The 288358-nt window shown below is 45.3% G+C and overlaps 3 protein-coding genes across 5 annotated transcripts; 1 reads left to right on the forward strand and 2 right to left on the reverse strand.

Annotated features, from left to right (window-relative positions):
• The first annotated feature begins 13689 nt into the window (after window positions 1-13689).
• Window positions 13690-176243, forward strand: Abtb2 (ankyrin repeat and BTB domain containing 2). Its single transcript, XM_026405110.2, has 17 exons — window positions 13690-15245; window positions 134270-134416; window positions 140658-140871; window positions 158944-159096; window positions 159853-160018; window positions 161985-162074; window positions 163595-163696; window positions 165281-165377; window positions 165755-165890; window positions 167339-167568; window positions 168866-169044; window positions 169287-169392; window positions 169509-169611; window positions 170070-170160; window positions 173961-174029; window positions 174576-174689; window positions 175970-176243. The coding sequence occupies exons 1-17, from the start codon at window positions 14363-14365 to the stop codon at window positions 176165-176167; spliced, it is 3078 nt and encodes a 1025-aa protein (XP_026260895.1). The 5' UTR covers window positions 13690-14362; the 3' UTR covers window positions 176168-176243.
• A 1375-nt stretch (window positions 176244-177618) lies between these two features.
• Nat10 (N-acetyltransferase 10) lies at window positions 177619-220889 on the reverse strand. 3 transcript variants are annotated; one of them, XR_013343559.1, is made up of 30 exons: window positions 220348-220705; window positions 218690-218812; window positions 218190-218281; window positions 213990-214161; window positions 212389-212511; window positions 210199-210260; window positions 208744-208858; window positions 208539-208646; window positions 204513-204646; window positions 203033-203126; window positions 202807-202905; window positions 199942-200078; window positions 196042-196166; window positions 195448-195598; window positions 194979-195075; window positions 193984-194100; window positions 193641-193742; window positions 193475-193549; window positions 192758-192874; window positions 191662-191795; window positions 191454-191502; window positions 189022-189118; window positions 188825-188935; window positions 187693-187865; window positions 187064-187183; window positions 186615-186713; window positions 186148-186221; window positions 185047-185130; window positions 181738-182090; window positions 177619-177659 (listed from the first exon to the last, which is right to left on the reverse strand). XR_013343559.1 is itself a non-coding variant. In XM_026404613.2 (29 exons), exons 2-29 carry the CDS (start codon window positions 218795-218797, stop codon window positions 181979-181981), a joined length of 3081 nt encoding a protein of 1026 aa, XP_026260398.2. In that variant the 5' UTR covers window positions 218798-218812; window positions 220713-220889; the 3' UTR covers window positions 181273-181978. The 3 variants fall into 3 exon arrangements, 2 of the variants coding, with proteins under 2 accessions (XP_026260398.2, XP_026260390.2); XM_026404613.2 differs by lacking the exons at window positions 177619-177659; window positions 220348-220705 and adding an exon at window positions 220713-220889 and having other exon boundaries at window positions 181273-182090; XM_026404605.2 differs by lacking the exon at window positions 177619-177659 and having other exon boundaries at window positions 181273-182090.
• Window positions 220890-226348: 5459 nt separating this feature from the next.
• Window positions 226349-263276, reverse strand: Caprin1 (cell cycle associated protein 1). The gene is made up of 19 exons (XM_026404095.2): window positions 263099-263276; window positions 262365-262580; window positions 248424-248486; window positions 248234-248320; window positions 245576-245814; window positions 245397-245479; window positions 241919-242056; window positions 240527-240579; window positions 240357-240446; window positions 237668-237823; window positions 237474-237582; window positions 236325-236386; window positions 234788-234898; window positions 234452-234601; window positions 233235-233385; window positions 229301-229495; window positions 228727-228827; window positions 228322-228385; window positions 226349-226775 (listed from the first exon to the last, which is right to left on the reverse strand). Exons 2-19 carry the CDS (start codon window positions 262578-262580, stop codon window positions 226711-226713), a joined length of 2133 nt encoding a protein of 710 aa, XP_026259880.1. The 5' UTR covers window positions 263099-263276; the 3' UTR covers window positions 226349-226710.
• Between the last annotated feature and the right edge of the window lie 25082 nt (window positions 263277-288358).

Consider the following 288358-nt stretch of genomic DNA (forward strand, 5'->3'; position numbering starts at 1 on the left):
CCAAGGGCTTTGTGACTTTTGTCCACATGGCTTCCCAATCAGGGAGATTAATGAGAACCTGGAGAACAGGAAGCTGACTAGGGCACATGCTGCAAAGAGGAGGGTCATTGGAGAGGGAGATGTCTCTGATGCTTCCAAGAGAAGCCACATGATCAACAAGACCCTGACTCATCCTGGCAGATGGCACTAAAGGAACCAAGAGGCTGCTCTCAAGTTCCCAAGAGTGACCACTTGAGAGAACTCAGCTGACTCCTTCCCACTACCCCTTTGGAGTTGTCAATGGACCTTTATTTTATTTATTTACATGTGGTGCTGAGAATTGAACCCAGTGTCTTACATATGCTAGGCAAGCACTCTACCACTGAGCTACAACCACAGCCCTCAACTGACTCTTAACAATAGATAGGAACAAGGTTAATGGGACCAGCTCAGTCTTAAACACATAGCAAAACAAGTTATAATCAAAGTCCATCCATATCTAGGCATTTCAAAGGAATGACAATATATTTTTTAATATAATTTAGATGTACACTTGTGTCATCCCCACCAAGCGTAAGTAGGACCGGAGGCTACAAGAGAGGGATTCTTAGACAAAGAGACTATCAAAAGAGAGTATCGAAGTCAGAAGCTTTTTAGTCAATCATCAATTTAAGGACTATAAGCCTTCCTAACCTCCTACACAGGTAGGCTTGATCTGTGTTTGCTAGTATGATTACCTAGCCTTAAGTAACAGAAATAAAGGGATCTCTACCAAACATAGAGGTTTATGCCAATAAAAAGATATTTTACAAAAATCAGATAGCATTATATATCTTAACTACATCTTATAAGGGCACCTGTGACATTATAAAAACTAAGTGTTATGTTTACATTGCTGATGACTCTGGCAGTGTTAAAGATTTTACATCCCCAATTAGAGGCCATGTCCTTGTCATGTGAACAACTTCTTAGCTCTTGTACCTCTTGGTGAAAGATTACTGGTTTCTATCATCATGATGATATTAATTGACATGTTCCAGATGCTATGAAATTTATTTTGTATGAATTTCAACTCTAGAAATTGTATCTTCTTGTTTCTATCATAGAGGCACCCACCACCCAGATGACTTTACAACCTGTTGCTTCCAAACCAGACTTTTTCCACAGACCCCTGGACTGACACAGCACATCCCTAAAAGGGAAACCCAAACTGCTTGCCCCATATCACCTCTCTCAGCTCAAAGCAGCCATTTCCCCTTACAGAATTAAGGGTTTCATTATCAGATGGGAGGATTGTGATCAGGGGGCAAAAGGATAGTTAGTGTAGGTAATGAATGATTGGGTTAGGAGATGGAGGCTGATTCAAGAGGAAATAAAATGCTAAGACCTCCAGAGCACTTCCTCTTCATCCACCTGTTGCCAAGATTACCTGCCTCCAGGGAATTGTTCCTCCCTGCCTGGGCTTCTCAAGTCCCTGTCCTTGTGCCAATTCATGAAACTCTCATCTTTCTTGGCTGCATGGGCCAGTTAATTAAGTGAGATGTGAGGAACATGGGGGATAAAGAAAAGACAACTAGTCATACGTAGGGAGAAAAAGCTGGGGTCAGGTGGGTAACCAAGCCCTGGAGAGGCTTGACAGACTGACTCCAGACCTAGATTAGCAAGTTAATTATATAGGTTTCATCAACTGGGTAATTGTGAGGAAATTTCAGCAAAGCAGGCAATCTGAAGGACGCAGACATTAAGGCCATCTTGTTTGCAAAGAATTCTCTATCCCTGGGAGAAGGTGCTGACTTGAGCTCTTGACTGATAGAACCATGCCACCCCTGAATGCATCTTGACCTGCACCTTTGCACAGGCAGCTCCCAGCACAAATGCAGCCACAAAAGTCAGACAGGCCATGATTTAGATCACTGCTTTCCACACCTCTCTGCAAGGAGTTGTTAATGAGTAGGCCCCTGGGTGACTCCCTTCCTGCCTGTACCCCTGGGTGGTTTTGTTCCTGCCCTGGGATCACTCTACCTTTTAGGTCATGTAGACAGGATGGGGGAAGGAGGGGGGAAGGAGGGGGCATGAGAACAAAGGAAATCTAAAATGTGTAAAAGGAGCAGGACACCCCCACACCAACTTGGACCCCCTCCTCTGTAGAGGAGCCCCTGTCCCTTGCGCGCTCTCTCTCTCTCTCTCTCTCTCTCTCTCTCTCTCTCTCTCTCTCTCTCTCTCTCTCCTCTCTCTCTTTCTCTCTGTTCTATCCTTTACAGAAAACTTTTCTTGCTCTTGCCTCAGTGTTTCTCAGATATTCCATCTTTAACACCAGAGGAAGGGGACTGACTCAAACCTGACTCTCAACACCAGTATCACAGGCCTAAAGGAATAAACAAAGAATTTTACTTCCTACCTCAAGTAGTGAGTTTATGGTTATTTCTTGTCTTCATTTTACTTTTCTAAATACAATTTTTAAACAAAGAAAAATATACATATTAAAAATAAAAGTGCTACTCTTGACCCATAATATAAATTTTGAGAGTAACCCTCTTTAAACTTTGGGAACTATAATGATTTAAAAATAAAAACAGAAAATATATGCAAAAAATAATTATTGGTTATTCCCTTCAATGTTATAAAAACAGATTCTTATTAAAAGTTAATAGAGGGCTGGGAAGGTGGCTCAGTCGGTAGCGCGCTCGTCTGGCATGCGTGCGGCCCGGGTTTGATCCTCAGCACCACATACCAACAAAGATGTTGTGTCCGCCGAGAACTAAAAAAAATAAATATTAAAAAATTCTCTCTCTCTCTCTCTCTCTCCCTCTCTCTCTCTCTCCCTCTCCTCTCTCACTCTCTCTTTAAAAAAAATAAATAAATAAAAGTTAATAGAGTATATTGGTTCACTCTGGAAATTAAGAAAACAGACTAATAGTAATTATTCTTACTGATAATATAGTTACTTTCACTGAAGAGGAAACTAATGCCTAGGCAGATATACTCTGAGCCCCATCATCTAAAGCAGAGTCACATCTGCAAATGTCTTCTTGGTATCAGGGATATATTCTGTGACCCATACATATATTTTCCTTATGTGAAAGTAAAGCCCAAATCATCAGTGGTGCTATTTGGACCACTCCAGTCTACTGAGTCCCATAGCCATGTAGACTTACACAGATGGATGTTACTTCATGTTCTGAGGTTGTTTCCAAACCAGGCCCAGTTTGCCATCTGTACAATATGCCAATCTCTGAAACTGTGTTTTGCAGGAAAAAAATAAAGGTCTTATTTATAAGGTGGCCAAGTGACTGAGCATAGAGAAGGGAAAGCAAGTGTGAAGTCCATGTCCCCCAGGATAAGGCTGAGGATATTTATGGGTGCAGGTGTAGGGAAAGGTAACTGGAGATCAGGAAGTACTTGGTGGCCTGTGTATGCATAATCAAACTTCATCAGTGGTCACCACATACAGAGGTGCTGTCTATGCCTCTAAAACTGGTGCTTTACAGTCAACTAAAAGCAATGAATTAAGAACAGGTGAAGGAAGTTAAGTCTAGAAAAGCAAGGGATTAAGAGCTGGTGAAGCGGATTACATCTAGAGGATTTATTCAGGTTTTTCTTCCGTTTCAATGTCTAAGATTTGCTTTAAAAATACTGGAGACGGGGAAATCAGTTATAGTCAAACAAGGTTGACCACAAATTGATAATTATGAAAGGGTGATGAGTATGTGGCAGCTCACAATGTAATTCTATTTTCACATATATTTGAAAGTTTCAGTAAGAAAAAGTTGTGTGTGTGTTTCTTAAGTGTATGACTAAAAACATTGAAGTAGAAATAAAATCCTGGTTAAATTAATCTGGTGTCTGATCCTAGTTTGCTGACCAAGTTTGTTAAGAAAATTCCGTTTCCCAAAGTTCATCTGTAAAATAAGGTCACCCCTCCAGTAGACTAGAGGAAGAACATATAGGGAAGGAGGAGGGAGGGGGAAAGGGAGTAGCAAGGAATGAAAATATGGTCATCCCTAAATTTTGCTAATTTCTTCAATTGCCTCACTTTGATTTGGAGTATTTTTTTTAAAGATTAAAATAGTTTTCAGTTTTTAACCGTTTGTAACTGACTTATAAACTCTCATCACAAATTGATGCTTCTAATTGTTCTTAAATTCTGCATTGAAGAGTCTAAAAGAGGTTACTGTCTGTAAAAGTCAGTTCCTCTGAGCTTGTCTGCAATTCAGTCATCCTTGGTTGAGACTATTTATAATTATAATACTGAACATCCTTGATTAAAGGGCAAAGATATATTCAGATTTGGGAAAGAATTTATTGATAGGAATAGTTATTTGATCCTCCATCTATCCTCTTAGGAAATTAAAAAAAAAATTTTTTTTTTTCCAATTCATGAGTAAAGAATTTGACTTTTCAGGTGAGAGCTTGTAGCGCCCCCTGCTGGGAATATCTGAAATTTATCGACCTGCATATTAAACAGCAAGTTGCCTAGGCTTTAAATCATCTGGGACCTGTTGGTTGAAAATAAAGATTCACGGGCTCTGGGCCTATTGATTTTTTGCAGGTGAGGCTTGAGAACTATTATTTTAGGCAACTTTTCAGGTGATTTGAAGCATAAGAGACAAATGTCTCTCAAACTTGCCTACCAAGAATCAACTGGGGATGCTTGTTTAAGATACCTGAATCATACTCTGGGCTCACTGAATCAGGATCTCCAAGAAAGGGGCCTGGGCTGGGTATGGTGGTACATACATGTAATCCCAGTGACTCAGGAGGCTGAGACAGGAGGATTCCAAGTTTGAGGCAGCCTCAGCAATTTAGTGAGGCCCTAAGATACATGGTGAGACCAAACCCCAAAAGGGCTGGGAGTGCCTTAGCGTTTAAGTGCTTCTAGCTTCAATCCCCAGCACCAAGAAAAAAATAAAAGAGAAAGAAAGAAAGAAAGGAAGGAAGGAAGGAAGGAAGGAAGGAAGGAAGGAAGGAAGGAAGGAAGGAAGATAGGTCTGGGACTTGATTTTTAATTAGAGGGCAAGCTGACTCTCCGAAGATGGACATTTGGTAAATATCAGAATTGAATGTCATAGTTAACTCTTGCCACCCTGATTCTCTGTATCAGGATAGCAAAGCACAACTGCAGTCCACTGGTAACTGTATATGGAACATCTACCTGTGGGGATTTGGCAACATTACCATAACCAGGTGGGGCTTCTGTCCTGTCTAACTCTATAATTTTGTGATCTAGCCTGTCCCCTAAAACTCTTGCCCTTGAACCCCAAGCTCCCAATGTCTTTGTCTCTAATATCAGTTAACAAATCTGTGATGTGATCTGGATGGTGGGCAGAACTTCCTGTTGGGGTGATTCCCCAGTCTTATTTACTTCACGAACCTTCTCAGTCTTTGTTAAACCTTTGCACCGCACCCAACACCATCCCTATCTCTCTTCCTTCTAGGTTTGGAACTACATTTTTTTGGAATCACATTTTTGTTCAACGATAATGAAACTCCATTTTCATGCAGAGGTCAGATGGTGAACCTGACCTGTTCTAAGGTCTATCCGTATTTCCCAGGGTTCTGCCCTACGTAACTCCCTGAGCAGACATAGGAAGAGGGTTAGTATCTTCTCTTCTTTGAGTTAAGCAAAAAGTTCTGATTATTTTAGAGCAGCACTATAGAATAAAAAGTGTCCTTGGGCTGGGGTTGTGACTCAGTGATAGAGTGTTCACTAGCATGAATGAGGCACTGGGTTCGATCCTCAGCACCACATGAAAATAAAATAAGGATATTATGTCAACCTAAAACTAAAAAATAATTTTTTTAAAAAAATGAGTGTCCTTGCCCAGCTTCACCTGGGAGTTAAAAGAAACATAAATAGAGCCATAAATAAAATATTACACATCACAAAAATACTCGAGGGAGAAATAAAGTGCAAAATTTCCCAAACCATATTCTTTTTCATAGCCCATAATATGAGAGTAACCATTCTGTAGAACATGCTTTGGAGAGGTGTACTCCCTCCTTCTCCATGACCACCTTGGGGCTCTGTGTTTCAAATTACAGTCATCCCTCAGTATACATAGGGAATTGGTTCCAGGAACACCCCACCCCAAGCTAAAATCTGCAAATGCTCAAATCTCTTATGTAAAATGGCATATCCTCTCATGTACTTTAAATCGTTGCTAGATTATTTATGCTTAAAATAATACCTAAACTATACATATGTAATACCTAGATGGGCACGGTGGTGTACACCTGTAATCCTAGAGGCTCAGGAGGCTGAGGCAGAAGGATTGTGAGTTCAAAGTCAGCCTCAGCAGTGAGGTTCTAAGCAATTCATCAGGACCCTGTTTCTAAATAAAATATTAAAAAGGTCTGGTAATGTGGCTTGGTTGTTAATCACCCCTGGGTTCAATCCCCGGTACCAAAAGTAAATAAATAAATAAAATACTTACTACACTACAAATGGATATTATCTGTATTGTTTAAGGAACAACTCCATAGGTATTCAGTACAGACACATTTTTTAAAGAATACTTTCTATTCATAGTTGATTGAATCTGAGATTTAGAACCCATGAATACGGAGAACTGACTGTATCTGTATTTTGAAGTCCCGAAACAATATCTACACTAGGAGTAGGCTAATTTGCATTGCCTGGTATAAAAAAAGATTTTTTCACAATTTCTACATTATTTGTTCCCCCTTCAACAGCTGAAAGTCCCACTTGATTTTTTTGACTACAAAGCTGATATGCTAATCACGGCACCTTGTTCACCCACCAACCTTTTCAGCTGTCTTTACATCCTAGAGAGGATTTTTTTTTCCTTTGTACCATTCTTACCCTAGATGCACCAAGCTGTGAGGTGAGTCAAAGAAGTAACCATGGACCAAGGCTAGTGGTTGTCAAAACTACTGTAAGGCCCTGGGACTTCCATGGGTTTCCTCAATCGCTGTCTGAAAATTTGGAAACTTGGAGAGAGTAGGTGTGGCTTGAGACTTTAGACCTGGCACTTGAGCTTAGCATGCAAACCCGAAAAATCAAACCCTCTGCTTTTTTTTGTATTTCATATAATGTCCTGTGTAAAACTGGAAAAAAAATTCTCAACTAACCAGTTTGAAAACCACTCATTTAAATCCTCACCCATTCTCAGGCACAGTGTTAAGTGATGCGAGAACCTAAACAATTATATAGATCAAGATGTAACGAGCAAGTCTTTCATTATCATCTTCTGGATTCCCTGCTAGGGATGCTCTACCTTTGCAGGTGGGGCTGTGTCGCGATGGGCAAAGGTGTGACTTATGCAGTCGAGGGGGAGAAATAAAGAATATCCATGCGCTTCTGCCCTTTTCAATGCTTGATTCACCCAAATCACTCAATACCATTTCCCTCTATAAGTTCTTAATCAAGAAAAATGACAATCTGTAATGCTAGGCCCTGCAATAGACAAAATCAATCCATAGCAAACAATTCTAGATTAATTCTAAACACTGCAAACACTCTTAATCATGACAGGCTCTTGACAGACATTCCTGCTGCATTTTAAGCTCAAGTGCCAGTTCTAAAGTCTCAAGCCTTGGGCTCTAAGTCCAGCAGATGCAAGATCTGAGGCAGGATTCTCTTGGGGTAGAGCTGACAGCCGAGTGAAGAGAGATAGGGAGAAGTTGCAGTTCTCACCAGGGCCAAGATGTGGCTGTAGAGTTGGAAAGCGGTGAGGAAGATGCAGAGGATCAGGCAAACGCTGAGAAGAGTTGGGATGTCAGTCCAGGCCCTCATCAGGCTCTCTGGCATGCGCATTGTTGTCAGCTGGCTGAATGTCTGTTCATTTGCTCCATCATTTACACTAAATTTTGGGGCTTCTGACCACCCTTTCAATCACTATCATCTACCGGTGGATTTCTCAGTGACATCATTTGGCCTGGGGTGAAAGCATCTGGTCAGGTGGTCCCCACCCCTGAGCTTCTTGCCTCTCCCCCTTATCGGGGTGAGGGCAACATGACAGAGACTTCACTCTGAGCTTGATCATAGTGGAGGGCTCCATAGGTGTGCCTGGTGAGACTCCAGGTTTAAAAGTGGAGTTTTAAAAAAGGAGTTGCTTAGCCTAAGGCCATCCTCAGACTGTTTGAGCGCCACCCCATCCCACACTCTGGTACCAGCCTGGCACTTGTCAGGGAATAGTTAAGGAGACCGAGGCCAGCACCCAGGGATTCAGGATTGGATTACACTGCTTACTGTTCCTGTCCTCCCGCTGAAAACCTGATACCCAAGCCCCTGCCTTGGACCACGCAATCCTAACCACTGAGTCCTTGTTGACTCTTGTGTTGTCCTGAAGTCCCTTGCCCCCTATTCCAGGGCTCGAGGAACTGGAGTCACCCTGGTGGGGGTCTGCTCCCTGAATGCCAATCATTTTGCCTATTGCCTGGTTCCAGCACTATCACTCCCCAAAGACCTATTTGATTTTTGAATCCGAGCTATTCCTAGCTTGATCTGCTCCTCCCTTCCACCTTCCCTCCCATCTAATCAACCTACAGTCTCTGCCAAACCCAGGCTTGGATTGTCTTTAAAATCTAAGTTTATAAATACCTAAATAGATAGAGGCACCTCCCTCTCCCTGGACCCTGCATTTGTGCACACAAACACAGGAGCTGATTCTCTGCATCCTCTGGTCTTGTGCTGTCTTTTGCCATCCTTGGGACAAGTCCATCTCCTCCCCACATCCTCTCCTCCCAATTCAACAGAATCTGTGACATCTTGGCTCACATTCCTTTGAAGATTGAAGATAGGACTTTCCCAAGTGGTTTTTATTACCCAAGACCTTTTCTGACAAAGCTGCCCCAGCATTCTGCTAACATTTCAGAGAGGCCACACTGACAGTGACCCTGAGCTTTTCTCCTCTGAGAGAATCTTCAGCCCCTCTGAGATTTTCACAAAGGCTCTAGACGTGTGCTCTTCAATCTTGTAGCTCTAGCCACTTAGGGCTAAGTTTAAAAATAAATAAAGCTCAAAGTTCAGTTCCTTGGTCACACCAGCCAGATTTCAAGTGGCCAATAGCCACATGTGGTTCATAGCTACTGTACTGGATAGGACATAGAACATTTTCATTATCACAGAAAATTCTACTGGACAGCAATGCATAAACTTTCTTTCCTCAGAAAGATGCAAATTCATCCTCACATAAAAAAAAATGTTGTAGGCAAGGTAATTCACAGATATCCCCTCCCAAGTCATTGATTAGGAATCCCTTCCTAATACAGACAGGGAGCCCAGGGTTAGCCTGAATTCTATAGGGAAGTGCCAGGAAAATGTCAGTCCAGATGTCACAATTTCCCCTTAACCCAAATTCTTAAGCACATGAGGTTTCCTTGGCAGCTTAAGAAACATGACCTTTTATTAAATTGTCCCACCCATTCTGTTAGTTTCATTTGTTCACTTACCCAATATTTCTTGAGTTCCGTTGTTATGCTCACATTGACCTAGGCAACATGGTGAACACAACTGAGAAGCACCCTGCCCTAAAGGAGCTTATTTTTGGAGGAAAGAAAGGCTACAAACTAACAAGCAGGTAATGTTTCCTCCACTATAAACTTATTTCAAATCTATTTCCCTAAATCTGAACATGTCACTCCCCTGCTTAAAGTGTAAGGGTCCGTCCGGTGAAGCGTCGGAGGAAGAGACCACAAGAGACCAGCTTCAAGCAACATGCATAAGGGGATTTTTATTGAAGAGGATCCTGATTCAGCGCGCTGAGGCTCCAGGCTCACTCAGGAAGGGAGAGCGGCCCAGAGCCCCGAGCAGAGGTCAAGCAGAGCTTAAGTACACTTTTTAGGGAGGGCAGGGGGCTTTGCATACATCAGAACAAATCATCATGAGGCGTGGGAAAATTGAACAACAACTCTGAGACATGATTAGTACATTCATTGGCGGGAACAGGCTGGGCAGGGGTGATTGGTCACTTCTAAGCGGGGTACACATTCAAACTGATTGGTTTCAGGGCCTAAAGGACTACGTGACAAACTACACAGAGTCCCAGGTTATTAGACAACCAGGGAGTCAGTGGGAATATTTACTGGGCAGTTCCAGTATTGTCCTAACAGCTACAGGGATTACAGGTTTTGGGGGTAGCAGAGGAATTTAAACAATACCTGGTCTTTTACTTTTTAACTCAGCCCTTGCAGCTTAGAAACTTTACAATGCCCACTCTTTTACACTTTAACTCTTACACTTTAACTTCAATTTCTTTTTCCCTTACAAAAGTACTTTATAATATGCCTTCTTGGCCAGCAGAGGTTACACACACACACACACACACACACACACACACACACACAAAGATATATGTGACTAATGCCTCAACAGTGATCCACAAACCAAAAACTTGGCCACCCTCCAAAGTCAAGGCCATAAGCCACCTTTCTTATAAGAGAGCTCTGTCTGTGCTTCAACGTGTAGGTTTATAATCCCTTTGCTTTTGGATAAATTTTAGGGTATTTTGTCCCCTAATTCCAGGTTGGTTTTGATTTGGTAAAAAATTGTATATCCAAATAGGAGACCTTTCCTAAGGTAAAGTTTCTAAACTTCATTTCAAGCTTCCTCCTTATGCGATTTTTCATTGGGCAATCCAAGATCCATTTTTAAATTGCTCACTGCACTGGGAACTTCCCCAATATTTGCTGTGGTTTTATCATGTTCTGTTCATCTTGCTCATCTACAGAAGCACCTCTTTTCCTTCAAGGATTATATCTGGTCCAGGTCTGAGGAAGGATGACATTTTCTCTTCTTCTAATATAGTTTGCATTTCTAAATTTAAACATCACTGCCACAGTCTGGCTGGGCACAAAATAACCGAGCCACCACAAAAGCCTTGTAGATTCCAACAGCAACTCTTTATTCCCGAACTCTCACTGGCACTCTACACATATGTTCTGGGAAAAATACACTCCCTCCACCGGGCTCTGCATACCAAATACTCTCAGAACCCGGAGAACTCCACGGGAACTCAAGGAGCGGGCACCTGAGGCAGCAGGATACGCCCTATTCCCAGCAGGATCCACCCTAAACCTGGAGCCACCCTAATCCAGCAGGATCGACCCTAAACCCAGAGCCGCCCTAATCCCTGAGCAAGGTCACCTTTCAAACCAAAACTCTCAAACATTCATGCAATGTCACTGCAAATGACCTGGGTCCAAGGCAAGCCCATTTCCACAATGGAGAGTCCTCCCTCTAAGCAACATGGGGTAGGCTGACAAGGAAATTGCCATTCCTACTTGGCTATGGCTCTCAGCACATCACCACCAAGTTGCCTTAATTAAACACACACACACACACACACTTCCTTTCCTTTTTTGATCCAAGGTTTTTATTTTACAGTGCTTGCCAACCTCACAAAAGATTCATGAAATCAATCAGTTGGTTCACTTCTCAGATGGTTGGATATATCTTTTCCTATCTCTGCCTTTCTTTTCCTTTTCTTTCTCTCACATCACACAAAATACAAACACAGATGCAGTTTGGGTTTACTTGGCACCTCCAGTACTCAAGTTAACCAGAAGACTTGGGGGGGGGGGGAATTGGAAGTTAAGAGATTTATAGTCTTTCATGACTTGATTTTTTCCATAGGGATTTCCTTCCCCTTTTAATGGAGAAAATTACAAAACATTAATATCAGTATGTTTCTCTAAAAGACAAGAATATTTACTAAGTGTAATCACACTACCATGACCAAAATAAAAAGGTACCAATGATTTCATAAACAAATATTGGTTTCAAAGGACTGAGGATGCCACTCAGTGGTAGGGTGCTCGCCTAGCATGCTGGAGGCTCTGGGTTCAATCCCAACCACCTCAAATAAACAAAAGCTCCATTGGTTTTATAATGTGAAATGTTTATTGACTTTAGAGAAAATCCCAAATTCCAAATAGATCCCACAGATTTGTAATTTGTATTTAAGTCCCCTTTATGGTTTGGGTTAATCTCCAGCTCTTCACTTATTTGAATTTATTTATTAAAGAAACTCAGTTATTTGGTATTATTGCCCATATTGAACTTGCTGCATATATATCCTGTTGGGGTGTGGTTTAACATTCAAGGGATCCTGAGGTTCTGCTGAAGGCATACTTCTCTTTACATTTTAAGCCATCAAGTAATTTAAATATATTAATATAAACTCCAATGCTCTTTTTTTCCCTGAGAAATACTCCAGATAATTTCCCCTTGTACATTTACAGTAAAGCAATTTTCTTTACTTTTGCAGAATAGACAAAGAAAAAAGAAAACCCCTTTTTGAAGCTCATTTCCTCTAGATGCCCATTAGAGGGCGCCATTTCCTTTATTATATTTATCTTGACTCATTTTTAACTGCATCAATTTTGTTTTAGAGTCTTTGACAAGTTGAACCTCATCACCAACTTTGATTTCTACTCTCATTTCCATAAGACGTGACCGTAATCTCCTTTGTTAATTTGATGCCAACTTGTGTCTTTCCTATGACTTCCAACTTTGACTCGGTTCCCAAATGTAACCATCAGGCGGCGACCTTGCATAAATATAAATAAAGACCCGCGTAAAGGCAAAATTAAATGAAACTGCCAAATAAAAAGCAGTTTCACAGAGGAAAGGACCATTAATTTAAGAAGGAAAGAGACAAACCAGACATTTCTAGTTCGTATCCAACTCACGGCCCAAGGTCAAAACTGTGTAAAATACAACACAAAGGAGCCATTCAGGAGTGGGGGAGTGCAACTTGCAGGAAACGTGAGCACAATCCCCTCCTTGATTTTGCGGTTCCGCTGGAGGGGGCAAATTTACGTTTGTGCACGTGTGTGTGAATAGTTATGTGTGAATAGTTTTGGAGACGGCAGCGGGACGTGCGTGGGCCGGGTGGTTCTGCTGGAACCAACAGCTCTCTCTAGCCGCTTCTGGACCGCCGCCCCAACACCAGGGTTACCTGGGCGCTTCCTAGAGGTCAACCTCTCGCTTCACCCCAAGTCAACTGAGTCCCAAGGAGGCACGAGCCTGGACCACCTCCGCATCTCACTGGTTCACCATTAAGAGCTGAACACCTGCATCTTGCTGGAGCGCAAGCCAGTGCAGGGACCGCTCTCACCTTGGCACCCTTAATAACCCTATACACATATTTTCCCTCCTTGGACCAAACGGATCCACCTGAGAGCAAGTGGTATTACACAGAGTTAACAGGGAAGTCGTGGATCCTTTTGAGAATCTCATGTTAGGACTGTCCCTCCAAAGTTATACTCAGAAAAATTAGGTGTGAAACTAAAAAGGGCGTGGGGAAAAGTATTAGTGGAGGCGATTGGAGCTCGTCCATTTATCAGATCCCTCAGATCCCAGGATTAAAAAAAAAAAAAAAATTCTGCTCCAGTTGGAGCCTAAAGGCAACGTAACGAAAACCAGACGGATTTAGGTGAAGCAGGGGCGTCCCTTCCCGCTCCAAACTCAACTAGTGTTTCATCTCAGAAACCTGGAGGGGCTGGGCGGAAAAATCTAGGGGAGAGGCGGAGCGCCTGGCTTGGATCCCCTTCCCCATTTTCCTACCCCCCCCCCCACTCCCCATCCCCCCTTCGCTCGCTGCAGAGGGAATGAAAAGGAGCTGCTAACTCTCAAAGCCTAAATGGCGGGAAAGGGATCGAGCACAGGGGCTTTTCCTTTACGTTTTTCTTTAAATAGTCAGCTCTGGAGTCTAACGTTTCGACTCTTCCTTTCCGGGTCTCTGCTCCCCACCTCGCAGCCAGCTCGCTTCTTTCCCCTCCTCCACCGCCATCCTAGAGGCTTCTGGCGACCCTCGGCCTTCAGCTCCGCCTCCGCCGCCGCGGGGTTTCACCCGAGGTGGAGTGAAATCTGCATAGTGTCCGCCCCCCTCCGATGTCATTCGTAGCTCCCGCTCGTTGCGGTTCCTGATTGGTGAACGCCCTGGGCTTATTTGCATGCGGGCCGCAGCCGGGTACCCAGCTGTGCTGGCGTCCGGCGCCCCGCAGAAGTTTGCCGAGCGCTTTCTGGCCGGCTGGTCCCGGGCTAGCGCTGCGCCCTGAGCCACCTCCTCCTTTTGCCGACGCTGTCGCCGCCCGCTTCTTTAGGGATTTCGTCTCTGTGGAAGACAGACGGTCGGCTTGCTGAGAGTGCAAGTGGGCAAGGGAGAGTGCCGAGGAGGAGCCATTCCAAGTGACAGCTTCAGGTCCGGACGCCGGGCGCTTGGGGCTCCAGCTCTCCGCGAATCTCTCCCACCTTCCCGCTGCGGCCGGGCGGGCGATGCGGCTACCGAGCCCCGCGGCGCAGAGAGGAAGGAGGGCGCCTCGGAGAGCCTAGAGCCTATTTCTGCCCACTTGGGGAAGGGGGCATGGAGTTGTGAGAGCCCCTCGCTTGGCGAGGCCGCCCGCGGCAGGCTCCCCCATGGCCGGGACGTATAGCTCCACTCTGAAGACGCTGGAGGACTTGACCTTGGACTCCGGGTATGGGGCCGGGGACTCGTGCCGCTCACTCAGCCTTTCGTCCTCCAAGTCCAACTCTCAGGCGCTCAACTCTTCCGCGCAGCAGCACCGCGGGGCGGCCTGGTGGTGCTACTCCGGCTCTATGAACAGCCGCCACAACAGCTGGGACACAGTGAACACGGTGCTGCCCGAGGATCCAGAAGTGGCCGACCTTTTCTCGCGGTGCCCGCGGCTCCCAGAACTGGAGGAGTTCCCCTGGACCGAAGGAGACGTGGCCCGGGTGCTTCGCAAAGGCGCCGGAGGCCGGCGGCTGCCGGCGTTTTCCGCCGAGGCGGTGAGGCGCCTGGCCGGGCTGCTCCGCCGGGCTCTCATCCGCGTGGCCCGGGAGGCACAACGCCTGAGCGTGCTGCACGCCAAGTGCACCCGCTTCGAGGTGCAGAGCGCTGTGCGCCTGGTGCACAGCTGGGCGCTGGCCGAAAGCTGTGCGCTGGCTGCGGTCAAGGCACTGTCCCTATACAGCATGAGCGCCGGCGACGGGCTGCGCCGGGGCAAGTCGGCGCGCTGCGGCCTCACCTTCTCCGTGGGCCGCTTCTTCCGCTGGATGGTGGATACTCGCATCTCTGTGCGCATTCACGAGTACGCGGCCATCTCGCTTACCGCGTGCATGGAGAATCTGGTGGAGGAGATTCGGGCTAGGGTGCTGGCCAGCCAGAGCCCCGAAGGCGGTGGGGCAGGTGGCGGGGAGGTGTCCGCTGAAGCCTTGGAAATGGTCATCAACAACGACGCCGAGCTCTGGGGTGTCTTGCAGCCCTATGAGCATCTCATCTGCGGCAAGAACGCCAATGGTAAGTGTGCCAGCCTGGACCCACATATGGGGTGGGCTACTCAAGGACTGAATTTCTTAAGACGTGTGCCAGGACTCTTGGGAAAAGCGTTTGGTCTGAGGGTGGAGGAGTTCATTAAAAATCTCTTGTCAGAGATTGTCATAGGTGTCTGACTTTTGGAGGTTAAAATCATGGTCAATCGGCTCCGTCATGTTCTGTGTGGCATTGTGACTTTCTAGAGTATGTTATTCGCTGCTTAGGTGAGATTGAGTCTCTGGACCAAGCCATTCCTGAACCTTTCTTGAAGTTAAGCTTGCTGGCCTGCCGCTGTTTGCCCTTTGTGGCCGATTTTCTAGTTGTTGCTTTTCCTGAACAACTGGACAGACAGACTGTTTTCAATCTCTGGTTTTCTTCAGGCCAATAGCAGCTGCCAAAAGGTCCAAACTCCAAGACCCAAGTCTTGCCTAGTGGAACGGGTAGAGCAAGTGGGTAGCCAGGAGCTCCTACTGAACCTTAGTCTTGTCTGGGTTAAAGGATACCCAGAGTCAGGACCTCTCATGGGAGATGGAGGGGGAGTGGCTGGTTCTTAACACTCTGCACCACAGGGTTATGGAATCTGGTGATTCCTGAAACCCCTTACCAGAAAGGGAAGCACAAGCTGGCTCCCAGGGCTTTACCCAAGCTGTCATTAACCAGGTGAGTGGGTGATTGAAACCCCATGCTGAATCAAAAGCACAACTTTCTGGGCTTTCCCCCAAAGAACAATGACCCACTCAATAAACCACATTATGATGAAGGGGTGGGGGCATGGGCAAATGCATGGTGTCAGATCCAGAAAAGGAACCACTGGGTAGTTGCATTTCTCTGAAGGATGACATGGCTTCAGTACAAAGGATAGAAGCAAAGTACTTGAGCTTCTTCCTGGTAAGGTTAGGGTGTGACAGGCATTCAACAGCAAATGCCTCTCAGACTCCAATTTCAGGAGTTGACACCATGAATTATTTAGAATGGTGCTCTGGTTAGACATCCTTGCGCTCTTATTGGAAGGGGATAAAGGGAGCCAAAATCAAATTTAATTTAACGTACTCATAATAGCTGAAATTTAAAATAACACTTAACGTGTCTGTCACTGTCCATAGCACTTTATATATTAACTCCTTTTATATGCTAGTGTGAGCTTGTGAAATATATATTTAATCTTCATCCCCATTTCCTGGTATACAACTCCTAAAATTCTTAGATCCCAAAGCAGTAGTGCCTTTTTGTATGCTAATGAGTTGAGTTGACCCAGTAGCTTTAGGGTGGGGACTGGTCACCAAAAAGACCAAAGTAGGACTTTAGAATATTGGAACTTTCAGCCTCATCTCCTAAACTGGTGGGAAAGGGAGAGAGGCTGAAGGTTAAGTTGATCACCAATGGCCCAGGATTTAATGAATATGCCTGTGTAATGAAGTCTAAATAAAAACTCGAAAGGACATAGTTAGAGAGTTTTGGGTAGTTGAACAAGTGGAGGTTGCCAGAGGGTGGGACTCCTTCTCCCATACTTGGCCTTATGCATGTCTTCATCTGTATCCTTTGTAATAACTTTATAATATACTTGGAAATGTGTTTCCCTGAGTTTTTGTGAGCCACTCAAGCAAATTAGTCAAACCTGAGGAAGGGGTTTTATGAACCCAATTTATAGCCAGATGATCAGAAGCACAGTGAAACAATGCAGGGGGTACTGCACCCTCAACCCATGAGATTTGACACTCTCATATAGTGTCAGAATTGAGTTAACTTAGAGGATACCCAGCTGGTATCTGTTATTGCAGAATTGCTTGCTGGTGAGGAGGAATTCCCACACCTTTTGAGAGAAGTCTTCTGTGTTGATTGTGGTGTAAGAATGGAGCAAGGTGGGCACAGTGGCTGTAATCCCAGCAGCTTGGACGACTGAGGCAGGAGGATTGCAAGTTCAAAGCCAGCCTCAGCAATTTAGCAAGGCCCTAAGCAACTCAGTGAGACTCTGTCTCTAAATAAAAATACAGAAAAGGGCTCAGTGGTGGAGTGCCCCTGAGTTCAATCCGAGGTACCAAAAAACAACAACAACAACAAAAAAGGAACAAACATGGTTCGACTTTCCAGTAAGTAGGTATTTCACAGATAGGGAAACCAGGATACTCAGCAGTTGAGTAATCTGCCCAAGATCACAGATATTGACAAAACTGGAATTTGAACCCTGGCATGCTCCAGAGAGTTCAAGCTGCTAACCCCTGGGGGAGAAGAAACAGCTTGGTTTTCATTAGTCCAGCTTCTAAGGAGAGAAATCAACATAATAGGCCATTTTGAAGACACTTGCTTACCCAGTGCAGCTCACCTTGACATTCCTCGCTTTGGTTTTCAGTGCTGGCACTGCCAAAGGAGATGCCTGCAACGGAAGAGACTTTGACCTTCAGTTTCCTCCTCTTAGGTCAGAGTTGAGGTCAATCCAGAAACTCAGTTGGTGATGTCACAGCTGGTAATTGTGCTTCTCCCTCCAAGTTCATGCCTTTACCACCAGCAACACCAGCTCCTGGAGAGGAAGTGGAGGGCAGGGGGATTTCCATCAAGCTGTCACAGTCCAGGGGAAGAGTTTTGTACTTTTGGCTGAAGGGGGGCCCAGACTGAACTCAAAGGCTCCTAGGCGAAAAGACCAGAGCCCTAACCCCATAAACTATTAGAATAAATGTGGAACAATGGGTGCAAAACAAGACTTCCATTCCTAGCTTGTGCTGAGCACGTTGGAAAACTTTTTCCAAATGCAGAGTTGAAGCTAAAAAGAGCGGCTGCCTCTCCAGGGTAACCTAAAAATGCAAAGTGGTCAGGAATGGCTAGCAAACAGTGTCATAATCTAAAATGCTTGCAACCGAGGAGCCATAGCTTATCAAGAATCAGTCCTCCTTGGGATTTTTCTCTACAGGATGGGTTTTTGGTTTTTAACTCATCCCTACCTCCACTCCCAAACAGCCCTTAAGCCCTGGTAGTTAGCAGGACTCCCTGTGTGACAGACAGCAAAGCTCCTCAGATGTTGAGAACCAGAATAGCTCCGTCTGTTCCACCTGCTAGTCTCCAGGGAACTCCCTTACAGGCAAGGTGAGCTTTTGCTTCCATTTAGTGACATGAATACTCATTTCTTATACATGAAAATCAGGGGGTGGCCTCTCAAAACCATAACTAGGCTGTTGATTAAGTCCCTTTAGGAAAAATAAAATGAATATTTAGTTGAAGAGCAATGAATTGCTTATGCCTGAAAGCCAACTTCAGAGAGAAGCATAAACTGCTTAAGAAAGAAATGGAAAGATCCGAACCTTTGTTATATTAAAATGACTCCAAGACCAGCAAGGTTACAGTCTGCACAGCTGAAGACCAACTGGGGATCGGCTACATATGGGAGGGAGAGTGCTGGTTAGTATTCTTGTCCTGCTGGTCTCCTCTTTTAAATTATATATTTATTGTTGTTGTGCCTCCTAATTATATAGCATGGGCACATGCATTTGACTCAGCTATATAGAGCTCTTAAACTTTTAATGTCTTCCAACTAGGAATTTTAAGAGCCCTAATCCATCTATTCTTGTCCATTACTCAGAATGCTGGACAAATATGGTTTTGCTCAGCCCAAGATGGATGATAAAAGTACTGTGTTGTTTATAAAACATGATCCCAGCTTCATAGAGCTGCAGAAGTTATATATTGTTGCTCATTTGTTTTTGATGTCTCCGATCCCAGGGCAATGTCATTAAACGATGATATCTTCATGACTTCCTTATGGGAAGCAGAGAAACCACTTTAATAGAGTAGTATTTATAAACAGAGGGCTGGAAGAAAGTAGAAACTTCTCCTTACACTCCCTCTCTGCGTTCTTCTATTTCTCAAGAAAGTCCCTGTATGTGAGTTTGGTACAGAGCATTAGCTCTGGGTTTCTTCCTGGCCATTTTTTCTTAATAAATTTACATGATTGTCTGATCTTTGAGAAAATCCTCTTCAGTTTCAAGAGTTTCAACTAAATGAAGGGATATTGATAAGAATGATCTTTCTCCAGATCAGTCAGTACCCCAGGGTGCACATAAGGGTTGCTCTATCCTAGTGGTAAAGAGCACTGATTTTGAAATCACCATGAGGTTTGAAGTTAACTCTGCCATTTATATGAGTGACCTGGGGGAAACTTGTTGACCATCCAAGCCTCTGTGGTGTCATCTGTAAAATGGGTGATAATAGCATCTAGCTCATAAGATTGATACGAAGATTGAGATCATACATTTTTAAGACTTTAGCACATAGTAAATGCTCAATAAATAGTAACAATTCATTCAACAAGTATTTCCTCAGCACTGACCCTGTATTTTGTATTTGAATTCCTTTGACACCTTGGAAGAACCTTTTAACACCAGTGTTAAAGGTGCTGTGGAGGGCTGGGCATGTGGCTCAGTGGTGAAGCACTTGCACAGATGTACAAGGCCCTGGGTTCAATCCCCAGCACTATTGAAAGAAAGAAAAGAAAAGAAAAGAAAAGAAAAGAAAAGAAAGAAAGAAAGAAAGAAAGAAAGAAAGAAAGAAAGAAAGAAAGAAAGAAAGAAAGAAGAAAATGTGCTGTGAATTACGTAGTGGGCAAGGGGGAGTCTTCATTTCATAAAGTTTATAATTCAGTAGAGAAAATAAGAAAAAGCAAATAAGAATTTACTCTTGGTTGTGGTTGGGTTTTTGTTTGTTTGTTTGTTTGTTTGTTTTTAAAGGACAGAGTAATAGGATAATTTAAGACTGGGGCTAATTTAAGACGGACAAGGAAAACCTCTCTGAAGTTTCATTAGCAATAGCCAATAATATCAATACAACTATCTAAGGACCTTCTGGCCACAAATACTGACCAGGACTTCTCTGAATTATTCACTTATCAGTGAGGCAAGCCTCAACGTCTCCTTTTCAGCCAAGAAATAAAGGGGATGCCTCTAAAGCGGGGATGAAAACTCTTCTGGTTGTAGGATTCATTTATCAAGGAGATTGCAGGATGGATTTCCACTGAGATAATCAACGGAAGGAGCAGGGGTTAATTGAACTGTGAGCTGCTGTTTAATCAGTTTCCATCCTGGATAGTGTGTGAGAGGAGGGCAGCTCCCCTTCCTTTTGACCATTTTATTGAAGACAAGGGAGTCGGTAAAACTGAATCAAGGCAAGCTTTGGACATGAGAACTTTTTTTTTTCTCCTTGCTTGAGAAATGCAACCCCAGGCTTAAGTAGGCAGAGGAACAAGCTGGAGTCAGTGGGCTTCCTCCAGAAGACTTCACCTGACTTCCCACCCACAGCTGGAGGAGCCCCTCCTCCTCGAAATTCCCACAGCACCCGGGGAATCTTCTTGAATCATTTCCTGTTTCTGTCTGTCTGTCTCTCATCAAACTGTGACCTCACAGGCTTTGTCATCTCCCCTAGGTCACCCACAGTGGCTAACCCATAATAGATGCTCTATAAATGTTTGTCTGGCAGAGGACAGTTTTAATTTTTAATTCCAGGATTTGTATTTGAATTCCTTTGACACCTTGGAAGAACCTTCCCCCTTTAACAAAGCAGAGAATCTCAATTGGTTCTCGGTGAGTCGAGGCGGCAATTTGCGGGGTCACCACATCTTAGGGACTTCATTCAGCCAGTTGATCCCCTCATTGCTAGCAGGTGTCCCAAGGCCGTCTATGATGAGTAAAATGTCAGCTTGGGGGATTTTAGTTAAGAGGTTGCCTTTCGTGTGTTCAACCCAATGTGGAAGGGTTTCATAGCAAAGATCCAACAGGCTGCTTAGATAAGTTAACAGGAGGACTGAAGGGAAAGTTTCATTAAGAAAAACTATACTGAGCTCGGCCGACTGAGCCAGGAGAATTGCAAGTTCAAAGCCAGCCTCAGCAACTTAGTAAGACCCTGTCTCAAAATTTAAAAAGGCTGAGGATATGGCTCAGTGGTAAAGTGCCCCTAGGTTTAATCCCTGGTACAAAAAAAAAAAAAAAAAAAAACTATGCTAATCTTCCCCTTGCCAGCACAGTGGCCTGAGAGGACAATGTCGGTTGATGACTTGGTCCAAAGAGGTCGCACCTGTGGCCCACCCATCTGCCTTCTGTCCAAGGAGTGACCCAAGATAATCAATTCCTGCTTTGCATAAACAACACCTGAGGTTCAGAAAGAAGCAGAGACACTTTGCCACTGGTCCTCAGTTTTGTCCTCCTTTCACCTCCACATCAGGATATAGACTTTGCCGATAGGGTGGTGGGTAGATGCTTTGGCCTGTTTCCGTGATTCTTCAGCTGCTGTGATAGGCCTGACTTTTCTGCCATACTGTGCACTTTTTCTCATCTGTGATCTTGCTGGATTCCCCATAAAAATCCTGTGAGTGGGATGTGCTTTCACAGAGGGGTCTCCAGGGGCCTAGAATTCACAGCTCCGTAATGACAGAGCAAGGATTAAGCCCTCATTTGTTCAGTCTCCAAGCCTGGGCTTTTCCTGTAGAGAATCACAGAATAAAGGTAGCAGGAAACAGGTTAGCATTGACCCTCTTCAGATGGCAGTTAGGGTAAGACTCATAGCAGCAGCATGACTTCTTATAGATCCTGTCTGTTAATGGCCTACCACGTCCAGGCACTTTCAATTTGTTAGACCAGCAGAGACTCTCCTGGCCCAGGGAGTGTGCCCTAGAGGTGCCATTGATTTGAAGGAGCCGTTATTATGGCTCCTAATGGGGCCGGGAGCTCTGCTACCCAGGGAGGGCTGTATGAGGGGCAGCTTCTAGGTGATCAATAAGCTCAGCTGGATGGAAAAGCTGCAGAGTTGCTACATGACACTCCTCTGTTGGCGAGGGGAGCTGGCTCAAGGAAGGTGGACAGGCCAAGGAGGGAGAGCTCAAGTGACCTTGCATTTAGGCCACTGATCTTGAGAGCTTAGCAATCTTCCCTAGGAGTTGGGAGAAGAGCCTTTTTGAAGGTGGAATTGATTTCCTTAGACTCCGCCATGGTGTCCGGCTGCTAAGTCTTGGTGTTAGTTGCACAGGGACAGAAGGAGCCTGCGTAACAGTGGTGCCCTGGCTTTGGAGACCAAGTTGGGTCCCAAATTGCTTTGCCCATTACTGACCTATGCCCTCACTCCAAGTCTCTTTCCTTTGCCGAGAAATGAGGGGCTGGTTCTGGCTGCCCAGTACGGTTGCCCCTGATGCACTCAGTGCCCTGGGGATATTAGAGAAGCTTCGGAGTTGGTGAGAAGAGTGCGGCACGGGTGGGACTGCCTGAGTGTGATGCCTCCAAACTCCACTTGGGACCTGTGTGATGCTGGGCAGGTTGTTTAACTTGGGTGCCTTACCTTCTTTCTCTAAAGCCATGTTCTCAGCCTCAGCACTGCTGACATTCTGAATCTTTTTTTCTGTGTTTGGCCTGGAGCTGTTCTGTGCACTGTAGGATGCCTCATAACACCCTCTTCTCACCACCAGTTGTGACAACCAAAATGTCTCCAGAAATTTCTAGATATCCCTTGGGGATCAGGTGTCACCTCAACAGAGAGATACTGCTAAGACTGAATATAGTACCCAACTCATAGGATGGTTGTGAGGATGGAATAAGCCTCTCTCTGTGAGGAACCTTGCATTGCTCCTGGCACAATTTTTAGTTCTCAGTTTTCTTTCCAAGCATGTTGAATGCACTAATTTTGTTTGCTTTTGCTAAAGTGGGAGCCTCTTATACAGGGGAAAACCATGGCCCAAATCTCAAGAGTGACAAATACTTGTCACAAGGCTCTTCTTGGTGACTAAGAGTTTGTGTGTGGAGGCAGGAACATGTGGTGGAATCTGGAAAAGACACCCTGACACTTTGCTCAGTTATGGCTTGATTGTCCCCAGGGCAAAGCTGTCTGGGTGCGAGGGTGGCGCGGATTGAGATCAGACTGTTACCCCTGAACTCAGACCCACCCCTGCCAGAGCGACAGCAGCAGTGTGGATTCAAAGCTCCAGGCCCCCAGGGAGCAGTTCTGTGGATATTGGACCGGGCTTGTTACAGCCGCCAAGTCAAGAGCCACAGGGATGGCAGGTGTTTTGTGTTTTGCTGGTGTGTCATGTAAACATACTTTGTGGTCAACTTGCTTGTTTTTAAAAAGACCTAAATGGTTTTGCAGCTTTGGTTGTTTGGATCTGCATGTTGGACTGGGAGAAAATGATTAAGAAACACAACCCAAGTAAACCTGAGAAGTGCCACATCAGCCTCATTAACCTACCACTCACCAAACACCAGCTCTGTACAAGGCAGAGAGGAGATTGGAGGACAAGAGTCCTCACCGGGGGAGGAGTTTAGTAGGGGATGCGAGCACGTCATGGATAGTTGTGAAGAAATTTGTAATCAGTGCTTCAAATGATGATGGGGCAATGCTGATAGCCTTCATTTACTGCATCTGGTACCCATTATGGGTGTGTTACTTGAGCCAATTCATTCAGTCCCTCATCCTCTCTGAAAGGTAGATTCGTTGTCCAGCACATAAATGGGGACCTTGAAGCTTTTGATGATTGGAGAGTGATCCCAATCCCAGTCACCCAAGTGGGTGGAAGGGATTCAGGGCATCTAGTGGAGGGTGCAGTGTATGAGACTGGATGTCAGGCAGAGCTGTGACTGAGAACTGGGGAGGTTGTGCAGAGCACAGAGGTCCCTAGACGGAGGGAACAGTGTGAGCAAAGACCTGGAAGCCAACATGTGTGTGTGTTGGAGAATAGCAAGTAACCCTGTTTGGCTGGGAGCTTCAGATATATAACAAGGAGGAGGAGCAGGGGAGATAACACAGGAAAAGGGAAAACTTTCCCACATCTTTTATCCAGATGTTAAGAAGCCTGCCAGAGTGCAGGACAAGAGTTTTCCAAAACTTATTTTATAAATCAGAAATCGAGTGTGTCTGTTTCCCAGCTCATCTTGACCACAGCCCCTGAGTCCCATTACCCCTCTTGCTGATTGAAAGCTGGACCTCAAAGATGAGCCCATTTGCTGTCCCAGCAATAAGAGTAACAGAAGAGGACCTGACCCAAGCCAATGTAGGTCAAAGGGCATGAGGAACCTTCAGTCGGCCTTAATTATCCTGTTGAATTTGGCTTCTGAGTTGGTTGTTTCTTCCATGGCCCTGAGCAGAGCATTTCAGGCCAGAGCAATCCCAGTACAGAATCAAAGTTGGGACTGGCAAACTCATTAAATGAGACCATTGAATTTGATCTTGCCAAAGCAGGCTTCTCCACTGTGGAAGTAGGGAGCAGCATAAAACAAGATCAGATAAAAGCATCCCAGAACATTTTTTTTTTTTTTTTTTGGTTTTAAGTCTAACTTGATATGTTTAATTTCCAGTTTGGGGCTTATCCAATGACAGCTCAATTCTCAGATGTCTAGTGCTTTTCTGATTCTTGCTTCAGGTGCTTCTAGAGCATGGAGAAAGATTTCAATCATGTGACATGCTTGATATTGCAGACCACCCTACAGCTCATTTTCATCTGGATTGAACACCCTAGGGTCCAGCCAAATTCTGCTGACAGCAAAATGTGAAAGATCATCAGGGGCTTAGCTAATAACTTGGGTGTTTGTCCTTTTCCTGACCCCAATGTTATGAAGGCATTTTCTTGTCACTTCAGAAGATAAACTCCACGAACATTATTGCAAAAGTACGTACAGGGTCATTTATAGTTAGTGGTTTGAGGTCCACTGTTTTGAAAGTGAGCTAGGAAGTGTCCCATGAGGAGAGAAAATTAAGTAGGAAAAGAGCTTGGAAATACTGAAGCTATAAGGTTAGGTTTGGGGAGAGATTGAATTTGGCCCTCAAAGTGTAAAACGGGCCTTCTAGTCAGAAAAACCAGCCCTACAATTGAGGACACGCTCTCACTGAAAATTTTTTTTGTTTTGTTTTTCTCATGGTGCTGGGGATCCACCCAGGGCCTCTCACATGCTAGGCGAGTGCTCTACCACTGAGCTATGCTTGCAACCCCTTTGATTGAAAACTTTAAAACTTTTTTCCCCTTCTTCTTTAGAGTAGGAAAATGAGTACTTGCAGTGAGGAGAGCTATTAGTAAACCCAGGCAAAGGCTCACATTCCAGGCAAGTATGTGTGCAGAAGTGTCTAGGACAGTTCAGTGCAGACAACTGTGGATTTGGATCCAGAAAATTCTGGACTAAAGTTTGCCCCCTCTGTGACCAGAGTGAATCATTGTATTTTCTTGGAGCTCTCAGTCTGTGGTGTGAAGAGGTTGGCCTAGATTCTCCAGGGGCCTTTGCGTCTCTGATAATGTTTCTGGACCCCACAAGGACACTGTGAAATCATTTCTCTAAGGTCAAGCCCTGTAATTAGTATCCTCAGGAAAGAAACAGCCCAGGATGGAACTGGATGTGCTCTCTGAAGGCCCAGCTGAGTCGCAGGACTGAGGGCCATAGTTTTTCTATTAGCATGAGCTGTGATTACTGTACTTAGAGTTTTGCTTTCTTCTGCCCTGAAGATGAGTTCTGTGTGCTTTTGGCTGACCTAAAGCACTTGACAGCTGTGTCCAGGCCCTGGCAGGCCAGCACTGTGGTGAGATCCAGCTCCGAGGTGACTTCATACAGCCAGTGTTTGAAGCCTGTCTACCCAGACTTGGGTATTTATAGCTGGGGAGCAGCTAGAGAGAGAGCAAAAAAAAAAAAAAAAAAAAAAATTAAATATGCTACACCCTTCTTTATCCTATGTGGGACAGAGACAGGCATTGTAAGGAATTTAGAAGGCGGTCCTGTATAATCCAGCAAGATATTTTTAAATGCTGTTTGTTGCAGTTGGCAGGGCCGGTTTTTCAAAGAGGAGGGAAAATGAGAGTAACTGAGGATGACAGGCTGCCAGGAATTCTGAAGGCCGAGACGTGGTGCTTGGTGCTCTGAGGTGTACGGGACTCTAACTTTCTTCCTAGTCCCCAGGCTTGAGCAGGACTCGGGAAGGTGGGATGGAAGCAAGGTAAACGGGGTGGATTGCATGGCCCCCTTCCCCACCAGCCCAACCATCTTCCAGATCCTAAGCTGAAAGTCATCTGAGGGCTAGTGTCTGGTGTCCAGGAACGAGTTGCTTCATGAAAACTGGGGACCCGGTGGTTTCTTCTTCAACTCATTTCGGTAGCTGGGTAAATCAACTTGTACTTGGAGACTCAACTTGGAAGCAAGTTGCTTGCAGCTGTTCTTCTGGCCTTAATCCTCCCAGGGCACATCACACAGGCCAGAACTGTGCTGGGACCTAGCTGAATAGCAGGTGACAGGGCCCCTGGGGTAGAGCTGCGTGAAAAGACATCAGGATGACCCCTCGCCCGTCCAGTGGATGCTCAGAAAGTGTCCTAGGCAGTGTTTTCTACCCTCTTGGTTCCCCACTCACACACACTGGGGTCTGAATGCATGGGGTGCTCTACCACTGGAGCCCTTTTTATTTATTTACTTATTTATTTTTGTTTTGAGACAGGATCTCACTAAGTTGCCCAAGCTGGCCTCCAACTTGTGATCCTCCTGCCTCAGCTTCCTGGGTTGCTGGGATTACAGGCATGCACCACTGTGCCCAGTTCACTTTGTTCTTTAAGGGGAAGACAGTGTTTAGGATGGTGGGCCTCTGGATTAGGAGCAGGGGAGAGACTCAAGAGTGTGGTTTGTTCATTAACAAATATCAACTGAGGATTTACTGTGTACCGGGACTGTTCCAAATATTGGCAATAAAACAAATAAATAAAAGATCAGAAGAATAGAGAGTGCTGGCCCTGTGGATAATGAGAGAGAGCAGGCCACATGGAGGCCAGCGTGGCTGGAGAAGATGACTCCAGGTGGAGGGAATAGCAGGTGTGGCTGGGCGGGGGGGGGGGGGCAGCACGCAGAGGGAAAATGGTGGGGTGGTTAGGGTGGTTAGGGTGGTTAGGGCCTCGTAGGTCGTGGTGTAAATCTAAGCTGGGAACCATTGAGGGACTTCAGCAGAGTGACACGATTTGGTTTGCACTTTAACCAGGCCATTCTCTCCACTCTGTGGAAAGGGACTGTAGCATCAAGCTTGGAATCAAGGTGACCAGTTAGGAGGTTTTTTGAAATAACCCAGGTGAGAGAAGATGGGGGGCTGGGACCAGGGTGGCAGTGGAGGATCAGGGGTGTGTTCTGAGGTTGGCACTAGTGGCATTTGCCAGCAGCTCGGAGGTGTGAGGAATGAGAGGAGAATCAGCGTGACAAGTTTCCCATCTGGGTAACTGAAAGAAGGGGAGAGCTGTTGACCGAAATAGAGAGAGTGGCTGTCGGTTGAAGCGGGACTGAGCCAGAGTCCCCATGCCATTTGGGTTGCTTGTTTCAAACTCGGTGCACCAATATGGGATAGGAGGTTGGCTGGGAGGCAAGGCCACCTTGGGCTTCGTTAAGCATATGGTGGGTTGAAACTTTGCCTCCTGTACCCTTCCAGTGGGTGGGCACAGTCCATCAGGGCTGGGCTGAGACTCAGGCAGCGAGATTCCATTGTCGGTGTTACCATCCCTTCAGCTGATGGCCTGAAGAGCCCCTGAGCTCTGCTTGCTGGCGTCCGTGCAGGCAGCCAGCAGCCTTCAGTGACGATCATCAGCTCTGTCGTTTCCTGTCATTAGCATGGGGTCTGCTTAATTAGGTCCAGTTGTTCTGTGAATCACTGTGACTTTGCGTGAATGTCCTTTAATTCTGGAAGAGCAAGACCATTTCCAGGCAGGTTCGGCTCCTTGGAGGTCAAGCCTGAGTCTGAAATGTAGCCGGAAAGAGAACCATCCTGGGTGGGTTCAGCAAGCCCCGGGCCTGGCATAGTCTCAGAATGGCGTGGGAGTAGCCAAGGGCCCTTTAGGTGGCTTGGTCCCTGCACCTCAGGAGGGGCGGGGCACCAAGAGGCCGAGGGGAGAAAGCTGGAGGGGTGCCCACTGTCTCACTGCCGGCCAGCTCCCTGGTGTCTCTGAGCTTGGGTTTTCCTCCTGTGTTCCATGGGGGTGGCTGTAGTTTCTGTCTCATAGCGTTGTCCCTTTGGGTGGCTGTCATTCCACATTAGAGTCATCTAGACAGCTTGAAAATAAAAGCGTGTGCCTGTCTGAGGGTCCCACCTCCAGAACTTCTAACTGAATGGTCTGGAGTGGGGCCCGGACCGTGTGGGTAGAGCTCTCGGGAGTGTCTGGTACACAGAGCGCTCAGACATTAGCTATTATTAGTGGTGAAAGCATCATTGTCCTGGAGTGCTCATTTTGTCGCCCCACCCAGGATGGTGGCTTTCCTTCACTTCACAGCTATACTGCTCTGGCTCACGCCTCATCTCTAGCCATCTCCATGGAACCCCAAGAGAAACCTGAATGGCCTGGGAAGGGCAGAGTTAGGCTTGCATGGCAAGGCACCCCATAATCATGATTCTTACCCCACTGGTAAATGCAGTGGGTATTATTAATCCCATCTTTAATGGGAGGAAACAGAAGCCCAGAGAGGTTAAGGAACTTGCCCAAGGTCACACTGGTCATACTGGATAAGACTTTAACAAAGCTAGGCAGCCTTCCTCCAGATTCTCTACTGCTCAACCACACGGTCTCTCCCCAGCCAGAGAACCAAGAGGCTCAACTCTCAGTCCCAAGATGAATGGAGCATTTACAAAGGTACCAGGCCCTGGGCTGTGGGCCTCCCGTGTGTTATGTAATTCTTACCATCTGTATTCTTCCTATTGCTATTTTATAGCCAAAGAAACTGAGGTCAAGGAAGTCCATGTGATGTAGCTAGTTCAAGAGAGCCGTTGTGCTCCGGAGTTCGCAGTCGCCCTGCTGTCCCCTCCTGTCCTCAGGAGTGATCTGGGTGGAGACTAAGCATATGCAATGATTTCCTGAGCAAGAAATGAATGGGTTGGTCCCAGGAGTGAAGGTGGCTGAAGCAAGGCCAAGCATCACTTGCTGCTTCTCAACAAATGTGCCCATTTAGGTGCCTTAAAATAGCAACGCCACTCGGTGGGGTGCCAATGGGACACACAGCCCGCAGTGTAGGGTATTTGTTGCTCTGCTTGTTTAAAAATATATCCCGTGAAGCACATTGCTTCTCTCTGTTGTTGTGAATGAAATACGCTCTGAGAAATTGTGTGTATCGGTTGCTTAAAATAGTTCAAGAGGAAGAATGTTTGGAAGCTTCTCTCTGCTTCAGTCTATTTCCTCTGGATTTATGACACCTCAGAGAGTGCTGGGCCTCTTCTTGTTTACCCTTCTGGCTTTTCCTTTTTACCATATTTGAGCCCTTGTGTCATCATAAGCCAAAGGCATTTGTCACCGGAAAAAGTGGCAGCCTTCCCTAGGTAATTTAGTTGGGGCCCTTTAATAAAAGGAAAAAATAAAAATAAAACCTAAGAGCCCTTTTGCTTGGGAACTGGCCATCACTCATAGCAATGGCATCTGCTCCAGAGTGAGAACTTTTTCTTTCTTCCTTTGTACTGAGAGCTGCCCTGGGAAGCTGTGGGTGTCCTTGCAGCTTCATCCTCTGGTGCCCAGGAAATCTAACATGCAGTGAGAAAATCTGCAGAGTTGCTCTCTCCTCAAGAACGTGGCCCCTCGCTATGTGCGACTAATGAAGTTTAAATTTAGTAAAATTCAAGAAGGGTGAAAAGCCATCTCCTTCATCATGCAAGTCACATTTCTCGTGTGCCCAGTGGCTACCATACTGGGCCGTGCAGATGTGAAACATCTCCATCATCACAGATCACAGACAGTTCTCTGGGCCAACATGACCATTAGACTGGGTCACCAGTCAGTCGCTTGGGACCAGCTATCTGAGCTCTTACAGGTCTGAAATTTTTAATCATTCCTCAGCTTCTTAGAAGCTGTTTTTGATAGCAGGAAGACTTGTGGAAGTAGAGATCAAGGCCATGGACTCTTGCAGCTCTAACCTTTGGAGCCCTGATGTGAGGACATGTATTATGATTTCCCAGCTGTGTGTCCCGGCCTAGAGTAACTCATTTCGCTTCTCTGAAATAGTTGCCTTATTAGTGAAATGATCATTTTTAAAATACTTTATCGGGACTGTTTGAAGATTAAAAGACAGAATAGCCGGATGTGTATAGAACAGCACAATGTCTGATACATAGTAAGGATTCATGTGTTACAAAGTTTCACACGCATTTTTCCATTTGAGCCACAAAGTATCTTTCAGAGGTAGATGCCCTTGGCATTGCGGCTTGGGGGCTCCTGGTCTTTCCTTGGGGCCTTGTTGAATGACTTTTCCGTCTCAAAGCAGAGGTTATTTGTTTGTCTGAACCAGCAGCTCTTCGGAGCTCCCTTTCACTCAGAACTGCCTGTTCTGCCCCCACTGGAGGTCAGCTCTTTCCAGAGGCATTTTGCCTGAAGCCAGCCTGTTGGTGTCCACTTGGAGACTGGCCACCAGGAGTTACTGCCAGAATCTGGAATCTGGGGCTTTTGGAACATGAAGTTTACCCAGAAGGTTCAGGTTCTAAGTGCTTCTTGTTGGTGGTGGTCCTTTTGCATCCTTTGCTATGAGGACTGAGCCTAACGGCCCTTGGTGTGATCTTGACACAGATGGCTTTGGGTAGAGTGTCCTTGAGAAGAGTGAGGATGAAGAGAGGCCTCTCTTGAGCTGTAGAGGGGATTGAGAGGATAGTCAACCGTGCCGGAGCCTGGGTTCAAACCTTAACTCTGCCACTCACTCACTTAAGTCGTACAGCTGATTACTTAGCTTTCCTATGCCTCAGTTTCCTCCTCTATAAGATGGGGAGAATTCTGGGACCTACCTAGCAGAGTGGTTGTGGGGATTAACCATCCTCATCATCATGGTTTCCTAGGAACGGCATGTGGCCTGTGTTCTCTGTCATGCGTTATTTGCATTTTCTACTTGAGCATGTAGTATCTGTTTAGTCAGAAAAAAATTGATCCAAAGGTGGTTAGCACTTAAAGTGAATGTGTAAATTAATTTGCATATCATGAACTCTATGTGGTCCTTCCCCCCCCCCCTTCTCTTCCTCCTTTGCAGATGGTGAAGATAAAAGCATGACGGTACATTTGTCATTTCAGTACCTTGCATGGTGACCACAGCCTGCTGATTGCATGGTGACCACAGCCTGCTTCCCTCCTGCTGATTTGGGCTGGGTAACGAGCACACCCCAGCACACAGTGTGCTCAGAGCTAGATTATTTCTATAGGATTTGTTTGTGGTGTGAAGTGCCCATGTGTTTATGCAACTGCCGCTCATTTTCCCACACCCAGAATGTGCTAAATCTGCCATTTGTAATGAACTCCAAATAACTTGGAACCATTTGTAGGGAATTCAGTAATTTTGATCACAGTCGTTACAAGAGTTGGGTTTAAATTGGGGAAACCCAAGTGCCACTGAGAAATGACGCTATCCCCCTCTCCACTTCTGTGCATGGTTCTACTGAGGGAGGCCCTACTCATAGAGAAGCTTCCAGAAGAAGAAGGGAAGGATGTGAGGCCAGGATATTACATCACATTTGTGGAACAGTGGGGCCCTCCCAGGCTGACCACTCGCTGTCCTCTGTGGGGCTTCCTTGGAACTGACAGATCTCTCGTGGTAAATGGGTAACTCAGACTCTTCTTGCCAACTAGGTGCTTTGTTTGCTATCTGTGCTGCAGCCTGGTCCTCTATCAGCACAGGCCCAAACCTCTAAAGGGTCCAGCATGTGTGGACCTGCAGCAGGACTCTGCACAGCTCTTCCTCCTTCCTGAAGCCCAGGAGGCCCTAAGGTCTGCCATTTCCAGGACTGACTGGTCACAGAAACATCTAGAGGCACTCAAGAAATTTACATTCTGGAGCTTCCCCTAGCTACGTTAAGCTAGATCCACTCGAGGGAAGCAGAGGAGCTAGACAATATTGTTTCACTGCTCCTGAGGTGGTTCAGATCCCTGAGAGTCAGAGTTTTTTTCTGGGCTCCTCTAAGATTGTACATCAGCCAGAGATCCCCGTTGAAGGGGCACAGCTCAGGAAAGGCCAGGCCAAGAGAGGCTGGGAAGACGCGGCACTGAAGGCTGGCCTTTGAGGGTCTCCTCAGTAGCAGGATGGACACCCAGTCAGACCGACTTGCCCAGGGGCAGATGGAGAGCAGGGCTGCCTTGGAAAACATAACGGAAGCCAGTGATCTGGTGTAGTCTTCTCAGACATGAGATATTTGTTGAGTGCCTTCTATGAGATAAGCAAGGTTCTAGTGATTTTCTCATGGAGTCCTCATTACAACCATCAGCTTGAGGTTCTATAGTATATCCCATTTCATAGATGACGAAACTGAGGACTAAAGAACATTGAAATGACTTGTCCAAGGTCACTCACAAGCAGGTAACAACCAGCATTTGAGGACAGTGTTATCAGGCTTCAAAGCCAAGACCTCCTGTGCTGATCATTTTACTCAAAATCATTAGACTATTGGGAACGAGTAAAGTAAGATTCTTGTGTTGTAAGTAGGATGCTGTGTGCCCCCTCAAGGCACTGCCCACTGGCCCTTCCGGCCCTGGCTTTCAGAGCCTTTTCACGGCCCTCAGACCCAGGCTGAGACCAGCAGCCAGTGAGCTCTGCTGTTCCCTGGGGCTGGGTTCTGATGGTCTGCTGTTTCTCCTCTCCCTTCCCCTTCCCTACTCAGCCCTGCAGGCCCCTCTTCCTCTGCCTCTTTGGAGGCCCAGTGCCTGACCCTCCTTAGTAAATAAGTCAGTTCCTGGGGGTGCTGCTGTCACTACCCAGGGACAACAGCACAGACTTTATCTGAGCTGGCACTCATCTTCTCTGGGCACTCTGGCTGCTTGGATGGCTGTCACAAGGGCTGGGACAGCAGGGCTTTGGGTTGAGGGTGTGCATGTACAGCTGGGCTACCCAGGTTCAGGTCCTGGTTCCACTTCCTCCTTGACCAGTGACTTCACATTTCTGTGCCGCAGTCTCCTCGTCTATAGGATGGAGGTAATGCTGCCTACCTTGTTCTGATAGTTGCGGGAATTCAATGAGTGGTATGTTCTAAAATGCTTGAAATAGTCCTGGTGCATGAGTGTCCAGGAGTTGGCCATCATGGTGGTTACTAGAGGAGGAGGGGCGTGCCTTTGGTGACCTTTCCCTTGGAATAGGAAGGGAACCCACCCATGTGCTAGTGCAGCTGACTGTTACAGGGCAAGATGGGGGCTTTGGAAACAAATCTGAGTTTAACCCCCACTTACGCTGCTTTTTTAATGTGACCTAGGCAGGTGTCTTAGCCTTATTGTTTTGTTTTTTAGTCTGTCAAAAGTAGTACTTGCTTCATGGGGCTGAAACGCAGAAGCAAAGCTTCTTACAAGGTACCTGGGCTCAGCTGGCAGCAAATGGCTGGGAGGAAAAATAGGAATTGAATGAACTGTAGTGAAAAACTCGGCTCAAAAGATTATGTGTACAGGGCTGGGGCTGGGGCTCAGTGGTAGAGCGCTTGCCTAGCACCCAGGCACTGGGTTCCATCCTCAGCACCACATGAAAAAATAAACAAACAAAGAAAGGTACTTTGTCCACCTACAACTAAAAAACTACTTTAAAAAATAGATTATATATACAGTTTTTATGAAGTTAAAGACAAAAAAAGTATCAAAGGAGTGCATTATACAGATATATAAAAGGGAAAGTCAGGGTATGGGGAATATAGGGGATGGTTATGGCTCCTGGGCAGAGTGAAGGGGAGGGAGGACTCGAGGAGGAGGACCATATGGGTTAGGTGTAGATGGTCGTTGAGGCTCTAGCTTTTTGTTTTCAGAGGTGAGCTTACATTGTTGGAACTAATTAAAAGTGGTCATGAGCCAAAGATTATGCTAAATCAAATTCACTCACCTAAGGCTAAAAGTCCATGGTTTCTCAATAGGCGGTAGCTATTTATTATTAGTATGCCATGAGCCACCTGGGCCATGCTGTAAGCCACCATTAATGCCCTTTGAGATTGCCTGTCATTTGTGCAGAATGCTCTGAGAACTGAAGTTTTTTTCCTCCTCCGGCCACAGTGGCTTCCACATGGGGAACCCAGAACAGTGTGGGTATTTAAGTTGCCTTGTTTCTCAGGTTTGGTGCAGGTCTTAGGCATAAACTCCCGTGTGAGTCTAAACTGGCTGAACAAAGACAGGGCTGTTTTTGTCCTTGCCGTGCCAGATGGAAGGCTTTCATTAGAGTCACTTTAGGAGCATTTGCGTTAGCCAGGAGATTTTCTTTCCAAGGGAAAGAAACGTTTGGGTTGGACCGGACGGTGTTTGCCTTGGGATGCTCTTAGACCTCTCTGCTTTCATTGCCACCGCCAAGCCCCATGACCTTTGCCTACGGCTTTTCTTTACCCATAGTTCCCTTCCTTAATGGATGGGAAAGCACAGAGGACATTTGAGATGCCCCCATAACATGCTCCTGGGTCTGTGGCATCCGGGCATAAATGACCTTCATGCTCTGCTCCTTTCCTCTGAATGTGACAAAGCAGGGCTGGGGATGCAGCTCAGGGGTAGAGTGCTAGCCTACCATGCATGAGGCCCTGGGTTCAATCCTCGGTACTACAAAAATAAATAAATGAGCGAACTTGACAAGGCAGAGGAGACAAGAACATAGACTTTGGAGTTAGGGTGACCTTGGGCTCTTCACTGGGTGGTTTGAGGTAGAGACATTCTTTGCTTTTTCTGTATTTTACATTGAAGTGCATGTGGTGCAGAATCTTGAGCACACAGCTTGGTGAATTTTCTCCCAGGCACATACTTGTGCAAATTACCCAGGTCACAATGAAGATCTAAAACCCTTCCACCTCAGGAGGTGCCCTCCTGGTCCTTCCCTAGTACCACTTCCCACACGTCCAATTAACCATTATTCTAACTTTTGTTGCCACCAATTAGTTTTGCCTATTCTTGAACTTCTGAGGGTAGGTACATTATTAAGCCTTTCCAAGCCTCAGTTTCTTTGTGTGTAGAAGTGCAAAGGTAGGGTTGTGCTATGGTTTGGCTGGGAGAGTCTAATGCATGGCACATGTAAGTCTCTAAAGGCAGATTCGTCCAGCAGGTAATACTTGCTAAGGCAAAGCTGCATGCCCTCGGTGGTGGCCATTGTTGGCTTCAGGGACTGTGCCTGTCTCTCACGGGGCAGCCCTTCACTTGTGCCAATTGTAATTCACAGTGACTCCTCTCCCTCCATGCCCCTCCAAGACCTTCGAGTCTCTGAACTTGCTTCAGAGATTGTTCTATCCGTGGTTTTCAGGGTTCCTACTGAAACCAGTTCTTGTTTAATTCAGCAGAGGAAATAGGCAGGAAAAACTGAGTTCTGCTGCTTTTGCCTCTGTTTCAAAGAGGGTCTGTTTGCTCTATTAGCAAAATCAACAGACGCATTGCTGGATAGCAGACTGGGCTGCCCTTGCTGCCCTGGGCTGGGGGAGGGAAGGGTCCCCTGGATGCCAGGTTTGCTGCAGGGCCAGGGGTTGGTTGTTGTGTGGTTTTGTCATAGCAGGAAGGGCTACTTCTAGCTCCTCCAAAACAACATACAAACAAAAATATCCCTACAGCTGTGATCACCTGAAATGCTACAATGATCATTTATTTCCTTAGGTCAAAGTGGGGGAGAGCACCTGAGTTAGTGGGGTGCACTTAGGGAAGGTAAGACTTTACGATGTATGATTCCATTTGGCTTCAATCCAGTGATTTTTATGACATCTTTTCCTGAGGGGAGCAGGCCTTGATGAAGGAGAAAGTAGTGCAGTTGGTAGGAGGCCCAGAGAGGTTATGAGGGCAAATTCCCTGAATTTGTGATGTGATCTGGGGCTGTGGTCTGCCCACAGGCCATTCCACACACATTCACCGAACACTTAGTTTATGTCAAGTGCTATGTCAGAATGAAGGTGAGAGGTACAGTCCCTGCCGATTGGGAGCTTTGAGCAGGAGAGCAAGAATTGAACAGGAGGTTACAGTGTGTTCTGTAATGTGCTGAGCTTGGAAGATGAGGTCCTTAAGCCAGTTTGGGGTATAGGGTTGTCACAGTCCTGCAGGCAGTGTCATTTGGGTTGAGAGCTGAAAGATAAATAGAAGTGAGGTCCCAGACATCTGAAACACGTGATTCACGTCAGTGCCTCCTTGGGACTCTTACCGGGAAACACATTGTTAAGGATCCCTTTTGCCCATCCCTAATGAGGTTTTGCTTTTCCTGAACTACTGGACACTTTTGCTAGTTGGCATGCCATTTATTTTTTTCTGACAACCTTGCAGCTCTGCTACCCCAGGCAGTATAATTTCGAAAACAAGGGTCTTCTGATTCTGCAATAAATCTTTGTTTCCCCTCTTAAGTAAGTGAGAGAGGCTGGATGGGAGGATCTGTTTAGAAACTGAAGGCTTTATTAGTAAGAGTTAGTGAGTCTGAACATAACCCTGCTCACGGAGCTGGAAGGGAGACACACGTCTGTTGTGGAAGAGATACCCACTTGGCATCCCGCGTGTGGCCAGCCAATGCATGGGAGCCAGCGTGCCAAATTTCTCCAGTTACCATGGGACCCAGACTTAGACAGGAAATCATGGTAGGATGGGAAGGAATCCAAAATATACACGGCTGGTATACAGGCTGCAGTTGGGAAAGAGAGTAAGAGAACAGTCTATCTATTTTCCCGAACGAGGACTGCAACGTCGGATGGGGTTGTTTTTCCAAGACTCCTTACATTTTTATGGACCCGATTTTCAAGCTTTAATTTTTTCCACATTAAGCAATCCTTAGGTGATTTGAAAGTGACCCTTTTATATGTTTGTGGGGAGTACTTCTTAGGGTTGTTGTGTTTGCATTTTTAAAAGTCTCCAAACGAAGAGAACCAAAGCCCCTTCAGCTGGGGAGACTTTTTCAGCCATCTGGAAGGAATATCGGTTTGGGTTCCACTGCTGCTGTTCCTTTGCTGGGAGCGACCCATTAGAAATCCAGCACCCCTCGTTTGATGGGGCGGACCAGTGGAAACAGGCAGGCACTGCTATAAGGCAGCATTCTCAGCTTTCTTGGAAATCTCTGCCACCAAGTCCAGCAACTCCAATTTCTCATTCACGAAGAAGCACATTTGCATTCTGCCCATGAAATTGGTGTTAAAAGAAATTGAAAAATCAGGAAGGGGACCTTTCTTGTGCTTTTGCAGATGTAGCTCTGGAAAAGTTCAGCAGGGGCCTGACTGTGCATAGCTCGGGAACAGTTCCAGGCCTCCAGAGGGACATTTAACAGGTTGCTATGGATAGCATTTTCCATGAACCTCCCAGACATATTTCTTGGGGAGTGTGCCTAACTCTTGATGAAATGAGAGTTATATAGTATGGGGTTTGCACCCTTGTGCCCCATTGACAAATACTGTCCCTCTATTTGGCCGAGTACAATTTATCAGTTGACTTCATTGAATTTATTGCCTTTACTTCACGCAATGACATTATAACTACAGCCAGTTTAGGAGAGAGGTGATGACAATAATCCCTGATATAGGTGGAGTGCTTTAGGATTTTTACAAAGTACTTTCACATTCTTTCTTTTTCTGATATTAAAAGTTATTATGGCCATCGTTTATTGTGTCTTTACTGTTATATCAGGTGCATTGCTAAACATTTTCCAAACTTGGGCAATGGTTATAGCTCAGTGGTAAAGCACTTACCTAGCATGTGCAAGCCACTGAGTTCCATCCTCAGCACCACATAAAAATAAATGAGTAAAATAAAGGTATCAGGTCCATCTATAACTAAAAGAATTAAAATTTTTTAAAAAAATTTGCAACTTTACCTTATTTGATCTTTAAAATCAGCCCTATACAATAATACTCAACTTTATTCCCATTTACAGAGAAGGAAGTTGTAGCTCAGAAAGATTAAGCCTCTTACCCAAAATCATAGAGTTAGTTGAGGGTCAAGTAGGGATTTGAACCAAGCTCTACCTGTATCAGGGATCATATTCCTAAGTACCTTGCAGTACTGCCTCCTATTCTCTCTGTTAGGACAAAGGCTTCATTCTCTTCAAGAAGAAGAAGAAGCACAGAAGGGTTTATTTGAGGTTCTGTGGCTCAGGAATGACCCAGCAGGAACCAGAAGTTGGATCTCACAAGGAACCAGTGTTTTGTCATTACCCAGGACCTGGTGACCTGGGCAGTGGTCCCTGGCATTTCTAAGATGGCAACCAGTTCCGAAGAAATGGTCAGTCCTATGCTGATCCTTCAAGGCAGGTGGAGTTCTGAGAATTCCGTGCAACATTTTTATATTCTAAGTAATTTGGCTGAAGGTGAGAAGCCATAGCTAACCACGTACAAATGTATTTCTGGGATGAGCATGGTGGTTCACGCCTTTAATCCCAGCTACTCAGGAGGCTCAGAAGGAGGATCACAAGTTCAAAGCCAGCCTCAGCATCTTAGCAAGACCCTGTCTTAAATATATATATATTTTTTAAGAGCTCGGAATGTAGCTCAGTGATAAAGCACCCCTGGGTTCAATCCCCTGTACCACAAAAATAATTAATTAAAATGCACTGTTTCAAGTTTATGAAACAGGATTCTTTGCAGGTTGCAGACACAGTCCAGATAAATTTAAGCAAAGGAAAGTTATTACTTTTATTTAAAAGTCCTGAAGTATGGTTGGCTTCAGGTGCGCTTGGATTCAGGGGTTCAGTGGTGTCTTTGAAACCCTTGTTTCTCTTGCTTGCTTTCTCTTCTGAGTTTTGTTTCTTGTTGCCTCCATTTGGGCAGACTTTCCCCAAGATTGTAAACTGACTGCAGCAAACAGTTTTGAAGCCCTCTACAGAGAGGGGGGAAAGCTCAAACCAAAATCCTGCATTTTTGTTTCATTGACCCTGATTGGCCTGATTTAGGTCATGTGTCCATCAGCAAACCAATCACTGTAGTCAAGGGTCACATGCTCCACACCATGCTAGAACAGAAGACTAGGAACCCTCCTGGTCTGAGTATCCACAGGTGGGCTGTGGATAGAAGAGGGAAGGATGGGTGCTGCAGAGGCACGATGCTGGGAGATCTGGAGGAGAAATAGAATGGAAGACCCAATCTTGAAACAAAACACACCTGCCTCATTAGGCTGAGAAAGGGTGACTTCTTTATTGGAAGAGTTTCAACAGACCATTAATGATAGTATCTTTTTGATGCTGCTATTAGAGCAAGTATTATTTGTTATGTTCACTAATTTCAGTATACGTTTATTCTAATGGAATTTTTTCTCTCTAGAAGAAAAGCACTTCTTTAGAGTGCCTCTTAAATATTCAGATTATAGGTTTGATGGAGAGAGCCACTTAGGTTCTGAATAGCTCAAAGACTGGATTTATTTCTGACTTAATGGTATCTTAAATTATGCCAGGTGGATTAAAATGCCACTTCTCTTTTTTTCCAATCTACCTCCAATTCAGTGCCACCTTGACATGCTTGAAGTTTTAGTGAGACTGTCCATTCAAGCTGCATGTGGTCAGATATTATTGAAATGTTCATTGCACAGATCCTTTTTTTAAAATCAGCAGCAGATGCACGTGGAAGCTGTGACAATATTAAGGACCGTATGTTTTCAGGATCCTGGATGGCTAAGTGGCTAATTTGCTTTCCATTTTATAAACTAAACCAGACAAGGAGGGGTGTCATTAAATGTGCCTTTTGAAGTACCTACAGCTAAGTAGATCCAGATAGTGTGGATGTTGAGCCAACAGGACTCCGTGAATGCCTGTCCTATGGCCAGCATCACAGTAGTCATCACAGAGGGCACAAAAGGAATGCTTTCTGCTCTGGAGGAAGGAATGACCCAGTTGCAATAACAACCCAAACTATCTATTCTGCAGTTACTATGTGCTGGCACATGCTAAGGACTTTCCATACATTGTCGTATTTAATCCTCACAATACCAGGCAGAGGGCACAAACTAGCAAACTCATTTTCCCAAGGAAGTTACAGAAGATTGAAGAGGTTAAGCAACCTGCCCCAAGTCACCAAGCAAGTGAGCATCTCAGCCAGCCTGTCTCCAGCTGCAAAGCCCTTGTCCCTCACCTCAGTACCGTGGACGGAGACTGTCATTGCAGGATTTCTCACCGTCAAAAAAGCAAGTTTTCCCCTGATAACAGATTTCATCACTCCTGAAACTGGAGGCCTGGGAGGAAAGAAGATTGCCTGACTGCTGAGGCCAAAGCCTTTCCAGAAGGAGGACACTAGGTGGGCCCCCTGCCAGCCTCTCTGACCCACGTGATCTCTCCATCTGTCTGACTTGTGGCACTCGCTGCCAGTCCAGTCTGTCTGCAACCCGGACAGCGGGACCGGGCCAACTACAAACCAGATCTTTGTTTGGGAATTGGGTAGACTTAGCGTTGTCCAGAGCTGCCGTGACCACCCTGTAATCTCTCAGCATTTCCACACACTGGGCTAGATGACACCTTGGAGCATGTGGGCTTGGAGGTGTTAAACAGACGAGAGGAGTCAGGTCTGGGAGGCCAGACGGCGGACAGTGCATGCTAACGTGCACACGCGGCTGCTGGAGGCTTGTTTAAACCAGATCCTGCCAACATCGGAGGAGCAGAACACAGGATGCAGGACTTCTCCTGGGCAGGATCATTTGGCTTTTAGAGTTTTGTTTTTATTCCCCCCCTACATAGTTTCTCTTGAAAAAAAAAAAAATATGTGGGTGAGGCGGAAGAGCAAAAGTGAGGGAATTTTCTCTCAAACTCTTATCAGCAGGGACATAGAGTCCCAAGTACGGCACGGTGCTGTCAAGTTGAGAATTTATTCCCAAAGAGTGAGTGTATGACCTTGGGGATGGCTTTTTCAACAAGTTCCCTGACTCCTGTCACTTGGAGGTTTATTTTCCTTCAAAAACGAATAGCAATTGGAAAGGAATCCAGGGAGTGAGGGTAACTGAATGTGCCAGAGGCCCAGGGGGTGAGTGCCACACACTCTCTCTCCTGCTCCCGGGGCCCCAGGCTGCTAGGGGCGTGGAGTGCTGGGCTGGAGAGCCAACGTCTTCCTGAGTTGCTCACTCCACCCTCTGGAAATTTCATCTTCTCAGATACTTTATATAAAAGCTGGCATGGTAATGTCCTCTTTATCCCTTGTAATTTTCTTTGCTCTGAAGTCTCCTTTATCTGATATTAATTATAGCCACTCCAGCTTTCTTTTGATATGTGTTTGCATAATGTATTTTCCATATGTTTAACTAGCCTCTATTCTATCCCAAGTGAATAGCTTGTAAACAGCATATAGTTGTATTTTGTGATTATCTATTCTCCCAATCGGTATCTTAACTGGTATGTTTAGACTACTCACATTTATTGTAATTCTAGATTCTTTGGATCTAGGCTTTTCATTTTATTATTTGTTTGTTCACTCGGTCTTGTTCTCTCCCCTTTCTTGACTTCGTATCATTTGAACACTTTTTAGTATTCTATTTAAATTCATCCATGGTGTGTTTTGACTATATCTCCTCATGATGGTTTCCACAGTGAACTTAAAGTCAGTGTTTTTCTGATACAAGTGGAATGGATAGAAAGCCCACCACCCTCTAGGTCCCTTTATCCTCTCTATAAAATCTAGCTTTGAAGGAGATTATGTTAACCCACTAGAGTGCAGAGAAAGGAGAGAGACCTGGAAGGAATGAACAGTTGGTTTGACCCCATTCATTCATTTAGTGAACGTGTATCCACCATCTGACTGGGCAGCAAAATCCCTTCCTCCTGATCTGTATTATGTATAGACCAACATTAGTAGTAAGAGTAATAAATAACCTTGTTGAGCAATTACCATGTGCCATGTTCTAAGTTTTTATAGGCATTATGTCGTTATCCCGACAGTCCTATTTATGTAGGTGCTGTGATTATCTGCACCTCCTAAGTGAGGAAATGAGGGCTCAGAGAGGTTGACCTGCCTGAGATTGCTTTGCCAGCAATCGGCAGAAGTGGGTGCCCATTGATTTCATCCTTGCATTATCAAAGGGCCTCCAGAGGGGAAGAGTGCACATGGGAAGGTATGGCAAACTCCCAGACCTGCCTCCGGGAGCCATGCTGTCTGCCACATCCAGCCCTCCCTCTGCCGAGCACACTGATGGTCCATTGGTCCATTTAAGAGGCTTTTTTCCAAAGCCAGTTCTTTCCTGTCCTCCTGCAAACATTTATAGGAGACCTTCTCTGTGCCAGGGATTACACACATAATACCAAAGCTCTGGACGTGGACCTTGAATCTGAAATTAGACTGTGAGGGTCTCTAAAGGTGGCCTACCAGTGTGGTTTTCAGATGTGGAAGCAGAGAGGGAAGGAGGGAAGCAGCCTGCCAGGGATATACCGGTAGAGGCTGGGCCTGGCCTGGGCGTAGGCCTGACTCCTGCTTTGGTGTCTTGGTGTTTCTTGTACCTTCTTAGCAGAAGGGTGTGGCCAGCTAAAGAGTAGCAGGGCTGGAAATTCTGATCTATAGCTGAACAGAGACCGCCAGCAGTCCCCACAGGGGAGCCCCTCTTTGCATGCCAAGCCTCAGAAGGCTCCGGCAGCTGGGCTGTGCTATTTAATAACCTTCTGGAGACGGATCCAGTGGTCTGGGAATATTGCTCGCCAAGGCTGAGGTTTATTTGTAGCACTAGGTTTTGCATTTCCCGAAGAGGCAGAAATCAACCCTAGGAAGAACTATTGAAGAGGTAACTCAAGTCAAACTGGCACCTGCTTTTTCATAGCATGACCTAGTGTAGGGATGGCAAATAGATATCACTTCATGGACTAGACCTGATCAACTGATGAGAACTTCCTGGAGCAATGTGTTGAACCCAGGCCCAAAGAAAGAATTAAGAGAGATCCATTGGTCATGCCTTTTGGAGCCCAGGAATAGGACTGACAGCATGACTGGCAGGTATTTACAGTTAGCATAGGGGTTAAAGCAGGCCTTGGAGTTCAGTTGTGGTGCAATAATAAGACCTGCCTTCATAGGATTGTTATGAGAATTAAATAAGAATATATGTAAAGTGTTCCATAAGTGATGATTATTTTGCTTAGTGTTGGTGAGGGCTTCTAAAAAGAGAAAATTCAATTTATTCATTTAATATTTGAGTGCCTTCTTTTTTTTTTAATGCCTGGTGCTGACTTGGCACAGGAGAAAGGTTGTATAGGAGGGCTGGGTTTGTAGCTCAGTGGAAAAGTGCTTCCCTTGGTAGGTGTGAGGCACTAGGTTTGATCCTCAGCACCTCATAAAAGTAGAATGAAGGTATTGTGTCCACCTACAACTAAAAGAGAATATTTAAAAGAAAATAAAGTTTGTGAAGGATATTCCAGATATTCTCATGGAGATTGTCTTACTTGGAAGAAATAGATAACTAGTAAGTAAGTAGAATAGAGGGAGAGAGTATTGAACAGAATCAATTAGACTCATAAGAGAGAGGACTTGTGGGAGGGAAAGATCCTGTGAGAAGGAGACATTTGAACAGACACCTAAAATGTGAGTGGGAAGCCGATAATGCAGAGGTCTAGAGGGACATTCCCAGAAAGGGAGAGGGGAAAGGGTAAAGGCCTTAAGGAGGACCAACTTTAAGGCACAGGAAGCTTTCATAAGGCAAGATCAGAGATACCGTGACTTACGTAGTAAATGCTTTTACATTTTACCATGAAAAAATTTAAAGCACTTTAAAAAATAGAAAGCTAGCTATACATCCATCACACAGATTCATTAGATACCACCATTGTACCATTTGCACTGTCTGTGTCTCCCTTTTTTGTCTGAAGTAGGTTAAAAGCAGTTCGCAGACTTCATTGCACTTCAATATGTATCCTTTGAGAAATAAGCCTTTGCTTACCTGTTAATGCAATGTCTTACATCAAATTCCCACAATGCCCTTATTATAACCGAGGACCTAGTCCATATTTAAAATTACCTGCTTTGCCTCAAACATCAGTTGTTTGGTGTGAATTAGGTTCCAAACAAGGCCCATACGTTGCATGTGATCATTAACTCAAATGTGTTTTCATAACCAGAAATGTATTTGACAGCAGACCTGCAATTTGGGTAGTTTTTACATGCCTTTCTGATCAAAGCCTGGGAAGACTGTGAACTACTGTAGGCACCTCTGTCCCGTCCTTCATTGTTGCTAAGACAGTGCGGTTTGACCAGGAGTCAGAAGCAGTGTGTTTCAAAGCCTGGACTTTATTTATTGGCCCAAAGGTGAGGCCTGACTCTCCTGAAAGTTGTCAGGACTCTAGTCCTCCTTGATGGCGATTGGTTTAGGTATGGGTCTGTAAACCAGCTCAAGACACTGAGGCATGAGGGAATTCTGCTGGATGGGGCTTCTGGAAGAGTTTTCCTTTCTTAAAAGGATGAACCGGGCTGGGATGTGGCTCAAGCGGTAGCGCGCTCGCCTGGCATGCGTGCGGCCCGGGTTCGATCCTCAGCACCACATACCAACAAAGATGTTGTGTCCGCCGAGAACTAAAAAATAAATATTAAAAATTCTCTCTCTCTCTCTCCTCTCTCACTCTCTCTTAAAAAAAAAAAAAAAAAAAAAAAAAAAAAAAGGATGAACCCAAGTTTGAATGGGGATATATTTGGAGCTGTAGCTGCAGCCATCTAATGACTCTACAGGGAAAATCACACAAAATCTAGCATCATGATACAGACCAAGGCAGGGAAATGGTATAACTTGTGTCCATGATAACAGTCTTGATCACAGAACTAAGCAACCCTAAAACCACCCTACCCAGGACTTCCCATTATAGGACATAATGATGCCCCTAACTGTTTAAACCACTTTTTAATGCATCCCAAATGATATGCACACTCGTGGACAGGCATCTTTCTGGGTAAGGCAATATTATCTAATAGGTTTTCACTTTTGGAGGAAACGGAAAAGAAGACTCAATCTTCAAACTCTATTCTTGTCCTCCTGCTTAAACTCTCTACTTCTGCACATTGACTGGTTAGTTTCTCCTTTTCCATTTGAATTCCTGTGGATCAGGGCACACTGTTATGATTTGTTGAGAAATATTTGGGAAGGCCGGACTTAGAGAGGGCAATATGAAGCGGTTCCCTCTCTCCTTACAAAGATTTAATCCAAGATAAAACATCTTTAAATGCTAAAACTATATGAAGGTTTTGGGGCATATGGCTGAAAGGAAGGTACAGGAGGTGTTGGGGAGATTGGTAAGCTTACAGATGCTGCTGGCTAATAGAAGTACACTGTTTTCAGGAGGGAGCAGAGCAAGCTGGAGAATTCAGTGACTCCCTAACGTGGACACAGGGTGCCTGTCTTCCTCCTTGAGGAGTTAGTGCTCAGGTTTAGGGGAGAGAAGGGAAGAGGTACCTAACCCAACCCACACAGTGGCCCCTTGGGCTTCCTTGGTCTCTGGCTCCAGGATTTCTTTGTTTTGGAGAAAAGGTTCTGCTGTAATGAAGCATGTCCATCCAAGTGACACGTGACAATTTTCTGCATAGCTGTGGGAGTCAGGAAATTGAAATAAATGTCCATGATATTTCAAACCAGGACAAGTTTTCATCAACAGCTGGACTGCTTTGGCCACTAAGTAGATTCTTAGGATGCTGCCTCCTGATGCTGATTACCCAGAAAGTGCAAAATATTTAAAAATGAGTCCAAGTCTAACATCCTTAAAAATGCTCCTTCTCCAAATAAAAAAATTTAAAAAAAATCTGTCTTCAAAGCCAGAACTAGATTCTTGTTTGGGTCACCCATGTGTATATTTGAAAGAAACAGACATAAGTCATGTCTCGTTCTGTTAGTAGAGATCCTAGGGAGTGAGCCCTGGGAGAATAAAAATCAAGTTAGGTAGCATGTTTTCGGGATTCGCAGGCTCCAGGTGCTGTAGGCTAAATGCTTTATACACTTGAGTTCGCTTTAACACACTTGCTCTCCAAGAAGCAGCAGTGTCTCATTTTCCACATGACAAAACTGAGGCTGGGAGAAGTTACATCATCTACCACAAGGTGAAGAATGATGGTGAGGGATTCACACCTGGGTCCAGACCACTCCGGAGCCCACCTCACTAACTACCCCACAGAGACGGCAGCCCTCCAGCCGCGTGCTGGGTGGTCAGTTGGCCATCTCTTTCTTGCCCCCAGCCCATTCTGGGCTTGCAGCTTCCTGAACAGGTTTCCCCTCCCCTGCCTCCAGGTATCAGCTGGTCCCCGGTGGACTCACCACTCTACAACAAAGTCAGAAGAAAGGGCAATCGAACTCTGCTGAAGACTCTGTCTGTCTCCACTGAGTTGGGTACTAAAGTTAGTGGGATTGTGGGTGGGAAGGGAGGTTTGAGCCAAGGCTTCCTCTGTATCAGATCTGGGCCGCAGAACATTTTGTCTCATCCCATGGCCTCACCCCACGTCATCTGCCACGGAGTTTGGCGTGGTCTCTGCTTCAGTGCCACTCCTGTTATTCTGTGGGGCTGACACGGTGTTGTCCCTTAGCTGTAGGACATTTGCCAGCCTTGTTAAGACAGTGCTGGTCTCTGGCTCCAGGATTTCAAACTGGAAAGAGGTGCTTTTGGCAATCCTGCTGGCTCAGACTAATAACCAGGGCAATTCTTTTGAAAGGTAGGCAGGCTTCCTTCTTTAGCCCTGAGGTGGTACTTTTTGGTATTTCTGCTTTAAAACATCTTGTTTCTCTAAATAGTGGAGTTTTTGGACTACCTTGGACAGCTGGTTATGCTGCCCAAGAAAGTTCTGGAAGTGACAAATTGGATTCTTATCACATTATGGGTCACCTGTGGGTGCTGGACATTGAGCTCTGACTCCCCAGCTGGTACTAAATGGTAATTCATCCCCTGGGCTTTTGGACTCTGTACTTACCGGGTGATTCACCATCTGGTAAAACCACCTTCTTTTGGACTGCCCAGAAAGCTCAGTTGGAATTTCGATGACTACACCATTGTGTGTTTAGGAGCGGAGACTCTAGAGTCATTTCCTGGTTTTTCCACCAGCTGACTGAGTGGCCTTCTGCCTTTCGACCTTCAGAGTCCATGTTTTCTGCTCTGGGAAATGTTGGGGCTTGATCTGGGTTGCCTCTAAAATAAGGGATCCTTAATCTTATGGACCAACTGGTGTGTATATCTGTTTTTAATCGCTATCACTCTATAATTTGTAAATTATATAGAGGTTTATTGGTCTATGGCCCTGGAGGCTGGGAGGTCCAAGAGCATGCTGCTGGCCTCTGCTCAGCCTCTGCTCAGCCTCATCTGGTGAGGGCTTTCTTGGGGCAGAGGCAGTACAGAGACAGAGCAAGCACGCTGGAGAGAGCCTTCTCTTCTAACAGAGCCACTCGTGATAACCCAGTCATCCAGGAACCGATGGATGCATTCATAAGGACAGCACCCTCATGACCCAGTCCCCAGAAGTCCCACCTCTCAACACTGCACAGGGGACCAGGTTTCCAACACACCAGGTCTGCAGTTTCCTGCACTATTGGTCATCTGCATTTGTTCCGCCAGTTGTTGCCTCCTTTTTGAGCAGTCTGTGGGTCCAGCCCCATCCTAGGAAGAAGAGGTGCCCCGGGTACTATAGTCTTCCTACTGGCGGGGGCACCGGGGCCTCTTCCACCCTGGGTCCTTCATACACCAGGACTTCAAAGTTAAGAGCAACAGAGCCAAGTGTTTTGCCAGATCTTCACATTCTATCCTATGTGCTTTTTTTGGCTTCCCCACTGAGGACATTAACACAGGGAGGGTAAGAACCTATGCCATAAACTTCCTACGTATTTTTAGTGCTACTAAGGCCTTGGGCACACATAGGTCCTTTGTGTACCCTAATGTACTCAATTAGAACAAACCCAGCTGAGCTTTATTTATTCTTGGAAACTCTTTGTGGGCAGTTTTTATTGTAGTTTTATCACATTTAAGTAAGCTGTATTAAAAAAAGCCATTCTGGAGCTCACAGATTATCTGTAAAATTGGGCTTCGGCAGCACAAGTGGAAAAGTAACTTGGCCTTGCTATTTCTTGGCTTAGCCTGGGACTTGATGATGAAATATTTGTGGTAAACACATGTTTGCACTCGGTCACTGACTTAAGCCTGTGGGTTTTGGGGGAGCAAATGAATAGAGTGTAGAATATGATCCCAAGAGTATCTGTTGCCTCCTGCAGGAGCTGAAGGCTCAGGGCCATCAGTGGGGCTAGCTCTGAAGCTGAGTTTAAAATGCAATTGTTTCTAGAAAGTGAAAGTTTCCCTGCTCTGAGGAGTTCTTGTCTATCCAGAGGATCTCAATTTGCTGATGGTTTGTGGGAAAAGGCTTAAAGGGAGTGGCTTGCAACTTTTTCAAATATCCATGTCACAAGTTCTTCTATGATGGCCAGAGGGTGGAACTTACGGTGAAATACAGCCTTGCGTTGGGTGCCCTCAGCTGAGAACAGTCCCTGCTGCTATGTCCCCTGTGGCTTCTACCCTGCCTTGTGGGTAAGCAGAGAAGCCTCAGGTGTTCAGCCCTGGTCTAACAGGTCTGACCACTTGGTCCCAAAAGTTGGTTCCTGTCACGTCAAGTGTTGGGTCAAAGCAAAACAGTTTTTTCTTCCTCTAAAACTTCATTGCAAACATCTAATTAGCAGCTTGATGCAGATTGGTTAGAAGTTGCTATGTAAGCTGGCCTGGGGTAAATTATCCTAAGCCTTCTGAGTCCCAACCCTAGGAAGGGAAGGTGCTCCCCACCTAGCTACCTGGGTTGTAGCTACTGAGGTTGTAGAATTCTGTCCGTGTCAGAAGCACTGAGAATTGTCAGGAAAGGCAGTCTCAACCATGAAGAGCAGCAGGAAAAGGAACCTGCATTTAAGGAGACCTGTACCCACAAGGACGAGACTCATCTCAGGAACAAGCCTCAGGGACGCACCAGCCAGAACTCACCCTTCCCTCCCTGCCAAGGGCTGTGGGTGAGCTGGGATGGGGAGAAGGGAGCTGGACCAGGGAGAGGAGAATGGGAAACCAGAACACGTCCCTGGAATCAATATAATTGTTTCCATTCCTTCTGGGCGTCTGAGGCCTGTGTTCCCCAAAGCGTCCTGGCGCCCAAATATAGTTTTCCATTATCTCAGGAGTCTCCCAAAGATGGGCTTTTAAGCCCAGACCTTCAGAGTCCTGGTCAGGAAGACCCCAAACTCGGGTAATTTCAGAGACTCCTTTCTCCCCTTCAGCAGAAGCCAGTCAGTCCAAATGGGGTGTGTTTATTCCGTGAAATCCAGGAACCTCAGAGTGCTGGTTTTAATCAGGAGCTCGCTCTGTGGTAATTGGGGCTCCTCCACCGAGGATCTGGTCCCACTTAGGTTTCTGAATGCCGGGCGAGCTTGCCTCCGCGGATAGAGTGTCTGCTGCTCACGTGGCCACATGCAAATGCAGCCTGTCCTGAAGACAGGCTCACTCAAGTGCAGGCCTCTCTTTAATGTGGAATTTTGAGCTCTTCTGGCAGAGATTTTTCCAGTCTTTGTATTTTGGAGGGTAAGATAATACACAGCTTTCTGGAGAAGTCGTTTGGAGAGATGAGCTGGCACTTGGCAAAATGAAAACTGTGGGGACCCTTGTGGGGCCGGGGACACCTCTGCTTGGGGTCACCTTGACTTCTCAGAGCAGAGCCAGCCTCGTGGGCATGCGAGTGGGTGGTCACCGGGGGCCCCCTGCTTGGAAGGCTCCACCTGACTTAATGATTGGCTGTCACTGTCTTGAAATTCTTAATATCTGAAAGGCTACCCTGCTTCCTGTTCATTTTTGTGTGGGGTGGTCTTGCCAAGAGGGTTCAGGCACCAATTGGGGATACCTGGGGTGAAGGTTAGGCTCTGCTGTGCAGAGGGCCAGAGTCCTAAGGCTGAGGGCACACTGACCATCTGCAGAGAATCATCCCCACCTCTCCCCTGCTGCTGGTGGGCAGAAGAGAAAAGACTGTGGCCCTGCAGCACTTAGCACAAAGTATGCCACATAGTAGGCCCCTAAAAACACACACATCTGCCTGGTCTCTTTAGTCCTTCCTTTCTTCATGCAACAAATACTGTCATCATCCAAAGGCCAGCCAGCCAGCCTGGCTTCCATGTGGTACTCCAGGGTTTGGATGTTGAAGATCAAAAATTAATATTCTTTTTTTTTTTTTTTGGTACTGGGGATTGAACTCAATCACTGAACCACATCCCCAGTCCTATTTTGTATTTTATTTAGAGATAGGGTCTCACAGAGTTGCTTAGCTCAAGCTGGCTTTGGACTCACGATTCTCCCGCCTCAGGCTCCCAAGTCCCTAGGATTACAGGCATGGTCCACCGCGCCTGGCTCAAAGATTGATATTCTTGGTAGTGTTTTCCATCTTCTCTGTCACCAGCGCCAGCCCCTGTCCTTTACTGTTATAAATTTGGGGGGCTTGAACCCTCAGTTTCCAGAGCAAGTCCACTCCTTCCCCACACCACAGGCAGCACCACCCCAGCATCGTGTCAGAGAAAGGTCATGCCCTTGTGACCTGTCCCCACGTGGAAGAACTCAGCTTTGACATCAGCTGGAAGTACTGGGAAAGTCTCCTCAAGGATGGGGGTGGGGTTTACACAGGGAATCTGTGGCTTCTCACCACTCTTCCCAGGTGGTGGTAGTAGGTAGTAACTAGTGACTGCTGGGCCATTGGTAAGCACCAGGCTCTGTTCTGTGGGGTTTCCACCTGTGGACTCATGTCTCCTTGGAGTTGCAAAGTCCCGTGTTACCCCTGTTTTACAGATGAAGAAACGGAGGCAAATGAGCCCTCAGTGTCTTCTCCCTTGCTTATGTGGCATGGCTGACAGCATCATCTCTGTGGGGGGTGTGCGAGTGGGGGGGGGGGTGGTAATGCTCCTCCCATCCTCCGGGGTGTTTGAGATGGTATTCTCCAAACATCAACCTGTCAGATGCCCCAGGTTACAACCACTAGGTTGCTGACTAGGGAAGAGGGGGCCTCGGCTTAACCTGGGAGCCCCGGCCCAGCAGGCCAGGAGATGGGACCCCTCTGGTGAATGTGATAGGGATGCAGGCAGCTCCTGGCTGGCCCGTCTTCTGCACCAGTGGCCTGCAAGGAGCTACCAGACACTTCAGAGAATGCGGTCAGACCACATCCTACCCAGGAGACCGCTGAGGTGCTCAGGAGCCAGCCAATGGGACGGCCTGTCTGCTAGCCAGCCCTCGAGCCAGCGCCAGGAGTGCGTTCTAAGGGTGTCTGGTCATCCTCTTACTTGTCTTCCTACTGCCAGCGGCTGTCCCTCTGCTGACCTCATTGCAGGGAAAGTTCCAGAACTCCTTGAGCATGAAAATGCACACGGGTTCCTATATAAATCGCTTCATTGACAATGAACTATTGTTAACCCTTTCAGTTCATGGCCCATTTCCAAATCAAGAATAGTCTCAATTTTGGCATGTGTAGTTATATTTGCTAAGGAACGGGCTTTTCTTTTTTTCTTAAAGAACACGGGTTTTAGAGTTGCTTGGGCCTGTGTTTGGAGGCCCAGCTCTGCCACTGGCTAATTCTCTAACACAAATGACTGTTTCTCTCAGGCTATTTCTTCTTATAAAATGAGAATAATAGAACCTATTTCTTATACAAGATTGTTGAGAGGTTTGGCTTATAATTCATGAGACATGTGTTTATAGTTCATAGTCTATAGAAAGTGCGCAATAAACATTAGTGCTATTGCTGCTACTGCCGAATTGTCTGAGATAAAGGAATATCCTTAGGGAGGGCCTATTTTTCTTAAATTAGTACAGAAGAAAGAAATGGGAACTCTATAGGACTGCATACCCATTCAATATTGGAATACTTTAGAGGATGGTCTTTTTTTTTTCTAATATTGTTTACTTGTCAATGGACCTTTTTGTTTTATTTATTTATATGTAGTACTGAAAATCAAACCCTGTTCCTCAATACATGCTAGGCAAGTGTTCTACTACTGAGCCACCAACCCGGCTCTGAGTATGGTCTTTTTGATGTAGAAAGGATAAAATACCAGATGTTCCCCTGCAGTAAATATCTTTCAGCCCCTTTGGAATGCCTGGTGATGCATTTTGTGTGTGTGTGTGTGTGTGCATGTGGTGCTGGGATTGAACCCAGGGCCTTGTGTATGGGAGGCAAGCACTCTACCAACTGAGCTACATCCCCAGCCCTGGTGATGCACTTTCATGGAGCTCACCTTATACTCCCCCAGGCATCCCCTGAAGGTAGTCACCATCCCCAGCTAGCAGTGCAGGAAAAACTCAGTTTTGTCAGTTTGAGCCCCAATCTTCTACATCAAGTCTAGCATTTCTTGCCTTGTAGAAATCCTCCAAAAATGAGTAGATGGCAAAGGTTTTCCTGGGATTCCAAAAAGGAACCACGTAGGGGCATCTGGATGTATACAGTCAGTGTGAAGACGCGTTGGCAGGCAGAGCCGTCTGCTCTTCCAGATTGAGGTGAGCCCCTTCCTCTGAATGAAGGGCTAATCAAAAGTCCTGCCCTAGCAGAGTGGTAGTTGATGGCCCACTCATAGCATTTGCTCCCTCTACCCTAGGCAAAAGGGAAATGGCATAAAAATTATGTTATGTCCTAAGACAGAAGAACACTAGGAACCAGATTGCATTGAAATAATTGCCTCTCATGAAAAATGGGCACTTGCTGGGTGCACACTGGTGATTCCATCTACTAGGGAGTCAGAGGCAAGTTGCAAGGGTTGCAGGGCAAGTTGCAAGGGTTGCAAGTTCTAGGCCTGCTCAGCAATTTAGGGAGACCCTGACTCAAAATTAAACTTAGGATGGGGGAATGTAGCTTAGTGTTAGAACATCCCTGGATTCAGTCCCCAGTTCAGCGCCCCACCCCCCAAAGACACTTTAATCCCCCACCCAATTTTTTTTTTATTCTATTCAGCCCTAGAGAACAACCTCAGCTTTACTCCCTAGAAGTAATCTTTTCTTGCCCAATTGCCGTATTGGTGGCAGCTCCTATGTTTCTTCCTTGGTGATCCTCTGCCTTGATCTGGTTTCAGGCGCAGCTGAGGGACTGGTTCAATGCATCATTTATATTGCAGGAGATTTTAGAGCAGATTTATTTAAATTGTCTGAAGTGTCCTCTGAAGAAATGAGGAGGACAGCTGAAGCCTTATCCAAGCTGCTCTGGTGTCCATGGGACTAAGCCCCACTTTGGGTATTTTTAGACCTCCTGGAGGCAGATAAATTTAGAAGCACTTGTGATATGTCTTTCCGAGTCTGCAGCGTGGAAGTGCTGTGCTTCTGTCAGCCTCCCTCCCGGGTCATGGCAGCCTTCCGGGGCCTGACAAGCCAGGGTGTGCATGAAGCCTGCCAGGTCTGCCCGGATGAGATGTGGAGTTCGGAGGCAGCAGAAGCCAGAGCTACAGATGATGTCTTCTCACGAGGCAAGACTGTCAGAACCAGAGGGCAGTGGAGGGGCCCAGGCTGCCTGCTGGGCCCTTTAGGAATAGAGAGAGGGCCTCACTGGGTGTCCCCCAGACTGTCATTATAAACCCGATTGGTATCTTCCATTAGGTCCTTGGCCGAACTAAGGAACTGCCTGCCTTCCAGAAATATCACACTATTTTGTATATTTGTTCTAGAGGCGGAAAGAGACCCGAATGGAGGCCATGAAGTTTTCCAGGGGAGAGAGGCAAGGCAAGCAGAGAAGGTCTGGGAGCATTGGAAAGAAGCCACGGTGACAGATTTGAAAGTTGATTGGGAATTGGGAAAGTGGGGGCAGGAGCAGTCAGTCGGGCCTCACACTTCCAGCAGTAGAAGTAGAAATGGGGTAGACGCTGAGGTGTTGAGAAGGGGAGGGGCCAGGATGAGGACCTGGGAGAGAAGGCATCCTGAGGTATCTGTGGGGTAGACAAAGTAGTAAATATAAACCTGGATAATGGATCCAAAGGTAAGGCCGTGGAAGTCCTCAGCGTGTGCAGGAGAGGTGCTTAGAGGTGGTACTGCTCAAGTCCTTCCTGGCTCTCGGCTGTCTCCATGCCTTATCTCATTTCAGTGACAAGCAAGAGACAAGACACTCTGTGCTGTCCCCCTTTTAGAAACAAGAGCCAGCCCCACTGGGGTACTGCAGGGAGATACCTCCCCATCACACCATGGATCAGACTCAAGCTCAGGCCTAAGTGATGAGCAACAGGCAGATGCGACTCAGGTTTTGTGAAGCCTAAGTTTTCTACAGGTATGAAGAATAAAAATTTATGATTGCAAAGTGAGAGGTAAAGGCAAATATATATTTAGAGTGAGAAAATACTACAAAACATGTTTATTTTATTTTTTTAATTTAGTTGTAGATGGACACAATCCCTTTATTTATTTTTATGGGGTGCTGGGGATCAAACCCAGTGTCTCACACATACTAGGCAAGTGCTCTACCACTGAGCTACAACCCCAGCCCCTACAAAACATTTTTTAAAACTGATATCACACAATCCAGACAAATTATTTTTTTAACCCCTGACCCACTTTTTCCCCCTTAATTCTTTGACTGTGATCACCTCTTCATGTGACAGTGATTCTGTACTATATTCTATAGGCACAATTTAGTCTTCTATTAGAATAGGTAACCAAAAGTTGAGGTTTTTCTTTTATCACTGATAGTTTTAAAAATGTATTTTAGCTTCATAATTCACTGTTGGTGATGTCAAGCATTGTGTAGGATTGTTGTCAAATTTGGAGAAACTGCAGTCACATCTTTTCTTTTATGAGCTGTGAAATTTGGAAGAATTTTCCAGATTTGCTTCTGGCTTCCTGAATTGTGAATTTGTTTCTCCTCCCCTCCTTGCCGACTTCCGGTGCTGAGCACTGAAGTACACATTCTGATGTGAACTCTGGCCCTGCACCCTTGTGTCACCACACATTTGGTAATAGGGGTGCTTGTGGATGTCACTGGCTTACTGGGATATTTAGTAACATATTAACTCCATGTGGAGGTAACTGCCAGCCACTGAGCCCAGTCGACTGTATCCCCAATTCTCAAGGTCCCTTCACCCAGGTGCTAATACTGCCCACTGGATTGCATGGGGAGATGTGGTCAGGTGGAGTGGAGGGACAGTGGTCTTAGCTGACTATGGTCCATCTTACATGTGACCAACATGAGATCTCTTATGAGGCTCTGGAAGGAACCTAGGCATGGGAGAGTTGCCTGCAGCTTCCTGGTGAACATGCCTCTGCTAAAATCTCAGCTCATCAGAAACCATAAGGGCAGAGAGAGCGAGGACAGCTGCACATTTGTGTCCTATAAGTACCAAAACTTTATCTTTGCAGCCAACCTTTAACGGTTGAGGTAGGACTAAGGCATTTGAAGTGTTCCACACCATTTCCTGTTTTCTTAAACCATGAGCTGAGCAGACGTGAACATGGCCCCAGTGACTCAGTTTTTACAACTTTGGGTGGTCAGGGGGTGATTCACTGAGGGACCCCACAATGTATCCAGATGTTGACCTTAATATTAAATGGCCCCAAGCTGTAGTCTGAAGTTTTTATGACTGCTCTCTATTTTTGTAAAATCTTAAGCCTGTCTAATGCCATTTGCTGTTATTTCTTGCTGCTTTGAACAAACTGGTCTGCTCTCAACCAGCTTTCTTTCAGCAAGTAGATTCTGTTGAGTACCTGGTATGTATGGAGTGATGGGCCAGGAAATCTATGCATAACAACAGGGATTAGCGGTCATGAACATCTACCCAGGGCTTGCTCTATCTTTGGTGTCCTGAGCTCACATGTGTCCACTCATACAATTCTTGCAGTGACCTGTGAGGCAATCACTCCTGTTATTATCTCCATCTTACAGGTGAGGAGGCCAAGGCACAGAGAAATGAGGAAACCTGCTCAGAGTCATGGAGTGAGAGGTGGCCAGGTGAGGGTTTACTCCCAGGAGCTCCTGAGAGGTTGTACCTCAGTCTCTCATCTCACAGTATCCTCAAAGGAACTGTCAACAGACTGTATTATAAGAACAAGGGAATTGAGGCTTAGGAGAATTAAGTAACCTGCCTGAGGACCCTGATTCCAAGATGCCCACCTTCTATATTCCACCATGTTGTGACTTTGAGACCCTCATCTGACTGTGGGGCCAGACTCATGGCCACAGGTAACGAAGGAATCAGACCAAGAGCACAGCCTGTGTCCCCAAGGAAATGACACTGTTGGAAGTGTGTGCAAAGGAAGGAAGAACTATGTGAGTTCCAGGGAGCTCTCCTGGGAGAGCCACGATCGGCAATCCGTGGCATTTCTGTTGACTGTGCACGCTTTCTTCATTTCCTGGTCTTTGCTGAGTTCTGTGGACAGTGGATTGCTCAAGAGCTGGGTGTGGGGATGTGAGGCACCAGTCCTCCAAGAGTTTTAGGAGGCAGTGGTAACAAAGGCCATGCATAGAGGAAGACAAGGGATAAACACTGGATCAGGTTGAGAGAACATGGCCGGTCATTTCTCAATTCAGATCCAGGTGTTTTAGAGAAGCGACCTAGTGGTTTGGAACTTCATTTGGTGACCTAGTGATGTGTTGTCCTCTCCGAGCCCCATGGGCTTTGGTTGCTGTTGTCTGGCTCTCCTGATACCAGGAAGGAATGCTGGCTAGTAACAGCCCAGATCTGCAGGAGAGCAGGTGACTTAAGACATCCTTGGGACTCAGTTCTTAGGACACCGAACTCTGAAATATTCACTCATGGATTCATGCAGGGAGAACCACCTCTCACTCCATAGATCCATATTGAGTCTTCTCAATTTCTTCTGCTTTCCTCTTTCTTTCTCTTTCTCTTTCTTTTTTTTTTAAGTCCCTCCCCCATCCTAGTATGCTTCTGTCATTGCCATTGTTTGCTATGGCTGGAAAACCAAGTATGCAAACTCCAGTCATTAGGCATTTTTAAGTGTTGGCTACATTTTGAACTCACTGGAACTGTCATAGAGCAGAATTTTCTAAAAACTTCTTTGAAAATTTATAGAAAGTAATATTTGTCCGGAAGAAATATAAGAGTACAACAACTACATGGCTCACTTTCTGGCCTTTCTTTCCTTAAGCAAGAATACTTTTGTTGGTGCACAAAACAAGAACACAAACTCTATGCAGTGTGTTTATAAAAAAAGAAAAAAAAAAAAAAAACTTCCTAAATTTACACTAGGCTTCATGTGCTCCGGGCTTCATCCAGTGTTGTAGAATAAAGAAATTAGTTTAGAGTCATGTTGCTGAGACCTTGGAAATACTTCCTCATTGTATGAAAGTTCAGTTTTACCCACTGTGCTGTTCTTAGAAAGCAGATGCTGATACATTTTAGAATTATTTTTATTAACAAATGCATTGAATCCAACCAAATTATATCATCCTACTTAATTCAGGTTTTTCCAACTCTTACTAGTATGAAAAATTAATATAATCATGTGAATTGATATTATAAGACATTACAATGTCAATATTAACTTTCTTAAGAACGGAAATGTCATACAGAAGAGTGTCCTTCATCTCAGGTTACACGTGCTGAAATATTGATAAAAGAAGCCACATACTTGCAACTTTCAAATGGTTTAGCAAAAATTAAAATGAATGTGGCAAAATGTTAATAATTGGAAAATGTCAGTGAAGGGACTGGGATGTTCATTGTGCTATCCTTTATATTTCTCTGTAAGTTGGAACATTTTCAAAAAGAAAGGTCTCAGTGAAGTCCTCCTTTTGTTCTTTCTTAACTGTCTCTATGAAGATAGAAATCATCTTGAGTGAAATATATTGAACTATGGTATCTTTTGCTTCCTATCCCCTTACTCCACACATTTCCAGGCAAACCCCAAGCCACAAGTCGAGTGTTTTTATCAGAAAAGTAAAACCTCAACAACTGCTCCATTGACCAGATTTGTCAGTTGGCTGGGTAACAGGCTCATGTGGTGTTACGACCCCGCTCGCTGGGCCTTTGTGAATACTGAATGTTTCAGACTGCAAGATTTTCCTGTTTGAGGAGAGAAACATGCTGTGTGAGAGCAAATGTGTGCATGGAGGAGCAGGCCTGTCCCATAAAGGCTCCACCACCCACATGCCAAGAAAACACTGCCCCGAGTCACTGTGGGGACCCGTGCACAGTCTCTTGGGCATGGGCTGTTGATTTTGGTGTGCAGATGCAGCTTAACATTTTGATCTGCAGCCAGAGGATGCAAGGGTCTCTTCTAGCTCAAGTGCACCTGTGTGCACATTCAGAGTCCATGTTTTCTTTAGCCCAAGCTGTGAGTCCTGATGTGGAAGCCCATTGTCCCCCACTGACGTGCTGTGCTGTTCCAGGTGCTGCTCCAAGGAGTCTGACTCAACTCAGGTGCTAGGCTGTGATGTCAGCACATGTGGCTAAAATTACTCCTGAGAGGCATAAAGTACACTGTGAGCGGCACCTGGGAACTGAGGCTGGCAGAGGGAGCAGGTTCCTGTTCCCATTCCATGTTGTCTCTGGGACCTGTACCCTTTGAGGGGAATGGCAACCAGAATCCCTGGGCCATTTCAATCAGAGCACTGTGGGCTTGTGGTGATTACAAACCCTCTGCAGCTGGACTGCCTGGGTTCAAATCCTGGCCCTACCACTTCCTGGCTTCCTGTCTGTCGACAGGTTACTTGACCTGTTTTTTCACCTGTGGAATGGGAATTGTGCTTACTTCATAAGCTATTAGGAAGATCATACAAGTTTGTTTATAGGAAGTGCTTGCAGTAGTGCTGTACTTAGTCTCATATGAGTGTTGATAATATTCTTGTTCACGTTAGTTAAATGCTTGAGAAGTGAATTGCTATCTAAAGGGTGGAGAGTGCATTGGAGCTGGCAGTTAAAGAAGAACACAGGAGATCTCTTCCTCCTCTGGCTGGAAGCTTCCACACAGCGCCGCTGATGTATTCCTTACATTTAATTAAGATCACCTTAGATGTGGGAAGGCTGTTTCTGATCCTCTTATCAGAGTGTAAAGGAAAACATGCTTGACTGGTTAATAAAAATGGAAGATGGAGTTAGAAAATATTGTTAGCTGTGAGCTGGGGCATACCCAGAATAGCGGTCGTGGTTGGCTGGCCTGTGGCTGGTGCTGCTCTAGGGATGTGCTCAGCCCAGAAAGTGACCTTCATACCTCTTTCTGGGTTCTCATAGGCTCTCTTTTTCTTTTTTCTTTTCTTTTTTTTTTTTTTTTCCTAAGGTACCAGGGATTGAACTCAGGAGCACTCAACCACTGAGCCACATTCCCAGCCCTATTTTGTATTTTATTTAGAGACAGAGTCTCACTGAGTTGCTTAGTGCCTCGCCCGCCATTGCTGAGGCTGGCTTTGAACTTGTGATCCTCCTGTCTCAGCCTCCAGAGCTGCTGGGATTACAGGTGTGCGCCACTGCACCAGGCTCTTTCTCTTTCTTGACCAAAGAAATGAACTGTCTGCTGTGGTCTTCCTAACTACCAACAGCATGGTGGAAAGTAGGAGGTGCTAAATGTGAGATCTCTCTTTGGCTCCAAGCAAAGAAACTGCCCTGTGGCCTCTGCTGTATGTCAAAGGCCCAGAGGACAGGAATGTGGAAAATGAAACTGCATCAGGAATAAATCTGCCAGAGCCAGGAAATCAAGATGGAGGTGTGTTATCAGATACCATCAACCTGTTGATATGACTGCTATTCATATCTAGACTCCCAGGAGCCTACAACCCCTGGTGGAAAATTGGTAATGTCTTCTGAGTGATAAACCAGGAATTTCCCAGCTGCCCTTCTGACGGGGCCTAGGAGGCTCACAGCTCTAGAAGCCTGACCTCTTCACCCCTGGGACAGTATTAAAACTTGGGTGAAGAGGTCAGGCTTCTGGAGCTAGGAGCCTCCTTGGCATCAGCTGATCCCAGGGACATCTTGCTTTGCTTGCTTCCCTGAGGTGGTTTCAAGGTCACAAACAGTGAGTCACTCAAGGGCCACAGGCTCAGTGACCAATTCAAGCTGGCGAGAGAGAAAGAGAGCAGGTCCAGGCCAGCTCTTGATCTCCAGCCTCTCTGGCTTGATCTCAGCAGTCTTTCTGGCTGTGACCAGAGCCCTTCTGGCTTCTTGGCCTAGGGACTGAGCAGCTCATCTCACACCAGAGACCTTCATAGCAAGAATTCCTGCTCTCAAGTTTCCCAAGGAGAATGTTCCTCGACGGATTTGCATCTGTCAGCTCATGGGTTTTGGACAGGAAGGTGAGAGTTAATTTTAGAGATGCCAGGGAGAGATTAAAATCCCATCTCCATGTCATCTGAGAATGGTTAAATAAATCACAGTGCTTGAATATAGTGAAACTTAGGCAGCTCTGTTAAAAATGACATCTCTGAGCCAGTCACGGTGGTGCATGCCTGTAATCCCAGCAACTTGGGAGGCTCAGGCAGGAGGATGGCAGGTTTGAGACCAGACTTAGCAACTTAGCAAGACCCTATCTCAAAAAATGACAAGGGCTGGGGATGTAGCTCAGTGGTAGGTAACCCTGGGTGCAATCCTCAGTGCAGGGAGGGGGGTTGTCTTTGAAAGAAATGTATAGGAAAATATCCACGTTTAGGAAAGAAAATGGAGATAAGAAATGGTACATATGCTGTGGTCCAGTTCTGTCAACACACACATTTGTGTGGAAATACACCAAGGGATTTCCTCTCAGAGGGATAGAAACACAATGATTTTTTTTTCTTCTTTATACTTTATAATACTTACCAAATGTTATACCCTGAGCGCAGATTATGTTTAAATGTTTAATAATGTCCAGGGACTTGTACTGAGGAAAAGCTGAATTGTTTGAATGCTCAGAGGGTGATGTTAAGCAGTGTGTTCTTGGGGTGGCGAAGCCCGTGGGTTTCCCTTCTCCCTGCCTCTCAGCTTTGAGGTCAGGCCTGCGTGTTTTGTTGATGGATGTGATCACATCAATGTATGTGGGCTTGTTTATGCTAACTTTGGGCAGGAAAATTACATGTTCATTGATGTAGATTTTTTTTTTAAATAGTCAAGTGGTCATTTGGAGGATCATTGCAGGGTTTATAGATCTTTATCTGCAATTCCACCATCTGAAAAATCCTGAAACAGTTCTTTTCTTCCATTCATTTCATGGCAAGATGGTGCCCTTTGAACAGCACTAACTACTACAGGAAAGAAAAAAGAGACCTGTTTAGGAGCACATGGGCAGCTCCCCTGTCTGACTTCCTTCTTACCAGTAGTGACCCAGGTGAGCAAGCATGATGTCAGAGCCCTTCAAGGGTGTGAGTCTATTTTTAGTAAGATTTCTGGGGGCTGGAAGGCCAGCCAGCCACAGAAATGCCCTGCAGCTGGGGAGGAAAACACAAAATCACAAAGATGTCAATAAAACATCTGCAGTCTTTCTCCCTTCCTCATGCCCCCTCACTACAGGCAAAAATGGAAGAAACTCACATCTACCCACAGGGATTGAATGAGTCCCTATCCTGCCCCACACCCCAATAAATTGGATGAATGGGTGGATGTATAATAAAGTTGACCCAATTGGAAAAGAGTTTATGAATCACATTCATTTCACGAAAAGCAAATACACAAAAGGCAGAATAAACACCTAAAAGGCAGAGGCACTCAGAGGCCTTAACAGGTGCACCACCTTAAAACCTGTTCTCATTGGTTATCTTTACTGAGCCCCGAGACTTCAAGCTCATCCCCCGCCCCGTGTTCTTTTAAAAGCACAGAAGATGAAAAAGCTATGGCGAGATGTGCGAGGTCTGATTATACCCAATTACATCTGGCAAGCCCATGACAGAAATTAATGGGACCAGATTATTCTTCTGTATGAAATGCAGTTTTGCCCAGCCTCACTATTTTAGCTCTTGCCACGCTGTAGATCGTCAAACAAATTAATAGCATGCTAATGGGTGCCTTTCAGGCTTCTCGTTTGTATTAATGAGTCCCACTCCATCCTGATAACCAGTGATTTATGGCACTGGAACTTGCAGCCTGGCTGTAAAAATTGTCTTTTGTCACTCTTTCTGGGGTGGAGCAGCCAGCCTAACAAGCTAAATGGTAGGGTTTTGTAATTGAATTCTAAAATGTGAAACGCCTGATGCGAGAACATTGCATTCTGATCATGGCTTTGGAAATTGAAAGGCCTTCGTATGTCTCCCACTACCCAAAGCTGAATGCCGTCTGATTTGGGTTTCCACCACTTGCGAGGCAAGGGTGTGACATGATTCTTAATGGGGGGTATTCATGCTGAGCTAGCATAGCGGTGAGATCCAGCAGGCTGCAAAATGGCTTCTTTAAAAGAAAACACTGTATATTTTAGAGCCATAAAAGAGACCCCTTCCTTACCTTTGAAGGTGTTCCCAGCCTTCGCCTTTGGCCCACCATGAATGGAAGCAGAAAGCCCTATGTGCCAGACACTGTGTCACCCTCTCTATTCTTGCCTCGTTCATTCCTCCCTATGGCTGTCCAAAGTCGGTAGTGACATCCTCCCCGTTTAACAGATAAAACTGGAGCACAGAGAGGTAAAGTGGCTGACCCCAGTTCTGAGGCCCAGTCAATGGGGGAGCCGGGATGCTAACTCAGACCCCTTCTGCTGCTTCCTCGGTCACCCACGTTAGCTGTATAACTCTCTTGTTTCCAATGCAGGAGCAATGCAGAATGGGAGCCCTAGGGGGGCAAACTCTAATGCCTTCGGTTTAAGGCCCCCATGCTTGCTGTCAATTTGAGCTGAGGGAACGAGAAGCCAGTTAACGAAGGAAAAGGTCCACTCTCCTAAAATGTGTCACACAGGGTTCATTTGCTGATCTAAGGTGTCCCATCAAGAGCGGCGCACTGGGGGCTGAGGCTGGGGCTCAGTGGTAGAGCACTTGCCTAGCAGGCGAAGCACTGGGTTCGATCCTCAGCACCACGTAAAAATAAATAAAGGCATTGTGTGCATATACAGCTTCAAAAAAAATTTTTTTTTATAAAAAGAAGAGTGGAGGGCTGGCAGGTCTCCGATGGAGCAGGATGTGCTAAACTGCCACCTCTAGAAGCCCGCAGGCTCCTTTGACGTGGCACACAACTGCTTCCATTGTTTTCCCCGAGGAGTAAACTGCCATGAATTCCCAAACACAGTCCCTCCAAACAAGGGAACCCAATACCCTTGGAGATCTTGGCTTATACATCAGAGGAATGTCTTACTTCAATGATTATTATTATTTTTTTTTAATATCAGTTTGGGTTCGTTTTTCTCTGGTCCGTGACCACCGTGTATAGAGATGTCCCAGCAACGATCCGTAGACAGCTTATTTTTCATTAGCAACAGTCTGGAAACTTAATTGATGGGCCATTCCCGCCTCCCAAGCCCAGCCCCTGCCCCTGCCCAATCCATCCCCTTTGCCTACTTTGATTCTTTCAGTTCTTCCTATTTTACAATCACCAGCCATCCCAGAAAAACATCTGTTAAAAAGATCCATCCCCTGTACTGGGAATTAAGTACATATTTTAACTTCAGAAATTTTTGCTTAATGTTTTCTACATTGCATGGAGCAGAGGATTAATGCAGACGTCCCTGAAAAGCTCCTATGAAACCTTAAGCTGCATCTTCAATCATTCAAGCCGTTCAAGGACTGGAATTTCAAAGTGGATGAGAAAGTACCAAGACTGAAATTAGAACAGGAATCTTTACTAATTTAAGCATCTGCACAGGCCCAGTTGTCCATAGGACAGGCTAAATTCTTCTGCTTTGGTGTTCCCAAGCCTAATAGTATTTTCATTTTGGAACTTTTTTTTTTTCTTTTTAATGGGAAGACCATAAAGTAAAATGGCTTTTTAAAGTAATTGGTTTAAAAGAAGAAGTAGTAAGATTCCCCCCGCCCACCCCCAATTTTCTTTCTGTAATCTTCTGTACTTTAAAGGTAGAAATTCAGGCTTGCGTCCCATGCCAAGGATATGCCGTGAGTGTTCGAGTCTGGCCAGCTTACAGTGAGTTGGGGATGTAGATGGCAGTGCTTGCAACCAGCGGTCCTGGGTTCTGGTTCCGTTTTGTACACACCACCTGTGATCTTGGGTTAATCATTTAGCCTCTCTAAGTGTTAGACTATTTGCACTGCTATAAAGGAAACTTGAGACTGGGAAATTAATGAAGGACAGAAATTTATTTCTTATAGCCAGGAGACTGAGAAACTTCACTCAAGATACCCACAGGTTTGGTATTCTGATGAGGGCTGAATCCTCCAAAGGAAGAACACCATATCTTCAAGTGATGGAATGTGGAAGGCCCAGCTCACCTAACAGAGTGAAGCCTCTTTAGGAGGGCCTTAATCCCACTCACAAAGGAGGAGACCTCCTGTCCTAAGCACTCTGCAAAGGCCTCACCTCTTTTTTTTTCCTTTTCCTTTTTTTTCCCCCAGTAATGTGGGGGATTGAACCCAGGGATTCACATATGCTAAGCAAGTTCTCTACCACTGAACTATATCCCCTGCCCTTTAAGTTTTGAGAGAAGGTCTCACTAAGTTGTCCAAGCTGAACACAAACTTGAGATCCTCCTGTGTCAGCCTCCTCAATAACTGGGATTACGGGTGTGCACCACCATGCCAGGATGCCCCACCTCTTAATACCGTATACCATGACATCAACGCACCAGAACACTGGAGAAGACACATTCAAACAGGACTGAGTCTGAATGTCATAAAGGTGCAAAAATTGTCCATTTATACCAAACTTGAAAATGTCTTGGTGCAGTATGTTTTCATTTTAGGGTATTCTACCCTAAAATATATTAGAAAAAATTAACCAGGATTTGGCTGGCATTCTTAGCCTACTACTTAAAAAATATGTAGTTGAAAAAACTGGAGCAAGAATAAGCTCGGTGTACAAAAGCTAAAGAGAGGTGAGGGATCTTTAAAAGAAGATTCATTCATAAACTCCTAGTATACTTGTGGGCTGCCAGGTAGAAGCTGAGGAGTGGGAATATAAAAGAAATACATAAAGTGCCAAGACAAAACCCATTTTCCTTAGTGAAATACCTCAAGAGAGCCAGGCACGGTGGCGCACACCTGTAATTCCAGCGACTCAGGAGACTGAGGCAGGAGGATCATAAATTCAAGGCCACCCTCAGCAACTTAGCAAGATCCTGTCTTAAAATTTTAAAAGGGCTGGAGATGTGGCTCCATGGTAGAACACCCTGTGTTCGATCTCCAGTGTGTTGGGGTGAGTATCTTTAAAAAGTGTTTCCTGGGCTACAGGTGCAGCTCAGTGGCAGAGCACTTGCCTAGCCTGCTTCAACCTTGGTTCTATCCCCAGAGCTGCAAAGAAAAAAAAAAGTGTATTTTGCAGGATTAGTTTTTTTTGTTTGTTTGTTTTTCGCTAAACCATATATAAAAACAAAAGTCGAGCTTAGAGTCATCTTAAATTTCATCAGTAAGATATGGTACTAATCTTTTCTGAGCCAGGTCAGAGTTGTTGGGCATCTTCCTCCTCTTTCCAGTAAACACTTACTTCTCCATTTTGTCATAACTGCAACCTGGCTGTTTTCTCAAGAAGACATTGCTGCCCCCAGAGCCTTAGCAGGTGGTGGCTCTTTATTTCTCCAGGACCTGCATGTGGGTCAGGATACCCCTCATTGCCAGATTTTGGAGTATTTTCATAATTTAATGGAGTATTAACCTAGGGATGAGACCCAATTCTGAACATAAGATCTATGTGTACTATGCACCTTATTCGCATAGCCTGAAGGTAATTCTATATAGTATTTTTCATGCACTTGTATTCGACCGCAACCTGTCACATGAGGCCAGGTGTGGGTTTTACATTTGTGGTATCACACTAGCATGCAACAAGTTTTGGATTTTGAGCTGCTTGGTTTCAGGTTTGGGGATTCAGGATGATCAACCTATATCGTCAGGTTCTGTGTTGTTAGATTCAGTGGGCCCTGCTCGGCCCTTCGTCTTCCTGGATCTCCCCAAAACATTATTTTTTCTTTTTTTCATTTATTTGGGCATAATTTCAGGCATAAAGAAAGTTGCAAAAATGCAACAAGAATTTCCCTGTTTGCCTTTTACCATCTCTTACACTGTGTGTGTATGTGTGTGTGTGTGTGTGTGTGTGTGTGTGTGTCTCCATGCCTGAAAATTTCTTTCCCCACCTTGTGAAGGTGGTTCAGCAGCATGACACAGCTGGTCCCTTCTTGCAGCTGTTCCTTCCCTTGGCTTCTCCTCCTCCCTCAGGGTCCTCTCCTTCTGGGTCCCTTTTGCTCAGTCTTCTCCCCCTGAGCAAACTAGTGGAACTTTCCAGGTTCCACCCCGGGTGGCTCTGCTCCAGCCCTCTTCTTCATCTAGGCCAATTGCTGGGTGGTATGTTGGGATCTGGACTCTCACACTGCCCCTCCAGCCTGGCCTGCCTCCCTCAACCCCAGACTCTCCACCTGCCTCCTTGCGGCTTCGTTGGTGTCACAGGACCCACACTGAGCTCCCAGTTTCATCCTCCCCCCCCCCCCCAGTCAGGAAATGGCACATTTGGGCTGCACTGCTGCAAACCTAGTAGTCATTCATGACTTTTCTCTCTTCATCCCCCACACCCAATCTGTCAGCCAGGGAGACACCATTGCCACTGCTGTTGTAGTCTGAGCCACTTGTCCTCTCCCCTCCTCTGCATCCACAGCCTCCTGACCCGTCTCCCTGCCCCTACTCTTGCTTTCTGAAAACCAGAGCCAGTTTTTAAAAATGTAAATTTTACCATGAGAGTCCCCTGGTCAAAGACCTCCCATCAAACCTAGCATAAAATCCAAGCCCTTTGGAAATCCAGGCTCTCTGTGATCAGACCCTGCCTTGCTCAGAGATTTCCAAAGCCCCTCTGGGCTTTGCACGTGCTGTTACCAGCACCCTGGTGACCCTATTGCAGGCTCTCTTACTTCGTGCAGGTCACTGCTGCTGCCAGTCCCCCTCTATTCTCTTTCCCTGCTCATTTTTTCTTCCCACTGGCCACTGCTTTCTGTCCTGTGTATCTTTGCTTATTTTCCATCACCCCCCTCCCCAACAGAAAGGAAGATCCTTCAGGTGGAACTCTTGTCTTGTTTCTCATAGGAAGATTCTTTACTGTTTGTTGGAAGGACGACCCAGTAGGGCAAATGCAAAATGGCTGGTTCCTGTCCAGAGTAGAGCCCAGTGGCCCCGGCTGGGCTGCCACCCCTACAGAGCATGACTGAAAGAATCCCCACAGAAACTGGCTGCTTTCAGGTTAAAGCCAACAAAACTTTACCAATTGGCAAAGGAGGAAAGAGCATCTTTGTGTGCCACAAGACGTATAGCTCTGCAGCTGTTTTAGAAGTTTCCAAGTAAGTTCTTGCTAAATCATTCCCAGTCCTCTCCAGGACACTGTGGCTTTTCCTTCCTTCATTACTGGGGAGAGAGGGAGGTGAAAGGAGGAAGAGAAAGGAATGCAGCCTTGGATCCAGTGGCCTTAGGCCAGGGTCACCAGCAGAATGAAATATATGCTTGATTTAAGGTCTATTTAGATTTGGTCCTCCCTTCCCCAGTTCAGTCAATCTAGAAAATATATTGGTGAGGGTTAGGTCTTGGCAAATTAGTATATATGGCTTATGTCTTAGATGTGTAAATCAGTTGAGTTCAGATTCCTCATGCACCCATTTAAATGGGACCTTTGTGTTATTTGTATAAGCCACTGTAAAAGCCTTTAAAAAAAAAAAATCTCATTAGCTACAAGCAGGGATGTTTCTTTCTCGGCTATTTTGTCCAACCCAAAGCAGCCCATTTATGTTAAATAATAACAATACAAAACAATTCTTAAAAATAAACATAATCAAGAGGAGCTGGAGGAACAGTTTTCAGTCCTTTGTCCCACCCCAGTGAGTCTTGTGCCATCTCTGTCCTACCCCGTGATCCTGGGGAGCAGAACTGCCTGGTTGGCAGCCCAGATGTTCTACAGACAAAGGAGAGCTCCTCTCCTTCCAGACGGGGGAATGTGTTTACAGACCCCTCTTCCCAGAGCAAGAGGTTGGCAGGGATGCCGAGCTGGTCCACTTGGGATGAAGACATCAAAGCTGATTCTGATCCAATTAGAAAAAAAAAAAATACTATTGTCCTCTAATTCCCAAAGTTCTCAGGCTGTTATGAACACTTAGCCTGTTTCCTTGGGGATCACGGTGGCATTGACTCAGATCTGAGGCTCATTGGTATGCACACGTAATGACAGACCCGGGTCTCTCACACGTGCAGGGAGCCAGGGAAACCCGGGAGCCACTTGCTGTGCTTCCACTCGGCAGATGAAGTTTTTCAGGATTTGCACAGTGGCTGTAAATGCTATTTTTCCTCAGTTGGTCTTAAATGAGTGTTAGTCTCTGGTGTCTTAGAAAGAAGAATGTGAACACTTTATTGGGGAAAAAAAATTTATAACTGTTTCCATTTATAGCACTTCAGAGAATGAACATGGGAAATAGTTTAAGCTGGTAATTTTAGCTATTAGTCCTGGCTGTGGAATTCCTGGAGATACTTCTCCATCTGTGTTCAAGTCAAATTATGCTGTCCTCTTCAGCACAAACTTCTGTGTTCCATACCGTTTCTTCCTTTGTCATTGTTCTTGAAGGCTGCCTGCCCTGAATGAGGTATAGGTGATATATGTATATGCCATGAGCTACTTAAGTATCTGATGTCTTCAACTACTATCACATGTTACAGAGAAGAACCACACTTTTAAGATTAAGAAAGTATTTTTCTGGGGTAACTTGAATTGGCATGGACTGCTGAAACCAGGGTGGATTTAGATGTAATCTTGGCAGAAGATACATCAGCCTTCTCTGCCCCCTGGCTACAATGCAAACCTTAACTCCAGCTGCCATTTTGAAAATATGGATGATCCATGGATTGGCAAGGGAGGATGCCCCCATTAACCCAGATAGTGCCACTCAGAAAGACAGATGCCTTAGTTCAGTGTCTTCTACACCTTTGTCATTTAGTGATTTTGGTTTTATCTCATGATTTCATCCACATCTAAAAATCACTTGACTGCATTTCCTTATCTTTCTCTTTAAATTGGTGGTTAAAATTCAGGCTTGTTCTCAGTAATATTATTCATAAAATTATGGGTTTGGTGGGCTTGTTATATTTTTCATTACTATTCCAAAAAATTTTTAATGTTATTCCAAGTACCACTAAATTCCCAAACCCTGCACTTAGTATAATATTTCTTTAGTGATTTAATATACGTGCTGTTTTTCTTCATTAATGATTCAGAATTAACTTTGGGGAGTCAGAAAGTCTGTTCTTAACATACACATAAATTGTAAACTGTGTTCTTTTTTGTGTGTGTGCGGTGATTGAACCAGGGCCTCACACACGTTGACCAAGCCTCTACCATACCACTAAGCTACATTCCTAGCCCCTTTTTTGAAAAATTTGATTTGAGACATGGGCTTGCTAAGGTGTAGAGGCTGGACTTGAACTCGAATTCTGCTTCAGTCTCCTGAGTCACTGAAATTACAGGTATGGGCCACCACTCCTGGCATAAGCTCCATTCTGGTTTCAGGAATGTAGAAAGTCAAAATAAAAACATATAGATAAGCACATTATGGTGCTTTACCAAAGGGAGGGATTTTCAGGACCCCCTCAGAGTATAAAAATAGAACATTTAGAAATATTGTTGAAGATAGAAGCAAAATAAAGATTAGAAAGAATAGAATCGTTAAGTTTTCATGCCATTTAAGACATTTAGATTGCAGACAGAGTGCATGTTAAAAGGTTTTATCCAATCCAGTGAGCTGTTCTAATACATGTATTTGCCTCTCTCTCTCTCTCTCTGTGTCCTTCTTTTTCAAATGGTCATAAATGTAATGGCCATCACTCTGGCCTAGACATCTCAGATGGGTCTGCTCTTGCCTACTACCTCAGGCAGAGAGCCTCTCACCCAGGTAGTAGTTATTAATGTATAATCTGACTCCTACCCCTAAAATTCTGTTAAGCTCAACTTTCTTGTTTTAAAATGGCAAGTGTCTTCTGATTTTCTCCTGATAGCATTCGATCACAGCGAGAAAATAAAGCATTAAAGAGCAAATAGAACCCCAGGGTCCTAACACCAGAAATGCACCAAACTTTAGAAATATCCATCCTTCCTTTCTTTTAAAAGATTTTTATTTTTTTACATATTTTTTAGAGATTGTGTTAAGAAACACATAGCAATATAATAGTGTTAACCAGCCCAAAGTATATGGTTCGATAGCATTAAGTAACCTCACACTGTGATGAAGCAAATCTCCAAAACTTCATCTTGCCAAACTGAAACTCTGTTCCTGTTCAACAATAGCTCACCTGATATGTAACATATCATGTTTTGTTATCTGTTCTCCCATTGATGGACATGGGGGTTACTTCCCCCTCTTAACTACTGTGAAAAGCCCTCATGTGAACTGGGTGTGTACCACCTCTTGGAGATCCTGCTTTTAGTTCTTTTGGATATATATGTAGTGGAATTGCTAAATTGCATAGTGGTTCTATTTTTAATTTCTTGAGGAACTGCCAAGCTGTTTTTCATACCAGTTGCACCATTTTGCACTCCCACCAACAGTGCACAATGGTTCCAAGTGCACATCCTTTCAAGCATTTATTATTTTTTGTTTTTTGGTAGTAGCCCTACTAATAGGTATGATGTGATATCTCATTGTACATCATTTTTTCTATCTTTGTATAGGGTGCTCCTTCATTTGTGATGGGGTTACATCCAAATAAATCCACTATAAGTTGAAATATCTTAAGCCAAAAACTACATCAAATACCTAACTTACCGAACATCCCAACTTGGCCACACAATATGTGGTAGAGTGTTGGTGGCTACCTTCATGACTGCATGGCTGACTGGGAGCTGTGGCTTGCTGCTGCTGCCTAGCATCATAAGAAACTATCATACCACATATCACTAGCCCAGAAAAGATCAGAATTTAAAGTCTGGTGTCTGTGACTACACGTTGCTTCTGCACCATTGTAAACCCCAGAAATTGTGGGCTGAACCATCATAAGTTGAGGACTATCTGTGTAAGTAGGGGAGCTAAAGCTTACCTCTACCCATCTTAGTAATTAATTTGATATCTTTGGATCTAGAAACTAAATTGACACAAGACAGACTAATAAGAGAAAAGCATACACATTTTATTTTTACATGTACATGAAGACCCTTCTAAGAGAATGAAGACCCACACAGAACAGAAAGTGTTCAAACCTTGTGGGCAAAGAATGATAAGTTTGTGAGGAAACTATAAGACCTTGGGATCCAGGTTAGGGGGAGTACATTCTAGGGAAGGTCACCAGGAGGTATATGGAAGGATGCAAAGTGGCAGAAGCTAAGGATTATTTTAAGGAATTTATTTGTATGGATCCATCATAACATCAATTCTAAGTCACTGGTGGTAGGATTCCCTTCTTTTCTTGGTGCAAGAGCAGCATCTCTTTCTCAGGAGTTGTCATGGCTTGATATAGATAAGAAAGGGCAATTCCAATGGCCCTTTCTACAGCAGCTCTTCCCAAAGGCCTTCAGCGCAAAAATAGCATGCCAAGTCAGCACATCTTGGGGCAGCAGGTTCCTTGCATCCTCATTTGTCTATGTAGTGTGTACCTTTAAAACAAGCAAGGGGCTGGGGATATAGCCCAGTTAGTAGAGTGTTTGCCTTGCATGCACAAGGCCCTGGGTTCAATCCCCAGCACCAAAAACAAACCAACAAAAAACCACAAGCAAGATTGTACACTGTGCACTTTCTCTGAAGTAAGACAGCTTCTCTCTATTGCCATGTTTTTGTAAAAAACTGCGAACTTTCATAAATATCATAACTCTCAGCAGAAGACCAGATGGATAGATTTTTGTTTGTTTACTTACTTTTTTAAGAATTTTTTTGTTGTTGTTAGTAATGGCCTTTATTCTAATGAAGACTGCTGTCTATCTGTGCATAATGCATCGGTGCACAGATTCAAGTAACTACCCAAGGCTACACATGACAAGGAATGAATTACAGCCCTCCATGAAGGACAAGAATTTTGTAACCACTTGTATAATTAACCCTTTCGGATCTTTTTGAATTCTATTTTTATATGTATGTGTGAAAATTTTATAATGAAAATTATCATATTGAAATATTTATATAATTATATTCTTATTCATATTAGCATGTGAATAATAACATATCATTAACATATGACAAATGTTCATACCCAAAGGCTTTTATTAACTTTCATTTTTCTGATATTAGGGAAAACAAAAGTGAAAGGAGTCGACATCTACCTGCTTGTCCGCTGACTCTGGTGTGCTTAGAGAAGTGTGAGCTTCTCTACCATGGAAACTGGGATTCTGACAAGTCAGGGGTGGGGCTCTTTGCAGTTAATAAAGTCCAAGGCAGTGGGGGGGGGGGACCATCTGGAGGGTCTACTTTCAAAAATAATTGTAGAGTAAGTACAACTGCTTTGCTGCGATTTAGGAGTTCCTCAGGAGCTGGGCCCTTGATCTGTGTTAACTTGTTTTAGTGAAGCTGTTTGGAGGTAAAACAATTGGGAATAATGTAAGAGATGGACATAGTGAGGACTACGGTCAGCTATCAGCTCTGCCTAAAAGCTATTCAAATTTAAATTTAAAAAAAAAAATGTGTGGACCAAACAACAAACATCTGGCTGGAATTAGGTCCACATGTTCAATTTGACATCTGCTATGGAGCTGGCTTTTTATGGAATATACTTTGCCTCTGGGGATGTACTTGCCATTCTTAGGTTTTAGTTACCTGCCCCTAGGCTTCCTTGCTAAGGACCTAGGGCCGTGTGCGCTTCTGGCTCATACCCAGGACCCATTCCAGTCGACCTTCCTGGGAGAGCTTTCTCTCATCAGTTGACTTCATACTCCAGAACAAGCCATTTAGATGTTAAAGAAGACCTAGGGTCAGGGTAGCTTCAAGTTATGGCCCAAGCAGAATTGGGTTGTGGGTTCTTGAGAATGCCATGAGTTTTCCAGTGTCCTGTGGTCAGGTTTGGATAGATTCCAGGTCTGCTCCTTACAAGTTGTGTAACTCTGGAGGCAGGAAGACGCCTTACCACTCACTAGGCTCCAACATCGTAACACAGGGTTACAGCTAAAAGACCTAAATTATACACTCTCTATTTAAGGAGGAGTTCTTAGGGAAACCCAAAGACAATAGAGAGAAACAAGAACAGGGAATCTGAAGACCCTGGCACCTGAGGTAGAGAAAAACTACAAACTACTAGCTTTAGGAGGCAAATCCCTTTGCCTTTCTAAGCCACACTTCCTATCTTGAGGATGGGGCTAATAGTGAGAATGATAAGTGGATTGGGAGATTGAATAATAAAAATGCAGATTGAATACTTAACACAGTGCTCAGCACAGAGTGAGATCTGTGTTAATATTAACCATGGCTGTTGGGGCTTAGGGATTTTGTGGATGTGCTATGATGAACCCGCGAAATTAATTGCAAAATCTAGTGTTGATGTACACTTTATTTTTCCTGGGGAAAAAGGATCTATCAGATTCTAAATGAGAACATGACAGAGTGGTCCTTCACCCTGATGTGAAGGGCTGCTGGGTACCTCTTGAAGCTGGATACGTTCTCTTCAGCACTCAGATGTTTGAGAATTAACAAGTCAGGTCCTCCTGGACTGCAAAGTACAGGAGCCTTGTTGGATTAGCTCCTGCCACCCTTGGCAGAACTTGACTGATCATAGGTTTATGTCCTTGACCCACTTTCTTCAAGGGCTGAGCCAGTTTCCCAAGCAATGCTGATGGCAGAATTGGAAAAGCAGATTCCCATTTAACAAACAGGACCTCAGTAAGAATGGCCACGTTGCTGGTGTCCATTTGAAGGCAGAGGTGGAGGTGGGAGTGTGTGATTAATAACCCCAGAGGGACTGTGAAGGTCACTGCTGATGTCACGACCAGATGCAGGAGTGCCCGGCAGAAGGCCGCGCTTTGTGACAAGGCAAGAAAACACAGCTTTTCCATGTATATTCTGTGCAAACCCCTCCGCCTTCCTCGCACCTGGGGGTGGTTTCTGAAGCAACACAGAAGTCTGCTGGGGAGGGGAGTGGCCTTGGAACCGCTGCAGAGGGTCATTCTTCATTGTCATCTCCCTGTGGGCCTGTGAGCCCCTGAAACCACTATCCCCCTGGGCAGAGACCATGACTATGAAGACTAATGAGGCAGTGGGAAAATAACCACCCAGTGGGCTCTGTCTGTCCTGTTACAATTTTTTTTCAGACCTGATTCAAAGTGCTCAGAAAATGTGGGTGGGGAAGATGGCTTCTAGGAGACCCAGGTATTGGAAGTCATTGATTATTTTTTGTTGTTAGGACAGCTATAGGGAGCGTCTTTATCTCTGGTTTGCCTTCTTTGTTTATGCAATAGAATGTTTTTAGATGATTAAATAGAAATTGGTGGTGAAAGTCAGATGGATAAAAAGAGAGATGGGTAAATATGTAATAATAAAAGAATAGCAAAGTGTACATGAAAGACTCCAGATGGTAGTTATATAGGTGTCCACTCTCAAATGATTCCAATTTTGCTGTGTTTGAAACTTTTAATAATAAAATGTCAGGGATTGTGGGTTGAAATATTTGGATGTAAAACTTCTAGAAAATGGCAAGAGGATTTTCATGGATTTGGGGTCCACGCACCGCTCGCAGCCCCATTATTCCCCCCATTTTGTTCAAGCTTCATTCTCCCTGGCTTATTCATTCCATTTTGAGAACCCCTGGATGGTCCATTCTAGTTGACCTGGATACGGTGGGGAACAGAGTGATCCTCTCTGGAGCACACATCATGCAGGGATGTGGGGATAGCTGATGCTGTTCGAGGAAGGGAAAGAAGGCCAGTGTTTGAGAGAGGGAGGGAGTGCCTGGGAGAGGGGTCAGGGAGATTCCCAGAGGTTCACATGCTGGGCTCTAGAGTGTTCCTCTGATGGCAGGAAACTGCCATTGGCCATATCTCAGTACCATTCACCTTGCATGCAGTGGAAAGGGGTCCCCAGAGTCAAGAAATACACGTGGAACTCTGGCTTGTGCACAGAGGCTGTGTTATATAGAAAGCTATCTTCAAAAATTGGAAAATTTTCGAGAAGTGAGTCTATTTTGTGACTAGGATCAGTTGACCCTTCATAGTTATAGCATTTCCCCACCCCCATCTCAGGAAGAGATCCATTCTATTGGTATGCATATTTTTTAAACTACCTTAGGGTAAAATTGACTTTGGGGGTTATGTGTATAATTCTGTGAGTCTAAAGACATGTATACACTTTGTGTAACCACCACCATAATCAAGATAGGGAACAGCACCATCACCCCCAAAAGCTTCCTCCTGCTCTGCTTGCTAGTCACCCCTCCCCCACCCCTTGACACCCACCCATCATTTCGCCATCATGACAGAATATCATATGAATGGAATTGTGCAGTAGGTAAGCTTTCAAGACTGGCTTCTTTCACTCAGCATAATGCCCATGAATATGTTTTTCAGCCTCCAAGGGGACGTGTTGAGAATAATAGAGTTAAATGGCTTTTGTTTTGCGGGGGGTGGGGGGTGAATAGAAAGGAAGAAATGGCATGAAAACAGTGAGGGATGGTGAGAATCAAGAACGGGAAGAAGGGATCTAGAGATGGGCCTGGAAGGAGAATGCTGGGGAGGGAACCTTGGGATGTAAAGGGGAGAGCTCAGGACCAAACGGCAGGCAGCAAGCTTCTGTGTTTCCTCACGCATCACCCCCACCTGGCCTCCCTGAGGGAATGTGTACAGAAGGGCTTTGTAAACCCCAAACCTGTTGGGGACTTTTTATTGTGATTATCCATTTCTGCACTTTCATGGGTAAGAGACCTGCAAGATAACGGAGGTGGGGGGGTTCCTTGTTTTTCCATGGGCAAGGATGTATTGCCATGTTCTTCCTTTACTGCCAGAGCAAAGCACACACCAGGTCCTGCTGCATAGTGATGAATCCCCCGAGACCCCCGATAGTGATCGATAGCGCCCGCCCTGCTCTGAGGCTCACATAATGAGCTGCACAGCCCCATCAGAGTCACCAGCCAGCCTCGGGGAAACCTCCCCTCCCCCACCATCCACTCATACGACAGTTGCCCCCCTCCCCACCCACCCCCTCCATAGGGTTTCCCTTTGATTGGCAGAGGCCCTGTTATTTCCGCCTGGATTGTCTGACAGCCCCTCTGCCTGGTCTAATTATGCTGGGTCTATTCTCAGACCACAGCGACCCCAGGAAGGCTTTATCAGATTGTCCAACTGACCGTGACCAGATCTCCAGCACCTGCCTCCCTTGCTGATTGAGGAGGGAAGGTGTTTATACACAGCAGAGCTGGTGGCTGATTGACTGGCCTGGGTCCTGGGCTGAGGATGGCCCGTCTGCGTGTCAGTGATGAAAAATGGAGTCCGCCTCTCCACCCAGCCTCATTAACGCCCCTTAGCGTCCAGACAGTGTCAAGTGGGGTGTGCGCAAACACGGAGCCTGCTGCCATTGTTCCGGGGACCTCGGGACAGGTTTCCAGCTGCAACTGGGGCCTTCTCTCTCCATTTTTAATGTCCTCTGCTTTCTCCATCTTTGTCGTTGTAGTTACTCATCCCCTGCTTCTTGTTCACCCTTTTCTGACCACCCTAAATGGGACCTCCTCACCTGTCTTCCACTCTCATACCTTTCTTCCAGCATTAGCTTTCATAGATGCCAATCAATAATGACTTGGGTTGATTTATTTGTATTATTAGTATCATTAGTGTTCTGTTTCTGAAGAGAACATTGGTGCTAATTTACCTTTTCCAGGCACCCAGGAGTGAGTCTGGTTATACGGAGCCTTTGCTAAGGCAGTCTGGGCATGGTGCCCATCCTGCTGGTCACTGTGGCAAATAACCCCATTTCAATAGGACCATTAAATCATCAAAGTCCTTTAGGGCTCCATTTGGGCCATTTGCTAATTGATTTCTGGTAGCCTGAGAAGCTTAAAGGGTTTTCAAAAGCAGAGCCATTGCTGCTCTCCTGTGTGATGAGATTTGGCCCTTTGTCTCATTGGAACTCAACATTCCTGGGCTGAGCTCTGTTCTCCTGTTGGAGAAACCACAGAAGGGGCCTCACTCCTCAGCAGGGTTTCTGGACCCGCAGCACTGGCATTACCTGAAAGCTAATTAGAAATGCAAAGTCTCTAGCCCACTCCAGACACCTCCCATATCAAAATCTGTGCTTTGACCACATCCCAGGGATTCAAGTGCATGGCACAGTTTGAAAGGGTCTGTTGCATACATTATAAAGCCAGAAAAGCTCCCCTTTAGACCTACCAAGAGGTGCAAGACCTCAGCAGCTTAGTTCTATAAACTATCCAGGAAAGAGTTCTCCCTCCCTCCTGGCTTTGGAGGGGACCTTGTTGGAAGAGGAGAAAACCAGTTTAAAGTATGGTTGATGAGGAACCGGATGTGGGTCTGAAGCCCCTGGGACTGTTTCCTGGCAGCTGCTTCTACCTATTCTTGGGAAAATGTTTTCTATTGTAAGACCACCTACAAAAAAATAGATTTTACCCTCCAGGGCCACCTCATGATAATACCTTCTAGCCTGGCTGGCATTTAGTTAAAATTTTCCATCTTAACCCACGCTCTAAATTACTACTACTTGACTTTAGTTAAATTTGAAACTTAGATACATGGGACGGTATTTTTTCCTCAATATATATTTTTATACTTGCTAAGTGGACATATCCTGCTTCTTTAATCAAAAAACCCTAAAAATTGAGGCTGGGTTGTGGCTCAGAGATAGAATGATCACCTAACATGTGTGAGGCACTGGGTTCAATCTAGAGCACCATGTAAAAATAAAATAAAGATATTGTGTCTACCTAAAACTAAAAAATAAATACTTTTTTTTTTTAATTGTTTTGCATCCCCCATCTCCCTTCCTACAAAAGAAAACTTTTTGGTAGCTTTCCTTATATAAGGAAAGGTTGTTCATGTGTTCAACACTGACAACCTTTAGGAATATGAATTACTAAGAACACATCAAAACCATCTATAACCTCATTGTTTGGTGTTTGTTCCTTCAAGATGTTGATATACGTTATAGGGACTTTATTTTTGTAATGTGCTCTTGCTCTTACTGCTGTTTTACTATCTACTTTTCGCTTCCTGGGCACAGTGGCACACACGTGTAAACTCATCAATATACACATACATAATATATCTATGTATATTTCAATTAATATGTTACATAGTTCCAAGTCAATAATTACAGTTCTTCCACATATTCATTTTTAATGCTTTGTAACATATTTCATTATATGGGATGTTCTATAGTGCTGTGAATTGAATGTTTGTGTCCCCCCCCAAAAAAAAAAAAAAATTCATGTTAAAACCTAAGCACCGATGTGATGGTGTTAGGAAGTAGTAATATTAGGAACCTAATCACCAATGCAGTACTCCTAGGGGATACGGGAGGTGGTTAGGTCTTGAGGATGGGGCTTTCACCAGTGGGGCTAGTGTCTTAAAAAAAAAAAAGTCCCAAAGCTGTGAGCCTTGAGAAGACAAGCTACAAGGCACCATCTGTGAACCAGACATCAAATCTGCCTTGGCCTTGGACTTCCCAGCCTCCAAAACTGAGAAATACAGTTCTGTTGTTTATAAGCCACCCAGTTTATGGTATTGTGTGATAACAGTTTGAATGGACAAAGATGTAGCATGGATTTAAGTAATCATCACCTGTTACTGGACATGGTGGCTTACAGCCTTTTTTTTCCTCTCTCTATTTATCAGCCCTGCTATGAACTTGACCTATACCAAAATATTTGCTCATGGTATAATTGGTTTACTTAGTAACATTTGGAATGCATAGTTTTTAAATGTAGCATTTAAACCCAAAGAGGAAAAACAATGTATCAAGAGCTACAGGGCTGAAGGTAAGACTTATAAGACTTCCTCCTGGGGTGCAACTTTGTATGTGTCCCTGTCAGCTCAGGAATAAGCTGTCAGCAAACTGGAGCTTTGTGGAACAGCTTCATTTTGGCACATGGCTCTTGAGAATCATTTAGGGTTTTCTGGGGGGAATTTTTTTTTTATTCTGGCCCCCAGCAGGCAGTCACAGAGGCTGTGCTAGAATTTTTTTTTTTTTTAAGAGAGAGAGTTTTTTAATATTTTTAGTCTTTGGTAGACACAACATCTTTATTTTTTTTTTTATTTTTATGTGGTGCTGAGGATCGAACCCAGCACCCCGCGCATGCCAGGCGAGCGTGCTACTGCTTGAGCCACATCCCCATCCCCATGCGCTAGAATTTTAAGGCATGGTTGACAAAGCCTTGGTGGGTTGTAGGATTGTCTCCACAGAAGGGGAGCTACTAGACTCCTCAAAGTGGGTAGGAAGCATGATACTACAGTACACATTGGGGTCACACCCTGGATTTCAGTAGGAGCCAGAACAGATCTGAGGCATGGGCATGGTCAGGGAACTGGAGGTAGTTTCTAGCCAGGCAGAACTAGGAGCCAGAATGGAGTGGCCTCCACACTTCGGGCAGATGAGGGTTTGAGAGCCAGCCTGGGTAGAAGCAGGATCTGAGTCTATCGTTTTGGAGAACTCTTGCCAGGTGTGCACTAACTGACGTCTGAACCTGTACACTGGAAGGGATGCAATCTCTGGGCTCACCACTTTCTGAACTGCCCCCCCCCCAAAAAAAAAAAAAGTGGAGGTTGGGAGCCGAGAGGGCTCTGGGTCACTGTGGGCTTTGAGCAAGGACATTCCAAATGGACACAGTGAAAACTGTGTGGTGCTGTGCCCTCCAAGCTGGCTGTTGGAACCAGCCCAGCCTAGCCCAGCCCAGCAGGCAGAGAGCAGAGCCACAGCCAGGAACTTGGGCTGGCCTTGGTCTTGGTGCCAGGCTCGCCTCCTCCCTCTCCCTCCATGCTCTGGAGTGTAGCTGTGAAGCCTGCACCTACTGGAGTCCCGTTCCAGCTCTGTCCTGCTTGTGTGACCTCAGGCAGTTCTTAACCTCTTTGTGACTCAGTGTTCTCAGCTATACAGTGAGGATAACAGTACCTGTTTCATGGGATTCTCATTAGGACCAAATCAGTTCATTTATGAGAAGCATTTGGAATAGTGACTGGCTGTCAAAGGCATTTTCTTCCTAAGTGTTGGTCAATGCCTTTGGGGCATTTGGTCTCAGTGCCTCAGGCCTGGAATTGTAAGTAACCTCTTATTTCTTCTTGAGAGCAGAAACCCAGTCGGATCCATGGAACCACCACTGTGCATGGTGCAAAGTCAGGGTTCATGATGGCTTCCTGACAGATAGGTGGGGGAAGCTCAGACTGTGACACCTGATAAATCTGAGTTCAAACTGTGGCTTTGCCCCTAATTTACTAAGGCCTTGATTTCTCTGGCCTTCTTTTTTCTTATCTTTGACTTCTGGCCTCACTTCCTCACCTGTAAAATGAAAGATTAGACCTCTCCCAGGATTCTAGTGAGACTTAATAGACAGTGTTACAAAGTGCTGGGAATTAGTGAATTTCCGAGAAATGTCAGTGCCAATGACGCTCATTCTGCCGCAGTAACTGGATGGTTCAAGCATTTGTTCACACTTAATTTTGGAGTGAGAAGATGGTTTGTGTTTATCTTTCCCTGGTGACTATTAGAACACTAGGAAGTAAACAGGACACCTGGGCAGACACAGCAGGCCGTAAAGCTGCTGTATGTACGTTTGTACGTTTCTCAAACCTTTAGTCTTGAGACCACCCTGGGCATCAGTCATGGTCTTGGGGTTATTACACCTCAACAGTGGCTGGGGTCCTTGGATCTCTTCCCAGACAAGCTTGATGGTAGCCTGGCCTGGGGCGTGACTCCCAGGTGTTTACAACTTAGAAATGCCAGCTCTTGGTTTTGCGTGTGCAGTGATCTAGTTGTCATGAAGGCGCCTGTAAAGCGTGCACTCCTACAGAGCGGTGGACCTCTGGGAAGCCTGGAAGGCAATAAGCAACGTAACTGACAAGCTGAGACCCTATGCACGTTGCAGGAAGCCAAAGAGGGCACAGATTCTGTCCCTCATGCAGCTACAGAGACAAGTGACATTCACCCCTTTGTGTCAAAATGAAGGTTAGCATGTTGCAAAGCCTTTGTTTCCTTATCAGTGGTTGATGGTTACTTACTAGAGGACTTAAGGATCAACCAGTCCCCAAAGTAATTCTCAGGATACTTGTCCTCTAAGAAGGTACCAAAGGAAAGGATTCCATAGCCAAATATGTTTGGAAAATGCATTACACTGTTTATTTGTTTGTTTGTTTGTTTTGCACTTTATAACACATTTGCACATTCAGAGCTCTGAGAAGTCCTGTAATAAACAAATTAAACATTGTTTAGCCCAGTTGCGCCCAAATCATTCACCATGAACACTTCTTACATGTGCCATCTATTAGCCTCTCTAGGAGCTAGGAAAAACTGAAGATATTCTAGGCTATTTAATGATCCCAAATTGTGTAACAAGCAATATACAGATATTTTAAAAGGAGGCTCTGTTATTTATTTATTTAATTCTACTGGGACAGAACGTGTTCCATAATTTTTTTTTGCGGGGGTGGGCAGCCACTCAGTTTTAGGCTTGATCATAAAATACTCTCACCAGCCCACTACACTCTTGAAGGGATATGCTCAAAGCCGGCTCCATTGGGGCAAGACCTGAACTTCAGAAATGAAGGTAAAATTTGAACTTTCAAAGATGAGAGCCCCTTGATTAACCAGGACTGCATCCAAGTGTTTCATTGAAGCCTTAAACACTCTCTTCTCAGCCAAGTGGGCATCTCCAGAGTGGGCTCCTCCCCTGATTGTCTCAACTCTCAGACTGGAAGTTTTGGCCAGGAGTATATGAAAACCCCAGGGTGATGGATTTATCCTGAAAAATATCTTTCACCTACTTTATGTTTTTGGAGATAATAACACTTATCTGCAAAACTGCCTTGCAAGTGGAATTGCTTTGACAAGGCTCATTTGAGAAAGTGAGCATTCTCATAATGCTGTCCCATGGACATTGGGACGTACTACTCCCAGGGCCCCCAAGAGGCCTCATTGCTCACCTCCTCAGACTGTTCTGGTGAGGGATGGAGACGTGGGTCTGCAGGTCAACACTGTGCTGGATTGGAGTGTTCGTTAGGTCACTTCTATAATCTGTGTGCCAGCTAAACAAGAAATGATGGATCAGCTGTAAGCTCTTGTTTATTATTGCAGAATCCCACTCCCACACCCGTCTCACCCTTTCTCTTCTGTGACGGGTCCATCTAATTTGATTTGACGTCCTAGCATTCAAGATTTGTCAACTATTGTAACCCTAAGCGGTACTAATATTGAAAACCATACTTGAAATTTATATAATCCAGATGTGCATGCCAATAAAACAGAGATGAAATGGCAGGCTTGGGGCAGAGGAGGGGCTCAGAGGTGGAGAGGGGAGTGTGTGTGTGTGTGTGTGTGTGTGTGTAAGAATCCTGTTGCCCTATATTTTTTCCACATGGTATATATAACCAAGTAGGCTTTTATATATTAATATTTTCCCTTAAGAATAGTAACCGGATTATGAAGTATAGTTTCAAGTAAGTACCAGCATTGGTTTTATTTGCAGCCAAGAATAACTGATTAAGTTTTGGGGAGAAGAAAGGCAATCTCTTTTAAATGCTTTTTAAAACTTTTAAATTGGTCAGGATCTTCAACAATGTTGCCTTGGGAATTATGATCACACTGAGTCAGGATTTTTGACATGGCCCTCTAATGTTGCTTTTCCCCCTCCTGAAACATGGCATTTTTTTTTCAGTTTGGTGTCATTCATAAGGTTCCCCTAAGAAACAGGCTCTGACCTCTGACCTGTCAGTTCAAAGCCCTCCCACACTGGTAATGCCCAAGTGCCACTTCTAGTTTCTGGAAGCTCAGCGAGTTGGTAAATTAAATGTGCACAGTTCTCGGTTCAGGTGTGTGACATTGGCCTTACTGGGAGGGTTGAGCAGTGGCTCCCCTGTGTCACGTCCTGTGAGACTGTTGCCTTCTCTGTCCACAGCCTCTCCCACCTGTGTCTAGCTGAACTGGTAGGAAGGAATAATGCCAACGCAGGGAGTTCTGAATCGGAAGTTTTGGTGTCCTTGACATGAAAGGATGGCAGAATGAATGATTATGCCTTTGCATGCTGAGCATAATTAACAGCTACCCTGAACTAGACCTGGCAGCCCAGGGAAACCGGTAGTACCAGCTAGAAAAAGCAGGTGGAAGGCAATCCCAAAATGGAAGCACAGAATGAGGACCCACGTGAGTGGAAATGACTCAGGGCAGACTGGGTGGCTGCAATTGGTACCAAAGCTATGGCTGCAGTTGGTACCATGGGCACCTGTGGCTAGTTCAGGTCAGGAAACCAGAGATCTGGGTTGCTGTTTTAGTCTCTTTTAGGTTAGGGTAAAAGGAAACACCCAGTCTGCAGGGGACGCTTGTGGCCTCCATCATCCCCACAGTTTGTCTCTAGACAAAGTAGTGTCTGCTGTTTCTACAGCAGGCATGGGACAGTGTTGGGGGGGGGGGGACGGAGGGGGTGGGTATTTACCAGCTCTCCTGTTGTCATCATTTACAGCCCCAAGTCCAAGTAACTCAGACCCTGCTTCACACAGCCTCTGCCTTAGGCAACAACCCTGGTCTGAGTCAGGTCCTGAGTAAGCACTGCTGTCGTGGATCCAAGCCAAGTAGATTCCAAATGGTAGAATTGAATTTTTCCCATTGGGTTTCTGTCAGGGGATCTGGTATGGTGTACGAGTGGGTCCCGTGGGGTTAAGATGCACGTAGCTGACTGAGGGGTCTTGTGCGGGCCTTGCCATCCTGGAGTCCAGGTGAGTCATCACCACCTGGGAAACATCCCTCCCTTCTGTGCAGCTGGGAGGGGCCCCAGGCAGGAGTCAGACGGTCAAGGCTGCTGGTCCAGTTCTCCAGTGCTGTCATCGCCCCACGCCGTCTAGAGTGACTGGCAGCCTGTGCCTGAGCTAGAAGTGGAAAGGCAGGAAAGGTTTCCAGGGCGGGGACTCGCCTGGGTTTTCAAGGCACGTTTGCAGTGTGAACAGTGTGGTGCCCAGCCAAGTCTGCGTGGCTGATCTGCATATCAAGTAAGATCCTAGGACTGAAATGGGGTTCTGCAGATCCCTGCTCTGACCTTGTCCCTCTCAGCCAGAACACAGCAAGGCCTCCATGGCGAAAAACAACGTACCTGCCTGCCTTCTTTATTTCTTTCTTTCCTCCAAGATATACTTGAAAAAAAAAATCTGTTTTGTTTTTGTGACCCAAAATATATCTGTATGCACAAGATCATACTAGAAGAACAATTACCAGAAATGGGCCAACTAAGTGGACCATAGCATTATTCACAAAGGCCAGAATGAGAGTCTCTGTAAGGCACGCCACCGTCCTCCGGTAGGGAATACAGCCCAGTTGTTCAGAGCCGGGGTGTCCATCGACCTTGGTTTGGATCCTGGCTCTGTAGCTCACTAGCTGTGACCTTCTGCTCTCTTACTGTAAGATGGGCTGATGGTATCACGTCATAAATTAGCCTGAGAACCGAGTGCACTTTGCACACAGTAAGTGCTTAGTAAGTGGCAGCTGTTAGCATAATTATTATTATCCCTTTTCCCCATAGCAACGGCTTGATGTGGGGCCAAAAGTGTCTGATTGCCTTCCTCTTTTCTAGATTGTTGCTCCAATACTAGTGCGTAAGGGGATGTCAGTTTTTCAGAAATTTGAGCTCGAAGCCAGACGGTGTGACCACCACTAGCTCCCCTCTAGCAGACCCGTGGCCGGGGAGGGGTCCTGTTTCTCTCCCATCCTCTGAGATCTGCCAGTGTTGCTTCACCGTGAAGCCCGTCAAGGGGCCACAGTTTGACCAGATGGACGACCAGCCAGGCACACCTGAAATCCCAGTGATGTGGAGACTGAGGCAGGAGGATCGCAAGTTCAAAACTAGCCGGGGAAACTTAGGAAGACCCTATCTAGAAAGGGCTGGGGACGGAGCTCAGTGGCAGGTGCTGTTGGGTTCAATGTCCACTACAAAAAAAAAAAAAAAAAAAAAAAGCCAAGCAGCCCTTCGGGATGCTGTCATCTAAGGCCAAATGCAGGCTTCTGTGGGGTGGGAGAGCCAGAGCTGAGCCCCTCCCCAGTTTACTCTCCAAGATGGTGGGCTTAGCCAAGGTTCCCCCACAGAGACACCCTGGGAGCCTCCCTTTTCTTTCCAAATTGCTGTAGGGTCTGTTCCAAAACAAAACAGCAAAGTCAGACCCCCCAGTGTCTCCTTGTCTCATTTCCATTAGGCATCACAACCTTGATGAATGCCAAGGGAAAAGAGGGTCTGATCCCTGGGACAGAACTCAGGCCAAGATTTTCTCACCTACCTTCCTTCCTGGGACCCAGAATAATAACAATAATAAACATAGTAAAAGTTAAAAATCATGGAGTGTTTACTAAGTGCCAATACGATTTATTAAAATTACATGTTATTTAATCCTTCTGATAACCCCATGAAAAAAATTATTGCTCCCATATTGGTGTTCCCTTTTATAGATGAGGGGACTAAGGCACAGAGCAGTTATGTAACTTGCTGAAGGTCACACAGCTGGTAATGCCCATGGTAGTTTTAGAATCCAGACAGTCTGGAATTAGAAGCTGCACACTTCATCACAGCCCTGTGCTGCCTCTCATGATAATTATAAATTATAAAACAGTTGTAATTATAAAAATTTTCTATAGAGGTGTGATAAAATGGTATGGAACCACAGATACACTCAATGTCGGTTCCATAGCTTTGCTATTATAATCTAGTTATATAAGGTGTGAACATCTGGGGAGACTGGACAAAGTGCACATGGAACATTTCTATACTTCTTTTTTTCTTTTTGCCAGTTTTCAGGGAATCTATGATTATTTCACAGTAAAAGGTCCAAACATAACACACCACGACCAACACAGTATTGATTTCTTACTGTAGGCCAAGCACTGAATACTTTATACTCATTTTTTTATGCATCATTTTATTCATTTCTACCATTACAGGTGAAGAAACTGGGGTTGGCATGGTAAATAAGTTGGATGGCTCCATAGGGAGCAGGAGGGCCACTGGGTAGTACTCACCTCCTCGTTTTATTATAAATATCAAAAAGGAAAAGTACCCCATACTTGAGAAAATCTTGGCCTGAGTTCTGTCCCAGGGATCAGACCCTCATACATGGCTGCTCCATAAATATTGATTCCCATGTGTCTTTACAACAACATTAAGCCCTACTAGGGGTACACAGTCTTGCATTAACCAGTCAAATATTCTGCTGCAGTTTGGCTCATAGGATGCTGGAAACAAGGACAACTCCAGCCCTGTCCCCAGGAGGGAGGGACTCCCATGGTTCCAAAGGCAAGGCATGCATCAGTTGAGAACAGGGATACTGAGAAATGTGTCATTTGGGTGATGCCGTCTATATGTGAACACCAGAGAGTGCGCTCACACAAACTGAGACAACCCTGATCTCTCCAGGAGATGTAATTTTATGGGACCACTGTCCTATGTGAGGTCCATTGTTGACCAAAGGTCATTATGTGCCACCAGAGGAAAGATTCACGTGGCCCAGAGCTGCTTCTCCTGGAGCCAAAGTCTGGATGGTTGGACCCAAGCCAGGCACCTTCCTGGGATTCAAGGACACGGTGGGGGATTGAAAGAGGGAGCATTATCAATCACCAGGTTGGATGGCATCTGCGATTATCATCTTCATTTCCATCAGAGGTGTCTTGTGACAGGGTATCGTCAAGTTCAATTTAGTCAGAGTCAGGACATAGCAAGGACTTATTTTCTGTTTCCACCCCGAGTTGAACCTGCCTTGAATAATTCAGTGTTCATTTACTTCTGAACACCAGGCGTCCCCACCCCTTGTGCCCTCCTACATTATGAGGGTCATGTGGTTGCTTGTTTCTCCCTGTCTCCTTGCGCTCAAAATCCCAACTCTGGTTGTCAGCCATGAGTGTTTTAGGAGAGAACTTTTTTTTTTCTTTTGTGGTGCTGGGGATCAGTTGGGCCTCACACATGTCAAGCAAGTGTTCTACCACTGAGCCACATCCCCAGTCCCCAGGACATCATTTTTGTATACATACGACCAGGCAGTGTCACCAACCTAAAATCTAGATACAGACCTCAGTCTAGAGGGTACACACACACACGGGGGTCTATGGACGTCTTTTGAACTAATATTCTTTTAACAGAATACACGTGCGTGTGCACACAGGCGCACGCACACATGTTATAAAGCTTGGGAGTTTCAGATCTGGTAACAGTTGGTGAAGGCTGAGTAGCATCTGACCCCCCCCCCTTAGATGGGGTAAATGTTCCCCAATTTTCTGTAGGCTCCCCCATTCCCCAGAGTTTACTGACCTTACATCCTGGCCCTACATGTATGTAGTTGCCACCCTCTGATATAATGAAGGAAAACCCTGTCTCCAAAGGTGCAGCAGAGTAGATGCCTCGGGAGCTAATTGGGCCCTGGATGACCCTGAACCTCTGCCATATGATGCCTCGAGCAGTGGAGAGCGGCTCTCAGCCTGTCCTACTCTTAGGCCAGAGCTTCACCTGGGCCTCTGGGTTAAGGATGGGGATTTTAAAGAATTCCGAGTCCTGCACTAATTGCAGCAGGTTTCTAGACATGGAGTGCTGAGGGTACGTGCGTGATCTGTGGGTAAAGAGCTGGTTTGGAGTGTATCTGGGTGATGTGGCCTATTAGCTGGGTCACCAGATAAGGAGTCAGAAGACAAGTTTCAGTCTCACTCTATCACTTGTTAACGGGCATCTGACCTTTCAGAGTCTCGGTTTTCTCATCTATAAAATGGGGATAATTTAATCTACTGTGCCTCACAATGGGCGGGTAAGAGGACCAGGTCATGTGGTTCTATAAACTATGTTATGCACTGTAAAGTTGCCTTGAGAAATTAGGTGATATAACCCAAGTGTTGTGCTGTGGGAGAGCCGACCCCTCTCTGATACTCAAGTGTGTAGATCAGGGCAAGCTGTGGTCCAGGGGCCATATTCTGCCCAATAGGATTTTTTTAAATTTTTTTTTTTTTTTACATTTAGAAATGATTGAAAACCAATAAAAGACAAACTGTGTTTCGTGGCATATAGAATTTGTATGAAATTAAATTTCAGCATTCATAGATAACAGCTCATGGAACGCAGCCTCAACCACTTATATCTGTGGCAGCTTGCGGGCTACAGCAACAGAGCTGGGTCCCGGCGACAGGGGCCACACAGTCCACAAAGCATAAAATACTGTCTGACCCTTAACAGGAAAAGCTGGGGTCGATGGTGGAGGGGCCGTGGCCCGATGCCCCCCGCTTTTCCCTCATTTCAACACACGTGCTGCTGCAAGTAGATGGCCTGGGGAGTGTTTTCAGATCTAAAGCCATAGAGGCAGATCTCCGGAGACCCACAACAAATCTGCCTTTCACGACAAAGCCGGGAATTCTCTCAGCTTAATTCCCATGGAGCAACCGTCCTATCCTGTGGGCTCCCGCGAGGGGCACTTCCTGATGGAAACCACAGCGCTTTTTGTAAACCCAATCTCCCTTTTAGCATTAACCACAAAAAGAGAAGAGGCTGTTCCTGTCCCAGTGGGCATGGCTCCAGAGTATTAACTGCCAAGCAGCCCCGGTCTGCAGAGCCTCTCCTCATCTGGATACCCAGAGAGGAGCTGCTGCTTCGATAAGCCTGCGGGCAGCTCGAGGGAGGAGATTGTGCACCCTTCCCCCCACAGGTGCTGAAGCCGGATCCCTCATACCCCCAAATGGGACCTTGTTTGGAAATAGTCACTGGGGATAGAATTAGTTGAGTGAGATGAGTTTGCACTGGGGTAGAGTGAGCCCCTCATCCAGCATGGCCGGTGTCCTAATAGTGGGAGGGAAACTTGAATACAGAGCCAGAGGTGCCCAGGGGGCATGCTGTATGGCAAGGGAGGCAGAGATTTGAGGCATGAATCCACAAGACAGGGATTGATGGCCTTACAGAAGCCAGGAAGTGGAGAGAAGGGCTGTTGCCCAGGCTCTTGGAGGAAGCAGAGCCCCACTGACACCTTAGTTGAGACTTCTAGCCTCCAAGAGTGTGAAAAAAAAAAATCTGTTGTTTAAAACCACCCAGTTTATGGTATCTTGTTACTGCAGCCCTGCAGAGTTCATATAGTGGCCGACCCACAGTCAGTAAAGTGTGTTAGTGTCTTTCGAAGCAGTTGGCATGATACCTGTTCTACAAATTCCAGTGACCTGTCTAAGGTTTGGCTGGTGCAGAACTGGTGCAGACCCAGACCTCTGATTCCTAGCTGCTCTGCTGGATCACCAGGGAGCAGAGTCTTTCCTCTAGCTGGTCCCCAGCATCCACCAACATGGAAGGGGCAGTATATCCCACAGCGATGGTGCCTTCAGCCTTGTGTTTCTCATTCCAGTAGCTCCAAAGGGAGTATTTCTTTATTGTGGTGGTTTGAACTTGTTTACTTGAGCTCTCAAAGTTAAGTTGCTAACTTAAAAAAAAAAATGGAAGGGCATATTCTGCCTACATCTGTGTGTTATTTGCAATAGAAACTGAGAGAGGAATGAACTGTCATTTTCTTAGCCACTTGCCATGCATCTGAAGAATGCATCTGAGAGATCCTTGGGAAGATACTCCAAATAAAATCCCAATGTGGAAGTGGATTTAATAAGGGAAGTCTCCAGGGGCCTCCTGGAAAGCCCAAGAACACCGATACTTCCTTCTTAGGTAGCACCTGGCTGGCCATGCTTTGTGGAGCAGACAGTTGACATCTGCACCTAAGACAAAGGTGCTGCTTCTCCCCATGGGGGTGGCTCCTTTAAAATGCCCAGCTCGCCCACTGGTAAAGAAATAGGGCTGCAAGTGGAGTCTTACCACTGGAAGTCTAGGATTGTAAAGATGATCATTTCCTGAATTACGAGTATTTTCAACCACCCAGTAAGTGTAAAGAGTCGTCTGGGGAGCTCCAACATAGTTGTCTCACCAATCTATCAGCTGTCACGAGCCTGTCCCACTTCACCTATCGCTTTGTTCTTGTTGCTAAAGTGTTTCATATTAATCTCCCCCTTTATACTGCAGTGCGTATCTTTTTAAAAAAAATATCAGTATCAGGCTGGGGATTGTGTAGCTCAATGATAGAGCACCTGCCTAAGATGTGCCAAGCCCTGGGTTCCAACCCCAGCACTGCAAAACCAACAAACAGGAAGGTATCATCATGGCACCTAAGAACATCAACACTGATTCTTTGGTGTCAGTCTACCCAGTCCTGTTCAGGGCCAAGGTTTGGGGTGTTTAGACCACATGAGGTGCAATGGGGGCGGTGTGAAGTAATTCCACGGGGAGGGGAAGGAGGCTGAGGGTTGTTCCAGGCGGTCCTGGAGGGACCCCTGACTGCAAGAGGCTTCAAAAGTCAGTCAGCCTGAGCCTCAGTGGCCTTGTCCCCTCTGCCATGGTGATCCAGGTTTTTCCATGGAATTCCTCTAGTATTGACTGGCTCTTCCCAGGGCTGCCACCTCCCAGGCACCCGTGAGCTGGACACACAGCCTCGAGCCATGGGGGATGCCACATTTGTGACATATGGCTGGCAGTGCCTGGTGGGCACCTCTGCCAACAGAGAGAGGTGTTTCTTGCTCTGAACAGTGTTCATTTACAGCCAGAGGAAACCCCCTCTTCCTCCACCCGCATCTCTCTTTTCCTCCCCCCCCCACCACCAGAAAAGGGAAGAAGCTTTTTGGCGATGTGTTTTCAGTGGGCTCCCTCAAAAGGAGCTTTATGTTTATTTTCCGAATGGCCCTTTGGACCACTGTGTCCATTTATCATGCCCCGCCACCCACCCTCCCCCACCTCTCCTCCACCCTGAAAACCTAAACTCCATCAAACTGTTCCTAACGACTACCACATGTCCACGGAGGGCGCAGGGGCTGGGGAGGTGGGATGGGAAATGAAGGCAGCCTCCGAGGAGCACAGTAGCATATTAAAATTCAATGGCTTAGTCATCAGAGTTTTCAGCCCCAGCACCAAAGAAAAATAAATGAATGTTCTGTAACAGGCCTGTGGGCCTCCGAGGGAGGGGTGCGGGGTGGGGGGAGCAGAGCTGTGGTTTAGATAGAAGAGTTCATGCTGCTGAGAACAATCAGGGCTTTTGCTCAGAAATAACAAGACGCACCACTGTTTCCCTGCCCGCTGAAGGAGTGCGATGGCCTGACGAGAAGGGCTGGGTCTCATCGGCCGGTTCAGCTCACAGATGAGGAAATTGAGGCCCAGGGCATGCGACTGCTCCAGAGTCCCATAGAACTCGGTGGTAGAGGTGGGACCAGACGCCTGGGCTCAGAACCTCTCAGTCCAGGTTCTCGCCTCCCCTCAGCTGGTGGGTCTGCTTGGAGCTTCTGGAAGAAAATACCACCACCACCACCACCACCCAGCCACCTTGAGCTATCTCTGGGTTTAAAGTGCATCAGCTCACGGGCTGAGACTGCCATAGTGTCCCCAGGATGTCAGAAGAAGGCGCCTGCCTTAGCATCCTCTTCCCATTGTCTTCCTCCCCACCCTCCAGGGCCTTGCTAGGAACCCTGGTAGGGCCCTCCCCACCCACCTTCTCTTCCAGCTGCGCAGAACCCTGATGTGTGGGTGGCCCGGCCTAAAGCTCGGCTGCTGAGGCCCGCCAGAGGCCTGCCTCTGAAGCATGTGGCTTTTGTTCCTGTTATTCTTCTGTCCCCAAGTCCTTCTTGGAGGAGTTGGCCAGATCCCCTTTCTTCTATTTGCTTTTTAGATGAGGACTCTGAGTCACAAGGAAGTCAGGTGGCTTGGTGAGGTCCTGAGTTGGTGGAAGAACTGGCTCAGCCACGTGCATCTCCTCGTTCCCATCTCCACCTCCATCGCTCCCTCCCCGTTCCGTGACCAAGACTGGAATGGGGAGGTCCTGTGAAGTCTTTGGGTTGGAAGAGATCCTAGAGGAGAAGGAAGCCAGGCCAGGCCCCTGGGGTGAGGACCAGGAGGCATGGTGAGGCTGGGGAGAGGCCTGGTCAGGGCCGTTCAGGCTCGTACTGCAGAAGCAGCATGTCCACCCATACCTCTGGGACACACTGGGAACAGCTGAGTGTCCCGGGAGCAGCCAGTCCAGGTCACCCACCACTGGTCCAGAATAGGGAGGGCATTGTAGTTGACTCTTGTATTGGCTTTGAGTCTCCCTGCAGGTTCTATGAACAGCTTGAGGAGAAAAACTGAGAGAGCAACCAGCTCAGCTAACTGTCAATGGGAGAAGTCAAACAAAATCATATTTTCTGAGCAAGTTTAAAAGGTCTCCCAGGAGTAACTGGACAAACTCCCATGGATTCAGGCCATGAAGTGAAACTCCCAGAGGCATCAGTTCACTCCTGCTTCCCCTGCGTGGTGGCAGGAAGGCTGGCTGCATCCAGACCTCCGACCATCCCTCTTCCTATCCATGGCACTGGGAAGGGGCTGTGATCTGCACATCGCCACGGGCCCCTGATTTGCTGCCTTTTCATCATAGTGGCAACATAACTTAAAGATTGTCTCAGAGAGGAAGGACCCAAGGCAGAGTTAAAGAGATCTGCACCAAGGGAGCACCCTCAGTAGACGCTCCACCTCAAGCCCTATCCTCTGCACTTCTGGTCCAGGGTCCCCTCCACACCCCCTCTAGGTTCCTCTCCACAGCATCTCTAGGTCAGGTGTGTGAAGTCTGCCCTGTTGGCACGGGAGAAGAGTGGTAAGGACCACCACCTCCCTTAGAGAAGTTGTTGGGAGACTTCTCTGGTAGACCATTGATCTTGCAGAGCAAAGCCTGTCAAATATCAGACCCCAACGATACCCCACCCGGGAAAGTAGAGCGCCCTGGGCTGGCAACCTCCCCATCATGGAAGATCCATCCAAGACCCTAAGTGGATCCTGAAACCATGCGCAGTACTGAGCCCTTGTTAATGCTGTGTTTGCTAAAAATACATACAGATTCTTTCCTTCCTAACTAGCAGTCATGTACCATCGCTGTAACTTTGCAGTTTGAGGTGTGACAGCGAAACCAACACAAATTTCTTTTTCCTCCTTCACAATTTCACGGGTAGGAAATTTTGTTCTTATCATAGATCTTAGCAGCCTTAGCATGTGATTTTTTTTTTCTTATTGAGAACTTTCACTTTCTCACTTAAACAAAGCTCTTTAATGACTTCTCTTTATCACTTCCGGATTGCCAGCATCACTCCTCTTGCACTGTGGGCCTTTTAAGTAAAATAAGGGCCACTTGATCACAAGCACTGCAATACCTCTACAGTCAATCTGATAGTAGCCATCTTGGCTAACAGATGGACTGTTTAAGTGACCAGAGGGCAAGTAGCATATACAGTTATACAGTGTGGATACACTGGATAAAGGGGTAACTCACAACCCAGGTGGAATGGCATGAGCTTTCATCACACTGCTTGAAACAGCACACAATTTAAAACATGGAATTTTCTACTTTCAGACCACAGTTGACTGTGGATACTGAAACTTTGAAAAGTGAAACTCCAAATAAAAGGATCTACTCTGTGTTTAAAGCCCACTTTCTCTCCATATCCACCCTGCTTCATCGTGCTGGCCACTTCTTTTGCTATAAAAAGCCATATCTCATCTTCACTGAGTTTTTTAATGAATTTCTAACCAGAACTCAAAGTTTGGGAATGTGAAAGACGAACTTGACTCTCATGCAAACACTGGCACAAACAGTGGTTCCCCTCTGTATTACCTTTGTACCCATCAAAAATAGCATTTCTCAAGAGATGACCCCTAACTGGCAGACTACTCAAAGCCCGAAGGGCCTAATGTAGACCAGAGTCATCACCAAAGCATTTCTGATGCTAAACCCAGAGTTATATAGCACTGAAGTCCCTGGACTGTGGGCAAGCTCAGTCCACAACAAACCTGGCCCCTGTTCCCCCCTTGGCCTCGTTTCACCCCCTGCGGCTGCCTCCTTAAACCTCTTCTGTCACCCTGACATGCTCTGTTGGGGCTCTCTTCTCTGTCTGGTTTTGGGGCCCATGAGAATGTGGTGAGAGTTTCAGACATCGAGATGTAGAGAGTGGTGCTGGGGACCTGCCTCAGAGCAGCTGAAGGTCCACAGGTGGAAGCCACCAGCAAGAAGTGGCAGGAAGTAGCATGGCGCTGATCTGGCAAGCCCTGGCGGAGGCCTTTGAGAAAACAGTCTTGCATTATTGTCACCATTAATAATGGCTCTTTATTGGAGCCTTGCTAGGACAATGCTCCAAACAAAGTAGAAGGAAGAAATAGTCCCTGCCGGGGGCCTTGTAATTCATCAAGGCAAATGGAGGAAGAAAGATTCACTTGTGGGGGTTGCTGGGGATAAATTTGATAGATGCTAGAGGTGTTGTTGGAAGACACCCACAGCCTTGCCTGGTCTCTGTTAGCTTTGTTTTAAGAGGCCTGTTCCCAGCCCCTCCTTTGTCTTGTGTATTCCACTGGCTCTGAGCCCCTTGAAGGCTCTGAGAATAAAAAATCAGGCAGATTGAGGCTTAAATCTTGGCTCCAATACAGTGGCCCGACCTTGGATAGATTTCTTTACTTCTGAGCCTTTTACATCTGCAGGGGAGGTACAAAGATTGGAGATCAGAGGAGTGAGAATTAAATGACAAGAGTGCTGATGAGAGGGGACTAGCTAGCACTATTTTTGTATTCCTTCAAGGACCCAAACACCAGGCTCGGTCCTAACCAATGTTACCATGTATTGAGAACCCACTGTGTGCCAAGCACCAAACCTAGCGCATTTCTGGACCTCAGTTACTTGTCTGACAAAGAATGGGTATGAGAATGATTGCTTCCACCCCCCTCCTTTTTTTTTTTTTTAACATATGGGTGTGAGCGGGTGTTGTTTTCTCGTTGGGTGCTGGGCTCACCAGACGAGGGGTGTGGTGGCATTTGGGGGCTGGAAGGGCTCTGTGAAAACCAGCAGCCATCCTGCCAAGTCGGAAGTTGTGCTGTCCTCCAAAACGCTGGCAGCCAGTAGCTGCAGCTGTGTTGCAACAAGTCTGATTTAATTTGGGGGGTGGTACAGACAGCACTGTGTGGTGCTTGTTAAAAGCCAGAAGAATGCAGCTTATTCACCAAATTATGAACATGGTTAGGTCTTGTGTAGGGGAGCGAGAGGAGAATGATAGAATTTTAAAGAGTGAGAATGCTGATAATTATCAACTATCACAATGCCCATCATGCAGAAGATCTAACTGGATTAGCTCCATGCAGCTGAGTAAGCACTGGGTTTCCTTGAGGTCTCTTCCTTCCAGGTTCCTAATTCCTTCTGATTTATTTGTTTTTGAGATGGGGGGCAGCGGGTCTCACCATGTTGCTCAGGCTGACCTCAAATTCCTGGGCTCAAGTACATCCTCCTGCCTCAGCCTCCCGAGTGGCCGAAGCTGCAGGTACCTGCCACCATGCTCAGCCTGACTTCTGTATTCATCTATAATATAAATATAAGATGGGAGTCTGATCATTGTCCTTCTTTATAGATCTCATTATCACCATCTTCATTCCTTGGGAATAAAAATCAGGCAAAAATCATTACATTTTTCACATAATGCAATTGGTATAAACCTGAAATGTTGGGGGAGGTGAACTTTTTATTAGCTCTGTCCTTGCCTTTTGCATGACTCTGGGTAGGTCTCCAAGGGCGGCGTCTGTTTTTCTCCCTCTAAAATGAGGGAGCACGAGATAGGATGCGTTAAGAAAATCCATGGAATAGGTAATTATTCCAGTACAAACAGAAACAGGTCATCCTTCCAGTGAGGCCATCCTGGGCCAAATGTCCATGTCATCCCTTATCAGTACAGATGCATCCCTGGTAGGAGGCAGGCCTGTGTTTCTGGACAGTATTCTGGGGAGTGCCTGCATCTGGGAATTCTGCCTTCTCCAAGCACTGGACTGCAGCCTGCCGACGTGTCCTCTTCAGAGAACAGTTGAATTGCCCTCATCAAATTACACCGTGATGGAGGGTTGGGGCTTCGCATATTTATTATTCAGAAGGCACCCTCTGCCCTGCTGAGAGCAGGTACGGTGTCAGCTATGATCAGGTGGGCTGTTGAATTCAGAGAGTCGCCCTTTTGTGTTCAGTGGGGAGTTTGTGGTGGGGTGTGATTCTGCCCTCTCTGTACCTGGCTGGGTAGGGGCACCCAGGAAAGCAGTTGTTCTAGAGCCTCGCCTGACATCTTAATGGAGACCTTGTTTGTTTTTGTTGTGTTTTTAAGTTCATTTGGGGAGGTGTTTGGGGATTTGTGGCCTAGTCCTGGTCTTGTAGGGTTGCTGAGCTGTAAACATGACCCTGTGACCCAGCCACTTCTGAAAAGCCATTGATGGGGTATTTTCCTCAGCTTTGGAAGTATTACCAGTCCCCATTCTATGGGACTCCAGGCCAGAGCCCACCTGCTGAAAAGGAGAGCAAGAGACAGCCCACAGGTCCCCTAATGTCAACAGAAGACTGCTTGGTACAGAGGAACCTATTTGTGTCTAGGAGGGAAGGGAGCTGGGTAGGGGAGGACTTCCACAGAGTTTGTAGGCCTCCTCTCTACTCCTCCAATCAAAAATCTGATGGACTTTTGCGAGTGTCCCTGGTGGCTCTTAGCCCTTACCCCAACTACATATAAGGGCTTCAGGTTGTTAGTGCACTTCCTCCCTGATGTTCCCTACCTTGGTTCTGTGGAAAATCCCCCACACCTATTTCACACCAAAGCTGTTGAACCTGACCCTTCCATCCTCGTTCAATTTCAGTGGTGTGACAGAGGGACCCAGGCCAGACACAGCAGGCTTGTGGCCTCACAGTGCAGGACTGTGGGAGCACAGAGGACAGGCTGGGGTGGAAAGGTGACCCAGAGGGCTGTGAGAACAAACTTCTACCAAGCCTGAGGTTGAGAACAGTTGCCTAATCATATCAATAGCAATGACGGATAAGAGCAGAGTCCTTGGACTCTGCCAAGCACATTAAATGCGTTAAACTCTTCACACATAAGATCACGTGAGCAGAGCAGTGCACCAGAAATCAGCCAGGTGTGTAAACCTGTGTTGTGCCCACCACACACACACACACCGCACCCCTCCAGGAGCGCACACTTCTGTAGAACTTTTTAGGTGCCAGGCACCGTTGCGAAGCCTGTATGTGTTTTAATCCACAGCAACCCTACAAAGCAGGGTTTTGTTTCCGCTGTACAGGTGGAAAGAAGTCGAACAACTTGCAACACAAGACTATCTTTAGTCCTCTATCCGGTCATTAATTCCATCTCTGTAAATCCTTGACAGGTGTTCCTCTTCTAAAAATCAGAGGTGAGAGCACTTCCTTCTGCCTCTCTGTCCTTGGGAGGATTAAGTAAAAATAATAAAGTAGGACAGACATTTGTAAACCAGCATGCCGCGTTCAAAGGAGCTATGGGAAAGCCTGAGAAGGCTGCACAGTAGTGGTTGGTAACTGTTGGGATCAGTGGAAGGATGTTTACAGTCAGCGTGACAATCCATCAAATATGACACAGGGCCCTTGACCTTGAGATTTTTGTGGAGATGGAGTACCATGGGGTGGATCCTGGCAGTAGAGTTTCTGGAGTGATGAGAGAACTCCATCTGAAGGTGCCCTGGCCTCCCCCGAGGGATTCTGGGCTGGCTGGGAAGACAGGCGATGCTGGCCGTGATCAGGTGGGATGTGCTTGGGAGGAATTGGGTGGTTCCGTGGATTATTACAACCCTTAGAGGTGTGCGTCAGAGTCCATAGTGGCCAGAAGACAGCTGTTGTCACGTTGGCATCCTGGGTCTTATGACCAAATATCCAGGTGTTAGAAGGTGTGTGCTTCTAACACACAAGGCTGAAGACCTGGGTCCCAGCAACTTGAGAAAAAAAGTAACTGTCAGCCCTGCTGGAAATCATTCTTAGATTTTTTTTTCATAAAGGGGGATTTGAGGTTTGACCTTATTTTGCTGTCCAATATGATAGCCACTAGCCTCAAGTAACTATTTAAAATTACATCTTAAATATTAAAATTAAAATTTCATTTCCTCAGTTGCATGAGTCACACTTCCAGTATTCAGTATCCACTAGTGACAAATGTGTTTGAGAGACATTTTCTGCATTACAGAAAGTTCTAGAGGTTACCAGATCCTTCTGGGCATATAACAGCAAGGCTGCTCTTTCCTAGGCTGGGTTCTATGGCCCTTTCTAATCTAAAAACTCCCCTTTGCCTCTTGGAGTCCCAGAGGCCTGCTGGAAAGTTTGTTAGGAAAGTTGCTTTTGACCAAAAACAACTCTAAACACTTTAGTCATGATTTTCTTCTCAGCTGCCACATCCATACATTGACTCTTGAGTCAATTTTCTTTAAATTTTTTTTTTTCCTCCCAGGTGAGGACCAGGGGCATTAGCCCTTTCTAGAACCATGTTCCTCTGAGCATGTTCAGAATGGACTTATTCAGGTCAAAATGGACCAGTCAGAATTCAGAGGCCAGCCTCGAGCCCTGTCTTCTTAACAAATCATCTCAGCGGGACCGTGGCCAGCTGCTCCTCATACTGGCTCTTGGGGATCATTTTGTGTGTGAGGAATAATGAAGTTACATTGTATATTTAGAATTTTTTTTAACTTCATGAGTCTGTTCTTCGGTAGCTACACTGCTGAGAAGGCAATTGAGGGCTATGAGGGCTGTGTCTGGGAGAGCCGTGACGCTGCGGCCACTCAGAGCCACCCAGGAAATGCTGGGCCTGAGACAGGGCAGGCTGTGTCGCATTCTTGCAGCTGCGTGGCTGTGACAGTCCACCAAATGGAGAGCTTGCCAGAAAGACTTTTCAGGACAAAATTTTCTTTTGGGGTAGTTTGTGGTTCCCGGTGAAAAGAGAGAGAGAGAGAGAGTGAGTGTGTGTGTGTATGTGTGTGTGTGTGTGTGTGTGTGTAAAAGGACTGGGAAAATAGACTTCAGGAACCATTTTTTTACTTGGGAAAGAAAAAATGTCATCGGTGATCTCACCTGAGAGTTTGGAACCTGGTGCCAGCCCTGTTTCTCAGCACACACCCCCAAATGCCACCCTGTACAGGTGGCCGGCACCGGGTCTTATTACTGATGCGATTCTCCCCCCACCACAATTGCCTCCTTTTCCCAAACAAACCCCCTCCAATTCGAAGGTCAGAACCCCGGACAGCTTTTTACACAGCCACCATATGGTGTTTGCTTTAGCACAGATCCACAAATGATGTGTTATTACAGCAGAGGTGCAGAAAATAGATGACAAAACCGGGCTTGTTCCCCCGCTGGAAACCTGAGGCTGAAATACTGCAGTATTCCTGACTCAGAAGACCAGGGGGAGCCTTTCCCAGAATTGGGGCACTCGCCAGGGACCAGAGGGGCGGGGACAAAAACCCAACAACATCGCACTGGTCACTAGGGGCGGGGTAATGGTTTATTTTCAGTCTGTATTTTATTAAATTCACTTTTTCCTGGTGTGATGTATTTCTGTCTCTAGATGTTCCTCCTCCCAGAAGATTACAAACTGACTCTGGTATGGGCATCACAGTTAGCTGAGAGTCACCAGTTGGTTTTTACAAAGAAATAGGAGTGAGCAGGGGGTCAGCCCTGGAGGTCGGTCAGGCCTGAATACCCACCCAACGAACGGACTGGGTACCATTTTGGATGAATGATGATGTTCTGAGGTTGAGAGGTGTCGTGATATCCAAAACAAATGCACAGGGGTTAGTTTTCATCTGAGAAGCCATCAGAATGTCCTCGAGGCCAACGACGGGGGGGGGGGGTGTAACACTTCTTTCCCCCCCATCGTTGGCTCCAGCGGGAAGATGATGCATCTCCCTTCGGCCTCACTTCCCTCCTTTGTAGAAGGGTCACTTAGAACCAGCTGAGCAGGTCTCAAACCCCAAGCACCTCATCCTTTTTGCTCTCTACCTGGAACTTTTTACTGTGTGATTCCCTTTTACTTCCCGACACAGAGCAGGGAAAGGTGCCCATCTGATGTGCTGGTGGGGAGGGCATCCGCCCTGCTCAGGACAGTGGTTCTAGGCCCTGCACATGGAGGTCCTGTTTTGGTAAAAGTCATGCTGTGGACATAGAGAAGTGAGGGTTTTAATTCATTTCAAACTGAGCAAACCTGGGAGTTTGTTTGCTCATCTGCAAGTGGGGTTCTGCTCCCTCGCCTTGTTTCTCTATTGGGAAAATGGAATGAGGCAGCGTGGATGCCAGTTCTTCATACAGGACACAGCTTTATACCCACGCCATCCAGTATGGGTGCCACATGCAGCTCCTGAAACCTAACCAAAATGAAAGCAAGGTAAAAAATCTATTCCTAACCATCACTGGCCTTGTTTGGAATGCTCGATCGCTGCCTGGGGCTGGTGACTACTGTCACCATATTCGAAGCTGTTATGGGTATGATGAAAGAAGCAGGTGGCGTGGGAGCTTCTCTTCATTCTGGGAGCTGATGGTCTGAGGAAGGTTCTCGTGTGGGCGATGGAGTTGAGCTGCAGGCCCTGGAGGGAGCGGGCAGGTTGCCTCTCTCCTCTGGTCCTTACCTTCCCCCTCTGCACCATGATGGTTCAGCAAAATCCTGTCTGAAAGCCCTTGGCTCAATGTCTGGTGCTCAATAATTGCTTAAATAACTTAATAAGTCACTAAGTCATGATTTATTGAGCTGTGGGTCTATTGTCACCACCACTACTATACCACATAGGAAACCTCAGATCCACACAGATGATGCCTTCGTGTGAGCTGGGGAAGGACCAGCGAATTTCCCTGTGGGAAGGCACAGGGGTAGTTTTAAACCCACGAGAGTGATGACCAAGCAAAGTAGTTTAGTCGTAAGTTCCCCGAGTACTGAATAAAGAGCCCTTCACTGGGAGAGTAAGAGGAGGGTCTCACTCCTTCCAGTGGGCGGTGGAGGGCAGAGGCACCGTTTCCAGGCAGGAAGGAGTTGTGCTAACCACAGGCCTTTAGCTTCCTCTGCGGCTCCCCCGTAAGCAGGAATTTAATAGCCATCAGGGCTGGCTTCTTTGAGCTGGGCTAGGTGTGCCGTGGGACAGGGGCCAGGGGAGCCGCTGGCTCTGGAATGGTGCTCCTCACCACTCGGAAGCAGGAGAGAGAATCCCAGACTTCTGGTACCCCTGGCCCAGGTGTGGCCTCTGGGCACATGGGACCATGTGATGACAGCAGGTGGCCTGGGTGCAGGTGGTGAGGTGGGAGAAGACCGCAGGGATATTCCACGCTCATTGTGTTCACAGGGTGTGGGCGCAGCACTTTTGACTTAGCAGCAGGCACAGCTTGCTGAAAGGATGCCAAGGAGGGAGCTCGGGTGGGGCCTCACCTTGGGCGGAGGTGGGGATTCTCAGGAGCCTGGAGGTGGGAGCTCAGGCCTGCACAAATCGTGGCAGCAGCCAGAGCAGCTCTCCGTCTTGTGGAGCGAGGGGTGGAGCCCAGCCCTGAGCCACGCAGGAGCAGACAGCAGCTGCCTGGGTTGAGGCAGGAGAGGACCTGGTCACCAATGGCTCCTTGGAGATCACCCTTCCTCTTCTGGACAGCTGCTAGTCTCCTTGGCTCCAGCACCAGGTTAGGGAGGACGCTTGGGGTTGCAAGTTATGAAAGCCTTACGAGGATAAGGTAGAAATAAAACAGAAGGGGGTTACTAGAAGCAGGTGGGGCCCAAGGGAAGGAGAGCTCCCGAGCCTCAGGTAGGTGCCGAAACAAGGACTGGGGGCATCTTTCTCCCTCCCTCCCCCATCCTCTCGCTGTCTCTGTCTTTGTGTGTGTCTCTCTGTCTTCCTCCTCCTCCTCCTCCTCCTCTGTGTTTTTCTTCCTTGTAAACAGGGCAGGTCTGGAATCCACTCAGGTGTTGGTGGCCCCGTGGGCTGGTTAAGCAGTGGTCACTCTGAGTGGTTCAGAAACTTCCTACGGTGCCCACTCCTAGGGAGAGGTCAACTAAGCTAAGGGTAGAGCTGGGGTCACTTCAGGAAATGGGCAGAAGTGGGGGGGAATGAGGGGAGGAGTCAGGAAGGGGCCAGTTGCAGGCTGGCTCTAGCCACCTCTCTCCCAGGCACGGTGGTGTGGGTCTCTGGCCCAACCTTCCTGTGAGGATGGCCACATCAGGTGGTCACTGACAATGGACTCCCCTCCTCAACTTGGGAGCCTGAGCCCAGGATCTCTTTCTAGGGTTTGCTCTCAACGTTGGACCTTTCATGAAAATCTCCTCTTTCCTGGATGGATCCTGAGCCCTTCTTGGGCAGAGTGGGCACTGTGGCCTCTTGGGTTCCTGAGTGTCCCGCCCACAGCACACAGAGAGTGCTCAGGGTGGGATATGATGAGGAAAGCCGCCCTCCACGGCTCCTGAGTTCTAGTCACCAGGGAGATTCCCGTCTTCTGCCTTCTTCCAGGGGCCATTTTCGGTGTAGCCTGCAGTGCATCACTTCTCATTGGACTGCAGATATCTTGCATTGCTCTGCAGAGCTTCCTAAGGGACAGTTGTGTCCTCAACTCCATCTGAAGTTCTTTGGGCATCATGCCTTACATCTTTGTAGCTCTGAAGAGCAACCTGTTTGCATCACACCTGGCCCCAGAAAAAAGTTCAGGAGCCTCACGCCGATGCTCATAATGCAGTAAGATGCAGCAAGGAAAGAATTCTTTTGCCCTTCCAGCAGGACCCTGTTCTCTCTTATAGAGGATGCTTGGCTTTCCCCAGTGAACTTGACACTTGCTGGCATGAGACGGGACCCCTGGTCAGTGGTGACCCAGGGTGACCTAGGAGAAGGACAAGGACAGAGTTCCCTCGCTGAAGCCAGCCACCCCACGCCCCTTTGAGCCTGGGGGAGTTTCTGGCTGGGTTTCTCTGAGGTCTTCTCCCCACCAGGAGCCCTGCTTCTCCCGCTGCGACTCCCACAGGCACAACAGAACGTGGCGGCACCGTCTGAGCAGGCCGCTTGCCCTGCACCAGGCGTGACTCATCGTGAAGCCCTCTGAAGTCAGGGCTCTGAGCCCACGCCCCTGGGCAGCCTTGATCTATTTTGGTTTGGGTTGTCATAGAAGAAGGGAGGAGTCAGCTCCTTGGCTCTGAGTCTTTACTACCTTTCCTCCACAATAGCCAGGCTGCTGGGAGGCCAGGTGGAGATGTCCGTACCTCAGCCCCCCAGCTCTGGTGCTCCTATCCGCGAGGGTAGCCCCAGAGATCAGGAGGGGAAGGTGTAGAGAGTAGGAACATGTGTTTGAGGTGAGACAGGCCACCTGGGTGTGGGTCCTGTCCTACCCGCAACTAGCTGTGTGACCTTGGGCAAGTTACTTAACCTCTCTAAAAATCTATAAAATGGGGCCGGTAATGTCTTCCTCCCCGTGTTACCCTGAGGACTAACGGAGCAGAAGGTCATTTGTAAAGTCCTTGCACACGGAAGGTCTCACCGGTGGCAGCTGCAGCTCTGCTGAGAGAGGCAGAGAGTTTGTGTAGGGCAGGAAGGAGCTTGGGTGGGTGCCGCCCTCTCAGACTGTCACTCCAGCGACGGGGAAGGCGGGGGAATGGGTCTGGAGCCTGGGGCGAGGAAGCATCGCTCTGCTCTGACTGTTCACTTTCCACATCCGCCCCTTTTCTGGAACCACACTTGATGTCTGTGTTGGCAGAAAGCTGATCCTAGGGGTCACTGAGAAATTGTTTCAGTTGCCAAAACCCTGTCATGTGACGCCAGTAAACCCCACTTTTTCCCCTTCCCAGGAAACAAAGCTATTCGGACAGGAAAGGCAGGCATTCGGGATCCGAGGGCATCCTGACTTTACTCAGCAAGTACTTACTGCATGCGCACCTGTGCTAGGCATGGGCGTGGTGCCGGGCCACTCGGCCCCTCTGCAGCTCACAGTCTGGTAGGGCTAGAAGACACTTAGGCCTCAAGAGACCTGGGCCATGGTCTCTTTCAGAGACACCTTATTGCCAGCAGGGAAGATACAGGGTCCTCACCACCTGATACCTCAGCCTCCACTTACCTTCCAAGCCTTCCCCCACCACCCATCATAACGTCAGCCCCCCAGCATCCTCTTCTCCCTGTGCCATTGCAGATCCCCACTCCCATCTGTCTGCCTGAGTTTCCAGGTCTTCTTCCAGGGCCAGCTCAAGGCATCATCAGTCTCCAGGGCAGCTTCAGGGTCACTGGGCACTGCCAGGGGTCTCCCTTCCAGAGCCAGGTAGAGGTTTGGCATAAGCACTCAGCAAGCTCTGAGAGAACTGGGCTACAGCTGGGCTCTTGGACCTTCCCAATGTAGAACAGCTGCAGGTGCTTGACCTGGAGGAAGCTCTGAAGTAGAGTCAGGTGGGCTCAAGCTCTGGCAGCCTGCAGTCTTTCAGAAGTGTGGATGAGCTACCCAGCTGCCCTGAGGCACTCTTGTAACTGTCCGAGGCCTTAGCAGCCTGGCATCAGAGGATAGTCCCAAAGTGCTCTTTGGGAAGCCTTTGGCGATATTCTGGTCAATGTCACTTGACAAAATGGTTGCTTTTGTAGAACCTCATTTAAGTTTTCATCCAGCTGTGGATTTTTTTTTTTTATGTGAAGCAATTATTTCACCACTCTCCCCAGCTTTTCAATTGCTGCTTAATACCCATATAGTACCACACTTACAAGTCAGTCAGACTTTGAAACTCACTCTTAGAGCTCACTCTTACAACCTAAAGAATTGCTGAGCTCGGTCATTGATTGAGCCCTGGTCCCATTAGTTCTGACTCCTCCCAATGGTGCTGTGTTGGTCAGCTTTCTAACACTATAAAAAAAAAAAAAAATACTTGAGCTAATGTATTTATAGAGAGAGAAAGTTTGCCAGGCATGGTGGTGCACACCTATCATCCCCATGGCTCCAGAGGCTGAGGCAGGAGGATCATTAGTTCAAAGCCATCCTCAGCAATCTAGCAAGGCCTTCAGCAATTTAGCAAGACACTGTCTCTAAACAAAATTTTTTTTTTTTGAAAAGGGCGGGGATGTGGCTCAGTAGTGAAGTCCCCCTGAGTTCAACCCCCACCCAGTACCAAAAAAAAAAAAAAAAGAAAAAAGAAAGAAAGAAAGAAAGAAAGAAAGAAAGAAAGAAAGAAAGAAAGAAAGGAGGTTTGTTTGGGCTCACATTTCTGGAGGTTCCAGTCCGTGATGGATTGGCCCTATTGCTTTCGGCCTGTGGTGAGGCAGCACATCACTTCAGGAGCATGTGATAGACCAAAACCGTTCACCTCGTCACCAGGAAGCAAGAGAGAATTAGAGAAAGAGGGTCGGGGGCCACAATTCCCTTCTGTGGCAATGACCTAAAGACCTCCCACTGGGCTCACCTCTGAAAGGCTCCATCCCCTCCTAATAGCACCACCCTGGGACTAGGCCTTTAATTGGCAGGCCACTGGGAATATTCAGGATCCAAACTGGGGCAGCTGCACATTCACAGGGTCCAAGGCACGGCCACCTTGGACTCACGTGTTTTCACATTTATGTAACCCCGATGGTTTTCCACATTAGGCAACAGAGTATGCCTCCTTCCATGGCTTTTGCAGCTGAAATACCCCAGTCTTACTGTGCCCTACTTTAAAACAACAACAAAAAAAAAAAAAAAAAAAAAAAAAAAAAAAAAACTTGGGAACTAATACATTCTTAAGGATGCCAAGGGGGTTCTGAGCACATCAGTGGCCCAAGCTCAGCCACCTCTGGAATGGACCTGCCCACATTCTGCTTTTTAATAATGCCTACCTTGGAACTATGGAATGGAAATGGAGTTATAATTAAAAGTGGTGGAAAAGTCTCATTTGTATGGGACACTTGCAGTTAAACCTTTTTTTAAAAAAATGGATCATTGTTCCTTGGGTGGTTCTTGTGGAAGTGGGGGTTTCCCCACTGTGGGTTCATGAGCTAGGCAAGAACCTCAGCCCACCACATGGAGCTGTTCCTTTCTCTCTACCCGTGTCACATGCTTAGCAGATGCAGTCAGCTCAGCGCTGTGTATCTGTGGGTTCTGCATCTGTAGATTCAACCAACCACATATGGAAGTCGTTCAAAAAATAAAAGTGTGTACTGAACATGTACAGACTTTTTCCTTCCCTAAACAATGGGGTACAACTATTTACATAGTGTCTATACTGTATTAAGTAGTATAAGTGATCTAGAGATGATGTAAAGTATATGGGAGGATGTGTGTAGGTTATTTACAAATACCATTCCATTTTATATGAGGGACCTGGGCATGGGCAGATTTTGTTATCCTGAGCAAATACAGAGGGTCGATTGTGCGCCTTCTGCCTAGCGTAAGGCACGAGATGCTCAACAACGTCCTTCTCTCCTGTGCCTCTGAACCCATTTCTTCAGGTATAAAATGGTGCCAACAATAGCTTTTCCCATAAAGCTGTTGAGAGCCTTCCATGCAGTGGTGCTTAAAGTGCTTCGCAGGGTTCCTGGTAAGTGCACAATCACTTGCCAGTGATCACTGTGATTGTGGTGAGAGTTGATGGTTTGCTGAGATGTTGCAGCCTGCTCTTTGGTCCTAACTGGGCCTTGACTCCACAGGAGACCTGTCTCCAACCCTCCCCTGCAGCAGAATCCTGCAGAAGAGCAGAGGCAGGGCCAGTATGAGAAGGCCGCCCCACAGCCAGTGACAGTGGTGACCGCAGGCCCACCCAGTCACCCAGAAGGCCTTGGCCCAGCTTTTAAAAAACTGACCTTCTGGAAAAAAAAGGGATTTGTAGAGCATTCCAAGGCTCAATTCAAAGAAACTTATTTGCATATCCTACATAGGAACTTTAAAATAAAACAACCTAAAGAAACAAGTGAGGCTTTTAATAAGGTTGAAAGCAAGTTGGAATGGCCACCTGTGCAAATATTGAGACCAAGGTGTGGGGACACAAGATTCGTCTCTTAAAGAACAACCAAGAGAGCCCCTTTGTTGCAGCTTGGATAAGACCCTGCACACTTGGGGCCACCCTTGTCTAACTGGTTTAAGAACCCAAGAATTCCTGCCAAAAATGCTTTGCTTTTTTGTTTGGCCAAAGACTCTTCATTTTGAATATAATTCTCTTAGAAAAGGAGAGGGGGGATTGGGGAGCCAACAAGGCCTGATGCTAAGACCCTCAGACTCCTGGCAGATCCTACACTCGCCACCCACACCCTGCACATCCAAACAGGGGCTTCTGCCAGTGTTGGGCCTCTGTGGGGACAGGGCCTCTGTGGGGATGGAGCCCTGTGGTCCTGGCTTATGGTCCGCGCGTTGGGGAATCTGCACTCAGAGGCGTTGCTGAGCCTGGCTGTGTGCCATGCCTAAGCTAGGTGCTGAGGCCTTGGGTCTGGCCAAGGCACCATGTCCACAAGCATGGAGGCCAGTGGGAGCAAAGGCACCCTGGGAGTGAAGAGGGGCTCAACTCGGCATTTTGGAGAGCAGAGAGCCAGAAGCCTGGTTCCAGCCAGCCCACCGTCCTTCCACGGCCATTTGGGGAAGAGGGCCGCAGGTGGACACGTGTTGCCAGGAGCTGCAGCAAAGGCTGATTGTAAATGACAGGCATTTGTGGCCCTGGGGGGCGGAAGGCTTCCTCCCTGGGATCCAGATGTTTCTGTGGCAGCAGCATCAGGAGCCTGGTTATCCCCTGGCTTACCACGTGGTCCAGCATAGACAGTCGTTCCCCATTCTTGGGAACAGCTTTGGAGAGGAGCTGGTGGGACCTGGGCCTTACTAATGCTCGGGCGGAGGAAGCGGCCCATGCAGAGCTTACGTTTCCTTTTAGGATGAGACACTGTGCACGTACAGGAGAGAGTCTGAAGTTGGGAGAGTGGTATCCCTGTGAGTCACCCTGCCCCCTCCCCAGCCTCATCTAGATCAGCAGGAAAAGGCAAATCATCAAAAGCCACTGCCCTGGGGACAACTGCTGTCTCAGCACCTCGGTCAGCTGAGAGGTGGTTTGAGGCCCAGGCCCAGACCTGCAGAGTTGGCTGCCAGGCGATGCCCCCTCCGTGGCCCTCTGCTGAGGAAGATCCAGTGGGAGGGGGCTGTACCCGTCCCTCAGCTATGACCGGGGAAGCAGTGTGGCCAGTGGGGCACAGGCACCATCCTGGAGAGGAAGCAGCACGGGACCTACGCAGGTCATGACCTTGGTAAGTCTCAGGTTCGGTTTTATGGTGCATGAGATGGATGCCCCCCGTGCCAGTCAGGGTTGTTCACATCCATCACATCACAACCCTGGCTGACGTTCACCGAGGGCCTGCATTCCAGATCTAAGTGCAGTTTTATGTGGGTTTTTTTTCACCTCGTGAACTGTCGACAGTCGTACAAGGTAGACGCGAGTGTCCCGGTTTTACAGATGAAGCAGTTGAGGTCCAAAGAGGTTAACCCAAGGTCACAGGGCTGGTGTGGTGGGGGTGGATATTCAGATGAACCCAAGCCAACTGGCCCAAAGCCCCGTGTGTGTCCCTCTGCTATAGAGAGAATGAAATTAAATGAGATGATCTACAGAAAGGCTTACCACAGCACCCAGCGGGGGGGCTCAGTCAGTCACCACAAAGGCCGCTGGGTATCTGTTTTTTTGTGTGCATTGTTATCCTGCATTTTGTGCGAGGGGCCCAGCTGTGGATTATTCCAGTCACATGCTAAAAATGTGCAGGGCTTTTGGTCTCTTTGTGTTGTGGTGAAGCTGCTGCTTATCTGCTTTCCCACCCCTCACCGGCTGCTCCCTTTTTACTGTGAGTTTTTAAAGGTCAGGGGGGGTCCTGAGAGATTACCCTCTTATCTGCCAAGTGTTCTGAAGCTGTTTACTCATTTAGCAACTGGAAGTGAGTCTTAAAACACAAGAGGAAAAATAAAACCCCCTCTCGTGGTCAGCAGGGATACCTCTGGGGCCAGCATCCCTTTTCCAGGGCAGGTGTGGCTCACAGGTGCCCCGGCTGGCTATCTAGAGAGGGGCTGATTTCCTTTCTCTTTGTATCTCCAGGCCTAGCACAGGGCCTGGCTTGGGACCGGTACTGTATGAAACAGCGGTGGTTTGAATTTCAGCAGTGGGGCTAATTTGCTGTGCTGGGCTCGAGGGCCAGATGTGTCCCCTTTTCTCCCAGGGTACAGAGGATCTTGGTCACAACCGGGTGGGGTTTTCCAGAACAACTCTGCAAGCCCGGAATGCCCTCTGCTGAGTCACCGCCCTGATACCTGGGAATGGGTGTGTCTTTGGAGAAAGAGAACCCTGCTTGGGTGTCTCGAGGCTGGGTTCTGGTGTCTGCCCACGGGCTTCGAGCTTTCACCTTCCAAATGCTGAGTCTGGGCCAAGTATTTTTCATAAATGATCTCACTGAATCTGCATAGAAGCCTCATAAGGGAGTCCGATAATGCTGTTCCCATTTTCACTAACATAATAAATCTATAAAATAGGAATAAGACTGGGACCTATCCCCCAGGATTATTTTTGCAGATTAAACGCCATACTGAATGGATGCTGGCAGGGGCTCGAATGCAGTGAGAACTCTTTAGATGTGAGTGACTTCCACTAGCGGAGGGGATAATGGATGAGCCATCACAGTTTAGAATTGTGCTGATCGGTCCACGGTCACCAGGCTGGTCCTTGGAGTCAGTTCTTGGCAGAAGCAGGATTTGAAGTGGGTCCATCTCCTCATTCCTCTCCTCGCTGGTCAGTGTGGAGATGATAACCTCCCGCCCTAGGTCCCCAGGGTGGCCTGAAGAGGGCAAGATAATCTTGGGCATGATAGCTTTTTAAAAAGTAGAAGTTCCCTCCATCGGGCACGTCCCCTGCTTCCTGATCAGCACCCATGCAGGTTGCTGGTGAGCTGGGCTGTGGGGCAGAGCCATCTAGCTCAGTGCCAAGTAAGGGCACAGTGGCCATCAGCCTGTGGTGACCAGGTAGAACTGTCCACGGCCTCAGGATGGGGAGCCCCCACTGGCCATTACCCCTACCCACAGAATCCCCTGCTGCCCCGGGACACCAAGATATTCATCTGCCCTGCTCAGAGTCAAGGGCGGCATGACTACTAGAGGACTCTCCTGCACCACACCCCTCCCCCACCTCTCTCCCATGGGAAGAACTACCACAGCCCAGCAGTCACTGCTCCCTGAGCCTGTGTGGGTGGCATGAGTGAAGATGCTCTCAGCGTTCCTGCCATCACCATCCTCGCTCCTCCTGCTGCCTCTGTGGGTCTGTGGCACCCTAGGCACTAAGCCCCTGGCGGTCACCACCTCATGGGAAGGTTGGAATTCCAAGAGTTGAAGCAGCCTGGGAGTTCCCAGTGGTGGGAAGAGGCTGTCTTCTGGGCCCCCTTTTCCCACCCACTCTTGTCCCTCTGCCCTCTCGGTTCATTGCTAATGCCTTCAGTCAGAGGGTGTGGTCAGCTCTGACTCAGGGTGACACAGGATACTTTACAGATCTGCACCACTAACAAGAGAGACAGGTGGCATCATCCATGCACAGAGGAGTCCTGATCGTATTTATAAAAGGCAGAAGCTCATTTGTACTGTAGAGTCCTCTTGTGACTTCAGAGTGAGAGGGTCCCAGGGGCACAGTGACTGTAATAGTGACCGTGCAGAGAGGTTTCAGATGCAGGGTCAGGGCTTCTCCTCACAGCTTCTTCATCACGATATCCTTGTTCGCTGAAGCCAACAAGGGGCTGGAGAGCAAGGTCAACCTGTGGGACCATCACAAGGCACCTCAGAATTCTGAGGGCCACTCTTCCCTGCAGCCTTATGGGGGCTGTGGCCTGTTTTCACCATAAACTCAGCTTGGATCCTAGAAGTTTGGCATTGTTCAGTGATGATGGAAGGGGAAAGATGCCTGTGTGCTAGAACAGGAGATGACCAATTCGTTATTCTACCTAAAGATAAATGCAAGATTGACATCTGAAAAAAAAATGAATTACTAACATTGGAGCTCTGGAAGGCAGGGAAAGCAATACAGGATTGCTGGGTTCTCCTTCCTTCTTCCAACCCTCCATTTCCTCACCCCTTCCATGGTAATTGGGCAGCAGGGATGTTGTCTGGTTGGAAATTCAGAGGATGAGGTAGGAACCCTTGGACTGGGCCTGGGTGATGGCCACCTCCTCTCCCTGTCCTCTCCTTGTCCAGATGTCTGCAGGCATACATGATTACATTCTCCTTTCCCCTCCGGACAGCCTTGGAAGCTGCAGTATTAACTTACTTAATCCCCACAAGTCCCCAGGAAGGAAGTCATAACCATTCCCCTGCACAGAGGAGGAAACTGAGGTGGAGATGCTAAGAATTTGCCCAGAGCCCCACCATGACTGAGCATGGAACTCAGTCCTCGCTCTAACCCCCATGCCATAACGCAGCCCTTCTAGAAAAAGAGCAGCTTGGACTGAAGTCACCCAAGCATTCCGTGGGAACAGAGTGAAGGAGCTTGGTGGTGTAAATCTATCCACCCAATACCTGTTTATTATGGGACATCTTTGCTGTCCCTGTCTTCCCCCGTGACGACATGTGGGATCCTCTGTGGACTGTGGGTGGGCAGTGAAGGAAGCAAAGCCCTGCTCCTGGGCCCGTCTCAGTGGTCAAGGTCCTGCACTTTGGCAGGTATATGTCGGGGAGAACATAGAGTGTATTTGATGGTATGAGTGCTATGGAGAAGAATCCTGCAGGGAATTCAAGTAGGGAGAGCCAGAAACAAGCAGCTGCAGATCTGGGGAGCCTGCCTGGGAAAGTTCATGAGAAGCCCTGAAGGAGGTAGCTATTCAGACACTTGGGGAAGGAGCAATTCAGGAAGAGAGCAGCAAGTTCAAAGGCCCATGGCTGCAGCATGCCTGGTATGTTTGAGAACAGTGAGACCAGTGTGGAGTAGCTAGAGAGATGGGGTGTGGGCACTCTGTAGGGCTTGAGGCCAATTTAAAGACTTTTTTACTCACAGTGTGGCCTGGAGTGGGAGGAGTGTCATGAAGGGACTTTGAATAGAATGGCATGTTCAGATTAGACTTCTGGGTTTTAACAGCTTTGGCCCGTTGGGGGCAGAGCACAAAGATAGAAATGGGGAGATCAGCGAGGTTATTTCAGGAAGCCAGGGGAGTGCTGATGGTCCCTAGGACCAGGTGGTATCAGGGAAGATGGAGATTGACCTCCTGGGAATGCCCATCCGTCTCTGGTAGAGGTAGCCTGCTCTTTTCCACCCTGAGCTGCCCTCTGCAGAGGGAAGAGGAAGCTGATGACAGCCACAGCACCATGACCCTGGGGTGCCCAGGTCCCCTACCAGTTCCTCTTGAGGAAGCTGGAGTGTCTCCAACCAGGATGACCTGGTCCAAGTCAGGCTGTATCCTCCTAAACAGGCAGAGAACCACAAAAATATGGGTGGGCAGGGCCTGTGTCCTAGGGGGCGTTCGCAGCACTCCATTCCTTGGCTGGGAACTTCGTCCGGGCTCCAGGGGTTTAGACTTGGTTCCTTATCCCACTAGCAGCAGTAAGTTAGGGAGCTGGAGATGGCGCATTGCCTCTAAAGGGACCGCCTGGCTTCTTCATCACTGCACAGCCTGAAGCCCCAGGCTGCCTGGACTGGGAGAGTTCAGATTGCTACAGATGATCTGTCAGAATGTGAGGCCATCCTTTGCAACGGGCATGTTCATATCGTAATCATAGTAACCTGGCAAAAGAATTTATGGAAAACAAGTTGAAATCACAGCATCCAGGAGAACCAGGAAGGAAGGTACAGCCATGGTCATCATCATAGAGCTGCCAGCCCTGAAAGGTCACTGTGCGTCCATCAGCTCAGTTCATCTTCAGAACAGCCTGATGGGGGTCTGGGTTCCCTCGTACAGCTGGGAAAACCTCCAAACACACACACACACACACACACACACACACACACACCACGGTCCGAAACTCATCCAAGATGATCCAGAGGTGGACAGTCTATCCCCAGAGTCCCTGCTGTTGTTGGCCATGAGTCCAGAAATACTTCCAAACAGCTTCCTTCCCTCATGCAATTTAAATGACTTGACTCTGCATGCTTACATTCAGCTCTCTCACAAACTTGAGAATCACCAAGGAGAAGATATCATTTCCCCCACAGATAATAGCTGCCCAAACAGCTCCACCAAGTATCTGAAAAATAGACTGAATTTTCAAAACTCCACCAAATATTCAGAAAATGATGGGACTACTTGAGGGCTCCCAGATGGCTCTGGCACCCCTGGGGTGCTGAGGCTGTCCAGAATGATTAGGGCTGGGAAAACGCAGGTCCACGGGGGAGAGGTCTGTGCCGCTGTTGTGATGGCTCTGCCCCCTTCCTCGGCTCTGTCTCTCTATCCTCTGCCTCCCTCCCTCCTGGCCTGGCCCACAGGCCCGATGTGTCGATGTGTCCACAGGCCCGATGTGTCCACAGGCCCGATGTGTCGGCATCTCAATCACTTCTGTTCCCCTGGAGATCCCCGCCTGGCCTTGGGCCCTGAGGCCTCTGGAGTAAATCAGGGAACGGGGGAGGGATGCAGGGAGGGCATCAAAAGAGAATGGGTCCTCTGGCTGTCAGCTACCTATAATCTGCTGCTTAAAATGCTGCCATCCGGGAACTCGGGAGCCCCGCGGTCCTTCTCCAGCTAGAATTAAGCTCTCCGAACCCATCAGATGAACCAGCCCAAATCAGAAAGAATTTTTTTTTTCTTTAAAAAGTACATAAAGTTGAGTTGTGTGTTCTGCCTTTTGCACAAGGCCAGAGGTGGAAGACAAATGTGATTTCTCTAAGTTTACAAGAGCAAAGGAAGGAGAAAATTTCCATATTTTTTCAACTATTCCAAAATGTTTTTTCTTTTTTTGTGTTTTGTTTTTGCATTTCCAATGAAGAGACTATTCCCATGACATCTTCTTTCAAAGGGAAAAACTGTATTTCGATTCTTTATTTTTTTCTTTTCCCGTTATCTCCAGCCTATCTCTTTTCCATTTTTAATCTTCCTCTCCCAACAAGAATCTGCCGGGGACTTCCCACCCAACCTCTTCCATGTAGAGCTGTCCCCACCAGACCCTGAAGGGTTGATCTTCTACCCACGCCTCTCCAGGGTCAGCCTGCCTCTGGGCCTGGGCCACAGGGACCCCGCTGCATTCCTGCCCTGCCCACAGCTTGCTCATGCACTTTCTGTCCCTCAGATAAAAAACTCACTCACTCTCTCTCTCTCTCTCTCTCTCTCTCTCTCTCTCTCTCTCTATCATTGAGGCCTGTGCTACCCATAAGGCCTGTTTCAAGGAGGACCAGCGCCTCTCTGACTTCTTGGCCTTGTCTTTTTATCTGAGGCACAAAAACTGTTCAATCAGCTAATACTGATCTCCTGCAGCCAGTTAGTGCCTTTAGCCTGGGTCAGGAAAAGCCCTGGAACAAGGCAATTAGTGATGGATTCCTTGTGGCTACCGCCTAGGAGTGGTGTCAGCAGGACCCTTAGCTTGTGGCTGAGAAGCTAAGGGGACCCCCACTCAGCATCCTGGACAGCTCTGATAGGCAAATCCTCTTAGGAAGGTGGGATCGTAGCCACCAGTTCCTTTTGATCTTCCTCTCTCCCCTCCTCGCTCCAGTGCGGCTCATTAACATAGGCTAATTCACTAAGGACTTGGTATGTAGCAGTTGAGGATTCTGGTCCCTTCTGATGGAGGTGATAACAGAGTCCATTTATGTATTGAACTCTGCTGTATGTTAGGCATTGGGGTTAGTGCTTTATATGATTTGTACATAACCGGTGGAAAAAAAACAAGTCCACTTTACAGATGAAGAAACTAGGGTCCAAAGTTAATAACTTACCCAGATTCCCATTCAGGCAGCTTGTTGATGGCATTCATTTGTTTCCAGAAGATGTTATTGAGCATATACTATATGTCTAACATTGTTTAGGCAGTGCTTGCATTTTGCGGAGTGGGGAGAGTTGCCAGGCATTGAACATGTAAGCAAATAAATACAGCAATCTGTATATGTGCTTCAAAGGAGCAAAAAGGGCCCTGTTCTGTGGCAGAACTGGGATTCCCAGATCCTCTAAGTCTAGCAGGAACAGGAAGCATTACCACGTTAACCTGGGACAGGCTCAGTGCTAGGCAGTTTGTTACCTGAATGTCCCCAAGGCTTACCACTGCCTGATAGCTGTGTATTTCATTAGAGGATAGGAAAGGTAGCAGAATACAACAGTCACTAGTGTGGCATTATGTAAAAACGTGGTTGTGTAACCGATGTGATTCTGCAATCTGTATACGGGGTAAAAATGGGAGTTCATAACCCATTTGAATCAAATGTATGAAGTATGATATGTCAAGAGCTTTGTAATATTTTGAACAACTAATAAAAAAAGATAAAAAAAAAAAAAAAGATTCTGCATAAAGCACCTTGCCCAAGTTCTGTGAGAGGTGGCTCCGGAGCTGGCTCAGGAGGGAGTTGCATCTCTCCTGAGGAGTGGACAGGCCCCAGTTTCTCCCTGGCCGCCTCACCTGGGTGTGGTACTCAGTCTTGTTATCAGTGAAAGTAAGGCAGGAATCTCCCCATGGGGAAGCCTGGGGTCATTTCCAGCAACTCTGAGGTTCTGGTTACTGCCTCTCTCTCCAGAAGATAAAGAATTACCACGTGACCTTTCCAGAAGGCCAGGGAGGAGAGAACCTAGTAGTTCTGGTTCTCAACTGTCACCAGGTTCCCTCTTGAGATGGGAGGCCCCCTCCCTTCCCGCCACCTCACTGAGTCAGCGATCAGCTGGCCCCGCCAAGGTGTCCACAAATAGCTCCTCCGGGTGATCTCACAGGAAGCTCCTCTGTGTGAGCTCACGGGTTGCTTTGAGCACCTCCTCCAGGGACAGCCTACCTGGCCCCGACCCCAGCCAGCCGGGGAGGAGGCAGGAATAGGGAAAACCCCTTCTCCAGACACGGAGGATTTCAGGAGCTGGGAAAGAGTTGCCAGATCTGCACTAAGATCTTCTGATAAGAATTTAAGGGGAAGGAGTGGAAGAGGCGCTGAGTCATCTGCCAGGTCAGCTCCAGCAGACAGGCCAAAGGTCTGTGGCCCCTGCATGCAGTGCAGGGGTGCTATAACCCTGTAAGTCAAGGGCCACCAGTGCTTTAGGGAGGGGCTGTTGTCATTTGGGTGAGGCAATTGTCATCCCTTTTGCAACTTATCAGAGCCTTCCCTGCCTAACACCTGCCCCAGGTACCATTCCTGAGCCTATCCTATGTTCTAGGCACTGCTCTAGGCTCTCCCATTCAGACCCCCATGGGACCTTCAAATTTTTCACAGAGCTGTGCTGCCTCTTAGCATGGGTTGGGTTAGCTTCCAGTGCAGGGGTCCCATGGGATGGTGGCATGGGTATGAGAACTGGAATGGACCGCTCCCCCTGCTCTGCTTTCTCACATCAAAACCACCATCACAGGGAGGTGGAAAGGCAGAGTGTGCAGGAGGTGTGTGTGCCCGTCCACCCTGCAGGCTCCCCAGGGGCTGCTGCAGAGAGTTCCCCCTCCCCGGTCCACAGGGAGATCTAACCAGGGACCCTGCACTGAGCACTGAACATAGGTGATCTCCCAGGAGAGTGAACCCATCTGGAGGAACAGGAATGATGTGGGCTAGGAGATCTGAGGCAGGTGCAGTGACCTTCAAAGACATATAATGGCACAAGAAAATACTTTTTGAGACAATAAAAGAAACAAAAACCACTGTAGTCATAAAAATATATCCACAACTCTTCTAAGTGATAGGATTGTGAGTGATTTTTATTCTCCTGCTCTTGACCATTTTTGCTGCAGTGAATGTGCATTGATTATTCTTCTAATGATAATCGAATAGGATGCTAGTGGGAGAACTCAATCCTTAAGAGTTAGTTATCTCAAATCTCACGAACTGATTTCTTGTTAAATGTGCTTTTATTTTTCCATGTCCTTTGGGGTGACACTTCTTTTAAAGAAGAGTGTTCTAGCACAGAACGCATGACCAAGTGATCAGGAAACAATAAATAATTTTCTGAAACTCTCACATAATGGGATACCACTTTACTAGGAGTGCTGTGGCCAGAATGAGAGGTGTTGGCAAGGACGACAAGGCGTTGCAGCCACTGTGGGAAACAGGCTAGTGGTTCTTCAGAAAGTGAAATACAGAATTACCACATGACCGGGCAATTCCACTCCTAAGTATACACCCAAGAGAAATGAAAGTTTACGTTCGCACAAAAACTTGTATGGTCCAAAGCAGCACTATTTATAGTAACCAAAAAAGTGGAAACAAACCCAGTGTCCATCAAAGTTGAAGAGACAAAGTGAGGTGTGTCTATGCAATAAATGTCATTCAGCCTCAAAAAGAAGTCTCACAGCACAGATAGGTGCTGCCACATGGCAGCGCCTTAAACACGTGCCAGAAAGAAGGGGCCAGATGCAAAAGGCCACACTTTGTATGATTGCGTCCATATCCAGAATAGGCCAATCCATAAAGATAGGAACTAGGTTGGTGGTTCAGGGGCTGAGAAAGGGGAATGAGTGCAAATGGGTGCCTCTTTCTTTGGGGAGGATGAGCATGTTCTGAAATCAAATAGTTGTTAAGGTTTCATAGCTCTGAAGGGACTAAACGCCACTGAACTATTCCTTTTTAAAGGATGAGTGTTATGCTATGTGAGTTATATTTCAATTTTTTTTTTAAATTACCATCTTAGACTCATAAATGCTGGGCCTGTCTCCCCATAGTGGAGTGGAGAGCGTGGGCTGGCTGGCTGGCTGTGCTGTCTTGGGCAGGTTACTTAATGCTGGGGGCGTCTGTTATCTTATGGTAAATGGGGACACTGTTAGGTCATAGAGTCCTTGGGACAGTTTGCTTTGAGCCCATTGCTGCTGCTGCTGCTGCTACTGCTCCTCCTCCTCCTCCTCCTCCTCCCAGTGTCAGCTGTTCCCTAAGGAAACAGGGTTGTCATTTGTGTGAGGGGGTCTTGGTTTTGCTTTCTCCCCCTATAAGGGAGCCTCTGTGAATGCTATCCCCTCTAAGAGGCTGGGCTCCAGGAGTGGAGGGGAGGCAGTGATGGCTCGTCTCGTCTCTCTATTCCCAGTGTTTATTTGAGGCAGAACAAGCCAAATAGACAGTGGCTTCTTCTAAAACTTGCAGTTATGGGAATGCCAGGGGGCTTCCAAGTTCAAAGCACTTGCATGGCATGGGTGTTTATTTTTCATGCAGATCCTTTCTTCCCTCTCTCCCTCTTCCCTCCTCTCTCTTTCCCTCCCTCCATCTCTCTCTCTCCCTCTCTCTCCCCCCACATCTTTCTTTTTAAGGGAAAGGCATAGAAGAGCTAGGATGAGGGCTGGGGATATGGCTCAAGCGGTAGCGCGCTCGCCTGGCATGCGTGCGGCCCGGGTTCGATCCTCAGCACCACATACCAACAAAGATGTTGTGTCCGCCGAGAACTAAAAATAAATAAAAAACTCTCTCTCTAAAAAAAAAAAAAAAAAAAAAAAGAAGAGCTAGGATGAGTGCCGCAGAGCTGTTGTTTGCAGATGGCGACATCAGCCATAACAGTGGCGGGGCCTCGCAGACCAACACTTCAGCGCTCTGCTCTCCAGGGCCACTATTGGCCCAGGACCAGGGCTGAGGAGGGCCCGGTTGGAGGCCAGACTGACAGGCCTCTCTTTTCTGTATGTTTGAAGTCCACGCTGGAGCAAGCAGTTTTTCTGTCCTCCAACATCTGCCCAAGCTGTTGGCCACCTCCACACTACACATGCAGTTGGAGGGGTTACGTCACAGGTACATGTTTTTGCCTTTAACTTACAGTGCCACCTGAAGACAAAGCCACTAGTTTGCTTTACTACTGAGACTATCTCAATCTTTTTTACTGAAGCTTAAGGCTGACATCAACCCACCCTCTCTGAACAGTTTTTCAGACTTACAGGCAGACTTATAACCTGCCATGTTTGTGGAGCTAAGTGAATGGCAGAGATGTAGAGAAAAGGAGGCAATACAATGAAGAATATAGCTTCTGGCCTCTCTAAGCTAGAAATCTAGTAAAACCATGATGGGTGTACAGATTGTACCTACCTCAAGCCTGAGAACCTTGGAGAGGGGCAGAGTGTAGAAGCCATTAGAAGTCACATGACCCCCTAAGACAAATGACACCTTCTGTCCACTATGTACCCACTGTGCATGGTCCTGGTCAGTCCTCGCTCAGGCACTGTTGCCATTGTATAGACAAGCAAAGTGAAACCAGAGAAGATGTTCTTGTCCAAGACCCCCCTGCAAGTAAGACGGGGTTCATCCAGCCTGTGAGCTGGTGTTCTTAACCCCTCCCCTGTGCATGGTAGGGGAAGTTCTGTGAAGAAGAGTCTCTGGGTAAAAAGAGAGGGAGCCGCCAGTGTGGAGGTCATGGTCATGAGCCCTCCAGTGTCCAGGAAGGGTTTGGTCCTCTGACTCCCTGTACCAGTCAGGGTTGCCCAGACAGCACAACCCCTGGTTGTGCATGAAATCTTGGGCTGCTGGATCTGAGGGGGAGGAAGCAGGCTAGGCAGGGCTGAGCCATCTCATGTGAGGAGCCATGGCAGATATAGGGTCCCCACCACTGGAAGACCGCTAACCTTGCAGGGCCCAGACACAGGCCTAGGCATGGAAGCTGCCAATAGACAGATGTGTTTAATGCTTTAATGGAGAACTTTTCTAGCTGTTGGAGCTGCAGATGAGCTCTCTTAGGAAGACTGAGTTCTTGGTCACTGGTACTGTGCCCTCCCACAGCCACATAGGGTATTGTAGGGAGGGACAGACATGAGAACAAGGACAACATATTAAAGATGGGACATGACTGAGCATGCTCAAGCAGGATCAGAGGCTGGGTGCTTTCTGTGGTCCCTTCCAGCTGTGGCTCTACAGAGTGTGTGTTCTGGGTTGGGCTAAGGCCCTGCCTGGGCCAGAGAAATTGCCTGCTGAGACTTAGTCAAGGAGATTAAAAGATTTTGACTGTACCTCACTTTTGCCACGGGCAGTTGACTAGGGGTATGGACGGTAAGGTCCAGGAGGAACACTGCCTCCGCTCCCAAGTAATTTGAGACATGCTGACTAGTCAATGATTCAAGTAATGAGACGGATCCTGGGGAGCTGCAGACCTGCTGCCGTCGAGACAGGGCACCTGGCACTGCAGAAATGATAAGCAGAGGTGTCAGTGCCCCCGCTAGGATGGGGGCCCCCAGGCAGGGGAAACACAGGTGGAAAGATAAGGTCAGTGTGATCAAAGGATGAGCCAGAGTTGGCAGGACGCAGCTCTTGATGTTTCTGGGGGATGGAAGTGGAGCTGGGGGGCTTTGAAGGAGCAGGAAAGGAGAGAATTCCAGGAGCAACATCCCCTCAGTTGTACTGCTCAGACCCAAAGAAGCTGCAGAGACTGTCCCGAGCCTCCGCTCCTGCCCCCTGCACTGGCTACACCCGCCTCTTCTCTGGCTGGTTGCCAACCCCGATTCAGCTCGGAGAGGGATGCTGCCGAAACAGGCTGATTCACTGTTTCCACTGGGTCCCGCTCTGCAGTGTTGGTGGGCAGATCACACGCCAGCCTCGTAAACTCACTCTCCGCTTGTCCATGTGACGTTTATAGCCCCACAGGGAGCTGGCTTTTTAATGAGCCTAATTTGAGACTGTAAGTAGGAGTTTGTAAAACAAACAGCGAGGGGCTTCGGGCCAAAGCCCAAAGTTGCAGTGTTGAGTACACAGGTCACACACAGCTCTGCAGACAGGCGGGGGCTCCTCCATGCCCAGGGTGTCCCAGCGGAGGTGCTCCCCAGAGAGGGAAGGCCACCTTCAGCACAGCTGGCTCCAGGCTCCGTCTTCCCCTCAAAAAGGGAGAGGCTTAGCAAGAGCCCTCCCTGGGAAGCAGGAGGGTCCTGGCTTTCCCACAGGGAGGCAGGGACCTCTGGGGGGACAGGCCTGTGTGCACCTGAAGGCCTCAAGTGCTCGTCTCACACCCTTAGAGTCTTCTGGGCAGGAGAGCCTGTGGTGCCAAGGCGCTGGTAAGGAACTCCTGTCTGGGAGGGCTGGCTTTCAGGTTAAGATAGAGCTGGACACTGCCTGCAGGAGCCTGCTGCGTTGACCTTGTCTGCAGGCCCCAGGTGGAAGGCGAGGCACCTCCCTCACTTGAGGATGCTCCTGCAGCGCTAGAGCCCTGGGGTGTGATGTGACTCGGGGACCACTGCCCACCATGCCGCCACCCTGGAGAGGGCCCTCCTGACTCCCCCAGAGTAGCAGCAGAACGTGCTGTGGGCCTTTAGGATGGTGTGCACTGCAGCCATTGAAAGTGACAGGAACAGCATTTGGGGCTGCGGAAGGACAGCCGTGCAGTGTCAGGTGAGAAAGTCCTCCCGTGCATGCAGGGACCCTTTTTAAAACGTACACGGTGCTGGTGCGCAGCGTGAAGTCCGAAGGACCTGCGATCTCAGGGCAGTAAAGTTGCGGTAGTCTATCTTCCCCTTCTTGTCTATCTGATGTTTTTAAATTAAACCACGGGCAGTAGAGTTCTGCAGACCTCCCGGCAGCACTGAACTGGCTGGGGAGGCTGGGGAGGCTGGGGAGGCAGGCGGCTTCGCTCCTCTGTCTATGCTAAATGCTGCTGGGGTTGCCATTGCCACCTGAGCCCTCGGAAGACTCAGCCAGAGCCACCTGTTCTCTGTGCAGGCCAAGGGCATGCCCACTCCAGCCAGACCAGACAGTGAGCTTGGATCCTTCATTTTCAGCCTGCTTCCCGGAGATGTCGGGCCTGAGGCTGGGGTCTGCTTTGCCTTGGGACTCTTCATGTGATTTTGTTTGAACAAAGGATTCCAGCGTTTGAAATTGTTTTGTTTTCCAAAGCTACTGGTTGATAGCAACTCTTTCATGTCAGACAGTCGCTTTATCTGCAAATCACAGAAAGCACCATTGCTTTGGTTTGCGTCTTATTCCCCATGAAAATCTGATACTGAAACCCTAACCTTCGGAATCTGGGAATGTGACCACATTTGGATCTGGGACCTTTAAAGAGACAGTGAATGTAAAATAAGGCCACGAGGACAGGCCTTCAATGTCTAGTGTCCTTATAAGGGGTGAGGACACAGGCAAGCACAGAGAGAAGCCCAGGGAGAAGACAGCCACCTGCAAGCCAAGGAGAAGGCCTTAGGAGGATAGTGCTGACACGTGGACACATCTCCAGGGTCTAGTCCCTAGAACTTTGAAAAAAAATACATTTTTGTCATTTAAGCTACCCTGTTGTGTATTGTTTCCATAGTCCTAGCAAATTGAGACAAGGAGGGGCCCACTTTTCACAAGTTCAGGGGCCCGGACTTCACAGTATGATTTAGCTGCCTGGTGAGACCCTCAAGAACCCCAGTTCTTCCTACCTTTTGTTCACACACCGCCCCCCCAGCATGTTGGCTCTGGTCTCCCTCTTACCCCTTCATGTGGTGCAGCAGAGGCCTGCTTCCTGGTGGTACAGTGGCTGCTGCTGCACCTTCTTCAGTGAATACATCACAGTCTGAGCAGTTGAAAAAAGCAAAAGCCCTGCCATCCAGGTAACCTATCCCCTTTAATCAGAAAAAATAAATAAATAAATACAAAATACTTTCCAAAACCCCTGAAGTCTTTGATATGTGACATTGTTAAGGACAATGAGATAATCTGTTAGGGAGCCTGGGTAGGTGTCTGCCAGGTCCCCTGGCATATTGCATAACATTCTAGACAGTGTTGGGATTCTATTAGCCAAGAAGGAGCAGGAAGATGGTGAACAGGTCACTTGAGAGGGGCCACACAGTGACCATTCTCTTACATCTTTTCAGGGAAAGATCAGGGAGCCCTCCAAGATCCTGCAAGTGCTTGCACAGTGAACTCTGGGAGGGGTGTGCCCTCTGAGAATGAATGTTCTACAGGAACTTCCTCTCAGTAAAAGAGCTTCCTCCTCTGTCCTCCTCCACCCCTGCCACCACTCTGTACCATGCAGTTTGCTCAGCCGTGGGACGACCAGGGAGTGGCTGTTTCTCTTGAACTCTGAACAAGCCATTTAGAGTCTTTTGGTAAATGGAGGCGGGGGCTTTCTGAAACATCCTGTTGCCTTTCCTCCCTTGCCCTGTTGTGGGGCTCCCCTTCTATTTTTTTTTTTTTTAAAGAGAGAGTGAGAGAGGAGAGAGAGAGAGAGAGAGAATTTTTAATATTTATTTTTTAGTTCTCGGCAGACACAACATGTTTGTTGGTATGTGGTGCTGAGGATCGAACCCGGGCCGCACGCATGCCAGGCGAGCGCGCTACCGCTTGAGCCACATCCCCAGCCCAAGGGGCTCCCCTTCTATACTTCTAGTCCGACTGCAGCTGCCCCCTCTGGTCTTTGTCATGGAGGTTTTATTTGCCCACGTGGTTTTCCTCTCCCTAGAACAGGAACCCAGGTCTCCTTCACCTCTGTATTCCTAGCCCCAAGCTCTGTACTTGACGGGCATATGATGGAGATTTGAATAAGTGGGTGAATGCTGAGAATAGCACAGCACAGCAATTTCAGCACAAAGAGATGAGTGGAACAGAACAGAGCCTGGAAATAGACCCACACAGACACCATCAGCTGACCTTTGATAACAGAGCCAAGGCCGAGACAGCCTTACCCAGAGATGGTGCTGGAACTTAAACATTCACATGCAGTAAAGGAACCTAGACCTTCGCTCTCCCCTACAGGAACTCACAATGGGTCTCAGACCTAAATGTAAAATGCAACACTATAAAACTTTTAGAAAATAGCCTTTGAGAAAATCGAGGCGATCGTGGATTTGGGGGTGACTTTAAATAAATACCACACCAAAAGCATAGTCTATGAAAAAATCGATAAGCTGGACTTTATTACCATGAAAAGTTTCTGCTCTGTGAGAAAGAGACTCAGTCAAGAAAGAGAAAAGATGAGCCACACGTGAGGAGAAAATATTTGCAAAAGACAGATCCGATGAAGGACCGTTATCCAAAATCCACAAGCAACTATTAGAATTCAAAAAGAAGAAAACAACCCAGTTTACAAATGGGCCAGGGCTGGGGATGTAGCTCAGTGGCATTTCCAGGCCCTGGGTTCAATCCCAGCACTGCAATAAAAAATTAAATTAAGATGGGAAAAAGACCTTATCAGACCAAAGAAGACATCAGGTAGCAAATGAGCACAGGAAATGATGCCTGTCATCATTTGTCATCAGGGAACTGCAGATTAAAACAGCAATGAGACACCAGTTCGCACCTGTTGGACTGACCAAAATCCTGAACTCTGACACCAGCCATGGCTCGTGAGGACGTGGAGGAACAGGGACTCTCGTGCGTTGCTGGGGGTGCCAGATGGCATAGCCACGTAACAGGACAGCTTGGCATTTCCTTCCCAAACAAACTGTGTTCGTCACAGTCCAGCAATTGCACTCCTTAGTATTTGCCCAAAGGAGCTGAAAACTTACGTCCACACAAAATCCTGCTCATAGATGTTTATAGCAGCTTCATTCACAGTTGCTGAATGGTGGAAGCAACCAGCGATTAGTACAAACACTGTCAGGAATGGGCGTCTGGATGGGGAGAGCGCAGGCAGTGGCTGGCCCCCTGGGATTTGGGCTGTGAATTCCATAGCAGGGCATGTGTCTCTGGCCAGCAGTGAACCCTTGGGATGCTACTCTCCTGAGCCCTGGCCACCTCCTCCTCAAGTGTACAGATGACCTTGTCGCTCACCCACTCAAATCCCTTCAGAGGGTCCTCCTGGTTCTCGGGCAGAGTGTGAGTCCCTAGGCTTTTGTGCCTATAGCTTGTCACACTCTCTGGCTGTCCCTCTTAAGTCCCCCTTTCAGTCCTCCTAAGGGTTCCTGGCCCTGGGTCTCACCCCCTGCCTCTTTTTTTACGGCCCCCCAGCCAAGAGTGGACATGACATTTTTGAATGATTGAAAAATATTCATGACACATGAAGATAATGTGAAATTCAAATTTCAGTGTCCCTGGTTTCATTCACGAAACACAGCTGTACCTGTTTGTCTAGTCACATGACACTGGCAGAGTCGAGAGGTTGAGCGATCGCATAGTCCGCAAAGCTGCGTAGAGCTGCTACTCTGACCTTTGAGGAAAAGGGGAAGACCCATCCAGCCGCTCTGCCAAGCTGACTCTCCTCCCCAGGGCCTCTCCTCCGCCTTCCCTCCCCCCCACTTCAGGCCAGAACAGTGGGTCTCAGGGACCTTCCTCCTCCTCCCCTCGCTGGCTCCCTTGGGGCCCTTTGAGTGCAGTATTGAGTGCTCCGCCTTTACGAGGGTGGAGGCCCTCTGTTCCCCTTTATTCCTGTCCCCAGAGCACAGCTGCTGCTAGCACACCAGGTAATCAGGACACTACTTTGAGTAAATGAGTGAACAAATGCAAAATAAATGACCCATCTGCAGCCAGTGCAGCATGATTTTGTACAAATGTGAGCCGCAGCAGCCTCTAAGAAAACAGGGTAGAGAGGCCATGGGCTCCTCCCCTCCTCCCCATGGTGTTAATAGCTTTTATATAGTATCTCATGGCTTTATCCCAAAGCCACTGGCCCTTGACAGTGAGACCATTCATAGAAATATTTCTATTTACTGTATGCGTCTTATGTGTCAGGTCTTTCCCCAAGTATCCTCCTCCGTCACTTCTTTTAATCCTTAAACAATCTAACAAATCAGGAGCTCTCAGTAGGCGTATTATACAGATGAGCAAGTGGAGGCTCAGAAAGGAGAAGTAACTAGTCCAGAGTCGCATAGCTAGTAAGTAGGAGAGCTGGGTTCCAAACCCTCGTCTTTCTTGACGCCTACTCGTACATTATCTGGGGAGTCTAACGTTCAGATCCCTTTGGAATTGGAACCCCAATGGGCTGAAGCTGGTTGTTTGTGAGCAGGACTCCAGTGCAGTATATTTCTCTCTAACACACTCATGTTAGATGCCTTGGCCGTCTGCCCTGGACTTTGCAATATTTGCAGTGTTTTTGTCCCCCAATGAGTGACTTGTGTCTGTCATGGGTATGCAACACTCTTCTTCCCTATGTCTGAGCTGATGCTGGGAGCCCTGACCCTGTCCCCTCCTTGCCCTCTGGCACTCTGCTCTCTAGTGAGGGATGCAGCTCCGGAATCACTGGGGCAGGCACAGCCTTGCTCCCCACCCAGGCAGGGCAGGCCAGCCTCCCTTTTCCCAGCAGGGATTTGGGCTGTGGGGCTGGACTCTCCCTGTTCTCAGACCTCAGCAGATTGCAACCTGCACAGGCCACTGTGGTTCGGGAGGGTCCGGCCATCTGTGGCAGCAGGCTTGCACAGAAACACAGCAGCAACGCATGGCCCAGAAAGTCCCACAGAGGGACCCAGGTCTGTGTCAGAACCACCTGGGGCCAGGTGAAAGGGCTGGCTTTCAGCAAGGTTGAGTCTGGGGTGAGACACTAGACAGATCTCACCTGCTGTTATTAGCATAGAACCGCCTCTACCTGACTCGTAGAATCTTTTCCCTTATCTACTATTTGTTTTTATTATTTATTTATTTATAAATTCTCTATAAAAACAACTAGGCTTTCCTTTTTTTGCTTTATTTTTCTATTTGCTTCCGTGAGCTCATGATGGTTATAGTAATAATGGTCTTGTTAAAAAGTCTGAAGATGAATGGGGGGGAAACTCATGTACACTTCTACCTTGCAAAAATAATCATCTTTGATATTAGAGGACCTCCAGTCTGAGCTCTGTATAGGTAACTAGGTAACAGTGTTAAAAACACTTTATGTAAAAGTTTAACTTCAAATAACCAGTTTTGCGCCTTAATTGAAGTGAAAGGTATAGATTTGCTTCAAAAGAAACATTCTGTCACCTCTTCAGCTCTGATAACGTCTGTCCCCTCTCAGCTCTCATGACAACTGATTTTATTTCACCCACAGGTCATATTTATAAATGTTTGGAAAGCCTAGTCATTCAGAAAGCATTATTATAACACCAGCGCGGTGAACACCAGCCTCACCTGGGCGGCTGGGAGGGTCAGCTGGGGAAAGGGCTGACACTTCAGGGTCTGACCCTCAACCGTCCAGTTCTGCCCTGTCTTTAAGTTCTGCAAGTTCTCTCTAAGAATGTGTCTTTTTGTTGTTTTCTTGTGGTGCTGGAGATTGAACCCTGGGCCTCATGTATGCTAGGCAGGCACTACCCAGTGCAGCTACACTACCGGCCCTGTATGTGTCTATTAAATATATCGTCTGTACATAAAAGTGGCTCACTGTTGTCCTTGGCCTCCAGGAATTAGTGCACTGTGGGTCAAGAACAGACTGTGACAAAGGACCACGGTCATGTGCTGGGGTTTTCCTTTTTTTTAGTGAGAGGTTATTCCAAGACTCGTGCTTCCGAGGTCACTCAAGTTCTTGGTGTGTTACATCAATCCTTTGGAGCCAGGCCACCCAGAATCTCTTTAAAAGTATTCAAAATAACACAGAGATCTCTTTCCACTGGAAAAAACCTAGTAGTTCAAATGTTGGTTTTCTGCCCCACACTGCCCAATGTTGTGACGATTGCTGGTTTTTCCAGAGTTCACCTTTAGGTTTAATTTCCTGAAATTGATCTGCACGGTTACTCTGGCTTTATTTTACTCTCTTGCAAAAATGGGGAAACAGCAGGGAACAGACTGCATCTTATTGAGTTTTTGCTTCAAAAAAAAAATCAGATAGCAATCCCATGATCTCCACTAGTTTGTTTATTTTTACAAGCCCCCCCCTAGTCACCCTCTAGGTCAATGAGAGAACTGATATTTACCTTAATTAAATGAATCACCATAACTCGACTAGGACAGCACTCCCAGGGTCACCTGCACTGACTTGTGACGCCCTCTGGTTTTATGGTGGCCCTTCTCTTCCTCTCCGAGTCCTTGCCCAGCTTGGAGCTCCTCTGAGATTTGGAGGAGCTGGCTGCATGAGAAGGGGCAGCCCACCACCAACTCCACGAGCAGCTCCGGGGATGGAGCATTCAGAGGGAGGTAAATCCCAGCCCACCATTGGGGAAGGTTTGCTTTTTACCACTCTTAGGAGGAAGGGGGTTCCTGGCCAGGAGCATGTTGTGCTCCGTCACCCTTTGATCTCGCCCTGGGTTCCCTGGCCACCTGCTCCCTGGGCAGTCATAAACCTGCGTTATTATTTTACTGCTTAATAGTGAGCTCTTGGCCCCGGGCCGGACTTTGCCGGAAGACCACCTTTCACTGGTGGTGTTCTGGTAACTTAGCCAGGGTGAGGTGTTAACCAGAGCATGGTTATTATTTGCTTTTAATTTCCTGCCCTTCGAGAAGGGGGAAAGCTGGGGGGTGAGGGTTGGGGAACAGCCCTGGGCCCGGAGTGAATAGGGAGAGCCTGGTGTGCTTTTCCTTCCCAAGCTGGCCCCTGGCCCCTTCAGGAGAGGCAGTGCTGTGTGGATTCCGGGGTCCCCTGGCGTGGCACACTGGGTCAGGATCCCACCTATGCCATTAAGCTGCATACTCAATCAAGTGACCCAGCCCATCTAAGCCTCTGTCCCTCAAAGGCACGTGGGGCACTGTAATAGCAGCCCCTGCTGGGATCTTTGTAGGGGTTCCAATGCTTATTGATCCCATCCCTGTTTGTGAGCACCCAACTCCATGGATTATTAACTTATGATTTAAAAAATTGCTTCCCAAACTCATTTTAGTCTCTCTCTCCCTCCCTCCCTCCCTCCCCCCTCCCTCCCCCCTTCCCCCCTCCCCCCTCCCTCCCCCTCTCCCCCCTCCCCCCCTCCCTCCTATCTCCTAACATCTCTCCACTTGAACCCTTGGGCGTTACAACATAGTGGTCACATCTCAAGGCAATAGCTTTGCCCAAGAATTAGCTCTTGATCATTCTTGATGAGTCACGGATAGGCGGATGATGGCAGCTGATCAGGCCCATTTCAAGCCACGTCAAGGTTTTTCCCCTTAGTTCCTGCAGTGTCCCCTTGCCTCAACCCCGTGTCCCCAGCCTCTTTGAACTCAGAATGTCGAGTGACCGTTCAGAGAGGCCGTCCTCGTGCCCGCTTGTGTCTCTCTGGAGGATTTCCATCCTTTGGCTTTTCAGTGCTTTGTTCGAGGATGACTAATAGACGACAATTGGGCATTAAATGTCCTATATATAAAACCCAAGATCAGAGGCTGGAAACACTTTTAAAAAATAAAATAAAAGAGCTGGGTCATGTGGACTGCTTGGAAACCATTCAGTGGGGCAGTATAATTTTTATTTTCAGAAGCTTACGAATTGAACTCCACCCAAGCTTCCAGCGCCTAAGAAAACCGGCAGAAGAGGCCCTGCCTTGTGCGTTTCCTCACAAGGGCCGTAAAGGAGTAATCCCCTGCATCCTGGTTTTCATTTCAAAGAAGCGGGACAGGCAGTGGCCTTTGCTGCCTTGGCCAGTGAAATCCCTGCCAGGGCTGGCAGAGCTGGGGGCGGGGGGTCGTGGCAGAGGGACAGCAATGGCTCTGTGCAGAGATTCTTGAGGCATCAGACCATGGGGTCATTCTCAGAAGGCACATTGACGAGTCGTGTGTCAGTAATGGGCTGCCGAGTTTGGAGGTCAGTTAAGTTCCAGCCTTGATGGCTTTTTGACGAATGGTCAGAAAAGCTGAATTACAACCCTACCCAGTTTGCACAGAAAGAATGTCTTTACATTGAAAAGCCTGCCTGGGAGCATGGTATCATAGCTGGGAGGGAAATTAAACCATAGGAAATAGCAATAGGCTGTGTTCCCACTATGTTCCCACTGCTGACAGTTCAGAAGTTCAACTCTGCGCTGATAAGGGCGAAATGCTTCTAGGGGTCAGTGGGTGCCTAGGGACCAGTGCCGGACATCAAATTAACCCCCCATCTGTGCAGACACATAGATGAAATTCCCATCGATTCCTTTGCACTGAAAGTCTGGTTTGTCAACCCAGTGTGCGACCATCTGCTCTGGCTTGGCGCTTGCTGGGAGGAGGCTGTACCTCTGCAAGCAGAAATCCAGGTTAGATTCCCAGATGGTGGCCTCCAGGGCCAGTTGGGTTGCCCACCTCACTCAATAGCGCCTTCTCTGGGCACTAGTGGAAAATCACCTGGAAAGAAAATGGGCTGGCTCCTACCCCATCTCCACCTCAACCCCAACCCCAGGGACCATAGCAGAACCAAGACTTGGAACACAGGCTAGAGAAACGAGGCTGTGGGGCGTTAGGCTTCATACCTGTCGATGTCCTGGGAGGTGCTGGTGATTTTCCAGTTTACTGGCAGAATTAGTTTCTTCCTTAAACTAAAGAGAAGGAAAGATGTTATGTATTCTTACCTGTGCAGAGGTATTTGGATTTCTTCAGGAGGGCGGTGGGGATCCTAGAAGGCTCCAGAATGAGGGACAGGTTTTTGAGATATTAAGGCGGCAGAAGCAGCAAGGCCCGGTGGTGGGTTGGAGGTGCGGGAGGAGGAGAAGGCTAGTAGGGATGACTCAGAGTCTCTTGTGGGCACCAGGTGGGTGCCCTGTCGCACTCAGAAAGTGGACAGTAAAGGAGCAAGATAAGAATTCCAAGGTTCAAGGGTTAGGCAGCCAGAATGAGAAAAATTGAAGATTATGGTCCTGCTTATCGCTGGGGAGATATGGAGGCTTCACCTTACCAAAAGCACATTGAGTAGAGTGCTGTCCCAACAGAAATGCAGAATTTATAGAAGAACGAGGCAGAGGACAACCCGATCACATGTTCTGTCTGTGCCTGGTGAGTCACTGCACAGTGATGATCCCAGTGTTGCTGGTGGGTCTCCTCGGTGGCAGGAATTGATTTGGGGTCCTTATTAATTAATAGAGGAGTGAAGGGAACACTCCTGCATGCCTGCTTTTCCATCGTGACTAGAACAAATAAATTTTCGTAAGGATTCTACTGAATGAAAGAAAAGGGATGCCTTTTCTCTTGTTTTTGTTTTGGTTTAGGGGTTTTCCTTCGTTTTTTGAAATTCCTGTTCCCAGACATGACCTTGCCCTGGGCCCCTGTGGGAAATGGGAAAAGAAGACACGGAGGCAGTGCGAGAGTGTAAAGGAAGTATTTTATGTGTTTAATAAGAATTGCTGAACAATGAGCTTATGTGGGACCGAGAACAACTTAGGATTGACGCGAAGGAGGCTTTCTTCAGGAGCTGAGCTGGAAGACCAGCTGCAGGGAAAGACGGGAGGAAGAAGAGAGCCTTCCCGCTGTAGTTTCAGGGGAGGCCTCCAGGAGTCCTTTTTCTGCCTTTGCATTTCCTCCCATCAAACCTCAGGCCCAAACAGACTTTCCTCAGGCCCAAATATCCTAGGGGTTGCTAAATTGTAGAAGGACAAGGTGCCCCAAAGGAGGAAGTCATTTCATTTCAGGAGCTCAAGGATGAAGAGATTAGTTTCCAGCCCCATTCAGCTTCTGGTAACCTCTGTAGCCTTGGGCAAGGCACGAAACTGTGTCCTGCCTCAGTTTCCCCATCTGTGAGATGGGGTAATACCTCCTGCGGTCCTGGACATAAAGGTGGTGACATATGCAAACTGCTATTGCAGTACCTGGCACATAAGCAAGCCCTCAGTGAAAGTCAGCTGTGGTCATCCCATACCACGACTGCCCGTCTCTCTCAATAGAATAAGTTACTAGATGTCAGGAGTCTCTTAAAAGCAAAAGGCACACAAAAACATGATGCTATCCGTTGCTATTATTAACGATAGGTTCATAATTACTTTTGCCATGGTATTAAGTGAAAGCCCCTTTGGGTGGGTGAGGACTACGAAAATGGAGACTGGTATTAATGGAGCTGCCAGCTCCTGTTACTGGATCTATTGACATAATATTTCTCTCTGGGAATCCTTTGACAAATCAGCTGAATTTCCTGTCCCCTTGCCCTAAGCACTGTAAATTTGATCCACATGTCTCCAGCGTCGTTTCTATAGTGGAGTAAGGGAGAGGAGGGGAGGAGCCCGCCTGAGCCAGGGCTCTGGCAGCTGTGGGGCGACTGTGGGTTGCAGCTTGGTTGGGATGGCCTTCTCTTTTGTTTTACCAGCTCTTCCTAGTGTGTCTGGTTACTCAGCGGTCAGGGAGAATTGCTGCTTGAGGAACAGGGCCTGGGCAGGCGGTGGGGGAGACCTCTTCACATGCTCTTCCTCCTCCTCCAGGGAAACAAAGCTTTCCCTGGGAAACAACTGCTTTGATGCCATGCTTTGCAGAGTCAGCGTGGCTCGGGTGGCAGGGCTGCTGTCATCTACAAGGGTTGAAGAGAGGCACATGGGGGCAGGCTTCGGTCACTTCAGCGTGAAGGAGGACAGGGAGGCCTGGCTCTGGGGAAGAGCAGATATGTATCAATCCCTGAACCTACAGAATGATGGAGGAAGACACCCCCGGACCTGGGCTAGGGGAAGGCTGCCCTGCATCTAGAGAGAGAGACTTAAGGCTCAGTAGGGGGTGTCCATGGGTGGGAAGGGGCTGTCATCACACAAGACCCACCAGATGGGGTCAGCCAGTGGGGAGCCTGGGTGATGTGTTCATTTGGCTCTGGGCTCGTGGAGTGGGGAGCCGGGGTGAGGGTCAGTTGTTCATGTTCTAGAGTCATCCCGACCTGAATTTGAATCTTCGTTCCACTGCCTACCTGAGCGAGTTTTGGATGCTCTTCCAGTGTCAGTCCTTCGATTTTGAAGACGGAGAATGAATGAGACAGATAAATAAAGCCTGTGTTCCCATATAAAATAAAACAGCACCAGGATAGCCCTCGCTCTGAGCCACGTGCTGGTGCAGGAATTGACAACTGGTACTGTGGACTGGGGCTCTCGATGATGGCCTGAGGCATAGAGAGGCTAAGGAACCTTCCCGAGAGCACCCCACTGGTCAAGTGCCAGCCTAGAACTTCCACTCTGAGGCCCCGTGGTCCTGCTCTGCTGCAGCCCCCGGTGCATCCTGGTCACATCACACGGGCGCAGGACAGGGGGTTCCAACCCAGGCTTGGCCACAGCCCAGGGGCTGTCCAGTTATCTCAAGAAATTTTAGGAGGTTTTTCCCAAAGGTGACTAAATCTCTGTGGGTATTTTTCTTAAGAAAAAAAAAAATGGGGTGGAAGATTGGGACAAAGAAACAGCAGTTACCAGAAGTTGGGAATCCCAGGCTCTGACGGCAGCTGGAATTTCTGTGGCCACATGCTTTAAAGAAGCAACATGTAATTTTAAAACAGGCTGATTGTGTTTTGTAGGTGCTTTCTTTTTTTAAAAAAAATTATTTATTCTAATTAGTTATATATGACAGCAGAATGCAATTCAATTCATATTACACAAATGGAGCGCAATTTTTCATCTCCGGTAGAACACAGAGTCACACCATCCGTGTTTTCATACATGCACTTAGGGTAATGATGTCCGTCTCATTCCACCATCTTTCCTACCCACCTTCCCGCAGCCACATCGATTGTTTATAGCAGCACAATTCACAATAGCTAAAATGTGGATCCAACCTAGATGCCCTTCAGTAGACTGAATGGATAAAGAAACTGTGGCATATATAAACAATGGATTATTACTCAGCATTAAAAGAGAATAAAATCATGGCATTTGCAGGTAAATAGTTGGAGTTGGAGAATATAATGCTAAATAAAGTGAGCCAATTCCCCCCCCCCAAAAAAAAAAAAAAAAAACAAATGCGGGTTGTCTTCTTTTCTGGTGCTTTCTAAGAAGACACACAATGAGTTGGAGAGACTTGCCTGTTGTCACCCCCTGGTATCCATCCTGACAGCTCTGTTCCCTGGCTGTTGAAGTGCTAATGAGAAACGCTAATTGGACTTGGCCAAGGGCTGGGATGAGTCCCCTTCTTGGAGTGGAGAGGGCAGTGTTCCTCTTCAGTGGCGGCTCCCAGCCCCGTGTGGGCTTGAAGAAGAAAGGGGATAACTTGGGGAAGTGAGAGGCCTCCGTGGGTGACACTGGCCTCTGGGTGGGCAGGAGAGCACCTCTGACTCAGCCACCCCTGAGCACCATGGAAACAAAACCGTCTCTGTCATCACACAACACTGAGAGGAGCACAACCCCTGGGACCAGTGGGGCCTGCCGTAGATACTCAGTGAGCGGCCTGGGAGCCTGCTTAGGCCAGGTCCTTGAGCAACTCCAGAAAAGGCTGGTATCCAGCAGGTTAAAGCCACCGCCACGGTGGGCCACTTCTCATTCTGACCCCCATAGTACCAGGCACAGCAAAAAGGCCCATGTCCTCAAGGCTCAGGGAGAGGTGCACCCCTCTGGCCCCGCTGCATCAGAGGAAGGGGATGGGGGCTGAGCCCTGCCATGGCAACCCACGGAGGCCCCAGGAGCTTTCCTGCCTTCCAGAGTGTGACCTCTCCATCTTGCTTCCCCACAGGTGTCCTCTCCCTCCCCGCATACTTCAGTCCCTACAATGGAGGGTCCCTCGGCCACGATGAGCGAGCCGATGCCTATGCTCAGCTGGAGCTCCGGACCCTGGAGCAGTCTCTCCTGGCCACCTGCGTGGGCAGCATCTCGGAGCTGAGTAAGTTGGCCTCGGCATCTGGCTGCACTGCAGAGCAGGGGTCTGAGGGGGGAGGCAAGGAAGGGTCCGCCATCTGGTTCTGGCCACCACCTCGAGACTACATGTGCCCCCCTGAAAGCTAGATCCTTGTAGGCCTGAGGTGGCAGACTAGTGGCCCACGGACATGTAAGACTTGCTCAGCATGTGGACATAACCACACGTAAAATCTGGACTTCTGGTTTCTCTTGAAATCTCTGACGTCCTAGTAGCCTGCTCCCCAGCCCTGCCCGGAGCTAAGCTGCCGTTGGTTGGGTGGCCTGGAGTCTCCCCGCTTTGCAACAGAACTGGCCTTCTTTGTTCATGTCACCTGCCTGACCTAAAAGCCTCCGAATTTACAACCAGTACTGTTTCTGACGGACGCTTCAGTATAGGAAACGGAAGGGGACAGTTGTGTCCCCCTGGCTGAGGGAGGGTGTGGTCCATGACTCCTGCCCCCAGTCTGCCAGCTGCGGCATCTGCCAGGACCCCAGGGTTCTGTGGGACACAGTTGGGAATCCCAGGCTGTATCCTGCGCTCTCCCTCTCCTTACCCCACTTATTTAAGAAGTCAAACTGCATACTCTGCCTCCTTAATTCTCCCTTACCCTGTTGAGACCACCCAGTGGAGGATGGTGACACATCCCAAGGGTCACAGCGTGGGAAACAAAGCTTAATTCTGTCCAGCCTTCCCTGTTTGTGAGGGTTTGTTTTAATTTGTTTTTAGTTTTTTAGTTTTTTGTGGTTTTTTATTTGTTTGTTTGTTTGTTTGTTTTCTAGCCTCTGAACAGTGAAGGACAAGTCTTTCTGTTCTTCCACAATACTGCTTCCTCTATTCTTGCCACATCCCAAGACAGGAAATGAAGGTTCAAGGTCACAGAGGACTTCCAGCTTCCTGTCTCCTGACAGAGCTGGTGCTTGGTGGCCTGGGTCCCCTGCCCTAGAGGGACCCTGAAGGCAGTGGGCTCTGGGGTGAGGCTTGATCTCCACCCTGACGAATGTGTCCTGGATGGTGAGCTGTCCTGGGCCACGCACAGTCTGTGTTCCGATGAGCTCTCCTGCCGAGCACCGTGAGGTCTCTTAGGCCTCCATGCGTGAGAGAGCAGCTTGGGTTCCTCTAGCCACTGAATATTAATTGAGGGTTTAACCTGTGCAAGGCCCAACCTCTGCCCCTGATCTCATTTACTCCTCAGAACAACTCAACCAGGCTTGTCCTGATGGGAGAACTGAGGTCAGAGAAGAAAAGTGCTGTCCCCCCAGTCACAGGGACAGGGATCAGAGCTCTCCTCCCAAGGGGTCTGGCTTTCTTTCTTTCTTTTTTTTTTTTTTAAAGAGAGAGTGAGAGAGGAGAGAGAGAGATAGAGAGGGAGAATTTTTAATATTTATATTTTAGTTCTCGGCGGACACAACATCTTTGTTGGTATGTGGTGCTGAGGATGGAACCCAGGTCGCACGCATGCCAGGCGAGCGCGCTACCGCTTGAGCCACCTCCCCAGCCCCAAGGGGTCTAGCTTTCTGCGTGCTCAGCTGCTTAGGGCTGTAGGCTTCCCAGTTGTGGCCAACAGCCTACATCCAGCATCTGACAGCCAAGGCCAAGATCAGGCTCTGGCACCCATTACAGTCCAAGCCAGGCACATGGGGGATACTCAGAAGCCTCCCCAGGGGGGACTAAGCTCTGTTGACTGTACCTTCTAAAACTATCCTGAGTTCTAGTCTACCCCTTTCACCACCTCTGCTGCTACCAACTCTGCCCAAGCTGAAGCCACTTAAAACATGCATTGGTCTCTGTCACTCATCTGCTCAGTATCTATCCTCTCCCTCGATGGCTTCTCAGCACACTCATTAAAGCCCCAAATCATCACCACAGCCCACGAGCTGATGTATGATCTGGCTTCTTCCCCTGCCACTCTTCTCTCACAACCACACTACAGCCAACCAGCCTGGGTCAAGTGCCCTCCTTGTCCCCAGCCAGCTTTCCACTCTGCCTGCCACATTGTCACCCAAACACCTGGGTCCTTCACTTTTTCAAGCCTCCACCCAAATGGCACTGTATAGTTCAGCTCCCGCCCTCATCCCTCTGCTGCCCTCTGTGGCTTTGGGGTTATGCTGACCACCACTTGACCCACATATTTACTTGTAAATAGCCATTCATCTCTCCTCTCTGACTAGAGCGTCAGCTCCATGAGGACAGAGACTTGTTCTCTTTGGTCCACTGCTTTGTCCCCAGTGCATAGAACAGTCCCTGGCACATCGAACTGCCCCTGAGGATTTATGTGTGTACTGGTGAGCGTGCATTTGTGCACAGGTGTGCTCTAGAAGGAAAGAGTTCTATCCTACCCAACGTCCATCTCCTAAACCCTGGCCAGGCGGGGTGCCCATCCCGGCCCCGCCACGGCTCAGGTCACTGCAGAGCATCTCTTCAGGGACAGGCTATGTCACGCACCATGTTCCCTCTGTCCCTCCCTCTGAAACTGGAAGTTTTACTAACCTGCTGTGGAGGAGGGAGGAGACAGAGGTGGAGGCAGATATTGTAATTTTTCTCTCTGAGACTAAAGAACCTAATGAGGCTAGTGATACTTGGCAACAAGCACCTTGGACCTTCAAGTTTACCCTGGATTTTTACATGCATTAACTCTCTACCCCCTGCCAAGACCAGCCTGCCAGGTAGGTTAAGAGGTTTCATTCTTGTATAAGGTCCGGCTACACCGAGAACTCAGGTCCTAATGTTTGTGCTCTGTCCCTCTGTACCCATGAAAATTTTAAAGGGAAGGAATAAGAAATAAACAAAACGAAGCACTTCTTTTTTAAAGGCGGCCAGATGTTAAAGGCCTTATTTTTGAAGACAGTGCTAAATTCCAGACTCTCTCGCCTGCTGTTTTTATTTGATGGCTCATAATGAGGGTTGGAAAGACCAGAGTGAAACCCATAGCACCTCTCATCAAGTCTTTCATGGTTAACAAGGGCTGAGGGCTTGTTTTTCCCTGCCTGGTGGGTGTTTCTGGGCTTCAGACCAAGGTTTCATTGAGCCTAGGATCAATGGATTCTCAAGTACAAGGAAGCAGCCACCTGTGTTCCAGAAGGAGCCCAGCCCGGCAGGACCAGGGCTTCACAAACTAGCCCTGGGGAAGGGCCAAGGATGACATCCCCGCCATTCCCTTACAGATCGAAACTTAGTAAAGTACCATAAAAATGAATGTCTAGAAAAATGAAATAAGATAGACAAAACTATGACTATGTGAAATGCAAGCCCAATTTTTTCAGATTATTATTAGATATAAAATTACTCTTGTCAAATTGCTATGGGCTTTTTTTTTTTTTTTTTAATTCACTGTCCACTTCTGAAGTTAACTGGTGAACCAATAACAGTCTGGGGACCTGTTCCGATTCACAGACCACTTTCAGTAGCAGGGTACAGCCGTCTGGAGCACACGCATGGGAGGCCAATTCACATACTAGCTGTACAACCGGCACAGATCACCAACCCTCCGTGAGCCTGTTTCCTTCTCTGTGAAATGGAAATGCCTCTCTTCCAAAGTGGTTTTGAGATTAAATGAGAGTTTATGTGTCACACAGCCTAGAAAACAGAAGGTAGCCAAGGAGAAAAATCACCAGGGCAAGCTTCTGTCTTTGGCCGTAAATGGCTACAGAACCGTGTAAGCTTTTAGTCTTAATGTTTGGCATCTAGTCTTTTTGGACTTGGAGAGAGAACCATTCATAGAGGGACTTGGACAGAAGAAGACGGGAACCTCCAGCTCCCGCCACCTTCACGGACCTCCTAAAGCTTTGGGGAAACCTCTCAGTTCCTGGCTTCCCTACTAGGAAATCTTTAGGGACAGCTTCCCTTTCTTTTCCTGCATTCTGGCTAGAAATGTGCTGCCAAAGGGTTCTCCACCAATAACAATAAAACAACAATAAAAATAATTAATGATAATGACTTCTACCTTGTTGAGCCTTTGGAATGATATTTCGACAGCATGTCTCTTTGATGGTATCACAGACTCTTTGATTTCTCCCTCTTGTGGTCCTGTGGTCCTGCCAAATGTTATGACATTTAGACCTGGAGAAACAGGAGCCAGGTTTCAGCTTAGCCTTGCAACTGGCTGTGGGAGGCCAGTGGCCTGCTGGTTGGGATGCCGGTTTCTGCCGCCCAGGAGCCTGAGGGCAGGGCTGGGATCTAGAAAGTCTGGGCTCAGGCTCCTCCCGTCCTGGGAAACGTGGGGCAGTGTTTGGCCACAGGCAGTGGTCCTGGAAGGAAGAGCTCCTCGGGAGGTAACTGTAGAAAGAGGAATAATAGCAACTAATAAATAATGAATAATATTAGTGTTATATTCAACCTCCCCAAGCACTTACTCTGTGCCAAATGCAATGTGAAGTGCTTGACATTTATTATTTCTTTGAATCCTAGAAATTGGCAGAGTAGGTACTATCATTTCCATTTTACCGATGAGGAAGCTGAGGCTCTCACAATTACACTAGGGCACACAACCTGGGAGGAGCAGAGCCCTGATTTGAAGCCACACCTATCTGACTCTGAAATCTAGGCTCTGATCAGTTTTCCTGAGGACTTTCAAACCTGACTAGACATTAGAATCATCGAGAGACCTTTCACAAACTACAGATGCTAGAGTCCTGCCCCAGACCCATACACTCAGTCTCTGGACACAAACTGGGTGTCAGCACCTCACTGCCCCCAGCTGTCGCAGTTCTGGGGTTTACCAGGAGCACCCCAGCAGCTAACTACAACTGCAGGATGAGCAGTGTGGGGAGAGTGGGGACCTGGAGGACTCTGGAGAGAGCTCTAATTCTAGGAGTGTCACTCATACCTGTTTGGAAGCCAGACACCGTCCCTGTGCTTGTCCTGGGAAAATTTGGCAGTAAATAAGCTTAAGTCATGCCTTACCAGAGTTGTCTTTACAAATGAGATGCATGCACAAGGCTTTCTTTGTTCACTCTCCAAACGTTTGCCGAGCACCTAGTGTGCAGGAGACCCTGTGCAGGGCTCCCGGGATACTACAAAGCAGCTCCAGACTCCTAGAGCTGCATAATGAAGATTAATTGGATAAATGAATGGATTGGCTCTGCTGTACATTTAAAGAAACTTCACTTGTCAAATTATAACCTGTTCATGTCTGCCGCCCTAGGGTAAGCCTGTCCCAGGGCTTCCTACAGAAGGGTCTGTGAGGACCCACCATGGGAGGGGGACGTGATGACCCCTAAGGGAAGCCCCCAGAGTTCTCAGGCCTGAGGAGAATGCAGCGGTGCCACTTTTCCAGAACAGAGGTGCCTGCAGGTGTCTGGGGCTATTTCAGCCCATCCTTTCTCAGCATTGTGACCTCAAACAATGATGGGACATTTCCTGTCCAGGGCTGGTGGGATGTTGAAAAGATTCCACTTGGACAGAAGCAACACAGGATATGGGGGCCTGGGACCCCACAGACTCCAATTGGGCAGGTTTCAGTCCAGTTCACAGTGAAGTTCATGGACTTTGGAGTCAAACAGACCTGGATTCAAATATAGACTCTTCTGTTCATTAGCCACTTGACCACAACTAGTTAAACCCCACCTATGCGCCCCTCAGCTTCCCCGTGACCAGGAGAATGCATGGGGCCAGGGAATGTTTATTCATCAAATAAGCCTCAATTTCCTCATCTATAAAATGAGAATAAAACTTGACCCCTGAGCAGCATAAGAATCAAATCATGTTTCTAGGGAACTGCACACTTGGCACATAGTGGCACTTATTGGATGATGGTGGCCATTGGCATTGAGTGATCGAGGTCAAAGTACCTCTCTGCTCTGAAGTCCTGGGACTTTGCACATGACGGCATAGGGGAGAATTTCCACAGAGCTTGTCACTGGCTGTTGGAGGCTGGGAGGAGAGACCCAGGGAAATTCCCTTGGTCAAACAGCTAGGTAAAGGCCCCTGGGGTAGTGGAGAGAGTGGGGATGTTGAAAAAGAAACCACATTAGCATAAATTCCGGAGGAGACCAGCCCAGCCAAGTGTTTAACTAGCTGTTAAGGCAAGACTGGAAATGAAAGGGAAACTAAATTGCTATTGTGCATCTAGGTGACAGTTTCCACCTCCGCCTGTTGACTCTGGGGTAAATAGTAATTATGCAGGAAGGGAAAGGAGCTAGTTCTCTTAGCCACCAGCATCCCTGGGACATGTGGGCTGTGATCTCATTTTGTCTTGGGTTTCTCTCCCTCTCCCCCCCACCCACCCCAGGTGACCTGGTCTCTCGAGCCATGCACCACATGCAGGGGCGCCACCCCTTGTGTCCAGGCACCAGCCCCGCCCGCCAGGCCCGCCAGCCACCGCAGCCCATCACCTGGTCCCCGGATGCCCTCCACACACTCTACTACTTCCTGCGGTGTCCACAGATGGAGTCCATGGAGAATCCCAACCTGGATCCCCCAAGAATGACCCTGAACAATGAACGGTAGGGATCATCCTTGGATGGAGCTCCTAGTAGGATGTGTTTACAAATGTGCATTGACCGACTGACTGGCAGCTGACTGGCAAGGCGAGAAGGGCCCTGGAGCAGGCCACCTGACTGTGAGGAGGTGGCCTGGGAGTTTACAGGGGCTGCCTGGTGTGTAATGGGATTTTTTTTTTTTAACCCAAGGCAGTCACAGCATGGGGTCAGTGAAGCTCAGACCATGGGCTTTAGCCTCAGGGTTATATGTGCCAGCTCTAGTACCCACTAGCTGGGCTCTCTGAAACTCAGTTGCCACTTTAAGAACAAAATATTCTGCCTGGCTTGGTGGCACATGCTTGTAATCTCAGTTAATTGGGAGGCTAAGGCAGGAGGATCACAAGTTCAAGTTTGGGCAACTTACTAAGACTCTGTTTCAAAATAAATTTTAAAACAGGGTGAGGATGCAGCTCAGAGGCATCTGAGGTACTGGGTTCAATCCCCAGTGCCATAAATGAATGAATGAATGAACGAATGAATGAATGAATGAATGAAATAGATAGATAGATAGATAGATAGATAGATAGATAGATAGATAGATAGATGATAGATAGATAGATAGATAGATAGATAGATAGATAGAATGAGATCCTTCTCTCTACTTGAGGATTGGATGAGCTGATGCTTTAAGAAAAATCACCCAGGACAGTGGCTCATTGGTAACTGGCTCTGACATTGGTACCGTCACCTCTTTTGAAGCTGGTCATCATTTTTCTTAGGGATCTTGGGCACATTTTGCTCCATGTGCTCATTTTACAGATGAGAACATTGGGGCCCTGGAATTTCTTTGATCTCCATCAGATTTGTGCCTAAATAGACCCAGCATCCAAGTCTGCTGTCTCCCTGCCAGTGCCGTCTCCACAAGGCCCCGGCCCTTTCCCAGCTGAGGACAGGACCACTAAGAACAAACAGGTCACGTATTGTACAGGGGTGACCCAGGAGGGCCATGTCGGCCTGAGGACAGGACGCCTTTTCCAATTGTTCCACTTAGATGGCTACCTGTTTTAAAATCCTCTCCCTAGAGGATAGGCTTTTTGATAATTTGCCCTGAGTCCTATATGTGCTGGCATGAGTCTCATCTGTAAGCCACTACGTGGCCATTCAAGGCAGGATACAGCCAGGGGCTCGAAGGTTGTGTGCTTGATGGTCCAGGGAGCAGGGATGATAGCACTCGGCTGAGGAAGCCCCGTCTGCATCCATTTCACCACACAGTAGGGCCCAGGCGAGGCCATGTGGAGGAAGGTGGCCTGAGACCTTGCCCCAGATGCCTGTGGTCTTGGAGAGGCACTGTGTGGCATCATCTGCTCCATAGCCAGGCACCTCTCCAATGAACAGAGAATATACAGGGGCCAAGGTCAGTTCCTGCTTCGCGGTTCATCGAAAAAAGCCACTGGAAAAGTGGTGGCCAGCCTGTGGACAGACAGCAACACCAGAAGCTGGGAGTGCAGTGGCCCTGGAGTCAGGTGGCCTGGCCACCAACAACAGCTCTGGCATTCAGGGACCCTGGGGCCTTTAGGCCAGGTTCCAAGCTTCTCCTGTGGTAAGGGAGGCAGGTGGAGGGTTACCCAGAGATGGCAGCATTGATGGAGCTTTACCAGGTGCTAGCACTGTGTGGGGCACTTTTCAGGTATGTACACTACCAGGAAAGTGGTGCACTTCATAGCCCCATTTTACAGATGAGTAAATGGAGGCATAGAGAGACTCAGTAACTGACCAAGGCCACACAGGCCGTGCTCCTCGTACCTCCACCTAACCATCTGTCACTGGGGGACCACAAAGAACTGTGGCCTGGTAAGTGATGTGTGCATGGTATATATTCCCAGTAAATGCTGCCGCACTATTATTACCAGTGTCGTCATGATGCCGTCGTCACTGTGTTTCTCTGGAAGTTGGAAGGTAAATGCAAGGTCGCAGAGGACACTCGAGGCCTGACATAGGCTGAGAGGCTTCAGAAAGATCCAGGCATTCTGAAAGGAGCATCCAGTGGGAGGGGGAGCCAGAGCCCTCTGTGCTCCAGCTGTTTCTGCTTTGAGGCGACAGCCTTGTGGTCAGAGGAGTTGGCAGGGAAGGAGAAGAGGCAAGGCAGACATCTGGGGAGCAGCAGAGGGGACTTGCTTGCTGTTTGATTGGGTTCCCGAGGGTGCTAGGCCCAGATCCGGGCACCCACCCAAGCAAAGGTGGCTGGGAGAAGAGGACAAGAGCTCCTCCAGGCCTGCTGCCCGGGGCTGGGCCTCTTGGCCCTGAGGCCGTGACGTGGCTCTGTCTCTGTGTAGAAGCAGCTTCTGGCTTTCCCCCAGGAGTTCCCAGCCCCAGGGCTCTGACACACAGCATCGGGTTTCTCTGCGGCTTATCTGCATGTGGTGTCACAGCTGAGCTCTGGTGGTAACACACACATGTGTGTTTAGATGCCAAATTATCTAAAGCCACAGTCTGTGGCACAAATCAACTGCTTGCAAAGGTATTTTTCCATGAATCATTTCAGTTGAGTATTAGACTCAAGAGAAAATTGGAACCACCATTAGGGACAAAAGTTCTAATTTTTAAAATTTCAATACTAAATCCCTAAAAATACCTGGGTAATAGTGTCATCAAGCAGCAAGAAAGGAGAGAGACACATGGCTAGAGGTTCAGGAATGAGGGGAGCTGAACCAGTCCTCTGCTTCCAGGGGCGCTGGAGGAGTGACAGCCAGGAAGAGCGGCCATGGTGGTGGGCCACCATCTGACCTGTCCTGCTTAAGCCCCAGCCTGTCCTAGTCCTGCATGGTGACCCTCTGTGGAGGGAGGCCTGGGGCCTGCCAGTGTCCAGGACATAAGCTGGGAGAGCCCAGGCTGGGATGGAGCCTAGCGTCATGACTAGCTGGTGTCACGACTCCAGCTGAAGTAGGCCTGAGGAGGGAACTGCTGTCCCAAGGCCAGCCTTCAAACTGTACCCTACTGCTCCGTAGAACCTCCAGCCAGTCAGTAAAATTGTCAAGGCCCAGGTTCTATGGATAGTTATCAGGAGTTCTCACTGTCACCCAGGAGGTGAGGGGAGATGAGTGAGCAGACTTTCAGAACTGTCCTGGGACACAAAGCGTGCTAAGTATTCACTCCTATGATTTTTAGCTGATTTATGTTAGACAGAGGGAGCCACATAGGCAGTGACCATGTGGCAAGAAGAAACAGGTACCCAGGAGAGGTAACGGGCAGTGTGGCAGAGAATGAAGCTCCAGAGAGCCAGGGCTTTGAGGACCAAAGTGAGGGGAGTTCTGAGCTTACGGCCAAGAAGGTCCCCACTCCCACAGTCCAGCTATTTCTGATGGGTAGGTTTTATTCCTCTTCCCAGAGTGTGAGTCTCCCTGGGAAGGAGGCAGTAGAGGGTCCAGAAGCTCCTTGTCACTGTGTGCCTTGTGCTTGAGGGAGAGCCCCACCAAGACCCACCCAGACACACAGCCCATCACAGTGTGATGTGGCCCTGCACCACCAGGCAGCTTCAGGAGGGACATGAAGCTGCTGTGATACTAATCTTAGTCCCCATTTCCCACAGAGTTCTTTTGCTGGGGCTCTTGGGGCACGCTCAGAAGTTGAGGTTGTGGTCCAGGTAAGATCCTGGGAGAAGATAAATGTATGTCTGGTCCACCTCTCAGCTGCCTTGATCCCTGTCATGCTAGCCCAGAAGTTTCCAGCAAGTATGTGAACAGAGTCTGGAAGCCTTGGAGGCAGTGTAGGTTTCACCCACTCTACCTGAAGCCCCTACCCGTGGCTTCGGAGGCTGCCCAGTGATGGAAGCTTCCACAAGGCCCTTGGGTCGTTGCAGGTGTGCCATCTCCTAGCAGCATGACACTTCAGCTTTTCTTCCTGGGCCTCCATTTTCTCATCAGCAAAATAATGGCTACAGCAGGGTGGCTACTCTGGTTAAATGAGGCAGTACAGCGCCTGACACTTTAGAAAGTGCCGATTAAATGGTGGCCGCCATCTTCCTCCTGTTATTATAATGATCATAAATAAATTTAGATGACCCATTTGGCATTCGGAATAGCCTCTCTCTGCATTTATTTTCAAACTTTTTATTATGGAAAATTTCAAACATACACTGATAAAGTAGTTGTAATAGACACCTGTGTGTCTACTATCACTCACTTTCAACAGTTTTCAACTCACAGATAATCATCTCATTCAGCCATTTCCCAAACCTCAGGTTATTCTGCAATGAATGCTAACATCATATTTAGTTTATAAATATTTTAGTTTGTATTTTTAAAAGATAAAGGTTAAAAATGTAACCATTGTCACACCAGCACAAAATGAACACTAATTGCTTAATAGTATCAACTATCCAGACAGTGGTATCTATGTATGATAGCATATATCCAGAAAGCAAGCACCAGAAATCATGTCCTTTGTAAATAAATATTTCAATATGTTTCACTAAAAGGTCAGAACAATTATCAGACCTCAAATAGAGAATAATTCTTATGAACATCAAATATCCATTCAATGCCCAAATTTTGCTGTATACCTCACTTTAAAATGTGGGTTTTGTTCAAATCAGACCTCTTGTTGGAAAGTTCATCTTTTTTCCACAGATTTGCATTGTCCAATCTGACTAATATCAAGCATCCAGAGATATGTAGCTTTAGTGTGGCAGTTCTTAAAATGTGGTTCTCAGGTGACATCTGGGTCAGTGAGACTACTACTTCCATTCTTCATACCACTACCAAGAGTACTGCTGATATGACCACTACCATTAATAATAATGATTAATGATACAACTAGGAATAGCGTTACCACTATTATAAACACCATGACAACAGCGAGTCACAGCCACCATTAGAGAGCACACATTAAGGACAGACACACTGGAAGCGCTTTACTTATTAACTCATATTTCTCCCTGTACTTCTGTTGACCAGTGGAGAAGGGATAAATGAGAATTTTAAAGACTGGCTTCAGTGTCTGAGTCTGTAGCCTAATGAGGGCAAGAAAAACAAGAGAGAAATAAGAAGTGAGCAAAAGCCACAGCCCATGTAAAGAGGAAGCTCAGCGGCAGGACAGAGCATTAGTAGGTCAGCCCTCGGTCTGCTGGATCCAAATCCCAGCTCAGGGGCTTGTGAGCTATCCAGCCTCCTGCATGTCATTTAGGTCCCAAGCCCCGGTTGTGCCAGCTTCCTCAGGGTGAGGTAGTGTTCATTATTAATGTACGTGAAACACTTAGAACAGTATCTGGCACAGTCTGTCTCTGTGGTCGTCTCGTCACCTTCACCACATTCTGGAGGGTCTTTGGAAAGGCTGGAGTAGTTGAGGGAGGGGGTGTGGAGCAGGCTACCTGGGCCTTGAGGGACAGCTACAAGAGATTCAAATGGGTAGGGTGACTTCAGCAGCAAAAGTCACAGAAGGACTTCTGGTATTTCAAAGCACATGTTTCATGACAGAAATGGATCCACATTTCAGAAACACAAAACTTAGCCAGGTGCATTGATGCACGCCTGTAATCCCAGCAACTCAGGAGACTGAGGCAGGAGGATGGCAAGTTCAAAGCCAGCCTGAGCAACTCAGTGAGACCCTATCTCAAAATAAATAAAAAAGACTGGGGATGTAACTTAGTGGGTTCAGTCCCCAGCACTGCAAAAACAAAACAAACAAAACTTAGTTCTTTCCCTAAGCCAGCACTGATTGTTGTTGAGCAAATGGTTCAAGGTCAGGCTGCAGGTCAGAGGTTTCCAGTGGAGAAGCGCATCCTCACAGCGCTGGGGTCTCAGGGTCAAGTCCAGCCCCTCCTCCTCTGACTCTTGATCTGATTAAGTCAGCCTTAATGTTTTTTCCCCATTAAAGTGGAGATCCAAGCCTGCTTCTTTGGGTGGAACCCCAAGTTCTGGGCAAGCAGCCCCGACACAAGCAAGGCCCCATTGTGAGGACAGGCACCTCTTTGTTCCCTTCCAGATGCACAAGGGGGAGTGCTCCCCTCGAAGAGCTTTTTACATAAATCAGAGGCACCCACCGATAGGCTGTGTGTTCAGTCTAAAGAAGCAGGCTCGTTAATCTTTTGCTCAGCTTGCGAAAGTGTTTTCTTATCAAATAATAGAGATGATGGCAGTGGTGGCTTTATGCTACTGACTTGTGATTCCCCTAAATACCATTTGAAGAAGATTTGCAATGTTAAGCTCTTTTTTCTCTTCCTCTCCCCCTTTCTGTGCATTAAATTTCCATCTGTTTACCCAAAATGGAAGTAAATGAAATAATAGCTATTGGGTGAGTTAAGAACTTGCTTCCATGTATTCCCCAGGCTGGCGTATCCAGTAACTTCCAAAGCGACTTGTTGGTAGTGTACAGTGCACCCAGGGAGCTGTCCCGCCTACCCCAGCTGTTCTCCATCACCTCACCCTCTTGTTTTCTCTCTGAAATTGCCTTTCTTAAGTAATTGTTTACTTGCCTATCCCTCCCCGACCCCTATAATGGAAAGACCACAGATCTGCCTTATTCCTGAGGTCCTCAGCACATAGAATAGTCCCTGGCACACAGTATTTTGTTCAGTTCACAAAATAGGCAGTAGAGACTCATGGTTCAGCTCCTTAAGAGTTAGGCTATAATATGGGGTCCCTGCTCTGTCATTTACTAGTTATGTGACTTTGGGCAAGTTATTTAATTTCCCAAGCTACCATTTCCCCAGCTTGAAACGGAAAATGACTTGACCTACTTCCAAAAGGATTTTGTGGGGATCAGATGAGGTAATACATGAAAAGGGCTTGTCACAGAATAAGCTCCCCATATATGGTAGCTGCTCACATCAGTATCATTACTATTATCATAAACCTATGGAAGGACTAAAATAGCTAAATCTTGTTTAATGCACAAATAATCCAAAAACATTGGTGAATTTAAAAGTTGTATCTACTCAGAATTGCATATTTTCTCTCTCTCTTACTTATATACCTCCTTCCTCGGTCCCTGCCCTTATTTTCACCTTAACTCGGATCAGATAAGTTCCTGGTAGCCCAGGAACCAGGTGAGTGACAGAGAGGATGAGGTAAACCAGATGTCCCCAAGAGATTGGTTTGAACAAAGACTTCTACAAACCCACCACCCAAGGATTTCAAAGAACTAAACAACCTGGATTTTTCTCTGCCATGGGATCAAACACCAAGCACACCAAGTGTCAGGCACTCTCTGTAGTCAATGGTGTATCATGTCGCTGGTGCTCGCGGGTTTGGCCATGCAGCCTATGCATAATGGGCTGCCATTACCAACCTGGGAGTGATATGATCTGGTTATTTTGCACGGACTAGAGGCATCAAGACAAAGCTTTAGGGCCTGTGAAGCACATTATACAGCGTCCTAGCTGATCTGCACCACAGCTCTTAAGGGAAGCTGCTTCCATTCCCATTTACGAATGAGCAGGCTGAGGCCCAGAGGGTCCAATGCATGCCCAAGGTCACAGCAGGGAAGAGGCAGCTGAGCTCAGGCCGGATTTTGGATTGTGCTCATGCAGTGACTTCACACTGTGGTAAATCCTCCCCTCCCAGAAAGCGAGGTCCAGACTCAGGGACTGGGTCTCTCAGTCAGCACTTCCTCTTCCCAGTGTGCCCTGGGCCGCTAGTGCCCAGCAACTTGGGGCCTCTTTCCCATCAGATTTGAGTTTGCTGTCTCTGGGTGGCCAGCTGGGCATCTGCCCAGCATAAGGGAAGGAGCAAGCCAGGGATTTGGAGCAGACAAAGGAAGTGGCGGTGCCAGATAACAGCAGGAAGACAAGATGGGATCCTAGCCGGGGACAAGTGCCCCCAGGGGGCTGCCGGGTGCATACAACTTCCTGTCCCATTGTTGTACCCGCTAGTCCTCACAGAAAAGAGGACTGGGAACTGCCGGGGCCCCAGGCTTCGTGTTGGTTTGGAGTGTTTTTCTAACACAGGCAGGAACAATCCCCTTTGTCCATAGTCCTCCAGGATTCTAAGAGCGCCTTGGTGCAGGGAAATCCCAGCTCTAAAGCGAATTGATTTTGCTTTCTTAAGGCAGCTTCTGAGGCTGAGCTGGAGATTTTTTGGCCCCTGAGGATGGGGGCAGGATGGGAGCTGAGGCCTGTCGGGAGCCAGGCTGGGCTGCTTTCTGGCCTGCTCCTACTTGCCTGCCAAGCAGCTCTTCAGAATTCTCTCCTCCCCCAACACCAGCACCTCTGATAGCTGTGACTCCACACTCCTTACCATTGGTAGGTTTGGAAGGAAACTCTTAAGCCTTCTTAAACTTGGGGTCCAGCTGAAGCTTTGGGGTCCAGCCTGCAGTCCCAGCCAACTTTGGGGCCTGATAAGGCTTTGAGTACAAAAGCTGAAGTTTGGGCAGATTGGTGACATGAACCCAAGGCACAGGTGCTCAATAATGCCTCCTTCTGGTTCTCTGCGGGCCAGGGGGGCGTTTCCTCCACAGGTTGGTATCATGACAGATCCTAGGGTGTTCATTTTGTTTTTATTAAGGGCAGAAAAACCACCATTGACTAGCTAACTAGTCTTGGTCAGTTTTCACTTTTGTGCAATATATTCTAATAATATACCTCCCTTGCAGGGTGGCTGTAAGGATTAGAGATAGTATAGTAAATGGCCTCGTGCTTTCTTGGCATGTACTAGGCCCTCAGCAAATCCCAGCAGTGATGGTGTGCAGCTTAAAAGCCCACGCTGGAGCTTTACCTGAGGCTGCAGTTGGGATGTGCATGCAGAAAATAGAGTCAAGGCCCCACCCTAGGAGCCGGTTCTTTCTCTTTTCGGATACAGACCCATTCCCAGTGCCCCATCTCCATCAACAAAGCCACTATTTGCCTGTTAAGAATTTCTTACATGCATGATCCTTTTCAGCCTTGAGAGCTGCATGCTTTTGCTTTTCCTCAGAAGTTTCCAGAAGCTTTTCATGTAACATGGGTCATCTTTCAGCCTCAGACAGAGGTGCTGTGAGATTACACTCGGCTGAATTTGAACAGTATTACCTTTTCCTAGAGCCTAGACAAAAGATCCCATCCCTGTCCCACAGCCTGGCATTTGAACAGAAAGACCCCCATCCCTGTCCCACTAGATGAGCGAAGCAGGGCGGGTGAACCCTGGGGTTCTCCCAAGGTTGCCTTGTTGGCAGAGGCAAGTGCTCATGGAAGGGAAGTGTATTTGAGCAGGTTAGAGGCCCTCACTTCTCTGGCTTTCAGATAGTGAAAGAGCTGTGGTCTCTGGTCAGTTACCACAGACCCCAAGCAAGGAAGAAGAAAACAAGTCTCTGACAGATGGCAGCCAGGGGGCCCTGTAGGTGAGATGTGACCCATTAGCCAAGAGAGCCACATCCCCAGGAAGTAGAGGAGGCCTGCTGTTACACTGCTCCATCCAGTGTGTGGGACGTGGTGATACCCTGGCCTGCTGGACCAGCCACCCACCCTCTAGGCAGTCATGCTGGGAAGTTGTGGCCTGGGAAATGGGGCAGATGCCCTGCACCTTGCAAGGCTCAGGCACGGCCTTCCCTGCTGCATGGGAAAGGGTAAAGGGGCAGTGGCCCAGTGCACTCCCCACTGGAATGTAGCCCATCTCACCCACCCAGAGACAGTCCCAGCCACCAAGGGAAAGGTGGCTGTCTATCCTCCACCAAGGCCTAAGGGCTCACGGAGATAGCACAACCACATCTACCTTTTTCCTTCCCCAGCAGAATTCCACCCCAACATCCCAGCCACCTTCTCAAAGACTGCCTAGCCCTGAGCTGTCACATGTTCCTGATTGGGAAGCTCTCATGTGAAACAGTTCTCTTTTTATCTGGAAATTATTTTCATTTTATCTGAAGAAAACCTTTTGCCAGGGCTGAGGTTGTAGCTCAGTGGTAGAGCCTTTGCCTAGCATGTGTGAGGGCTGGGTTCCATTCTCAGCACCACATTAAAAAATAAATAAATAAATGAAGGTATTGTATCCATCTACCAATAAAAATATACTTTAAGGGGAAAAAAGAAAAAGAAAAAGAAAATCATTTGCCAATACCCAAGTCTACCCAAGCCTCCAGGAACCAGAGATGAAGTAGTTCCCCCTTCATAAGAGAGCTCTGGAGTAAGAACAGAGCCCTGGGAACATGCTGGCAGCCGAGGATCCGGCCTCCAGGATGGCAAACGTGCCTGGCCTTACTTAGGTATTCAATAATTGAGTTCCTGGTGGGTTCCTGTGCTGAGGGATGGGGAGACACCAGTGAGCAAAATAGCCTCTGCCCTCAGAAAAATTATAGTTCAAAGGAGAAAGCAGACAAAACCCCACAGAAACAAATGAAAGCGTTACAAATTGGGTTAGTACTGTGTGGCGGCAGAGTGCAGAGCTGGAGGAGAGAACAGAGACCTGCAGAGCTGGCTGGGGGGAGGGAGAGGACCACCCGCTGCCTGACGGCAGCATGGGCCAGGCAGAGGGACCTGGGGGCAAAGGGTCTTTAGCCAAGAGACCTAACACAGTGTTGACACAGAAGTTCTACCTCCTGCCTGGTTGTCCTTGTGCTGATGGCCGTAGCCACTCTTCCCTCTGAAGAGTGGTCCATGTTGGGTGACACATTGCAGATCTTCCTCAGTGTGCGATGGGGTACATCCCAATAAACCCACCACAAGTTGCAAATGCTGTAAGTGGAAAGTGCATGTCGTGCTTAATACAAGCCCAACCCACTGAAGATCCTGGCTTAACCCAGCCTACTATAAACAAGCCTGCGGTGGGGCAGAACCATGTCACACAAACCTGTTTTATAAGGAAGGGTTCCAGGTCTAATTTATTGAGTACCATGCTAAAAGTGAAAAAAGAATAGTTGTATGGGTGCACTTTTGCCCCATACAAGTCAAAAGACTAAGTCACATCATCTGAAGTTACTATATGAGGTTACAGTGCCTGAAACTCGTCATCTCTAAGATGATGCAAACCAGGGCCAGATGACTGACCCATGTCAGTGAGTGTACGTCCAGGATCTCAGACTCGAGGCACGCTGCCTGGGTTTATAGCCCAGCGCTGCCACTGGCTAGGTGCGTGATGTGAGGCAAATCTCTTCACCTCTTTAGCCCTCAGTTTCCCCAGATGTAACGTAGGCATTGTGATAATACCAGCTTCACAAAGCAGGTAAGAGGAGTAAATCAGTCAATAGATGTAAAACAGTGCCTGGTGTGCTGTACGAGCTGTACAGTACGTGCTGGTTGTGAGTGGTTTCCTCTTATTCCTACGTACCCCGATTGTGTCACACAGTTGACCTCCATCCCACTGCAGTCAGGCTGCCCTTAAGACATCCAGGGCAACCATGGGACAAAAGCAGGACAATGACTCCCAGCTCATCATGATTCAGGTGGGTTCTAAATGGCTCTCCACATGTATCCCCAGCCAGGTGTGGTGGTGCACACCTGTAGTCTCACTAGTCTCAGCCACTAGCGAGGCTGAGGCAGGAAGATTGCTCAAGCCCAGGAGCCCACAGCCAGCCTGAACATTAGTGAGACCTTGTTCAAAATAAATAAATGACCCTATAGGGTCGGGCATGTGGCAAAGGTAGAATAAGTGCTTGGCATGCACATCAACCCCAACAGTGGGGGGAAAAAAAAAAAAAAAACTAGAAATTATCAAATGCATGTCTGGGCAAGTTTTATCAGGCACCTCTAATCTGTTTCATATGAGTCTTAATAAGAAAAGTATATTTTCCCCCACAGAAAGTCTAAAGCCCCACCTCAAACGGAAGTCACCTGACCACACACACAGTTTCTATCACAGGTCAGCTGCCCAGCAGCCTGACTCGGGCAGGGTGAGACAGGCCTGGGGGTCCGAAGAGAGAAACATGCCCAACGCTGACTCTAAGCTGAGCCAAACCATTCTGGTTTACCCAGCAATTCTAGAAAAATAATTAGTCCAAGATGTGAGCCGGACTAGAATTGCTTCCTTTGTGCTGGGAGTGGAATCTGACTTCGGTGGGACAATGTTGGTTTTATTCTACATGGATGTTTTGGCTTGGTTTTGGGCCACAGTGGCTCTGTGGAAATCTCGGGGAAGCCACGGAGAGGGCCTCAGGGCCAGCACTCCAAGCCAACCCCGACCTTCTCAGAGAAGTCTGTGTTTGTGGAGCCACCGCTTGATTGGGAAAACCGGGCCATCTTTGCAGTACTACTTCCACCTCCAGACCCAGCCCAGACAGCAAGATGGGGAGGGGCGTGGGAGCAGCGTGTTTCACAGGAAGATCTGTGAGAAGCGGGGAGCGTGAGGGGACCTGACCCTGTTCAACCCCGAGCTTGCCTCTGACTCCCACTTAAGGTGGAGCAAAGTTGGCAGAAGAATTTAGGTCTGAGGGGTGGGAAGCTTGGTGGAGGCCCCCTCCCTTGATCATCACTTGTGCCTCTCTGGCTCATGCTTTCCTGGGCTCCTCGGATGCTTTCAGGAGGGGCGGGCCGAACTGAGAGGCTGATGGGGAAATCTCCTGAGGGAGCAAGGCGTGATGTGCCTCCCCTACCTGCAGCCCAGGAAATCAGGCCCGCACCCCAGAGTGGCAGTGCACACAGCCGGAGGGGGCGGGGAGTGAAACCGGGGGTGGCCCTGCTTCCCAAGGCCAAGCTTGGGCCTGGTCTCATGGCCCTTCCCAGCCAACACATGCAGTCTTTGTGCCCAGTTCCTCTAGGGCACAGAGGGGGACTAAGCTGCTGGCTGTGGACACTCAGCACATTAGATTGGGGATAGAGGCACAAGGCATCCTCCTGCCTGGGGCTCAGTTACTTGGCCTCCAGTTACCGGCCTTTGCCCATCTGCCAACCTGACTCTTGCCCCAGGCCCTACCCACCTGAACAGAGCCTGCTTTAAGCTGGAAATCGGAGGCATTTCCTGTTCCATGTTGTTAAGACACTGCTTATAGGACTGTAATCCCAATAAATCATACATTCGTGGAGTAGGCAGGGTTCCCCTCCCCAGCCCCGCCCCAGGCTGCAGGGACCTCTTAAAACCAAGACCTTAAGAAGTGTATTCTCTCTTTTTTTTTTTCTTAAGGGGGAAAATGGGTCCTAGTGAGGGGCCTTAGAAGCCTTCAGATCAATACTGTTGGGCTCATTGACGTGATTCATGTCAAGGGAGAGATGAAGAGAAACCGAACAGTAGTAGTGACACCTGGGTCTCCTGTCTCTGTTTCTTTGCTGCCAAGGCGGAGAGCCGGTGCTGCCAGAGAGCCCGCAGCCCACACTCAGCATAGTGGTTGCATTTGTTTTCTCTGGTTTATGAGCCGGGCTGAGCACTGGTGGGCCGCTCGCAGGCAGGCTTCTGCTGGCTTTACGTGTTTATACTTGCTGTCAGGGAGGAGGCGGGGTGGTTGGCTGGACTGGGAGGGCTGGGGCTGAGGCATTTAATAGAACCAGATTCCTATGGCCTTTGTTGCTGTTGTGTGTTTTCTCTATCAACAGATACTAAACTCGCAGTCATAGTTCAGGTTTGCAGAGAACGACCACGTTCCAATCACTGAGCTCAGCACTTTGCATACATGTATCCCACCATCTTAGGAGGTGGTTTTCTGATTTAGACCCCTTTTGCTCATGAGGCAACTGAGGCTGGGAGAGGGGAGCCAACATGCATGGAGTCACACTGTTTGAGTCATTGGGAATGCCCCAGAGCCCGCGCACTTGAACTCTGCAGAAGGCACAGCTACTTTCATGTGGAATCACTGAAACAAGAGGGGAGGGGTTTTCATCATTGAAAAAGTCTAGAAGCCACTAACTTCACCACTTTCTCAATAGAAAAACAGGCCCGAGGAGAGAAATGATATGCCCAAGTTCAATTGTATTGAAGAAACTAGAACTTTCTCCCAGAGGAAGCCTCAGGGAAGGGGTCTAGGAGCCTCAGATCCCTGTGCCAGGATTGTGCATGCAAACCATATGCCACCCTGGCATTTTCCCCAGATCTTGTGCCACCAGGGGAGAGAGTCCTGCCCCATGCCTCTGCTGCCTGTCCACCCCAAGCAGTGTTATCTTAGGGATCTGCCATGGTCTTTTAAGTCTGAGGTCCTTCCAGTGTGGTCCCAGAGACTCTTTCTAGGAGTCCACAGCTTGTTTTCAGAAGATACTATTTGCAGCCAGACACAGTGGCCCCCACCTGTAATCCCAGCCACTCTGGAAGCTAAAGCAGGAGAATCTCAAGTTCAAGGCCAACCTCAGCAACTTAACAAGACCTTGTTTCAAAATAAAATATAAAGGGCTGAGGGTATAGCTCAGAGCACTTGCCTAGTTCAAGGGCCTCAAGAGCAGATTCAATCCCCTGTACCAAAAAAAAAAATAAGATGTTATTTGTATTTTCATCCTTGTCATGGGAGAGAGGGGTTTCCAGAGACCATGTGATGCAATGGTGATGTCACTCTAACAGCTAATGGGATGTGGAGTTAGTTATAGATTCATGCGTTTTAGCATTTTCTCGGTTTCAATTTCTGATGGTCATGCATCAATCGAATAACACACCTAAAATCTCTTTGAGGTTCTTGTTAATTTTTAGAAGAATGAAAAGTGTCCTGAAACCAAAACCATCTGAGAACCACTACTCTTGAGTTATCAGACCCAGGCAGAGAGAAACTCATGAGGCAGAAGGACTGGGCAAGGCAGATTTCCTGGTCCTGACCCCTACACTCTGGCACAGAAAGACTTGCAACTGGGCTTAGGCCTGGTAGAGGCAAGAAGTGGGAAATGGCCTTCTGCTTTGGGAAGGAACAAGGCAGAGAGATCTTGAGGAAAGCACATGCATCAGTGGTCCTCAGCCTTGCTCCTCCAGGCCCTTTCACCCTGAACGTAGAACACAGTCATGGCCATTGCAGATGGGAATTTTTATAGGGATTTTCCAGAATGTCCAGTAATGTAGGCCAGCTCTACTCAACATGCTCAGTGGGCTAGTTGAAATTACCAGAAAGGAAACAGCATCCTGAAACCCATAACCCCCAGGGGCATGTTGCTGAGAAAGCCTGTGAATCGCTTATCTCTTCACCTGTTCCAGGACCTCAGGCCAGGGAGTGAATTTGCTAAGGAGAAAGGCCTGACAAAGTCTGACGGGGGCAGGTACAGCCTTATTTGGCAGTGGATGGGTATTAACCACTACCCAGAAGCAGAGGGATGATCTAAATTTCTCTGAATTGTAAGAGTATTGATCAGTGTTTAATTCAGGAAACAGAAACCACACTAGGTATTTTAAGTAGGAAGGGATTTAATGAAGGGTATTGGGCACTAACAGAATTACACGAAGGGCCTCAGGAGCAGATTCTAGACTGAGCCTTCAGGAATAGCTGCAAGGACAACACCTTAAAGCCAGAATCAGGAAGTCTTTGCTGCTTTTACCACCACTGCACTGCCTCTGGAACACAAGGAAGAAAGTACGTAGACATTGGAATGTTCTGTACGTAGGGGGAAAAAAAGACCTGATGCTTTCATGACCTCATTTACTAACAAAAACAGAGGGAACACCAAGGTGGCCTCTGCCTCACAGTCACTTATAGGAACTCATGAGCAGCATCTTCATGGGGAAATCTAATTTGAATGTTGAACCTCAGGTGCAAAGGAGTCTGGGAAGTATGGTTCTCAACTTTCCAGTGACTAAGCAAGATGATACAATGGAGGCAGCATGAGCCAGTCCCCAGCATACACCCACTGAGGTTATCAATACTGCATTTTCTCATGTGCTGAGTTCTAAGAGGCATGAAGCGGGAGAATGAATCAAGACACCATCTGGTTAGGCTTCATGATTTCCCAAACTCCCTCTTGGGTTTCCCATAGTGCAGCTGGGAGATGCCCACTTAGAGCTTTAGCAGCCGCACTTGGCACATCATCCTGGCTTCTGGCCACAGTAGGAAAGAATGGCTGGCAGAGCCACCAGTTATCTTTTCATTTACACGTCAGTCACCACTGCTAATGGTTTAACCAAAGTCGTCTCCTTAGATTAGGAGGACTGGTAGATACAAGTGTCTCTCTGAGCTTGTCTTATTGCCTTGTAATGAATTTTTGAATGGTATTTTTTTGAAATTCACAAAAAAATATTTGGCAGGGGGAATTCACATGAGCAGTTATAATCAAGGGAGATCTTGTAAACAGAGGGATAATTTGTGAACGGCTTGTTTTTCCTCTCTAGATTACACAAGTTCCCCCATAAAGTTCTAACTTCCTACTCTAGTGAGTCAACACTGTGCCCTTCAAAATCAGACGTCATTCTTAACTGGGAAGAAACGTGACTTGGCCCATAACTGAAGACCTGAATATGTGACGCTGATGCTCGTTCCTACTTTCAGCCATTCAGCAAACATTCACAGAGGATCTGTTGCACAGGCTTTGGAGAATACAGAGATGAGGAGGGCGCCACTCCTGACATTAGCAGGAACAGGGGACACAGCTTTACTGCTGGAAGACTGAGGTCTAGGGGGTTTCAGAGCAGAAAGAGATGGCTTTTAGAGAGAATTTGGGAAGGCTTCTGGAAAGAGGTGACATTAGAATGGGGCCTTGAAGGACAAATAGAATCTAGACAGGCAGAGTTGAAAACTGACCCCTCTGACGAAGACTTGGGAGTGGGCAGAGTGGGCTGGAGAACCTCAAGGGCTGCTGGTCAGCCATGTCCTGGTAATAGGTATTCAGGGCCAGAGAAAGTGGAGTGAGGCTTTGGGCCTCCTTGAAGGCCAGGACTCTGTGAGGCCTTTCCAGCCTGTGGCCTCCCTGTGTCCACTGTGTTCAGTGACACAAACCCAGATAGATTTTCTGTAGCAGCAGAACCAGAACATCAGAATAACTTCCCAAAAGAGCCACTTTCAAGGTCACATCTGATTTCTGTGTGTGTGTGTGTGTGTGTGTGTGTGTGTGTGTGTTTTAAGCATCTTTTGCCCTCAAGGAGAGGAACTTTTAAAACTATGGCAATAGCCTGAGGTTTTAGAGACATGGGATAAGTGACAGGGCAGTCTCTGGTGGTCACCTGAAGAAACTGAGCAGGGAGAGAGCACATCTTTTTCCTGGCTGGAGTGCTTTGGAGTGTGTCAGGCGGAAAGATGGTGGCACACAGGCCCACTGCCTGAGAGCCCCGGGTATCAGGAAGTGGAGTGTGTGGGGCCTGGCTGCCTGCCCTGGCCTGGCGCCTGCTCCCTGGCTTAGCTTAAAAGGAAGGGTTGTGGGATGGGGCATCAGGAGGGGCTGGGGACTTAGACAGGAGGCCAACTCTTGGGCTGTCATCAGAGAGAACAGCCGTGAGGGGAGGGGTTCCAGGGCTGCCTTCTTGGGGTCCTGTGAGGGAAGCACACCATCCATTCTGGATGGACAGAGCAGGCTGGGTGACCATCGAGTCACCATGAATGGCGTGAATGGCGCCCCCTGGTGGCACATAGCATGCTTTGAAAGGTGTCCTCTGGAACTTGCAACTCCGCAGCTTTCCTGGCCACCCTTCAGTTGTCCTGCACCATGGCCGTGGGCTTTTGGTGTCACAGAGGCCTCCTGGGACTGATCTTCCCATAGGACTCTGGACTGCGACTCCTCCCTGAGTACCAGGCTGGAGCCACCCTGGGCTGACCCAGGAGGTTGTAGGGACCACCTCAGCCTGGGCTCCAGCCAAGGGAGCAATGGCCGTGAACTGTGAACGTGTGGTGTGACGTGTCTCGTCTCATCCAGCCGCCCTGCAGCCCTGGAAGACCAAGGTTGCACTCTACGGCAGTTAAAGACGGTATTTTGGATGCTGAGGTGACACTAGCGTGTCTAGAGTTTGGGTCTGCATCTACTATTCAGGGGACCACCTTTCCCCCCTTCAGAGAGAGAACCTGGCCACTGAGTCCCTAGAGGGACAGGATTCTCCATTGTGCACACTGGCAGCCTCCTTTCACTGCCATTTATAGACCCTGAGCTCTGCTTAGTACAGCCATCGTGGGAATTCCTCCTGACCCTTGACAAGCTTTCTGTGGAATGGGGGGCAGTTGAGGTCTCTGAGCAGAAGGACCAGGTCCCCTCCACACCTCGCAGCCTGCAGGTTATGGGGTGATTTGACTTCGTGGCCATTTTCTGAGACCACATGAACCGAAGGGACCCCCTTGCTTCAGGAAGCGTCCCACCGAGACCTGACCTCTCTCTGCTGCTCCCAGGCCCTTCATGCTGCTGCCACCGCTGATGGAGTGGATGCGCGTGGCCATTACCTATGCAGAGCACCGCCGCAGCCTCACAGTGGACAGCGGCGACATCCGGCAGGCAGCCCGGCTCCTGCTGCCCGGCCTGGACTGCGAGCCCCGACAGCTCAAGTAGGTACCCGTGTCCAGCCACTGGAAATTCTCCTCTTCTACCTTTTTCCTCTGGTGGCTGGGAGGGGGTCAGAGAGCTGGGGCTACAGCCCATTCAAGCTGTTCTAAGGGTGTTCTCTACAAATGCCAAGGCCGAGTGTTGTCCAAACCCCAATTTATGGCCTCCTCGATCTACATGGCCCAGGCCTGAACCATGCTCCACATTGACCCAGCCAACAATCACAGCAGAAGCTGCCCGTTGGGCATCTGCCATTTGCCCTCTGTAGACGCACATTTTATCTGCAACTCTCCTTAGTAGAGTCGATTGCAAGTGAGATTCCAGACCTCTCCCTACCTTTGGACTTCTGGGCCTCCCCTGGAACTCTTAGAGACACAGTGGCAACTAGAACTTGGCCACCATAAGCACACTCTAGGTAGAGGGCAGCCTGCTCTAAGCAAAGGTCCAATCGGCCAATGCTTCCCTGCAGAGCAGCCCCTGAGGGGTTATTTCAGTTCAGAGCTTGATCCCTGACAGTTGACAGCTCCCCAGAGCTCGGCACACTTATTTAACCTGTTTATAGAAAAACAAGTGGGTGCTCTTCTTGTCACAGAACATGGTGAGACCACCACAACTGACCCGAGTGTCGGTCCCAGTCCTTCCCCCTCCCTAGCCATGCTCACTGTCCACGTTACCTCGGTCCAGCTGCGTCGTGGGTCATTAACAGGCAGAGTCCTAGTATGGTCGCGCTCACACACCTCCTGGTCTCTTCTGTGCAGACCCGAGTGCTGTTTCAGTTCCTTCCGGAGGCTGGATGCCCGAGCTGCTACTGAAAAATTCAACCAGGACCTGGGTTTCCGCATGCTCAACTGCGGGAGGACGGACCTCATCAACCAGGCCATCGAGGCCCTGGGGCCGGACGGGGTGAACACCATGGATGACCAGGTAACTTCTGAGAGCTCCACAAGGAGGGGCTTAGGGGGGCTGGGGTTGTAGCTCAGTGGTAGAGCGCTTGCCTAGCATGCGCGAGGCACTTGGTTCGATTCTCAGCACCACATACACATAAATAAAATAAAGGTCCATCAACAACTAAAAAATATTTAAAAAAAAAAAAAAAAAGGAGGGGCTTAGGGACCAGACTCAGAATTGACAAATTGCCAGAGACGTAGTCCCCTCTGTCAGAAACCTGAGAGTTACTCAGCTCTGTGCTTCAGAGAGGCGAGCTGTTTCCCATTCTAGATAGAATGTCACCCTGGACGTTCCCAGGTACCCCTTGGACAACCGTGGGAATGTGACTTGTTTCCCTGTCTAGAGGACTGGTGACCGTCTCAGCTGGTACAAGGCTGGGAAAGAGCCCAGAGGAGTCAGTTCAGCCTCAAGCTATGGATCGTGATCCCTAACACCTACGGGCCTGCTTGTACCAGGCCCATGGAAACCCTTTGCCTTTGTGGACTTGACATTCTAACTGGACCTTGCAAAGGCCTCTGGGTCAACACAGGTGCCAGGGCTTCACGGGAGCCTTCATCTGGCTTCTGTCCCCCTCCCCCAGCAGCACAACGTGGAAGCTTGTGGACTTTAGCTTCGACAAACTGAGGGTTTAGTCCACCTTGGACAAGTCACAATACCTCCCAAGGGAGCTATAGCCCCACCTCTAAGATGGAGTCATAGTACCGCCACGTGGGGTGATGCTGAGAATTTTCCATCTAACAGCTAGTGCATGCTCAGTAGATATTCACTCTGGGCTTTGCTATTGATATGATTGTTCAGGTTGCTGGCAGTATGATGGTGCTCCTAGAATCTGTCCATCGGGGCCTCGCTAGCCTCTGGATGTCCCTGAAGACGGGGTAGAAACAACCTGAAAGGGTAGTTCCTCCAGGGCTTGGAGCCTGCATTAAGCTTAGACTTGTGAACAGATGCATGGAGCAAAAAGTCAAGTGTGTGCACAGAGAGGTGAAGCAAGCCAAATTTTCATTCTTTTGCTGTTGACTTTTCTACAAAGGCTCAGCCTATTGTTCCTTAAACTTGGCGTTAGTAGAATGATGTGTGGGTGACCAGGCCATTTCTGTATCTCTGGGCACTAGGCAAGGATTGTGAGGTAAAGAGACTCATCTACACACTGAGATAGCTCCGCACTCTCCCCCTGCCCTCACTGTCACCCGCCATGGAGGCAGCACTGGGAACTGCCTGCCAAACCAGGAGGGAGCCCCCACGTGGACTGCTCTGCCACCCAAAATGGGAATCTCAGTCTCTCTCTTGTGACGCTGCAAAGCGCCGGCTTCAGAGCTCACATGGACCTGGGTTCCTGTCCCAGTTCCATAGTTAATTCCCCTTTTCAGCTTCTCATCCGTGAAGCGGAGCTCATAGTAGAGTCCGCCTCGCGGGAACAGCCCAGTGACCAAACCAGCTGCTGTATGTGGCCCACCCATAGTGACCCCTGCCCTGGCAGGGAGGGTGGGTCCCCTGCAGTCCTCCTCCATAACAGTGGCAATGCCAGCCTACTTACTCCCTGTGCTCAGCCCCGTCTGTGTATAAACTCACCCTCTTTTCTGCAGCCCTGTGAAGTAGACACAGCTGTCATTCCTGTGCTAAAGAGGAAGAAACCGAGGCCCAGAGAGGACTCGTAACTTGTACAGTTCCCTTGGCAGAGGCAGCTGTTGTGCTCAAGTCTGGCTGTGGGCCCTTTCTTGCCTCCCTCTGGTATCTGCGGAGCTTGTGGGATTGCAACTGCTCAGCCTGCAGGTGCCCTGTGTCCAAGGGGCCCAGGAGGCACAAGGTGCAGGGGACCTCGGGATGAGCAGTTGGATCAGGCAGGAGACCCACCACGTCTGGCATTTCTGAGGCAAAGGCCTACGGGATATGGGGTGTCGTGTCCTGTTCCAGAACGCTGAGCACCTGTCTTTGGTTCGCGCAGGGTATGACGCCACTGATGTACGCGTGTGCTGCGGGGGACGAGGCCATGGTACAGATGCTCATTGATGCTGGGGCAAATCTGGACGTCCAGGTGAGCAAGCGGCAGGACGGTGCCAGGCCCTCACTTGGCAAGAGCACCCCAGGGTCTCCACCAGCCAGGCTGTGGGTGATTTTTCAGACAACTGGGTTGATGTCTCAAGAGAATAGAAATAAAAAATACACAGAGATCATAACAAAGAACAGTTTCCTTAAAATTTGGGCTGAGAGGGTGAGCCGACGGGAAAGAGAACGGCCAGGGTTCTTTTTCTACAGAACCTTTCCCTGCTTACCAGCCTAATCCCAAGCCCTCCCCATCATACCCAAATACTTCTCCCTGTCTGAGACATAATGTGGTCTTTTGCCCAACAATATTCACATCATTAATTGGACATCTACCCTTTTTAAATTTTTATTTTTAGTTATACCTGATAGTAGAATGTATTTTGAAAGAATATAAATATATAAAGTATAACTTATTCTATTAGGTTCCCATACTTGTGGTCGTACATGATGAGGACTTACCGTTTGTGTATACAAATACAAGGCCAGGAAAGTTATGATCAATTAATTCTACTCTTTCCTATCCCCCCCCCCTTTCATTATCCTTTGTCTAGTCCAATCTATTTCTATTATTCCGCTTACCAACCTCCCTTTAGGTTAGCATTCACAAATCAGAGAGAACATTTGGCCTTTGGTTTTTTCAGATAGGCTTATTTCACTTAGCATGATATTCTCTCGTTCCATCCATTTACTGGCAAATGCCATAATTTCATTTTTCTTTATGGCTGAGTAATATTCCATTATATATATGTATTAATATATTAAAATCACATTTTTTTATCTATTCATCCATTGAAGGACATCTAGGTTGTTTCCATAGCTTGTCTATTGTGAGTTGAGCTGCTATAAACATGCATGTGGGGCTGGGAATGTGGCTCAAGCGGTAGAGCACTCGCCTGGCATGCGCAGGCACTGGTTTGATCCTCAACACCACATAAAAATATTAAAAAATTCTCTTTAAAAAAAAAAACATGGATGTGAGGCTGGGGATATAGCTCAGTTGGTGGAGTGCTTGCCTAGCAGGTACAAGTCCTGGGTTCCATCCCCAGCATACCACTGCGTCACTGTAGTATGCTGTTTTTAAGTCTTTGGGGTATAGACTGAGGAGTGGGATAACTGGGTCAAATGGTGGCTCCATTCCAAGTTTTCTAAGGAATCTCCATACTGCTTTGCATAATTGGTTGCACCAATATGCAGTCCCACCAGCAATGTATGAGAGTACATTTCTCACCACATCCACACGAACATTTATTGTTCCTTATATTCTTTATAACTGCCATTCTAACTGGAGTAAGATGGAATCTCAGTGTAGTTTTAATTTGCATTTCTTTAATTGCTACTCTTTCTTTTTGAGCCTTATCCACACAGTGCTCCAGGTAGATGTTACCAATTGAATGTACAAAGCACTTGAATTGACTCCAGGTCACCATCCCTGCAAGGCCTGTGTCACCTGCTCAGGAACGTCACCTACCATAAGGTCATCTACCCTAATCATGTGTTGTTTTTCTCTAGGTTCCAAGCAACTCTCCCAGGCACCCCTCCATCCACCCCGATAGCAGGCACTGGACCTCCCTGACATTTGCCGTGCTGCATGGACACATCTCTGTAGTCCAGGTGAGCACCTCCCAGGTGCACAGCATGCCCCTGCTTCCCAGGTAGACTGGGCCCCAAGAATCACCCCAGTATCACCCCTAAGGGAGCAACTGCTGTGAATCAAACCTCAGAGACACTGTTTAAGGCTGGCTCCCTGATCAATAGGGTAACAGCCCACCCAGTGTGCCTCGAGAAAGGAGCAAGTAGAAGGATGTGTGTGGAGTTGTGGGAAATGAGAACCAGACCCAAGAACCGGGTCAGGCATCAGTTCCTCTCGTGCATCCCAGCACGTGCTAGGGCTTCTCACCTCTGACCTCTGTGTGTCACAATCTGGCTCTATGCCTTGGTGTCCTTCCAGTTCTGCCCCCTCCCCATGCATAGTCTTGGTCTGTTCCCAGGTCCTGAGAGGGGACAGCTAGCACAGCTCAGCTGTCGAGCCAAGCTACAATGCTGCCCACCTTGGCCTAGGATGTCCCGCTGGCGTGGGGTGGGGTGGGGGTTCTAGAAGCGGAAGCTGTGGGCAGAGCAGCAGGCACACGGCCACACACTACTCAACTCCCAGGTCCTCAGGTCACTGGGGCCTGCAGGGTTTCCTGGCCCTTCCTTATGGAAGCCCATATTATCTCTTGTCCCCTGATAGATTGGAAGTTCTGAGGGCACAGATCGAATCGAGCTTATTTGTGTTTGTCAACCTAGCCCTGACATATACTAGGGACTCCAACTGGTCATTGCCTGGCTGGCTACCTCACCTGGCCTGCTTTGCAGTTACTGCCCTATGAGCACCTGAGCAGAGGGCCCGTAGGGTGTGCCCCGGGCTTGCCTGGACTGGCGCCCAGTTTCGCCCTGTCGGGCAGGCCTTCCCCTCCACGGCCTCTGCACTGACCCAGGCGGTGGGAGTGACTGATTTCTGACTGACAAGCCTCCAGCAGGTGGCCCCCACCCGCCACCCCCAAGTGGATCTGAGAGTCAGCCTGGGCAACGCCCCTGCCCAAGGGCCAGGCCCAGCCCTCCTGGAACTGCTTGGTATCTGTTAAGCCTGCCCGTGATGGAGAAGGAGAGGCCATTTGTTGTCCTGGATAGTGTGACATTCTGCCCGGCTCCCTCACTTGCCAGCCTGGGGTACTAGCTCTTGAGCCCAACGTGGGCTGAGCTGATTCACTTCATTTAATCTCGGCAGCACCACAGGGCAGGCCTCTCCTCCCATCTTGCAGACAGGGAAGACTGAAGCTCAGGGTGTTGATGTCCCTGCCCTGGTCACTCATGGTCAGTGGCCAGCACGGCACCCTGCTGCCTCCCAGGGCCTCAGTTTCCCACTGTAGGTCACAAGTGACACTCTCTACTGTCATCTGTGTGAGTTCTCAGAAGGGTAACTGACGCATTTGGGAAAGCATTTGAAAAAGAGCAGTGACTCATAAGTTCATGGCCCAGGTTCACAAGAGTGGAGTTGAAGCTTCTAAAATTTCTGAGCCCTGAGGGTAACCAGGAGTTCTAAAGGTCCAGTTCTTCAGGGGCCAGGATGAGCCGTGTCTGGATCACATGCCTGGGGAGAACTGTCCCCCAGCCCCCCTGTGCACTGAGTGATGTCCTCCCCCTGTGTCCTGGCAGCTGCTGCTGGATGCTGGTGCCCATGTGGAGGGCTCAGCAGTGAACAGTGGTGAGGACAGCTATGCGGAGACACCCCTGCAGCTGGCCTCTGCGGCTGGTAGGTACCCCACTGCCCTGCCCAGCCAGGCCTCTCATTGCCGGGAGGCTCCGTCTACCCTGTGGAATCACCAGGCTGGGCATTTGGCCACACACTCCCTTTGGGGATGATTGAAATCCATCCTTCTGGGCCACTGGGGGCTTCCCCTTGACCTCATCCATCAGTGTTTCTGCTGAGTGCAGTCCCCAGACAGGTCAGCAGGACACACCTTCCTCCTCTCTACCTCTCACCAGCACTCCATCTGCACCACATGCAGTCAGCGTGGCTCCCCACGCCCGTATTCAGAGTTTAGAGTGCCCCTGTCCCCATCCCTTTTGCCTTAGCATTCCTGGTCAGCCACCATCTCATTGTCCTGGCATTGACCCCTTATCTTTTAGGGAACTATGAACTGGTCAGCTTGCTGCTGGGCCGAGGCGCCGACCCCCTCCTCAGCATGCTCGAAGCCAATGGCATGGCCTCCTCCCTCCATGAGGACATGAACTGCTTCAGCCACTCGGCCGCCCACGGCCACAGGTACCTGCCCCACCTGACCTGGGGGCACTAAAACAACCTCTCAGCAGCCTGGACACACACACCCCAAGTGGTAGCAGAAGAGCAGCCTTTCCAGAAGCTAGAGCCTGTGTCAATGAGAAAGATGAAGATCCACAGGGGCCTGAGACAGTGGATGCCTGGAGACACTGGTGGTGGGTGGCTCAGAGACTGGAACTGAGTAGACAGTCCCATTCAATAAGTTGGCTACAGGGCCTGCTCAAGATCACTTCCCCTTCATGCTTGGTGGCAGTTTCAGGGTACCTTAGGGACTTTCATAAAGTGCATGGCTCACCCTGGTGGAAGCTCCTGTGGCTTTGCAGGAAATCACATTTTGCTCCAGAAACAGATGGTGTATCTTCCCAGGGTTTTAACAGAGCATCAACAGTCAAACTACAGCAAGACCATCCTGGGGTGGCAGGGCAGGCAGAGGAAAAAAGAGGTTATTAGAGGGCAAAGAAGGGCTGGTGGGCCGGTCACCTGCTTGCAGCTCTCAGGTGGCTTCTCACAAGTCTTGTGTTCTTGCAGGGCCTGGTCCCCTATTCTTGTCCTCTGTACTCACCCACCTAAATTCACCTCCCTTCTGGTCCGGTCTGCCATCCTGCCCCGGCCCCTCTGCCCCACTCTGCACTGTGTTTACCCCCCAGTGGCCTCTCTACCCTGTGGGCAGCTGTTTGTTTCTCTGCCTCTCTGGGACACAGGCTCTGTGCTGTGAGTTTGGAGAGGTGTGGAGAAGGCCTGGCCCCTAGGTGACATTTGGGTCCCATTGTGCTATAGCCACCCCAGGATGTCACAGGAGGAGGCTGGTCTGCACTGCTCCCAGCGTGGCCTTGAGCAAGATGTGGTCGGTCATAACCTGTAACTGGTGAAGCCTGGGGGACACGGCAGTTCATGAGAAGGCACTTGTCAAGCCTCCTGTCCTACATTTGTATGAGTTCCACATAGGATGGCACAGGAGGCTGGACTGCTTACGTACTGTCTTATTCACTTCTTCCTCATTGACTCGAGAACAAATGCGGACTGCCTAGGTGTGTCCCCGTTTCAGGCACTTTTATGTGTGCTGCTGTACAGGAGTTGCTGCCACGCGTCAGGCTCTGCAGGTGCACAGTGGCTTAACATCAGCCCCTGGAGAGGGTGATGCTAGTGCCCTGTCCTACAGGTGACAGAGCAGTCAGATCCTGTAGCCAAGATGTCAGGGACTGGTTAGCCCCAAAGCCTCTGATACCTCAGTAATACAGGATAGCAGAAGGGTGGGTTCCTTGTACCCTCCCTCGTCTCTTGCAGATGGCTGGAGATGGGTACCTGTGTGGGAGGGGAAGGAGCCCTCAGGTGCCCTGCAGCAGCCCATCTGAGCCACAAGGCACTAGAAGGCCGCTCAGATGGGCACTGCCCATTCATGTAGGGGACCTCAGATCTTATCCTTTGGCCCACAGGAATGTCCTGAGGAAGCTCCTGACTCAGCCACAACAGGCCAAAGCAGATGTGCTATCCCTGGAGGAGATCCTGGCTGAAGGTGTGGAGGAAAGTGACACCTCGAGCCAGGGAAGCGGCAGCGAGGGGCCCATGCGACTGAGCAGAACACGCACAAAGGCCCTGCAGGAGGCCATGTACTACAGTGCTGAGCACGGCTACGTGGACATCACCATGGAGCTGAGGGCACTGGGTGAGGCCCCGCAGGCGTGCAGACATGCACACAGCAAGCACACCTACACCTGGGCATGCAGTCACCCAGCAGGCCAGAGGGCTGGGACCTGCAGGGTAGACCGAGGCCTCTGGGCAGCTGAGCACAGGTGTGGCTGGGGCATGTCTGCTCCCTGACCAGGACAAGTGATGCCCTGGGCCTCAGATGGTCCTTAGCAGTGACAAGTCAGAAGGTCACGGCCCCATGCCTTCTAGTGCCTCTGGCCTGCCCTCCTCCCTGGTCACAGCCCAGAAACAGAGCACTGGGAGCTTCTGTGGCACCCTGAGAATTTGTACACAGAGAGTCACCAACCTTTCAGTGCTTGGGTGTACAAGGCTGAGGACTTTGTGTCCTCCAGGGAGGCTGGTCAGACAGACCTACTTGAGCCAGGTCCTATGTTAGCTGCACACCATGCAGTACCTGAGTCCCAGATGCCTCTCTTCCCATGGGTTTAGTGCTGACGATCCTCAAGAATGGGAAGGCATCACCCAAAGCATGAGGCCTGGTACCCACCGTGAGCACTTGGTCTGTGATAGCAATGTTATTACCCGGGGCCATAGTGCACAAACCCTCAGGGCTGAGCCAGAAGAGCAGCGAGGTGGCTCTGCTGGGAAATGGGGACATCACTCCTGCCCAGTGTGCTGGCCCCACCCACCTCCCTGGGTCTCTGGGCAAGGCCACGGGGCCTTTTTAATTCTGTCAGGCTGCGGGGTGAGAAGCTACCACTCTAATTGCCAGGAATGACTGGTTTTCGTCTTGAAAGTTTTAAATTACTCTGTGGCCCCGCTGACACACTCCAGGGAACTGGTAAACATACACCTAGATGTGCACTGGCATACCAAGCTGGCTGCTGGGAACCCCTCTGTGATAGGACAAGGTTCGTTTCAGGTTTCTGTATAGGATGTCCTGCATACTTTCTGGGGTATCCACGTCTACCTGGCCACCCCTCCAGAATTAGTGGATCTTCCCTAGCAAATAATTCTAGGGCCCAACAAGCAATGAGGAAAGAGGTTTGGTGGTGGATTTTTAGAGATTGGATCCCCTACACTTGGGCTGAAGTCATTCCTCCACCTCAGGTGATGAGAACCTGAGATGGCCCTCTGGCTGACCAGTGAGGCCTCTACATGAATGAGTGTTCTCATCACACAGCCACACTGGGAGTTGTCACTCAGCTCACAGGGATGGGGCAGGTGGCCAGGTAGGGGGTCATGGTGAGAGCCTGTCACAGGGTCTGTGCTGAAGTGCCTTGTGAGGTGAATGACACCTCCCCCACTGGCAGGTGTCCCCTGGAAGCTGCACATCTGGATTGAGTCTCTGCGGACCTCCTTCTCCCAGTCGAGGTACTCGGTGGTGCAGAGCCTGCTGCGGGACTTCAGCTCCATCAAGGAGGAAGAATACAATGAGGAGCTGGTGACCGAGGGTTTGCAGCTCATGTTTGACATCCTCAAGACCAGCAAGGTGAGTGTGACCAAGCCATGGGCACCCTAGCACCAGGGCTTATCCAGCCTGGCTGCGAGGGCAGAGGCCGAAGCTCTGTCTAGGCTGTAGCGTGGCCGCTGCAGGGGCAGGCATCTCTGGCCAAGCCAGTTCCAGCAAAACAAGACAGCTGCTGTAATCCTAGCCTAAACCTTGAAATAAACGGACATATCTGCAGTAATAGAGGGGCAGTGGTGCTCATGGGCCCTCTCCACCTCCCACAGAATGACTCAGTCATCCAGCAGCTGGCCACCATCTTCACACACTGCTATGGCAGCAGCCCCATCCCCAGTATCCCAGAGATCCGGAAGACCCTGCCAGCCAGGCTAGGTGAGGCCTATCTCCTCTTTCTCTTCTCCCCTTTGTGCCCCATCCCCTCCCTCAGCACACTTAGGAGCTCTGGAGGTGGGCACCTCCGCCAGTTTCCCGTCTTACCCTTTCCACAGACCCTCACTTTCTGAACAACAAGGAGATGTCGGATGTGTCCTTCTTGGTGGAAGGAAAGCTGTTTTATGCACACAAAGTCCTGCTGGTGACAGCTTCCAACAGGTACGAGCCATGGGTAACAGCGGCAGCTAGTCAGATTGGAGGTGCTAGAGCAGAGCAGCCAGAAGCAGTAGCACCTGCAGGCCCTTCCCGTCACCAGAGTCCCCTCTACCCCTGGTGTGTGTGAGAGGAGGAGTGGGGGGCGCTGAGACAGACTGCATAGCAGGCACAGTAGGAGCAGGGCCCAGAGTGTAACAGGAGAGCTCAGAGGAAGGGCTGTCCATCCTGCTGAATTGCTTCTGAAATGAAGAGGCAGGGTTCCACCAGAGTCATTAGGCCAGCCATCATCCCAGGATGATATAAAATGTCACTTGCCTCAAGTTATTTTGGGAACACAGCAGTCATTTTTACAGTGCTCCGTCTTCCAGTTGCTGGTCAGGCGACAGACGGTGTCTTCCACCACAATGATGGAGTGAGAAGTCATGTTCAAGCCTCTCCTTGGTTCATCTTTTTTGCCCCAGGTTCAAGACACTAATGACCAATAGATCAGAACAAGATGGGGACAGCAGCAAGACCATCGAGATCAGCGACATGAAGTACCACATTTTTCAGGTATGTAGCTCAGTGCTGTGCTCTTCTGGGACGAGGTGCCTTCCCCCATAGCCTACCCTTGTCCCTCTGGGGTTAGGTACAGCTGTGAGTTAGCCTTGCTCTTCCACTGTCCCTCGTGCCCTCTGATTTTCGTGGTCAGAAAAGAGTGTTCAAGTCCTCCCGTGTACAGAGAGCCATCCCAGTGTGGGGCTGTGGCTTCAGAGCCTGTCATGGGTCCTGAACTTGAAGCTCCAGACCATCTTCAGATAGGCATATGCCTGAAGTGTGGGCCCCTGTATCAGCGTGAGCTCCCGGCAATGAGCCTCCTTGAGGGCTTGCTGGAAACAGGCCCTGGCCTCCTGCCCCAGACCCTACACCTTCATAAGCTGCCCAGGTGAGTCACTCACATAGTGCAGCTGGGGAAAGGCTGGTATGGGAGGCACTCCATTCCCCAAGCATCAAACCTTGGCCAGGCAGGAAAAACTGAGGAGCCTCTCCTGGTCACAAAGGATCAGGAGGACATAAAGGTTATGTGGTAAAACTCCAGTCCAGGCAGGGTCTGGAGGAGGATCTCTGGCTGAGCTCCTCTGGAGGCCAAGAGGGTTTCATCTAAGGAAAGAAATAACAGAAAGCATAGCATGGCATGGATGTACAGGGAGCCACCAACAGAATGGCTTATTTCCTTTCCCTTGAGTCACGTTTACTATTTACTATAGAGAGGTAACAGAATCTCCAGTCTCAGCAAGAAGAAATGAAACAGAGGGGTATGCATGGGGTCTGGTGGTGCAGGAAAAGGGCATCTCCCCCAAATGTGGGGAGATGAGGGGGCACATCTTGCCGTCTCAAGGACCAGTGAGGAGGAGCTCCAGGCAGAGGGAACAGCAAATGCAGAGGCCCAGAGGCCATGGGTTATCAATTCAGAACCACCAGGAATAAGCCATGGCCTGAAGGACTTGGACCCAACAACTGGACTGGGGAAGCTTCAAAGGCTTTGGGGAGGATGGGCTCTCATCACAGCACAGCAATAGGGGACATAGGCATATTGTTATCCCCTTTTGGCTGATGAATCAGAAGCACAGAGAAGTTGAGTATTGGCTTAGGTTACACAGTTGGGAAGTGATAGAGCTAAGATTCAAACTCCAGACCTGTGCAGCATTTACATTTAAAAAGGACCAGGGGGCACGACTCTACCTGGAGCCCCAGCAGGATAGAGGGAAGTGGACCAGGGCGAATGGATGGAACGCAGTAACTGACCAGGGGAGAATGGGGGTGGGGGAAGCAGGGAAGAGACCCAAGGTTCTGGGCTGAGTGTGGAGGCGTCTCCCCTTCCCTCTTTCTCATCCCTTGTCAAACTCACTGGGGCAGCTTCACATACTTGTTTGGTCCAGAAACCCAAAGTTCAGGTGAGGTGGAAAACACAGTGTGGAGTCATAACAGAGGCAGGGATTGGTGGAGAGTGGGGACAGAGTGACACCGCTGGGACATGTGGAGCTGGCTGCCTAGCAAAGCTACTTTGCTTACCTGCTGGGCCAAGGGAGGGCATAGCAGATCAGGCTTAGCAGCTCCTGGGTGACTTCTCAGGGTTGGTCAAGAGGTTAAATAGGAACCGGACCAGTATTTGTGGCACACATGGCTTTGAAAGTACTGCTTCCTCCCCAGGCCTCTGAGGCTGGTGGTGGACTTATCCCTTGAGGGTCTATGTATACAGACTCTGCAGTTAGAAGGGGGTGTCCTGCAGGAGAGGCCCCCCAAACATCTACTCCTGATTTCCAGGCTCCTCTGGAGGGATCAGCCCACAGCCACAAGCCAGGATCAGGGTTTCCTAACAGAGCCATCCCCAGATACCTCAGTAGCTCTCATAGAACTGAGAAGGAAGGAAAGAGCTCGTCACCTTTGTTTTCTAATGGAGGAAACAGAAACCTGAGGAGATCAAATCTCATATAAAGTTAATGAGAATCACATATTACAGATTAAAATATCCTAGTCAGATTTTGCCTGTAATCTGAGCAATTCAGGAGGCTGAGGTCAGAGGATCACAAGTTCAAGGTCAGTCTCACCAACTAAATATTAAAAGCGCTGGGGATGTAGCTCAGTGGTAAAGCATTCCTGGTTCAATCCCAGGACCTACCTTCCAACAACAACAAAAAGTCTAAATTAATTTTAATATGTAATTACTGAGATGTTTTATACCAAGATTTCAAAATCCAGTGTGTATTTACACAGTGTATCTTAATCCAGACGAGTCACATCTCAAGTGCTTGGAAGCCACATCTAGCCAGGGCTAGCATATTGGATGGTAGGTCTAGAGACTTAACAAGCAAGGTAAACCTAGGCCATTGAAGAACAGCCCCAAAGGTCCCAATCCTGCCATTCTGACATGGCTTCTGAGGTCCTGTCTCTGCATTACAGTCTCCCGGTGGCCCACTCACAGAAGGAAAGCCTGCCATCCCTCTACAGCTGGTCCTGCCTGTGGCATTTCCTCTGGCAGCCCTTAGGGCAGGTGACCCCATCTTCTGGGGATGCCAGCCTATGCAAAATTAGCCTCCCTCCGCAAGGCTCCAAGGGAGCAGTTCTGACCTGGCTTCTGGGGACCATATGCATCGGGAAGACCCCAGGGAGGTCCACGCACTACTGCTGACAGGGGCTTACAGAAATCAGCTCCTAAAAGCCAGCACGAGGTGGCCTTCCAGGCTGTGGCAGGGGACTACAAGCTGGCTGCCTAGATCCCCAGCCCCTTGCCAAGGGGCTGCTCTGAGGCCATCCCTTAGCAAAGAATCCTGGAAGATTTGACCCACCTACCCTGTTCCAACCCTGGGCATCTAGCATCTGTGCCTTGTCCTGCAGGCACCGCCACTCAGCACAGGAGGGCTGAGACATGCACCATCCCAAGGGACAGACAGTGGAAGTGCAATTATAATATGGCTATGCAGCCTCCCTCCAAGGGCTTCACAAGGCCCACGAGGCTCACTTTCCTGGGGACAGGCTGATGTCTCCCAGTACCTGGCCCCGCAGGCTGCTCCTCTTCCCACCGCTGGGCTGTCTCCCAGACCCTCTGGTGCCTCTCGGGCCTGAAGGCCAGTCCTAACAGAGCCCAAGTGCGCCGGCTGGAGGGCTGGAGCCTGTTTACCTAGTCGCTTGCCAGGGCCCTGCTGGGGCTGTTTCTTCAGCCAACCCGAGAGAATTGTTTTTCTTTTTCCAGCTGGGAACCTCACCAGGCTCCAGTGTGATGGCAGAGTTTGTAACTTAGATTTAAAAACTAAATATAGCTCCCCTTCCTGTGGCATGGCAGACCCCCACCAAATTCCTGAGAGCCCCAGGCAGAGACGTGAGCCCCAGATGAGGACCTAGGCTCTACACTTTGTTTTTAGGGGACAGACCTGACCTGCCTGAATGTTCACATATGGCCTTCTGAGGGTGGCAAGTTAGACAGTTGTCCCCTCGGAGACTCACCTCCCTCCTGGCTCCATGTGTAGAATTTAAAGCCAAGAGCAGTGTGGAGACACGAGTGGCTGACTCAAGCCAAGCCCTCTTCTCTCCAGGGCTCTCAGGGTTGTCATGAGGCTAAAAGGGAAGCCCCACCCATCCCAGGGACAGGAGCCCATCATCCAAGGAAGGTGTCAGGAGAGGGTCTTAGAGATGGCTGCAGAAGGTGGCATTTCAGGGAAAACACAGCATTTGAGAATCTTACTCTGAGCAAAGAGACAAAGTTAGGGGACTGCAGCAAGGCAAGATGGGAAGGCCCAGGGGAGCACCCTGGGGGCTGGGTATGGACCTGCACACTGTGTCTGAGTGGTTTTCACCAAGGGCCTCTTCCGTGGCAGATGATGATGCAGTACCTGTACTACGGAGGGACAGAGTCCATGGAAATCCCCACTGCTGACATCTTGGAGGTGAGCAGGGGGTCAGTGTCCCTCATCTTCTCTGCATGTCTCTCTCCAGCTCTAGGCGCCTGTAGGCCTCAGCCCCACTCTCAAAAACAGCATTTGGAGGGGTAAGAGGGGAGGAAGGTGACTTCTGTGAGGACCTCATGCTTCCTTGTTGGATCCTCCCTTTCATCTGCCAAGAACAGTTCTGAAATAAGTTTGGAGACTGGGAATTGTGTACAGCACTGAGCCCACAGGTTAAAAAAGGACAGATGGGGACTGGGCCTCTCACTCACCTGGCCACTGCTGGCCTGGGGGCTTGGTTCAGCAGCTCATGTAGATGAAGCATGGCTCAGACCTGACATTGTTTAGTCACCCATTCTGTGCCTCCCCCATTGTCCCTGTTAATACCCAGATGGCCTGGAGCAAAAACAAATCCAGGCCATCACCTCTGCCCCTTAACTGAACAAGAAGGAGGCTGGCCTAAGGCTTGGAGGAAGCAGGGCACATTCTCTGATGCCCAGGCCACAAGCCTGGTCACAAGTACTCAAGTCTGCTTTGCCTCCCTACCAGCTGCTGTCTGCTGCCAGCCTGTTCCAGCTGGACGCCCTGCAGAGGCACTGTGAGATCCTGTGCTCACAGACCCTCAGTGTGGAGAGCGCTGTGAACACCTACAAATATGCCAAGGTGAGCACTAGGGACACTGAAGCCACCTCCCAGTCACACACTACTCCACTGGCTCTGCTCAGTGGCCACACCATGGGAAGGGCAGTGGAGAGTGCTGAGGTGTTAGTAGCAACCCCCTCTGTAGCCTCTGATCACTGCCACCCACACATGGTCATATTCCAGCTTGGCCACGCCATGGAGCTCTGTGGACCAGAGAGGTAACCAAGTCTGTGTCAAATCAAATCCTCAAGTTCCCTTGGCTTCCTTCCACCACCCCGTCTTCCACATTCCAGCAAACAGTACTGTAATCTGCTTGACTCAAAACCCATTAGTTTTGATTTAAAAAAAAAAAAAAAAAAAAAAACCTCCCACATCTTGGTCACCTACTTCCGATAGACAGCAACAGTCTGTCCCTTCCATCTCCTGTCCCCACCCTGCAACCTCATCTCTGCCTTGGCCTCCTCCCCCTATTCCCTTGCCTCTCTTCTGCCATCCCAAAAGTTCTTTTGAAAGTCCAAATGTCACCCCTTAATTAAGGCCCTCAGAGGTTTCCCACTGCTTGCAAACTAAAGAGCCAACCCTCACAGTGCTCCCCAGGAACCAAAGCACAACCCCCACCTTGACACACTAGCCTGCCTTCTCAGTTTGCCCAGGTCTCCTGTGACAGCCATTCCCTCTTCCCAAGTCCAGCCCTTTGCGTCAGATGGTCAGATGTCCCTAGACCTCCCACAAGCCACCCTATCACTCTACATCACCAGCTTTTATCTCCTTCGCAGCCTTGGGCACTGTCTGCAATCACCTTATCTGGCTGATTCCTTGACTGTTGTCTCCCCCATCCCAGAACATTAGCTGCATAGAGCCTTGTAGAGACATGACCTCAGCACCTAATGCCCAGAGCCAGCTGACGTGTGTTCAATTAAGTTATGAGCATCCACCAAGTGGGCCCTCCTGTGCTAAGCCTTGCGCTGGACGCTAGACAGTCCCTTCTCTTAGCAAGGGGGATGACTGCTATTCAATAAGATGTCACTCATGTGACATAGGCAAAGAAAGACTTCAATAATACTCTTGATGGCACAGCTAGGACTTGATCCAATAGGACCTGCTCCCAGAAGGTGCTTATGGAAGGGACTCAGATATGGGGGAGGTGGCCTCAAGATGCAGATGGGGAACACTTCCCCTGGGGCCAGGGCAAAGTTTAAGCTGGGCGTTGGCCCTGGGTGGGTGACATCTGGGGCTGAGGTTGGGGGCAGTTGCAGGTAGTCTGTGCAAGTGTACCTCACCCCTCTTCTCCCTGCCCACAGATCCACAATGCCCCAGAACTGGCCCTGTTCTGCGAGGGCTTCTTCCTCAAGCACATGAAAGCCTTGCTGGAGCAGGACGCCTTCCGGCAGCTCATCTACGGCCGCAGCAGCAAAGTGCAGGGCCTGGACCCGCTGCAGGACCTGCAGAGCACCCTGGCCGAGCGTGTGCACTCTGTCTACGTCACTTCCCGAGTGTGAGGCAGAAGGGGGAACAGCTGGCCCACACCATGGGGGTACAAAAAGGTGCCAGGAACAGAACCACCAGGGCCCTGCAGAGGAGACATAGGTGCTCATGGGGCTGTTCCCTTCCTTCCCCCAGACACCCACCCTGGTGTTGATAGATCCTGGGTAGGCAGATGGCCCTGAGCCAACCCATCATGCTAGGCAGCCTCAACCCTGAGCTAATGGATTCAACAGCCAGTGACTGGCAAAGGGGCGTATGGCACTTCTCTGCACATTTTTACCTAAAGGACTTCCCAGCACCCCCACCGCATGCCCTTTCCCCTCAGATAGTTCAGGAGCAGGTTTGACCTACCCCTGCTCCAAGCTGTACCTGCCCCTGGGCCTCACTGAACTCTGACCATCGAAGCTGGGGCTCTTGGGACGGTGGGCATACTAATGAATGTATAGAATGTAACCTCTGAGCCCAGACCATTCAGTGCAAAAGCTGGTATTTTCGTAAGTGTCCAGAGGAAAGGCCGCCCAAATTCCCGCACCTGTCCTTCAGGCTGTGCCTTTGAAAGGCTTGGCAGGGGCCTGCTTTGAGTCTTCCATTTTCTCTGGAGCCTGGGCCTACAGAGACCCTCATTTTAGGACTGCTAACTTGCAATTCCAGCTGATGGCTTCTGAGGCCAGGGTGCTGGCAGAGCTCAGTGGCCTTAGCTATGGCTGCTGTTGTTAGGGTCCAAAGTAAAGGGGGGGATTCTGGAACCTCAGGCCTAGACCTAGGCTACCTGTTGGCTCAGGCGGCAGCACCTACTCGTCCTCCCTGGCTGAGTCTCTCAAATGAAAGGTTTCTTTAACTCAGGACTAGAGAGAGGGCCCTTCTCACTGTGGCTCTTGGGCAAAAAGGACAGGGCAGTGGTGGAAGGGCTAGGAGAAGAGGCCCTTCAGCAGGGTCCCCCCACAACGTCCCAGTCTTTGGGCTCTCCTGGGGTAGAGAGACACCAAAAACTGGCCTGTTTATTATGGACCAGACATTGGGGCAACGTCAAAGACAGCTTGCTCTAGGTGGAGCCTGGCTGCACCTTAGAAACTATTTATTCATCAAAAGCCCCAGGCATTTTCAGGAGATGTCACTTACTCACCCTGAAAAGCCCCTGGGGCTTGCAATCCTAGAAAATATTTTCAACTAGCTGCTTGAGCTGGATGTACAAAGGAATAGGTGTTATTTTATTGCTGTAATATTGTATGATACAGTAACTGTATATTAATGTCACTTATTGTAAATGTACCATGGTTTTATTAACAATAAACTCATTAACAGTAACTTTGGCCTCAGTGCTCCTGGTAGAGGGTTGCTCTGTCAGGGGTTGGGAGGGGCCAGAAGGACCAGTTCAAAAACCCAGAACCGAGTTCCCGGTCTCTCCCTGGGAGGGGGAGAATCCCCTTCCAAAGCAGTGCTGTGGCCACACTCACCTCAGGAACCTCTGTCTTCATCTGTCCCTCACTAGGGCTTGGTTATTCTCACCTGTAAAATGAGGTAGATGATGAGTTATTAAGCACAGATGTGGCATCAGACTGGACAGGAGCCAGACTGAGGAATGGGAGAGGTATGGGGGCTTTCCTGACGTCCGGATCCAGGCCCTTCCATGGAAGGGATGAAGGAGCTCCGTGGATATCCACAAACTGCCCACACGGTACCTCCACGTAGGCCTGGCTTGATAAGAGGTACCTGCCCCTGGGGTGGGGGCTGCTGCCTGTACACCCTGCTCAGTGGACTGTCCAAGTACAGAGACCCCAGCAGAGACAGAGGAGGAGTATGGTAAGCCAGTGACTCAGGACCAAAGTTTTTCTAGGCCCTGCTGTAGTTTTAGGTGCAAATTCCAGGCAGAAATTTTTTTTAAATGTTCCTAGTCTAAAAGAATAACTCCTCCAGTCATTGGGAACCTGACCCAGAGTGGCTGTGGTTCAGTAACACACTGGGATTCAGAGTGGGGAACGACGACCTCCAGTAGTCAGTCCCAATCCAGGGAAAGGCCTGTTTCCTGGCTTTGCTGGGGTGGGGGCCAAGCAGGGTGGTTTGAGGCCCAGGTTGGGCACTGGATCCAGCTGGGTGAGGGAGCGCTGTACCATGTAGAACACAGCGCCATCTGGGGGCCACAGGGAGGAAACACTCAGCACCACCTTGTACGGAAGCCCTGAAGGTGGTGGAGAGGGTGTCCCTCCCCAAGACTGGTGATCTAGAGTGGCTACCCTTCAGGAGTCTGTGTCCAACCCTCCCATCCCAAGAAGGGCTACTTCCAGCCTCAAAGGCAAGGTCTAGTTATGCTCTGGTTCCAAGTGGATCAGTGGTTCTCTTGGGAGAAGAGGGGTAGGGAGGCTAAAAAGCCCCTCTGAGCCCATGTATAGCAGAAACACAAAGGTTTAAAACAACAAAAAAAGACTTTCTTCTCAGGAGCTGGGAAGTATCTGCTCACTTACCCCAGCAGCTGGATTCACTATAATCCAGGGCCACTGATCAGGATCATGGTGGCGCATTTCTCAGCTGCCAGCTTCAGGCTACTAGCAGCCAGACAGGCTGCAGGGAGAGCTGGTAACTTCTCCCAGGAGCCCCAGGGAGCCCAGCTGAAAGCATGAGTTCAGTACACAGAGTTCACTCTAGTGCATGGCACTGAGCGGGCAGCATTTGCACAGCAGGTGCCTGGGCCTTCACCCCCTAAGGAGGTCCCTCTCCAGACACCAGGGGTGCCAGAGTCGACCCTGGGCCACCGTGGCTAACACGGTGGCCTCTGCATGCCGCCCCCCAATACTTCACTTTCCTTTCTGCACTTTGCCTGTTACCCTTCCCCACCAGACATTCCCCATGCCAGAGGCAGGGTAGTCATAGCTTTCTCCAGAGCCAGCCAAAAACACTACCAGGAAGCCCAGGCCTTTCAAGCCCTTTGCAGAAACTGCTTGTTTACAGAATCGAGAGTATCCATCCCTTCTCCCCAGCCTGGACCCCAGGGCCTTCCTTGGAGCTGCCTACTGTTTGTAAAGGCCCTGGACCCCAGGGCCTTCCCCAGGCTGCCTACTGTTTGTAAAGGCCTCAGATAATGAGCCTACATTTTTCCAAGGTGACGGTCACTTATTGCTGTCCCTCCCCCACCTCCCAGCCTCAGCAACCCCTTTGTGTCTCCTGGTCACTCCCGAGTCCCTTGGGACTGGCAGACCAGATGAGCTGTGGAAGCCAGGAAGCCGGCTAGCACAAGCCCCTCCTGGCTTGGGGGTGGGGGAGGCTATTCAGGAATCCTTTGTTCAGGCTTCTCAGCCTCTTCCCTGTCCTCGTGACAGCATTCAGAGATGGCCTATCTGAATTCATTTTGCAAGTGACATCTCCTGCGCAACAGTAGAGCTTTACAGATGTCACTGTCTGGGGGCCAGATGGTGAGGTCTGGGGGAGGCTTGTCCTTTCAAGTTTGAAGGAGAACTCAAGAGACTGCAGAACACAGAGACCCATTTAGGAACACTCCCTTTGCAAATAAAAGAGCCAGAACTCCACACAGCTGGTGGGACATTGACTGCCTTTTTGTGTGCAGAGGATAAAGATACTTCAGAAGTTAGGCACCTTGTCTCAAGACATGGAGCTATCACCCTGAACCAAAGGTCCAGGTGCAGGCATGCTCTGCTGTCCACACAGGACTTTTCTAGCTCAGGACTGCTTAGAAAACAGCAGGCTTAGAGCTGGCACGTGGCTGAGCAGCTCCCCTAGTTAGATCTGGGTATTGGCACTCGCTGTGCCAGTTATAAAGTGCTAAGCTCTTCCCCATCTACTCCTGCGACTGGTCCCCTCAGCTGGGAGGTGGTTTCTAGCATACCACTCACACATGACACATGAACCTGGAATGCAGACAGAGTGAGGTCACATGTCCACTTTCTGTTGCTGATACTAAATACCTGAAACTGGGTAGCTTATAAAGAAAGTTTCTCTTACAGTTCTGAAGGCTGAGAAATCTGGGTTGAGGGGCCACATCTGATGAGGGCCTGCTTGCTGTGGAGACCATAGGGAGCCTGAGGAAGCACAGGACATCGCATAGCAAGTGGGCTCATCCGTGGGACAGGATGACTTTAATAACAGTCCCTTCACAGGACAGAGCTTTCCTGACTCAATCTTCTCTTACAATAGCACCTCTTCATATCTGGCAATGGAAATTAAAATTTCAATGCAAATTTGGTGTAAACATTTGAACCATAAGTGCCCAAGGTCTCCGTGAGGGTCAGGGCAGCATTTATGGGCACCTGGCTCAAAGCCTCTCACCTTGTACCCCAGAGCAGAGCCAGCTGGACAGGCTGCAGGGCTGGAGAATCTCAACAAGGGCCTCCTTACCTGGCAGATGATTTGCTCAGTAATTTAAACCATCCTCTCTGGCCACCCAGCGCTCACTCTGCTTTGGGGCCACACTTTGCTAAGGCAGGCAGGCTCAGGCACCCACCTGAAGAAACAGTTGAAGTTACCTTCCCGTGTCCTTTGAGCAGACCTTCCTGAAGTCCCAACACAAGGTCTGCAGCAGGAAACAGCAGATCCAGGAAACAAAGGCCCCCTCACCCAGGGCCCCATTGTCCCAGACAGGAGTCACAGCAGTCCTAAGAACAGGCATGGAAGCTTGCACTTCCCCCACTGGGACCAGTCCCAGATGTCGTGAATTTAATACCCTCGCATCCAGCCACCACCCTTCCATTAGACTTCTACCAGCCCAGGTTACATCCAGAGTGGAGCAAGGTAAGTTGGACTTGGCCTAGACAACAAGCCTCCATCACTCGGGTTACCGTGTAAACCAGACACACACCGTGTACGTGTGAAGCCACCAGATAATTTCTGTCTCCAAACAGGATGGACCAAAAAAACCTAATAGGAGCTAGGAAGGAAAGGAGGCCCAGCTAGCCAACTCCTGGCCCCACAACACCATTCTCAGTACCTGCCGATTCTCCCACAGGCTCCTGGGCTGGGAGCTCGAACATGCTGCCCATCCTTAGCCTTGACACCAAACCCTCCAAATTCTACCCAGCAGCCCAGATCCACAGGAGTAACAAGAAACAGGGTAACAAGCAAATTCAGAGACATGAATTTCAGAAGCATCCACAGGCAAATAGTCTTGCTAGAATGTTATTTATTAAAAATAGATTCTCTATCCCTCCCCTCAACCCTGCTAGCAAAAGGGCTTTGCCCAACATTTTTTCCCAAATGATATGACAGGTCTTGAGGACTCGGACGTCACATACGACTTAAATTAAGGGCTCGAGCTCTTCTGAGACTCTGAGGGCAGCAGGCCTGAGCCAGGAGTGGAACAGGATACGGCATCCACAAACCCTGGTGTACACAACAGCGGCCACCGGGTGCACTAGAGTCCATTTTTCCAGGCCTCAGGGCACTGGGACAAGTCCAAGATGAGACCCAGCAGCTACTGAGCATCCTCCTGAACATCACCAGGAAGTTGTATACTTAAGGGCCTGGGAAGGGACAGTCAGCATGGCTTTCCCACATGTGGGAAACAGGCTGAGAAGCTGGCCACAGTGAAATCCAAACCTATGGGAAAGGAGGGCCAGGAAGGAGGCCGAGAGAGACCCACCTCTGGTGGTGCAGAGGCGGTCCAGCCACCACGTTGGAAGTAGAAGCGTGTGGGAGTCACTTGGTCTTCAGTCAGTAGGGCCCACAGAGGGGCACAGTCAGGCCTACAGACTTCATCACAGCCCACCTGTGCGTTTGTTGGGGCCCCGATTGTTTCTAATCGTCCAGGCTGCCACCCAGAGATGGCTCAGGAAGTCAGGTACCTCCTCACAGGCGGCCACTGAGACCCAAGTTTTTTTTCACTATTTCTTCCGCTTCAGTTTCATATCTTTTTTGTTCTTTAGATCTCTGTTTTTCTTCAACTTCTTGTTCTGTTTAGGTTCTTGTTTGGTTTCCAACTTCCTTTTCTTGTCACTGAAGGAAAAAACACACCAGGAATAGAAAGAAACGATGAAACAGCACAGACCTGAAACACCTCTGTCTGCTTTGTCTGAAAAATGGTCTCTGACTTCCGCAACTTGACGCAACAACACCCAGTCAGAATGTTCTCTAACCCATGGGAAGGGAAGACAGGTATCACGCTGGGGGGCCAAGATATGCCACACAGACCTCAGCACCTATCCCAACTGAGCTTTGAGTCTGTGGAGGACCCAATCTGTATCTTAAAACCAGAACTCTAGGTTCTCTTCGGGGTGCTACACCTCCTCCCCTCCAAGACCTCACCTTAACATCTAAGGTGCCACAAGGGAGATCTCCTCCTACCATCTAGGTTACCATGGAAACCAGAAAAATCATCCCCATGATCCCAAAGACAGTTCTTAACACAAAGCACAAGATTCCAAGGAAAGCCCACCATCATTTCTGATGTGCTGCTGTTACTTAATTTTTCCTAAGTAGAAGGAAACCCAAAGGGGAAACCACTGGGCTCCTCCTTGCAGCTGGCCCCTGGGTGCCTGCTGATGGCCACCTCTCCAGGAAGAAAGCCTCAGAGGTAAATTGTCCTCTCCTGCATTTTGCCCTGGGAATAGATGCTCCCTACGAGAACAACAAGCAGTTCAGCCCAGACACCATTAACATTACACGAAGTCCACAGTCCTCCTTTCAAACACTTCTTTTTTTTTTTTTTTTCCTTTTTCTTTTTGCAGTGCTGGGAACTGAACCCAGGGCCTCAGGCATGTAGCAAGTGCTCTACCACCAAGCTATACTCCAGCCCCAAAATATAAACTCTTTAAGGAAACCCCATCAATAACCACAGCAATGCCAAGAATTCACCCTTGCTGGGCACTGTAACGTACCATGTAATCCCAGTGGTTTGGGAGGCTAAGACAGGAGAATCATAAGTTCAAGGCCAGTCTCAGCAATTTAGTGAGGTCCTAAGCAACTAAGAAAGGCCCTGCCTCAAAAAAATAAAGAGTCCAGGAATGTAGCTTAACAGTGAAGTGTCCCTGGGTTAAATCTTTAGTGACAAAAAAAAAAAAAAAAATAGAATTCACCCTCCCCACTGACCCCAAACCAGCAGTTCCAGTCTCATCTGGCGAGGCCCTGAGCAGAGGAGGCCTCATGCTATTCATTTTTTTCCTCCTTTTAAAATAGCCCGTCCCCAGCACCTTTTATATTTTATTTATTTTTTTTAAAGAGAAAGAATTTTAATATTTTATTTTTTTGGCAGACATAACATCTTTGTATGTGGTGCTGAGGATCGAACCCGGGCTGCACGCATGCCAGGTGAGCGCGCTACTGCTTGAGCCACATCCCCAGCCCCTCATGCTATTCCTAAGTAAAACTTGGAAGAAGATTCCAGGTCGAGCATCCATGCTGTCGATGGCAAACACAGCACTTGGCAGATGAAGCCTGGAATGAAGGTTTTCAAGAGCAGCTGAGGGACCACTGGGAAAGTCTAGAGCTCAGGACTATTTTCATAATAACATCATTTGCCTTTTTTGTTTCATTCTCTCACAAATGTTCTAGTGCCCTCTGGAAAACTGAAAACAGCACAACAGAGTAAATGTGCCGAACAGGAAGAACAGCATCGCTATCAGGGTTATGTTGGGCCCAGATTCGTTTCACAGATTTTGGTGAAAGAAAAAAAAAAAAAAAATACTTTTCAAAACAAGAAACCAAATGAGGGTCAAGAGTGCAGCTGAGTGGTAGAACACTTGCATAGTATATGCCAGGTCCTGGGTTCAATCCCAGCACACAATAAAACAAAAACTCATAATGAGTCCATTGTTAATTTCAAATTGCTAGATATTTTTAAAGTTTCTTAGTTTTTAACTCTTAGTATGGGAAGCAATAGTATAACCCACATGGGCAACAGTTCTCATTCTTTTTAAAGACAGAAAGGAATTCTAAGACCCAAATTTTGAGAACTGCTAGTTTTGAGGAAGGATTGGGTGGCAGCTCAAACTCAGGTTTGGCAATGGACACACCTGGTCCCAAATCCAGCTCTGTACCTCACTAGCTGGGTGTTTCTTGGGAAGTCACCTACACAGAGACTTCATTCTTCATCATTAAATGAAGGTAATAAAACAACCCTCATGCTGCTGTTTTGAGGCAGACTGTGGCACCGAAGCCTAGTCAGCCTCAGCCAGTGGCAGTGCGACGCCCCCAGCCATGCTGGTGTACACAGGAGGGAGGAGACGCAGGCCGAGACAGCTCGGCCTGGTTTGTACAAAGGGGGCCCTGGCGCACTCTCAGCAGAAAGACAAGCCATGGCTTCTGTCTCAAAGCATCTACACCAGGCTCCTGTCATTGTGTGGGACTGTAAGTCAGGAGCTGCCACATAGGAAACGAGCGCCCCCTAGCCCTGAGTGATGAGAATGTGAAGATGTGGCAAAAGCCAGGCACAGGCTGTGTGTGTGTTTGTGTGTGTGTGTGTGTGTGTGTGTGTGTGTGTGTGTGAGAGCGTGCGCAAGTGAGCGAGAGCGCGAGCACGTGCGCAAGTGAGCGAGCGCGCAAGCATGTGCGCAAGCTATGGGCATTGAGCGCAGAGTGGACTGAACCGATGTTGCCCCTCTGCCTGGGCAGGCCTCACTCTGGTCTTTTCGCTTGCTCTGTCATTATCCCCACACAGCTCACGAGATGGGCATGGCCTATTTAGATGTCAGTCAACCTGCTGACAGCAGAAATCATGAAGCTAGATTCAACCCCCTGAAACCCGACTCCTTGCCTCATCTGAATGGCTTCTCCAATAGAAGGGTTCAGCACATGCTCCTTGCTCTTTTTCTATGGACCTCTAAGGTCAGAGGAGCCGTCACAGGACCCAAAGAAAAAGGTATTTATCCATCTCTGCATGATTATTTTGTGCAGCCCAGTTCACCTGGAGGGACCCCGAGTGTTTAGTCGTGGAATGCAACACTTCTACTCTCACCTTTTCAGGCTGACGATCGAGGCATTCTGCCCAGCTTTGTTCAAAACTTCATTCCACTCTTCATCATCCCCACGGATTATGTACCTACAAAAAGAGGGGAAATGTCAAAACCTGACAGAGAGGAGAAGACTCTTAAAAGAAAGATCAGTGACAACACTCTCAGCTCCTGCCGTGAAAGCCAGGATGAGCCATGTTAACGTCTGAAGGGGAAAAGGACAGGCACGCGGCTGGGCTGAGATGTGCAGCTTCACTCCACAGGACAGAAGTGTCATAGCAACAGGGCTGGCAAGGCCTGCCATCAGGCGCCAGTGAGAGGACAGTCCCACATGGAAGGCAGCCTGCTGGCTTCTCACAAGACTCTCATCAACTACCCAGAACAGCCACTGGCCCCTGCAATTCTGTTCCTCGTTCCCACCTGCAGGAGTCTGCCCAGAGCTCCGCCTCCCGCCCTGACCCACCTCTTTTGGATCCAATAGTCCTGGAACATCAAGTGTTAATCCAGCAAAGGGGAAGGCAGAAACTGCACTCAATACACTGACCTGGGAATCCTGGCCACCCCAACTCACACCAAACACATCACTCATGACCAGGTCACAGACAACACAGCACAAAGGGTCACAGGTCATTAATTCTAGAGGTATCAGTCCTGACATGCAGGGACTGTCAAATCCATTGACTTTCGGGTGTAGAGGGAAAGAGGATACTGCAGATGAAGCAAGATGCCCAGCACAGAAGGCTATCGCACAGGGAATTTCGATTTGGGGAAATACAATACTTTCTTCACACAAAGAGTCAAATGCACAGATGTGACCCCTAAAAAGTAGGTACTCATCTGCTTACCATCCCCCCTTCTGAGAAGGGCCTCTGAGGCATGACACAGAACTCCAGGGACCTAGTGAGTGCAACTTAAAGGGATCTGGGAAAACCAATTCCTCTGAAACTTCAGTCTCAATTACTCAGGGTTCTCTAGCTGTTAGGCTCCTGAAACTGGTTCCCTGAACCAGCTTCCAGGGCACCAAGGTTGTGGCTGAGGAGAAACCTGCAGAAGGACCCAGGCCCTAAGGCTGACCCTTCCCTTCCCTTCCCTTAAACAAGCCTTACTGAGAGAGGTCCATATTCTTCAGCTTCCCCACTTCTTTCTTGTGTTTCTCCTGGAATTCCTTTGCTGCTTCATCCTATGGTCAAGGACCCAGAGTCAAGGGATGAACAAAACACAGAAGCAGGGAGGGCACAGTAGCATGACGACAAGAACAAGTCCCTTCTCTTTTGACCATTACGGGCAACCTTAAGATTTTATACACATAAATACCGTAAAATCCTATCTAAAGAGTACCCCAAAAGACAGAACAGTTACACCAGTAGTCGCTGGGTTCCTGCCCTTCCACACACTCGGCAGGAGGCACCACTAGGCCCATGTGCAACAGGCGCGGGCTCAGACCTGCAGAGCGTTACTTGGCTTAGACAGCACAGGGACTCTACGAGGGGATGGGGAAGATATCCCACTCACAGGCCACACTGACAAACAAACAAACAAACTCTGGACTCTGAAGCCCCGAGCAAGGACATACCAAGTCATCACTCAGGGTCTTCATCGTGGGCTCCATGACCACATCCTTCACTGCCACCATCTGCTCTTCAATGGCCTTTTCCTGCACCTCATTAAACAGCTACAAAAGACAATGTAGAGAAGGTGACAAAGCAACAGGAACTCAGTCACTCATTACCCAGGTCTTAAAGGTACATCTCCAAGATGCAGAGCTGTGCTCTAGAGTTCAGGAGCACTCAGAGCATACAAACACAATGGGGAGACACCCAACATGGACCCCCAGGAGAGAACCCAGAACTTTATAGAGATTCAGCCAATGTCCCAAACGTCGTCTGTGTGTGTGTGTGTGTGTGTGTGTGTGTGTAGATTTGCAGCAAATACTGCCAACCGTTAACAGTCATTCAGACACAGGGCAGAGAGTGGGTTTGTCATATTATTGTAAAGACCAAACACTTCTCAGGCCGAGATTACCTTCACCACTTTGCGGATGATCCGGTTGAAAAGTCCCATTAATTGGCCCGAGGGCAGCTCAATCTCCTTTTCCAGCTGGTCCACAGACTTATGCTGTAGGCCAATCCCCAAGAGAAGAGCCTAGAAGATAAAAAACCAGCTGGAGTTGCCTCCAGGACGGGCCCTGACCCATTAAAATGGCCTCGAGAACCAGTATCCTCCTTTTAACCAAACCTATCTGGTAGAAGTCACAGGCCCACGCTGTTTATTCTGGCATCTCTTTCATCTCGTCACTGAAACCATCAAGAAACACTCCCTCCTGAAATCCCCAATCTCATTTTTATTCTCCTGACAAACACCTGCTTTAGGACTGCATTACAAGCCTGGGGTTTCCTAGGCTTCTGGTAAGGCAAGATTAGGCATCAAAGTAGATGGACCAGGGAAGGTGGGGAGAAGAACGTGGACTCAATGCAGCTGACCACTTACTAAATGTACAGCTGGGTACAGCGTTTAACCCTAGACCCGGAGGATAAGGCTGAGACCTACCTATCAGCTATGTCAATCTATGTCAAAGAGCCCAACCCAATGCCCAGCACACAAATACCTCCACAGCCCTCCCTGCTCTGCCCACATGAGCACCAGTAACCCACCGACTGGGCAGCAGACAGGGCCAGGTCCCCCAGTTGATTCAGGAAATACAAGCGGGAGATGGCCGGGATCAGGTCCATGATGAGGTGATAGTCAACCATGTTCCGTGAATACATCTCTAGTCGCTTCAGGTCATAGGGGAGGAAGAGTGCCTCCAGCTCCCCCCGGCCTAGGGCTGCAGGGGTGATGAAAGTCAGATGGCCAGGACTCCAGGAGCCAAGGGATGGTACCCTCACACGCAGCACCCACCTACAAGTGCCGCCACCCACCCAACACAACCTAAACTGTGCAGACTCTCCTCCCAAAGGAGGGGGCACCATGCCAGGCAGAGGGACAACTGGCGTGTGACTTGGACAGAGTCCCCACACCAATACCCAATCCAGGAAAGTCTTCCTGAGCCCTAAGGTCAAAGGGACACAACACCACCCTTCTCCCACCATCACTGTTACTCAGAATCCAGCCTCACAGAAAGTATACGTGCTCTGCTCTGCCCAGTGCAGCCAAAGAGACTCTTGATTTTTTTTCCATTAAAATGCAATTGGCAAGGGGCAGGGGCTCAGCAGTAGTGCACTTGCCTAGCATGTGTGGAAGCACCGGGTTCGATTCTCAGCACCACATATTAAAAAAAAGTCTCATCCACAATAAAAAAATTTTAAAAAATACAATTGGCAAAAAAGTATATAGACACATGTGTTATGTAAATACATAAAAATTATGTACACACACATATGTATATCTGTAACTGGAAACAATACAGCTATTAACAATCCCTTGTATGAATACTTAAAATGTGAATATTTTAAAAAACAAACAAAATTGTTGTGCACAAAGCACTTCCACAGATTGGCTACGTACCCCTAGTACAATGTCACTACCCCTAGATTCCAGGACTTAAATCAGGCCCCACAGCTAGCTGCTGTCTGAACTTCTCTGATAACTCTTATGTCTAGTCACATCCCAGAGGTCATGGTGAAGGGAAGATGGCATGTGGGCCCACCTAGGGCACAGCCTGGACACAGCAGGAGCCTGGGCTGCAGGAGGTGTGGGTGGGAGACGAAGGATTAGAACCAGGCCCTCAGTCCCACTCCACAACCCATCCACTCCCCTTCTCCACCACCATCCCACCCAACTCACCAGGTTGGGCTGGCTTCCCCACATTCCTGTTCTGAATGATGTTCAGAGCCAGGGAAGGGGAGAAGGTGCTGAACTGGTAGGACAACAAGGCAAGGAACCGCCTTCGGAAATCTGCAGGACAATCAGGCAGAGTTAGTGAGCTGCAGACATCCCAGCTCCTCAACCCCCCGTGCCCTCTCCACTCCGCCTGCGTTCACCTTTCCAAAAGGCTGAGAGCCAGGCTCCCTGGTCAGCCTCGTCCTCGTCAGTCAAAGTCTTCAGCATGATGCACGAGTGTTCTCCTGTCAGGTCATTCTGGAGACAAATGTTCCTCCTTGGCACCAAGAACCCCTTATCCAAAGGGTCCACTGGTGGTGAAGGGTGAGCACAGAGGAGGGCTCTGTGCTGCAACCCCTTCTCCTTCCCCAGCCAGCAGAGACCCTTGGTGGCAGGCCCTCGCCCTCATTCCCCACAGCACCTCAATTCCCACACAAGCTTTCAGAGATCACCCGCACACAACTTCCTAAAGGTGTAGGTTCTGAACTCAGGACTGACAGCTTACACGTAGCCTGATCCAGTCAAGGTGGTTTTGGTGCCTTACAGTACAGACTCCAGGGCCAAGCCCTCAAATCCCAAGCTGGCAGCCGGTGTGCGAGTTCAGGCTAACACAGTGATGGTGAGACTAGTGTTTAAGTTTTTTGGTTTTTGGTTTTTTTTTTTACTACATAACAAATTCCACAGCACCAAAAATACCTAGTGACTTGCCATAGAAGAGCACTCAGGGAACAAAACACCAAGTCACAAGCAGCAAGACACGAGGCAGGGAGCATCAGGCTGCGCTGAAGCTTACCACCCTGCACTCTCCTGCCCTCAATCGCCAAATCCACCCAGTCCCAACCAGGTGCACTGACAAGGACATACCCCATGCATGTGCTGCTCCGCACCCACACAAGTGGCTGAACACCCAGCAGTCTTCATCAGGTCCACTCTGAACCCTCAAGTGGACACTATATGACCCAGGGTGTACCTGTTCTGCGTGCTCCAAATCACACTTCCCACACTCCCTCGGATGTTCCCCTCACTAGGGAAACAAGCAATCCAAGAATCCATCCTCCCAAATGCTGCCCAGCACCCTCGGTACCCACACTCAGCCTGCCTTCCTGCTATGGGATGAAGTGGCTGCCCGTCTGCCTGAGTCCCACCCCTCACCTCCAGGCCTGCACTCGGTGCTCTCCACCTGTGCCACCACGGACACCATCCCTGCAGGGTACAGGCACACTTTGAGACTCTCCCACCTGACAAACCTTCCCTGCCGCTTGCTTCCCGCTAGCCACCTTGTTTCTTTGCTCCCTTTTGCATCAGGAAAGGACGTCCATTTGTGTTCTGTGTCCTTTACCCCCCACTATCTCCAATCAGATGGCAAGCTTCAACCCACTCGCATCACCAGTGCTGGCAAATCCACTTGTCAATTCTGTCCTCTTACTCTCTAAACAGCAACCGAGGGCTGGGGATGTGGCTCAAGCGGTAAAGCGCTCGCCTGGCATGGGCGGGGCGCTGGGTTCGATCCTCAGCACCACATACAAATAAAGACGTTGTGTCCACCGAAAAGTAAAAAATAAATATTAAAAAATTCTCTCTCTCAAAAAAAATAAACAGCAACCGAGTCCCCTCCTTGAAACTCCTTACTCCCAATTTCTAACACCACGCTCCCTGACCTTTTGCAGATCAGGCTGCTCCTTCTCAGTCTCCCAGCCTGCGTCTCCCTGCTCCTCCTCCTACACATTAAGCCAAGCCCTCACACCCTTCTATGTCCAGTAGCTTCGTCAATATTCATCCATTCTCTGAACACATACCACACAGCAGATGCTACTCAAGTGCCGAGAACCCATGAGTGAACAAAACAGACCTAAGAATCCTCACTCTCATGGATTATATTCTAGTATGACTGTGCTGGTGGCTCTCCAAATTTCATCTCCAGCCCCACTGCTTCCTTCAGCTCTAGGGTCAAGTGGTGCAGGTCCAGGGGATGCAGTATGAAGGCTGCCCCTCAGCTTGGTGCCAGATTATACTAGAATAGAATATGGATTTCTTCACAGAACATCTCACTCTCTGAAGATAGCTTGTGTTCAGTTTTCTGCCATTTACATCCATTAGAAAATATGCTTCATGGTTTATCTCTTTAAACTGCCCGATTCTCTGCAGGTGCTAATATATTTTTAAGTGAACTGAAAGTCCCTAATTCTCACATCTACCCTCAATAATCCGGCAGCTCTGTCACAGCCACATATTTTCATGCCTCCTTCAGAAAGCAACTTGAAATACAAGACTGCTCAACTGTACTCCTAAAATTCAGGCACCCCACCCCAAGCCTACAGGATTCTACAGTCTGATGAACAAGTCCATGTGTACCTCTGCTGTTCTATAATGAAGCATAAAGCTTAGATGTGCTAGGCATGCCCCTTGTATGCATGATTATATGGCCTCAAAAGGAGGAGGCTCCTTCAGTGTCCTCAAAACACCACCTCTATGCAGAGGAGCAGGGACAGCTGCCTAGGGCACATAAGTAGACACCAGAGCTCTGTGCAAGGACAGACCTGCTGCCAGTGGTGACCTCATATCTCACCCAGGCTCTGCCCAATGCCTCACTCACCGGAGTCTGTCTCAAATAGACGGGAACAAATCCAGCTCGTTTCCAAAACCTGCAAAAAGGAGAACAGGTCATCATGTGTACCCTCTGGGGAGTGGCAAGGGCCAGAGGAACAGGGAATTGGCAGACAGACACTGGCTGCCCAGGACACAGGGCCCACAGAAGTCTTTCACTGTCGAGGTGATGCCAGGGAAACAGGATAGGCACTTACTTGAGGAGCCTAGGGGTCAGGCCGTAGGACACACCCAGGTAATCCAGGCGCTCAGCAGTCCTCTCGTTCAGTTTGAGGAGTAAGGGAGGCAGGTCCTTCCGGGGAGTGACAACTTCCTCCAACAAGCTGACAGCCTAGGGAGACAAAGGGAAAGGACACCACCCAGAGGGAGGGCATTATCAACATTCTTAAGCACCCCTCACACACCTAAACCAGAAGACATTTGTTTGTTCCTGTAGTTTTCAAACAATTTCAATGAGTCAGGTGATCACTCCCAGGTATCCCAAACCCTGGGTATGCGTGGAATCACACTGCTCCGAGTTGAGAAGGCAGGAAAAGAGCTGAGAAAAACTAATAAAATTATGAACCCACAGAGGTAGGGTTCTGAAGATCCAGCTTCAAGTCCAGGTTCTGTCACCTGACAGCTCTGGGACCTTGAAAAAAATGACAAAATGTCTTGTGTCCGACATTAAACAAAATCCCTTCCCTTACTCCCACATAGGCACTATGAAGACCAATGAGTATATGTGAAAAGCTGTCAATCAACTGCTATTATCCTTAGCAAGGACTGATGAACTTTCATAGTCTGAGTTCTAACAAGGGGGACGCTGCAGAGCAAGGCTTCTTAAACTTGACCATACGTCACACAATGGATAGCCTGGGGAGCCACCACTAGAGTCTGATTCAGCAGATCTGGGGTGGGGATCACAATCCCCCCACTAGAGAATGCAGGAGTGCTCTATCACTAAGCAACAGCACCAGAGTACACCCCACACCTTTTTTTAATTTTTAGACAGGGTGTCATCAAATTGCTGAGACTGACCTTGAACTTGCCATCCTCTTGCCTCAGCCTCCCAAGTCACTGGGATTACAGGCATGCACCACACCAGCTACAAATTTGTATTTTTAACAAGTTTCCAGGTGATATTAATGGTACTGGTCTGAGGATCTCCATTCAAGCACTAGGCTGGAGAAGCAGCCCCCTCCCTAAATGGAGAAGAGCCTAGACCTCTACACAGTTCTCAATGGTGCCCCTCAAGTCCCAAAGAACTATCCTCCCACACCCAGCACAGGTGTACTGCCCAAACACACTCACCTCACTGTTTACAGTGTGGATTTCTTGGGATGTCTCGAGGACTTTTTCCTCCAGACAAGGGAACCTGCCTTCGTAGTACATCTGCAGCAGCTGCAGAGCTCGGCTGCCATAGCCCATCTATGAGCAAATAGGGGATGGGCAAAGGGAAGAGATGTTCTTAGGCAAAGCTACTTCTAGTCCCCACATCACTTCTAGAGCCTTCACTCCTGGTTAAACTAACTTGGTAAAGGGGACCAATGAAATCCCTCAATGTGGTTAGAGACGAGACTCAATACTGAACGAAGAGTCACCCCAGTTCTTACAAAGGTCTACCCCATCAAGAACAGCCCATTTGCTACTTGAGGCGAAGGATGGCTGGCTATGCTATTTGGTTTCCAGATTAGCAAGCCCCAAAGCAGGGCTGTTTCTATACCACTGACAGGGAAGTTTCTACAATTAATTTCTCATGGGCCTTTCCAAGTGACAGAGGGTACACTACAGAAAGCCAACCTGGGTCAAGTCCCCTATTCTCAAGAGGAAGCAGACCCCATCATCCTGTCTGCCGGGCTACCCCTGAGCACTGGCTAAACTCTCCAGAGCAAAGAAAAGCCTAGAACTTCACTTGCTTCTTAACCAGCTTCTTATTCAAGCAACTAAGTACATCTGCCCCAAACAGTTGCCAGCAACATGACCAAAGCCAACAGCACACCAGGGTCGAAAGGCATGTGAACATGTTACCCCTTGATAATCCGGGTGAACAGCAATACGAACGACCCTTCCACCAGAAAGGCCACCGAAGTCTGGATCTTGGAACTATGTAAGACACACAAAGAAGTAACTTAGCAACCCAAACATCTTCTAACACCACCAGCTTTGCTCAGATGTACCAGGGACAGCCCTTTACCTGTTCTGACACTGTCCATGGAATCAGGTCCCCTGAAGCCTTCTTGCCTCGAGACAGGCTATTCAAGATGGACTGACGAGAAATCTCCCCCTCAAGGCACACCTGAGGGAGACAGTGAAGACAGCTCCAAAATCTGAACAACACCCGATCACCTACCCCAACAGACCCAGTCACTTGGCTCAAGGCCAGGAGTCAGCAGCTCCAAAATCTGAACAACACCCGATCACCTACCCCAACAGACCCAGTCACTTGGCTCAAGGCCAGGAGTCAGCAGCTTCCCCTCCTACACTGATGTCCAAGTGCTCCCCGAGGCAATGCCACAAGGATGCCTCTGCTTCTGTACCTGGACAACCGCAAGCACTTCGGGAAGGGCATTCTGGGTGGGGGGCACGGGAGGCAGAAGGCAGAAGAGGTGATGAGCAGGCGCATCAGAGAGCATCTGGAGATCATTGGGAGAGTTCTGCAGGTACAAGCAGGAAGCACAGGTCAGCAGGAAGTGTTTACCTTCTCTTGTCCTTGACTCAAGAGACTCAATGCCTCTTTAGAGCCATGGGGTACTGGCAGTACCACCATCCCCACAGCCAAAAAGGCACTAGAACCCAACCAGGCACCTTTCTAGCATTACAATAGGCTAAGACTCTTCACGATGGCTTAGGAGGGACTGAATCTCCAAAGCCTGCTGCCTTCTCAGTGCTGAGGCCACTGAGTGGAATAAGAGGTTTAGCACCATTTCATAGCCAATAAGTGAACTTCCTCCAAAGGCTGTTATTTCAAGAAAAACCACCATCAAATCTGATTCTTCAGCCTTCCATTAAAGGCTATCCGTAATATCCGTAAAAATATCATGCAGAGCTTCAAAAAGTATCCTTCCCAACCCCACCCATTAATTTTTAAGGGTTCCAAATACTCTAAGCCATCAGATCTCCTTCTTAAAAACAAAAGAGCTCAGCAGTACAAAGCTGGTCTCAGGCCAGTTGGGTTACAGTAAGTGCGATGGTATCTCAACCTCTCAGGTTAGTAGGCAGGTGAGAAATACAAGTGCTCTTTAAAAACAGGTGAAGCTCTCCATCTTCTCCAGCTCCCACTCTCAGAACTACATGAAGAATTCTGTACTCTGTGCAAAGTCAGAAGCCCAACACTAGCCACACAAACTACGCCAGGGATACAACTTCTCCAGTGAGACCATGGGACCTCACCACCATTGGGACATTTAAAGTCCCAGTGGAAAGGTCCCCTGAGCCACCAGGTAACAAAAAGCATGAAAAGTCAAGTAAAAGGACTGCCAAGGGAATTTCAGCTGCTCCCTGTGGAAGCTCGCTGCAGGGTTAGCGCAGTTACCTTGTAATGTGAAGCCACATAGAGGGCCATAAGTCGCTGGAGGAAAACTTCAGAGGCCTTGTGGTAGCAGAAGAGGGTATCCCTGTTAACATAGTACCTGGCTGGGAGTTAAGCAACCAAAACAAACCAGAGGGCCCAAGGAGGACACCCTGGAAACATGTTTCCCCTCAGTTGTGAGGAGGAGCCCAGCATCCAGAGCACACACACAAGGTTGGAGAAGAAAGGAGGAAGGAATCTAGAAAGTTTTTTTTTTTTTTTTGGAGAAACGGTGTCCCACAATGTTCGGGGCCAGCCTGGGCAACTGTTTGCTGGCTCAAGCAATCCTTCTGTCTTAGTCTCTCAAGTCAGGAGACAGGACTAGACGTGACACCATACCCAGCAAGAATGTTTAACTTGTTCCTCTCCCAAAACCTCTTAATTCCTGTACTGCCCTCTCCCTTTCACAGGGCCAGTGGGGCCCAGAGGATACAGCTCACAGGCTTCAGGTAAGGGGCAGCCAGAGACGATTCGCGTGATGTTGAGACAATCCAGGCACAGCAAGTCATTCAGCCACTTTTCCACAGCGTCCCCGGGGGCATATCGGATGGACTCCTGGAGGGAAACCTCGTGCAGTGTTCGTGCTGTTCAAGTCACACACACACCATTAGAACTGATTATTAAATATGCACTAACAGAGCAAGGAAGAATGTTCCCTTATCTTTGTCACGTGGTACCCAGACACCCAAGTCTTGAGTATTTAAAGGGGGTAGTTTTAAATCATTCTGGTGGATAGTCAACTTGCCACAAGAACAACCCCACAGGGCTCTGCTAAGTCAATGCAACCATGCCCCAGGACAGGGACGAACGACAAGGGTCCAGCCTCCAGAGGACCCAGTGAGGCTCCCACGTGGTCCCCAGACAGCTGTAGCCAGAAAAAGAAAAGTCCTCCTGGGGACCCCATCTCTCTCTGATGACAGGAAAGCTTGGTAACTGCCCAAGAGGTCACAGAGAAGCAAGGATCCAGCATGGGGGTCTGAGGGGACCTGCTGTGAACCTCAGCGCCCTGTCAGGGTTCCGAGGGTACCTGATGCCAGTCTGGCTGTCGTCGTAGTCTTGTTCTCGGCGGTGGTGCTGACCTGGCTCTGGGCACTCTGCTGACGGAGCTGTTGAATTAACTTGAGGGACAGTGACCGGCCAGTGCCCTCATAGCTAGGAAAAATGCATGGCAGTCAGGCGCGGGGACCCCTGGGGGGATGGGGGTGGGACCAGCCTGCTGAAACACCAGGTTTTGCTCCCCAAGGATAGTTTTGCTCATCTGAGCTTCCAGCACAGCACACACACATCCAGAGGGCAGCCTGATGGCTTGGCTCAGAGCCATTCAGGCAAGGAATGAGGTCTCATTTAGCTTCCTCCGATGAAAGTTATTCTACACACTTGGGCTAACCATCTTGAAATCAAAAAATAAGGACTGAGGCTGGGTACAGTGGCACATGCCTGTAATCCCAGCAGCTCAGGAGGCTGAGGCAGAATCAAAAGTTCAAAGCCAGCCTCAGCAACTTAGCAAGGCACTAAGCAATTTAGCGAGACCCTGTCTCCAAATAAGATTAAACAGAGAGCTAGGGATGTGACTCAGTGGGTAAGTGCCCCTGGGCTCAATCCCTGGTACAATAAACGAGGACTAAAAAGATACAATAAACAAGGACTAAAAGATGACACAAGTTAAAGCCTTTAGCACAGGGAAATCAGTACAAAGTTAAATATCAACTAATGTGGGGGAAGCCGTTACTAGAAGTAGCGCACATGAGTTAATCGGGACTGACCCCCAAACTGGGAATTCAAGATAAATCCATTACCCAAGGATTCTTTTCATCACTACTTTCACTTAAAGGTGATATAAAACAACTGACAAAATACTTGGAAAAATGTTAAATCATTTATAATCTGGTCATGGAACAAGCTGTCTTCATTTTTGAGCATTTCCTTCTTGTCTTTAGTCACAAGAATATGTGACTTCAAGGCACATGCTATTCCACAGGTTTTCCATTTCACTTAGTATTACATCATTTCACAGCACTGAGGACTGTTTAAATGCTTACTCAAATACTGTCACATCATGATCAGAAAGCTAGATTAAGTGCTTCATTCCTCCCCATCTCACAATAACAAAGTTCTCTCAAAAGGAATTCCATGTATCTCATATGTGTGCATATGTATGTACACACATGTGCACAACAGAATTTGAAAAATTAGAGCTGGAGATATAGCTCAGTAATGCAGGACTTGCCTAGCATATGTGAGGTCCCGAGTTCAATCCCTGGCATGACAAAAAAAAAAAAAAAAAAAAAAAAATCTTGGTGCACAAAAGTTTACCAAGAAAGTGGGAAAACCTTCAAAATGAGAGAAAACTTTTGTAAATCATGTATCTGATAAGGAAGGGACTCAAGCAGAGGATGTCTAACATCACTAGTTACCAGGGTAAAGCAAATAAAAACCAGGAGATATCACTTCATAACCACCAGAAACACCTGTCATCAACAACAAGACACAAATATTGGCAAGGACGTGGGAGAGTGAGAATCCTCATAATGTCACCCTCCTTATCTTCAGGGAACATATTCCAAGATGATCCATGAATATACATAACTACAATAAAGGAATTTATAAACTAAGCACAATAAGAGATTAACAATAAAACTTTATAAAAAAATATGCTCTAGTAAGTTATTTAATTTTCCATTGATATTTTTCAACTGCAGTTGACCACAGTGAAAACCTCAGGTAGGGGACTACCAAGCACTGCTTATTTGTAGGAATTTAAAATGGTGCAGTTACTTAGAAAAACCGTCTGGCAGTTCCTCACGTGGTTAAACACAGTCGCCATTTGAGCCAGCAATTCCACTCCTTGGCATACATCCAAGAGAACCCAAAACACATCCACACAGAAACCTACAGGATTAATGGCACAATGATCATTCATCTAACAGTCAAAAGGCAGAGACTCAAATGTGTACCAACAGATGAATGGATAAATAAAACTGGTACACCCATACCGAGTGCTGATACAGATAATACATGGATGAACTTGCAAAACACTGGCTTGAGTGGAAAAAGGCCAAGCACTGAAACATGACCACATATTGAACCAGATGCAGTGGCTCAGGCCTATAATGCCAGCAATTCGGGAGGCTGAGGCAGAGACTCGAAAGCATCAAGGCCAGCCTCAGCAACCTACTACCCGCAGCAACTTAGCATGACTTTGCCTCAATAAAACACAAAAAGGGCTAGGGATGCAGTTCAGTGGTAAAATAGTCCTAAATTCAACCCTCAGTTAAAAAAAAAAAAAAATCGTATTACTACATTTGTATGAAAAATCCAGAATAGGCAAATCTTCAGAGTGACTCCCTGGGTTTGGGGAGTGTAGAGGGATTGGAGAATGATTTATAGAATGTCTTTAAGAGTAATAAAAATGTTCTAGAGTTGATTGTAGTACACATGGTCACACAACTCTGAATTTACAAAACACCAATTTAAAAGGGTAAATATGGTATATGAATTATATCCCAAAGCGGTTAAAAAGGTAAAAAATCCATTTTACCTACTATTTTCAGCATAATACTTCCATTGTGGATATTGATATTAATAAATCTACAAAATTATCTCAAGATATGATTTCCACTCAGAAATCTTTCCAATATTGAAAACACACATTGGGGCTCGAGTTGTAGCTTTGTGGTAGAGAACTTGCCTAGCACATGAGAGGCACTGGGTTTGATCCTCACCACATAAAAAAATAAAGATACTGAGTCCATCTACAACTGAAAAATATGTATGTATAAAAAATACATGTTTATGGATCTCAAAAGAGTTAATATATTGTTACATAAGAAAGGCAAATTTATAACAATACAAAGTTTTTTTCTTGTTCAAAACCAAAGTAAAATAGATTCACAGAAAACAAAGTAAAATTCTAAAGGAAGCTATCTTTGGATGGCTGGATTAAGGTGCTTTTTCTTTTTGATGCTAGGAATCAAACCCAGGGTTTCATGGATGCTAAGCACATGCTCTACCACTGAGTTACATCCACAGCCCCTGATTTTTTCCCTTGTTTTCTAATTTTTCCATAGCAAATCAGCTGAATATTTCAAATTTTCAAAAAGTTCTTATGCCAATATAAACCTGCTTTTTCTCATAATTCTAAGACATAATTTGATACTGCCATGCATGTACTTTTTTTGAGGGGAAGGGAATACCCTTCCCTCAAATTGAACCTGGGTGCTTTACCACTGAGCCACATCCCCACCCCCTATTTTTTTTTTAAACTTTGAGACAGGGTCTAAGTTGCATAGGGCCTAAGTTGCTGAGGGGCCTTGAATTTGCGATCCTCCCATCTCAGCCTCTCTAGCCGCTGGGATTATAAGCATGCACCACAGCACCCAGCTCAATCTGTGTTCTTTATTAAAAAACACATTCAGGAGACATCCATCACATTGACTCCTCAATTTTTTTTAAAAAATGAACTCAGAGCTGTGTTGCTTTGGCCTCCCCAGCACATCACATGTAACTACATTCATTTGGCAGGCTGGAGACAGAACTCAGACTTGTGTGTCAGGCCAGCACTCTGTCACTGAGCTACAGCCCCACCTCTGTCTCCACACCCCACCCCTGCGCTTTTTTTTTTTTTGCACAATGTTGGGGATTGAACCCAAAGCCTCACCTGTGCTAGGCAAGCGTTCTACTGCTGAGCTACATTTCCAGCCCCAGGTTCTGAAATTTTTCAGCTTCATGCTGCTCACTTAATGTCAGACCAGAGGGGAGTAAAAATTTATGAAGAGGTCGACTCCAGTTTGAGAATCCCCAGAAAAGAATGAAGCAGCCTTGGAGCCTCAGACTTGGTTTGCAGGCCGATCAGGCCACGTTCATTAGATGCCACCTGATCTGCAAGAACCCAAGATGAGAGCAACCACTCATACCCACGGTGCCTTACCCATTGATGGTGGATGCCATGAAAACAAGGTAGGGCCCGAGGAGGCTCTTCACCAGGGGCAGCGGGATGGCGGCAGCTTCATCTATCACAACGAGCTCAGCCTGGCCCAGTTTCACAGCATCTGCAGGGTGTATGTACTGTGGGAGAGAGTGTTCAGATTACGAATATGGCCATAAAGTCTCAGAGGCGAGGACTGGCAACCGCTGACAGAGGCACTCCATCCCACCTCCCCTTCTCTTCTCTCCCTTTGCTTGGCAGAGCAAGAATGGAACAGGGATGGAGTGGGACGCCTGGGTTCCAACAGTTCAGCCACTAGCTGTGTGGCCCTGCACAGGTCACAGGGCCTCAGATTGCTCTACTGTAAAACAGGAAGTACCTACTGCCTTATGGCTGCTCTAATAAGACAAGTATGCATAAGTGCCTGGCTTACACAGCTGACAGATGGTAGCTGCTTTTCCCCTCCCTCTTCATGCCTCTTCCCATTTCTCCCCATCTCAGATTAGGGAGCCAGTGGCACAGCTTAACCCCCAAGGTGAACCTCAGGTTCTCAAACTGGGTGCTACACCCCCCACCCACACACACACACACACCCCACCCCCACTCCCGTGTAAGACCACCAATCCCCCTGCACTGGTGGGAAAATTTCTAGACTATTCTTAACAAACATACTCATGTCCTTATGCATAGAAACAATCCCTTCAGTTTCTTCAGGGCTTCCTGCTATTTTCCAAGTGGTTTTAAAAACACCATGAAGAGGTATTTTACAGGAGAGGAAACCTGAATAGTCAATTAACATACTCAAAGATAATTCAACCTCATGAATAATTGGGGAACTGCTAAAGACATAAAGAGGACACCATTTCACACAGGGACAGAGAAAACAAATTGCTGTTAAGTACCCAGTATTGGGTGAAGACTTAGTGAAACAAAAACTCAGAAGAATGCTGGTGTAAAGGTTAATGGGTACTCAGAAGAAAAATCTGGTAAAAACCAAGAAAGCTGAAAATCTATGCATACCCTAAGACCCAGCGATTCTACTTCTAGAAACAAATTTACTCATGAAGTGCTTAAAAATGAATCTATCAGATCTATAAGCTTCAACCTGACAAATCTTCAAAGTGAATGTTGAGTAAGGAAAGATGCACCATGGAGGACAAGTACGTACACTACTGTTCACGGACATGAATTATGTAATAACTACTGAAATGGAAAGGAAATGCACCAATTTCAGAATCCGTTACCTACAGGGAGGGGCAGGAGGAAATGGGAGGGATACAAGAGGAACTTCAACTGCATCTGATGTGCAAGTTCTCAAAAATAAAAATGACCCTTAATCACGAAATCAGCAACATGTCAACATTCCTTAAAATCTCAGTGCTGGGCATTTCAGTGTTATTTTAGTACTTGCCTGCAGCTTTGAAATATTTCATCCCAATCCCATTAACTGTATGCTTAACTGAAGCGTCTGGGAGAGAACAAGCCTACTCACTTCTGGCAACAGGACACACATTCTCAACAGGCCCCATGTCTTGACTTTCAAGGGCAGAAACTAAACAAGCATGTCATGGAAGCACAGAACGAGGCCTGGGGTCATGAATAGCTTTAATCTAAAGGCCTTCTCCAGCAAGAAGGATGTCTCAAAGGAACATAAATGGGGTCTCACAAGCCGGTTCACCTCCTCTGCACTCATACTGTAGTCTGGAGACAAAAGGACCCCAGTATTTGATTATAAATCTGACAGGGAGCAAGGGCTGAGCCAGAGCCTTTCAGAGAAATGTTTTCCTTCTTGACCGGTGTATTTTTCTTGATTTTTTTAACAGGTCTCTTTATTCTCATAGCCTGCAGCTGCCCCCAGCCCCACCCCCAACACATAGCTGAGAGGAGAAAAGACTACCATTGCTAATGAAATCAAGCAAAATTGGGAAGAAGGGGCTAGAGTTGTGGCTCAGAGGTAGAGAGGAAAGCACTGGGTTTGATCCTCAGCACCACATAAAAATATTGTGTCCACCTATGACTAAAAAAATAAATATAAAAAAAAAAAGGTGGGAAGAAGTATGTAGAACGAAGAGATTCTAGAAAAAGACCCAATGAGAAAAATTAAGATCCTTTAGGTAAAAGGCATGGACATAGGACACTGTTTATCATCTGGATTCTTTTATCAAAGACTCCTACTCAACAGGCACATCATATGCTCTGATATGCACTAAAGTTCAAGAACATAAACTACCAAGTTCACCTAGCTCACTTCCCTCCCCCACAACAATTCCAAAAATAATCATTGAATCCACTCCGATAAGAGCCTGGCAGACTTGGTCCCTTCTATAAGCCTGTCACACAGATGCCTTTAAGAGACTGAAAAAAATTGCAGCCTTTGGACTAAGAACAGAGCATTCAAGTTTACTGAGCACCCAAGATTTATGGAGCTTTGGGGAAAATACTGTTTAAAAAAGAAAATAGGTCATTGGCTAAACCACAAAGAGCACAGTTTGCAAAGTTTTTTTTTCTTTTAAATAGTGAAGCCATTGTTCTAGGTACAGATGCACCATTTCAAAACCTGCAATAACCAAACAAAATGAGAACTGATGTCAGAACTGATGTCTCTTTGCTTATCAGCATAATCTCAATCCCACAGTCCATACTCGTGGGGCAGAACTACAACTTTTCAGTCAAACTACACACATTTGTTGACTTAATGCCCTTCTTTAGAAAAAGCTGGAAATCTAGAAACAGTTTCTCATATGATAATAATACTGTTACAACAATTACACCGTACACAGGACACCTGGAAGAAAATTCAGAGAGTCCATTACATCCTACAGGATCTAAGCATGGTATCAAGGAACAAGGTCTGAGCACGAGCCTCACCTGAATGGTCTGCCTGTGTTCCCGGAAGACATTCACTCTGATCACTGCTTTATTGAACTCAGGGTTTAGAGACTGAATAATCTCATAATCCAGATGTTCCTAGGGGGAAAAGGTCAAACCAATGATGAGCTTTAGAAATTCAATATTAAGAAGCAAGCAAACATTCCAAAGACCACCTGGATTTAAAATCAGCACTAAATCAAAAGAAATTATCCCGATTTCTTACCTGATACTGCAGAGCATCAAATCCTTTAAATACAAATTCAAACAGTGTGTGAAGATTATCAGGGCTTGGAGAGGTAACAAAAATATTGGAGTACCTACAGAAAGAAAAAAAGGGAGGATCTGTTAAGAAATTGAAGAAAATTAAAAACACAAAACTATTTTTGTTTGCTCCTGTCACACTGGGGATAACCAGAGACAACAGCAGGATAAAAAGGCAGACACCTGCCAGGGAAGGAAAGTATCTCCAGACCCAAGGAAATTTTTCTTCCTAAAGCAATGAAAACACATTAACAAGGTACAAGAGGTGACATCCAATTACCAAAACCTGCAACGGCAAAGTGCAAAAGGCAGGGACAACTGTCAGCATGCAGAACCAGCAAACTGCCTCAGTCCAGCTTTCTGACAAAAGAGGATGAGCCTCATACTCGGCACTCGCTGCACTGAGGTTTCCAAACGCGGCCAGGTCAAGGCCACAAATGACCTCCAGAATCCTAGCTAAGTACAAAGGATGCTCGTGGCCAAGAGGCTGAGTGGTATGGATGGAGCAGCAGGAAGGACAGAGCTGAAGTCAGGAGCTAAGGTTAAGCCCCAAATCTACCCCAGTGACTTGATGGGAGATCCTGGGTGTCACTGGACCACCTCAGTTTACCCAACTATAAAATGACCACAGGGGTGAAATGAGGGCCAAGGAAGATTATGCATATAGAACAAAGAAAATTCTAGGTCCATTATCATATCTGCATGGGAGCGCACATTATATTAGCAACTGCATAAATCTTCCATCCAGGACTAAAAAAAAGTAACATACTCAAAGGCAACTCCTCGAAAATAGACATTTTCCCCCACCCTCCTAGTACTGAGGAAGTCAAACCCAGGCTTTAAACATGCTAGTGCCAAACACTACCTTACCACAGAACTACATTACATACCCATTCCCCACACCTTTTTCTTTTTGTACTGAGGATTGAACTCAGAGGTGCTCTACCTCCAAGCTATACCCCCAACCCTTTTGCAAGTTATGTTCTTGCTAAGTTGCAAAGGATGGCCTCAAACTTGCAACCCTTCTGCCTCAGCCTCCTAAGTTACTAGGATTACAGGTGTGCACCACTGCACCTGGCATAAGACCTATTAATCAAGATCATTAAAATATCCAACTTGTACTTTGGTCAGCAAAGTACATATATTCTCATCCCTGAAATTTTAAAGTTTCTGACCCCACATCCTTTGCTTTTGTGTTTGTTCAACTGTAAACAGCAAAAAACAAAGGCCCTGGTGGGTGTCTGTGCACACAGCACCTCTGGGTGTCCTGGGGGAAACTGTTGCTGTTTCCAGGCAGGCACCCAAGACTTTGAAAAGTCACAGTGAACCAGCTGAGAATGGGGAACCTGAGCTAACAGTTCTGCCAGTCTCCTGACCTCAAAACGTGCACACTATCCCCTCAAAGCTCAGAGGTCCTACAGATGGAGAGTCAGACCCCTTACCCAAATGCTACCACCCCAGCAATAGCCAATCCCAGGGCTGCAGATTTTCCCCGTCCACGGGCAGCAGTGAGGGCAACGGTACTCCTCAGGGTCTTCTCCGAGATCCCCTCGATGAATTTCAAGACGGCTTTGGCCTGTAGAAAGAGAAACATATTATTAAGTGAGTTGAGAAAAGCACAGGGCAGTTCTTACAGGCCAAAAAGCACTGCTCAGCACCTGGACTTTTCAATCCTGGGTCATGATGCCAGACACTAGGATATTTTAACCAAAAGCAATCACAAAAATGAGATTAAGCCAAGCAAGCAAACTCGCAGGCAACTAGGGCTTCCATTTAGGGAGACACAACTCTGACAAGAACTTATCAAGAGGGCTCCCAGAACGAAAGCAGGGAGCTCATTTTATTGGTCTCCTAAAGGGGTGGGAACGTTCGCTGGCACTCAACTCAAGTATTTTGCCCTGTGCTGAAGACAAGTTACTGCAGCTATTCAAGAGAACGCACGGGGCACCCATAAGCCAATGATGCTAAGCTGACACTGGTTAAGGGCAACCCAGAGCAAGCTCCTGGGTCTCCTGTCAGACCATGAGCCAAGGCCCAGAAGTGCATTTGCTGTCCTCAGAATGATGGTCCCTGCCTCCATCTCTTCTCAGTGCCAAGGTCTTAAATACCAATCAGATGCTCAAGACAATTTCATATCTCCATTCCAGACCTCTTCCCACACTCCAGACTCTTGGGTACATGTAACTACTTCCTGTACACCTCCACTATGCAACAGACACCTCAAACTTGAAACTGATGCTTAATGTTCCCCCAAACCTCCTCCACTACAAGCTTCTCATCTCAGTTAACTGTCTGATTATCTAGGCCAAAAGCATTCTCAGCATTCTCCTCCATCCCTTACTCATCACCAAATCTTGTCAGCAAGGCAGTAACCCTTTAACACAGCCCTCACCATCCTCCTCCACCGCTCTGCTCACGGCCACCATCCTGTCCTGCCTCCCCATGACAGCAGCCATATAACTGGTCTTCCTAGTTCCACCAACTTCCCACCACAGCCCACGTGCAGCTCAAACCAGAGGATCCTTTTACAAATAAGCCCAGGGATGCCTCTGGAAGCTGTGGCGAGACAAGACTATATTTAAACCCTCCACTTCCCCCATCCCTCACAGTGTAAGTGCCACAGCCCTTTCTGTATGGCCTGCATGGCCCTCCACTCTCTCCCCCTCACACGGCTTCCTTCCTGTCAGCCTCCTTGCTGGTCCTAGAGAAACCAAGCTGCACCTCCACTTCAGGCTTAACCATTTGTTGATCCCTCTGCTAAAATAATCGCCCTAAGACAGACACAGGGCTACTTCCTCAACTTCTCCAAGGCTTGGTCCAAATATCACCTGAATAAGGCCACCCTGAACACTGTATCTAGAACCACAAAACCCCCCTCTTGGCATGCCCCCACCCTCTTGGCCACTTTTCTTTTTCTACGTTATACGCAGCAGCTTCTACTACACCATAATTTCCTAATTTCATTTAAGCAGCGCCCGTCTCATCCATTAGAAGGCACACTCCAAGAAGCAGGTGTCCCTCATTAACTTTTTTTTTTTTTAAAGAGAGTGAGAGAGGGGGGAGAAGAGAGAGAGAGAGAGAGAGAGAGAGAGAGAGAGAATTTTTAATATTTATTTTTTAGTTCTCGGCGGACACAACATCTTTGTTGGTATGTGGTGCTGAGGATCGAACCCAGGCCGCACGCATGCCAGGCGAGCGCGCTACCGCTTGAGCCACATCCCCAGCCCCCTCATTAACTCTTAAGCCCAGCATCTAGGAAGGCCTTGCACCTAGAGGGGAAACAAGATGCCAGGGACACTGAAGAGAGGTGACACTACCGCAAACTTGGATTCCCAGCTGCAAAGCTGGGTGCATGGTCAGCCTGGCCTGTCCACTTCTAGGAAGCAGTCTCGCTCATTAAGGCAACAAACTGGGGCTGGGGATGTGGCTCAAGCGGTAGCGCGCTCGCCTGGCATGCGTGCGGCCCTGGGTTCGAACCTCAGCACCACATACCAACAAAGATGTTGTGTCCGCCGAGAACTAAATAAATAAATAAATTATCTCTCTCTCTCTCTCCCCCTCTCCTCTCTCTTTATAAAAAAAAAAAAAAAGGCAACAAACTAGGAAAACACTAAAGAGATGCAGGCCTGAGCAGATAGATGGACAGACGGACAGAGAGGAAATGGAGCAGCTTCAGGAAGTTAAGTAGTTGAGGAAGTAGCCCTGTGTCTCTCTTAGGGCAAGTACTTTAGCAGAGGGATCAACAAATGTTTAGGCCTGGGGTGGAGGTGCAGCTTGGATTCTCTAGGACCAGAAAGGAGGCTGACGAGGTGGAAGGGAGCAGCTTCAGGAAGCCAGAGTCTCTCCAGATGGCAATGCTCAATGGAGATCCAGGTGCTAGTTGTCTTAACCTGGCCCTTGCTAAATACTGTATCTTTTGTTTTACTTTAGGCAAGCTGTGAACGCTGACTAAACCTAACTGGATTAAAAACACACTCTAAAATGAAAAACCCACACACACACAGACAAAAGACAACAATCCAATTAACAAATGGGCAGTCACAAGCAAACTGGTTCACCTCAAAAAGAGGTGACCTATGATTAGACGAAGAAAGTACCTGTCTCCCTCGTAATAACAGTAACAATTAAAGCAACCATCAGAAATTCCCATGAGACTGGTGAAAACGTTGACAAGTTTAGCTGCACTCAGTGCAGGCTGGGCTGCAAAGGCAGAGCAAAAGGCATTTCTGCACACTGTCAGAAGCTTGGTCAACTGTGTGACACCCACTCTAATGCCCACAGCCCCTGACCCAGCAATTTCTTTTTCAGAAGCATGTCCTAGATACAATGCCCACAGATGTATCCTGATAATACTGTTTATAATAGCAAAAAAAAAAAAGCTGGAACCAGCCCAAATGTCTACCAGGAGCCACTCTCACCCTATACAGTGAAATATCCATTGACATGCGCAGGGAAAGGTCAAAGGACACATGATAAACCCTGAACAGCAGCGTCTCTGCAGAGTGGGACTGCCAAGTGGAAATACCGTTTTCTCAATGTGTTCGCTTTCATACTAATGTCATTTGTGATGCTTGGCCGTTTGCTTTTTTATAACATTATTACTAGTACCATGGTTTCTCTCCCTTCCTCTATCCTATCTCTCATCCCTCTGATTGGTGATACAGAAGGTACCAGAAAAGGTTCAAAGCAGCCTAGAGCCTACAGCCTGGGCTACATACAGAGCTATGGAGCTAGTGATTATATTTCCAGGATGACTAGGAAAACCAGCCTCTTGGGACTCAGGCCCCAGTGGGCGGGGTCACTGCAGCTGTTTTCCATTCTGAAGGCAAAGCCAAATGCTAAGAGGCCTATGCCACTCATCTGGCTCAGGCTGGACCAGAATCCTGAACACACCTGGCAGCCTGAAGTCCTCTGGGGTGTACCCAGCTGGCAGAAAGACACTGGAGAAGCTGAGTTTACTAGTGCTGGCTACGCAAGAGAGCAAAGAAATGCATCCTGGCAGTTCCCACCCAGCCTGCTGTTCATGCCACCCCAGGGGCTCTCATCAGGTTCACACTGGAATGAAGTAAGTACAAGGGGCCTCACGCTCCCTACTCCTCAATTCTACAGGAGCCATAAGCAAAACCTTTACACCACCAACACAGCTGAAATTAAACACATCCTGTGTACTTCCAGGTTTTTAGCTATTATAAATACCCTATCATGGAAAAAGCACTGAGAAGATTCTTCTGGAAATCTCATCTGTCCATCTCCCATGACCCCCGCTCCCTGAATTAGCTCCTTTGCAAACCCAGACATGAAGAACAGCCCTGCTGCTGTGGGGCACACCTGGGAACAAGCTAGAAAAAAGGCCCTTCTAGGCGTCTCTCGTCTTGACTCATCCTGAGTGGGCCGTGGCTGCTCTCTACACAGTGTTTTATCCTTGTATCGCTGACCCTGGGATAGGGCAGTTCTAAACCCACACTCACCTGGTCTAGGGTCTTGCAGCAGTCCACCAACACACCCACAGGCTGGGTGTCCTGCAAGCTCTCTTTCAACTCCTGCAGCTCCAGAGCAGAAGGGCTGAGATTCTCATCCTACCAGAGAAAAGAGGAAGAGGTCTGCCACTACCATGTGGGGTCACCACAGAAATCACAGCTCCCCCAAATCCCTGAGCCCTGGACCCAGACTCACCGGAGCCTGTGGAGGTAAGGCCTCGATGCTGGCCATGTGGGAGGAGATGGGCAGGATGTTGAGCTGGTCATCGATGACAAGGCACTTCTTACAAGATGCCAGAGAGAGGATAAACCTGAGGGACAAAAGCAGTCCTGAGGTGAGGTGCTGAGGAGGCAGACAATGCTGCACAAGAAGGGACAAGTTGCTTTTCTTCAGGAAGATCACTGGGCCCCACATCTCAGAAAGCCAGAACCCAACTAGAGAGCAACGAGATAATCAGAGCCTCCTCTACAAGACACCTGAACACATTTTATGTGGCAATCAAGAAAGCCAAGATCCCAGATGCACAACCATGATTGCTTTTGCTAGGTCCTCTGGTCCTTTTCTCATCATCTGGAGCCCTTTAGCACTAATGTGGTTCTACTCCAAAAGCCCCATATGGCCACCAGTCACACAGGGAAACACACATGGAAACACAACACACACAAATGAATAAAGAGAAAAGAAAGCTCCCTGAAGAAATACAACACTGAATTCCCTATATACAGAAAAATTAACTTGCTACACAATTCAAACATCCTCCATGCCGCAAGAAAAGGGCCTTTCCTGATACTTCCACAGGCTTCTGTCCTGTTGAGTAACATGCAGCTGCTCCTCCTGTCCTCATTCTACTGAGCCAAAGCATGACAGGATGTTAAAATCAGAGAGGCCCCAGGTTCATCAAGGTCAGGATTTCTAAACCTCAGCACTACAGACATTTTTACCAGATAATGATTTCTTTTAAGCAGCATCCTGGTTTCCAATCACCTGATGCCAGTAGCTCTCTCCCTCAGCACCCCCAGAGTCAAGACAGTCCAAATGTCTCCCAACATTGCCAACAATCCCAAAGGGAACACTGATCTAGGCCAGTTTCTCAAAGTATAACACGGGCTGTTAACTGATGGTCCCTACAAGGAGGCTCAATGGTGAAATTAATTTGGGAATGGGAAACAATCAAACAAGTGCCAGCTGTTGCAAGACTTTTCTGAGGCTAGAATAGGTGAAACTCTTCATAATGGAAAAACAGTGTCAGCATGTCCCACTCAGCTGGCCAGAAGTCTTCTTGTCACAAGATCCCTCTAAAAGACAACTATTCTGTGAAATACAGGAAATGGTGATCCAGATAGACCGCTCTCAACCTCTCAAAGATGAGTAGGCTAAAGCCAGAGAGGGACAGGAACGTGGCTAAGGCCTCTGGGTTGGTCAGACCCAGCAGCAAGACTGAGTCCAGGTGTCCACAGACACCAGCTTTCCACCCCCTTGCACTGTACCCAGATCATTTCCCAGCTGCAGCTGCTGAAGAATTGCACATTTTGGAAGCCTGTACTGCCTCTGCTGACACAAAAGCTTTCAGTTGGGTCCAAGATAAAAATATTTCTCCCACCCTGGCTTCCCAAAAAGTGGAAGGAACTGAGAAATAGCCTTAAGACCTACCTCTCATTAAATCGTCCCACGACATCCTGATGGGCCTCAGTCCTGAACCTGGAATGCACATCCTAAGAAAGCAAGACAACATCCATTAACAAAGTCATCTAAATAACACTGAGGCCCAGGGCTCAGATACAAAGTTCTATCACAGGAGACATGAGCAACCCTGTGGGAAAGAAAATCCACTCCCACCTGCTCTGCTGAACTGGCCAAGTGCTCTTTGCTACAACTGGGATCAGACACCAAACGCAATGCTTCTAATCCCAATCAATTTCCCCTCGCCTCATCTCTGACATTTTACACATTTGATCCAGCACCCTGACTCAATAAAATATACCTGCTAACTACGTGGACCAGACTTCTGGGTACACACTGATGAATGAAGCAAGACTTCTGCTCTCATGGGATTTACAGTCCAATGGTTGGAGGAAGACAATGAGTAAATACATACACATTTTGGCAAATGCTACAAATGAAATTCAGGGTGTGGGGATAACAATGAGAGGGACCTGTTTTTATATGGCAGAAAGGGAGGGTCTCTCAGAGATGATAAGCTGAGATTAGAAGGGTAAGCAGTCAGCCATGTTAAGAGAAACAGGAAGAACAAACAAAGTGTTATTGGCACCAAGTCTTTCAGTCATGTGCAAATATCTAGTGAGTTCTTACAACATACCAGGCACTCTTCTAGGATCTGGGAAAATATCAGTAAGAAAAACAACAATAAAAAAAACTAAGTCCTAGGGCTGGGGTTGTAGCTCAGTGGTACAGTGCTTGCCTAGCACGTGTGAGGCAGCCCTGGGTTCAATTCTCAGTACCACATTAAATAAAGAAAGGTATTATATCCACCTACAACTAAAAAAAATACTGGGGCTGGGACTCAGCGGTAGAGTGCTCCTCTCGCATGTGTGAGGCTCTGGGTTCGATCCTCAGCACCACATAAATAAAATAAAGGTATTGTGTCCACCTGCAACTAAAAAAAAAAAAAAAAAAAAAAAAAACTAAGTTCCTGCTTCCATCAAGTTAGTGACTAATGTAGGAAAACAGGCAAAAAAATAAATATGTAACTAGAAGTCGTTGTCAAGTACTTTGAAGAATAATAAAGAAGATTAAAGAGTTACAGCTGGAACCACCTCTTCTAAACAGTATGAAGAAAGATCACACTCATGGGGAGATACTGGAACAGGAACTTGAAGGCAGTAAGGATGTGAGTCATGATGAAATCCAAAAGAGCACATGCCAGAGGAAACAGCAAGGACAAAGCCCAGGGGTGAATGTGTGCTGGTCATGTATGAAGAGGGGCTACAGTGGCAAGTGACAGCAGGAGTGATAAAGGCAGGAAGCAGCCTCAAGATTTGAGGAAAGTCCATCTCACCAGAAAAACAGCTCATTCAACCCAGAGGCCAATCCTGACACCATTTCTGAGCTGCTGGGTCATGGGCAGCTCTTAGAAACTGCCTCTAAGAATACCAATGTGGCAATACCAGCCAGGAGACCAGCTCTGCATCTGTTTTAAACACACCCCACTCTGAACCGTGTCCTCAGTCATGGTTTAGGAAGTAAACTACCACTCCCATATTTGAAATTCTTGCCAAACTGAAAGCAAAGCTGGCAAACGTTGCTTCATTAACTATTAGAAGATGAGGGCCAGAGAGAATTCTGCCAATTGTCCCTTTGTTGCAAAACACAAATAAGCTCTAGCAGAATATTCTAGGAAAAAAAATATATATATTTTTTGGTACTAGGGATTGATCACTAAGCCACACCCCCAGCCCTTTTTATTTTTTATTTTGAGATAGGGTCTTGCCAAGTTGTTTAGGGCCTCCCTAAATTGCTGAGGCTAGTCTTGAACTCGAAATCCTCCTGCCTCAGCCCACCAAGTCACTGGAATTAAATCACCATATCTGGCTTATTATTACTATTATATTAAGAATATTTAATTATTATTATCATATTATTATATTAAAAATATTTAACATTTAGTTACATATAGTCTGCATCATATCTGAATTTCACATTTCTAGGCATACTCAGAGCCCCTGAGATTCAGCTGCAGTGACTTTTTCATTAGTTGTTGTCAAAGAGCTCCCAGAGGCTATCTACCTTCTCAATAGGAAATCTTACAGCAGACTAGAGCAAAATCAGACTGATATGAACGCCGACCATTATGTTGAAAAAATAAAAAACCCCAACCCTTACCATGGTCATCGTGTACAACTGCTTGAGTGAGTTCATGGTCCGGAGCAGGATAACCACCAGTCCGCCACCTTCTACTGTTTCTACAGTCCTGGCCAACAAGTTTGGAGTTAAGGCTTCAAAATCCTACAAGGAGACCTTAGAGGGTTGGTAATGCAAACAGCACCCCAGAGATACTTAACCAAAGGCCAGGTGATAAGCCAAAATCAGAACTTCGGGTAGAAACCCAAGACCATACCCCCCCCATCTGGCTCACCAAGAAACATAACACACTCACAACCCCTTAGGGGCACCATGGAAGAGAGTCTGGTCCTTAGGGTTAGGAAGACATGGTTTTATATGTCAAAAATGTTTCTAGGGCTGGGGATACAGCTCAGTTGGTAGAGTGCTTGCCTCACAGGCACAGGGCCATGAATTCAATCTCCAGCACCACACACACAAAAATAGAGTTTCTAATAATCTCTAATAAAATCCTGTCTGGAGGTAAGTCTTCCAAACTTCATTTGATTTATAGTCAAATTTCAGAAACATGTTGACATTTTCTAACATGTCTACATATGGAAGTTGTTTGGCAAAACTCAACTGCACCACACGGGGGAGCTAGTGCTTAAAGAAGCCCTCATTCCAGCACCAGGTAAGGGCTGGGAGCACAACACTCCTGACAAATTAGTGATAAAGACAAAGGAGGCTGAGGCTCTTTTCTAGTAAGCAGTATATTAAACAACCCACTGAAATGCAAGGAAAACAGAACTTCTGTTCTTGATTTCCCCATTTCTTAATTTATATTCTCTTAAATATGATTTATAATTTACATAATCATGATCAAAGTGCATAACATAATAAGTACAAAAACACATGAATTTGGGGCTGGAGTTGTGGCTCAGCGGTAGAACGCTCGCCTATCACGTGCGAGGACCTGGGTTCAATCCTCAGACCACATAAAAATAAATAAATAAATGTATTGTGTTCAACAACAACTAAAAAATAAGTATTTTTTAAAAAACATGAATTTGTGTATGAAAATTTTTTTTAGAAAGGGGTTGTCGTGGATTTTTTAAAAATCACAGACTAAAACAAATACTCACCAGAAATAAAAAGAAAGAAACATGAGAAACGTAAGCCTATTAACTTTCCCAATAAGAGAATGTATATTTGTGGATAAATTCACCAAGCAGCTTTCTGGGGTGAAGCAAGGGATTTTAGGGTATGTGGGGTTATGCTACCAAGCACTCAGGAGCCAACACAAGTGGATGCAAATGTTTCTATCCAGCTGGTTAAACAAGCTGCAATGTTCATGTGTCAGGGAAGTCTCCATGCATGCCCATAAGGATCTGAGGTTCCAGGGTCAAAGTTCCCTGTGCTTGCTTTATTAGCTTTAATTTAGGATCACCCAGCTGGCACATCATTGTAAGTTCTGGGGTCTCCAGACAGCTGCTAACTTAAGCAGAAAATTCTTTGTTTTATAGGGTTAGTGATCTGGTTTCCTTGGCAAAGTGGCCAAGTCTTCCATTAATAATGCTTGGTATATGGGGGTAAGAACCTGTTCTTACCATATACCAGTTCTCAGTGTGGAAGCAATACACAGGCTGGAGGAAGTCACTCACCTGGAGTACACACATGCCGAAGGTATTGCCCAAGATCTTGTGGGTCTCATTGTAGTAGCAATAGCGAATGTTTGTGGCCGCTACAAAGAGCTCAAAGGGGTCATCTTGCTTTATGTTCAAGGTCCCATTCTTAATTTTCTTCTGCAGCTGTCGCATTCTCTTCTTCCGGTGACTGCAATCACCACCCCCCACCCCATAAGAGCCAATTAACCAGAGAGGTAAAGGACATGGAAACAGAGGAGAGACTTGGTGATCACCCTCCAGAGCTAGTAGGGAACTTGGACTCCTTCATTTTAGAGAAGCAACATGAAGAGGCACTGGAGCAGAAAGATTAAGTCGCAGATCAGCCTGTGTGTGAACTATTCCCTTATTTTGTTGTACCTTGAGCAAATTATTCTGCTTTAAAAACTAGCACTTAAGGGATGTGGCTCAAGTGGTAGCGCGCTCGCCTGGCATGCGTGCGGCCCAGGTTCGATCCTCAGCACCACATACAAAGATGTTGTGTCTGCCGAAAACTAAAAAATAAATATTAAAAATTCTCTCTCTCTCTCTCTCTCCCTCTCTCTTTAAAAAAAAAAAAAAAAAAACTAGCACTTAAACCTTGCCTTTGGCCAGAGCTTGAATCCAAACCTAAATGGCATTGCTATCTTAGTTTCAAGCCAAAGTTTCAACTACACTGCTACCCCCCAGAGGCCTGGGAGAGACAGGGCAATGGCAGGTTACTGCACTCATGTTTCCTAAATGAATTCCTGTACTTCTTTGCCCAGAGTATGGGATCATGTCCTCAAGGGCAGCTCTTATCTAAAACAATAAGGATACAGGATACAAGGATTAGAATGGAAGGTGGACATGGCTCAGAAATCCCTGAACTGTTTCTGGTCTTAAAAGCCCTGAATATTCAATTGAGATTTACCTTTCCTTTACAGAAAGATTTACTCCCCATTCCAGAATGATGGCTTATAACTGGTCAAAAATTTACCCCAGTTCTCTAATTTACAGCTAAAATGAAAGCCCTTCCCCCTGCAGGCCTCCACTTCCTCCATGAGCAGAGGCAGCTGGGTGAAATGATCTCCACCTCTCCTCATGGCGTGTGCCTGGAGTTCATGACTTGGCATGATATTCTGCCAGATCAAGACAAGGAGGCGGGGGGAGAACTACAAGAGGCACAGATTTATAATTTAACCAGGTGGGTTAAATTTAAAAGACAAATCTTCCCAAAACACAGTGAACTGCATGATTCCACATCAATCTCACATTTACCAAATAAAAAATAGTACAAATCAGAAGCCCTCAAAACAAAATTCAAAGATATGCAACAGAGGCTAGGGATGAAGTTCAGTGGTACAGCACTTGCCCAGCAGGTACAAGGCCCTGAGTTCAATCTCCAGTACTGAAAAAAAAAAAAAAAAAAAAAGCAACAGGATTTATTCTTATTCTTAACCTATATTAAAAATGCTTGGGGCCAGGGACTTAGCTCAGTGGTAATGACATGCTTACATGAACAATTATGCACAACTAAATACAAATCATGGTTTATAACTATATACCAGTGATAGACACCTAAATGTTAACAAGGCCCATGTGGTAAGATTATGAGTACTTTTTATTTTCATTTTTTGGTTTTGTTTGTTTTTCAGAACAGGGTATTGAATTCAGGAGTGCTCTACCACTGAGCTACATCCCCTGTCGTTTCTTTTTTGAGACAGGGTCTCACAATCTTGCACAGACTGACCTTAAAATTGCAATCCTGCTGCCTCAGCCACCAGAATAGCTGGTTTTATATGCAAGTATTCACCATCATATCATGCCTGGCTTACCTTTGTTTTTCTGCATTTTTGTACTTTTTTCTGTATTTTTGCATTGTTTTTGTTTACTTTTTTTTCTTTTATTTAATACCAGGATTGAACCCAGGGGTACTTTACCACTGATCCACATCCCAGCCCTTTTTTACATTTTATTTAGAGACAGGGTCTCGCTGAGCTGCTTAGGCCTTGCTAAGTTGCTGAGGCTGGCTTTGAACTCACAATCCTCCTGCCTCAGCTTCCTGAGCTGGCTGATATTTCTTATAATAAGACTTTCATAACTTTAAAAAGGTTGTTATTTACTCAAAATCTGATTTCTTTTAGGCAGAAGCAAGCTTCTTTTTATGTGTGTGTGTAATATTGGGGATTGAACCTAGGGATGCTCAACTACTGAGCTACGTCCCCACCCCTTTACTATTTTTCACTTTCAGACAGGTTCTCACTAAATTGCTGAAGTTGGTCTTGAACTTGCGATCCTCCTGCCTCTGCCTCCTGAGACTCTTGAGCAGGCATGTACCACTACACCTAGCTCAAGTTTTTTTAAATAAAATAATTTCAGAACCTGTTAATAATAAATCCAACTCAACAAATATTAACTGCATGCCCACCACAAACATGCTAGATAATGTAAAAGTAAAAATATATATAAAGATAAATAAGACTCCTAGATTAATAACCTTATCACTTGGAAGTAAAAAAAAAGTATAGAAGGGACTGTATTCCAACACAAGAGCATAGGTAACAAGCATTTAAGATGAGGACAAGCACTGAAGACAAGAGGAACCATCAAGTATGACTGAGGAACTCAGAAAGGCTTCATCAAAGAGGCAGGTGCTGAAAACTGGGGAGGATGTCAATAGGTGGTAACAGAGAGGTGGAGTAGCATACCAGGCAGAGGAGATGGCATGAGCTAAGAGCAGGGAGGTTTGATGTAGCATGAAGCAGCCAGAGGCAGAGACAGAGTCTGAGAGTCAACATCAAAGACAGCATACTTGGGGGTGAAGGAGTGAGAAGACACCCAAGGACAGAACCATAGATGCTGGCTAGGTTTACGGCAGGAGATATCATGATAGGCAAGGGAAGAGCTCAGGAAGGTGGCCCAAGTAAGCACAAAGACCAAAAAAAAGGGAATACTTCTAAGGTGACCACAGAATGGGTTCTCTGCCAAGAAACAGTACTCCCCACTCCACCCCAAACTCATCCAGGCTGAGTTGTAAGGAGAACTGCAAGGTTTCTACTAATGTGACCAACCCCCATCACTGTGTAATGCCCCACCTTGTAAGCATCTTTCTATAAGAATTTTGGGATAAAGTCTGATTTCCACATGGTTAGACCTGAAACACATAAAAATCAAGTTCTGTTTCTACCAAGAGACAGGAGAAAACAGAAAGCTGGTCTGCAATGAAAAAGCACAGAGAAGGAAGCAGAGATAGAAAGAATGGGAAGCAAGGGCAATCTGACTCCAGACCACCCCTGAGCAGAGTAGAAATGGTAGCCTCTTAGGCTCCATGAACTATCCCAGATACTTCAACATTTTCCCCCTGGTGCTTAAGAGTGTTTGTGTGGAGGTCTGGTGTTTACAGCTAAAAGTCTGGGCTATTGAGACTTCAGCAAATAACTGTTACCATATAGCAGAGAAGTGGTAGAAGAGCTCTGAAAAGGAGAAAAAGGGAAGAAAAATTGCTGTGCTAGGCCTCAGGTCTCAGGGGATGTCTACAAGTACATTTCAGAATCGAGACCACAAAGAACATAGGTAGGGAGTAAATGAGGCTCGTTTTAAGGTGTGTGTCAGTAAAATTGAAGGCAAATGCTAGCCTATGGACAGAGCTAGGTATGGAGCTAATCATTTTCTGAGCATGGGGAAAACTGAGCATGTTTACAGGAAAAAGAAGAAAATCCAAAGGATGTACAGTGACCAACAGAAGAAAACCAGTAAAGGTCCTGAAAAACAGAGAGGAGACCTAGAGTTTTCCTTGGACACAGGATGAGGAAAATCCCCTCTTTGCAAAGGAAAAAAGGAGAGTGAAAGGCTACTGAAGGAATTTGCATTAGATGGGCTTGATCAGCTCAGAAAAACAGGAAGAGAACCTTAAAACAAGGCACTGGGCTGGGTACACCTCAAAGAGTATGAAAATTATTTGAAATTTATTGTTGGGAATGAAGAAAGGACATCTGCTCCATTTTTTTCCCCACTTAGAAATATCCTCTGAAATGTCATCTCCACTAAAGATTGTGATAATCTGTGTCAAGGAATTGTTTCCTGGCTTTTAACTAGCAGGAATTATTAATTAAGGGGTTGTGCTAGGCACCTTTAAAGTATCATCTTAATCCTCCACAGGAAAAGACATCAGCCTACTTTTAAAATAAGAGGACTGGGTCATCTAAGGGCCAAGCTTACCTGCTAAACCCCAATTCTTTCTTATAGCACCACAGCACTGAAGGCCGAGCCTTCACAGTTGCTTTGGACAACATGTGATGGAGGATTACCACCTGCCAAAGAAAAAAGTCAGAACATCAGGGACCAAGGAGACCACAGAGACCACTAGGCCCAAGTCCTCATTTGACAGATTAGAAATTAAACTGACAGCCAGGGGAGGGAGGCATCCAAGATTACAGGCAAGTAGAGAACAGATGGGGAATAGAAGCTAGGTCACATACACTGAGCCTGATGGTTAGTATACCACCCTGAGCATCAAAGACTTTTGGCTTGTCTGCTAATAAATCAAAGTAGAGAGAATTTATCATGATTAAGAAATGAAAGAAAGGATCTTACTAGGCACCTTAGCAGTCAAAGGGATCATAATGCCTTGACATGTTAAAACCCCAGAGGGCCTGTTGTAACATACTGATTCTGGGACAGGACACAAGATAACTCGGAGAGTATTTACCAGGTCTTACCTGATCTTTTCCATGATCCCCAACTACAACAAAGAGAGACCTTTGTCGCTCAGCTACCCCATTCTCAATGAGAATCCGGATTCGATTATCCACCTTCTTCCGATGCATGGTGAAAAACTATCACTAAAACAGAAAGAAAGGAAATACAACTGGACAAAATAGCAGATTATGGGTAAGGAGCACTAGTTGGCTGCCTCTTCTGGGGCAAGGGGTTGCGCCAGCCACCTTTAATGTATCATCTTGATCCTCCATAGGAAAGATATCAGCCTGCTTTTAAAATCAGGAAACTCAGGCTTGGGAGTAAAGAAATTATTCCCTCAGCATTGGAAGTCAGCAGGGAGGCAAACTTCATAACTCTTCCAGGGAGCTTATGAAAAATCAGGACTTGAACGTTCAAAAAATTAGGAATACAAAATATATAGTGATATAGCCATATATCAAAGGCATTTTCCAAACTACCTCAAGATATGGATATAGATGCTTATGAGAGGATGTCCTAGTAGGTATGATACCATTAACACAGAGAGGTTAAAAAAGAAAGGCCAAGATGCAATGTAGTTTTTTCTGAATGGGCTGACTGATTTATTGATTGATTTTAAATATGTTACCCATAAAGTTAAGGAAAAGAAATCAAGTGATTGGAATTCTGTCAGGTCAAAAACAAGTTTCTTCAAGTGAGGGAAAACCATATTGAAGCTTTTGTAAACACAGACCTCAATATAGCTCAGTGGTAGGAGGAATGCCCAGAATACTTGAGGCCCTGGGTTCATTGCCAGCCACACACACACACAACACACACACACACACACACACACACACCCACAAACACAGCTGTTATGTGATTGCCCATGATAAAATGCTGCATCATTACCATAATAAATACATCAAAACATCAGAAATATCAATTACACCACTATAACATAAAACACCACACTACCAAGAATCTCCAGTATTTGCTTAATTCTAAGCTTTAATAAAGCTATTAATGGAACCTTAACTGTGCTTTAACTGTCCCTTTTGACATTTCCAAGCATGTCTTATTATTAAACACTGTCAAAATCAGTGGTCCCTGTTTATAAGTAAAGAGACAACTATTATTTAAAAAAAAAAAAAAATTCAAGTATCCCAAAGCAGAAAAGTGATAGGATAGGATTCACACTTAAATCTGACTCCAAAGCCTGAGCTCTTTCCAGTCTGTCAATCTACTCAGCTTGTAGGCCATATATTTCTAGCCACATAAAGACCCCATCAAAAGAAAGTAACTATTGGAGATTGCTTTTTGTTCCAGTTACTATGGGAGCCCCAGAGGTACCAAAGTCCTTGATTTCAAACTTTCATTCTCTCTAAAGGGGATATAAAAAGAAAAAACATAAAGGACAATTGTATATATATAAATTAGACGTGCAAATAGCAGCTACACTAAGGGGTCTGATGAAGGTCTGATATTACTGTGGATGGAGTTGTCACGGAAGGCGTAATAGATGAAGAGGGCCTTGACGACATGTAAAGATTTATTTTTTCATTCACTCATTTGTTCGTCTATCTACACATAATGACTACGTGCCAGGCATCATTAGCTGTACTGTCAAATAAAATAAAGTCCTAAATACAACTACCAAACAAGGAGTATGAATGTGTGTGTGCGCATAAATACTCACGAGCACTGGAGAATCCTGGATCAGAGAGCTTCGGTTCAAAGCCTAGGCTACAAGCACGAACATCAAGAGCCAAGTGCTGTCACCCACCCATTCTCCACTAGGCCCTAGTTAGAGGTCCCTGGATGGCGGAGACTACTCCACGCAATCCACGAGAGCGCAGGGAAGCAAGCCCAAGACGCTGCGTCTCGCAGAAGGGGAATTTGCCCTGTAGGAGCTTCCTAGCGAGGGGGCCGTGGGGGCGGGCCACGCGTCAGCCTAGATGCACAAGCTTTCTCCTCTGGCCAGTCCGCTTCTGACCCAGGAACCACACGAACGCCCACCTTAGCGGGAATCTCCAGCCGCCCCGCACGCCCCGCGACACGTACCTGCGCCGGGATCCCAGCGCGAAGCAAAGCACGTGGGGAAACGGAACAACTCCAGAAGGGCAGGATGCTGTAGGCTGCCCCTAGCGAGTGCCTGGCCGCCAGCAGAGTTTGCCGCACTCCGCCGCGTGTTCCGCCCAGACGCCGGCAGGCAGAGTGCACGAGCGCACCAAAGACTCGGCGTCGGGGAAGGGACCTTTCTCAACGCGGTCGGCGAATGATGGCGTCAGAGGGATCGAAGGCGGAGCTACCGCAGGACTCCCCACCGCGACTGCGCTGCGGAAGTTTTTGGTGGCAGAAGCTGACCCGAAGCGCAACTATTTGTCTACGCAACGCAAGACAAACGCTTTCATGTCCACACCACCAGTGCCTGCCGCAGTGTAGGGGGCTAGCAGCAGGTGTCTCCACAGGCCAGGTGCAGCACACGGTGTTCAGGGTTTTCAGTGTTGGCCTCGTTATGCGAAAGGCGGTGCCTCCAGGGATGTGCTAGTATTTAAAGTACTTGACTTTGATGTGATACGATGAGGAAGCTCAGACCACCGATCTTTTTATTCATCTCACTAGACCCTCAACTCTCGTGGTACTGATCTCATGAACCTGTACCTGATTTCGGACCTTTGCAGGGTCCCCTTAGACCTGTTTTCTAACACTAATCCTAGATTTCTGCTCTTCAATGTCCCCTCCAGCTCCCAGTGCAAGAACGTGACTACCCACACATACTTTTGTATTCATTATTTTGCGGAGGAAAAGGGACAGATCCCTTAACATAACTAGTCAGAAACCGAATTCTTACTCTTTAAGTTCCTTTCTCAAACAGGCATTTCAGATTTTAATGTGACCAGCCACACTACAACGGGCATTTGTCCGATACCCATCATCACAATTTTACGGATTCAACAAAAACGTCAATATGCTAGACGCTTCTGTTCACTAAAGGGGATTAGTTCATAATGACCCTGCCCCTTTAAGGTAAATTCTAAATGTTCAAGTATCCACTAAGGGTACTGTTTTTGAGGTAGTACGGGAAAAAACACCTTAATCTGGAGTGAGCTTTAAGAATGTTAGCGTATAGCCTTCCCACACCAAAAAATGTAAAGGCTCCAAGGAGATAAAAACTCTTAGCAGTCATGAGGCCAGAAGACTGCAAGCAAGTGAAACATGGTAGGCAAGCAGCCCAACATAATGTGGACCAGATTTAGAATCCAGTTCTATTTGCTGGAAAACCACTTAATTTAGGGGGAAAGGGTCGTGAAAAGGAAGTGATTTGCCCTCTAGAAAGGTTCACTCAGGCTGCTGTACAAAAATGATAATAATCACAGGTGGGCTAAAAACAGAGAAGGAACATAAGCTATTACTGTTCTAGAATGGTAGTATTAGGTGACTCCGGATACTTCCCAGTAGAAACAGATGTTTAAGGATTAGATATAGGGCGTCAAAGAAAAAGATGGTACCCAAAATAACTGCCCTGAACAATTCCATAAATTGAAAGCAGCCAGTGAGTGGCAATCAATAAAGGTCAATCTGAAAGACATTTAGTTACGATGGAGTTTAGGAACTGCAAATACTTTTAACTGAAACACTTATTCAAAATCGTGGGATTGGATGAGATCACTTGGTGAAGAGCATTAGGCTATAAATGAAGTCTGACAACCAAGGACTGGAGAAAATCAGAAGATGCCAGGCAGTGGCCAGTGAAATCTATAGCATCCATTTACTAGCAGTTCACACTTCATGTTACAATCATAGTAGAAAGCTACTTCACCATGTACTACCTACATTATTTCTCCTGGCCCTCATTATTTTGGTCTCCACAGTGCAATGAATGCCCGAACAGCAATTTTATTGGGTGACCCACTATCCCCACCCTGAAAAATAAGCTTTTAAACCTCCAGTGGTTTCCATCTCTTCATAAGAGGTAAATTTAACATGAATCATTAATTGTAAAGCTGCTCTTAATAGTCCTTACTGGTGTTTCCAACCTGTTAACCCTTACCCTTTGCACTTCATCCAGTCAAGTATTCTTAGTCAATGTAGACTGGATCTTTGGATGTGCTTCTTTCCCTGATCTAGTTTACCACTTTTCATCCTTCAAGCCTTAGATTGATTATCCTCCAATCTATCTTAACTAGTCCATGCAGGAGTCATGGCCTTAATATCTATTACCAACTATGTTGCTATAGTCACATTTCTTGTTTTATAATGGAAGCTGGGACCACAGTGATTCTTCTTACTGAATGGCTAGTGCTTAATAGAACTCAAAATGGAGCCTAGTGGTTAAGTACCTAAATGCTTACAGGAATGTAAACACAAATTTTAAGAAATACCTTAGGGCTGGGGTTGTGGCTCAGAGGTAGAGTTCTTGTTTAGCACGTGTAAGGTAATGGGTTCAATCCTCTGCACCACATAAAAAAAATAAAGATATTGGGTCCAACTATTTTTAAAAAATGCTTTCAGTAGACCAGACATAAAACTTTTAAAATACTCAAAGAGCCAGACTGCTGCATCAAAGTGGGATTAGGCCTCAGAACACCTTGTTAAACTAGGGTAGTAATAGAAAAGTAGTTGTCTCGCCTTCTTAGAAGATGAGACTACCAGACAGATTTATGCCTTTTCTTCTTTCGCAAACATGTCTTCATTTAGAGCTTTGCTAAATGGTACATACAACTGAGCAGACTTTGTTCAAAGACAAGAGGAAACAAGTTTTGGTATAATTTAATCTAATGTGATTAAAAACATTTACTAGTCTTTTCCAGTAACTTAATCGAACTCAAAATGGGAAAAAGAGGTGAGGCTCAATTTATCTTTATTTTCCTGGGAGTTTGGAAAGGACAGAGAAATAAATCTTAACAATTTATTTTTAATTTTCCTAAGAGTTTCTTCGCCCCATTTACTTCTTATAAAAGGGACAAGTCGGGGCAATTACTGATTCTTTGAACTAAATTTAAAGTCAATAAAACTGTGCTTAGAAAGAACTCCAATGGATTGCAGATTTGGGAGCTTAAGGCTGAAAAGAAGGGTGCGAATTCAGTGCTTATCTGCATTTCATTTCTTCTAACTAAATACATCACTGAAAATACAATGAACAGTATAATAAATTTCCTAAAACACTTAGAAAGCTCACTTGCTCAATAACCTTCTACAAAAATGAACTGGTTGTCAACTGAGCACCTCAATAAACCTGACAATAAGCACACATTTTCATGTCTCGTGTTTAAATGGAAAGTCTCCCACACAACAAAGTTATATGTATAGGGAAACAAAAGAATTGTTAAAAGTTAATTAAAAAACACTGAGAAGTCACTTGTTTTAATATCAAGATACAATGATCAGAAATATCTCCCATATTCTTTATGAATATTAGAATCTGGAAATAAAACTGTGCTAATCAGTTTAGGTCATCAATGACATTCTACCTTTAGTGAAACTCTGAAAAAAGTTTCATTATCCTTGTGTATGACTAAAATTGTGCACGTACAAAAGTATTTTATATGTATTCTTGCTATACCAAGATACTATTTAGTAACCACTTCCTTTTAACTGCTAACATACTCACTTGAGCAAATAGAAGGCCTTCTGCAGCTAAGACAAGCATTCACATATTATACAGAATACTGAGTACCAAGATTCAGATCCTGATGAGATTTTTGAAAAGTTCTCTGCCCTATCAGGCATTCCTTAAAAAAATGTGGTCTGAATTAACAAATGAAAGGTTTACATTTAAAATGTGATAACAGAACACCACCCCTATATTATAGTATTTTGAAATGAACAGTTCTTTTTAAAAATACATGTTACCAAACTATGAATACCTTTACACATTCACATCTGCACTAATGCATAGAAATTTGAAACTTGAAGGCATTTCTCCCATCTCTGAACTGATTCATACTAATTGATCACTGAATACTAATTGATCACCAAATTTACTTTGATTTTTAAATGTCATGAAACTATTTTCTATAGCTAGCAAATTTTTCATAGGATTGCAAGCACACATCATCTAGGGATTAGCTATTGAACCGTGAAAATTTTACCCATCCCCCTAAAGGACAACTAACATATGGTTGTGGTACATCCCAGGCAGATGTCATTTAAAGCACACAAGGGGAGGTGCTAGCAAAAGAAATACTCATTTGCAAAAGTAAACAGATAACCCTTCCAATATGATGTACCACAACCACACATGAGAAAAGTCAAGAACTTATTTTATTTATTTTAAAATAAACATTGAAGATTCCCCCATTACCCACCACCCTACAAAACTTGTGTATGTGGAATGTTCAACAGCCTATCCATTTTAGGTTACAAAACCAGCAAAAACTCCAGTTGTCTCATGATGAATGTTTTGAGAATAATTTTCATTTTTAAGGAGCCAAGTACCTACTGGAAAAACTCTTTAAAGGCTAAAAAATAAAATTTTAATTTCTGCACAGAGAATATCATTAACTTAGTAGCCTTTGCTTAATAGGTGGGATTAATTCTCCATGAAGTCAAGGTGGAATGGGACAACAAGCAGCATTAGGTTCATAGGCACATAGAACTAGTGCTCAAACTGCTAGCACAAATTCAATGTAGTACATATGGCTAATTCACTACTAAACTGTCCACCATCTCCATCAAACTTGAGGCTCTTCCCTATGCATCTAAGGAATCAAATCACCACTTTGAACATGAATGCCTCCATGAAGAAAGGGGAATTCAATTAGAATTAAATTAGACAAAAGATAAATGCAAGTACTACAGAAACAGCTGCTGGAGATAACCATAAAATGCACTAACAATGCATGGGGTGAATCACATAAGCTGCTAGCTGTGAACACCAGTGTTTCAAGATACAACTTTTATAAACATGTTTTTATTTGTTTTGCTTATACCATCAGAGCTGAAGCTACTGTCTGTCATTTCCCTAAACAGGGAAATCAATCTAAAACACATACTGGTGCTTTTCAAAAGATAGCAACTTTAAAAGGGTGGTAGCAGCAGGCATTTGATATCCTTCTTTTAAAAACTTTCAAGCTGCAGGAAAAACACGTGACCAAGAGTGTTACGATTATCCACTAGATTTTCAAAGTACCTGTACCAATTCAGGTAACGATACAAGATCCAGGGATTAGTGATGACAATGTGCATGTCATAAGGAATGATATATACTACCAATCCTTATAAAAGTCATTGTCTCAAAGAAGTTGTTAAGTGTTCAAAAGGTATCTAAATACTTCACATTAAGTACAGAAGCAGCCCATCCAGATTATATCCCATATTTGTTGCATATTTTTCAAAAAGTGCCAATCAAAGCCTGATTTGCAAGTTGGCTTTGTCTTAATACAGTATCAGCTGTTAAAAAAGCAGTTTACATGTGTTTTTAATCACAGTTGTTTGGCCGGATGAAGAGTGCTATGTCAAAGCTGGTAGCCACCCTTACATGTGTGACTAAGGACCCATGCATAATTTGGTATGCATCTAAACGTTCCGTGCTCCAATTTAACTGGAAAAAGTTGTGAAATGCAGTTGTTCTCTCAAACCACACTCCACTCCTTCCATCTTCCTTTCAAGGAAAATATTTTTGTTTTGTCAATTACCATTGAATTAAATAACTCTGGGGCTGATTTGTAGCTTTTATCCAATGTCAAAAAGTCATACTTGTTTTCTTCAAGTCACTTCAAATAACTATGGAGATATTATCACCCAAATAACTATGGAGATATTATCACCCCGTAAAGTATATTATGTTTTACTCCTAAGCAAGGGTGAGGAATCTGAGTATCATGTGCAAGGCTCAAGATGACGCTTAGGACAGAACATGCAGAGTAAAAATAGTTTCCTTCCATATCCAGATAATATAAAGCTGACAATTGTAGTCCTGTCTTTATGGGATGAAAACAGTCCCTTTACAATAAGTTTCCTGAAAGGGAGAACAAATAGATAATAACTCTTCTGGTAACATATTATGGTACACTGGCCAGTGTGTTTTTGGCGATTAAACATAATCCTGTGAATCAGATTAATTCACTTGCTGAGTGTTCATTTGCGGCATCCCTCTGTTGGGTCTTGGGGGCCCTCCACGACCTAGAAGACAAAAATGGCATTTGATTTTTCTTTCAAATATTATTTGTTCTGCCTTCAAGCAGATTTTCATCTGAAGTCAAGAAGCATGTGGGCAGCTTGTCACCACATTATTAGGTTTAAGAGGTCAATTCTTCTGCGTTCAAGTTTCACCTCTTGGAAGTTGTCATGCGCAAATTTGCTAATGTTCTCTAGCTAAAGGAAGGGTAGAGCTAATGGAGTATTCCACCAGTACTCATTCATTCATTCATTCAACAAGTATTTATTGAGTGCCTACTATGTGCCAGGCACTGTCATCAGGCGTTGGGAATAGATACAGCAGTGAAGACACACAAGGTACCTGCTCTCATGGAGCTCACATTCTAGTGTACACTCTAGCTTACATTTCAGTAGTAACATCATACTATCAAAATTAATAAAAGCACCAGAATGAAAACAGACCTTATTACCTAAACTGTTAAAAAGAAACTACATAACATTCAAAATTGTATAATGACTTGTAACAGATAAAATAACTTTTTACATGCTGTTAAAACAATTTTTGGCTATCAATTAACTCAACTTTCATAGAATATGCTACAAAGTGGGAAAGAACATGACCCACATTCACATGCAAATAATCTTTGATACTTCTAGTCAAGTCAGTAATTCCGGAGTGATCCATTAACTTAAAAAAAAATGCACCTTTTTTGCTGGCCGATTGCTATAGCATTCAAATCAAAGTACTTTGTAATTCCTCTTTAATATACATTTTATACATGTTATGGCCAATAGCTAGAGGAAACTTACTTGTTGTTTAACGTTCCTCAAACCAGAGAACCATTTAGAACTTCAGATTACATGAAATGCTAGATCTAACTGTGAAATAGGTGATCTTCCTGCCCAAATAGGAAGTAGTTTTGCAATAGTAAAAGACAAAACAGAAAAAACAATGAAAACCTAATTTTTAAGTACAGTTCAGTTATGTTAGTAAGAATTTGGGGGTTCCATTTTAAAGTTGGAAATAACTTGATATTTTGATCGCTAATAGTGGTCTAAAAGGTATTCAAATTTTAATTAGTTCTACCATTTCTAAATGGTTCTCTAAATGTAACTATGGCTTATTTGGCCATTAAAGGGGTTCTGGTCCTAAAATATAATATGCATGTTTCAAAAATGAAAGAGGAATAATAAATTTATATAAATGTTCAATCTCATTCCAAAAATGTCTTACAAAAATGTCTTAATAAGTACTTCCTAAAAACATTTAGCAGGTTTAAGGACCTGAAAAATAATTTCCAGTTGGAAAAACACTTTTTCTGAGGAAGAGAAAATGTTCTCATTTTCAAGACAATTTTATATAGTAACAGGGAAAGTCATTCAAAAATTAAAATTTGGATTCAAGATTATATTTTTTAGAAACAGAGCATTTCATTTAATCCCTAGCAACAAGTCTGGAAAAGATAAATGTATTCCTAACATGTAACCTACATGCAGACTATGAACAGCTCTTCCAAGGCCAGAACAGAAGCTCCACTTGGGAGCTAGGATCACCACCACAAAATATTACCTCGTGGGGCTCCCCGTGGTCCACTCTGCCCAGAGCCTCGCTTGAAATTCTGCTGATATCCATCCTAAAAGACAAGCTAGTTAGTACTGAAAAGACTTTTTAAAAAATGCTTACTCATCTAACTATTCTTACAATCTAACATTTGCATAATACAGAATTCTTATTCTTTGAAGACATTCCAATATCACAGCTAAAAGCTATTCTGTAATTACTGTACTTGTATTATTCTCAAAAATATTCCATGAGATATATACCTCTGCTCTCAAAATTCTTTGTCAGACTTTATTAAATGATCTACACTGAATTCTAAGAAAAGTCAATGTGATCATTTTCTATTAAAAATATCTTGGACACTATAAAATTAATCCCAAATTAGTTATTGAGATCCATCCTATGTTTACTTACCCGCTGATAACCAGAGTAGTCCCGGGGAGCACTGAACTGAGACTGTGTATAACCACTGTTTGGAGTATTAGAGAATGAAGGGCGGTAACCATCATATCCTCCTAAAATTTAGGACAAAAAATAATATCATCTTCACAAGGAATTTTTACTTTCTTATTAATGACAAAGGGAAGAATTAGAAAACCCTAAGTCATGCTAGTTCTAATCCCTTATGCTGACCCAATATGTTTTATAGGTATCTGTAAGTACCAATTGCTTTAGAACATGCAATTTTCACCCACATATGAAAAGATACACACATTAAAGGAAAAAAAACAAATCCCCATAAGGTCTAGTAATACACAAGACCATTCTCTCTCAAAAGACTGACAGTGATTTGAAAGTTTTTCTCAACTCTGTCATTTAAATAACTGAATACATATACACTTCAAATGTTTAAATTATACCCAAAGGATAATGCGGAGATGGCTATAACTCTTCCTTAAAACCATGATATTTCTATATATTTTACAAATCAGAAAAGAACTTGAAACAGTAAAAGGTATTTCAAACTTTTTTCCCCCGTCCTTTTTACCTCTGAATCCATTGGCAGGGCCCCGGTATCCATTCATCAAGCCTCTAGCACCACGGGAACCTCCACGAGACACACCACGACTATTGTAATAAGGTTGACTGCTCCGTGGAAATCCAGTGTTTTGCTGAGGAGGCTGCTGGTGATTACCAGTCACTTGATGGGGCTGGTCCTGGGAACCATGGTAAGTGCCAACCACTATAGTAAGAAAAATAGTTTAAATATTGTACAATAAACACAGATCACTACCATTTGTTCTCTCAAAAGCTTTCTGTAAGCACTATCTCCTTAAATTTTAGTTCTGCTTTTTAAAAAATTTACTTATTAATAGGAAAAACAATACATTAATGAAAGTCCTGTTTTTCTCCTTCACACAGATTAAATTTAGGGGTATTAAAGTTATCCAACAATGATTCCAAATCTTTGAAAGCAAGACATACAAAATTGTACCCTTTCAAACAGATGATTTGAAAACGCAAGTATTATTAACACCTTCTGAAAGACATCTACACTTTAGCAAAAGGGACCCACTGTAATTACTATGTGTGCCATTTAAATACTTCTTTCCATTATAAAGCTCCTAATTAGTATTTTTGTTTTCAAATTATCCTTGGAACTTAGTGAAATGCATAAATCCATGCTCTCATAAGTAAGCAGCAATATGGCAGAATATATCATCAATAACACGGCTAAATTAGCAAATGCCTCCGTCTTATAACCCACGATGCCTAATCCCATTTCAAAGTCTTCGAAATAACAAGTATAGCCAGACAGTTAAAGGGTAAACTAGCAACTCAACCTACTTGAAGGTAAGATTCTAAAAAGCTCACATTATCTTGCACAAAACCCTCCCTTCCACAGATAATTCTAGATGTAAAAAATTTCCAAAAACTAAATATTGTGGCACATATCTGGTATGACAATGTTCACAGGGAAGAAAAAACATTTGCTAGAAGTGCCTCTGGGAGGTAAAGAATAGTAGTAACAAGACAAAGGAAAGCCCGAAACATAGGAACAATGGTCAAATCAACAGCCTGCCAGAGATTTCCCATTTTGAAGTAGAGAGAAAAGGGTCTGTAACTCTTGAAAATATTTACTGAGCTATTTTATACCCTCAAGAAACTCAAGATACAGTTTTAGTTTTTAGAATTCTATTTTGCAATGAGAAATCTAGAGAATACCTAGCAAGAAGAGACATGCCTTTCTGAATTCCTTATTGCCCCAAACTATACTACTCAAGGTATAAACTTCTTACACAGATTAACTTTTTATACATTCCTCAAATTTAAAATTACAAATATCAAATACACATAAAATTTTCTATCTAAACATTCATTCACACGCATGTAGTCAAAAATTTAATATTCAAATCATTTATCAACAAGAAATTTATTCATTTTGGTCAAACCTCACTGCAAGAAACTCACAGCAGAACAATTCAAGTGTAACCTTTATTTTAAAATAGCAGAGCTACCATGTAAGCATTTGTAAAATATAAGCTTAATATTCTATAAAGAAAAGCCAAGCCATGTGCAGTGACACACACCTGTATCTCAGCTACTCAGGACACTGAGGCAGGATCATCACAAATTTTGAGCAAGACTTTTGTCTCAAAATAAAATTTAAAAAAATAAAGAACAAAAAAGGAAAATGCAAAGATCTTTGTCAGATCTTTTTCATGTTGTTCCTTATTATAATTCTCCATGTATAAGCTTTTTTCTAATGAGAAATGATAAAATAGGATAAATGTGTCACCAAAAGTGAGCTATGTTTGGAAACAATAACAAAAAGGTCTCTGTGAGTTGATATTTGAGCACAGACCTGAAAAAAGAAGAAAGCAATGCAAGAGCATAAGTTCAAGAAATCTATTATACAATAAGGTAACTAAAGTCAATAAGAGTGTATGGTATTCTTGCAAATCAAGAGTAGATTGTGTGTGCGCATCACAAAAGCTGGTAGAAGTATGATACGATATATGTGTAATTAGCTCAATTTAGCCATTTCAATGTGTATATGTACATGACATATATAGAGTTTTACACAAACATTTTTTGATCACTTAACAAAAAATGTCTTTTTTTTTTTAATAAAAATAAAACCAGCCATATAACTGTCAGTGGATGATAGTTTCATGTTAAAAAGAAAGGAAGTGTAAGGGTCAGAGAGAACTTTTCGGTGGCTGGTGTAGATATATAGGAAGAAAATGGACACAGACTAGGATAAAGGCAGGGACCAGATCAGAAACAATCTTTTAAACCAAGGTGTTTGAGTATCGTTTCTAAATGTAATGAGAAGGTACAGAAAGGTTTTGAATAGGAGACATCTGATGTACTTTTTTAAAATGATCATTCTGGTTACTGTGTGGACAATAGAGCAGGCTAAAAGAGTAGTTAGTCAAGAGAGTCAAAAGTTAAGTGACAACTCTAGTAGTCCAAACAGGATATGATTATTACAGTGGTGGTATGAAATTGTTCATAAGAACAAGATGGGGGCTGAGTATGTAGCTCAGTGGTAGAGCATGTGCTTAGATTGGACCCAGGGCTTTACACATGGCTCAGTGGGGAAAAAAAAAATTTTTTTTTTGAACAATGCTTATAATCCCAACTACTTGGAGGACTGAAGCAGGATTAAGTTTGAGGCTAGCCTCACCAACTAAGCAAGACACTGTCTCAAAGTAAATAACAAAATAGTTAAAAGGTTTGAGAATATGGCTCAGCAGTAGAGTATCTGCAATCAATCAATAAAGCAAGGTGTATAGACTCATTTTCATTTTTACTGTAAATGTTATAAATGTGTATTTCGAAATGGTAACAAAAGTTTATCTAGCTCAAGTGATTCAAAATTAGAAAATAACAAATAGAACACAAAGGGAAAAGAGTTTCGAATCCAACGACAAAGGGCAAATTAACCAGTCAAATGATATAGTTATTAATTTCATCACATCATCAAAAAGATGGCTAAAACATAAGTATTTCAGTGTAATATTTAAAGGCTTAAAATAAACCTGTACCACAATAACTTTCTGGATAGAGGATAAATAGATAAAGGAGCCCGAGATCAAGAAGCCTAGGTTATCATTCAGAAGCTGAGCATAAGCATAATTTGACAAATTTCTACCAGATTATAGATGATTCAACCTCCATATTAATTACAAGTATGAACATTATAGGTTTCGTTAAGACTTTACTACTGAAAAAAATTTAAAATGCTGATTCAGATCTATCAAGAAATGGAATAATTAGAAAATTTTGGATTTTTTTTTAAACTGGTAAGATTAAAACATTAACTCCTCACACTTTAGGAGGATTTGCTAGTTTGTTGAAGGATTCCACTAAAATTCCTAGGAATTAACCAAAAACCTAAAGAGGATACTCTATCTTACATATAAAGAAATCTAAATGTATCTATTCACATTATTACTATGATAGGCGTAAGAATTGGCCATATTATGAACTTACTTGCCAAAAAATATTGTTTCAACCTTGTCACCAAATAAAGTCACTAAAATTTATTCACAAATGTTACTAATAAAAAAAGAAAAAAAATCAAACCAATTCCCAATTCAACTTTATATAATTGATTTATTGCCATGTATCATGCATGGTAGCAGGGTCTAAACAATAAGCAATTATAAGTGATCTGAAAGATAAAAATTTATAGTAAGTCAAACAAGATTAATTCCAGTAAAGCTATGCAAATAAATATATTTATAAAAGCTCAGTGATCAGAGGAAAAAAGGCACAAGGCCTCCAAAACTGCACAAAATTCACACAAAGTATGGACCCAACTCAGGATTAGCAATGAAAATAATTCATACAATCCACTACCAAAAACAAAAACTTTTGGCCATCAGTACTCTGAAGTTTAAACTGTCCTAATACCATCAATAACTGTGTTGGAAAGCAAGCAACCAAAAAAGTGACACTGGTTTGACTACCTGTTTGAAGTTGTTCTTGCTGAAGCTCTGTTTGTTCCACTTGGTGAGGCTGACTGGAAAAACTCTGGTTGTAACTGGCCTGGTACTGATTTTGCTGTTTTAAAGTTTCTGGTTCATTTACAGGAGGAACAGGGGCATTCATATTGAACACCTGTTAAGTGAATAAATGATTAGTTTCTCCTTTATTACCTTCTTCGAATGTGGCAGATCTTGATGCTAGTAAACAATAACCCACAATGAACCTCAATGTGGGAAAATGTATGTATGTGTACATATATTACCATATAGCACTTAACATGCACAGCAGCCTTAAGCTTTTTACATATGAAAGATCAATTTTAGTTCCAAATGTAATATCACTTGTAGAAAATTATAAATTTATTTTTTTCCTTTTATTCATGTTTTAATCAAGTTAATACTTTAAGTATTTACCTCTTTAAACATCCCTCTCAGCATTGATTTAGCTGTATCCCAGATTACAGTATTTCATTATCATTGTTTTATAAAAACTCCCCAATTTAAAGATGCTTTGTTGAATCACGGTAAAGTATAACGTCTGAATTTTACTTGGAAATATTCCAGTAAATAAAAAGATTAAGCAAATAGAGCAAAATATCAACTACTTAAATCTAAGATAGGACTATAAAGATATTGTATTGGCCTACTTTTTGTATGTTTAAACTTTGTTAATCAAGTCAAAAGGGGAAAACTGACAAAAAGAAGATGGAAGGCTGGGCACGGTGGCACATGGCTGTAATCCCAGTGGTTAGGGAGGCTGAGGCAGGAGGATGATGAGTTCAAAGCCACCCTCAGCAACTCTGTGAGACCCTGTCTCTAAATAAAATACAAAACAGGGCTGGGGATGTGACTCAATGGTTGTGTGCCCCTGAGTTCAATCCCCGATACCAAAAAAAAGAAGATGATCCAAGTACACAACTAGTATGTTCAAATTTACCTTTGAGAATTCTAACAGAGTTAGATGTTTAATTAAATATAACCCTGGGCTGGGGACAGAGCACAATTGGTAGAGTGCTTGCCTCACATTCACAAGGCCCTGGGTTCAATCCCCAGTACCACACACAATAAACAAATAAATATAACCCTGCAGTTATAGTAGATACAGGTTCAAGATGTTAAATGAATCTTCTTTATTGACAATATAGCATGATTCATAGTACACACTAAGTAATTAACATTAGTTGAATTAATTTGCTTACCGTCTGCATGGATTGGAATGGAGCTGCATTTACATTGATTCCACTGCTATGTAAAGGTTTGCTTGTCCCAGCCTGAAATACCTGAGGCTGAGAAGCAGCAGGAAGGGATGATGATGCTGTAGCCTGGTCTGTGTTTAAAGAGATTGTTGCCTAAACACAAAATGAATAAATAGTTAGTGGTAAACTAACACAAAACTTTCTGTGTGTGTCAAGAACTCAACTATTTCATGAAAGCAATGTAGGTTCAAAAAGGCCACAGTACGAATGATAAAGTACCTTTGCCAAATTCATCAATAAATGCCTCAACAAGTTATATAGTCTTATAGTAGAACTTGCCTGAATCTGATCAATTGGTTCCTTTTGTGGCCGTTGCTCTGTAGCATGAGAAGGCTGGTACAAGGGTTGAGATGCTGTGTACCCCTCACTTGTGGATGAAACCAAAGGAACCTAGACAGAAATTGAGAAATCAGGTTTCTTTCTTCTTACAAAACTGAATTTCAAAAAATAAGCCTGCGGGGCTGGGGATGTGGCTCCAGTGGTAGCGCGCTCGCCTGGCATGCATGCGGCCCAGGTTCAATCCTCAGCACCACATACAAACAAAGATGTTGTGTCCGCCGAAAACCAAAGAATAAATATTAAAATTCTCTCTTAAAAAAAATTAACAAAAAAAAAAAAAATAAGTCTGCTACTACTTGGGCTGGGGTTATGGCTTAGCAGTAGAGCACTTGCCTAAAATGTGCAAGGCCCTGGGTTTGATCCTCAGGATCAAGTAAAAATGAATAGAATAAAATAAAGGTATTGTGTCTAACTACAACTAAAAAATAAATATTAAAAAAAAAAAGAGTGGAGTCAGAATTTTTTAAAAAAGTAAGCAGCCTACTAAATGGGTTGGGATTGTGGCTCAGTAGTTGAACGCTGCTTGCCTAGCATGTATGAGGCACTGGGTTCGATTCCTGCAACCACATAAAAAAAATAATAAACAAAGGCACTGTGTCCATCTACAACTAAAAAATATTTTAAAAATAAAATAGAATAAGCCAACTAGGCTAAGTGTGGTAACCCACACTTGTCGTCCCAGCAACCGGAAGGCTAAAGCAGGATGATTCCAACTTCAAGGCCAGCGTGGGCAACATAGCAAAATCCTGCCTTAAAAATCATCAATAAAGGGGCTGCGGATGTGGCCCAAGCGGTAGCGTGCTCGCCTGGCATGCGTGCGGCCTGGGTTCGATCCTCAGTACCACATACAAATAAAGATGTTGTGTCCGCCGAAAACTAAAAAATAAATATTAAAATTCTCTTTCTCTCTTTAAAAAAAAAAAAAAAAAACAATAAAAGGACTAGGAATGTAGCTCAGTGGTAAAACACCCCTGGGTTCAATCCCCAGTACCAAAAAATAAATGTGTTAAAAAATAAATAAATAAACCAACACTAATATTCATAGGGCTAAAAATTGATACACTTGTGAAAGGAGAAATTAATGACTCCATCTCTGAATTTATATAAAAAACCTAACAATTGCAAAAAATACATATATTTTTTAAATCTCAAAGTAAAATAAACAGTTCATTATGTCCTTCCAGATTCTAATGTGGCAAAACCTGTTCTAAATTTTACAATTATGTCTGAATCATGTCTTCTGAAAATCTGCTTAGTTTAAAATTAAAAAGCACACTTCATTTTAATAAACAATTATAAACACAAAAATTACAATTAAAAAATAATCAAAAGAAAAATAAATACAAATATAAAAATAAAGACTGGTAACTACTCAAGCCAACAGAACTTGAACTCTAATCAAATGCATGCCTGATATTCACAGGCTGAAAGAGAGAGACCTAAGAAACAAAACATGAAAAATATGTATCACTTTTACCTGTGTAGCTTCTGGTTGTACAGGAACTTGATTAGGCTGAGCAAGCCTAGATTCAGAATGAACTGAAAAATCAACAAAAACTATTGTTACACAAAATCAAATTTCTTAAAGAGATGTCTAAATACCTTTATTATGGCTGCTAACGGCAAATTTCTATGACCAAATTATTAATGATATTTTGGTCAAGACAAAAAGAAGATGCAAGGCCAGGCACAGTGGCACACGCCTATAAACCCAAAGGCTGAGGCAGGAGAATCTCGGTTCAAACTCAGCCTCATCAAAAGCAAGGTGCTAAACAACTCAGTGAGACCCTGTATCTAAATAAAATACAAAAATATAGGGCTGGGGATGTGGCTCAAAGCCCGAGTGCCCCAGAGTTCAATCCCTGGTACATTAAAAAAAAAAAAAAAAAAAAAAAAAGACATGAAGTGTACAGGTGAGATTTTAGCTTTTAATAGAACATTTTGGGGTTTGCTGGTAGTGATTATCAGTTTACTCTCAAAATTGCTTTCATTTTGTGTTTTGGAAGAGTTGAAGATGTCAGTAAGAAAATATATGAAAAGAGAGAAAAACAAGAATCACCGTCAGTGTTATCCATAAGACAGCCTGTTAGTATAGGAAAAGGAACACTAAGCATACTCAAGAACTTAGATAATATTCAAATAACAATCTTAGCATTATAAACTACAATATATTCCAAAATTTTGGGGGGCTGGGCTCAGTAGTGGAGTGCTTGCCTAGCACGCATGAGGCACTGAGAGCAATCCCTATTATTGCACTCCACAGGAAAAAACAAAATATAAAATGCTTTAAAAAGATATCTAATTGCATCTTATTAATAACACCCACTGCTGACCCTTGTCATTTCCTAAACCATGGTTAAATAGATCATCAAAAATCAATAATAGGGCTGGGGGTGTGGCTCAGGCGGTGGCGCGCTCGCCTGGCATGCGTGCGGCCCGGATTCGATCCTCAGCACCACATACCAACAAAGATGTTGTGTCCACTGAAAACTAAAAAATATTTTTTAAAAAAATTCTCTTTAAAAAAAAAAAAAGTTAAGCAAGCATTAAAAGAAAATATCTCTGTAAACCCTGAAACCACTAGTGGGTCCTATATTTTATCTCATAAAAATGTACTATTACTAACCAGGAGGGCAAACCAGTTGGGGCATGTCCATGTTTTGTGTTGGATTCATAGGTTGTGCAGATACAATGGCAGGATCAAGTGTCTGGTTTTCAAAATCCAGCATAGAATCCTGTAAGTTAGAATATAATGAAATTAAGTCAAATAGTGGGAACACTTAAATCTTCTATTATAGTGTTTTACTAAACCATACTTACCTGTATAAAATTATAAGGCCCCTGCATTTGTGCCATAAGATCTTGTACTCGCTGTCTTCTCACTAGAGGATCTGCCTGAGCCACAGGAGTCAAAGAATGAGGCTCTGGTACTGAAGGAGATGCAGCCTGAGGTTGCTGCTGGAGTGAATTTACTACCTAAAGTGGAGAGAAAGTGTTGAAAGAATAAAACTCCGCTCATTATATTATTATTAAGTGGTCCTCAAGTTACATTTGCCATCTATACAGCAAAGACAACAGGCTTTGAAGTAGTTACTCAAATAGACAACAGTATACCACACTTAATGGCATCACTTCTACCATATTCTCAATCTCACAGGATACTATATAGCATATCAAATTTACTTTATGAACTGTTTTCAAAGAGAGATTCCCTTTGCTTTATTCCAAAAATAATGTACTTTGCTTAAACTACTATTTCCTCTATAGTAACTTAATCTATGTTATTATATATATCATATATATCTACATCATGTGTGTGTATATATATATATATGATAGCATTTAAGAAGTATTGGCTATTATCATCAAAATTTTTATTTCTTAAATTTCTTCTTCCATTTAACAAGGTAGGATCAAACTCTACCATCCAACCTAAACTGTTACAAAAGCCAAGTTCATTCTACCAGTCTTTCCCCCAACTCTAATAAATTTCCTTCTCCTGGTTATGGTTCTCAACAAATCTCTAGTCTGCTTAGAAATCCTTACTACTTTATTACATCAAATTCATACTCTGGTTTTTAAGATCATGAAAATTATATCTGTTTAGCCTGGAGAAATCATCTTATTTCCTTTATAAACAAAAGGAAAATCACTAAGATAAAAATCACTAAGCTATTAATTATAAACACCAACTTATCTGTCTCACCAACTTCAGATGTTCCAAAAATTCCCAGAATCCTATATGGTTAGCCCTTAAAAGACCCACTGACCAGATATTAAGAACAAATCATTAACACAGTGGTTAAGTACAATAATATGCATGTCAAATAAAATGCAAATATTTAACTTCAATGCACTACATGTTAGTTCTCAACCTTTTCCTATAGCAACACAAATCTTTGTTTGTTATTAAAACAAATATGCTAATAATTCACTTCTTCTCTCTCCTACCCTCAAACATACACTGTTAACCCAGGGATGCTGTACCACTGAGCTACATTCCCAGCCACTTTTATTTTTGATTTTTGAGACAGAATCTTTCCGTTTCCAAAGCTGTCTTGCCCTTGTGCTTGGCCTCCTGAGTCATTCAGAGTACAGGGGTGTGCCACCATGCCCAACTTTCACTTCCACTTCTATATCCATTTTAAAACATACCAATTACCTGACTCCACTAAAACATATAACTACTTATTCCACCTAATTAGCACACCTCTTATACAACTCATAACACTAAAGATCTTTTTGATCTGTACTTCTAAGCCTCTTGTAACATTTTTGAAATGCATTCCTTATTGGCAAACATACGTTATTTTGTTGTTAGGGTTACACAGGAATAGTATTTTCATCTCTATTAAGTATCCTTCTGGTGTTAGTTGTTGATAGACCTTTATTTATATGCAGTACTGATAATCGAACCCAATGCCTCATACATGCTACGCAAGTGCACTACGACTGAGATATAGCCCCAGGCCCAAGGCCCAATCTTTTACCATTTTATCAACAGTGCATTTTGATACTTCAACATAGATCTGAAGGTATACTTTTGGAGAATAATCTGATAGCAGAGAAACACTACCCACAGCTTAAAAGTATTTCCTACACTTTGGAGGTATAAAGGAGACACTAAGGGCTGGGGATGTGGCTCAAGTGGTAGCGTGCTCGCCTGGCATGCGTGCGGCCCAGGTTCGATCCTCAGCACCACATACCAACAAAGATGTGTCCACCGAGAACTAAAAAATAAATATTAAAATAAATAAATAAATAAATAAAAAATAAAATAAAATAAAGGAGACACTAAAAGTGGATTTTAAAAGGCTAGGACCAGTGCTTGCCTCACATGCTCAAGGCCCTGAGTTCAAATCCCAGCAACACACACACACACACACACACACACCTAGGACCAACCAATAAGGTTTTTTTGGTTTTGTTTTTAAATCTCTTATAGTAACAAGGCACACCAAGGAGGAAATTCAAGTACAAGTACTAAGCTAGCTTTTCCTCTAACTTATGCCAGGATAAGTTCTCTATTCTGAGAGCAGAGAGAAGAAATACGAAGAGGGCCAATGAACTACAGATGAGGACCTGAAAAAAATGCTTAATGAGAGAAAAGACCAAGAAACATGAGGAAATCCAAAGCCTGGTGACCAAAACAGCATTAGGGCAAAGAAGTCCTCCAGAAGACACCCCATCTTATTCCCAAAGAGGTGGATTCTTTTGAAGATACCAATATGGGAGATCAGATTTTAACAGATCAATCTGAAGTAAGAGACCCTAATTCTCTACTTTTGACAGATTAATTCATAACTTTGTATAAAACAATTTTTTATAATCAAATCAGTAAGCAACAATTCTAGTACATATACACAGGAATAAATGAGTGATCTTTAACAGTCTTGTATAATGAGTTTGTTATTATAATAAAATGCTGAAAAAAATCTTAGTTGGTCCTCAGGAGAGAAAAAATTACTGAAGACAAAAACAATCACCTTGTAATACAGAAAATTCTTACCTCAACTGTTTCAACTGTCCACTCATCTACCACCTGCTCCTTTTCACCACTGCTGAACTGTGTTTCTGCCATAAATTGTCTATTTACATACTGCAAAGTAAAGTAAATGTTTGAGATGTCGGTTTGAGACACAGAAAGGTAAAGGTAGCATAAAAAGAAAAAATTCATACCTCTGTTGATTCAACTTCACTCTGTTCAGTGTATTCTTCTGCTGGCTCAGGTTCTAAAAGGTTAAAACATGATAAAAAAGAGGATTTTAATTCAATGAAAATAGTTTAATACTATAATGGTGGATTCTTATCTGTTCAAACTTATAGAATACACAATGCCAAGAGTGAACTCTAATGCTCAACTGGATTTTGGGTGACATGCCAAAGTCAGCCTATCAATTGTAACAAATGTACCACTCTGGTGTATGGGTAGAATTAAGTGGAAAATCTCCATAATCTCTGTTCAATGTTCCTATGAAACTAAATTGCTCTAAAAAATATTCTAGATTTTAAAATGATACAAAAAAACCAACAATTCTTATTTAAAGTCCAAATAATAGTTCAACATCTCAATCTTTTAAGGTCCTATATTTCACCATTTTTATAGTAACCTATTTAGAAAATTTTCTTTCCCTTTATTGCAAAATAAATTACTTTAGTATTAGTAAAGATTATTCTACATGGTGTATAATGTAAATACGGAGCTAGCACATTAAATTCCTCTTCTATTCTCTTAAGTATAAAGCAGCATACAAATTAAGATCTTATTCTCCATTTTAACATATTTCGTAGGAAAAATAAAACACTGCCCTATATTGTTGATCTGCTACTATCAACTTCAACAATGTACTTCTGGTTTCAACTTTATAACTAACACTTGTACAATGATAACCATGAACTTGGTACTTCATACACTTTGCATATTACATTCTAAATGGAGAACCCGAGGTACAAACAGCTTCAATAACTTGTCCTAAGTTCTATATCTGATAGGCACTGAAGCAGAGATTTGAACCCAAATAGTCTTGATTCTAGAACTCATGCTTTTACTATTACAAAATTTATGCTCTGACAATGTCCAATGTACTCACAATTTTACTCATTTTAAAAGTAGTCACAGTATCTAACATAATTTAAAATATTCTATTAGGTATTAAAAATCACTTAGAAAAGACCGCGTCATTGACACATTAGTGTCAAAATCATAAAACAAATTATGGAGTGAATATTTCAAGGAAGGACTTTATTGTTCGTTTTTTCTCTGAGAGGGAATTACTCTTGGTATACTTTAACATTTTGTCACACTTAAAAGTTTCTTTCGGGACTGGGAACACGGCTTAGTGGTAGAGTGCTTGCCTAACACATGTGAGGCACTGGGTTCAATCTTCAGCACCACATAAAAATAAATGAAATAAAGGCATTTTGTCCACCAACAACTTTAAAAGAAATTTTAAAGTTTCTTTAAAAATTTGTTTTTATGTATATAATAACTAAATAAGTAGAAAACTTGTAGCAAAACAAAGTAAAATTCAGAACTCTAAATCAAAAGTTCATATCTACCTAGGTACTCACCAGCTTCGGCTACCTGGTCTTCCACTATAGGTGCAGAGGCTGCCTCTTCCTCTTCACACAGCCCATTCTGGTGGTTGTGGGTGCTATCAAAGTAGTTTGACTGAAAAACACGCTCAACAATTTCCTTTAGAGCTTTATCTAAAAAAAAGAATGTGAATTAGAAAGTTAAGAGTATCAGATGAGCAAAGATTCAACATTCTACAAATACTGTGAGAAGAAAAACACCTACATGTCACAAAAACATGTATACATAAGATTATAAATTTCACTGAGAACAGAAAGGTATTACAGAGTGATAAAGAAGAACCTATTTAAGCTTTGTGTCCAAAAAGAAAAAAAAAAAAAAAACAGTAAAATTACATCATGAGAAGTAATACACACAGGCATAAAAGATTGGATCTAGTCAGACCACACAAAGTTTTCCTGTTGTAACTGCTACAAAAGCTGAGAGATGAGAAAAGGTACACAAAGTGTTTCAAGGCAGAGGAAAGAGCATTTATACAGTCCTATGCAAAGAAGAGTGCCAAATTCAAGCAAAAAAAAGGATCACTGTGACTTAAGCACAAGGAATAAGAAAAAGCATAGTAATAAAGATGATGCTGGAGAAGACTGGATAAAGGCCACATTGTGAATGCCCTAAAAGGAAAAATGCATGTAAAATATATTAAAACAAGGTCTTTGAAAGATTTTCAAGGGGAGGAAAGGAAGTAGATTCAGTTAAGCAACTGTATTATATAAAAAGACATAAAAGTGGAAGAAAAAGAGAGAAGTAGATAAACTCAAAAGGCAAACAAAAAGAGTATATATAGTATTCTAGGATATTGGAAAAGTAAGGAGCTAGGAAGGTATACACAAAATTATTCTGGATTTCCTCGCCTTGTATTATAAATCTGTATATAATAAAGCCATTCCCTGATTGGTCACTGTACAGAAAAATAAACTTTGAAGGCCATATTTGTTATGAAAGTTTTATAAAAGTAATCCTAATAAAACTATTTCTAGGGTCTAGGGTTGATAACCCCTGGTAAAGCGCTTGCCTAGCATATATGAAGGGTTTCACTCTCAGCACCACATTTAAATCTTAAAAAGGTCCATCAACAACTAAAAAAATATTAAAGACAAAAACTATTATCAGCCAGGTACAGTACATGCCTGTAATCAAAAAACAAACTACAAACTTAGAAATTTAATCCTTATTATTACACACAATAATGCTCAAGAAAATTTGATGAGTCTTGATGTATTGGTACAACTACTTTTTTAATAAAGCCAACAATTTATCAAACCTCCTCCAATGATAAATCCACATTTGTAACAAAACTTAAAAAGCCAAAGAGCTGTATAAAGAAACACATGTAATAAAAGCTAACAAATCAAGAAAATGATTTCTTACATGAAAAGACAGAAATGCATTGCACTTCATATTTTCTTAAAGCAAATATACTTAAAATCTTGCTAATTAAATCACAATTTTGCTAGGCTGGGGTTTCGGCTCAGCAGTAGAGCATGTGCGAGGCCCTGGGTTCAATCCTCAGCACCACATAAAAATAAATAAAATACATTGCATCCAATTAAAAAAAAATTTTAAATTTTTTTTAAAATTCATAGTTTTGCCAATGAACGCAAATAATCCAAGTCAATTCTAATAGCTAAGAAACAATGTATAAATATACATGTTTGCCTTAGTATGTTCAAAAATATAATTCCCTAATTCAATCTTCTAAACAGCAAAGACAAAATTCCATTCTAAACCAGGCACCGTGGCACACACCTGTAATCTCAGGAACTCGGGAAGCTTAAGCAGGAGGATTCTAAGTTCAAGGTCAGCTATATCAACTCAGTGAGTCCCTGCCTCAACATTTTTTAAAAAGCCAGATGCAATGGTGTTCACCTGTAATGCCAGCAGCTCAGAAGGCTGAGGCAGGAGGCTCATGAGTCAAAGCCAGCCTCAGTAACATAGCAAGGCCGTATCTCTAGAAACAAAATATAAAAAGTACTGGGGATGTGGTTCAGTTCTTAAGCATCCCTGGGTTCAACCCCAGATATCAAAAATAAAAATTTTTTAAAATAAACCTGGGATGAAGTTCAGGGGTATAATGCCCCCTTGTTTCAATCCCTAGTACCTGCCCCTACCAAAAAGAAAGAAAGAAAGAAAATCACCCCAATTTACCATAGTTAAAACTTGATTTAGTGAGATAGTAAAACTTCAACAACCTTTTGAAAAACAATCTCTCACTGCATATTTGAGGTATAATGTGTCCAATTAACAGCAGTGTAAGAACTAAAGAGTAAAGGCTAAAGCAATGACCATGAGTAAAACGTGTAAGATGAAATGTTCTCACAAAATTTCAGCCATAAGGAAAACCAGTCCCTACTTAACACCAACAACTCTGGAAAGTCAATCTGATATAAATCTAGTTCAAGCACAATTAAAGTTATATGTAAAACCATGTCAAGTGACCTGGATATAGCACAGTGGTTAAAGAGCTTGCCTAGCTAAAATGCGCAAGGGCTTGTGTTAGACACCTAGTGCAATGGCTTAGAACTATCCCCCAATGATCCATGGTAAAGGCTTGGTTGCCAGCCTGTGGTGCTATGAGATGGGAACCATCAAGAGAAAAGTCTGGGGCTGGCAGTCCAGTGCCTGCCCAGCATGTGTGAAGCACTGGGTTCTATCCTCAGCACCACATAAAAAACAAATAAAATTTTTAAAAAATATATTAAAAAATAAATAAATTAAATAAATAAATAAATAAAGGTTTAAAAAAAAAAGAAGGGACAAAATCTAGTGGGAGGAAGTTAGGTATTTGGGGATGTACTCTTAAAGGAAATATTGGTACCCTATGGCCCTCCTGGCTATCTGCTTCCCAACTGTGTTGAAGTGAGCAACTTTGTTCCACCACAGATTCCCCATAATGTTGGCCTTGCCACAGTCCCAAACCAACAGAGCCAGCTAACCATGTACCAAAAATCTCTGAAATTATTTCCTTCCTACCATCTCAAGAATTCTGTCATAGTAACAAAAAGTTGATTGACATCCAGCACCATAAAAAACACAAAACCATGTAAGTTAGGACTTCTATTTTTATAGACTATCACTAGTGGTTTTTTGGATTTGTTGGGGTACTAGGGACTAAACTCAAGGATACTTTCCCACTGAACTATGGCCCCAATCCTTTTAATTACTTATTTTCAGAGAAGATCTCCTTAAGTAGATGAGGTTGGCCTTGAACCTGCGTTTCTCCTGCCTCATCCTTCTAAGTGGCAGGAATTATAGGCCTGTGCAATAGTGCCCAGCAGTCACTAGTTCTGACTTATACAAAACACATATCACAAACACGCCCAAAAAGGATGCAAAAAGGAAATATAAAAGTAAACAGTAGATGAATGCAACTTATGCACTTCTAAATTTTAAACATCACTGTTAAGAAGAAAAATTCTTAAAAGTTAGAAAATTGACATTATTTTTAATACTTACAGGTTGTTCCACATACAGATTTTTCCTTCCCTTCCAGCAAGTCCCACAAATGAATGGAGGCATGTTCATATTGCTCGTTCAGCCTTATAATAAAAATAATAATTAAACAGCTAATTAATTACCTTTCAGTTATTAACAACTGAATACTCAGAAGTTTCTATTATCAAATAGGACTATACCTTAAACTCATGTCCCGTTCAGGGTCTACTAACTTGTAGAATTCATCCAACAATGACAATTCCTCTTCAGATAATATTGGTACTCCATTCAACCCTTGTTTCAAGTCTGTTCGCACTTCATCATCTCCCAATTTATCCAAAACATACTGTAGCTCAAGAACAGTTTTTAAACGTTTCTGTTCAGCTTCTTCTCTCATTAGCTGTTCCCGGCGTGCTGTCTTCTTTATTGTTTTCTGAATCTGTAAGAGAAAATAAAACTATAAGACACCAAAATTACAGCTTTTAAGTACCTTCCACTAACTTACAAGAAATATTTCTCTCTTCCTTTTTAATGTTTAGCATCAGTTTGGGGATACAAAAAGGTTAGTCTTTTGAAATCACTGCAGTGTTTTCCTTTCCACCTTTCTCCTTTCTCAAACTTCACAAGAACCAACTAACACAAATTTAAAAAAAAAAAAGCCAGGTACAAGGGTGCACACCTGTAATTCAAACAGCTTGGGAGGCTAAGCCAGGAGCATCTCAAATTCAAAGCCAGTCTCAGCAACTTAGCAACGCCCTAAGCAACTCAGGCAGACCCCGTCCCAAAATTTTAAAAAAAAAAAAATGGGATGTGGCTCAGTGGGGTTGATCACCCCTGGGTTCAATCCCCAGTACAATTAAAAAAGGGCAGGGGGCATATGAAATCTATATTAAAGGGAAAAATGGAAGAGGCCTTGGAGAAATGATAAAGGTTACAACAAGACAAATACATAAATGGTAGCAGAGTGGACAAATGAGACATTACCAATAAATGGAAAGTAAATGAATAATATATATGAACAGATAAGTTAGGATAGACAAGAAAGCTTTCAAGGAGAAAGTGACACCCATTAAAATAAATGGGTATTTCAATCTTAGGAGGGGCAGTTTAATGTCTCTTTTAGGTAGCTAGAGATAGAAAACACAAAGAGGCAGGAATATGAAAGGAAGAAAAAAAAAGAAGTAATAAAGATAGCTACTTTTGATTAAATAGCACAAGTAGGGAATAAGTTGAAAAACAGAAAGGGTAGGCTAGAGCCAGGTTTAAGTTCTTGAATATTAAATAAATTTACTGCCAATGAAGTTAAAGGTTCAGACGAAAGTTCTGTTAAAATAAAAGCAAAGAAGAATACAGATATTATAATTTATTCAGTGACAGTGGTTTCAGAAATGTTGTATTCTAAGTGGAACACACCCCTACCTGGAACTACTGTAGTCCCCAAAAGTTCGTGTGTTGGAAATTTTATCTCCTCAATACAAAGATTAAATTTTGGAAGATTAAAAGCTAATCAATGGATAAATGCTGCTGTTAAAGGGATTACTGAAGTGGGTTCACCCTCCTGCCTTTCCACTTCCACCACATAAAAGGATACAGCAAAGAGGTCCTCACCAGAGGCTGGTGCTTTGGTCTTGGACTTCCCAGCCTCCCAAACTAGGAGAAATAAATTTTCATTTTTTATGAATTACCCAGTCTATGGTGTTATTGAAGCCCAAAACAAACTAAGACATTACGTTTTGGGGCAAATCATCAAAATTTTTTCCTTCATCAAATATAATAAGATAGCATTAAGTGCTTAAAATGTATTAGTTATGAATCAAATACTCTTCTAGGCACAATCCTATGAATAGGGACTACTACTATTACCACTTTATAGATTAGAAAACTGATGTATTATGATGGCCTTTCTTCCCTGTCTTCTGGTTCTGTTTCTCTGGAACACCTTAATTAATACAGGAACAGTAACTCATCCAAAGTCACAAAACAAGTGGTAGAATCAGATTTAACCTAGGCAATCTGTTTCCTGAATCAGATCTCCTAATCCTTGTATTGTATTACTTCTCATGTAGTAGACTGTTATTTTATCAAATCAGAGATAACTTTATAATTTCAAAATTACTAGCCTTTCCTCAAACTACTTATTCAGAAACCTTAATTTTCTGTATTTTGTGTTAATTAGTGGAACTGCAAGATGGTCAGTAGAACTAAAGGAAATATGGAAAATGTTTATGTATATTTGCACAGCTAACTTTTTATACCAATGAGATTTTTTAATTCTTTTTCTTAGTTGTAATTGGACACAATACTATTTTATTTACTTGTTTTTATGTGGTGCTGAGGATCGAACCCAGTAACTCACATGTGCGAGGTGAGCATTCTGCCTCTGAGCCACAACCCCAGCCTCACCAATGAGATTTTTAAGGTAACTATTTTATGACTTTTGTCCTATCTCAAAACTTAGTTCTTTTAAAAGACATCTTTCAGGTGTTACAATAAAATACACAGAACTGGAAGGTATCTTAGATACAACTGGATCCTCTGGGCCTGGTGGCACGCAACTGCAATCCCAGTGACTCGGGAGGCTAAGGCAGAAAGAGACCAGCCTCTGCAATTTAGTGAGGCCCTAGGCAATTTAGTAAGACTCTGCCTCAAAATAAAACCAAAAAAAGGAATGAGGATGTGACTCAGTGGTTAAGCAGCCCTGGGTTGAATCTCTGGTACCAAAAAAGATATAACTGGATCCAATCTTCTCACCTCATAGAGAGCTTATAAATGTAATGGAAGAATTAAAATCCAGAAGACAAATTTTTCCACTAACCCTATTTTTAGCATATCATAAACGTATATTATCGTTTACATACATCTTGACTTAATGCCATGAAACTTCTCTGTAGTTCTTTTGCAAACTCCAAATTATTTGTGACTTCCTGGTATTTTGATACAGCATCCTAAAATGACAAAAACAGAACCCAACTTTACTAGAATCATGAGAACTGCAAAATTCTTCAAAATAGTAAGCACAAAATCTTTAATAAAATATAACATCTTTACCAGCTGATCTTGATTAAGCCTTTCCCCTTTATTCATTCGTTCCTGGTAATCATCAAGCTTCCCCTATTAAAAACAAAAAAATTACATTTCACAAAGTATATATCAGCTTAAGTTAAAACTGATAAAACCAAGCAGTCTTCAAAGTTTTTCTCAAATTTTGCTGTAAGTATGCTTGAGATATACTCCAGATTAAATAACATATTAAACAGTACATTTAATATTGAACTAAAAAATAAATTTAAATAATTACCATTGCTGAATGATATCAAATACCTGTAAATCAATGAAACAACATCGGTTATCTTTCAGGGTACTCAAAAAAGTGGTAGATAGGCCAGGCATTTGGTTCCTAATCACAAAGGAGAGAGTCACAATTTGGTGAGGATTCTGTTTCCACCCAATAAGCATATCCGACATTTATAGTGTTAAATTTTTGTGGCCTCCCTTCCCTTCTCCGATCCTTCAAAGGATCCATACATAGTACAACAAAGAGGGTATCTTCCTGAATAAATCCATGGGCAAATTGTCTTTGATACACTTTATGCATCTTTGAACAACATGAGACATTTCCAAGTTACTATTTTCGCCTATGGGCAGTATACCAATCAACAACTTTGCTAGTAATTAAAAATGAAGGTAAAAAAATGATCTTCTGGTTTAAGATGACCACTATTTACTAAGTTGAAAATTTTGAAGGTTTTCCAAACTACCACTATTAGATAAGATCCTAAAGAAAAAAGATACTTAGGTAATATAAGAGTCAAGAATTCAGTTAAGGGTTGGAAGATAGGAAATAAAACAAATCTAAACTAAGAGGAAAAATAACCATAATAAATTTTGAAGACATATAGTTACTTAGCAATAGTAACACTAATTAAAAAATCAAATACACAGCAACATTTTGATAAGGAGGCTTCAGAAACCAGGTTAAAAGCAATAGAAATTTTTTGGGTTTTGTTTTTGTTAGGTTAAATAATCCATTTTCTTTGTACCAGAAACAAATCAACTTGCATAACCACCCTATCCTTAACTTAAAGGTATCACAATTAGTCACACTGAATGTAAATAAAACCAAGATAATTATTAAAACATTAGAAGTTAAGGAAAGTATGCGATTTTATTTAGTTGAACTACTTCACACTATCTGTAAGTCTTCAGCTAAAGAGGTATAAAATTCAAGTCTACTGGTTGAAAAATAGTTTACACTGATCTGGTGGGCATAACCCCAATTGCAAAAGATGTGCTCAAATACCTTAGCTCTAAGGGTCAACAAAAACAGCCCATTCCTTTTTAGAAAGAACAGGCTATTTTTCTTTTTCCCTGGAACTACAGATTTAACCCAGGGCACTTTTCCACTGTGTCACATCCCCAGTCCTTTGCTGAGAGTCTCACAAAGTTGTTGTGGGTCTCACTAAGTCACTGAGGCTGGCCTCAAACTTGTGATCCTCCTGCCTCAGTCTCTGAAGTTTCTGGGATTAACAGGCATGCACTGCTGTTGCCAGCATCTGTTTTTCTTTTTAGGAACAAGAAACTAAACAAGCTCTGCTTTTAATTTATGACTCAAGATATTCCAAAATAAAAAAGAGTTATAGTCAAGAATCCTAAATTTAGAAATGTACAGATAATAGCCAGGTGTGATGACACACTCCCACAATCCCAGTGACTTTGGAAACTGAGGCAGAAGGACCACAAGTTCAAGGTTAGCAGTGGCAATATGACCCTATCTCAAAATACAAAATTTATAAGAGTTAGGGATGTAGCTCAGTGGTAAAGTACCTATGAGTTCAATATCCATTACCTAAACAAATACAGATAAATAGAAGATTTGCAAACAGAAGGGCCTAAAATTCAGTGCTAATTTACAGTGGGGCAGAAGGTAGGGCGTGCTAGTGACACTGCATTTATTATTTTCTTCATTTATTATCTTCCTTTTTTCCTATATTAGTATATATTTTTTAAAGAAATTTGTTAAATCTAGAAATAAAACAGTATACTATATCTCTCACAGAGTAGTTTTGTTTTGTACTCTTTAAATATTCTGCAATGAACATACAATAAAAATGATTATAATTACATGCAATTTGAAAGACAAGATGGACAGATTTCAGGATATTGTTAAGACTTTCAAGAGCTATGACTAGGATAGTAGGATAAGCTATCAATAGCAAAAAAGCTTCAATTTTTCACACAATAACAAATTTAATATTCAGCCTACCTGAGACCTATGACAGATTACATTTTCCCAAAATAGCTACAACATCTGCAGGCCCATATGTGATTTATAATGTGACCTTGGTACTGCCCCATTAAGAACTAGAACAATTCCCCGGCTACTGTAACTTTATGGGCTCAAACCAGTACAGTATAAGTGATCCTGTCTGACTTTCAAGGCCAAGCCATAAAAGCTATGCATCTCTGCCTTGTTTACTGGTCACTATATCACTTGTATTTGGAGCCCTTGGCCATTATACAAGAAATCCAATAACCCTGAGGTTGCCATGCTAAAAATGAAGCAAGCCATGAAGGGAGGTCTCATTTAAAAGCTCTGGTCAGCAATACTGTGTTCAAGTCACCCCAGGCCAGACATTCAACATGAGTAAAAAAGTCAATCTTTCTTCCTCAGGCAATATAGAACAAAGACATCAACCCTGTTGTGTGCCCAGTCTGAATCCCTGAGAGATAGGCAGAAATCTGTGAGCATAATAAAATGTATGGTCTTAAGACCTTAAATTCTGGATTAGTCTGTTACAAGGTAATAACTGGAACAAGGTAAAAAGAAAAATGAAAAGTAGCCACCAATGAAACTCTAGCTTCCTGGTACACAAACATCTGTACAAACATCTGTAAAGAATATTGTCAATGCAAACTATGTAAAAGAAGCAAGGCCAAAAATGGTACATGCCTATAATCCCAGCTACTCAGGAGGCTCTGAGGCAGAAGGATTGCAAGTTTGAGCAATTCAGCAAGACTCTCTCAAAATTTTTAAATTTCTATAACAGTTGGGAATGTAGCTCAGCGGCTGGGCACAACCAGCTTCAATCCCCAATGTGACCAAACAAAAAATAAAAAGAACTCTGCACTGCCAAAGCAAAGACGTATTTTACTAAACTCACATAAATTTTATATTATTGTTAACATGTTTTTTGCTTTCCAACCCATAACAATTTGAAAGCTGAAATTCTTGAAGTGAGAAGGATATCTACAACCACAACAAATAAGTTAACTATGATGAAAGAAGTATGTCAAGTCATAACTGAACAACCTCAAAAATCTCTAACATAGGATTCCCAAAAAGCACACCACAGTTCCTTATACTTAGTTGAATTTCCCAATCAAAAAATGCAGTAATCCCAGCATGCAAGTAATCCCAGAGGCTGGGGAGCTGAGGAAGGAGAATCCTGAGTTCAAAGCGAGTCTCAGCAAAAGTGAGGCGCTAATCAACTCAGTGAGACCCTGTCTCTAAATAAAATACAAAATAAGGTCGGGGATGTGGCCCAGTGACCAAGTGTCCCCAAGTTCAATCCCTAGTACTCGCCAGCCCCCTGCTTTAAAAAAAAAAAAAATGCAGTAAGCTAAATGAATGCAGCTATACTTTCTAATAACAATAGTTTCATCATAGCATTACAAAAGTTCTTCTGTTAACAATTAATACCTTCTACACTACTATTAGAAATATATTATCTATCCCTTGAACCTTGCTCACACTTCAGAAAAGTAGGTTTCTAAGCCTGGCCAAAATACTAAGAAATGCATTCACTGAAGAAGTAACCAAAACTCAATAACAAAACAACTGAATCACAATTTTAAAAAAAAACTGTTTTAAAGGACACTAGTTTTTTTCTTTACCAGTATAATGTAGGATCTCTCTCCACTGTTTAATATATAATCAGATCTTACACAGCAAAGACTCTATGCTGGTCTATCAATGATTCTCATAATTCTCAAACCAGCAACATCAGTATCAACCGGGAAACTGTTAGAAATTCAATGTCTCAGGCACTACCCTAAATCTACTGAATTAGGACCCAGCAACCAAACTCTTACTGGGTGACTGTGCATACCTAATTTTGAGAAACACTCACATAGGTCAAAAACATTATAATTCTCTTATAATAGCAAATCCAATAGTACTGAGAAGTAAGAAACTATTTTGAATCACTCATACAGTACTCTGCCAGGTGGAGTGATACACACCTGTAATCCCAATGACTCAGGAGGCTGAAGCAGGAGAATCTCAAGTTTGAGGCCAGCCTCAACAATTTAGCAACGTCTTAATTTGGTAAGACCCTATCTCAAAATAAAAAGGACTGGTGATGTGGCTTGGTGGTTTAGTGCCCCTGGGTCCAATCCTTAATATCAAAAAAAGAGATAAAATTGTGGCCTTAGAAACCAGCAAAAGGCAACCTCAATTTGGAAATACATCACTTAAAAGTTCAGCTCTAGGGGCTGGGGATGTGGCTCAAGCGGTAGCGCGCTCGCCTGGCATGCGTGTGGCCCGGGTTCGATCCTCATCACCACATACAAACAAAGATGTTGTGTCCGCCAAAAACTAAGAAATAAATATTTTTTAAAAAATTCTCTCTTAAAAAAAAAAAAAAGTTCAGCTCTAAAGAATTCAGAAAACTTGTGGGGCTTAATGGTGCACCTTGTAATCCCAGCAACTCAGGAGGCTGAGGCAGGATGACCACAAATTCAAGGCCAGCCTGAGCAACTTAGTAAGGCCCTAAGCAACTCTGCAAGACCTTATCTCAAAATAAAACATAAAAAAGGGCTGGGGATGTGGCTCAGGGTAAAGTGTCCCTGCATTCAATTTCCAGTAGTAAAAAAAAAAAAAAAAAAATTGAAAACTTGACTGGTGATTTCCAGTCAGCTTATAAATCTAGTTAACACCTGCATAAGATTCACTTGTGATCTGCTACTACATTGTATCCCTAGGTGGTACATTTATCATATCTTTTCACTGTGAATTAACCCCAGAAAAAATACTTTATGATTAAATTCAGTGATGTGAAAATTTGCACTAGAAACAAAAAGCTTCTTTAGGACAATCAATTCATTCAATTTCTGCTTTGCAAAACAGGTAGTTTTAGGTGATAAGGGAAAGGACATAGCATTGCACTGTGGGTCCAAATACTACAAGTTGCCTCATCTTTGAAAGAGTAGACTACTCGGAAATGATATTATTATGGCCTTTTAATTCCTATTGTTATGGACTATTCAAGTGACTTACACAAAGCCCAATTAGAAAATCTTCACCTTATCCTAAACTGAGAGAGTAAATAACTTGCCTAAGGTCACAGAAAAACCTTTTGTGCTTCAGTACCCCTCCCTGGATTCCAGCTGTTGCCACACTTAATTTCTGGTTTCCTCCTTTCCCTTCACAAATTAGATTATGTTGCTGAATCACAGTACATCTCAATCTTCCAGTCTTCCCTGAGCTTTTCATCGTCAAACTTTCATTACTGAATGGGTTTTTCAATCAGTATTGCAAGATGGATATCCAAGACAGATGTCCTTCCAAGCTTTGCCCCTTTACTATTATATCCAACAAATTCCGTAAACGAATGGGATATTTTTAAATTATACATTCAAAAAAATGGGGAGATGAGAGAACTCAAAAATAAATAAATATTCTTCAACTAGGTAACCGTAGTCATAAGATTGATAGGAAACAAAATCTGAAAAAAACTAATCTTGTTATGTAACTCCTGTTCTTAATTAAGGAGACCTCTAAACTGGGACACAATAATTAAGAATTAAGTCTAAAATAAAAAAGTAAGACCACCTATGTATACTTTTATGTATTCAGGTAAAATAGCTTCTGGAGTACAGAAAAACAAATGCAGACAATGAAAGATAAAGATTTCTTTTCCTCAACATTCCATAATCTTGATTGGCTTTTCCAGATATTATTTCAAGTCATCAATGCCTGCAGACCCCATTCTTCACCTAGAGAAACATCAGTTCTGACTTTGCTCAAGTTAACAGACGAGTTCTGCTTTCCATTCACTTTCCCCAAATTAAAATGAGACTCAGTAACTATAAAATTCATGAGACAAGAAAGATAATAAGTAAAAGTTCCATCAGCATTTAAAACAACAGTAGAGAAACATATACAGCAATTCATAGAAGATCCATTAACAACTATTTTCAAATGCTGGAAGCATACTCACATAGTACCGTGTCTGCTATTCCAGAACACAGGAAAGAATATTTAAGATTGGTGGGGGTGAATATAATTCTTAACATCAACAACTTAAGAAACTCCAAATTTTAAACAGACTCAGAAATTAGCCTTTACCAGGCCCTAGAAAACTAGTTAAAGCAGAGAATAAATGAACATCTGTCAGAAATGACAGATATCTGAACACTGGGAACAGTTAAAGAATGCTAAATTAGATGTCATCTAAGAACTCATTACAGGATAATTTTTCAAGCAGGTTAAAAGTATTCAGGAGTTTAAAAAAAGATAGCTAAGTGTGTTGGTGCACTCCTGCAATCTCAGGAAATCGGGAGGCTAAGTAAGGCAGGAGGATCACAAATTCCCAGCCAACCTGTGAGACCCTTTCTCAAAAAATATATATGAAGATATAAATATAAAAATATAAAGAGTTCTAGTATCAGGTTGGGAATGTGGCTCAAGTGGTAGGACGCTCACCTGGCATGCATGAGTGAGGCACTGGGTTCGATCCTCAGCACCACATAAAAATAAAGATATTGTGTCCACCTTAAAAAAAATTATATGTTCTAGTATCACCTATTTTGAATAAATATCTTAAAAAGTCACAGGGCAGGGTGGCACAGGCCTATAATCCCAGCAGTTTGGCTAGGGAGGCCAAGTTTAAATCTGGCCTCAGCAACTCAGCAAGGCCCTGAGCAACTTAGCAAGTTTCTGTCTCTCAATAAAACAAAAATTTAAAAAAAAAAAAAAAAAAAGGCTGGGGACATGGCCTAATGGTTAAGCACCTCTGGATTCAACCCCAGGTATCAAAAAAAAAAAAAAAAAAAAACACTTTAAGAAAAATCTAAAGCTTAGATTTGGCATGTAGCTCAGTGGTAAAGTATACTGCCCAGCACGAACAAGGCCCTGGGTTCAATTCCCAGCACCACAAAAAAAAAAAAAAAAAAAGGTCTAAAGCTTGTAAACTTGAAAAAACAAATTATTACAGTGTCAAAGGATACCTTTTGAATTATTAGTTGCTTTAACCAAGCTACTCATGAGGAATTCACATAGGTTATTTATACACATTCCTTGAGAGTTCAATGCAAAAAGATGTGAATCTTAATTCGAAATGGAGACCAGGAGGGGTTTTTTAGTGATTAAAGTACATAACAGGGGCTGGGATGTGGCTCAAGCAGTAGCATGCTCGCCAGGCATGCGTGCGGCCCGGGTCCGATCCTCAGCACCACATACAAAGATGTTGTGTCCGCCAAAAACTAAAAAAATAAATAAATATTATATACTTTTATTTTTAAAGAATTTTAACAATTAATTCTATGTTTAAATAACAGTATTGGCTGAAATGCAAAAATGTCTAACTTATGACAGTTCTAATGTGAAGGCATTATCTTTGTTCTCATCTAAATGACTATTCCCAAATTTTGCTTATTATCCAGAGTATTTTACTTGCTGCCCACCTGAAACAATAATAAAAATTCCATTTTAACTTAAAAAAAAAATCACTGCAAGTAAATAACTGTACAAAAAGCATTTTTACCCTCATGGATTAATCAATTTTAATGGATTTTCCCTCCCATCTTAGGAGTTTTGTTAATGAAGCTACACATATCTCTTCGTAATGACAATCTAACTTGGAAATATACTTAGCATATATGTGCAACAAAGCACTGGGTCTGACACAATGGAATACAAAAATTGATAATCTCTGTCCCCAATTAGCTTACCACCAATTAGAAAAACATCAAGGTTAAGAACATAAAGCAGTAAAAAATGTCAAGGATGTGACGGGTAGAGACAATAGGCAGTAAAAGTTATTAAAGGAAACAGACTACTTTAATTGAGCTTAGTCAAAAAGCACACCTTCCTTTTTCCTCAGGAAGTATGAATTTTGAACTCTACCCAATAAAGGTCTCTTTCTATTCGTGGTTTTTACACTCATATTTCTATCTAACAATATCATTAGTAGGAAAAAAATTTAAGGGGCTGGGGATGTGGCTCAAGCGGTAGCGCGCTCGACTGGCATGCCTGCGACCCGGGTTCGATCCTCAGCACCACATACCAACAAAGATGTTGTGTCCGCCAAGAACTAAAAAATAAATAAGTATTAAAAATTCTCTCTCTCTCTCCTCTCTCTCTCTCTTTAAAAAAAAAAGAAAAGAAAAAGAAAAAAAGAAAAAAATTTTAAAATGAGCTCAAGCCAAACAATTTTCAGTTCTAACTTTGGCTGAACTTCCCTTCTGACACTTCTCTGTCTTCTCCAATGTATATCTATCATTTACTTCCCCCGGGGGGGGGGGGGGGGGGGGGGGAAGAGAAGAACCACTTACTAGAAGATTTCTAGGAACTTGGAACACAAGAATTGAGGTGGAGTTCAAAACCCAATTGAGTCAAATGTATGAAAGAGGATATATCATGAGCTCTGTAATGTTTTGAACGATAAATTTAAAAAAAAAAAAAAAAAAAGAATTGAGGTGGAAAGGTTGTCACACCTGCTATTTCTCTCCACTGGTAATGCATTCCCAAAATTTTTCTGGTTTACAATATACCAGGCGCTTTAGTAGAAACTGGCAAATGTACATTTGGGGCTTACCTACTGAAGAAGAAAAACTTCACAATTTAAGCTTTAAAAGTTAATTTCAACTAATAAGAAAAAAATAAATGCTTTTTTAAAAAGTTAAGTATCATTACAACAATAGCTGATACACTGGACCTCACCATACTGATGTTCTCAGAACCCCATTATGTGGACAACCTAGAAAGTTGAGCAATAAGATATTAATAAAGATTAAAATAGTACTAATCTTCACATAGCCCTAATAAAGATCAAAAAATTTGAAAATGAAAAGCATTTTTCTTTCTCATTCAGGTTGTCAAAACGAAGAAATTCTAATTTAAAGGATTTGAAGCAAAAGGTCTTACTTGGTTCTACACAACAATTAAACACTAAGAATTACACTAATATTGTAGAATACTACAAATTCTAATTACCCCCATAAAACATTACAAGAGACATTGGAAATCACCCATTCCAACCTGGGTCTTTTTATATAAACATCTCTATTTCCTCTTCTATAAAATTAACTGTGGCTAAATTCTAGGGTGTTTTTCAGCTCCTTTAAAAAAAAAAAACTTGGGGCTGGGGATGTGGCTCAGCGGTAGCGCGCTCGCCTGGCATGCGTGCGACCCGGGTTCGATCCTCAGCACCACATACCAACAAAGATGTTGTGTCCGCCGAGAACTAAAAAATAAATATTAAAAACAATTCTCTCTCTCTCTCTCTCTCTCTCTCTCTCTCTCTCTCCCTCCTCTCTCACTCTCTCTTAAAAAAAAAAAAAAAAAAAAAACTTAAAGATTCTATAACAATGTGGTTTAATCTTTTATAAGTAAACATACTTTTTTAAAATATGAAATAGTACTAATCTTCACACAGCCCTAAGAAATTACTTAAAATTATGGTAAATTGTAGCTCAATCTGTAAATGACACAAAATATATTTGAATATTTGCCACACACAAAGAATGCTTAAGTAAAATATTTTGGCCAGGTTAAAAAAAAAACAATCCATTCCATTATAATACTTATGATTCTGTGCTCACCTCTGAAAGAGACATAGAAATTCACAGCTTAACCTTTTAAAATACTTCCTTGATACATACACATGTGGAGAGAAAGAGAAATATTAAGCAATATAACTTTTTTTCCTGTGGCAAGGTGAATGCAAAACAAAGTAATCTTGTCCTCAAATTAAGCATTACAGCCTTTTTTTCTGAGACAAGGTGAATGCAAAACAAAGTAACCTTGCCTTCTGCATTGCAGAGGAATAGCTCTTGCAACCAATGGAGAAGCTGATACATTGGAGATCCTAAATGTCAAGAAAATTCAGATGTTAGCCCCAAAAAAGATTTTACTTATAAAATAGTTAAGGATGGGTTTACTCCAAAATACTTAAAATAAATCCTGTACAACAGCTGCATCAAAAATTCTAAGTAGAGGCACAGGGCAATGTTCTAAAAAGTATCCTCAAACTCACATTCTTTTTTACATAAATAATATTAACTACAAAGACATAAAGTACCTAAAGACTTTAGGGAGCAGTATAAAAACACTACTTTTTGACGTCAGTTTTGGTTACATATTGGTTATAGGTTTGTTTGGTTTTTTTTTAAGCAAGAGAACACTGGTTAATCTTTCATCTACCAAAGTCACTAGAGTATAAACCTATTATATTTACAGAGTATAACATTTAAATGTCATCTACTCACACATCCCTTATTCTACTTCAAATTGATTTCATCTTATAATATCAAGTGAATTTTCTTTTCAGTTAACATTAGGACTTGATTTCAAAATACATCTTGCATAGCCTAATGCCCAATTCTGTACAAATGAACTGATGATGAAAACTAGGTAGTAAATCACTCAATCCAATATTACTGTATTTTATAATCAGTTAAATTTGTGAATCAAGTTTTACATTTGATTCTTTATCACAACTGTATTTTTTCTCTTCCTTAACATTCGTGTACTTTTTATTAGCCCAAATTAAAAAAACACCAAGCCATTTTCTTGCATTATATAATAGGATCATATTTCATCAACGTTAAGCATGCATTTTCACTGAACAGATGCTTAGCTTTCCTCTAAAGGCTCAAATAATTAGAAAATGTGCGTAACTTTTTTCCAAATGAAATACACTCATTTCAATTCTCTTTTTTAAAGTGATACTATATCATCTATTAGTCATTTCTGTTAACATACTTGATTTTACAATCCAGCATTTTGGCCCAGATGGTTCCAGTGTTGACTGGTAAGAATGAGATACAGTTCAAACACAAGTTGCAATTAAATTGACTAAAAAAATAATAATAATCCAGTTGAAAAGAAAGGAGTTTTTCTAAAAAGGAATTCAAAACCGATTTGTAAGGCAAATCCTCTATTTTGCATTACAAATAGGGTTCACTTCTGAAAGAAACAGTTATTAAATCCTCTCACACAGCAATCATTTAGTTAAAAAATAAAATTAAAATCATGTGTTTAAATTAGGAGAAAGCCTTGAGTTTCTCATAAAGTAAAATACATCAGTATAAGTAAAAAATATAAGTACTGTTACCTCAACTATTTAACAAGTAGGTAAGTCTGTGACTTATCAAGAAGTCTCACCAAAGGGCTAGGGTTGTGGCTCAGTGGTACCTCCCAAGTGCGGGGCCCTGGGTTTGATCCTCATAAAATGAATAAAGATATTGTGTCCAACTACAACTAAAAAACAAACATTTTTTTTATAAAAGAAAAGTCTAACCAAACTGTAACTTGATCTTCCCACCTCTATTTAGCACCCCAAAACACGGACATAGAAACTGAGATACTAAATACGTTAATTTTATGCAGTTTGTTGAATCTCCATCATTACAAGGCAATCTTTCAGTACTATCTGCCCTGTCAGTAATCTCTATAATTAATATTACTAAATACATTTCTTTCTCTGCCATCATTTAGGGAAAAAGGATGCCAATGTATAGTAATTAATACACAACTATACACCAGTGATCATTTGATTCAAGTTCTCTCGAGGGCTTATAAATTAGCTTTCTTGTACTTTTTCAGATAAACTAAACACTAGTATCCAAATGTCACCTTATGGCTGCTAATCAGTATATGACTTTATATGAATGCCTTTGAAGAATATACATTTCTATATTTAAAATATTACACCATTAATATTCCCATTTTAAAAGAAAATAAGACAATTCCTGGAAATTCTGAAAGTTAAGCCATTCAAGCATCAGCCAGAACAACAGAAATGTTTACTGAATTAAAAGGATTTTAAAGGTTGGGGTTATAACTCAGTTGGTAGAGCACTTGCCTAGCACGTGTGAGGCACTGAGTTCTATCCTCAGCACCACATAAAAATAAACGAAGGTATTGTGTTCATCTACTATAAAATATTTTTTAAAAAGAGAATTTAAAAAGATACCCTAGTTAGTCTCAATTTCAAAATAGGGTAGCAAAAGCTAAACCACATGGCAAGACTCAGAAGATAGTTACCTTAGGTAAGCTTACTCTCTTCCACCTTTATAGTTACTAAAAATACTTTTTACCTCATTAATACATAAATGTATTATTCCAATTACTTATTTTAAGACATATTTGTATACCAAAACAATAATCAAAAGAACTAGATTTCAAGATTTAATATCTCTCAATTTCAAATAAAGTCCAGGAAATTAAAGTAAAATCCCCAACCTTCAACATTGAAGGAAATGAGACAGAATATCAAAGCTTACTATTTGTTTTAAAACTCTCCCCAAAATGTAAAACGAATCAGTAAATAAGCAATTAAAATAACTGAGACCTAAATATCGCCATTTTTTTCCAGTTTACTTCCCACAGCCCAAATTTGAGCCAAACATTATCAACACCTGAAGTAACAACCAGGTGGCTGGCTAAATATGCATTTTAATGTGATTTCTTTACAATTCGAGATGTTACACTAAATACACTAGAAACAGACAATTAGAAGCTATCAAAGCAAAGTTATATTTCACTTTTTAAGGTAAAAGGCAAGTTAGTACAATAATCAGATGTAATCACCCCATTTTTTGTACTACCTATTTGTGTCACCCTTTCCACTGCTAATCTTACTGAAAAGTTGAATTACTCTGTGAAGATCCTTTCTCTACCTAGCTCTACACACACATACACACACACAAACACAAACACACAGTTGATACACTGTCCTGCGCTGAAAGCATAAAACAAAAGGCCGACTTGAAAACACATCTCACCGTTATGGCCTAGAATAGTTAAATAATTAAATTTTTTAAATTGTGGGTGTGGCTCGATTTTTGGAGCGGGGCGAGGGAGGCCAGTCCGGGCGGCTGCTGGTCTCTGCCCTCCCCCTCTGCTTTCGCTTTGTGCTCACAATGCAGCTCCTGTACAGCGCTTCCCTCTCCCCGCAGCCGCCGCCATGTTAGACACTCTCTCCATGTGCCCGGAGACCTAGCGACCGTCTCAGGTCCACCCTTGGCCCACCCCCGGCGAATCTCAATCATTGCAGTCCCCCTGCCCCTTTAAGAGTCCCCCAGGGGCAAAAAGTCGCAGCAAAAAAATCATCTCAAGACAGTCCTGGGTCTGAGGCTCCGGGGGCACCTACACAATTGAAACAAAGAGGGAGACGCAGGAGAGCCCCCCAGAGGGGGGCGGAGGACCGCAAATCCAAGACCCACTCCACCTGGGCCCGACGGCAGAGCGACCCTACTCCAGGCTCTAAACACTTCGCTGCCGGGGAAGCACAGGGGCCACTCAGGCCTCGAGGAGCCGGTAACGGAGCGGACAAACCCCACGGCAAGGGGACGCAGGCCACCCAACTCCACGAGGCAGTCGGTTGGGCCCGAGTCCCCCACCCGGCCCGCTCCATTTCTTCCCCACTGGCCCCATCAAAGACGCCCGGCCTCGGTGAGAGAGAGGTCCTGGCTGCAGGCCCCCGCCCTTGGCATCCCACCCCCGCAGGCCAAGAGGCCAGACCCACAGCGGGAGGACCAAAGAGGCCTGGGGCAGCGCGAGTCCGCATCAGGTGACAGGCACCTCCCCTAGGAGCCCGTTTTGCGGGCATCGAGCGCCGGTTCACCGTGGAGACGCGACCTGGGGGCGGCGGGACCTGGTGAAGCGCCAGACATGGGAGGAAGTCAAAGCTACAGCTGCAGGGTCGGGGGGCGCCGGTCCCGGATGCCGCAAGCCCTCCCTCTCCCGCCAACTCCTAGCACCTTTTTCTTCTCCAGGTTCCGAAGTTTCTTGTCGATCACCCCGAGAATCTGCTTCATGGCCTCGGTCTGGACAGCGCCGGTGCCGGTTGCTGGGTGCTGAGAAGCCGGCGCAGCTGCTCCGGCCCCCGCTGCCGCCTCACTCCCGGAGGAACCCGACGGCGGTGGCGGTCCAGACGACTTGCTGCCGCTTCCGCTGTGGCTGGTGGCCGAGGGCATCTTTAGACCGAGAGGAGAGAGAAGAAAAAGCGGGAGGAAGGACAAGAGCGGCGAGTCAGGAGACGGACGGAGCGAGACGCGGGACAAAACGCGCAGCCGGCGGGAGCTTGCGCGAGTGGTGGGGGAGGGGGCGGCGCGCGCCGCCGGCAGGAAGAGAGCGCGGGCGCGCGCGCGACCCGCCAGCGGGGCGCCCGGCCGCCCCGCCCCTCCCCCGCGCGAGCCCAGGCTCGGCCCGCCCGCCCCGGGGCACCGTACTCGGGCCGGGGGCGGGGCCTCCCAGCGCGGCTGCCAACGGCCAGTACAACGGTCCCACCGGGGCGGGCCAGGACTCGTCGCCTTCCGAGGGAGGGGAGAGAGAGGTCAGGGCCAGGGGTGGAGAAGGGAACTGAAAATGGCTGGAGGAGTGGGGAGGACTTGAGGACAAGCCCCTCGCGACGCTCCGGCCGGTCCGGAGGTAAAGGACACTCGGGTGCAGCGGCCCTCTTCCCCTTCAGCGCCTCGGTCCGGGTGGCGCTCACCGTGCGCGCGCGGAGCCGCTGGAGATCCCGAGTGGGCAGCTGAGGGGGCGAGGGTGGCGCTGCGTTCCGAGGAGTGTCGTGCGCTCCGTGGGCGCAGGCAGCTTCGCCCTGTCCCCTTCGCACCGAGAGCCGCTCCTAGTGAGGCGAGCGCTGGCAGCGGGAGGGACTTAGCCAGCCAGCCCTCGGGGCGCGGGGGCCTTCGCGGCCGTCGGGCTGCCCGGCGCGAATGCCTGCCGGGAAGCGCCCGTCCTGCCCCCTCCCCGCACGGTCTAAGCCCTTGAGCCGGGGGCCGGCCACACGGAGCAGTTCGGAACCGTCCCCGGAGTCCGTAGTAGCGGTGTGTTTGAGTTTTGAGCAAAATGGAAGCTGGGGTCCTTCAGGCGAAGTCGCTTGGCGTCCAAACGGGGACAATAGGTGTCAAGCATCTGCTGTGGAGCTAGCGACTGCCCCAGGAAGATCCCTTATTTGGTGGGGGTGGGGGCAAAGGGGGTACGTGGGGTGGGTGGATGGTGCATTCCCTATTTCTAGAATTCCTTTTGTAATGCAGAGCGAGTAAATTTCCTCACCCCTAGAGGTCTTTTGAAAAAAAGACAATTTGCTTCTTCCCCACAAAACAATCACCCAGTGACCCAGGAGTTCTCTGTAGAATGCGTGGGGAATGAGCGTGGTTGGTGGCTTTTGAAGTCTTGAAACTACGGGCTCAAGTTAAAAATCATTTTCGGCTGCTTTGAGCTGACATGTGTCTCATAGGCCTAAGTATTATGAATTATTAGGCATTTCGTTTGTTTTAGATTTACCTAAAACTTTGAAAGAGAGTGTTGAATGGAATACCATTTTTTTCTCCCTCCAAGAGAATTATTCCGGGTTTGGGGTGGGGTGGGTGTGGACAGCAAACAAAATGAGAAACCAACTGCTGGAGGGAAATGTATTAAAAGGATTATAATCAGTGGAAAATTCAGCAAAATAATGTTGTATAGAAACAGTAAATTATCAATTTATAATTTAAATTCCATGAAAAAGGAGATTTGGATGAAAGTTCTACCAAACCCACTGTTCCCTAAGGAATAAAATGTGTAATACTGGCTGGCAACTGTGCATCCTGAGGGATCCTGGGGAAACAACAGCCTCTGGCCTTGAGATATTACAGTTAGCGGCAAAGTCTCTTTATAATAGTCATTCAAATATTTATTGAACACCTTAGTGTATGCTAGGAACTCTTTGGTGCTACGGATTGTGATCAAAATCTCTAGTTTTGTTACAGCTGTTTACCAGTGACAAGTCCTTGCTTCCCCAAATGCTGAAGTATAACACAGAGAAGCACGCAGAGGCAAGTGTAGAGTGAAAGTGGAGGCTTTATTAAAGGACAGCAGAAAGACTTCTCCCCTGAGGAAGAAGAGGACCCAAAAGGCAGAATCTGTGGAAGAGGGAGATCTTCCCTTTTTTTATAGCTAAGTTTTCCCATACTCAAGTCTTTTGTTTCCCTTTATCTTGCAGTGATAAAATGCAGGTGGAAAGGATGGGTGGGCTGAAGGAGAAATCTGGGCAGGAAGGGCCTGGGGCGGTTTTTGATTAGCACTTCCCTGTTTGCTGGGAGTGTTTCATTAACAGTTTCTTAGGATGAGTTGGGGCCTTGGGGACATGAACATTTCAATTTCCCCAAGTGCTGCTCTGCATTCTCTATAACAGCCTCCATTATCTTTATCTTACTTGATATTAGACCCTATTTACCTAACTACACTAACTACCTATCCTCAAGTCTGGCTTCGGTTTCAGGAAGCTTACAGTCTAAAGTAGGGGGAAGACAGGTGCATGTCTGAACTGATAAAGGGAAAGCTTTGCTGAGTGATATAAGAACCAGGACTGCTGAAGGAAATGCAGAAGAATGCCAAACAATTACCTTGAAGAATTTTCAGTTAAAGGAACAGAGTACCAAGATCTAAACTGAGGATAAGCAGGGAGACCACCATGGCTGAAGCACAATAGAAGGTGAAGTCCAAGACAAAAAGGAGCCAGGCTTGTACAGCCTGATAGGCTTGTACAGCCTGATAGACTGTGGCATTTGCTGAGTGAAATAGGGAGTCTCAGTTTCTTGGTCAACCTGTGGTTTAACCACTATTGCAGCTGTGGATGGAATTAACAGAAAGTGTTTTGGAGGTGATAGGGTGGAGCAAGAGCAGAAGCTAGGAAACCAGTGGGAGGCCATTGAAATAATCCAGCCCTAATTTAGTAGCTAGGGACAAGGTCAAACAGTGAAGGTCATGACTAGGGTTGATTCATTATGTATTGTAAAAGTGGAGCCAGCAGATTTGCTAACCAGTTGTATGTCAGATATGAGAGAAGTGAAAGTTGATCTAAGGTTATTCAAGATGTAAGGACCTAAACTATACTTAGCACTATGATAAACAATTATACTTGGCCTAGAGGCTGGAAAGAAAGATTACAAGAAATGCAACTCCAAGTATACTCTACCCAACCACTATCAACTATCACGTTAACACCGACTTCAGCCCAGATCTACTGAGTTAATCTGCATTTTAATAAATCTTCAGGAGGTTATTTTTTTTTTTAAATATTTATTCTTTAGTTTTAGATCGACACAATATCCTTATTTTACATTTATGTGGTGCTGAGGCTCGAACCCAGTGCCTTGTGCATGCTAGGTGAGCACTCTACCACTGAGCCACAACCCCAGCCCCAAGGGAGGTTATTAAAGTACATTAAAGTTTGAAAAATAACTGATTTCTCAGAACTTGACCAATGTTATTGAGATCAGATATATAGTCCAGTAGACAAATTCTCAGACCTGCAGAAATTTCTGTGAAGCCCAGCAATTTGTGATTTAATAAGCCTCCTGGGTGATTCTGGTGCATGTTATAGTATGAGAAAGAGACTTCTAGGGGCTGGGGTTGTGGCTCAGTGGTAAAGCACTCACCTAGTACATCTGAGACCCTAGATTCAATCCTTAGTACCACATAAAAATAAAGGTATTGTGTCGAACTATAAATATATATATTTTTATATATAAATTTATTTTTTAAAAAAGACTTTTAATGATTCAGGTTTGATTTGAAAAGGGTTTGTGATGTGCCTAAGAGAGACCCCTTCTGCTTTTCCTTGATATTTAACCAAGTAGCAGTTACCAGAGGTAAAAACTGATGGTAGCTAAATTAGGATCTTCAAGAAAAAGAAAAGATGTTTAAGGGGAAGCAAGATGAGAAGATGAGTGAGTCAACACAGAAAACAAAGATTCTCTTTTGGGGGTTCAACTTATCCCATAGGATATCAAATGGGTCCATTTCACAACCCATAGGATAGCAAGCTAAGCAAAATTATTCCACAGTAGTGACCCTGAAAGTTCTGTGACTTAACACTGGAATCCTCAGACTACAGTCCTGTATCCAAGTGGCCCTCCATCTGTTTGGGTTTTTTTTGTTTTTGTTTTTGTTTTTTTGTGGTGCTGGGGATTGAACTCAGTGCCTTGTGCATGCTAGACAAGCACTCTACCAACTGAGCTATACCCCATCCCTGTTTTAGTTTTTTAATATTTTTTTTAGTTATAGATGCACATAATATTTTTATGTGGTGCTGAAGATCTAACCCAGTGCTTCATGCATTCAAGGCATGTGCTCTACCACTGAGCCACAACCCCAGGCCCTTCCATCTGTTTTTATAAAACAACCACATCCCTTCATAAAGAAGTGCTCTATGGTCAATTGCATGCCACACAAAGCACAGTTGAATAGTTGTGACACAGAGAGTAGGGTGTGCATAACAAAATACCATCTCTTCCTTTACCAAGAAAGTTCACAAATTCTTGGCTTAAAGCAATAATTGGCATGCATCCATCACAGTTCAACCGAAGGCTTTGCTCGTAGTGGTCACTCAGTAGATTCAAGCTAATGGTGAAGCCATATCTCAGGTGTTGCTAATAATTGTGCCCATAAGGAGAGTGTCTCTGGTAGTCAAATTGGTCCAGACATGCAATGTGTGCCAGGTTACATTACCCCTTCAACCATAAGAGGATCAAGAAATGCTATTCTAGCAGATGCCTGGTAAGAAACTGGGTGAACCCAATATATCTGGTGAACATACATAGCTATTGTGCTTTCACTTCCTTTAGTATGTCATCTCGATTCCATTTCCTTGATTTTGTGAATTCTTGCAGTGTCATCAGGTCCAGAAGACCAATAAATATAATGCAAAACTGTTTTTAGGCTGACTTCCTGCACAGTTCAGTGCCATGATCTCAGTAAGCCAAATTTGTCTATTTCCTACTTGTCAGAAAGGGGTCTGAGACTGTTTCTGTCAGTTTCTTGATGCTTTAACTTTTTTTTTTCTTTTTTTGTACTAGGGTTTGAATCCAAGGGTGCTTTACCACTAAGCTACATCCCCAGCCCTTTTTATGCTTTATAGTATTTTGAGACAGGGTCTAGCAAACTAGGACCTCACTAAATTGCTGCTTAACTCCTCAAGTCGCTGGGATTACAGGCTTGTGCCAGCACACCCAGTTTAACTTTGTTCTGTTCCTAATGCATAGCCAGAGAATAGTAGAAATAGGGCATTCAAAGGTTTTTCTCAGCAAATAAGTAGGAAAACAATGTTTATAAATAGTCTCCCAAACTGACATTCACTAGTTTAATTCATTATAGACAACAGTACCCTAAAGTCTCCACCAAATGAATAACTGAACTATTTATCCTGATAGTTTTGGCAAAATAGTCCAATGCTTCAACTTGAATCAACTAATGCCAAATTTATTCGTAACAAAAGAGGAGATCTTTCATCTGGATTACATGAAGTGCATCTTTGCTTATGGTTGACAGTGAGAAACCTGGTCAAAATGCTTACACAACTAAGGCTCTTAAAATCTTAGATTTGTTTTTCGGTCATTTTACTACAAATCATCAGTGGATGTTTGTCATAATTTTTCCAGTACTGCTTTTTCAGTGACAATTTCACCAAATTAATTGGCTATGTGTCCATGAGCCACCACTAACCTGAGATTTTTAAGGGGAAGACAGCAGTTATTCATATATGAATATAGGAAAGTTATGTCCAATTCATTCTACTGTCTTTCCCATTCACCCATGCCCCCCTGTCCAATCTGGTGCACCCACCTCTTAACTGTAATATTACATTTAGAAATAGAGCTTCATGGGCTGGGGATGTGGCTCAAGCGGTAGCGTGCTTGCCTGGCATGCGTGTGGTCCGGGTTCGATCCTCAGCACCACAAACAAAGATGTTGTGTCCACCAAATACTAAAAAATAAGTATTAAAATTCTCTCTCTCCCTCTCTTTAAGAAAAAAAGTAGAGCTTCATATTTTGTAGAGAATAAGTTCAGTTTTCTTAGATTTCACAAAGTACTATTGTCTCACAAAGTTGCTTAAGGCCTTGCTTGCTACGTTGCTGAGGGGCCTCGAACTTGCAACCCTCCTGCCTCAGCCTCCTAAATTGCTGGGATTATAGGCATTCACAACCATAACCAATAATACTGTTGTTTATGTTTTCAACATAAGAGGAAAAATACTTTGGTCATTGGTACTAAAATCTTCCATGTACTTATGTGAACTGCATATTGTTTTAACAGGCTTTCTATTTCAGTGGTCTTCAAACTGTGGTGATTTTGTTCCTCAGGGACATTTGGAAATGTCCAGAGATATTTTTTAATTGTCGCAATTTGAGGGGGTGGTATTATTGCATCTAGTAGGTAGAGGCCAAGATGCTCCTTAAACATCCTACAATGCATAGAACAAACTACACAGAATTATTCAGGCCAAAATGTCAATAAAGCCAAGGTTGGGAATGTCTGTTCTAAGAGACCAAAAACAATAGTTATTCATTCTAGCACTTAACAAAAACACTGAAATGACATTGGGGAGTGGCGGGGGACGGGTAGTTTGTTGGAAAATAAAGTGTAAAATAAAGTTAAACCTAATCCTGGTCTTTTTCAGACAGCACATATACTATGTATCATTACTCCCACTAACACAACCCTTGATGAACAATAATTGGAGAAAAATAATTCCTTTCAAGTGATAACTGCTCCACAAATTTTATAAGGATTAAAACATTATGTATCTCAAAATTACACAGTGGGAGAATATAAAAAGTCATTAGCTTATTCAAAATTGTAAGTACAACTAGTCAGGATATATATTATTTCAGGAATGAGAATATTTAACAGCACAACTCCCCCAAAGGTACTAGTTTACCCTTCAGGCATTAATAATTCCTTTCCCCCAGTACTGGGAATTGAACCCAGGAGCACTGAGCTACATCTCCAGCCTTTTTTATATATTTTTTGAGACAGGATGTTACTAAATTGCTGGAGTGGCCTCGAACTTGCAATCCTCATGCCTCAGCCTCCCCAGTTGCTGGGATTACAGGAGTGTGCCACAGCTTTTGGCTGATTTATTTTTTTAATCCTGAGAATCTAAAATTTTAAAGGTCTCCTAAGCACTAAATCGTTGAAGACATGAAAAATGTTATGGAAAGATATAGGTCCTGTATTTTGGGTTTTTTCCACTTGTATAGATTTCCAGTGGATTCAAATTTGCAAAGGGGAGAAGTATATACCTCACTAGTTCTCATCTTTGATGCTATGCTTCTCTAGTGGGCAAGGACCACCAACTTCAAAATCACCTGGGATTCTTGTTGAAATGAAGATTTCTGGACTCCATCCGGGATAGAGCGCCTACATTCAAGAATCTGAGACCTACAGCAATACATTTTAAAACTCAAAACTCCCCTTCGGGGGCTGGGGATGTGGCTCAAACGGTAGTGCGCTCGCCTGGCATGCGCGGGGCGCTGGGTTTGATCCTCAGCACCACATAAAAATAGAGATGTTGTGTCCACCGAAAACTGAAAAATAAATATTAAAAATTTTTCTGTAAAAAAAAAAAAAGAAAAAAAAAAACTCCCCTTTGCACATTCAAGTTTGTGAATCTCTGTTCCATATAAGAAGACTGACTGTACATGCCACTCATTTTCACACACAAAATAATAAGTGCCAAGAATATTCAAACAAAATTCTTTTCATGGTTGCCCTTTTTTTCTCTCAGGGAGTGTTTTAAGAATCTCTTAAGTAGGGCAGGTTGACAATGGCTTGGCAGGTAGAAAAGGACAGCAAACTCAAGTGCTGATTCTGGAAGAAACAAATGGATTCCAAGATGGGAGAGGAGAGAATGTGGAGAGAGACCTGCTGAGAAAAGAATGCACTCAGAAAGAATGGTGAATAGCAGGTGAGGGTGAGGGAAGGGAAGGGTGACTCAGCAAGTCTGCAGTGCACTAAGGTACATTACATTGGAAAAGCTGATAGGCAAGAAAAAGGAGGGCGGGTTGGAGCAGTCAGACTGCAGCGATCCTCCAATCTCTGGCCGGCCTTGTTAAAGCCCTGCTAGCTGGACCCGCCCCCTGAGCTTCTGAATGAGTAGAGGCGGGGCGGGGCCGATGTTTGCATACCATGTGCTTTAAGACTCAAGTATAAGTTTTATAGTGATGTTGGTTCTCCAGGTCTGGGGACGACATTTTAAGAACTATTGAATTAGAGCAACTTTTAAAAATATTAACTATAGAAGCAAGGAAAAATCTAAGGAGAAGATATTTTTCAAAGTAATCCAAGATAAATAGTATATTATAAAATAATACTTTCTGCTGCTGGTTTTTGTTTTATATTAAACAGGCTAGTCATCCTCTCTCCAGATTTTGCTTTCAGAGGGCAATGAGAGAAGGAACAAGCCAATTTTTCTCTAGGCCCTCCTTGTCTAATCCCAAAGCCTCTGACAGTCCTACTGCAAGATTACATTACTGTATGTTTTTGGGGGGTAAAGCTGAATTCTGTGCTCCCATTCACCTAAAAAAAAAAAAAAAAGTACAATTCTTTAAGATGATCCAGGCTAGTTTGATAAGAAAATTAAAAACAAAAAACAAAAAGAAGGAGAAGAAGGAGGAGGAGGAGGAGGAGGAGGGAAAAAGAGGAGGGGGAGGAGGAGAAGGGAGGGAGGATAGTGTGGCAAGGAATACATTTGTGTAACTTTTTCACAGAAAAAAAAAAAACATTATTTTTAAAACCTCTGCTTTTTAAGGAATTGCAAGTCAAACAAGCTTATTGCAAATAACTCAGATAAGAAATAAATTGTGCAAAAAATAAAACTGTTGTATAACAACTTTATTCTCATGTAACACATCATAAATTCAACCTAAAGTGTACAATTCAGCAGTTTTTAATATATTTGAAAGGTAAAGCAACTATCACCATTATTTAACTTTGCTATATTTTTATCATCCCCCCCAAGTAATTAGTACTCCATTAGCAATCACTCTGTTTATCCTTCTCTCCAGGCCCAGGTTTTCACTAGTCTATTTTCTGTATCTATGGATTTACTCATTCTGGACACTTTATGTAGTTGGTACCTTACAATTTGTGGCCTTTGTGTCTGGATGATTTCATTTAGTATTTTCAAGATCCATCCATGTTGAAGCATGTATTTCATTCAATGACCAATATCCCATTGTACAAATAATTCCACATCTCCATTCATCAGCTAATAGACTTGTAGATTATTTCCACTTTTTGATTTATATGAATAAGGCTGCTGTGAGCATTCATGTACAAGTCTGTACTGTGAACATGTTTTTAAGTTGCTAGGTATATACCTAGAGTAAAATTGTTGGGTTATATGGTAACTCTGTTTAACTTTTTATTTTTAATATTTTTTTTTTAGTTGTAGATGGACTCAATACTTTTATTTATTTATTTATTTATTTTATGTGGTGCTGAGAATCGAACCCACAAGTGCTAGACCACTGAGCCACAACCCCAGCCCCTCTGTCTAACTTTTTAAGCAACTGCCAAAGTCTTTTTCAAAGTGACTGTACCATTCTATTCCCACCAGCCATACAAGAGGGTTCCAATTTCTTCACATCCTTGTCAACTCTTATTGTCTTTTTTTTTTTTTTAAGGTTTTAGAATGTGAGCATACAGCCTTTAATGTTATTGTCTTTTTATCCTAGCTGTACTAGTGAATATCTGAGTGTGTCTCTCTTTCCTTTTAGTTTGGGAATTCAACCCTTGTGTATGCTAGGCAAGTACTCTACCACTGAGCTACATCCCCAGCCCTTAGAGAGTGTATCACAATGAAAAGTAGTATCTCACTGTGGTTTAGATCTGCTTTGCTGGCTATTTTTAAACAAGAGTTAGATTCTTCCCTTCTTTGGGCGGTTTAGGTATGAGTTTGCCAGAAAACCTGGGAAAGAGAATCACATTTCAAGGTCTTATACTTTATAAATCAGGATTGTCACAGCTCTGACATCTACACTGCCAGCCAATGCTACAAAGTACCTAGGTGATGAGACTTTAGGAAGAGAGGTCCAGGAAAATATACCAGCAATGGGTGGATATGCAAGCATGTCTAATATTTCGGACTTGACTTAAACTTAGGCAAGATAGACAGTTGCTTGCCTAAAAGTTTGATTTTAGCATAAGGAAGGAGTCTCCAGCTCCTTATGATTCCTGCAAATCTATCTACTTAACAGCACTCGGCCATTTATGTGTGTCAGGCTGTACATGTTGATTCACATAATGAATAAGACATAATACTATGGCCTTGAGGAAATCAGTGTTGAAGACGGTAGACAGAAAAAGAAATAAAATCTAGGGTAGTATTCCTCATGAGGTATCAGTACACAGTCACCAAAATGGTTAAAGTTTTAAAAATTGAAATGTACAAGGAACATAGAACAACTAGAAGTCTCATACTCTGCTGGTGGGAGCGTACACTGCTCACACCATTTAGAATCATATTTAGCATTATCTCTTCAAATTGAATATTCTATGTATCCTATAATACAGAAATTCTATGTGTGTATATATTTAGTAGAAATGCAAATGTACAGTTATTGAAAGACATGTACAAGAATTTTTTATAGTAACATTGTGACCTTTTAGTAACCAAAAATGGAAACAACTTAAATGTCTATCAATAGTAGGATCTAAGTGGTATATTTGTTTAATGGAATATTATACAGCAGTGAAAATGAACAGATCATGGTTATTAGCAATGACATGGAGGAACATAACACATATAATGTCAATCAAAGAAACTAGACACATAAAAACATAGAACAATACAATATGGGTAAACTACTAATCTATAGCAAGAGAAATCAGAACAGTGGTTACCTCCGGGATTAGGTAACAACTGGAATGAGGGAGAAGAGAGGCTTTTGAGGTCTTAGTAATATTCTGTCTTTTGATCAGAGTGGTATTTATACGGGAATATTCACTTTATAAAACTCAATTAAGCTATTTGCTTATAATTTGCACTCTTGTGTAAGTATGTCATACTTCAATTGAAATGTCAATTTAAAGTATTTCATTTTTTTAAGGGTAAAACCAAAAGCCCGTACCAGGAACGGTGGCACATGAATGGGGGTGCTTAACTCTTTATGGAAGGGAATCAGAAAAAGACTCTAGAAATGTTGCTGGAGCTGGACTTTGAAAGATATGTGTGTGTATATATGTGTATATATATATATATTTATTTATTTATTTATTTTTAAACAAACATACAAAAGTGAGTAAAGAGGTAAGCCCTAATAATAAGCCCTAAAGCTTATAAATCATGGAGTATGTTTTAGGCATAAAATCATAGAGTATGTTTTAGGAATCACAAATAATTCTATTTTGTTGGAACAATAATTGGGGAGGGATTTCAGGAGGGAGCTACAGATGATAAGACCTACTAATGACAAGATCATGAAAGCCCCTTTTATCCAGTTAAACAGCTTGAACTTGAACTGTAGCCCTTAGCCTTGTTATGAAAATATATTCCCCTGATGTTCTCAAGAAAATTATGGGCCATCTCACTGGGAAAATGCACATACAAAAGTCTGGAAATAATTAACGTTTCTTCTGATACTGTGTATGGACTCCTGTTTCATGGATCTCACAATAAGAATTCTTTCTTTGCAACAGATAACAGGGATTAATTAAAGAGCTGCAAGAAGAACAGTGGCAGGATTAGTTAGAAAGACCAGTGGATGCAATATGGAAGTTAGATTGGAAACTGAGTTAGGATGACCCATAGGAACTGATTAAAATGGTAAAAGAACAGAAAAGAGCTTAAAGTAAGTAGTATCAGAACAGAAACCTAGAGATATTCATAGGTAAGGTTTTCAAGATAAGGGGCTGGACATGTAGTCAGGGGTATAGCACTTGCCCTCCATGTGCTAGGTCCTGAGTTCAGTCCCCAGCACTGCGAAGAAAAAAGAGGAGGGGGCTGCTGATTCCATGTGAGGACTGAGGAAAAGGTTGCTTGTGGGATTCCTGCTTTTAGAACACCAATTAAGGGGCTGGGGATGTGGCTCAAACGGTAGCTCGCTCACCTGGCATGCGTGCGGCCCGGGTTCCATCCTCAGCACCACATACAAACAAAGATGTTGTGTCCACTGAAAACTAAAAAATAAATAATAAAATTCTCTCTCTCGGGGCTGGAGATGTGGCTCAGCGGTAGCGCGCTCGCCTAGCATGCGTGCGGCCCGGGTTCGATCCTCAGCACCACATACCAACAAAGATGTTGTGTCCGCCGAGAACTAAAAAATAAATATTAAAAATTCTCTCGCTCTCTCTCTCTCTCTCTCTCTCTCTCTTTCTCCTCTCTCACTCTCTCTTTAAAAAAAAAAAAATTCTCTCTCTCTTTAAAAAAAAATATTAAAAAAAAATAGAACACCAATTAAAGACAGAAACTAGGAAGCACCAGAGACATTTTAGTTAAAAATGAACTGAACTGAGGCATAATTACTTGGAAGGAAGTAGAAGACACCCTGACTCCACAGACTTCCAGTGCCTCCCGATGGTGGGTGTTGGGGCCCAGGCTCCTTGACCCTGGTGGTACCATATGCCTTTGGGCCTTGTGTGCTGCTAGAGTAGACTTGGACAGAAACAAATCAATCTGCGTGCCCTAATTCACAAAGCCATTAAGGCTTTGCCTTGGAAAATAAAAACAAATTCTGACACCTACAAGCATGAGTTATCTCTGTGTTGGAACTAAAAGAGAGATGTAAGGGAAGAGATTGAACATTTGGATCCTAGGTTTACCATGGCACGGAGCCATCATAACTGAATGTAACACTTTTTTTTTTTTTTTAATTTTAATTCCTACTTGTAGTATTGAAATGCTGCCGGGTCCCCAGATCATCAAAATACTTTCTTTCACTGAATGAGGATTGCCCTGAGCTATTTGGTGGACATTTGTGTCTGGTCACAGCAGATCACACAGCAATAAATAAGGACTACATAGGGAGAGAGGATCAAGTAGAATCTTATGTTTTACTCTCACAGCAAGCAAAAAGAATCTGAGCAAATTTTCCAGTTCTATTTATTAAGACAACCTGAACCTTTGGAATCTGAAGTTATCACACAAGGGAGACGAGTTGAAGGCTCCAAGTCATCTGATTTGAACATTGAGAGGAATGTGACCTCATTTTGAACCTCAGGAGAGTGAAACAGGATATATTGGTCTAATCAGATTTGCATTTTTAAAAGATCACTCTGGCTGCTTTGCAAAAAATAGATTAGAGGAAGGCAAATATGGATGCAGGAATATATATATATATATATATTGAGAGGCCACTATAATCACAGAGACCATGGTAGTGTGAACCATAGGGAGCGATTTCAATGGATTTAATATACATATATTATGTGTACAGTATTTCAGAGGTGGAATAAATAGAACATGGTAATTGAATGAATGTGGGAAGGTGGTGAGAAAGAGGAGTCACAGATGACTCCTAGGTTTCTGATTTGTGCATTGGGTGGATGGTAGAACCATCCCTGAAGAAAGACCAGATGGGGTGCTAGGAAATGGAAGTTCACTTTTATACACGTTAAGTTCGTTGGGTTATGAGACATCCAAATGGATTTGCCAAGCACACTATTGAATCAGGTCGTAGAGTTCAGGGGAGAGATCTTGGCTAAACATTCAGTGTGGGATTCATTCAAATAGAGAGTGTAACTGAAGCCTCATGGTAAGAATAAATGAGAGCTGTTGAGATATTAAAAATAAGAGGACCAGCTGGGCACCATAGTGCACACCTGTAATCCCAGCAGCTCAGGAGGCTGAGGGAGAAAGACGGAGAGTTCAAAGCCAGCCTCAGCCATGGCAAGGCGCTAAGCAACTCAGCGAGACCCTGTCTCTAAATCAAAATAGGGCTGGGGATGTGGCTCAGTGGTGGAGTGCCCCTGAGTTCAATCCCTGGTACCAAAAAAGAAAAGGTAAGAGGACTTAAGACAATGCCAGTTCTTAAAGGTTCTGAGGATAGGATAAGGCAGTCCAGGAAACAGAAGCGCAGAAAAAGGAAATAAAAAAATAAAAAAAAAAAAAAGGAAAGAAAAGAAAAAAGAGAACCAGGAGTGATGGCATAAAGGAGTCAAAGGAAGAAACTGTTTCAAAGAATCAACTGTGTTAAATAATTTTGAACATGCAAGATGGAGACTGGGAAATCTGGTGATTTTAGCTGGGGTGAGTTTTACTGAAAATATTTATCTATTGGTGTGGCTTGGACACCAACGAATTGGAATGAATGTTAGCCTGATGTAGGAGCAGGGAGGAAGGAACCTTGCTGTGCCTGGCCTTAACTCTTTACTTACCAGATGATGAGGAATTATGGGGGCATGTTGAGACAGTGAGCAGGAAACAGGCATTCAGGGATTTTTTTCTTTTCTTTCTTTTTCTTTTCTTTTTTTTTCTTTTTTTTTCTTTTTTTTTTTTTTTTTTTTTTTTTTGGTACTGGGTGCTTAACCACTGAGCCACATTCCCTGACTTTTTTTTTTTTTTTTTTTTTTTTTTAGAGACAGTGTCTTGCTGAGTTGCTAAGTGCTTCACTAAGTTGCTAAGACTGCCTTTGAACTCAAAATCCTCCTGCCTCAGCCTCCCAAGCTATTGGAATTACAGGTATGTACCACCATGCCCAGCTGTATTCAAGGATTTGGGACAGCAGTTCCTTTTAAAAACTGGTACAAAAGCATTTCAACAACTTACAGTAAGTATGGGCACACTAGTGTGAACGACTGAATGTTTTCTATAGTTTTGGCAGCAAGGTTGATTAAAAACCCTGGTAAGACATCTTCCAGTGGAGCCAAAGCCAGGACAAAAAGGTTGGAGAAGTGATTGGAGAGTAAAGAAAGTAAATTGTATAAAATTTCTTCTAGGATGTTTGGCTTTGGGACAGAAGGACAGCTGGAGGTGGAGGAGGGTTATTTACATTTTTTAAATATGTAGGCAGGGATTTGAGCATGCATGAATGGTGAGCACAGAAAGAGGGTTTAGTGATGGTCAGAGCGATACTTCTTTTAGTATGAATGGACCAAAGAAAATCACTTGTAGCTATTCATAGGTACTGTGGCTAGAAATGGCAGGAATTCCTACATGATGGATTCTTTTTGTTTTTATTTTTCCTGTAAAGTAAGAGGTGAAGGTTATTTGCTGTGAATGAGAGAGGACATAAAGGATTAGAAGTTTAATGAAAGTCATGGGTGAGGGGAGTAAGGGGAGAGGCCTGAGACTCTGCCTTGAGGTTGGATGTTACTGGTTCTAGAACCACGCCTTCAGAGAAAAGCACTGAGAAAGCACTCGGTTCCCTCCCTAGTCCACCACCTTCACCTCCCAGTCACACCACAGAATCCTCTTCACTATGTCTCAGCCTCAATGCCTCCCCCACACTCTATTTTCTCCACACTAGCCAATCCTTTCTTTTCAAAAGAAAGTCCATTTGCATCAGCTGCTTAAAATTCTTCAATGACTTTCCATTTCCCTAGAAACAGAGTTCTAAGTATAAGTCCTGGAGTCCCAAGTCCCAAGAACCATATTAGCAGAGGAGATGAATGTCCCAGTTCATGAAGAAAGACGGAAATTTGAGAATTTGCCCTTCTTCCCCACATTTTTGTTCTGTTTGGGCCCTGGATGGATTCGATGATGTCCTTGCATATGGGTGAGGGTAGGTCTTCACTTCTCTTATCTACTGATTCAAATGCTAATCTCTTCCTCTGGAAACAACCTCACAGACACGTTCAGAAATAATGTCTTACCAGATATCTGGGCATCCCAGTCAAATTGACACATAAAATTACCATCACAAGACAGGACCCTCAAAGGAATAGGAATTTTCACAAGCATGGGGAAAAGGTAGTAGTCTAGAGATATTGGTGGAAAGAAAAGAAGATAAGAGTCTGTCCTGTAGTAAATAGATCTGCATACAGGTTTACAACCACAGAGATGAGGTTCAACTAATGCAAGCAGGCATGGAGAACATTTCTGGAAGAAGTGGAAGTTATAGGGGAATCCGCTCGGATCACAGAGTAGGTGCTCCAGAGCATATAGGGGTGGTACAGGAGGAGAGTGAGAAGCTGAGTCAGGACCCAGCTAGTACCATGGGCCTCATGGTATAGTCACAGTCATTCTCACACTTCAGTGTGCATCAGAATTACAAGGAGAGCTTGCTAAAACACAGATTTTTAGGCCCCAATCCCAGAGTTTCCAACTGAGTAGGTTTGGGGTGGAGCCTGAGGATTTCATTGTAAGTTACCAAGTAATATTATGGATGTTGCTGGTCCAAGGACCACGCTTTCTTTCAACTGATGTGATGGAAGACCAGTGACGAGTGTGGCAATGAAAACAGGCAAGAAAAGACAGAGTGGATCAGTCCCAATCATCTCCCAAAGGATGTTAGGCCCTGGGCCAATGGACAGAGCTTGGCTCTGTCTGTTGTAGGTGATATTGCCTTAACACCAATGGCCTCAGTATGTTAAACTTGGGAATGGTGTGAAGGTCTGCTCTTAATTCCAATGGTGCCAATTTAGTTCCAGAGCATATACCAGTGGATCCAGAAATCTTTACTATGCAACATCCCTTTCAGGAGTCTATCACAGAGCATTAATGCCTTGTGAATCAAAGAGTATTTATACTAAATCCAATGGAATTAGATATCAGACTAAAGTTGCACCCTGGCGAGATTGTCAGAGTTTAGCCTGTGAAATCTCAGCAGTGATATAATCTGGCTCCGCTAACAAGTGGCAGTGGTACTTGTGGCAACCAAGGACTTCTAGAAAAAGACTTCTAGGCATAGACAACTAGACTAGAACAGCAATGACATAGAGCTACCCATAACTCTCAGGTCTCAGACTTCACAAGCTAGAGTATAAATGAAGTCATAATTATGTCAATATCTTTAATCTGGATGCTCTAAGACCTTACCCAGTTGACGAGCAGGATTCCAGAGTTTTCCTCAAAAATATTTGGAAAGAGGTTGTAGAACTGGAATTTGGAATATTCTCACAAGAGTAGCTTCATTGACACTTGGCTTAGAATTCTGGGATCTTGTGAACCTTGACTCCAGAATTTCAAAGCTCCAAGCTCATCATTGTTGATGCGAGAGAGTGAGGTGAGACGGCACCTCTCAGCTTTCACTCTCCCCTAACATTAGTGAAATTCCATGAATCACTTCTGACTATCATTTGCTGAGATACTGTTAGTGGAGAGGCAAATCATGGGTCCAGTGCTTCAGGCAGACACACTACAGTGTAAGAAGAAGAATGTGAGAAATTCAGCCTGAACAAAATGAGGAAGTACAGTAGAGAAATCAGTGGCATTTTGTGTCAGAGCCCAGTCAATCTTTGGGGACTGTGGGTGGAATTCCCCCTCTGGCACCAGAGTCCTAAAAGGATACAACAATCTCTGGAGTCTTCAAAAGAGGTTGACAACCCAAAGTTAACACACGTTTTGCTCTCATGAAAAGAGCAAAATTAATCCCACTTCTATGCTTCTCAAGATGAGATTGGGACTGGGGAGATAGCTCAGTTGGTAGGGTGCTTGCCTTTCATGCACGAGGTCCTGGATTCAATCCCTAGCACCACCACCAAAAAAAAAAAAAAAAAAAAAAAATGAGACTGGATTTATATTGGGTCCTTCCTTTTAATTGACTGTGGAAAAACAAGTCGGGCCACCCACAAATACCTGTGTATATTCTGGCTCTGGGCTAGGGCAGAGCCAAGGACCCACCAGGAATCCTTAGGAGGTCTGTGAAAGTGTAGTGCCACATACCCTCTGGGCAAGCTAAAGTTAACTGGAAATTAGGGCAAGTAAACACAGCTTGGCAACAGGATTTGAATATGTTCCCAGAGGTTCTTCAATGTGGGGCTTGAGGGATTGGACATCCATTCATTCCAATAAATATTTATGGACACATATCAGAGTAGCCAGGGGCACTTTTTCCCAAAGTATACAGATATTTTTATACATTTGCCTTGCACAGTCCTTCAGAGGCTATTTATTTCTTCCTACACACAATGTTTGAAATTTAGGTAATATAAAAATGATGAATGAAGATGGTACCTGTTCAACCAGACAGTTTTTCTCAAATCCTAGGTAACCTACTCTGATAACATCCCAAATAACCTTTCTGCCAAAATCATTACTAAAGCAGTTACTAATTTTAGAGGAAAATATTAAAGAAATAAGTCCTAAGAAAAGTCAGGTGCTTTCTTATGCTTAAAAAAAAATCTAATATTAAACACTGTTGGTCTGATTCTGATTGAGAGGCCTAAGTAAAAATAATTAAAACTACCACTTATTGACCACCTACTATATGCTGAGCTCTTCAAATATGGTCCCATTTGCACAACAACCCAGCAAGGTTTTACCAGTAATAAAGAATGGAGATATAGAGATTTAAATAACTTAGCTAAGATCTAGAGATACTATTTAGATTAGAGATCTGAGTTATCTGATGTTGGACCTAAATTTAGAAGGCAAAAATTTTTTAATTAAAAGAAAGACTATGTTTTAAGTACCTTCCTTCCTTTAGGAAACATTCTCTATCTCCCTACCTCTGGTGAGACACTGTCTTTGGCAACCTGATAAGATTTGTATAGGTGAGAACCCTCATTATCATTCCATTCTGTCTTAAAACTGTCACATTCTTTGCCATGGTGCTAGATTTGAACCCAGCTTAAGATTGGTCTTCCACCGCTTCCCCCTTTCCCTCTTCCTTTTTAAAAAATTAAGCTTCTCTTACCTCGCTAGAAAACAAATCTCAGCTAACACTGAAACTTAGAGCCAAAAGTCTTCTGAAATTGGGGCATTAACACGGCTTGCCTCCCAAAGCTTTGGAGCTGAATATTAGACTGAAGGTTTGAGCCTGGCTTTTTCTGCTCCTAGGTGGCTGCCTGCTTGCTCAGCTGAAACCTGAGCTCAACACTGTTGCCCTGGAGCGGGGCCTCTCTGCACACCCAAACTCTGGCAGGGTAGTCTCTAGATCAGGACTGATAGTCAATACCCAGGGTGCTCTCAACCAAGATCACCCTGGATTCCCTGTGCCACAGCTCCTCATCGTCGTTGACCCTTTCATTTCTTGAAACCCAGAATCTTCTCATGGACCTAGAACTTTCAGTTTTCTTTTGCATGATGCAAAAGGGAGCCCATTGTTCCAGTTCTTTTTATCTTCCTGGGAAGTTTTGCCACAGTGATGATGATGAGGAGGAAGGTGATGATGATAATAATTATTATTGTCTTTCTGGCCACAGGCATTTTGTGTCTCTCAAGCTTACTCTGGAAGGTTTCATTAACATCAACGTTTACACTACAAAGGTTGAGGACTTAATCATTTGCAGGAGATTAAAAGTCCAAGAAGGTATATTAAGACTGTAGGAGCAACGTGCTGGTGAATGTTTAACAACCGGCGCTCAGGGGGAAAAGTTTAAACACATGTGTAGTATTGTGAAATTGTTAGACCAGGACGCAAGAAAAGACCACTGACTCCAATTAAAATCAAATTAAAGCAAGCTTATTATTTCGACCGGCCAGGCTGCCTTTCCCTCCCAAAACGGCGGGAACAAGACAGCCCCGAGGCTTCTTTGTGGCCCCGTTTTATAGCCCAAAAAGTTACACAAAGGGGGGTTACAGATAACAACACTCTGAGGAGCATAACACAAGTTTACATTTTTGCTGGCCCCGGCATCAGAATTTATGGAGATCTTAGAGACTCAGAGGGGGTCATTGTCCGGCCAGGGAAGGCCAGAATTTATGAGGCGCCACTAAGGTTTAGGGAAGGGTTGTTATCTGGTCAGGGAAAACCGGACCTGGTTGAGTTCAGGGCACGGGCAGGCATTCCAAGTAGGTTCAGAATTTGCAGTAATTTATAGTAAAGCCGAAATTATCTTTTCATGGTTTTATGGCGAGATGCCCAATTTTAAGAAAGGTTGGGTCTATCAAAATATATATTTTATCTTTGTTCCCATTTCCTGGCATAGAGCCCCTGAAACACTCATAGGTAGGGGCACTAGGAAAATCTTTTCATTTCCATGTTTGGTCTTTGTCCTCAGAGTCCTTTCACAGAGCTCCTAAGAACAGTGTCATTTTCTGAGTGAGCATTTTTTGTTCTAGGGAGGTGTCTGTTAGTGGTTCCTGGATAGTGGCAGGATGGGAACTGATCACCAGAGAGTTAACTGTATAATTAGAGGGTTGGAACTTTCAGCCCCACCCTTTTACTTGTAGGGAGAGGAAAGGTGCTAATGGTTGAGTTAATCCCCAAAGGTCCATGGTTATGCTTAGGTAATGAAGGTGCCATAAACCCCCAAAAGAACTGGTTTTGGAGAGCATCCAGGTTGGCAAACACCTGAACGTTGGAAGGGAAGTTTCTGCATTTGGGATACTTCTACACCTTACCCCATGTATCTTTTTATCTAGTTGTTCACCTGTATCCTTTGAACCTGAGGAAAGGATTGTGAGAACCCTACTATATGGCTGATTGGTTAGAAGCACAGATCACAATATGTGCTTGGGACTAGTATCCGAAGTTGGGGTGGGGGAAATCTTATGGGACTGAGGCCTCAACCTGTGGAATCTGACATTATCCTTAGGTACTGTTAGAATTGAATTGAATTAGAGGAGACCCAGCTATTCTTCTGGAAAATCTGCAGAATTGCTTGGTGTGTGGGAATCTACCTCCCATCTGGTGTCAGAAGTGTTGAGTGACTGTATGAGAGGAGATAGCAGGATAGGAAAAACTGTTTTCCCCTATCTTCTTAGAACATGTGTGTCTCTCATATATTGTAAATACATTTATATATATATATATTTATATTTTAATGTAATAAAAACAACTTACAAATAAGACATATACTGCTTTTTATTTAAAATTCTATAGGGCAAATTGATTGTCACAAAATACTTCTGTTGATTTTTGCCTAAATCTTACAGTGGTTATAAGTGGCAAGCCTAGTTTCAATATGGGCAATGTCAATCATTTTCCTTTACATCAATCAGTGAGAAAAAATGAAACAAACTCCACTTGTTTCTCAGTGACATGAGCCACTTCTTTTTTTTTTTTTTAATATTTATTTTTTAATTCTCGGCGGACACAACATCTTTGTTGGTATGTGGTGCTGAGGATCGAACCCGGGCCGCACGCATGCCAGGCGAGCGCGCTACTGCTTGAGCCACATCCCCAGGCCCCATGAGCCACTTCTTTACCTAGTAAGATGATAGTATTTATTGATTTATTTTGGTATCAGGGATTGAACTCAGGCACTCTACTGAGCCACATTCCCAGCCCTGTTTTGTATTTTATTAGAGACAGGGTCTCACTGAGTTGCTTGGCGCCTTTCTTTTTCTGAGGCTGGCTTTGAACTCATGATCCTCCTGCTGCAGCCTCCCAAGATGCTGGGATTACACACGTGTACCACTGTGCCCAGCCAAGATGGTAGTTTTGGAATACTGGAAGAATGTTCCCTCCAACTTTTGTGTCATCCACAACAAAGCCATTATAGACACCACATACTTTAAACTGTATTATTAACATTTTCTCCATCACTTTTTTGAGTCTAGACAATCAACATAACAATAAATCAAGCCCTGACTTGTGGTATCTGCTGATTTCCATAGTGTAACCACTCCCACTGCTATGGTTTTGATGTGGTTTATCCCTGAAGTGTTCATGTGTTAGAAGATTGGTCCCCAGTGTGACAAAGTAGGAGGTGGTGGAAACTTCTAGAGGTGGGGCCTAGTGGGAGTGCTGCCCTTAAAAGGAATTAATATAGTCCTTGTGGGACCTTGGTTAGTTCTTGGAAGATGGTTGTTAAGAGAAAGCAAGACCAGCCCCTCCTCAGACTCCCTGGCTTCCTGTCTTACCATGTGATCTCTCTCTCTCTCTCTCTCTCTCTCTCTCTCTCTCTTTCTTTCTCTCTCTCTCTCTCTCTCTCTCTCTCTCTCTCTCTCTCTCTCTCTCTTTCTCTCAGGTACTCCCACCTTGATCAAGTGACAAATCCAAGAGTCCCCTAACCAGAGCAGAGCGGATGCCAGTGCCATCCCTTTGAACCTCCAAAACTGTGAGCTAAACAAATCTCTTTTCTTTGTATGTGTGCAGTATTTTGTCAAGCATTTTGTCATAGCAATGGAAAACTAATATTTCCACCATACCTAATTAGGTAGACTAACAATAAGATGTCACTGAACAGAGTTTGGAAGAGTTGTACAACAGAAGACTATTATAAAATATTTGTACCATTACAGATACAACAGATGTAAATAACCTTCAGAGCATGGACAATAATAGAATATGGTTGGATATTTAGAGAATAAAGTGTTTGGGTATTTGTTAGCCTTTTGTTTTAAATGTTACTTATTTAATGATAAGTTAAGATAATTTATTTTTAAAATTTTTTTAAAATATTTTTTTTAGTTGTAGATGGACACAATAACTTTATTTTTATTTGTTTATTTTTATGTGGTGCTGAGGATCGAACCCAGGGCCTCACACATGCAAGGCAAGCACTCTACCTCTGAGCTACAACCCCAGCCCTACATAATTTAATATTTAATAATGACTTTAAAACTGGCTTGCAAATTTCCTGAAAATTTAACAATCAGCTAACAAGCTGGTACAAACTGGCTTCTTCAACACACTACTGGGCATGTCAAACCAATAACATAATTTAAATTTAGTGTTATGCTTCTCATGATCGCATACACATTTCCTACTTGGCATGTCTGTGATGGTTGTTTTATTAGTTACTACAAATGGTTCCTGACTTAAAAGGTGCTGAGGATCGAACCCAGTGCCTCAGATGTGCTAAGCAAGTGCTACAACTCCAGCCCCTGTTAGTGATATTTTTATGAAGTATTTCTAGGTCTCCATTTTATTATAAGTTAAGAAATATGATTAAAAACTTTACTTTCCTGGTTGCTTGGAATTAGCGGTGGGTAAGTATTTGTTTCTTTTAGCTGAAGAAATGTGAGCAGAAATAATGCGCATGGCTTTGGGGTGAAAGCTTTAAGACCTAACACACAAGTTGGCATATTCTTTCTCTCCCTCTACCTTAAATGCTTTATTTAGTGGCTTCTCCATCAGCTTGGGTCCCACAGGGAGCAGGACCTAGAACAGATCCCTCAGTTAATCTAAAGCGAATATTTAGTGTGAGTGAGAAATCAAGTTGTTGTGTGAAGTCACTGAGATTTTTTGGAATGTTTGTTATTGCAGCATGACCTAGAGTACTCTGACCAATGTTATGTCTAATATTTAAGAGTCTAAAGCACATTAGAGAATCTCACAAATTAGTCAGTTTTATCTTAAAGAATCTCATAAATTATCTTGTTTTATCTTTAATATGTACCTTATTTAGATGTGTCATTTTAAACTGAAGAACATTAGATTCTAATTCTAATTCTTCTCAGAGAATTAGATTCTCTGAGAAGCTGATTTATTACATAAAATTATTTGATTTACTACAATAATTGTTTAAGTGTTTAAGAAGATTTTGCAAATATGAGTTTCAAGTCTGTCCTGTAAATTATTTGAAGTGCTTGGAGAAGTGGGGCAGTATTATGCAAATTTAATTTATAATATTATTAGTTACTACAAATGGTCCCTGACTTAAAATAGCTTGATTTATTTTTTTTAATATTTATTTTTTAGTTGTAGTTGGACACAATACCCTTATTTTATTTATTTATTTTTATGTGGTGCTGAGGATCAAACTCAGGGTCTCACGTGTGCAAGGTGAGTGCTCTACCAGTGGCCACAATCCCAGCCCCAAAATAGCTTGACTTATGTTTGTTTTTTTTTTTTGTTTGTTTGTTTTTTTTTTTTTTGTGATGCTGGGGATTGAACCCAGGACCTTGTGCATGTGAGGCAAGCACTCTACCAACTGAGCTATATTTCCAGTCCCTGACTTATGATTTTTCAACTTTATAATGATGTTGAGAAAGTGATATGAGTTCAATAGAATCATACTTTGAATTTTAAATTTTGACCTTTTCCCAGGCTTTAAATATATCATAAAAACTCTTCCGATGTTCAACTGCAGGCTAATGAAAGTGTTCTGATCACACTGAAGTTCTTGTCTAAGCCATGATGTTCTGCAGGCTGGGTGTGTTAGGTGAATGTTCAAGTTATAGTATTTTCAACTTCTGATGGGTTTATGGGACATTACCCCATCCTCAGTCAAGGAGCATGTGTAGTTATTTGGGAGAATTTACTCTGTTAAATTTTAACCAACTGAATATTAAAAACCATTGCTAAATTTATAATTAAAATGAGATCCATAAATTAAACTTAGAAATGCAAGAAAAAATTCAATTGACAACTTTTATGAAATGAATATTAAGTTAAAGCCCAAGTAATTGTATGGTCCTGTTCAAGCAAAACTACTCTTCATCATTAAAAAAACAAAAAACAAAACAAACAAACAAAAAAAAAAACAACCCTCATTTAAGGCTCCTTTCTTCATATTTCAGGATATAGCAAAAAGAATATTCAACTAAAAGCTGAGACCAGAATCCTATTTCTGGTAGAGTCCCCAAATAATCTGTATTCTTGAAGAAACTCTTAGGTCTTTAATAAACTCATGCCAGATGAGAATGTTTGGATGGATGATCTTTCTGATAATGTGTTGCTTTTGTTGAGATGGGATCTTGATGTGTTGCACAGGCTGGTCTTGAACTCAAGGGATCCTCCCACCTCACTTGAGAGGCACCATCATGCCTGACTTCTCTGATAATTTTTGTGATGCCTCTTTCTAGTTATCTTTTGTTTCATTACAAACTGTCACAGAATTTAATGGCTTAAAGTAATTTTTTTTAAAGCTCTCATAATTCTGTGGTTGATTGCTGATTTGGTTGGTTCTCCTGCTCCTTGGGATCCCAGCAGGGACTGTAATCATTTGGGGTCTCCATGAAGCTACCATGTCTCAGAGGGCTCACTCACATCCTGCCCAGGATGGCCGGAAGATTGGGTCTGGCTGGCTTGCTGGAGGGCCTGGCCACTTTCTCTACAGAGTGTCAGGGCTCTCTTTCCCTGTGTGGTCTTTCAATAGGGCAGTCAGAATTCTTTTTATGGCAATTCACAGTTCCTCAATCTAGGATGCAGAAATTACCAGGCTTAGGCCCAGAAGAGGCCCAGTATCACTTCCATTGCATTCCATTGGTTCAAGCAAGTAGTAAAGCCAGCCTGGATTCGTTGTGGGTGGGGACTATGCAAGAGCATGGCCACTGGAAGGAATGGTTCATAGAGCCAACTTTGGAGACCAACTACCAAAACTGTTTCTTTTTTTCTTTAATTTGGTTCAGTTGCATTACATAAAATGGTGTCTTTTGGGACTAATGATGTAGCTTACTGGTAGAGTATGTTCCTAGCATGTGAGGCCTCGGGTTCTATCTTAGGACTGCAAAAAAAAAAAAAAAAAAAAAAAAAAAATCTGTTTTCAGGATGGTGGGTTTCATTGTGGCATATTCACACATATATAAAAACACAATTGGGGATCTGGGGTTGTAGCTCAGTGGTAGAGTGCTTGCCTAGCATGTGTGAGACCCTGGGTTCAATCCCCAGCACTACATAAAACTAAATAAACAATAAAGGTATTGTGTCCATCTACAACTAAAAATATTTAAAAAAAAAAACAAACCACAATTCAATCAATTTCAATCCCCAGTATCCCTCATGTAACTCAGCCCTAGGTGTAATGGCTATTAGTTATTCAAAAATGGCTATTATATGATATATTTGCTATTCCTAAATTCCATAGCATTCTCTTCTTAATTATTGATCCCCTGTTACTCCGGTCCCCTATTACAGTTGATAATTTTTTATATTAAACTTTCATGCTGTAATTACTACATGGTTTCTCCTTCTTGATTACACACAAACTGTATACAAATCTTAACTTGTACCCTGTTCTTACCTCTCAGCCAATCAAAAAAAATATTGAG

Source organism: Urocitellus parryii, chromosome 4 (genome assembly GCF_045843805.1).
Source record: "Urocitellus parryii isolate mUroPar1 chromosome 4, mUroPar1.hap1, whole genome shotgun sequence".
NCBI lineage: Eukaryota > Metazoa > Chordata > Mammalia > Rodentia > Sciuridae > Urocitellus > Urocitellus parryii.

What these genes read in the sequence shown, in the direction of transcription:
- Caprin1 (XM_026404095.2), bottom strand. Translation starts at nt 262,580, where the DNA reads ATGCCCTCGGCCACCAGCCACAGCGGAAGCGGCAGCAAGTCGTCTGGA. An exon ending in GGCTTAATCAAGATCAGCTG is followed by an intron (nt 248,321 to 248,423) that starts GTAAAGATGTTA and finishes TTGTCATTTTAG; the next exon opens with GATGCTGTATCAAAATACCA. An exon ending in GCAAGAACAACTTCAAACAG is followed by an intron (nt 229,496 to 233,234) that starts GTAGTCAAACCA and finishes TTCTTACTATAG; the next exon opens with TGGTTGGCACTTACCATGGT.
- Abtb2 (XM_026405110.2), top strand. Translation starts at nt 14,363, where the DNA reads ATGGCCGGGACGTATAGCTCCACTCTGAAGACGCTGGAGGACTTGACC. An exon ending in GGGCAGCATCTCGGAGCTGA is followed by an intron (nt 134,417 to 140,657) that starts GTAAGTTGGCCT and finishes CACCCACCCCAG; the next exon opens with GTGACCTGGTCTCTCGAGCC. An exon ending in CTGGTGACAGCTTCCAACAG is followed by an intron (nt 169,612 to 170,069) that starts GTACGAGCCATG and finishes TTTTTGCCCCAG; the next exon opens with GTTCAAGACACTAATGACCA.
- Nat10 (XM_026404613.2), bottom strand. Translation starts at nt 218,797, where the DNA reads ATGCATCGGAAGAAGGTGGATAATCGAATCCGGATTCTCATTGAGAAT. An exon ending in AGTTGTACACGATGACCATG is followed by an intron (nt 210,261 to 212,388) that starts GTAAGGGTTGGG and finishes TTGCTTTCTTAG; the next exon opens with GATGTGCATTCCAGGTTCAG. An exon ending in GCTGGGGTGGTAGCATTTGG is followed by an intron (nt 203,127 to 204,512) that starts GTAAGGGGTCTG and finishes TTCTTTCTGTAG; the next exon opens with GTACTCCAATATTTTTGTTA.